Here is a 288,358-nt window from a genome sequence, read left to right as displayed (position 1 = left end):
AAAAAAAAAAAGGATATATGTATATGTATAACTGATTTACTTTGCTGTACACCTGAAGGTAATACAACATTATAAATCAACTATATTCAATACAAAATAAAAATTCATCTAAAAATTTAAAAAGTGTAGCTCTTGTGAGACGAATGGCTTACAGACTTCCTCCCTTCTTCCCTGAAGATGTTAGTCTCTGGAAAAATAATAATCCTGGAATCTGATCTATTTGTACATCCCCCTGCCCCTTAATACACCAACAAAAAGATTGTGGAAGGGAATAACAAGTTTTAAAACATAAGTATTGTGTGGAAAGAAGAAGGAAGGGCTGTTTCCATTTTATCAGGAAGATGGTACAGAGCCCTTTGACCCCTGTAAGGAGTGAGAACACTCCCCCGAGCTTGCAGTGCCTTCCTCCCCATTCCCGACCCTTGGGTGCTCTATCTTGTTAGCATCTGTTATATCCAGGGACAATTGCTGGCTGAGAAAAACAACCTGATACTTCAACTTCAGCAGGAAATAAATTTGTTGGAAAGATATGGGATAATTTACAGAATTAAATTCCTTACCTGGGAAAACCAGATGGCTAGAACCACAACTAAGGCCATAAGTAAGAGAAGTATTGCTTTAAGTGGCACTGGCCACTGACTCTTCCCACTGAGACAACCAACACCTGATGTAGCATAGCTGGTTGCAAGAGGGTGTCACCTCTGTCTTTTCATAATGGACTCAAAATTCTCATTGCTTCTTATTTAATTTTTTTTTGTCTTTTTTTTTTTTTTTTTTGCCTTTTCTAGGGCTGCTCCCGTGGCATATGGAGGTTCCCAGGCTGGGGTCCAATCAGAGCTGTAGCTGCCAGCTTACGCCAGAGCCACAGCAACGCGGGATCCGAGCCGTGTCTGCAACCTACACCACAGCTTACAGCAACACCGGATCCTTAACCCACTGAGCAAGGCCAGGGATTGAACCCGCAACCTCATGGTTCCCAGTCAGATTCGTTAACCACTGAGCCACGACGGGAACTCCTCTCATTGCTTCTTAATACCACTTGCTGCAGAAGTAATGTTCTGAGTGGGAGCATCTGAATGACTGAGATTGAGTGTCCTTCTGTACATTTTAGAGGCCTGAAGAGTGAGTATCTGGCCTTATTAGCTACCATGTGGGGAGATTTCAACTAAGACTCAAACAATGGCAGATTTTCGGACAGAGAAGGGGGATAGGAATCCCAGGACAGGCAGGACGAGGGCATGACCATTTGAGGCAGCTGGCTCTGTGCAGGTATCTATGCCAGGAGCAGGCCAGGCCCCTTGTAATTAGAGGGAGGCTTGGCCTCATTGGCTTTGAGCTGGTCTTTGCTGAAGGAGGATCCAACTTCAGTTGGGACTAGTGCCAGGCTGCTTACCCTGAGCTGTCTCTGAGCTAGCAGTTCCCCATTATTTTGTGCGAAGTGCTTGCAAATGAGAATTTTTAAGTAAGGTGATGGGGAAAGAGAGCCTATGGGGCTAGAAACTCTATGTAGTTGGTGTGGAAATTGCTTGACTGTACTGAATGAGGATGGAGCCCCAAGACTCTGCTTGGGATACTGTCCAAGACATGTTTCCTTGAAAACTCCATCTTGTCCTTCTTTACTTTATCCCATCTTCTTGTCTTACTTTATCCCATCTTCTTGTCTTACTTTATCCCATCTTCCCGCTTTGAAAAACAGTGCAGTACTGGTAAATGACTTAAGCTTAAGAACTGTTATGTGCCTAGAGGTCAGAGTAAGAGCTTAACCCTTTACCACCTAAGTGGCCTTTTAAATAGTAAAAGAACTTATATAATAGTAAACAAACCCTGTATCATCCACCCATAGCCACTCCTCACTTGATCTCATCTAAAGAGCACAATAAAAGCAGTGTGGTTTCTTGAGGCAGGGCGCTCTTGGTCCCTGAGACCTTGAGTCCCCAGCTCCCACCTTTACTTAAGATAAATGTCTCTGTGTCTTGTTTTACGTTAACTTTTTTTCCTTAAGTTTCACAGCACCCGTTCTTCAGCCCCATCCTGCTGAGCTGGCCCTGGCAGGATACCCCTGCATTATATTCCTTTTTTCCCAATTCAGGGCTGCGATTCCTATTCCCAAACTGCTATCCATTTAATGATGACAAAGGCTACCCTTCCTGCACCCCCACCCTAGACCTTTTCCAAGCAGTTTAAACTACATTAGATCCTCTGAAAAGCAGTGGAATGTATGGCTGGGTACAGAAGTAGAAAGGGCATGAGCTTTCAAAGCTGCTGTCAAAAGACCAGGGATGGTAGTACTAGTTATTTACTGTGTGATGTGAGAAGTTGAATTTACAAACACATAATGGCCAGATGATGTGTAAAAATAGAATCCCTACCCACAACCTCTGCGGCACCCAGAATAAGAAGCCAAACCACAGTCTCTACAATAATCATCCCAGAAAGGGCAGGGCTTGATTCTTGCCTGCCAGCTTCTTTCTTTCTCTATTTTTAACCCCTGCTTGCAACTTGGCATCAATCAGGAAAAGCCAAATATGGTCCCAAACCAATCACAAAGGGATGTCCTTCCTCTGGTTTCTCCAGGCCAACAATGTCCAATCAGAGCACATGTGAAGGCTTCCCCCTTCTTCACTATAAAGCTTCCCCACTCTGCCTCCTTTTTAAATTTCTCTTATTGGAATATGGTTAATTTACAAAGTTCTGTTAATTTCAGGCATATAGCAAAGTAAATCAGCTATGCATACACAGATTCTTTTCCCATATAGATTATCACACAGTACTGAGTGAATTTCCCAGTGCTATACTGTAAGTGCTTGTAATCCATCTATTTTATATATAGTAGTGTGTATATATCACTACGAACTCCCTAATTTAACCCTCCCCCACTGTCTCCTTTGGGAAACATAGTTTGGTTTTGAAATCTTTGAGACTGTTTCTGTTTTATAAGGTCGGTTATATCATTTCTACTTGCTTCTGAGTCTCTATCAAAGGTGAGTGATGGAGGCTGGGTCCCTTGCTAGGGCAAGTTCTGAATATATAGCCTTAATTTGTTATCATTAGGTGGCTTTTGTATATTCCATACTTTGGACAAGTCACTTAGCTCCATTTCTTTTACCTGTAAACAAAGTATAGATGATCTCACAAGACTGCAAGCATTGATTGATATCAAGTGCTAAGATGCCTTATTTAAAATTATTTAATTAATTAATTTTGTCTTCTTAGGAAAGCCACACCCACGACATATGGAGGTTCCCAGGCTAGGGGATGAATCGGAGTTGGAGACACTGGCCTACTCCACAGCCACAGCAAGTGCCAGATCCAAGCCAGTTCTGTGACCTACAACACAGAGCATGTTGACACCAGATCCTTAACCCATTGAGCGAGGCAAGAGATTGAACATGTGTCCTCATGGATTCTTGTCAGATTCCATTCCACTGAGCTGTGACGAGAACTCAAGATGTCTTTTAAAATTTAAAAAAAATTTTTTTTGCTCTTTAGGGACATACCTGCTACATATGGAAGTTCCCAGGCTAGGGGTCTAATTGGAGCTACTGCCGCCGGCGTATGCCAGAGGCACAGCAATGCAGGATCCGAACTGCATCTTCCACCTACACCACAGCTCATGGCAAAGCCGGATCCTTAACCCACTGAGCAAGGCCAGGGATCAGACCTGTGTCCTCAAGGATACTAGCTGGATTTGCTTCCATTGCGACACAGCAGAACTCTAAGATGCCTTTTTTTTTTTTTAAAGAACCGTTTTATTGAGGATGAGATATACAAAAAGTTGTATTTAATATATACAAATTTATGAGTTTATAGATAAGTATATATCTGTGAAGCCATCACCACAATCAATGCCATAAACACATCTATCACATTCAAAAGTCTCTTCCTGTCCTATTTATTTATTGTAAGATCACTTAACATAATATCCACCCAATTTTCAAAATTTTAAGTATACAATACAGTATTGATATCTATAGGCAAAAAAGGAGACTCTGAGGTTTCGGCTGTGTGGACTTCTCAGAGGACACATCTCAGAACCTATTTCTTTCGTTTCTAAGGATATGAAAAATGAATGAGTATGAAACACACATTCACACAGCCTTCTCCTCTTTTTAGGAAAACACTATGCCACCTGTAATAAGGGAAAACGCTACCCTGAGAAAGCTGAAATAAAATTCATCTTGAATTTAATATGAAGTCCCACAAAGATGGTCTTCAACATATACATTTGAATTCACTTTAAAAAAAGATGCTTTGGAGTTCCCGTCGTGGCGCAGTGGTTAACGAATCCGACTAGGAACCATGAGGTTGCGGGTTCGGTCCCTGCCCTTGCTCAGTGGGTTAAGGATCCGGCGTTGCCGTGAGCTGTGGTGTAGGTTGCAGACGCGGCTCGGATCCCGTGTTGCTGTGGCTCTGGCGTAGGCCGGTGGCTACAGCTCCGATTCAACCCCTAGCCTGGGAACCTCCATATGCCGCAGAAGCGGCCTAAGAAATAGCAAGAACAACAACAACAACAACAACAACAGCAACAACAACAACAACAACAACAACAAAAAAAGATGCTTTGTAGGAGTTCCCATCGTGGCGCAGTGGTTAACGAATCTGACTAGGAACTATGAGGTTGCAGGTTCGGTCCCTGGCCTCGCTCAGTGGGTTAACGATCCGGCGTTGCCGTGAGCTGTGGTGTAGGTTGCAGACGCGGCTCGGATCCCGCGTTGCTGTGGCTCTGGCGTAGGTCAGCAGCTGCAGCTCTGATTCGACCCCTAGCCTAGGAACCTCCATATGCCGCAGGAGCAGCCCAAAGAAATAACAAAAAGACAAAAAAAAAAAAAAAAGATGCTTTGTAAAACTGTAATATGAGGGACACACACATCTTATCTCAACTGTGGGACTTGCCAGTTGGGGAGGGAAGCGGCTACTGGCAAACACAGGGACAGGGTCACCTCTGTGCACAGCAGGCACAGTAACCTTCTCAGACTTGGTGGGAGGTCCCTGTCCTCGGCCCTTCTCTGGCAGTACCCAACCCCAAGGGGTGATCAGATCCAAGGGTCTGTACCTGCTTCTAATGCTCTTCCCAAGGCCCATCCCCATTCGCTAAAGGGAGACCAGACAGCTGGTTGTTCACTCTGAGAGTGAAGGATGGCTGTGTGCAGGGACATGGACCGAGTTCTTGTGGAGTGGGACAGTATGGGGGTAGTGAGAAGTGGACGGGGCAAGCTGTGGCTGTGGGCAAGGGGCATAGGGACCATGGAGAGCCTTCCTTTAGAATTGTGCTATGGCATGAAATTTTTAGAATTCTGAAATTTCTTTCTTTTTCTTTTCTTTTTTTTTTTTTTTTGTCTTTTTGCTATTTCTTTGGGCCACTCCCATGGCATATGGAGGTTCCCAGGCTAGGGGTCCAATTGGAGCTGTAGCCACTGGCCTACGCCAGAGCCACAGCAACAAAGCAGGATCCGAGCTGCGTCTGCAACCTACACCACAGCTCATGGCAACGCCGGATCGTTAACCCACTGAGCAAGGGCAGGGACCGAACCCGCAACCTCATGGTTCCTAGTCGGATTCGTTAACCACTGCGCCACGACGGGAACTCCCTCTTTCTTTTTTTTCTTTGACACATCTGCAGCATGCACAAGTTCCTGGGAAGGGACGAACCTGAGCAACAGCAGTGACAATGCCGAATCCTTAACTGCTAGGCCACCAGGGAACTCCCTGAACTTTCACATTTGGACTTGGCCCTCCAGCTTGTAATATAGGTATATCCATCAGGGTAGGAAGAAGTATTTAACATTTTATTAATGATATTTTTAACTTCTAAATATTTAGAAAGTCTTTCCTTAGGCCCCACAATGTTAAGGGCAGGCCGGCTGTCTTCTTACCCAGCAGTTCACTGGGAGCTCTGATCCAGGACCTCTTGAGGGAGTTGACTGACAGGTGTGCACTCCTGGGTGGGCCCTGGAAAAGGAAGTTTTTATTTCTGTTTCTCTTTTGCTCACTCCCTCCTTCTATGCATCTCATCTCTCTAGGTAATCCCTCTAACCTGCTTAATGTGTACTTTATTAATTACGCCTTCTTTTTCTAAATGCATTTTTTTTTTCTGGTTTGTGTCCATGTAATTCAAATATGCGCAAATGATATTGAGTTTTATATCTCATTATCTTTCTTACTTTGCTCACACGGAGCTATAGCTCTCCTAACTGCTGCAAAGTTTCCACTACAGTTGACCTATTTACTGGCACAGAGGTGGGTGTAAAGAGATATCTTGTTTTATTTTGCACTGTTCTTTTTTTTTTTTTTTTTTTTTTTTTTTTGTCTTTTTGCTATTTCTTGGGCCGCTGCCACGGCATATGGAGGTTCCCAGGCTAGGGGTCTAATCGGAGCTGTAGCCACAGGCCTACGCCAGAGCCACAGCAACGCAGTATCCGAGCCGCATCTGCAACCTACACCACAGCTCACGGCAACGCCGGATCGTTAACCCACTGAGCAAGGGCAGGGACCGAACCCGCGACCTCATGGTTCCTAGTCGGATTCGTTAACCACTGCGCCATGACGGGAACTCCTGCACTGTTCTGATTAGTAATTGCTTTGAGCAGATCCTCATATGCTCAGTGGCACTTTAGGCTTTCTCTTCTGTCAATTGTTCTGTATACACTGCATTTTTTTTTTTCTGTTGATGTTGAGTTTCTAATACATGCTAGTTAGATTTCTTCTTCCATCCTGTGATACTACAATTAACATCTATCTGTTGTATCCTTTGATGAACAAAAATCCTTTTTTTCTTTTTTTTTTTATGGCCACACCTGTGTCATATGGAGTTCTGGGGCTAAGAGTCGAATCAGAGCTGCAGCTGAGACCTACACTACAGCCACAGCAACACTGGATCCAAGCTGCATCTGTGACCTATGCCACAGCCTGCAACCACACCGGATCCTTAACCCACTGATTGAGGCTAGGGAGCGAATCCACATCCTCATGGACACTATGTTGGGTTTGTTTCTTTCTTTCTTTCCACTGTATAGCGTGGGGATCAAGTTACACATACATATATACATACTTTTCCCTCCCATTGTTGTGTTGCAATATAAGTATCTAGACATAGTTCTCAATGCTACACAGCAGGATCTCATTGTAAATCCATTCCATATGTTGGGTTCTTAATCTGCTAAGCCACAACAGGAACTCTCCCAAATCCTAATTTTTGATAGAGTCAAATTCACCAGTTTATTTAGCTTTACATTTTCTTACCTTTAGACAACAAATATTTTTTTCTGCATATTCTTCTAATTAGAGGGGATCCATAGTGGTAGAGGTCATATCTCTTGCTGAGTAAAGGTCAGGAAAAATAGTAGACACTTAGGAAGGGCTCTCTCAATATCCACTCCACCCTCCTTCTGATCAGGTTAAAAAGCTGAAAATTACATATCCCAGATCCTCTTATAGTTAGAGCCATAGATGTGAATTAGTTTCCACTAATTAAAGCATTTTTGTGAGGTGTTTCCACTCTTTAATGTATATCAGAATGATCAGGGGGGCCATTAAAACAGAGATTACTGGAGTTCCCGTCATGGCACAGTGGAAACGAATCTGCCTAGGAATCATTAGGTTGCAGGTTCCATCCTTGGCCTTGCTCAGTGGGTTAAGGATCCAGTATTGCTGTGCACTGTGGTGTAGGTCACAGACATAGCTCGGATCTGGTGTTTCTGTGGCTGTGGTGTAGGCCGGCAGCTGTACCTCTGATTAGACTCCTAGCCTGGGAACCTCCATATGCCTTGGGTGTGGCCCTAAAAAAAAAACAAAAAAATAAAACACAGATTGCTGGGCCCCGCCCAGTAACTTGGTAGCTGTGAAGCAGGAGCCCCACATGTGCACTTCTAACAAAATACCAGAAGATAGATGCTCAATTCCAGGCTTCAGTTGTTTATTTACTAAACCAAGCTTCCACAATGAAATGGGGGAAAACAATAGTACCTACCATTTGTGAGGTGTATCAAAATAATGACTATAAAAATTATAGTGTAATCGATTCAAAATATTATATTAGTTTCCTGTGCACAAAATTGATTCAATATTTTTAGAATTACTCCATTTAAAGTTGTTGTAAAATAATGGGTAAATTTCTCTGTGCTGTTCAATACATCATTGCAGTTTATTTATTTCATAGGTAGTAGTTTGTACCTTTTACTTTCCCACCCCTATCTTTTCCCTCCTTCCCCTGTTGGAGACCATGGAACAGCTGAATTCTGCAGAAGGCAAATATCTATGGACACAGAGTTCTAAAGTACAGAGTCTCCTTCAAAGACAAGATAAAGAAGGATTTATGCATTAACCATGTTATTCTATGAACAGCTGCACTATGTCCTAAGGATATCCCCTTTGATATCACTAAGAAGATAACCTCTTGATATTGCCTATGCCTGTTCCTGCCCCCTAGTCTTGTCACCTTCCTTAATCCCACTAATAATAATCTCATCACCTTCTTTAATAAAAGTCATGTGGGCTAAAGCCTAGGTGCCTTTGTTCTGAGGAACAGAGTGCCCCCTGGTCCCCCAGTTTCTAAGTGTAAGAGTCTTGTGTATTTTGTTATTCTGTGCCATCGCTCTTCCAGGGTTCCCTGTTGCCCTGAAGCACTGGATGCAGCAGAGTGACACCCAACATGGGGCCGGAAGAGAAGGTCTGCCATGAGCAGGAAAAGGTGAAACTACAGATGGCGAGATGGTAGCCTTGCACTCGACAGAGTTGCCACTGGGAGTAGGCAAGTAGAAACTTTAAACCAGGTAACAATGGGGCAGAATCAATCACAGAAAACTAAACATTATATTCAATTGCTTAAATGTATGTTAAGACAGTCAGAGGTTCAGGTAACAGAGTCTGAGATACAGGAATTGTTAGAAGATGTGATCAAATATAACCCTTGGTTTCCAGCGAGGGTACTGTGGACCCAGAATGTTGGGATCTTGTGGGGGAAAATTTAAAGCGTGCCCATCGGTCTGGGGCTTCTCTTCCTGTTTCTTTTTTTTCTATGTGGTGACTAGTAAAACATGCTTTGGAACCTTTGCAGGAGCATTAGGGAAAGCTCCACCTCGGACTGATCCCTTTCTTGATGAGAGTTTAAATAAGCCTGTAGCTGTGGAGGAAACATTAACTCCCCCTCAATCAGCCCTAAAATCTGTGAGTTTAGAAGATCAGACCTTTTTAGCATGCCCTAAAACTACTACCCCCAATCCTCAAGTCCCAGGACAAAATATCCATATGCATAACCCTTTTGATTTTAGAGCTCTTAAAGCTCTTTGGGAGAGTGTACTACAGAATGGAGTTACAGCTCCTTTTACTATGAGTATGGTAGAAAGTATGGGGACACTTCAGCTTCCCCCATGGGATTGGCATATGATAGCTAAAACCACTCTAGATGGTGGGGACTATTTAATTTGGAAGTCTAGTCTTTCAGATTTTTGTCAGGAACAGGCTTGCTTAAATCAAAGAAACAATGTTCCAATTACTTTTTTTTTTTTTTTTTGTCTTTTGTCTTTTTTTGTTGTTGTTGTTGTTGTTGCTATTTCTTGGTTCTTGGGCCGCTCCCGCAGCATATGGAGGTTCCCAGGCTAGGGGTTGAATCGGAGCTGTAGCCACCCGCCTACGCCAGAGCCACAGCAACGCGGGATCCGAGCCGCGTCTGCAACCTACACCACAGCTCACGGCAACGCCGGATCCTTAACCCACTGAGCAAGGGCAGGGACCGAACCCGCAACCTCATGGTTCCTAGTCGGATTCGTTAACCACTGCGCCACGACGGGAACTCCCCAATTACTTTTGAAATGTTGGTTGGGACTGGCCCTTTTCTCGACTTAGCAAAACAACTGACTTACGGATCCTTGGGCATATGAGCAGCTGAGCCTGGCTGCCCAAAGAGTGTGGATGACAATTCCTGAGAAAGGAAATCCACAAAGATCTTTCGTACAGTGCCTTCAAAGGCCCTACAGAGCCTTACCCACAGTTTGTGGACTAACTCGAGCGCGGGTATGTCACCAAGTAGCACATTCTCAGGCAGCTGATATTTTAATTAAACAATTGGCATACGAAAATGCAAATAAAGACTGTAAAAGGGCAATGGCCCCTGTAAGAAATCTGGGAGGCATCTCTGATTTTATTAAGGTGTATCAAGATGCTGCAGCATTAAAAGGAATGCTTAGCAGCTCAGGAAAGAAATGTTTTAATTGTGGAAAAACAGGACATTTTCAGAGAGAATGTCAAGCTCAATTAAAAGAGAAATCATCCCTAGCAATGGGATCATCTCTAGGACCTAGTCATAACTCTGGTTTATGTCCTTGTTGTCAGAAAGGAAATCACTGGGCTAATCAAAGTCTGTTTCATCAAAAACGGCATTCCATTAACAACTCCAGTGCCCGTCAACCAGTGAGGGCATTTATGGCTCAAACCGAATAGGAATCCAATCCCTTAAAAGGGCTACTCCTGGCAGTGTCAGTGCAGGGTTGGATTTACTCTGCACTACAGCAGCAGTTTTAACATGTGAACAGGGCATTCAGGCTCTTCCAACTGGAATCTATGGCCTTTTTCCTCCTAACACCATAGGCCTTATTATAAGAAGAAATGGCCTAACCTTGAAAGTTTTGCCTGGGGTGATAGATGCAAACTATCAAGGAGTGATTAAGGTAATGGTGAAATTGAAACCATACATACATTGCAACCTGGAATGAAAATTGTTCGACTGTTAAAATCTTAAAATAGGACAGAGTTGCCAGAAAGAAAGGGGAACATCAGGATTTGGAAGTTCAGGGACTTCTAAGGTCTTTTGGACTCAGGAAGTCACAACTAAACATACACAAATGACTATTAAGGTTAATGGAAAAAATATAAGGGGATTAACAGATATTGGAGTCAATGTTTCCTTATTTGTCATGATTGGCATCCAACATGGCCTTTAATTACCCCTGAAATGAAGTTGAGGGGATTAGGAGTTCCAACTACTGTCCATCAAAGTCAGCAATGCTTTCCTGGGTGGGGCCAGAAGGAAAAATGTGTTATTTTAAACCTTAGGTTTGCTGATATACCCTTCACTTTATGGGGAAGAGATCTGTCTGCTATGAGACTTAAATTAACAACCGAGGATGTCTATTGTGGCAATTCTAATGATTCTTCCCTAAGATGGAAACTAATGAAAAAATTAGGATATCAGAAACAAACAGGTTTAGGAAACAATAATCAAGGCGTAAAAGAACCAATAAACTTGCCCATTAAGCTGAATAAACATGGAATAGGATTTGATGAGGATTTTTAATAGGGACCATTGAAAATTCTTGCTAGCCCATGCAGATCCTATACAATGGATTAATGATGATCCAATTTGGGTAGATCAGTGGCCCCTAACTCAGGAGAAACTGACTAAAATACATGAGCTAATAGCTCAGCAATTGCAAGCAGGACATATTGAGGAAACTAACAGCCCATGGAATACTGCTATTTTTACTATTCCTAAAAAATCAGGTAAATGGAGGCTATTACATGATTTAAGAGAAATTAATAAAACAATGTACACTATGGGAGCCTTGCAACAAGGTTGGTCTTCTCCTACTGCAGTTCCCTTAGATTGGGCCTTAATTGTTATAGATTTAAAAGATTGTTTTTTCACCATACCATTAGCCCCTCAAGATAAACGTAGATTTGCTTTCTCTGTTCCTGCTTTAGATAACAAAGTGCCTAAGAACCATATCAATGGAAAGTATTGCTACAGGGCATGAAGAACAGATCTACCATTTGCCAAAAATTTGTGGATAGAGCCTTAACTCCTGTTAGACTTAAATATCCCAAGGCCTACATTATTCATTACATGGATGATATTCTCCTCTCTGCTCCAAAAGAAAAAACAAGTTTTTAAACATCTTGCTAGATACTGAAGTATATCTTAATAAAAAAGGGCTTATTATAACCCCAGATAAAATTCAAAAGACCCCTCCATTTCAATATTTAGGAACTTTGATAGAAGACCACACTATTCGGCCACAGAAAATGCAAATTCGCAGGGAACAACTGAATACATTAAATGATTTTCAAAAATTATTGGGAGATATTAATTGGCTATGACTTTATTTAGGAGTTACTACAAATCAATTAACTTATCTTTTCAAAACATTGAAGGGTGATCCTGACTTCCTGACCTTACCTAACTGTTGTCTCCTGAAGCCCTCAAAGAATTACAGCTGGTAGAGGAAAAAATAAATGAGGCATAGTTGCAACTTATTGATTATGATAATCCTATTATTCTGATCATGTTGCCTTCCATAAATTCACCTACAGCAGTCCTAGTTCAGGAAATGCCACAGTTTGGCATTTGGATCCATCTTTCTAATCAAAAAGTAAAAACGGCAACACTTTATGTGGACCTCATAGCTAAGATTATTATCTGAGGCAGATGCCGTCTTAAACAATTGACTGGAGTGGATCCAAATATTATACATGTCCCTCTAGATAAATTCATGAGAGAAACTTTATTCTAAACCTTGTTGCCATGGCAGACGGCTTTAGCTGGATATACAGGAGAACTTGATAATCATCCACCCAAAAATAAACTTAAAAAATTCCTACAAGAGACCTCTTTTATATTTCCAAAAGTTATCAGATCATGGCCTATTGCTAAAGCTCTTACTTATTTTACAGATGGATCTTCAAATGGTAAAGCTGGTATTCAGGTCCAAATATTACTAAAATTATACAAACTTCTTACACGTCAGCTCAAAAGGCAGAACTAGTGGCTGTTCAACAAGTTTTAAAAATAATCTCATATCCTTGTAATATTGTTTTAGATTCTCAATATGTGGTACAATTAGTATAAAAACTAGAAACAGCAAAATTGAAAGAACTAAATGAAGAGTTATTTCAGCTACTTTTTTTGCACACAACAAATTATTGGACAGAGGACATTACTATTTCTTATTACTCATATATGTTCTCATACTTCTTTACCAGGTCCTTTACATGTTGGTAATCAAAAGGTGGACCAGCTTATAACCTCTATCTTTTAAACTGCTCGTGCTTCACATGCACTTCTGCATCAGCCCACAGCAATGCTGCGTAGACAGTTTAGTCTGTCTCATGCTGTTGCCCAAGATATTATTAAATCTTGTCCATTACGTCAAAGTTTAGCCCAAGTGTCTACCAATGATGGAGTTAATCCTAGAGGACTAAAAAGTAATCAACTATGGCAAATGTATATTACTCATATTAATAGTTTTGGTCATTTGAAATTTGTTCATGTTATTGTTGACACATATACCTCTGTGCTATGGGCCTCAGCTCAGGCAGGTGAGACCTTTCGACATGTCAAAAACCATTGTTTGGAAGCTTTTGCTGTTTTGGGCCTTTAACAGCATATTAAAACTGATAATGGTCCTGCTTATGCTAGTAAGACTCTTGCTGAATTTTGTCAAATTGGGTATGTCACTGGCATCCCTTATAATCCCCAAGGACAAGCTATAGTAGAATGAGCACATCATAAATTGAAACTCCAACTTAAAAAACAAAAGGGGGAACAAGAAGGCTCCTTCCCACAAGATTAGTTAAGACAAGCTTTTCTTGCTTTAAATTTTTTCACCTGTAGTGAACAAGGAATAATGCCCATGGAAAGGCACTATGGCCAGCTTATTCCTGGTACCTCACCATTAGTATATTGGAAAACACCTGAGGAAAATATATGGAAAGGCCCTGATCCTTTAATAACTTGGGGAAGAGGTTATGCTTGTGTCTTTCCAGAAACAGTGGCTACTACACTTTTTTGGGTTCCTGGCAGGTGTGTGAAACAGTGGCATGGAGGAAGACCAACTGACATGCGACTTCCAACGAATGACACTGGGAGCATAGGGTCAACATAATGCTACATTAGGTATTCTGGCTTTATAAAAGGACAGGCCACTTTTGAAGTCCATTTTATAAGCCAGGCTTCCCCTAATAGACAAAAACTACAAAAATTAGAACAGGCCCCACAAACTCCATTCCTGGTCTTACTTGACATGGCTTTAAGGTTTCAGGGAAGAGTCTTGTTTTACACATTTGTACCTTATTCATACCTGAAGCTTCAGAATGGAAAATATGAGGTCTTTGTTTTGCTTCTTTGTGTTGTATATGTATGGCATTGCCAAAATAAATCCATAAAAGAGCTCTAATTAGTTGCCTTAAAGGAAATTAAGCACTTACATAAATTCTCAAAAAACATAAATTAATTTTTGGTTCACATGAACTGGAAAATATTCAGTATTTGATATTCATTATTAGATGTTAATATTTGTTGATCTAATTAATATAGACATGTCTTTAGAGTCATCAACATTAAGTAAAATACCTTATTGTACCTAGGTTTAATAAAGGAATGTAACTGTATTTTATTAAAAGGGAAGAGTCTGTCTTATAGCTTGTTATTTTGAATGGAAAGATGGGGGACAGAGTAATAGGGATACAGAAAGTGATGGAGGGTTTGTGGGAAGTGGACAATGAAAAAAGAATTTTGTGCATGGTTGGGGCTAAGTTGAAAATTTCAGTAAACTAATTTTAAAAGTAAGCTAGTGCAAAACTTGAATTTGGATATGGGCTCTATTAAAAAAAGGTTTTCTTAGGGCTATGGGAAATCCAAGACGGGCCGCTTGGTTCTTCCCAGTTCCCTGGCAATCCCAATAATGAAAAAGAAATGCTTAGAAAACATGTTTTTCCATTTGGGGAAGACTTTCTACAGTCCTAATCTGGCTATATTTGGTAAAAATGAGGGTAATTGTAAAGAGAGTGCTTTGATTCATATTCCAGTTTTGTATATTAAGATTACTGTTTATACTGTTTAAAACTCACCTCCCTAATAGTTGTTTGCCGCTATGTTACATTATTATAAACTTTAACTGAATTATTAAGAAAAATAATCTAAGATTGTTTCTGAAGCTGATTGGTGTAATCTGTCTCTGGACAAATATCAGACGTCCCATGATAACCAGGGGAATACATATACATTCTGGAAAAGTATCATTTAAAAGCTTGTCTCCAGCCTAGATTAAAAAGTTTCTTCTCAGGAGTTAAGTGCCATGTGAAGGGGTGAAGAAAATTAACTCTTAAATTTATATTTCTCATTTAAGAAGGGCCTCTGTATTGGACTGGTCTATGGAGAGAACTACTGAACTTCTAACTCACCCTAAAACAAGACTCTAATAAGAAAAACACCAATGCATGGACAAAAAGAAGACAACATCAGAAGGAGTTCACTATCCCAAGACTGTCACCTGACTTGTATGGTTATTTGTTTTACTTCTGATTTACCCTGGTGGGTTTCTCCCCTCCAAGGTTCTTATTATTGATGTTACTAGGTGGGACCCTCTCACCTGGCTGACCCAGACCATAAATACATTTTCATCTAATGCAATTTTAAGTTAAGCTCTTAACTTAAAATTTTGATTATGACTTTACTAATACTGCTATCTATATTTTATTAACTGTTTTCACAAAATTGCTATTTCTCACATTGCTGAATTTGTAGCTAAGTCTCTGATAAAATGATATACAGTTCCATATGAGGTCAGTGATCTCTAGATATGGGAAAATGCAACAAGAGGGAATATTTTCCTGGACCATAATAGACTAGGAAGATAGGTGGTCCAGAGACTTTTGGCTACTGTTAATAAGGCCTAGTCCAGTAGCAGTATATTGCGTTGCTTATCAGTGAAATCTTTGCTAGATCTGGGAATATTCATTCCTAGCACCGTGGGATGAAATGGTCATGATATGCCTTCCCAAACTATGGTAGAATATATGACCATGGGTGAGCACTGTGAACTGAAATTTGGCACTTGGCATCAGCCTCTACATGGAGTAAAACATGAGCTACTGCAGCTGCCAACCTGCAGCACCCCCTGAGTAGAACTTAGCATGGAAACCAGGAATGAGGCACTCTGTGCTCTGGGAAAACTGACGGAACAGGCCCTCAGATAATTAGATTTTAGGTAAGGATTTCATGGGCCCAAATTCTTGCATCTTCTCTTGTCTAGAAAAACAGAAATCATCATCTGCACTGGCCATTAGAAATAAAAGGCAGAATGGAGCAGCTGTGGGACAGACATCCAAGGTAATAGTAGGAAATATTATGGGAGTAATTTTAGACAAGTCTTTATATTGCTAAGAACTTAAGGTTTATGTGTCCTGTCAGACTTGATGCTACCAGCTGCTCTCAAAGCAACATCAGCTGGCAGCTGCAACCTTACATTTTAAAGGTGTCCTCTTATAACAACAGAAAGGTGACATGTATAAGGACCAATAGTTCCTGTTATTTAAAACTACACTCCTCCTTCAACAGTACCATATCAATCTAAATTCCAAACCTCTGTTTAATCTCATTTTTTTCTTCCCATCATCCATAGTAGGAACCTACCATGTCCAGCCACTCAGTACTCGTCGCCCCAACCAGCAGGAAGTAGCTACAGAAGAGAGGACTGTCGCCCCATCCCATATAAAAAAAGCGCTGGATTAATAGGTTCCCAGGAAGATGGAGACCGACCTCCACCCCCTGAACGTGACTGTTCACCTTGGAGACCTGCTGTGGACATGGTCTGCAGAATCATGGATTGGTCCCTAGAAACCTAATGAATGCCCTACAATCAAAATTTATAATGACTGTCCTTATGCAACAAATAAATAAAAAAGGGGGAGATGTTGGAGACCACAGAACAGCTGAATTCTGCAGAAGGCAAGTATTTATGGAGTTCCAAAGGACAGAGTTCTAAAGGACAGAGTCTCCTTCAAAGACAAGATAAAGAAGGACTTATGCATTAATCATGTTATTCTATGAACAGCTGCACTATGTCCTAAGGATATTCCCTTTGATATCACTAAGAAGATAACCTCTTGATATTGCCTATGCCTGTTCCTGCCCGCTAATCTTGTCACCTTCCTTAATTCCGCTAATAATAATCTCATCACCTTCTGTAATAAAAGTCATGTGGGCTAAAGCCTAGGTATCTTTGTTCTGCAGAGCAGATTGCCAGATTGTCACCTGGTCCCTCACTTTCCAAATGTAAGAGTCTGTGTATTTTGTTACTCTGTGCCATCCCTCTTCCAGGATTCCCTGTTGCCCTGCAGTGCTGGACGTGGCACTCCCCCAGCCCAGTTACCACTAGTTTGTTTTCTATTTCTGAGACTAAAAGCTTAAAATTTGTGTCCAACTAATGTTAAAACAGAGTTTATCAATTGGCTCAGAATAGAGAAAATGGATCCCAAATAAATGACAGCATCAACTTGAAATCAGCTAGTTTCAAACAGAAATGAGAGTAGAGAGAGGGAAGGAAGGAAGAGGGAAGGAGGAAGGAGGCAATCACCCAGCCATGCAGAGAAGGGACTGGTTTCCATCACAGGAACTTATTTTTAAGTTGATTATTAATTGAGAAGGAAAAATAACATTTGCATCAATTAAGTTTTCCTCTCAGAGTTTTCTGCATGGCAGCCTTTACTTCCTTATTCCTCAGGCTGTAGATGAGGGGGTTCAGCATGGGGATGACTGGTGTAGAACACAGAGGCCACGTTCTCCTGGGCCAGGGAACTGGCTGTGGAGGGTTTCAAGTACATGAATGCTGTTGTTCCATAGAACATCCCAACTGCCATAAGGTGGGAGCTGCAGGTGCTGAAGGCTTTGGACCTTCCCTCTGTGGTGCTGATGTGGAGGATGCTGGACAGGATGAAGGCATAGGAAATGAGGACCATTAAGCCAGTGACTACAATGTTGAATCCAGCCAAAAAGAAAGTTGTCGTCTCAACATCATAGGTGTTAGAGCAGGAGAGCTTCATGAGGGGAACAATATCACAGAAGTAATGACTGATGAGGGGCTCACAATAGGGCACTTTCAACATCATGCCAGTCTCTATGGTTGAGCCAATGAGCCCCATGGCATAGACGGTGACCACCAGCAGGGAGCAGACTTGATGAGACATGACGGTGTTGTAAAACAGAGGTCTGCAGATGGCGACATAGCGGTCATAGGCCATCACTGTCAGCATGTAACACTCAGCAACGACAAACACAATGAAGAGGTAGAGCTGGCACATGCACCCTGTGTAGGAGATGGTGTTCTTCTCTGACACAAAGTTCACTAGCATCTTTGGGGTAGTGACAGAAGAGTAGCAGAGATCCACGAGTGACAGATTGCTGAGGAAGTAGTACATGGGGGTGTGAAGCTGAGCACTCAGCCAAATCAGTGTGATCATGCCCAGGTTCCCTAGCACGGTGATGGAGTAGATCCCAAGAAAGAGGAGGAAGAGGGGGAGCTGGAGCTCTGGCCGACTGGTTAAACCTCCAAGAATGAACTCTGTGACTGTAGAGTGATTTTCTGTAGCCATTCTCCTCTGGTTGGGGACCCTGTGGGGATGGGAGAGAGGATCTCTGTGAAAGGCTGCATGTTGCACTCCTAGGTGAAGCTGGTTTTGAGCTGCTGGGGCCAGATAAGCGATCCCAGGTTTCTTCCTGATGGATGCTCCCCTAATCCTGCTATTTGCTTTGGGAGGAAGACCAGATCCGGGGTCTTTGAAAGGTCATGGAGATGAGAGGACAAAGGGGGCAAGATCTGGACCTTTTACCACTTTCATGGTTCTCAATATCCTAGGCCACGGTTCTTAGAGTGTAGTCCCTGGACCAGCATCACTGGCACCATTTGAAGATGTTAGAGATGCAAATTCTTGGGCCTCGCCCTAGACCTGTCAACTCAGAAACTCTGAAGATGGGGCCTAGAAATCTGTGTTTTACACTCTCTCCAGGTGATGCTGATGTATGCTCAAGTTTGAGAACCCTCACCCTATAGGTAAGAAGCAGTATATTTCATATCTTATGGTTGGGGATGTATTTTGCTTCAGAAATGAAATTCCCTTGTCATCCATGCAAGTCCTAAGTATTCACTGAATGTGAGCCTATGAATACTTTTCTCAAGGTGATGCAGTGTCAAGGTGATATGTTAGTTACAGGTGTGTCACTGAGTTACAAGACAATTTCTGTAGGTATCTGAAAGATGAAGAAGTTAGTAATACAACTTCCATAGGGGACTGTAAAAAATAATAATACACATTTAGTCTTTGTTTTCAAGAACTCAGTTCCTATAATAACGTGAGTTGTCATTAGGTATCTGGAATTTGTTCTTTATTTTTCACCAGATTTCAGACCCTAAGGCCATGGTTCTCGATAGTGGCTGTATATTATAATCACCCGGAGTACTTAAAATTATTGATGGTTGTGTTGTACCCACAGAGGTTCTGATTAATGCATTTGTGGTGAAGCCTGGGCCCTGGGCCATAGTACAGTCCAGAGTAAGTGCTCAACTGATACTTTTATTATTGTCATTGTTATTTTGTTATTTTTATTTTCAGATTTTAATATCAAACCATGGCCCCATGGTCTCCCTAGTGACCAAGTATTCAAATCATAGACATGGCCCCAGGAAGCATAGATATAATTTATTGAACTTTTGGACATATAGCATAGATTTTATTGCCAGTTTTTCAGATGCATTAAAAATTTTATCAAGGCAGTATATATGCCTTGTAGAAAGTCAGACATACAGATAAGTGAAAATAAAATACCATTTTCCTGCTCCTCGGAGACTAACAACAACAATCATTCTTGTTTCCTTTTTTTTTTTGTCTTTTTGCTATTTCTTGGGCCGCTCCCATGCATATGGAGGGTCCCAGGCTAGGGGTCGAATCAGAGCTGTAGCCACCAGCCTACGCCAGAGCCACAGCAACGCAGGATCCAAGCCGCGTCTGCAACGTACACCACAGCTCACGGCAATGCTGGATCGTTAACCCACTGAGCCATGGCAGGGACCGAACCTGCAACCTCATGGTTCCTAGTCGGATTCGTTAACCACTGCGCCACGACGGGAACTCCCAGTCATTCTTGTTAAAACTTATTTTCGGAGTTCCCATTGCAGTGGAAATGAATCTGACTAGGAACCATGAGGTTGCGGGTTTGATCCATGGCCTTGCTCAGTGGGGTAAGCATCTGGTGTTACCATAAGCTGTGGTGTATGTCGCAGATGCGGCTCAGATCTGACTTTGCTGTGGCTGTGGTATAGGCTGTGGTGTAGCTCCGATTTGACCCCTAGCCTGGGACCCTCCATATGCCCCGGTGCGGCCCTAAAAAAAAAAGCAAAAAAATATTATTTTCAAGGTATATATGTATTATATGTATATAATAAGCATATATGTATTTTTTCAAAAACATCTTGTATCCTGCTTTTTAATACATAACACTCTAAAATAGTGTCTCATTTAATTCCTATAGTAATAATAGCTGTGGCACTAACTATATTTCTTTTTCTTTCTTTTCTTTTTTTTTGGCTAAACACACAGTATGTGGAAGTTTCTGGGCCAGGGATTGAACCCATGCTACAGCGGTGACAATGCCGAATCCTTAACCCATTGAGTCACCAGGGAACTCTTTGTAGTTTTTATAAGTGTAAGAGTCTTTAAATCCCTAGGAAGTGGTGTGAAGAGAAGAAATTCTGCATTGCTTTTTAACCTCACATGCTAAATTATTGGTGGTTAAATTGTTAATTCACAATAACTTCTATCAGAGGTAGTTAAGATTTTTGAGTATTATTTCCATTTATTGAAAAAGAAAAATATCTTCTAGGTAGCAACAACAGGTTAAAAGTATCTTGCATATCCCCTTCTACTCAATCTTCACTTTTTTATTTTCTTTTAGGGTGGAACTGGAAGGATATGGAAGTTCCCAGACCGGGGTACAACTGGAGCTGCAGCTGCAAGCCTATGCCACAGCCACAGCAATGGCAGATCTGAGCCGCATCTGTGACCCATGCTGCAGCTTGTGGCAATGCCAGATCCTTAACCCACTGAGCAAGGCCAGAGATCAAACCCGCATCCTCTTGGACATTATGTTGGATTATTAGCCTGCTGAACCACAATGGGAACTTCTTAAAACAATAACAAACACAGACAATCCATCTTGAATATACCATTATCAGAATCAAAGGGCTCTCAGAGCACTACAGAGTGAATAGCATTCACCTAGTGCAGTGCAGATGGGAAAATCCTAGACAGCAGTGATTTAATTATTTACTCCCACAATCATCTAATACTATCAAATGGGGAAACTATGACCCACATATTTGCTATCAGTTGCTATTATTATTACCTATAGTTCTACCAGACCATCTGAGGCTCAGGATTGCTACTGAGAAGAATAGAGCACACTAAGAAAAAATACTGAGAGAGAAGGTAAACTTTTGGTTGAAAATAGCCTGCAGTAGAAACAGGAGCCATGGAAGAAAGAGTTTTGTCATACAATTGCTTCAAATATGTAATTAAATACCTGTGCTGAATAAAAATGAAACAGAACCTCTTGGAAATTTTTGGGGATGCCTTGGTTTCACCAGTCAGGATATAAATATTAAAAGTGAGAGAAACATTCAGATTTATATCAAGGTCTTCTATTTACCCAAAGGGGCCAGCACTGTCATAATAATAGGTCATTGAGATTGGAGACTTGGGGGTCTGTTTATATACATATGAGCAGAACTCCTCCTGGGATGCAGTCACTTCAGAGACTGGAGTCCTTAGGAAAGGAGCAATTAGAGTCTAGATTTATACCTGTGCTATGAATCATGTCTTTTTGTCTCCCAGGTGTGTTAATTTTCCTGTTACTGGGAAAGTCAACTTGCAGATTAGCAAACTTAGAGTATAATGCGCCATTCAAATATTTTATGACCAATAACCTCACACTGCCACCATCATCACCACTGTAACCATCACTACAACCACCTCCCTCATTATCATCAACATCATCATCAGTTACTATCATTACAGTTGTTACTCATCATTAGTTATTCACCATGGAGCACAACTCACTAGGCTTAAAAAGTTTATTTTAAAGGGGTTTAAAAACAAATTTCAATATTTTAAGAAAACCAACTGTATAATTTTAGTAACGGAATGTTAATTTAATTTTTTTTTTATTATTTTTTTTTGTCTTTTTTGCCATTTCTTCGGCTGCTCCCGTGGCATATGGAGGTTCCCAGGCTAGGGGTCGAATCGGAGCTGTAGCCACCGGCCTATGCTAGAGCCACAGCAATGCGGGATCCGAGCCGCGTCTGCAACCTACACCACAGCTCACGGCAACGCTGGATCATTAACCCACTGAGCAAGGGCAGGGATCCAACCCGCAACCTCATGGTTCCTAGTCGGATTCGTTAACCACTGTGCCACGATGGGAACTTCGGGAATGTTGATTTTAAAAGAATGCTAAATTTGTCACTCTGCTGCTGCACCTGTAGATTGATAGTGTAGAATGGCAGGAGGTTAGAGAGGCATAAGGTGAACTTACAAGAACATGTCACTCATATATTCTCTCTCACAAGGGAAATATTTTTATAAGAATATGTGCTTTTCAGAGTTCCTCTCGTGGCTCAGCGGAAATGAATCTGACTAGCACCCATGAGGATGCAGGTTTGATCCCTGGCCTCACTCAGTGGGTTAAAGACCCAGTGTTGCCGTGAGCTGTGGTGTAGGTTACAGCCGCGGCTCGGATCCTGCGTTGCTGTGGCTCTGGCATAGGCCGGTGGCTACAGCTCCCATTCGACCCCTAGCCTGGGAACCTCCATATGCTGCCAGTGCAGCACTAAAAAGACAAAAAGACAAAAAAAAAAAAAAAAAAAAAAAAAAAAAAAGGAATATGTGCTTTTCAAGAATACATTCAGTAATATATCATGTAAATGTTGCTAATGAAGATTTTTATTTTTTTGCTTTTTAGGGCTGTACCCGCGGCATGTGGAGGTTCCCAGGCTAGGGGTCAAATCGGAGCTACAGCTGCTGGCCTACACCACAGCCACAGCAATGCCAGATCCGAGCCGCATCTGAGATCTATACCACAACTCATGGAAATGCCAGATCCTTAACCCACTGAGTGAGTAACCTCATGGTTCCTAGTCGGATTTGTTTCCGGATTTTCAACTCTGGTGATGAAGATTTTTACATTAAACTTTGTTCTCTTGAGATAACTGGAGATTCACAGGAGGTGTAAGAAAACTACATAGAGAGATCCTGTGTACCCTTATGCCATTTCTTCCACTGGAAAAATTTTACAAAATTATAGTACAATATCACACCCAGAGTACTGCATATTGTCATAAATAGTCTACTGGTCTTATTCAAAATTCCCAAGTTTTATTTGTACTCGTGTGTGTGTACATTTACTTCAGTGCAATTTTAGGACATACATAGATTTGTGTATCCACCACTACAATTTGGTTAAAACACATTACTTTCACTTTCTAATTTGCAAAATAATAATTTGGTTTCTTATTATTCTCCAAAGAGGACTCATTATTTTCTTTTAGTATCTTTATATGCTCACTAATTTAATCATATTTTATGAGTTTCAGTCCATTGACATTATTATCCATTTGTTGCTCAAAATTTTCTAACTTTGGCCTGCGGAACTCCTTCAGTTTGTCTCTTGAGACTTTTGGACATAGTACTTCTAGTTTCTAATATTATTTACTATCTGATGTGACAAGATGTTCTGAGCTCCTCTCATGCATCCATCCTTCAGTCCAGTACTCAACTGTTTTCCCCAGGAACTTGGTTTCTTTTAGTGGTGAAATGGTGTTTCAACGCCAAAAATTAGGTGCCATAGAGATTAATTGCTTCTGGGTTAGTTATTGTTTTTAGTCTTTTCAAAAAGATCTTGGGGAGTTCCCGTCGTGGCGCAGTGGTTAACGAATCCGACTAGGAACCATGAGGTTGCGGGTTCGGTCCCTGCCCTTGCTCAGTGGGTTAACGATCCGGCGTTGCTGTGAGCTGTGGTGTAGGTTGCAGACGCGGCTCGGATCCTGCGTTGCTGTGGCTCTGGCGTAGGCTGGCGGCCACAGGTCCGATTAGACCCCTAGCCTGGGAACCTCCATATCCCGCAGGAGCGGCCCAAGAAACAGCAAAAAAAAAAAAAAAAAAAGATCTTGGGCATTACCATCGTGGCGCAGTGGAAATTAATCCAATTAGGAACCATGAGGTTGCAGGTTCAATCCCTGGCCTCATTCAGTGGGTTAAGGATCTGGTGTTGCCATGAGCTGCGGTGTAGGTCGCAGATGTGGCTGGGATCTGGTGTTGCTGTGGCTCTGGTGTAGGCCAGAGGTTGTAGCTCTGACTTGACCCCTAGCCTGAGAACTTCCATATGCCGGGAGCGCAGCCCTAAAAAGCAAAAAAAAAAAAAAAAAAAGAGAAGATATTGAACATGTGGACTTCGTGATTCTCATAATTTTACTAACATATGTTTTGATATTCATTCTTCAGCAATTTTCTTAGGTGTGATGTTTCTTCTCAATATGTCAAATATAAAAAATATATATACATTTAACACTGAGAAAAGTTGCCTGAATTATAGTTTTTATTATTTATTCTGTATCTTGCTTTGGTTATCTCCTTTGTGGCTCCTCCTTACCACAGATGAGATCGTCTGTTCTTTGAATCTACATTTGTTACTTCCCATACATTTTTTTTTCATTTCTTTTCCCTTTTCACCTTTTTTTTCACCTTCTGTTTCTCCTGAAGTATTATCTATTGTGTTTATTTGCTCTTCTATTACTTCTAGCTGAGTTTAATTTCCTAAATTATTTTTTCTTTTATTTCTAGTAATTTCCTGAGTTATTGCATAATTACGGAGTTTTTCAAATATGAATTTTGTTGCTCTACCCTACCTTGTATTCATTCATTTGTGGGCATGTGTTATGGATTGAATTGTGTTCTCTCCATGAGCCATCCAGCATTAAGTAATAAAAACTGGACATCATATATAATATTACTGTTTTTAGACACTGGAAAACAGTGATGGTAAATTATGGTCCCAGACAGAAGAGGAACAAATAAAGTGAGCCCTCTATTCAACCTGAATCTTTATCTGGAGACACATTCTAGATCATGGCCCAAGGAAGATTTTTTTGGTAAACAAAGCACACAGGAAAAGATCAGGAGCAGAGGAGAGTTCTGGGAGACTGAAATAGCTGGAATGGGTAGTGAAGCATATTGAAGCTAAAGAGAAACAACCCCAGAAATCTGTATATATGCCTTTGAGTCTTTGTCTCAGTTTTGTCTGGTCTGTGCAAAGATAAAACTTTATGAAGCTGGGCAAAGCCAAATATCTGGAAAATTTAATTAATTATCAGACCTCGCACAGGACTGTGATGTTTGTGTTACAACCAGTCAGTAAGGAGATCTCTTTGAATGCCTCTAGCATTTTGTACAGGGTCCAGAAGGTTTATGTCCTGATATTAGTGCCAAGCACTGCTAAAATAAAAGTTTGATTTGTACTAACAAAATTTAAATAAAGCCTCAAAAGCATCAAGATAATCTACAAGTAGTTTAATTGTATATCAAAACAAACTTTAAGACATTTTAAAGAAAAAAAAAAAAGGCAAGTAGAGGTCAACAAATGTCCAGGATCCAATGAAAAATTTCTAGATATTCAGGTAAGCAGGAAAATTTGAAGAAAAGCAGGAGAAAATATGTATCAGTAGAAATATCAGATCCAATGAAATTAAGACAAGAGTTTTTAAACAGCTCTTATAAATTCACCCAAGGATTTAAAGGAAGATATGAACATAATGAAAAGAAAAATGGAAGGTATAAAAAAGAATGAAACAGTACTTTTATTTATTTATTTATTTATTTATTTTTGTCTTTTTGTCTTTTTTGTTGTTGTTGTTGCTATTTCTTAGGCCGCTCCCGCGGCATATGGAGGTTCCCAGGCTAGGGGTTGAATCGGAGCTGTAGCCACCGGCCTACGCCAGAGACACAGCAACGCGGGATCCGAGCCGCGTCTGCAACCTACACCACAGCTCACGGCAGCGCCGGATCGTTAACCCACTGAGCAAGGGCAGGGACCGAACCCGCAACCTCATGGTTCCTAGTCGGATTCGTTAACCACTGCGCCACGACGGGAACTCCCTGAAACAGTACTTTTAAAGATGAAAAATATGAAGTAAAACCTTACTGAAAGGCTTAATAGTGGATTAGCCACTGAAGAAGAAAAGATCAGTGATCTTTTAAACTATTAAAATGAAACCCACAGGAGTTCCCGTTGTGGCTTGGTGGTAACAAATCCAACTACTATCCATGAGGATGTGGGTTCGATCCTGGCATTGCTCAGTGGGTTAAGGATCTGGGGCTGCCATGAGCTGTATCATAGGTCACAGACTTGTCTTGGATCCTGCATTGCTGTGGCTGTGGTGTAGGCCAGAAGCTACAGCTCCCATTCAACCTCCAGCCTGGGACCTTCCAAGTGCTGGGGGTGCAGCCCTAAAAAGACAAAATAAATAAATAAAATGAAACCACACAAAAAAATGAACAAACTCAATAACTTATAGAACATTATCAAGTGGTCTTACAGCTTGGTAATTAGAGTACCAGAAGGAAGAGAAGAAACAAACAATATTTTTAGACACAATGGGTATAACATTTTATACTTGATGGATGGATATAGGGATGATAAAAGAAGTACAAGATACTGGAGTTCCCGTAGTGGTGCAACGGAAACGAATCTGACTAGGAACCATAAGGTTGAGGGTTCGATCCCTGGCCTTGCTCAGTGGGTTAAGGATCCGGCGTTGCTGTGAGCTGTGGTGTGGGTCGCAGATGCGGCTCGGATCTGGCGTTGCTGTGGCTGTGGCATAGTCCAGTGGCAACAGCTCCAATTTGACCCCTAGCCTGGGAACCTCCATATGCCATGGGTGCGGCCCTAAAAAAGACAAAAGACCAAAAAAAAAAAAAAAAAAGTACAAAATATTGACAATTATTTGCAGGGTGTTAGGTATATGTGTGTTTAGCAAGCAATTCTCTTTCCTTTGTATTTGTTAAATATATTTTCACATAAAAAGTTATAAATTAAAAGAGATAATAGATCCAAGGCAAAAGCAAAGACTTCAAAACCTCTGGAAGAAAAAAATTTTCATGATGTTGGTATAGGTTAGGAGATTTTAGAAGAAGCACAAAAGCACTCATTATAAAAGACAAAATATGACAATTCGACTTGAAAGTAAAAACTTCGGAGTTTCCATTGTGGCCAGGAAACGAATCCCACAAGGAACCATGAGCTTTTGGGTTCGATTCCTGGCCTTGCTCCGTGGGTTGAGGATCTGGGGTTGCCGCGAACTGAGCAGTGGATCTGGCATTGCTCTCACTCTGGCGTAGGCCAGCAGCAACAGCTCCAACTGGACCCCTAGCCTGGGAATCTCTGTATGCCGCCGGTGCAGGCCTCAAAAGACAAAAAGACAAACAAACAAACAAAAAAACAACTTCTGTTGTTTGAAATAGACTATGAAAGATATGAAAAGACAAGACACTGGGTGATGATAGTCAATGTCAAGGGACTTGTATTCAGAATACATAAATAACTTTTAAAACTCACTAATCAAGAAGATAAATAACTAACTTAAAATTGAACCAAAAAATTAAGAATGATGTTTCAGGAGTTCCCGTCGTGGCGCAGTGGTTAACGAATCCGACTAGGAACCATGAGGTTGCGGGTTAGATCCCTGCCCTTGCTCAGCTGGTTAACAATCCGGCGTTGCTGTGAGTTGTGGTGTAGGTTGCAGACCCGGCTCGGATCCCGCATTGCTGTGGCTCTGGCGTACGCTGGCAGCTACAGCTCCAATCGACCCCTAGCCTGGGAACCTCCATATGCCATGGGAGCGGCCCAAGAAATGGCAAAAAGACAAAAAAAAAAAAAAAAAAAAAAAAGAATGATGCTTCACAAAAAAAGAATTCCAAATAATAAGAAAATACATGAAAATATGCTCACTATCATCAGGTGTCAGGTAAATATAAATTGAAAACGCAGTGACCTAATACGGTGTACCCACCAGAGTTGTTAACATTTGAAAAAAAATGACAATATCAAGTTTTTGTTGAGAATGTAGAGCAAGTGAACCTCTCATAAACTGATGTTACCACCCCTTTGTAAACCTGTTTGTTAGTTTTTTAATAAACTTGCCTACGGCCAAAAAATTCCACTCTTAGATATTTATTCAAAACATAAATGAAAACATATGTTCACAAAGAGTTCTGTACATGAATGCTTATATTTCTTTTGTTCATAACAGCCCAAGCTGGAAACAATCCACTCTCCATCACAGCAAATGGATAAAAAAATTTGTGGATATATACAGGCAATGGATTACTATTAATTGATAAAAATAAGTATATTACTGATACACAGAACAATATGAAACTTCAAAATCACCGTGCTATGCAGAAGATTCTTATCAGACATAAAAGAGTATATTTTTGAAGGATTTTATTTATATGAAATTCTAAGACATTAGGCCAAGCTAAGCAATATTTACATAGAATAAGTTAGTGGTTGATTGAGTTCAGGGATAAAGGATATATTCTACACTTGAATAATTCACTTAACCCCATTTCTCTTATTGTAAATAATAGATGACCTCACAAGAATGCGAGCATTGTCTGATGTTGAGTGTTAAGATGCTGTCACCTCTTTTCTTAAAAAAAACCCCAACATTTTATTGAGGTAAGATTGACATTCAAAAAGCTGTATTTAAGTTCTTTGTATACTTTACAGATTAAGCCCTTGTCAGTTGTATCATTTGAAATTATTTTCTCCCACTCTGTAAACTGTCTTTTTGTTTTTTATTTTTGTTTTTTAAATAGGTTCCTTTGCTGTGCAAAAGCTTGTCAGTTTGATTAGGTACCATTGGTTTATTTTTGCTTTTAGTTCTGTTGTTGTGGGAGACTGACCTGAGAAAACATTTCTAAGGTTGATGTCAGAATGTTTTGCCTATAATCTCTTCCAGGAGTATGACAGTGTCTTGTCTTCATTTAAGTCTTTAAGCCATTTTGAATTTATATTGGTGCATGGTGTGAGGATGTGTTCCAGTTTCACTGATTTGCATGCAGCTGTCCAGGTTTCCCAGCACCATTTGCTGAAAACACTGTCTTTTTCCCATTTTATATTCTTGCCTCCTTTGTTGAAGATTAATTGACTGTGGATGTCTGGGGTTTATTTCTGGATTCTCTAATCTGTTCCATTGGTCTTTTTTGGTACCAATATCACACTCTTTTTTTTTTTTTTTTGTCTTTCTGTCTTTTCTAGGGCCGCACCCACGGCATACAGAGGTTCCAACACTAGGGGTCTAATTGGAGCTATAGCTGCCAGCCTACACCACATCCATAGCAATGCAAGATCTGAGCCACATCTGCAACCTACACTGCAGCTCACAGCAATGCTAGATCCTTAACCTACTGAGCAAAGCCAGGGATCAAACCTGCAACCTCATGGTTCCTAGTTGGGTTCCTTAACCACTGAGCCAGGATGGGAACTCCCACACTGTCTTGATTACTGTGGCTTTGTTGTGAGAATTACGCTTCCTTCTTGATTTTTGTTCCTCAGGATTGCTTTGGCAATTCTGGGTCTTCTATGGGTCCATATAAGTTTTTGGATTGTTTGCTCTAGTTCTATGAAAAATGTCATGGGGAATTTGATAGGGATTGCATTGAATCTGTAGATTTCTTGGTATTCCCATTGTGGTGCAGTGGAAACGCATCCAACTGGGAACCATGAGGTTGCAGGTTCGATCCCCGGCCTTGCACAGTGGGTTAAGGATCTGGCGTTCCCGTGAGCTGTAGTGTAGGTCGCAGATGTGGCTCGAATCTTGTGTTACTGTGGCTGTGGTATAGACTAGTAGCTGCAGCTCCGATTCAACTCCTACCCTGGGAATCTCCATATGCTGCAAGTGTGGCCCTTAAAAGCAAAAAAAAAAAAAAAAAAAAAAGAAAAAAAAAAGAATTTATAGATTGCTTTGGATAGTACAGCCATTTTTACCACAGTAATTCTTCCAGACCAGGAGCATGGAATATCTTTCTATTTATTTGAATCCTCTTTAATCTCCTTGATTAATATTTTATAGTTCTCAACATATAAGTCTTTCACCTTCTCGGGAAGGTTTATTCTGATGAAGGAGGTGAAACCTTAATAGACATTTCTCCAAGGAAGATATACAGATGGTCAAAAAGCACATGAAAAAATGCTCAACGTCATTAATTATTAGAGAAATGAAAATCAAAACTACTATGAGGTACCACCTCACTCCAGTCAGAATGGCCATCATTAACAAGTCAACAAATAACAAACGCTGTAGAGGATGTGGAGAAAAGAGTACCCTCTTCCACTGTTGGTGGGAATATAAATTGGTATAACCACTATGGAAAACAGTATGGAGGTACCTCAGAAAACTAAGTAGAGAACTACCAGGTGACCCAGCAATCCCACTCTTGGGCTTATATCTGGACAAAACTTTCATTGAAAAAGTCACATGCACCTGTATGTTCACTGCAGCACTATTCACAATAGCCAAGACATGCAACCTAAATGTCCATTGACAGATGATTGGATTAAGAAGATGTGGTATATAGACACAATAGAATACTACTCAGCAATAAAAAAGAACAAAATAATGCCATTTACAGCAACATGATTGGATCTAGAGACTCTTATACTAAGTGAAGTACATCAGAAAGAGAAAGACAAGTACCATATGATATCACTTATATCCAGAATCTAATATATGACACAAATAAACAGTTCCACAGAAAAGAAAATCATGGACATGGAGAACAGACTTGTGGTTCCCAAGGGTGAGGGGGAGGGAGTGGGATGGACTGGGAGTTTGGGGTTAATAGATGCAAACTATTGCATTCGGAGTGAGTAAGCAATGAGATCCTGCTGTACAGCACAGGGAACTATATCTAGTCACTTGTGATGGAACATGATGGAGGATAGTGTGAGAAAAAGACTGGGTTACTTTGCTGTACAGTAGAACTGACAGAACACTGTATGTAAATCAAGTATAATGGAAAAAATAAAAATTAGAAAAAAACCCCAAAGGTGTATTTAATACACACAAGTTGATGAGTTTGGTGATAAGTGTACACTTGTGAAACCATCACCACAATAAATGCCATAAATAAACACATCCATCACCTTCAAAAGTTTCTTCCTGCCCTATCTATCTAATCTATTTACTTATTTTTTTCTTCTTCCATTTTTATTTTTATTTATTTTTTCCATTTTTAAAAATTACTCAAATGAATTTATCACATCTGTAGTTGTATAACGATCATAACAATCTGATTTCACAGGATTTCCATCCCACAGCCCAGGCACATGCCCCTACCCCCCAAACTGTCTCATCCGGAGACCATAAGTCTTTCAATGTCTGTGAGTCAGCATCTGTTCTGCAAAGAAGTTCCGTCTGTCCTTTTTTCAGATTCCACATGTCAGTGAAAGCATTTGATATTGGTGTCTCATTGCATGGCTGACTTCACTTAGCAGAAAACTAAACATAGATCTATCTACTTATTTAGATAAGATCATTCAATATAAGATCCACCCTATTGGTAAAATTTTAAGCATACAATACAGTATTGATATCTATAGGCAAAAAAGGAGACTCTTTGAGATTTCGGCTGTGTGGACTTCTCAGAGGACACATCTCAGAACCTATTTCTTTCGTTTCTGAGGATATGAAAAATGAATGAGTATGAAACACACATTCACACAGCCTTCTCCTCTTTTTAGGAAAACACTATGCCACCCGTAATAAGGGAAAACACTACCCTGAGAAAGCTGAAATAAAATTCATCTTGAATTTAATATGAAGTCCCACAAAGATGGTCTTCAACATATACATTTGAATTCACTTTAAAAAAAGATGCTTTGTAAAACTGTAATATGAGGGACACACACATCTTATCTCAACTGTGGGACTTGCCAGTTGGGGAGGGAAGCGGCTACTGGCAAACACAGGGACAGGGTCACCTCTGTGCACAGCAGGCACAGTAACCTTCTCAGACTTGGTGGGAGGTCCCTGTCCTCGGCCCTTCTCTGGCAGTACCCAACCCCAAGGGGTGATCAGATCCAAGGGTCTGTACCTGCTTCTAATGCTCTTCCCAAGGCCCATCCCCATTTGCTAAAGGGAGACCAGACAGCTGGTTGTTCACTCTGAGAGTGAAGGATGGCTGTGTGCAGGGACATGGACCGAGTTCTTGTGGAGTGGGACAGTATGGGGGTAGTGAGAAGTGGACGGGGCAAGCTGTGGCTGTGGGCAAGGGGCACAGGGACCATGGAGAGCCTTCCTTTAGGATTGTGCTATGGCATGAAATTTTTAGAATTCTGAAATTTCTTTCTTTCTTTTTTTTTTTTCTTTGACACATCTGCAGCATGCACAAGTTCCTGGGAAGGGACGAACCTGAGCAACAGCAGTGACAATGCCGAATCCTTAACTGCTAGGCCACCAGGGAACTCCCTGAACTTTCACATTTGGACTTGGCCCTCCAGCTTGTAATATAGGTATATCCATCAGGGTAGGAAGAAGTATTTAACATTTTGTTAATGATATTTTTAACTTCTAAATATTTAGAAAGTCTGGAGTTCCCGTCGTTGCTTGGTGAAAACGAATTCAACTAGGAACCATGTGGTTGTGGGTTTGGTCCCTGGTCTCGCTCAGTGGGTTAAGGATCCAGCGTTGCTGTGGGCTGTGGTGTAGGTCACAGATGCAGCTCAGATCTGGTGTTGCTGTGGCTCTTGCGTAGGCTGGCAGCTGTAGCTCTGATTAGACCCCTAGCTTGGGAACCTCCATATGCTGCAGGTGTGACCCTAAAAAGACAAAAGACCAAAAAAAAAAAATTTAAATGTTTAGAAAGTCTTTCCTTAGGCCCCACAATGTTAAGGGCAGGCCGGCCTGTCTTCTTACCCAGCAATTCACTGGGAGCTCTGATCCAGGACCTCTTGAGGGAGTTGACTGACAGGTGTGCACTCATGGGTGGGCCCTGGAAAAGGAAGTTTTTATTTCTGTTTCTCTTTTGCTCACTCCCTCCTTCCATGCATCTCATCTCTCTGGGTAATCCTTCTAACCTGCTTAATGTGTACTTTATTAATTACGCCTTCTTTTTCTAAATGCATTTTTTTCTGGTTTGTGTCCATGTAATTCAAATATGCGCAAATGATATTGAGTTTTATATCTCATTATCTTTCTTACTTTGCTCACACGGAGCTATAGCTCTCTGCTATACAGCCTAGAGCCAATCCTCTCCTAACTGCTGCAAAGTTTCCACTACAGTTGACCTATTTACTGGCACAGAGGTGGGTGTAAAGAGATATCTTGTTTTATTTTGCACTGTTCTGATTAGTAATTGCTTTGAGCAGATCCTCATATGCTCAGTGGCACTTTAGGCTTTCTCTTCTGTCAATTGTTCTGTATACATCACCCATTTTTTTTTTCTGTTGGTCTTGAGTTTCTAATATGTGCTAGTTAGATATCGTCTATATTTCTATTAACTCTGTCCATGGTGTCCTTTCATGTACAAAAAGCCTAATTTTTGATAGAATCAAAATCACTAGTTTATTTGGCTTTACACTTTCTCACCTTAAGATAACAAAGATACTTTTCTGAATTTTTTTTCTAATTAGAGGGATCTGTAGTGGTAGAGGTCTTATTTTTGGCTTGAAAAAGTTCTGGAAAAATAGACACATAGAAATGTCTCCCTTGATATCTATTATAACTTCCTCTGGTCAGGTTAGAAAGCTAAAAATTATGTATCGTGTAGTCCCCTGTAACTAGAGCTATAGATGTGAATTAATTTCCACCAATTAAATGCTTTTGTGTGAGATATGAAAGATGTGCGTGAGTTGTTGCTCAGTCTTTACTATATATTAGAATGTCCAGAATGTTTATAAAATAAAGATTTCTGCCCCCTCCCCCAGTAATTCTGTAGGTGTGGAGCAAGAACTCCAAATCTGCATTTCTAGCAGATGTCAGGTGATGATCAATATTAGGCTTTAGTTGTTTATTTAGCGATTTTGTGCATATGAGAGGCAATTTTCATGGTGGCACTTGTCACAGTAGCAGCTGGAGTTTCTTTGACCTGTAGTTCAAATCTATCGCGAGGTCACTTTGGAGGTACCTCACCCCTTCCGTATTAATTCAAATATTGTAATTCAATTAATACTCTGTATTAATTAATTTCTGAGTATTAATTCAAATACTGTAATTCAATTAATACTCTGTATTAATTCATTTCTGGGTTATACCTGTTTCCTATGATAAACCACTGAGTGATACAAAGAATACCAAAACTAGCTAGAAATTACAAGAAAATGCTTGTAATCCTTTGCACTAAATCACTAAATCAGGGTGCTGAGTTTAAAACATATATCCTTGATGTTTTTATAAAGCAAGAGGAGTGGGGAAAACTTTGTTTCATTGCCATTGGATTTACTGAGTCAGGTTGGTAGTAGATGTGTCAGTTAATTAAGCAGGACAAAAGACTCTGCAGCAATGTGTCATCTGGGGTGACCCATCATTCTGTTTTGCCTGGGACTGAGGATTTCCCAGGATGTGGGGCTTTCAGTGCTAAAAATGAGCCAATTAATCTAGTGTAATCTTTCCTAAGTTATATTGAAGAAATGGCCTATAAATGGGAAGAAGCTAGGGCAGATGATAAAACGCCTATCTGAGGAATTGATTTCAGAAGGCATTTGAAACTGGAGAGTACAATTAGGTCAGGATTGATAGGCTGTTCAAAGGAAGTGCCAGCCTAAAGTAAAGGGATGTTTGAAAGCCAAGAGTGTGGGCTCAGGAGTCAATTAGACTTAGGATTGAATTCCAGTGTTTTTGTTTACTTAGCTGTGTGACCACGAGAAAGCTACTAAACCAAGTTTACACAGTGAAAAGGGGAAAACAATAGTACCTGTTATGAGGTGTAATTTAAATAACGATTATAAAGTATTTAGAAGAGTTGTGTGGCTCGGAACAAGCATCCAAGAACTTAGTGGTTGGCATTATTATTAATTCATTAAGGAAATCATATAAAAAGACTTGTAGAAGTTCTTGGGTAGGAATTAGTAGAGAGAAGTGAAAGAGAAGAGAGGAAGGAGTCTAGAAATGAAAGGCCCTGGTTATTACTTCTTGGTGACTTTCAAATCCACCTCTCTGCTTTTTGTGCTCCCAAGTGCAAAAAAGTAGGAATTGGGTTAAATAATATTTTCTACATAGAGGATAATAAAACAGTGAGAGTTTTCAAACTCAATGCCAAAATTTAAATTTTTTATGGAAGCATAACTGATTTACATTATATTAGTTTCAGGGTACAACAGAGTTAGTCAATATTTTTATAATTAACACCATTTAAAATTACTATAAAGTAATAGCAACATTTCCCTGTTCTGTATAATACATCCTGTTGATTATTCATTTTATACATTGTAGTTTTTTTTTTTTTTTTTTTTGTCTTTTTTTGTCTTTTTGCCATTTCTTGGGCCGCTCCCATGGCATATGGAGGTTCCCAGGCTAGGGGTCGAATTGGAGCTGTAGCTGCCAGCCTATGCCAGAGCCACAGCAACAGGGGATCCGGGCCGCGTCTGCAACCTACACCACAGCTCACAGCAACGCCGAATCGTTAACCCACTGAGCAAGGGCAGAGATTGAACTCGCAACCTCATGGTTCCTAGTCGGATTCGTTAACCACTGTGCCATGATGGGAACTCCCATTTTATACATTGTAGTTTGTATCTGTTAATCTCCTGGCAATAACTTGTCTCCCCCCAAAACCACCAGTTTGTACTCTATATCTGTGAGTCTGTGAAAGTGTAATATTTATGTTAAATTTCAACTAAGACAGTAGATTTTTTATTACTCAATAAATTTATTACATTTATAGTTGTATAGTGATCATCACAGTCCAATTTTATAGGATTTCCATTCCACACCCCCAGTGTATCCCTAACCCTGAAACTTGTCTCCTTTGCAAACCATACATTTTTCAAAGACTATGAGTCAGTATCTGTTCTGCAAAGAAGTTCATTGTGTCCCTTTTTTCAGATTCCACATGTCAGTGAAAGCATTTGATATTGGTGTCTCATTGCATGGCTGACTTCACTTAGCATGATAACTTCTAGGTCCATCCATGTTGCTAAAAATGCCAGTATTTCCTTGCTTTTGATGCCTGAGTAATACCCAATTGTGTATGTGTACCACATCTTCTTGATCCATTCCTCTATCAATGGACATTTAGGTTGTTTCCGTGTCTTGGCTATTGCAAATAGTGCTGCAATGAACACTGGAGTGCATGTGTCTTTTCAAGTCATGGTTTTCTCTGGACAGATGCCCAGGAGTGGGATTGCTGGATCCAATGGTAGTTCTATTTTTAGTTTTCTGAGGAATCTCCATACTGTTTTCCACAGTGGTTGCACCAATTTACATTCCCACCAACAGTGTGATAGGGTTCCTTTTTCTCCACACACTCTCCAGCACTTAATTATTTGTAGACTTTTTGATGATGGCCATTCTGGCTGGTGTAAGGTGGTACTTCATCGTGGTTTTGCCTTGCATTTCTCTAATAATGAGTGATGTTGAACATCTTTTCATGTGTTTTTTGGCCATCCGTATGTCTTCCTTGGAGAACTGTCTGTTTAGATCTTCTGCCCATTTTTTGATGGGGTTGTTTATATTTTTGGTATGGAGCTGCAGAAGATGTTTATAAATTTTGGAGATTAATCCCTTGTCAGTCGATTCATTTGCAAAGATTTTTTTTCCCATTCTGTGGGTTGTGTTTTCGTTTTGTTTAGGGTTTCCTTTGCTGTGCAGAAACTTTTAAGCTTGATTAGGTCCCATTTGTTTATTTTTGTTTTTACTGTCATTACTCTAAGAGGTGGGTCTGAGAAGATGTTGCTGTCATTTATGTCGGAGAATATTTGGCCCATGTTTTCCTCTAGGAGTTTTATAGAATCTGGTCTTCTATCTAGGTCTTTAGTCCATTTTGAGTTTATTTTTGCGTATGGTATTAGGAAGTATACTAATTTCATTCATTCACATGTTGTTGTCCAGTTTTCCCAGCACCACATATTGAACAGGCTGTCTTTCCTTCATTGTATATTCTGGCTTCCTTTGGCATAGATTAGTATAGTCTGAAGTCCAGGAGCCTGATTCCTCCAGCTCCATCTTTTTTTTCAGGATGTCTTTGGCTATTCTGGGTCTTTTGTGCTTCCAGACAAACTTTAATTTGAGTTCAAGTGCTGTGAAAAATGTCCTTGATAATTTGATAGGGATAGCATTGAATCTGTAGATTGCCTTGGGTAGTACAGTCATTTTGATAATACCGACTCTTCCAGTCCAAGAGCATGGTATGTCTTTCCATCTATTTATGTCATCTTTGATTGACTTCTTTCATCAGTGGCTTATAGTTTTCAGAGTACAGGCCTTTGGTCTCTTTAGGTAGGTTTACTCCTAGGTATTTTATTCTTTGGATGCGATGGTAAACGGAATTGCTTCCCTAATTCTCTTTCTGATCTTTCATTGTTAGTATATAGAAATGCAGTCAATTTCTGTGTATTAATTTTGTATTCTGAGACTTTGCCAAATTCATGGATGAGCTCTAACAGTTTTCTGGCAGAGTCTTTAGGATTCTGTAGGTATAGTATCATGTCATCTGCAAATAGTGATAGTTTTACTTCTTCCTTTCCAATTTGGATTCCTTTTATTTCTTTTACTTCTCTGATTGCTGTGGCTAGGACTTCCAAACTATGTTGAATAGTAGTGGTGAGAGTGGACATCCTTGTCTTGTTCCTGATCTCAGTGGGAATTCTTTCAGCTTTTCACCATTGAGAATAATGTTCACTGTGGGTTTGTCATATATGGCCTTTATTATGTTGAGGTAGAGTCCCCCATGCCCATTTTCTGAAGTTTTTTTTTGTTTTTTATCAGAAATGGGTGTTGGATTTTGTCAAAGGCTTCTTCTGCATCTATTGAGAGGATCATATGGTTTTTATTCTTCAGTTTGTTAATGTGGTGTATCACATTGATTGATTTGTAGATATTGAAGAATCCTTGCATCCCTGGGGTAAACCCCACTTGATCATGATGTACAATCCTTTTAATGTATTGTTGGATGTGGTTTGCTAGTATTTTGCTGAAGATTTTTGCATCGATGTTCATCAGTGAAAATGGCCTGTGGTTTTCTTTTTTTGTGGTCTTTGTCTGGTTTTGGTATCAGGGTGATGGTGGCCTCATAGAATGAGTTTGGGAGTGTCCCTTCCTCTGTAATTTTTGGGAATAGTTTCAGAAGGAGAGGTGTTAGCTCTTCTCTAAATGTTTGATAGAACTTGCCTGTGAAGCCATTTGGTCCTGGACTTTTGTTTGTTGGAAGTTTTTACATCACAGTTTCAATTTCAGTACTTGTGATTGGTCCATTTATCTTTTCTATTTCATCTTGGTTTAGTCTTGGAAGATTGTACTTTTCTAAGAATTTGTCCATTTCTTCTAGGTTTTCCATTTTATTGGCATATAGTTGCATATAGTAGTCTCTTATGATCCTTTGTATTTCTGTGATGTCTGTTGTTACTTCTTTTTCATTTCTAATTTTATTGATTTGAGTTCTCTTTTTTTCTTGATAAGTCTGGCTAGGGGTTTATCAATTTGGTTGATCTTTTTAAAGAACCAGCTTTTCGTTTCATTGATCTTTTCTATGGCTTTCTTTGTTTCTATTTCATTGATTTCTGCTCTGATCTTTACGATTTCTTTCCTTCTACTAACTTTAGGTCTTGTCTGTTCTCCCTCGAGCTGCTTTAGATGTAAAGTTAGCTTGTTTATTAGAGCTGCTTTAGATGTAAAGTTAGCTTGTTTATTTGAGCTTTTTCTTGTTTTCTGAGGTTGGCTTGTGTTGCTATAAACTTTCCTCTATGCTTCATCCTATAGGTTTTGGAATGTTGTATCTTTGTCATTTGCATCTAGTTATTTTTTAACTTCCTCTTTGATTTCTTCAGTGATCCATTGGTTGTTTAGTAGCATGTTGTTTAGTCTCCACCTGTTTGTGTTTTTTGCAATTTTTTTCTTGTTGATTTTCAGTCATACAGCATTGTGGTCAGAAAAGATGCTTGATATGATTTCGATTTTCTTAAAGTTACCAACGCTGGATTTGTAGCCCAGGATGTGATCAATCTTAGACAATGTTCCATGTGCGCTTGAGAAGAATGTGTATCCTGATGCTTTTGGTTGAAATGTCCTATAAATATCTATTAAGTCCATCTGGTTTAATGCTTCATTCAGGGCCTATATTTCCTTATTGATTTTCTGTCTGGATGATCTGTCCATTGCTGTAAGTGGGGTGTTAACGTCCCCCACTATTATTGCGTTATTGTTGATTTGCCCTTTTAAGGTTGTTATCAGTTGCCTTATATATATTGTGATGAACCTATGTTGGGTGCATAGATATTTAAAGTTGTTATATCTTCTTCTTGGATTGATCCTTTGATCATTAGGTAGTGACCTTCCTTGTCCCTTAAAATATTCTTCATTTTAAAGTCTATTTTGTCTGATATGAGTATTGCTACTCCAGCTTTCTTTTGATTCCCGTTCGCATGGAATATTTTCTTCCATCCTCTCACTTTCAATTTGTATGTGTCCCTAGAAGTGAAGTGGGTCTCTTGAAGACAGCATATATATGGGTCTAGTTTTTGTATCCATTCAGCCAGTCTATGTCTTTTGGTTGGGGCGTTTAGTCCATTAACATTTAAGGTAATTATTGATATGTATGTTGTTATTGCCATTTTATTAACTGCTTTGGATTTGTTTTTGTTGCTCTTTTTTCTTTCCTTCTTCTCTACTCTTGTGGTTTGATGACTATCTCTAGTGTTGTATTTGAGTTGATTTTTCTTATTTGTTTGTGTATCAATTGTGGATTTTTGGTTTGCAGTTATTCTGAAGTTTTGATATAAGGGTCCATATATATATATGAGATTGTTTTAAGTTGTTGTTCTCTTAATTACAAGTGCATCTCCAGTGTCCTGCATTTGTACCCTCCTCTTCTCATGATTTCTGATTTTGGTGGCATAATTGTGCATGGATGATTTCATATCTTTACTGTATATGTATCTTTACTGGTGAGCCTTGTCATTTGTGGTATTTTTGTTTCTTGTTGTGGCCTTTTCTTTCCTGCCTAGTGAAGTTCCTTTAGCATTTGCTGTAAAGCTGAATTCTCTTAGCTTTTGCTTATCTGTGAAGCTTTTGATTTCTCCTTCAAATCTGAATGACAGCCTTGCTGGGTAAAGTAATCTTGGTTGGAGGTATTTTCTTTTCATCACGTTAAGTATATCATGCCACTCCCTTCTGGCCTGCAGAGTTTCTGCTGAAAAATCTGCCGATAACTTTATCGGGGTCCCCTTGTACATTGTTTCTTTTCCCTAGCTGCTTTCAAGATTTTCTCTTTGTCTTTAATTTTGGTTAGTTCAATTAATATGTGTCTCGGGGTGTTCCTCCTTGGGTTTATTTTATATATGGTACTCATTGTGCTTCCTGGATTTGAGTGAGTGGTTCCTTTCCCATGTTAGGGAAGTTTTTGGCTACTATCTCTTTGAATATTTTTTTCTGTCCTTTTCTCTCTCTCTTCTCCTTCTGGCACCCCTATAATATAGAGGTTGGTGCATTTAACATTGTCCCAGAGTTCTCTGAGACTCTCTTCATTTGTTTTCAATCTTTTTTCTCTTTTCTGTTCTACATCAGCGATTTCCACTAATCTGTCCTCCCCCTGGTTTATTCATTCTTCTGCTTCCTGTATTCTGCTGTTAGCTGCTTCTTCTTCTTCTTCTTCTTTTTTTCCCATCTTTTTGCCTTTTCTTGAGCCGCTTCCATGGCATGTAGAGGTTCCCAGGCTAGGGGTCTAATCGGAGCTGTAGCCACTGGCCTACACCAGAGCCACAGCAACGCAGGATCCGAGCCACTTCTGGGACCCACACCACAGCTCACGGCAATGCTGGATCCTTACCCCACTGAGCAAGGGCAGGGATTGAACCCGCAACCTCATGGTTACTTGTCGGATTCGTTAACCACTGTGCCATGACGGGAACTCCTGTTACCTGCTTATAATGAATTTTTTTGTTTCAGTTATTGTATTTTGCCTCTTTTCCTGCTTATGTTTTATATCTTGTATCTCTTTGCTCACTGTTTCCTGTAAATTATCCATCTTTGCCTCCAGTTTATTTCCAATGTCTTACATCATCTTAAGCATCAACAGTCTAAAGTCTTTCCTGGAGGCTGAGAATCTCTTGATCACTTAGCTGTTTTTCTGGGTTTTTTCCTTTCTCCCTCATCTGACTTATAGTTCTATGTCTTTTAATTTTTATAGGTTTTTGGTGTGGTGACCTTTTTACAGAAAATAGAGTTGTAGCGTCTCTTACTTCTGGTGTCTGCCCCCTTTGTGGCTGAAGTTGGTATGGGGCCTGCTGTAGGCTTCCTGATTGGAAGGACTGATGCCTGCCCAATCATGCTATCCCTCTGGTGGGTGGGGCTTTGTCTCTGGGTGAGATTAGAGGTGGCTGTGTGCCTGGGGGTTCTTCAGGCAGACTGTTTACTGAGGCTGGGGCTGTGATCCCACCTGGATTGTTGTTTGCCCTGTGGCTTCTCAGTGCTGATGGGTGGGGCTAGATTTTCCCAAAATGGCCACCTCCAGAGAAAGGCATGCTCCTGAATATTCCTGAGAGCTTTGCTTCAAGTGTCCTTCCCCCACAATAAGCCACATTCACCCCTGTTTTCCCAGGAGGTCCTCCAAGAACTACAGTCAGGTTTGACCCAGGATCCTATGGAGAATTAGCTTTGTCCTGGGACCCAGTGCATGTGAAAGTCTGTGTGCACCTTTTAAGAATGGGGTCTCCATTTCCCCAAGTCCTGTGGTGCTCCTGCATAGAAGCCCCACTGACCTTCAATGCCAGCTGCTCTGGGGGCTCTTTCTCCCACTGCCAGATCCCCACACGTGGGAGTTTGATGTGGGGCTCAGAACTCTCACTCCTGTAGGTGAGTCTCTGTGATACGGTTACTTTCCAGTCTGTAGGGCTTCCCACCCAGGAGGTATGGGGTTGCTTATATCACATAACTGCCCCTCCTAACTCTTGATGTGGCCTCCTTTTTGTCTTCTGGAGTAGGATATCTTTTTGAAAGTTTCCAGACCATTTGGTTGAAGACTGCTTAGCATTTGATTGTAAATTTTTTTTTGTTTTTAGGAGAGCAGTTGAGCTCCAGTCTTTCAATTCTGCCATCTTAATCCTATCTCCCTGAAAATAGTAGATTTTAGCAAAGGACTTGGAATGGGGAAAATGGATCCCAAATGAAAGAAAGTGTCTACTTGAAATCAGCTAGCTTCAAACAGAAATGAGAGTAGAGGGAAGGAAGGAAGGAAGAGGGAAGGAGGAAGGAGGCAATCACCCAGCCATGCAGAGAAGGGACTGGTTTCCATCACGGGAACTTATTTTTAAGTTGATTATTAATTGAGAAGGAAAAATAACATTTGCATCAATTAAGTTTTCCTCTCAGAGTTTTCTGCATGGCAGCCTTTACTTCCTTATTCCTCAGGCTGTAGATGAGGGGGTTCAGCATGGGGATGACTGTGGTGTAGAACACAGAGGCCACGTTCTCCTGGGCCAGGGAACTGGCTGTGGAGGGTTTCAAGTACATGAATGCCATTGTTCCATAGAATATCCCAACTGCCACAACGTGGGAGCTGCAGGTGTTGAAGGCTTTGGACCTTCCCTCTGTGGTGCTGATGTGGAGGATGCTGGACAGGATGAAGGCATAGGAAATGAGGACCATTAAGCCAGTGACTACAATGTTGAATCCAGCCAAAAAGAAAGTTGTCGTCTCAACATCATAGGTGTTAGAGCAGGAGAGCTTCATGAGGGGAACAATGTCACAGAAGTAATGACTGATGAGGGGCTCACAATAGGACAGTTTCAATATGAGGCCAGTCTCTACGGTTGAGTCAATGAGTGCTATGGCATAGACGGTGACCACCAGCAGGGAGCAGACTTGATGAGACATGATGGTGTTGTAAAACAGAGGTCTGCAGATGGCGACATAGCGGTCATAGGCCATCACTGTCAGCATGTAACACTCAGCAATGACAAACACAAGGAAGAAGTAGAGCTGGCACATGCACCCTGTGTAGGAGATGGTGTTCTTCTCTGACACAAAGTTCACCAGCATCTTTGGGGTAATGGCAGAAGAGTAGCAGAGATCCACGAGTGACAGATTGCTGAGGAAGTAGTACATGGGGGTGTGAAGCTGAGCACTCAGCCAAATCAGTGTGATCATGCCCAGGTTCCCTAGCATGGTGATGGAGTAGATCCCAAGAAAGAGGAGGAAGAGGGGGAGCTGGAGCTCTGGCCGACTGGTTAAACCTCCAAGAATGAACTCTGTGACTGTAGAGTGATTTTCTGCAGCCATTCTCTGGCTGGGGGCCCTGTGGGGATGGGAGAGAGGATCTCTGTGAAAGGCTGCATGTTGCACTCCTAGGTGAAGCTGGTTTTGAGCTGCTGAGGCCAGATAAGCGATCCCAGGTTTCTTCCTGATGGATGCTCCCCTAATCCTGCTATTTGCTTTGGGAGGAAGACCAGATCCGGGGTCTTTGAAAGGTCATGGAGATGAGAGGACAAAGGGGGCAAGATCTGGACCTTTTACCACTTTCATGGTTCTCAATATCCTAGGCCACGGTTCTTAGAGTGTAGTCCCTGGACCAGCATCACTGGCACCATTTGAAGATGTTAGAGATGCAAATTCTTGGGCCTCGCCCTAGACCTGTCAACTCAGAAACTCTGAAGATGGGGCCTAGAAATCTGTGTTTTACACTCTCTCCAGGTGATGCTGATGTATGCTCAAGTTTGAGAACCCTCACCCTATAGGTAAGAAGCAGTATATTTCATATCTTATGGTTGGGGATGTACTTTGCTTCAGAAATGAAATTCCCTAGCAACAACAACAACAACAGCAAAAAGACAAAAAGACAAAAGACAAAAGACAAAAAAAAAAAGAAATGAAATTCCCTTGTCATCCATGCAAGTCCTAAGTATTCACTGAATGTGAGCCTATGAATACTTTTCTCAAGGTGATGCAGTGTCAAGGTGATATGTTAGTTACAGGTGTGTCACTGAGTTACAAGACAATTTCTGTAGGTATCTGAAAGATGAAGAAGTTAGTAATACAACTTCCATAGGGGACTGTAAAAAATAATAATACACATTTAGTCTTTGTTTTCAAGAACTCAGTTCCTATAATAACGTGAGTTGTCATTAGGTATCTGGAATTTGTTCTTTATTTTTCACCAGATTTCAGACCCTAAGGCCATGGTTCTCGATAGTGGCTGTATATTATAATCACCCGGAGTACTTAAAATTATTGATGGTTGTGTTGTACCCACAGAGGTTCTGATTAATGCATTTGTGGTGAAGCCTGGGCCCTGGGCCATAGTACGGTCCAGAGTAAGTGCTCAACTGATACTTTTATTATTGTCATTGTTATTTTGTTATTTTTATTTTCAGATTTTAATATCAAACCATGGCCCCATGGTCTCCCTAGTGACCAAGTATTCAAATCATAGACATGGCCCCAGGAAGCATAGATCATCATTGCTGGATATGATTTCTATTGGCAACCCTTTCCTGATGCCAATAGAACACAATTCACTGTTGTAGTTGCTCCCTTATACCATTATTAATTTTGTATAATGCTCTTCTTTGGTCAGTGTCACTAACTCCTCTTAAATGTTGTGGGTATCAGGAAAATGTGTGTAGATTAGAATTTTTATTCCCATTTTCACATTGAGAAAACTGAAGTGCCAAACACTAAGTGACTCACCAAAGACCTAGTAATTACCTGGGACTTAGAATTCAGCTTTCCTCTGATCATAAGCTTCTTCCCTTGGCCCAAGTGTGTAGCCTTATCAATCTGCACACCTACAGCTCTAAGCAATGTTTTGGCTGAACATGCTTTATATTTGATAGCTTCTGCACAGCATGTAAAAAAGAGGAAGGCAATATTATTTTCCTCATCTTTAGGAAATTGAAGCTCTAAAACTTAAAGGATTTACTCAGGTCGTAAAACTAGCAAGACACACAACTGAGTGTAAACCCCAGGACTTCTGACCACCAGTCTGTTTTGTTTTCACCAAACTATGTTATCTTTCCTTTGGCATTTTATTATTAAATAATAATTATAATTTATTGAAATTTTGGACATATAGGATAGATTTTATTGCCAGTTTCAGATGCATTAAGAAATTTATCAAGGCAGTATATATGCTTTGTAGAAAATCAGACATACAGACAAGCAAAAATAAAATACCATTTTTATTGTTCCTTGTAGACAAGCTATAGTAATCACTATTCTTTTAGACTTTTTTCAATGCATATATGTAGTACATGTGTATAAGCTAATACGCATTTTCAAATTTTTTGTAACCTGCCTCTTTTTTAAATTTTTTTTATGGCTGCACCTGGGGTATATGGAAGTTCTCTGGCCCACAGGTTAAGTCAGAGTTATACCTGGGGCCTGTGCCACAGCCAGAGCAACACCCGATCAGAGCTGTATCTGAATCTAAACCAAAGCTTAAGTCAATGCAGTTTCCTTAATCCACTGAGTGAGGTGAACCTGCATCCTCACAGAGCCAAGGTTGGGTCCTTAACCAGCTGAGCTACAAAAGGAATTTTTGTAACCTGCTTTTAAAAATGTAGTACTTTAGAATACTTTGTCTCATATGATTCCTATACTAATAGAAACTCTAGCACTAACCATATTTACCTTTCCAGTGGTAAGAGTCTTGAAATCCTCAGGATGTGGAGTAAAGACATGAAAATCAGGACTGCTTTGTAACTTTGCATGTAAAATTATTTGTGGTTAAATTGTTAACTTCATTATAACTACTATCATAGGTTACGAAGATTTTTTGAATATTATTCCCATTTATTACAAAGGAGAAAATGTTCTAGATCTCAACAATAGGATAAAATATCTTACCTATCCCCTTTTATTCAAGTTCTACCTCTTTTTTTTTTTTTTTTTTTGTCTTTTTGCCTTTTCTTGAGCCGCTCCTGTGGCATATGGAGGTTCCCAGGCTAGGGGTCTAATCGGAGCTGTAGCCACCGGCCTACACCACAGCCACAGCAATGCAGGATCTGAGCCGCATCTGCGACTCAGACCACAGCTCATGGCAACAGCAGATCCTTAACCCACTGAGCAAGGCCAGGGATTGAACCCACAACCTCATGGCTCCTAGTCGGATTCGTTAATCACTGTGCCACTAAGGGAACTCCTCAAGTTCTACCTCTTAAAACAATAAGAAACATAGAAGAGCCACCTTGAATAAACTATTACCAGAAATCAAAGCCTTTTACAGAGCAGTACAGAATGAATACCATCCAGTGAGGTGGTGCATATAGGAAAATTCTAAACAGCATTAATTTAATTATTTACTCCCACAATCATCTAATAATATAAAATGGGAAAACATGACCAACATATTTGTCATCAGTTACTACAATTATTATCTCTAGTTATATCAGTGACTCAGGATTGCTGCCAATAAGGACACAGCACACTAAGAAAAAACACTTAGAGAGGAAGGTAAATATTTGGTTGAAAACAAAATGCATTAGAAAAAGAAGTTCATGGGAGAAATATTTTTTCTCATACAATAACTTTAAATCTGTAATCAAATACCTGTGCTGAGAAAAAATGGAAAAGAGTCTTCTGAAAATTTTAGGGGTTCCTTTGGTTTCAAGAATCAGGAAAATAAATATCAGGAAATGAAAGGACTGTATAGATTTATACCTAGTCTTCTATTTACTCAAATGGGTCAGCAGTGTCATAAAAATAGGTCACTGAGATTGGGGATCTGTTTATATATATATGAGCAGAACCCCTGGGATGCAGTCACTTCAGAGACTGGAGTCCTTAGGAAAGGAGCAATTAGAGTCTTGGTTTACACCTGTGCTGCAAATCATGTTTTTTTTTTTTTTTTTTTTTTTTTTTGTCTCCCAGGTGTGTTAATTTTCCTTTTATTGGGAGAATCAACTTGCAGATAAGGAAACTTAGAGTCTAAAGCTCCATGCAAATATTTTATGACCAATAACCTCATCACCACCACCATCATAATCACCAGTAACCATCATAACTACCTCCCCTCATTACCATAAACATAATCATCAATCACTATAGTATGGCTGCTACTCATCATTAGTTATCACAACTGCACATAATCAATGAGGCTTAAAATGCTTATTTTAAAGGGTTTTAAAGATAGATTTGAATATTTTAATAAAACCAACTGTATAATTTCAGTAAAGGAATGCTAAATTTGTCACTGTGCTCCTGCACCTGTAGACTGACAGTACAGAATGGCAGGATGTTGAGGACAGAGGAAGGTGGACTTATAAGAAGTCTTTACTCATATATTCTCAGTCAGAAGGGAAAGATGTTTATAAGAATATGTGCTTTTCAACAATACCTTCAGTAATACATATCATGTAAAGTTGCTAATGAAGATTTTTACATTAAACTTTTGAGATAATTGTAGATTCACATGGAGGAATAAGAAATAATATAGAGGGGAGTTCCCCCTGTGGTGCAATGGGATTGGCGGGGTCTCTGGAGAGCCGGGATTCAGGTTCAATCCCCAGCCCAGCATTGCCACAGCTGTGGTGTGGGTCACAACTGCAACTTGGATCTGATCCCTGGCCTGGGAACTCCACATGCCACGGGAAGACCGAAAAAAAAAGGTTGGTGTCGGGGGGAGGGAGTTCCCATCATTGCTCAGCAGTTAACACCCAATTAGCATCCATGAGAATGCGGGTTTTATCCCTAGTCCTGCTCAGTGGGTTAAGGATCCAGCATTGCTGTGAGCTGTGGTGCAGGTTGTAGACATGGCTTGGATCCCATGTTGCTGTGGCTCTGGCGTAGGCTCTGACTGGACCCCTAGCCTGGGAACCTTCATATGCCACGAGTGTGGCCCTAAAAAGACCAGAAAAAAATTAGAAAAAGAATATTGAAAAAAAAGAAATAATATAGCGGGATCCTGTGCACCCTTATGCAGTTTCTTCCAGTGGTAAATTCTGCAAAAACTATAGTACAGTATCACACCCAGGATACTGCATATTGTCATAAACAGTCCACTAGTTTTATTTGAAATTTCCAAGGTTTATTTATACTCATTTGTGTGTGTGTACATTTACTTCAGTGCAATTTTAGGACAAGCATAGATTCATGTATCCACCATTACAGTTCAGGTAAAAACACTTGTATTGGCTTCATTTTCTAATTTTCAATATAATAATTTGGTTTCTTCTTATCCTCCAAAGAGGACTCACTATTTTTCTTCAGTATCTTTACAGGCTCACTAATTTAATCATATTTTATGGGTTTCAATTCATTGCCATTTCTATCCTTCTGCTGCTCAAGATTTTTTGTCTTTGGCCTGTGGAATTTTCTTCAACTGGTCTCTTGAGACTTTTGGACACAGTGCTATTAGTTTCTAATATTATTTACTATCAGATGTGACAAGATGTTCTGAGCTCCTCTCACGTGTTTCATTCTTTAGACCAGAACTCAATCATTTCTCCAAGGATCTTGGTTTCTTTTAGTGGTGAAATAGTGTTTCAAGGCAAAAAATTAGGCACTATAGAGATTAATAACTCCTTCTGGGTTAGTTATTGTTTCTAGGACTTTTCAAAAAGAACTCAAACATGTGGATTGCATGGTTCTCATAATTTTAATAGGATATATTTTGGTATTCATTCTTTAGCAGTTGTCTTAGGTGTGATGTTTCTTATTGACATATCAAATTAAAAAATATATATTTAACACTGGGAAAAATTGCTTGAATTATTGTTTTTATTATTTGTTCTGTCCCTTGCATTGGTTTTCTTTGTGGCTCCTACTCTCCATAGATGAGATCTTTTTTGCCTTGTATTTACACTTGTTACTTTCCATAGATTTCTTCATTTCTTTTCCTTTTCACACTTTTCACCTTATGTTTCTCCTAAAGTATTACCTGTTGTGTTTATTTGCTATTCTTTTAATAAAAAAAAATTTTTAATGGCCGTGGCATATGGAAGTTCCTGGGCTAGGGTTCCAATCAGTGCCACAGTTTGTGGCAATGCTGGCTCCTTAACCCACTGAACTAGGCCAGGGATCAAACCTGCATCCTTATGGACACTATGTTGGGTTCTTGACCCATTAAACCATAACAGGAACTCTTTCTTCTATTACTTCTAACTCAGTTTATCTCCTAATTATTTTGTCTTTTATTTTTAGTAATTTCCTGAGTTATTTCATAATTATTGTTTTTCTAATTCTAAATTTTGTTGCTCTTTCCTACCTTGTATACCTTGTATTCATTTGTGGGCATGTGCTATGAATTGAACTGTGTTCTCTCCAGCAAAAGCAATTAAAACTGGACATTATATATAAAATTTTTGTTTTTAGATATTGGACAATGAGGGATGCTAAGTGATGGTCTCAGACAGGAGAGGAACAAATAAGGGGGCCCTATATTCACCCTGAATCTTTGTCTGGAGACACTTTCTAGCCCATGGCCAAAAGAAGATATATGCAAACAAAGCATTTTGATGTTGAGAAGACCAAAGTGTTGGGAGGCTGAAGTAGCTGGAATGGATAGTGAAGCATATTGAAGCCATGAAGAAAGGACTGTAGGAATCTGCATACAGGTCTCCTTGTGTCTTTGTCTGAGCTTTGTCTAGGCTATTAATTTCTTTCTTCCTTCCTTCCTTCCTTCCATCCTTCCTTCCTTCCTTCCTTCCTTCCTTCCTTCCTTCCTTCCTTCCTTCCTTCCTTCCTTTCTCTCTCTCTGTCTTTTTTTTTGTTTGTTTTTTAGGGCTGCACCTGTGGCATATGGAAATTCCCAGGCTAGGGGTAGAATCAGAGCTGCAGCTGCTGGCTTACACTACAACCGCAACAACATGGGATCAAAACCGTGTCTGTGACCTACCACAGCTCACAGCAACTCGGTATCCTTAACCCACTGAGCGAGCTCAGGGATTGAACCTGCATCCTCATGGATACTAGTTGGGTTTGTAGCCCACTGAGCCACGAAGGGAACTCTCTAGGCTATGATCTCTAAGATAAAACTCCATGAAGCTGGACAAAGAATAAATATCTGGAAATTGTAAGCTAAATAATTAATTGTCAGAGCTCAAAGGACTGTGTGATGTCTGTGGTACAAGCAACCAAGAAGGAGATTTCATTGAAGGCCTGCAGTGCTTCCTAGAGACCAAGAAGGTTTATATCTTAACATTAGGGCTGAGTTAGTTCTGGAATAAAAGCTATACTTGGTATGTACTAACAAAACTTAAATTCAACCTCAAAAGCATCAAGAAAATCTACAGGTAGTTTAACTGGATGCCAAAACAGTTTTTAAGATATTTTAGAGAAACAAGAAACAATTAAGAGGTTGATAAATGTTCAGATTATTCAGATAAGCAGGGAAATATGCAAGAAAAGCAGGACATGATAGGCAGCCCAGAAATAAAGCTACCTGCCTTGAGTCAACTAATTTACAACAAAGGAGGCAAGAACATACAGTGGAGAAAAGTCAGTCTATTTTTAATAAGTGGTTCTGGGAAACCCACAACCACAAGTTGAAGAATGACATTAGAACACTCTCTAAAACCATCCCCAAAATAAACTCAAAGTGGATTAAAGACCTTAATATAAGACTGGACACTATAAAACTCTTAGAGGAAAACACAGGCAGCATACTCTCTGACATAAACTGCAGCAATATCTTCTCAGATATACCTCCTAGAGTAATGAAAATAAAAACAAAAACCAGTGGGACCTAATTAAATGTAAAAGTTTTTGCACAGCAAAGGAAACTATAAGATGGAATCATAACCCATAGAATGTGAGAAATATTTGCAAATGAAGCAATTGACAAGGGGGTAATTTCCAAAATACACAAACAACTTTTACAGCTCAAAAAAAAAAAAAATAGGCAGAAGATCTAAATAGACATTTATCCAAAGACATATAAATTTCCACATAAAAACCACATGAAAAGATGTTCAACAAAGCTAATTATAAGACAAATGCAAATCAAAACTACTATGAGGTCCCACCTTAAGCCAGCCAGAATGATCATCATCAAAAAGTATACAAAGAGTAAATGTCAGAGAGGGTGTGAAGAAAACAGCACCCGCCTACACTGTTTGTGGTAATGTAAATTGGTATAACCACTATGGAAAACAAGTTTGCAGGATCCTCAACAAACTGAAAATACAACTACCCTATGATCCAGTGATCCCACTCCTGGGTATCCATCTGAAGGAAACCATAATTTGAAAAGATACACACAATGCGATGTTCTTTGAAGCTCTATTTAAAACAGCCAAAACATGGAAACAACCTCAAGAGGAGTGGATAAAGAAAAGGTGGTACATAAACAGAATGTAATACTGCCATTAGCAGCAACATGGGTGGATTTAGAGATTATTATACTGAGTGAAGACAGTCAGATGGTGAAAGATAAACATCATATGCTACCACTTGTAGGTAGAATCTAAAAAATGGATACAAATGAACTCATTTGCAGAACAGAAACCAATTCACAGACTTTGAAGACAAAGGTATGGTTACCAAAGAGGACAGGTCGGGGGGAGGGAGGGATGGACTGGGGGTTTGGGATTGGCATATGCACACTGAGGTTTATAGAATGATGGGCCAACGGGAACCTGCTGGATAGCACAGAGAACTCCACCCAGTATTCTGCTGGAAGAGATGTGTGTATATGTATATAACTGAGTCACTTTATTGTACAGCAGAAATTATATCAATATTGTAAATCAACTATACAACAAAACTTTAAAAAATGAAAAAAGAAAAGAAGATGAACATGAGTAAATAGAAATATCAAATCTGATGAAATTAAGACAAGAGTTTTAAAACAGGTATTATATATTTACCCAAGAATTTAAATGAAGATATGAACATAATAAAAAGAAAAATGGAAGATTTTTTTCAAAAAGAATGAAACAGTAGTTTTATTTTATTTTACTTTTTTATTTTAATCAATTGTTATTTCCCCAATACATTTTTTTCCTACTGTACAGCATGGTGACCCAGTTACACATACATGCATACACTCTTTTTTTTCACATTACCATGCTCCATCATAAGTGAATAGACATAGTTCCCAGTGCTACACAGCGGGATCTCATTGCTAATCCATTCCAAAGGAAACAGGCTGCATCTGAAATAGTAGTTCTAGAGATGAAAAATATGAAGTAAAACTTTACTGAAATTGCTTAATAGTAGATTAGACATGGAAGAAGAAAAATCACTGATAGAGCAATAGAACCTATTAAAACTAAACCACACAGAAAAAAATGGACAAACTCAATAACATGTAGAACATTACCAAGAAGTCTAACACCTGTGTAATTAGAGTCCCAGAGGAAGAAAGGAAGCAAATATTTGAAGATACAATGGCTAAAACATTTTATTCTTGATAGGTAGAGATAGAGATGATAAAAAAAATACAGAAGGTTGATAACTATTTGCTGGGTGTTGGGCACAAGAGGGTTTGGCAAACCATTCTGTTTATTTTGTATACATTTAAAGTTTTTATATTAAAATTATAACTTAAAATAGATGATAGATCTAAGAGTAAAAGCAAAGACTTTGAAAGTTCTAGAGGAAAAAACAAAATTTTCATGATGTTGGTACAGGTTAAGAGATTTTAGAAGAAGTACAAAGGCACTCACTGTAAAAGACAAAAGATGACAATGGGACTTAAGAAAAAAAATTCTATTTTTTTGGCTACCCCCATGGCATGTGGAAGATCTAGAACCAGAGATCAAACTCATGCCACAGCAGTGGCCAAGACTGCTGCAGTGACAATGCTGGATCCTTAATCTGCTGTGCCATAAGGGAACTCCCCAAACTTCTATTGTTTGCAATAGACTATTAAAGAAATGAAGAGACAAGACACAGATGTTGGGAAGGGGAAGATATTCAATGTCAAAGATATTCAATGTTCTTGAATGCAGAACATAGAAAGAGTTCCCACAACCCACTAATCAAGAAGGTAAGTAACTAGTTAAAATTGAACCAAAAATCTGGAATGACACTTCACAAAAGAAGAAATTCAAATAACCCCAAATTCCGTTAGTAGATGTGAACAATTTAGAACTGACAAACAACAAGGTTCTATTGTATAGCACAGAGAACTATAGCTAATCTCCTGAGATAGTCCCCGATGGAAGATAATAGTAAAAAGAATATCTGTATTATACATATAAGAATATATATGTGTATATATATATATATATATGACTGAGTCACTTTGCTGTACTGCAGAAACTGGTACAACATTGTAAGTCAACTATACCTTAATAAAAAAAGAAGGAATTCAAATAGTCAGGAAACATATGAAAAACTGCTTACCATTTTTAGGCATCAGGTAAATACAAACTAAAAAGACACTGACCTAACATTATGTAGCCACTAGAGATGTTAAAATTTAAAAACCTGAAAATCCAAGTTTTACTGAGAATGTAGGGTAAGTGAATGTTTTATACACTGCTGTTGGAAAGGTAAAGAACTATGTCCAATTTCTTGGGGTAGAACGCAATGGAAGATAGTATGAGAAAAAGAATGTGTATGTATGTGTGACTGGGTCACTTTGCTGTACAGCAGACATTGACAGAACATTCTAAATCAACTATACTTTGGTAAAAAGTTAAAAAAAAACTCAACACAAGGAGAATGCCCACCTCTTTGTAAAAAATTTGGTAATTTCTTATGAACCTGCCTATGGCCGAACAATTCTACTCTTAGAAATTTATCCAAGATAAGTGGAAAATACATTCACAAAGAGTTCTGAACACAAATGCCTAAATCTCCTTTATTCATAACAGCCCCAGATGGAAACAACCAACTGTCCATCTATATGTAGGTAAACAATCTGTAGATGTATTCAAGCAATGGGTGACTGCTAATCAATAAAAAAGAAGTGTATTACAGATACACACAACAGAAAAAAAAAATCAAAAGCACTGGGCTGAGAAAAAGACACCAGACACAGGAGCGTAATTTTTGTAGGATTTTATTTACATGAAATTCTAAGACATTAGGCCAAACTAAGCAACACCTAAAGAAAGAATATAAGTTAGTGGTTGCTTGAGTTCAGGGATAGAGGGGAGATTCCACATTTGGACAAGTTCCCACAGGGAAATGGACAAATTCCACAGGGAGTTCCACAACAACAGTCCCTATCTGTTGCGACCTATAATTGAAATATTTCATACAAAGACTTTAGAAGAGTTGTGTGGCTCGGAGTAAGCACCCAAAAACATGTTAGAGGCTGGCATTATTATCACTGTCACTAAGGAAGTCACATAAAAGGTCCAGGTAGAAGTTCTTGGGTGTGGATCAGTAGAGAGGAATAAAAGAGGAGACAGGAATAAGTCTGGATGAGAAAGACTCTGGGTATCATCTCTTGGTGACTTTCAAATCCACACTCTCTGCCTTGTGTACTACCAAGTGCAAAAACGTAGGAACTGGGTTGAGGATTATTTTCTACGTAGAAGGCAATAAAACAGTGAATGACTCTCAAGCTCAACTCTGATGAAAGTTTACATTTTTTAACTGCATGCAGTATTGTTGACTCACAAAGTTACATAGTTTCAGGGGTACAATATGGTGACTCCCTATTTTTATAGTTAACTGCACTTAAGGTTACTATGCAAAAGTGCCTGTATTTCCCTGTGCTGTACAATATAGATCCTTGTTGACTATTCATTTTATAGAGTGTCTCTCTCTTAATTCCCTACACCTAACTTGCCCTTCCCCTCTTCCAATTCCCTATTGCTAACCACTAGTTGGTCTCTGTATCTGTGAGTTTGTAAAAGCTTAATATTTATGTTAAATTATAATTAAGATAGTAGGGCTTACCAAGGGGCTCAGAATAGTGAAAATGAAAGAAAGCATCAACTTGAAATCAGCCAGCTTCAAACAGAAATGAGAGTAGAGAGAGGGAAGGAAGGAAGAGGGAAGGAGGAAGGAGGCAATCACCCAGCCATGCAGAGAAGGGACTGGTTTCCATCACGGGAACTTATTTTTAAGTTGATTTTTAATTGAGAAGGAAAAATAACATTTGCATCAATTAATCTTTCTTCTCAGAGTTTTCTGCATGGCAGCCTTTACTTCCTTATTCCTCAGGCTGTAGATGAGGGGGTTCAGCATGGGGATGACTGTGGTGTAGAACACAGAGGCCACGTTCTCCTGGGCCAGGGAACTGGCTGTGGAGGGTTTCAAGTACATGAATGCTGTTGTTCCATAGAACATCCCAACTGCCATAAGGTGGGAGCTGCAGGTGCTGAAGGCTTTGGACCTTCCCTCTGTGGTGCTGATGTGGAGGATACTGGACAGGATGAAGGCATAGGAAATGAGGACCATTAAGCCAGTGACTACAATGTTGAATCCAGCCAAAAAGAAGACTGTCACCTCAACATCATAGGTGTTAGAGCAGGAAAGCTTCATGAGGGGGAGGATGTCACAGAAGTAATGACTGATGAGGGGCTCACAATAGGGCACTTTCAACATCATGCCAGTCTCTATGGTTGAGCCAATGAGCCCCATGGCATAGACGGTGACCACCAGCAGGGAGCAGACTTGATGAGACATGATGGTGTTGTAAAACAGAGGTCTGCAGATGGCGACATAGCGGTCATAGGCCATCACTGTCAGCATGTAACACTCAGCAATGACAAACACAAGGAAGAAGTAGAGCTGGCACATGCACCCTGTGTAGGAGATGGTGTTCTTCTCTGACACAAAGTTCACCAGCATCTTTGGAGCAGTGACAGAAGAGTAGCAGAGATCCACGAGTGACAGATTGCTGAGGAAGTAATACATGGGGGTGTGAAGCTGAGCACTCAGCCAAATCAGTGTGATCATGCCCAGGTTCCCTAGCATGGTGATGGAGTAGATCCCAAGAAAGAGGAGGAAGAGGGGGAGCTGGAGCTCTGGCCGACTGGTTAAACCTCCAAGAATGAACTCTGTGACTGTAGAGTGATTTTCTGTAGCCATTCTCCTCTGGCTGGGGGCCCTGTGGGGATGGGAGAGAGGATCTCTGTGAAAGGCTGCATGTTGCACTCCTAGGTGAAGATAGTTTTGAGCTTTTGGAGCCAGCTGAGTGTAGGTGAATCTAGTTTTGAGCTGCTGGAGCCAGCTGAGAGATCCTGGGCTCCTTCCTCATCCTGATGCATGCTTTGGAGGAAGACCAGATTCCTGGTCTTTCAAGGGTCTTGGAAGTAGTATATTTCGTATCTTATGTTTGGAGATGTATTTTGCTTCATAAATGAAATTTCCTTGTCAGTTATGCACGTCTTAAATATTTACTGAATGAGATCCTATGAATATCTATCTGAAATTGATGCAGTGTCAAGGTGATATGATAGAGCTTTATCACTGACCTAAAAGTCAATTTCTATATCTGAAAGATGAAGAAATTAATAATACCTACCTAGAAGTGATTGTAAAAAATAGTAATGCATATTTAGTCATATTATAAAAAGAACTCAGTTCCTATAAAAATTTGAGTTGCCATTAGTTATCTCGAATTTGTTCTTAGCTTTTTATTGGACTTCAGTTCCTAAGAGAGTGGTTCTCAACATTCCTTGTATATTAGAATCACCTGGAGCATTTAAAAACTATTGATGGTTGTGTTCCACCCACACAGAGGTTAATGAGAGAATTAATCAGAGGCTCTGCTTAATCCAACTGTGGTGAAGCCTGGGCCCTGGCTCATAGTATGGTCCAGAGTAAGTGCTTGATAGTTACTTTTACTATTGTTGTTGTTTTTATTTTTAGATTATAATATCAAACCATGGCCCCATTATCTTCCTAATGACAAAGTATTAAAGTCATAGCCATGGCCCCAAGAAACACGGATCATCATTGCTGGGTGTGATACCTATTGCTGTCCCTCCCCTGACATGTATTTCTTAAGCTGAAAACATTGACTATGCACTATTTGAATTGCTTTCCTACATAATTATAACTTTTGTATACTGCTCTTAAAAGGTCAGTGTCACTAACACCTCCCCAAAATACTGGATATGAGAAGAATTGTGTCTAGAGTAGAATTATTCTTTACACATTGAGAAAACTGAAGTGGCAAACACTAGCTGACTAGCCAAATACCTAATATTTATCAACTGCTTCCTTCTGATCTTGCGTCTCTTCCCTTGGTCCACACGTGTAGCCTTATAAATTTGCACACTTATAGCTCTACGCAATGGTGTGGTTGAACATGCTTGACACTTGAGGTCTTAGTTTCTGCATAGCATATAAAAAAGAGGAAGACTATATTATTTTCCTAATCTCTAGGAAACTGAAGCTCTGAAAGATAAATGGGTTATCCAAATCATAAAACTACCAAGACACAGAACTGGGTCTACACTCTAGGACTTGGGACCACCAGTCTGTTTGGTTTTTGCCAAACTATGTTGCTTTGCTGAGGGATACTATCTTTTGTGTAGCAGTTTATTACTATGTAGCACACTTGACTGACTGAATTCTTGGACCTAGATTTTATTGCCAGTTTCAGATGCATTAAAAAAGTTTATCGGAGTTCCCGTCGTGGCGCAGTGGTTAACGAATCCGACTAGGAACCATGAGGTTGCGGGTTCGGTCCCTGCCCTTGCTCAGTGGGTTAACGATCCGGCGTTGCCATGAGCTGTGGTGTAGGTTGCAGACGCGGCTCGGATCCTGCGTTGCTGTGGTTCTGGCGTAGGCTGGCAGCTACAGCTCCGATTAGACCCTAGCCTGGGAACCTCCATATGCCGTGGGAGCAGCCCAAGAAATGGCAAAAAGACAAAAAAAAAAAAAAAGTTTATCAAGGCAGTATATGTTCATTGTAGAAAATCAGACATACAAATAAGTAAAAGTAAAATACCATTTTTCTCCTCTTTGGAGGCAAGGAACAGTATTCACTATCCTTTCACATTTTTTTCAATGCATAATATATTTACATGAGTGTAACCATATATGTATTTAAAAAAAGTTTTGTAATCTTTTTATTTATTGTATTTATTTTGTCTTTTTAGGGCCACACCAGAGGCATATGGAGTTTGCCAGGGAAGGGGGTGAATCGGAGCTGTAGCTGCCGGCAGTGCAGGATCCGAGCCTCATTTGCGACCTCCACCACAGCTCACGGCAATGCTGGATCCTTAACCCACCGAGTGAAGTCAGGGATTGAACCCCCAAACCTCATGGTTACTAGTCATGTTCGTTAACCACTGCGCCACAACAGGAACTCCTGTAATCTGCTTTTTTAAATGCAGCACTTTAAAATACACTGTCTCAGAGTTCCCGTCACGGCGCAGTGGTTAACGAATTCAACTAGGAACCATGAGGTTAAAGGTTCGATCCCTGGCCTTGTTCAGTGGGGTAAGGATCTGGCATTGCCGTGAGCCGTGGTGTAGGTTGCAGACGTGGCTTGGATCCTGTGTTGCTGCAGCTCTGGCGTAGGCTGACGGCTACAGCTCCAATTAGACCCCTGGCCTGGGAACCTCTATACGCTGCCGGAGCAGCCCTAGAAAAGGCAAAAAGAGGAGTTCCCGTCATGGTGCAGTGGTTAACAAATCCAACTAGGAACCATGAGGTTGTGGGTTCGGTCCCTGCCCTTGCTCAGTGGGTTAATGATCCGGTGTTGCCGTGAGCTGTGGTGTAGGTTGCAGACGCGACTCGGATCCCGCGTTGCTATGGCTCTGGTGTAGGCCGGCTACAGCTCCAATTTGACCACTAGCCTGGGAACCTCCATATGCCGTGAGAGTGGCCCAAAGAAATAGCAAAAAAAAGACAAAAAAAAAAAAAAAAAAAAAAAAAAAAGGCAAAAAGACAAAAAAAAAAAAAAAGAAAAGAAAGAAATACACTGTCTCATTTGATGCCTCTAGTAATAGAAACTCTAGCACTAACTCTATTTCCCTTTCTGGGGGTAATAAGTCTCAAAATCCTTATGTTGCGGTGTGAAGACAAGAAAATCTGCGCTGCACTGTAACTCTACATGTTAAATTATTGGTGGTTAAATTGTTAACTTCATAATAACTACTGTTATATGAAGCTAGGATTTTTTGAATATTATTTCCATTTATTACAACGGAAAAAAAAAACATTCTTCTAGGTCACAAGACTAGGTTAAAAATATCTTACATACCCCCTTGTACTCAGTTTCTACCTCTTAAAACAAAAAGAAACACAAAAAATCCACCTTGAATACACCATTACCAGAAATCAAAGTGTTTTAAAGAGCAGTATAGTGTGAATACCATTCACTTAGGCAGTGCACATGTGAAAATCCTAGACAGAACTGATTTAATAATTTACTCCCATCAACATCTAGTCATATAAAATGGGAAAGCATGACCCATGTATCTGATATATTTGATATCAGTTACTACAATTATTAACTCTTGTTCCATGAGACCATCAGACACTCAGGATGGCTATCAATATGAACACAGCATACAAAGGAAGAACACTTAAAGGTGAAGGCAAATATTTGGTTGAAAACAGCCTACATTAGAAACAGTCATCGTGGAAGGAACAGTTCTCATACAATACCTTAAAATCTGTAATGAAACACCTGTTCTGAGAAAAACTGGAACAAAGTATCAAAATTTTAGCGGTAACTTTGGTGTCAAGAGTCAGGAAATAAGTATCAGGCAATGAGAGGACCATAGACATTTACATCTAGGGCTCGATTCACTCAAAGGGCCCCATACTGTCATAAAAAATGCCTCACTGAGATTGGGAGACTTGGGGGCCTGTTTATGTATATGAGCAGAACTCCTCCTGGGATGCAGTCACTTTAGAGACTGGAGTTCTGAAAAAAGAAGCAATTAACCTGTGCTGTGGATTATGCTTTTGTCTCCCAGGTGTATTAATTTTCCTTTTATCGGGAGAATCAACTAGCAGGTTGGGAAACTTAGACTCTAATGCTCCATTCAATTTTTTTGACCAGTAACCTCATCACCACCATCATCATCACCATAACCATCACCACAACCACCTTCATCTTTACCATCAACTACATCATCAGTCATTAGCATTAGGGTTGTCATTCAACATTAGTTATTGACCACCGGGCATAATCAACTACCCTTAAAATGTTTATTTAAAAAGGTTTTAAAACCAGACTTGAATATTTTAATAAAATCAAGAGTATAATTTCAGTAAAGGAATGTTAATTTAAAAGGAATGCTAAATTTGTCACCTTGCTGCTGCACCTGCAGATTGACAAGGCATTGAGGGGCCGAAGACAGATATGTATGTATGTATGTATGTGTGTGTGTGTGTGTGTATGTGTGTGTGTGTGTGTGTGTGTGTGTGTGTTTGTGTGTGTGTGTGTGTGTCTCCATATCCATATTTATATCTATTTAACACTGGGAAAAGTTCTTTGAATTATACTTTTCATTATTTGTTCTGCCCCTTGCTTTGGTTTTCTTTTTTCTTTGTGCTCCTGCTTAACATAGATGAGATCTTTGACTTGTATCTACATGTTACTTCCCGTACATTTCTTCATTTCCTTTTTTTATCTTCTGTTTCTCCTAATATATTATCTTTTGTGTTTATTAGCTTTTTTTTACTTTTTAGTTTATTTTCATAAATTATTTTTCTTTTATTTATAGTAATTTCCTGAGTTGTTGAGTTTTAGTAATTATTGAGTTTTTCCAATTCTGAGTTTTGTTGCTCCTTCATTCCTTGTAGCATTTGAGTTTTTCCAATTCTGAGTGTTGTTGCTCCTTCATTCCTTGTAGCATTTTCAAAATGTATTTTAGCTGATTTTGATAGAATGTAATAATATTCATTCAGTTGTGGACATGTGCTATGGTCTGAATTGTGTTCTGTCCATAAGCAATGAAAACTGGACAAAATAGATACAATTATTGTTTTTAGACATTGGACAGCAGTGATGCTAGACTATGGTCTTAGGCAGAAGAGGAACAAATCAGGTAAGCCCTCTATTCACCCTGAATCTTTATCTGGAGTCACTTTCCAGATCACGGCCCAAGGGAGATATCTGTAAACAAAGCACAGCAATTTTTTTGGGTCTTTTTTAGGGCTGCACTGGAGGTATATGGAAGTTCCCAGGCTAGCAGTCCAATTAGAGCTGTTGCCACCAGCCTATGCCATAGCCACAGCAGCACCAGATCCGAGCTGCATCTGTGAACTATGCTTCAGCTTGTGGCAATGCTAGATCCTTAACCCACTGAGTGAGGCCAGGGTTTGAACCCGTGTCCTCGTGGATACTAGTCAGGTTCATTACTGCTGAGTCATGAACGGAACTTTTTTAACTCACCTTTGAAACTCCAATTATGCATATATTGGCACTGTCCTGAAGATTCTGGATGTTATGTTGTTTTTTTTTCCTACCTGTATTGTAGTATGATAATTTCTACTTATCTATTTTGCTTTCAACAATTCTTTTTTTGGCTCTGCCGACAATGCTATTAAGTCAACCTAATGAATTCTTTATTTCCAGTATTGTATTTTTCAGTTTTGAATTTTTTGAGAATTTCCTTTATTTTTATTGTATTTATAAATCTGTTGGATTTTTTCATCATTTATCAAACTTGCATTTCTTTTATCTACATTTGAATAAATGATTATAATAGTTAAATAAATGATTATAATGTAAATTCTTTGCTAATTGCAACATTCAGGTCATATGTTGATCTGCTTTTATTGAATATATATATATATACATATGTATATATATATATGTTTTATGCTTTTTTTTTTTTTTGTCTTTTGTCTTCTTGGGGCCACACCCTTGGCATATGGAAGTTCCCAGGCTAAGGGCCTAATTGGAGCTGTAGCTGCTGGCCTACATTACAGCCATAGAAACACAGCATCCAAGCAGCACCTGCAACCTACACCACAGCTCACAGCAACACTGAATCCTTAATCCACTGAGCGAGGCCAGGGATTGAACCTGCAATCTCATGGTTCCTAGTCGGATTCACTTCTGCTGTGCCACGACAAACTCCTGAATGTTTTTTTTTCTTGATTATGAGTTATACTTTCCTGGCTTTTTTTTTGTATTTATAGTAATTTTTAATTTTATGATGCTGGAAATTGTGCATATAATGTAGAGATAGTGGATTATGTTATTCTTCTCTACAGAGTGTTGGATTTTGTTCTGGGATGCAGTAAATGAACTGCATAAAAATGAGAAGCCTAGGGAGTTCCCGTCGTGGTGCAGTGGTTAACGAATCCGACTAGGAACCACGAGGTTGCGGGTTCAGTCCCTGCCCTTGCTCAGTGGGTTAACGATCCGGCGTTGCCGTGAGCTGTGGTGTAGGTTGCAGACGCGGCTCGGATCCCGCGTTGCTGTGGCTCTGGCGTAGGCCAGCGGCTACAGCTCTGATTAGACCCCTAGCTTGGGAACCTCCATATGCCGCAGAAGCGGCCCAAAGAAATAGCAAAAAGACAAAAAAAAAAAAAAAAAAAAAAAAAAGAGAGAGAGAGAGAGAGAGAGAAGCCTAACTGCTTACTTTTTAGTTACTTGTTCCTTGTGTGTCAGCCAAGCTGAAGGTCATATGGGAATGCGAACTAGTAAAGACTGAAAACCTGGGAGTTCCTGCCGTGGCACAGTGGTTGATGAATCCGACTAAGAACCATGAGGTTGCAGGTTCGATCCCTGGCCTTGCTCAGTGGGTTAAGGATCTGGCATTGCCGTGAGCTGTGGTGTAGGTCGCAGACGTGGCTTGGATCCCGCGTTGCTGTGGCTCTGGCGTAGGCTGGCAGCTACAGCTCCGATTCGACCCCCAGCCTGGGAACCTCCATATGCTGTGGGAGCGGCCCAAGAAATGGCAAAAAGACAAAAAAAAAAAAAAAAAAAAAAAAACACTGAAAACCTGGAGACAAACTAGGTCTATGACCTTGGAAAAATGGCTTTACTCTCTTGGATCTTTGTCTTTGTTCATAAGATGAGGATAAATAGTAGTTCTGTGGATATGCAAGTTGCTGGCAGTGGAATCATTAGGGAAGATTAAAAAATATGGCCATGAGAGGGGAAGGGTCAAGATAGCGGAGGAGTAAGATGTGGCGCTCACCTTCTCCCACAAACACATCTATATGTAGAATGATTTTCACAGAACATCTACTGAAAACTGGCAGAAGAACTTAAACCTCCAAAAAGGGCAAGAAATCCTCGACATAACTGGGTAGAAAAAAAGAAATAAGAGAGAAACAGAGAGAGAAAAAAGGAATCAGGACCAGACTAGCATTCACGAGAGGGAACTGTGAAAGAGAAAAGGAATCCATACCCTGGGAAGCCACCTAACCCATGGGGAGATCAGCTGAGATGGAAGGACCTCAAAGTTGCTGAGAAAAGCACAGTAGCTGGACTGAGGGGGGAAAAGCAGAGCGAGAGCTGAAGAGATCATCTGTTCCACCACCCTGGACACCACAGCCCGAGTCACTTGGGGGGGGACTGGGCTCTGAGACTCAGGCTCCAGAGGTCAGTTCGGGGAGAGGACTAGGATTGGCTGAAGGGCTAAGAAGCTGTGTGCCATGGGCTAGGCAGTGGAAGGCCACAGCAGAGGGAACACGGGAGGAGGTCTAGGCCCACAGGAGAAGCAAGACACCATTGTTAGGAAGGGTAGACTGCCAAAGAAATCTCCCTGTGCATGCATAGGCTCTCAGAGGGCAGGGTGCCTCTGGCACAGGCTATGGGTGGCGAGTAGCCATTTGCTCAAACTATGGGAGACCAGGCCCTTCTTTTTCTGGCTATGGGTGGCCAGGCATCTCTTGCGTGGGCTAAGGGCAGCAGGGGGCTAAGCGCAACATGGTGCCTCTTGCATGATCTACAGGTGGCAGGACAAACCACAGCAGTCATCTTGGAAACCAGAGGGAGGTGTATCTTGCCACCACTAAGGGGCCTATGAACAGGCTCCACCTGCAGCCCAGTCACCTCAGAGTTCAGCAAAAAAGAGGGCATGGCAACTGAGTACCACATGTTGATGCTTTCACCTCCCTGGGAACACAGCTGCCTTGCTGTTGCCACAGCCAAACACACAGGGCAGGGCCCACATGCTTGATCACTGTTCCTTCCAAGGACCCTATAATTAGAAGCAGTCTGTGCAGCACCTCCTGCATGGGCTAAGAAGAATGGGTGCTTCTTGTGTGGTCGACAGGTTGTGGGGGCAAACCACTGCAGTTATCTCTGACTCCAGAAGTAGGAGTGGCCACCCCCACTAGGGGTCTGTGAACAGACACCACTTGAGGCCCCAATCACCTCAGAGGGCACCACAGAAGAGGGCACTGTGACCGAACACCACCTGTTGTTCTCACTCCCCTGGGAACCACACACCTTGCCTCTCTCACTGCAAAATGCTCTGGGCAACTCCTCAATCTGACTAAGGCTCATTAACACTTCCTAGGGCCCTGCAACTAGGAGTAGCTTGAGCCACCTTCCTCCGAGTCCTTGCTACTGTCAAGTGCCCAGTTACCAGACACTGACTACTAGCCCTACCCATTGCCTCCCTCTCCCTAGAAATACACTCAGCACCCTGGGGATAAAAGCCTGCTTGCACCAAAGAAAGAGACAGCAAAATTCCAAACTCCCACACCAAAAATAAATAGTAATCCCCCACAAAATACAGAGGGCTGCTCTTGCATAGAAATAGCCCTTCAAGACTACAGTTTGGTTTCTCCAAACTCACAGAAAAAGAAAACATAAGCAATATGATGAAGCTCAGGAACTATAGCCAGTTTAAAAGAAGAGGAGAATTTACCTGAAGTAGCAAACAATGAAACAGACCTCTGCAATCTGATAGACACTGAGTTCAAAAGGCAGATAGTGAAAATACTGAAGCACTTCAGGGTGAATATGAAGGAATTAAGAGCAGATAGAAACAGTAATGCAGATTCCTTTAGAAAGGAACTAAAAAATACAAGGAGGAACATAGAAAAATTAGAAAATTCATCTGCAGAGACACAACCTGAGCTAAAGGCACTAGCAGAATGAATAATGCAGAAGAATGAATTAGTGACTTGGAAGATAGAATAATGGAAATCACCCAATCAGGACAGCAGACAGAACCAAATGAAAAAACATGAAAGGAATATAAAAGATCTATGGGATCATACAAAGTGGGCCAATCTATGCATAATAGGCATTACAGAAGGAGAAGAAAAATAAAAGGGCATTGAAAATATATTTGAAGAAATTATGTCTGAAAACTTTCTGAATCTGAAGAAAACAGATATCAAGATAGAGGAAGTACAGAGGGCCCCGAACAAGTTGAACCCAAACAGGCCCACACCAAGACATATTATAACAAAAATGGCAAAAGCTAAAGAGAGGATTCTAAAGGTAGCATGAGAAACACAAAGCATTAATTATAAGGGAACCCCCATAAGGCTATCAGCTGATTTCTCTACAGAAACACTACAGGCCAGAAAAGAGTGGCAATATATATTCAAGTTATAAAAGCGAAAATTTTCAGCCTAGAATACTCTACCCAGAAAGAATATCATTTAAAATAGAAGGAGAAATAAAGAATTTCTCCAACAAACAAAAGTTACAAGAGTACTGCAATACTAAACCCATTCTAAAAGACACGCTGAAAGGGCCTATCTAAATAAAAAAGAAGTACGAAGAAATGGGATGGAGGAAATCACAATGGGAGAGCAATCACTGAAATAAGCTAATATACAGATCAAGAGAAAAAAACCTATTGTAAAAGTGACAGTAAACACAAGGAACAGCAAAAGGACAAACATGAAGAGGTTAAAAAGGACTTCAAAATCATAGAATGTGGGAAAGGAAAGTAAGAAAATCTAGATTCTTTTTTTTTTAAATAATGTGTTTGATCCTATATGACTATCAGGCTAAATCCAGCAAATATAGGAAGGGGTTAACATACTTAAAAAACAGGGCAACCGCAAATCAAAACTAAAAACATTACATTCATAAAAACTAAAAAGAAAGGGATGCAAGCATAAAATAAAATATCATCCAACCAAAACCAGAAAGGAACAAAAGAGCAATATAGAATCAATTGGAAAACAAGGTTTAAAATGGCAATAAATACATATTTAACAATGATTAATTAAATGTCAATGGACTGAATGCTCTAATCAAAAGACACAGAGTGGCAGATTGGATGAAAAAGCAAGAACCTACAATAAGCTGTCTACAAGAGACTCACCTTAGGGCAAAGGACACGTACAGACTGAAAGTGAGGGGATGGGAAAAGATATTTCACGCCAGTGAACAAGACAGGAAAGCAGGAGTTGCAATACTCCTATCAGACAAAAACAGACTAAAATGAAGGCCATTAAGAAAGACAAATAAGGACACTATTTAATGGTAAAAGGATCAATTCAAGAAGAGGTTATTACAATAGTCAATATATATGCCCCTAATATAGCAGCACCCAAATATATACAACAGATACTAGCAGACAAAAAAGAGACATAGATGAGAAAACAATAATAGTAGGAGACTTTAACACCCCACTCACATGAATGGACAGATTCTCTAGACAGAAAATCAATAAGGCAACAGAGATCCTAAATGACGCAATAGAAAAGTTAGACCTCATTGACATTTTAAGGATATTACATCCCCAAAAATCAGAATGTACATTCTTCTTAAGTGCACATAGAATATTCTCAAGGATTGGCCACACACTGGGGCACAAAACTAACCTCAACAAATTTAAGTGTGTAGAAATTATTTCAAGTATCTCCTCTAACAGTAATGAGTTGAAACTAGAAATAAACCACAGGAAAAGAAATGAGAAAACACTAACTACATGGAGACTAAACAAAACGCTATTTGGAGTTCCCGTTGTGGCTCAGTGGTTAATGAATCCGACTAGGAACCATGAGGTTGCAGGTTCAGTCCCTGCCCTTGCTCAGTGGATTAAGGATCCGGCATTGCCATGAGCTGTGGTGTAGGTTGCAGATGCAGCTCAGATCCCGCGTTGCTGTGGCTCTGGTGTAGGCCGATGGCTACAGCTCTGATTAGACCCCTAGCCTGGGAACCTCATGTGCTGTGGGTGCAGCCCTAGAAAAGGCAAAAAGACAAAAAACAAAAAAAAACCCCAATATCCTACTTAAAAAAACCAATGGGTCAATGAGGAAATCAAAAAGGAAATTAAAAAGGAAATTAAAAATATACCTCAAGGAAAAATGATAATGAAGACACAACCATTCAAAATCTAGGGATGCTGCAAAGGCAGTGCTTAGAGGGAAATTCATAGTGAAAAAAGAAGAAAAATCTCAAACTGACAAATTAACCCACTACCTAAGTGAATTAGAAAAAGAACAAATAAAACTTAAAGAAGGAAGGAAATCATAAATATCAGAGAAGAAATCAATAAAATAGAGATTCAAAAAACAGTAGAAAAAAATCAATAAAACGAAGAGCTGGTTCTTTGAAAAGTAAACAAAATTGACAAACCTCTGGTCAGACTCACCAAGAAGAGGAGAGAAAAAACCCAAATACACAAAATAAGAAATGAAAAAGAAGTCACAACAGATACTGCAGAAATACAAAAAACCCTAAGAGAATACTATGAAAAATTATTTGCCAACAAATTTGAAAACCCAGAAGAAATGTACAACTTTCTAGAGACTTATAGCCTGCCAAAACTAAATCAAGAAGCAGTAGATCAACTGAACTGACCGATCATTATAGACAAAATTGAATATGTCATAAAAACTTTCCCTACAAACAAAAGTCCAGGACAAGATGGCTTCACAGGGGAATTCTACTAAATGTACAAAGAGGAACTTAAATCCATCCTCCTTAAACTTTTCCAAAAGGTTGAAGAAGAAGGAACACTTCCAAAGACATTCTAGGAAGCCACCATCACCCTAATACCAAAACCAAAGACACTACCAAAAAAGAAAATTATAGGCTAATATCTTTGATGAGTATAGACACAAAAATTCTCAACAAAATTTTAGCCACATGAATCCAACAACATATCAAAATGAGTGTACAGCATGACCAGGTAGGATTCATCCCAGGTTCACAAGGATGGTTCGACATGTGCAAATCAGTCAACATCATACACCACATTAACAAAAGAAAAGTAAAAAATCACATGATCATCTCAATAGATACAGGAAAAGCATTTGACAAAGTCCAACATCCATTCACAATACAAACTCATATCAAAGTGGGTATAGAGGGAACATATCTTAATATAACAGCCATTTATGACAAACCAACAGCAAATATAATACTCAATGGAGAAGAGTTGAAAGCCCTCTGCCAAAATCTTCAACAAGACAAGGATGCCCATCTCACCACTTTTATTCAACAAGGTATTGGAAGTCCTACCACAGAAATCAGACAACCAAAAGAAATTTCCAAGTAGGAAGAGAAGAGGTAAAATTGTCACTGTACGCAGATGACATGACACTATATATAGAAAACTCTAAGGACTCCACACAAAAACTACTCGAACTGATCAACGAATTCAGGAAAGTAACAGGATACAAGATTAACATTCAGAAATCGGTTGTATTTCTGAATACTAACAATGAAATATTAGAAAAGGAATACAGAAATACAATACCTTTTAAAATTGCACTCCCCAAAATCAAATACCTAGGAATAAACCTGACCAAGGAGGTGAAAGACATAGATGCTGAGAACTAGAAAACATTAACCAAGAAAATTAAAGAGGATTCAAAGAAATGAAAAGATATTCCACACTCCTGGGTTGGAAAAATTAATATTGTAAAAATGGCCATACTACCCAAAGCAATCTCCAGATTCAAGGCAATCCCTATCAAATAACCCATGACATTTTTCACAGAACTAGAACAAACAATCCAAAATTTTATACGGAACCACAAAAGACCCAGAATTGCCACAGCAATCCTGAGGAACAAAAACCAAGCAGGAGGCATAACTCTCCCAGACTTCAGGCAATATTACAAAGCCACAGTCATCAGGACAGTGTGGTACGGGTACCAAAACAGACAGACGGACCAATGGAACAGAAGAGGGAATCCAGAAATAAACCCAGACACCTATGGTCAATTAATCTTTGACAAGGGAGGCAAGAGCATAAAATGGGAAAAAGACAGTGTTTTCAGCAAGTATTGCTGGGAAACCTGGGCAGCTGCATGCAAATCAGTGAACCTGGAACACACCCTCACACCAGGCACAAAAATAAATGCAAAATGGCTTAAAGGCTTAAATGTAAGACAAGACACCGTCAAACTCCTGGAAGAGAACATAGGCAAAACATTCTCTGACGTCAACCTTACAAATGTTTTCTCAGGTCAGTCTCCCAAAGCAATAGAAATAAGAGCAAAAATAAACCAATGGACCTAATCAAACTGACAAGCTTTTGCACAGCAAAGGAAACCATAAAAACAAACAAACAAAAAAACCCAAGAAGACAACTTATGGAATGGGAGAAAATAGTCTCAAACAATGCAACTGACAAGGGCTTAATGTCTAAAATATAGAAACAACTTATACAACTCAACAGCAAACAAGCCAACAACCAAATGGAAAAATAGGCAAAAGACCTGAATAGACATTTCTCCAAAGGAGATATACAGATGGCCAACAAACACATGAAAAAATGCTCTACATCACTGGCTATTAGAGAAATGCAAATCAATACCACTATGAGATACCACCTCACACCAGTCAGAATGTCCATCATTAGTAAGTCCACAAACAACAAAAGCTGGAGGGGGTGTGGAGAAAAGGGAACCCTCCTGCACTATTGGTTGGAATGTAAATTGGTATAACCACTATGGAAAACAGTATGGAGGTACCTCAGAAAACTAAACAGAGAACTACCATATGACCCAGCAATCCCACTCTTGGGCATAGATCCAGACAAAACTTTACTTGAAAAAGACACATGCACCCGCCTGTTCATTGCAGCACAATTCACAACAGCCAAGACATGGCAACACCCTAAATGTCCATTGACAGATGACTGGATTAAGAAGACGTGGTTATATACGCACAATAGAATACTACTCAGCAATAAAAAAGAACAAAGTAATGAAATTGACAGCAACATGGTTGGATCTAGAGACACTCATACTAAGTGAAGTACATCAGAAAGAGAAAGACAAATACCATATGATATCACTTATATCTGGAATCTAATATATAGCACAAACTGTTCCACAGAAAAGAAAATCATGGACATGGAGAACAGACTTGTGGTTGCCAAGGGGGAGGGGGAGGGGGTGGGATGGACTGGGAGTTTGGGGTTAATAGATGCAAACTATTGCCTTTGGAATTGATAAGCAGTGAGATCCTGCTATATGGCACTGGGAACTATATCTAGTCACTTATGATGGAGCATGATGGACGAAAATGTGAGAAAAACAATGTACACATATATGTGTGACTGGGTCACTTTGTTGTACAGTAGAAAACTGATGGAACACTGTAAACCAGCCGTAGTGGAAAAAATAAAAATCATTAAAAATATGGCCATCATATTTATACCCACAGAGATACTCTGATTAAGAGGGTTTGGGTGGAGCCTGGAATTTGTTTTCTTTTTTTCTTTTTCCAATTTTATTGAGATATAATTGACATACAGAATTGTATAAACTTAAGGTATTCAGCATAATTGACTTATGTACATTATGAAATGACTATTACCGTAAGTTTAGTGAATGTTCATCATCTCATATAGATATGACATTAAAGAAATAGAAAAATATTTTTTGTGATAAGAACTCTCAGCATTTACCCTGTTAACAACTTTCATATACAACATACAGCAGTGCTAATTATATTTATCATGTTGTACATTACATTCGTAAGACTTACTCTTCTTATAATTGGATGTTTGACCATTTTGACTGCTTTCATCCAACTCCACCCCCAACTCCTGCCCCAGCCCCTGCTTCTGTTAACCACAAATCTGATCTCTTTTTCTGTGAGGTTTCGGTTTTTGAAGTATAATTGACCTACAATACTATGTTCATTCCTGTTATGCAACATAATGATCTGACATGTCACCATACAAAGGTATTACATATTTATTGATTATATTCCCTATACTATACATTTCATACCCATGACTCAAGTAATTTTGCAACTACAAGTTTACGCCTCTTCATCTCCCCCACCTATTTCAGAATTTCTTTTTAATAAACACTCTAGGTAATTGTTGTGCTCAGTCAGATTTGTGAAATAATGGATTTGATAATTTCCTGAGTTTTTTCAGGTCAAAATTCTAGGCATGTGTAGGCTTGATGTTAAAGAAAGTAAGTAAAGACCGAAGGATTAAGACATGGGATAGGCAATTTTTAACAAGGCAAAAGATTGTATTGGGGAGTAGAAGATAAAAAAAGACCAAAGAAAACCAAAGAGAAAGAACAAATTTGATGTACCTTTGCACCAGGAATCTGATCCAGCAGAATTCAGTTTGAGAGCACTGAGAAGCTAGAAAGTACGTCAAGAGGAGTGCTTGAGGAAAAGTGGGTGGGAGGCAGGGAAAGTCAAGGGAGTTTTAATTTAGATAAAAGCCTGCTCTTGGCAGAGGTTGAGAGCAGGTATCTGATAGCGATTCTTTGTTACCAAGTTAAAATATCTCATGAGAAGATAAGGGCAGGGAATCACAGAAATCTCCTTTCTTGGAGTTCCCATTGTGGCTCAGTGGAAACGAAACCGAGTAGCATCTATGAGGATGCAGGTTCAATCCCAGGCCTCACTTAGTGGGTTAAGGATTTGGCGTTGCCATGAGCTGTGGTGTAGGTTGCAGACACGGCTTGGATATGGCATTGCTGCGGCTGTGGCATGAGCCATTGGCTATAGCTCTGATTTGACCCCTAGCCTGGGAACCTCCATATGCCAAGTGTGTGGCCCTAAAGACAAAAGACCAAAAAAAATAAAAAAATAAAAAAATAAAAAAAAAAACAAAGAAGAAGAAAAAAACCTTTCTTGTTTTAGCTAGATATAGAGCAATTATCCCTGGAATAAACTGGAATATGAATAAATTATTGAGTGCCCTACCCTAAATTATAATAGCTCTTTGTGTCAATCTTTCCTTGATCTAATCATATCTTCTTTTTATTAAAGTTACTGCATACTTATTTGTTACTCTCTGAGAGATTACCAATTACCAGCTCTGAGGTGGCAGGGAGCTGGCTTTATAGATTTCATAGCTCTCGTCAGGAGAAGTTTGGTCTAGTGATTACAAAATAGGGGCCTGGAGTTAAACAGACCTATGTATGTGGGCTGTGAAACGCATTGCCTCTGTGAGCAACTTACCCTTAAAATGAGTATCATTATCGTTAGGAATGAATAGGAATATATCTGTGTGGTGGTTTGGATCCCGGCAGCCAGAAGTCAGTGTAAAGGATCTTGGCTATTCAAGAAACGGTAATGATAGTAATTTTTTTCCACAACAATTTTTTTCTTAATTGTACCAGATAAAAGTTTTTTGAAAGAATTGTCTCTAAAAGTCAAATCAAGTACTATCAAGGATATAAATAAACATGTCTTCCTTTGGGAAAAAAAAATCTCTGAGGAAATGGTCCTGAGGGACCAGCTACTGAGATATGTAATCCTAATAAAAATCTATTCTCCTGTTATCCTCTGGTCAGGAAAAGGCACTATCTCCTTCCTTGTAGCTAGAGGGGATTATGGGCAAATCAACAATTGGAAAAATCATGCTCTTCAATGCAGAAAGAGATATAAGATAAATGAGAGGTTCTGATTCTTTGGACCAGACTGGGAGGAGAGAGTTCTAAATTCAAAGCTGTTATCTTCTATTCATTTTCTTTCCCAGGACAATTATGGACAACAGACAGAATACAGCATTATAACTCTAAACTAAAGGATGGTGAGTGCCTGCCTGGCCCTGGTCAGTCATATAACACAGTGGTTACAAGTACAAACTGTAAGAGTCAGACTGTCTGCAAGTCAGTTGCTTTGGAACTTGTCTTGCTACTTAACTCGGATGTCTCATGTGCAGAATGCAGATAATATTAATGTCACATATCTCTTAGTACACAGCCTCACATAATAACCACTTAAATAAATGTAAGCTTAAAAAATTATCATTAAACCTAAAGCCACTAGAGCTAAGAGATCTTGGGAAAACTTGACCTCACCTTCTTGATTAGAGAGCAGTGACTCAGAGGTTGGAGTGTCATATGCCAATTAGGACTCTCTCCAAAAAAGAGGCAGGAGAGAGAGGACATATAAAATGGACTGACTAAAAGGTCTAAAACACATCTATCTAATTTTTGAAAGAACTGGAATACGAATAAATTACTGCTTTCTCTAGAGTGCCAGTTCGCACTCTGGAGGCAAACTTTAGCCTCTTATTTGTTCTCTAGAAGTTAAGGGCACTGTGGCTGTGAAGATAGATCCATAGTGAAGAGTAAAAACCTTCCTTCCATACTAAAGCTCAAATCTCTCCATGGATTCCATTCTCAAGTATCCAGGGTGGATGGATACCTGGAGGGTGGTGATGGTGTTTCTTTCTAAGTGGTTCTCTTTTCTTTTCCCCATGGAAGGCCCTTTCCCACAGCAGAATGGCAGCTGAGAACTCTTCTGTGACAGAATTCATCCTTGCTGGCTTAACATATGAGCCAGGACTCCAGATCCCCCTCTTCTTCCTGTTTCTAGGTTTCTACATGGTCACTGTAGTGAGTAACCTGGGCTTGATAATGTTGATTGGGTTGAACTCCCACCTGTACACCCCCATGTACTTTTTCCTCTTCAATCTCTCCTTAATAGATATCTGTTACTCAACTACTATCACCCCTAAAATGCTGATGAGTTTTGTTGCAGAGAAGAACATCATCTTGCATGCTGGATGTTTGACTCAACTCTTTTTCTTCTGCTTTTTTGTCATCTCTGAGTCCTTCATTCTGTCAGCGATGGCATATGACCGATATGTTGCCATCTGTAACCCACTGGTGTATGCAGTCACCATGTCTCCTAAGGTCTGTTTACTCCTTTTGTTGGGTGTCTATGTGATGGGGTTTTTAGGGGCTATGGCCCACACAGGAAGCATAGCAAATCTGACCTTCTGTGCTGACCACCTTGTCAATCACTTCATGTGTGACATTCTTCCTCTCCTTGAGCTCTCCTGCAATAGCACTTATGACCATGAGTTGGTGGTCTTTATAGTGGTGGCCATTGACATTGGAATGCCCATTGTCACCATCTTCATCTCTTATACTCTAATCCTCTCCAGCATTCTCCACATTCACTCCACTGAGGGCCGGTCCAAAGCTTTCAGTACGTGCAGCTCCCATATGATTGTGGTTTCTCTTTTCTTTGGTTCTGGGGCTTTTATGTATCTCAAACCACCTTCTATTTTATCCCTTGACCAAGGGAAAGTGGCCTCCCTGTTCTATACCATTGTGGTGCCCATGTTCAACCCATTGATCTATAGTTTGAGGAACAAGGATGTCAAAGTTGCTCTGAGGAAAACCTTGGGAAGAAAAATATTTTCTTGATAAAGGAGAAGTACGTGAAGAAGGAATTATAATGTTTTGTTTACCAGTGTGTGTATTTTCAATGAAGGATGTCAGTTCTAGTTTTTTGCTCTCCTGTACAGAAAGAGAATTTGAAGTCTTTGTGTTTAAACAAGTGTTTAGTATAGACCTATTTTCCCTATCCCTTGACCCACTTGACTATTCCAAGATTATTTTATGAAAAATTTTCTACAATCATAGATAATTCAATCTTGAAAGGGCATTGTCAATCATTTAATCTAATCTCCTCATTTAACAGACAGGGAGACTTAGAAATATATGTTTTCCAGGGTCACACAACTAACTGGTTTGACAACTGGGGATGGAATCAAGGCCCTTGAATACCAATCTAATTGATTTACCTTTATTTATTTATTTAGTCGCACCCATGGCACATGGAAATTCTCAGGCTAGGGGCTGAAATGGAGCTGCAGCTGCTGACCTATGCCCAAGCTATAGCAACAGCAGATCTAAGCTGCATCTACCATCCTTAACAGATGCATATCCCTAACCCACTGAGTGATACCAGGGGTCGAACCCACATCTTCTCAGACACTATGTTGGGTTCTAAATATGCTGAGCCACAACGGAACTCCTTGATTTACCTTTATGCCATGTTTTCTTGCTACATTTCATTGCTTGCATTCCAGATTTCACTTTGAAAGTAAGATATATTAGCATATTAAAGTCTGATCCTATTTATAGCAATTTAATGTAACTTCACTATATATATATATATATACACACACACACATATATGTGTATATATATATATATATATATTTTTTTTTTTTTTTTTTTTTTTGCTTTTTAGGGCCACACCTGCAGCATATGGAAGTTCCCAGATTAGGGGTCCAATCAGACCTACAGCTCCTGGTCCTCACCATAGCCACAGCAACACCAGATTCAAGCCGCATCTGCAAACTACACCACAGCTCACAGCAACACTGGATCCTTAACCCACCGATCAAGGCCAGGGATTGAACCCAAATCCTCATGGATCCTAACTGGGTTTGTTAATCACTGAGCCACGATGGGAGCTCTGCAATAATTTTTGAATATTACACTTTTTTCAAGGGGGTGGGAGACAAAAAATTTACTGAACTTGATCTTGGCTAAATCACCAGAGAGTTGTGTTAAAATTGTGGTGGTGTAGGGGGCAAGTATGTAGGTCTCAGATAGCAGGTAAAGCCAAAGGACCCAGCCTAGTGAATTAGAACTTCTGTAGGTTTAGGGCTATAAAGATGCTGAATTGGAAAGTTTCATACATTATTTGAAGACTAAAAGTGAGTCAGAATTTAGAATTTTTCCCCTAAGGGTTAGTTTGAGTGTTTTAGCTATGACAGAGAAATATCTGGCTCAGGATAATCATCTAAGTGTCTCTAAGTTCTAAAGGAGGAGTAAATAATTTGAGGGATCTAGTTAGTTATCAAGGTAGTACCAAGCAGCTGATTTTTAGAAGGGGCCATTTACATAGAATTTTAAGTCACTGCAATCTGCACTGATCTTCTCATGTAGGCCTATGTGGAAAAGAGAGAGTTCACCTCAACTGGTTTATAAATCCATAATACTGGGTAAAGAGGTATAGAATATATCAGTATCAGGTACAGAATATACACACATACATATATTATGTATAATATGACATATAGAATCAAATATATAGAATATATTATATACCAGGTATAGAAATATATACACATTCAATATATATTATAATATATACATTTTACATATATTATAATATAATATAATATAATATAATATAATATAATATAATATAATATAATATAATATATATATATTAGCAATAAAGGAAGGTTCTTTGGAAAAGAACTAAAAAAGTACCAAAAGTGCCAAGGAGACACTTTGTCTTATAAGCTTTTTTTTGAGAATATTCTCTTCTTTTGGGGAAAAAGGAACTTTGGATGAATGACTAGTTTTGCTTTCAATATGACACAGATCAAAGGGGGTATTATAAAACTGAGAATGTTGAAAAGCTGATGAGACTCGAGCACCTGCAGATTTTGGTATCTCAGGTGGATCCTGGGACCAATCCCCTGTGGTTACCAAGGGATGACTATGCTTCAATGTGGTAGTTTGCATTATTGGTCAAAATTTGTTACTCACTTAGTAGTATTATGCATATACACCCTTGCCATGGTTTAATTATAAGTACGGTGTATTTTCTTGCCTCACTGATGGTTAGCTAGGTCATATGACCTATTTTGGCCAATGGGATATTAGCACATGTGATGTAAGCAGGTGCATGGGATGTGTTTGCATGGTGGGACTTGCCCTCTTCTGCTTCTGCCGTGGCCTTGGGAGGAGCTTCTCCTAGGTAACTGCCACTGCTTCAAACTGATTCTCACAGTGAACATGTGGAGACCATTTTGAAGCAGAGCTTCCCACCCATGACCAGAAAAGATGCACCATCACAATGATCTTGCAGACATGTGAAGAGCAAATGTTCATTGTTGTACTCTGATGAGATTTTGTGAGACTGCTATATACAAGATATGACAGACAGACAGACTCCACCATTAAGAAATGAGGAAAGGAGAATCTCATCTGGAATATAACATTTTCTTTCAGTGCAATCACGTTCTACATTTCATGTTATAAAATGTTGTTTAACTTAGCATTATAATGTGAGCACTTACTTATAAGTAAGTACTTTTTGAATTATACTTTTTCATGGATTTCATATGTAGATATATCATTTAATGCTTTTTTTTTCAGAATGGATTAGCAATGAGATCCTGCTGCGTAGCACTGGGAACTATGTCTAGTCACTTATGATGGAGCATGACAATGAGAAAAAAGTATCTATACATGTATGTGTAACTAGGTCACCACGCTGTTCAGCAGAAAACTGAGAGAACACTGTAAACCAGCTATAATGGAAAAAACTAAAAGTCATTATATATAAAAAAGTTTTTTTCAAATTGTTGAATGTTAAAATTGTGTCGACTTCCAATGTTTTATTACTATAAGTAATGCTCTAATTATCATTTTCTGTTAAAATTTTGGTATAGATTTCTGATTATTTCCTCAGATGAGATTCATATTTTATTTTCATTACTTTCTCAATTCAAAATATTTCCAATTTTCCCCATGATATCTTCTTCCTTGACCCATTTATTATTTAGAAATATAATGTCTAATCATTCTTTTCTGTTTTTTTTTTTTTTTTTGGTAAACTGACAGTTCAGAGCTCTAGTCCTCTTATCTTCTGTTATTTGAGCATCCTAACTTGGATAATTCTAAATTCAACAACTCCATACACTTGTTACTCTTCAGCTTTTTCTGCACCTATTGAGATGATCATATACTTTTTGTCTTTAATTCTATTAATATGGTATGTTACATTTATTAATTTCTGTATGTTAAATCATATACAAGGTGATGAAACCTGGTTAATCATGATTCATAATTCTTTTAATGTGCTTTTGAATTCAGTTTGCTGGAATTTTGTTTGTAATTTCTGCATCTATATTCATGAGGGATATTGGCATGTAGTTTTTTTTTTGTAGTGTCTTTATCTGAATTTGGTATCAGGGTAATAATGGCCTAATAAAGTGAGTTTGAGAGTATTCCCTCCTCTTCAGTTTTTGGAAGAGTTTAAGAGGTTTGGAGTTAAGCTTTTTAAAAATGTGCAGTAGAATCCACCAGAGAAACCATCTGATCCTAGGCTTTGCTCTGTTAGGAGATTTTTGATTACTCATACATTCTTCATAATCATACTGATCTGTTCAGGTTTTCTATTTCTTCATGATTTATTCTTGTGAAGTTGCATATTTCTATGAATTTATTCATTTCTTTTAGGTTATCCAATTTGTGGTATATTATTATTACACTATATAATCTTTTGTACTTATGTGTTATCAGTTGTAATGTCTCCTTTTCCATTTCTTATCTTTTTAAAAACTAGATCTTGATTTTGTTGATCTTTACTATCGATTTTTTAGTTTACATTTCACTTATCTTGCTCTGCTCTTTTTTACTTCTTTCCTTCTGCTAACTCTGGACCCGATTGTTCTTCTTTTTCTAGTTCCTTGTGGTGTAAAGTTAGGCTGTTTAATTTCACATCTTTTTTTTTCTTAAGGTAAGTATTTATCACTATAAATTTCCCTCATAGGACTTTTTGCTTTAGCCCTAAGTTTTGGTATTTTGTGTTTCCATTTTGTTTGTTTCAAGATTTTTTAAAAAAATTCTTCTTTGACCCATTGGTTTTTCAGGAGTGTGTTGTTTAATTTCCATGTATTTGTGAGTTTTCCAGCTTTCCTTTTGTTATCGATTTCTAGTTTCACACCAATGTAGATGGAATAGATGCCTAATATGATTTCATTCTTTAAAAATTTCCTAATACTTGTTTATGGCTTATCATATTATATATCCTAGAAAATATTCTATGTGCACCTAAGACTGTGCATTCTGCTGCTGTGGAATGGTATATTCTGTATATGTCTGCTAGGTCAATTTGGTCTAAAGCATCATTTAACATTTTTTATTGATTTTCTGTCTGGATGATCTACTCATCATTGGAAGTAGGTTACAATATTCCTGTATTCTTTTTGTGTTGCTGTCAATGACTACTTCCAGATCTGTTAGTATTTGATTAATACATTCAAGTGCTCCAATGTTTAATGACTATACTTTATGATTATTATATCCTCTTGATAAACTGAACTGGCCCCTTCCCATTATATAATGGCCCTTTTTTGTCCCTTGTGACAATTTTTAACATAAAGTCTATTTTATTGGATAAAAGCATAGCTACTCCTGCTCTCTTTTGATTTCCATTTGCATGAAATATCCTTTTCCATTCTTTCACTTTGAGCCTATGTGTGTCCTTAAAGCTGAAATAAGTTTCTTCAGGGTTTTGTTTGTATATGCATCCAGCCACTCTATGCCTTTTGATTGTGGAATTTATCTCATTTAAATTAAGAGTAATTACTGATAGACAAGGACTCACTAATCCTATCTTATTGTTTTATGGTTATTTTGTAGTTCTTTTGTACATTTCTTCCTTTCTTGCTACCTTCCCTTTTGAATAATTTTCTGCAGTGGTATGCTTTGATTCCCTTTACTTTATTTTTTATGTATCTTTTAGGTTTTTGCTTTGTGGCTACCAAGAATCCTGCATAAAATACTTTATAGATAAACATGCTGTTTTAAACGGACAGCAACTTAAGTTCAATTGTATACAAAAACCCTACCCTTTTATACATTTCTGATGCCACAACTTATTTCTTTTCATATCATCTATTAACAAATTATTGTGGCTATAGTTATTTTAATAATTTTGTCCTAAGGGCTTAACTCTAGAATATATAAACAACTTATACAACCCAACAGCAAAAAAGCCAATCAATCAATGGAAAAATGGGCAAAAGACCTGAATAGACTATTCTCCAAGGAAGATGTACAGGCGGCCAACAAACACATGAAAAAATGCTCAACATCGCTGATTATAAGAGAAATGCAAATCAAAACTACCATGAGATATCACCTCACACCAGTCAGAATGGCCAGAATGACCCCGCAATCCCACTCTTGGGCACCTATCTGGACAAAACTCTCCTTAAAAGAGGCACATGCAGCCGCATGTTCATTGCAGCACTATTCACAATAGCCAAGACATGGAAACAACCCAAATGTCCATTGACAGATGATCGGATTCTGAAGATGTGGTATATATACACAATGGAATACTACTCAGCCATAAAAAAGAATGACATAATGCCATTTGCAGCAACATGGATGGAGCTAGAGAATCTCATCCTGAGTGAAATGAGCCAGAAAGACAAAGACAAATACCATATGATATCACTTATAACTGGAATCTAATATCCAGCACAAATGAACATCTCCTTAGAAAAGAAAATCATGGACTTGGAGAAGAGACTTGTGGCTGCCTGATGGGAGGGGGAGAGAGTGGGAGGGATCGGGAGCTTGGGCTTATCAGACACAACTTAGAATAGATTTACAAGGAGATCCTGCTGAATAGCATTGAGAACTATGTCTAGATACTCATGTTGCAACAGAACAAAGGGTGGGGGAAAAATGTAATTTTTTTTTTGTTTTTTATTTATTTTTTTGTCTTTTTGTCTTTTGTTATTGTTGTTGTTGCTATTTCTTGGGCCGCTCCCGTGGCATATGGAGGTTCCCAGGCTAGGGGTCCAATCGGAGCTGTAGCCACCGGCCTACGCCAGAGCCACAGCAACGCGGGATCCGAGCCGCGTCTGCAACCTACACCACAGCTCACGGCAATGCCGGATCGTTAACCCACTGAGCAAGGGCAGGGACCGAACCCGCAACCTTATGGTTCCTAGTCGGATTCGTTAACCACTGCGCCACGACGGGAACTCCCGAAAAAATGTAATTGTAATGTATACATGTAAGGATAACCTGACCCCCTTGCTGTACAGTGGGAAAATAAAAAAAATAATTTTGTTCTTTAACATATACTAGAGTTAAGTGATTAAGACATCACTACATATTACAGTAGGAGAGCTATCTGTCTGTCTGTATCTACCTATCTATATATCTATCTGTCTCTGTTTGTTTACATTTGTGTGGCTTACGTTTGTTGAGAGAAATAAATGAAATGGAGAGGGAATAGAAATTACAGTTATCCAGAACGTATTTATGTGACAGGTATTGTTATGCACTTCAACTAGGTGATGCATTGGATGTTGGAGTAAAGAGGCAACAAAAGCAAAAACAGAGAAATGTGGCTACATCAAACTCGAAAACTTTTGTGAACCAAAGGGCAAAATCAGAAGAGTGAAAAAGTAAAATACAGAATGGGAGAAAATATCTGCAAGTTATACATCTGATAAGGAGTTAATATCCAGATTATATAAAGAACTCTACTATTCAACAACAAAAAACCAAATAGCTTGATTTAAAAATGGGCAAAGGACTGTGCTTCAGACTGAATGTTTGTATGCCTCCAAAATTCATGCTAAAATCTAATCCTCACTGTAATGGTATTTGAAGGTGGAGGCCTTTGTGAGGGCAGAACTCTCACAAATGGGCTTGTTGCTCCCTTGCCCCTTTCACCATGAGAGGTTATAGTGAGTAGGTGGTTATCTCATGCTCATTAGGATGGCTACTATTAGAAAAAAATCCCAGAAAAGTGTAAGTATTGGTGAAGATATGGAAAAATTGGAACACTTGTGCATTATTGGTGGGTTTGTAAAACAGTACGGAAACAATATGGAAGTTCCTTAAAAAACTGAAAATAGAACTACCATATGATTCAGTATCTACTTCCACCATATATCTAAAAAAATTAAAAGTAGAATCTCAAAAAGATACAGCTGTATACCCATGTTCATGCAGCACTATTTACAATAGTCAAGAGGTGAGAGGAGCCCACTGACAATGAATGAATAAACAAAATTCAGAATATATATACAAAGAAATTGTCATTCATCCTTAAAAAGTAAGGAAATCACATGCTATGACATGGATGAAACTTGAGGACATTAAGCTAGAAATAGGTCAGACACAAAAAGACAAATATTGCATGATTCCACTTATATAAGCTATTGGAAATAGTCAAATTTATAGGAACAGAAGTAGAATGGTTATCAGTGGATGCAGGGAGGAAGAAGAGGGGAGTGTGTAATTGGAGTAGTTTCAGACTTGCAAGATGAAAAATTTCCAGAGATCTTTTTTATAACATTGTACACATAATTAACATTCCTGAACTATGCATATAAAATAATTTTTTTTTGTCTTTTGTCTTTTTTTTTGTTGTTGTTATTGTTATTGTTGCTATTTCTTGGGCCGCTCCCGTGGCATATGGAGGTTCCCAGGCTAGGGGTTGAATCGGAGCTGTAGCCACCGGCCTACGCCAGAGCCACAGCAACGCGGGATCCGAGCCGCGTCTGCAACCTACACCACAGCTCATGGCAATGCCGGATCGTTAACCCACTGAGCAAGGGCAGGGATCGAACCCGCAACCTCATGGTTCCTAGTCGGATTCGTTAACCACTGCGCCACGATGGGAACTCCGCATATAAAATAATTAAGATGGTCAATTTTAGTTATGTGCTTTTTTACCACAATAAAAAGTACATAAAAACAAAATTAATACAGTGTTAAGTAAAATATGCTCCTACCTCTTTCTTTGACAAATTGCTTTAGTAACCTTGGAGGCCTGATTAAGATTCAGAATCCTGAAAAGCTTAAGTTTCATGCCAAAAGGTAGTAACACAGAGAGAGCCACCCGGTGCCTGGCAGAGCCAGGTGCCTGCACATAGGCCACAGCTTACTCCCTCTGCCTGCACATCGGCCATAGCTTACTCCCATTCTCCCTCTCCTTACAATGTGAGGAACCAACACACACACAGCATAAACACCTCAGTCTACTTCCCCAGGTGCCATCTACATCCCTTGCTTCTGCCTGACCACCCCCTGGAGTGAACACACCAACAGTGTTGTGGGTTGTTAGATGGATGGACCAAGAGAAGTGGCTTGCATAGGCCCTGGAAGCATAGGTCAAAACCTATGTATGATCTTTCATGCCTGATCACAGGCAATTACAAAAGCTTTTCCTGGCAGGTCGCACAGGGGAGAGCTCCAGCTCCTCTAGCCTCCCATGTGGAGAAAAGGAAGTACCCAACTCCAGCACACCCTAGTTCTCCTGTCCAGGCTCATCTGGGTTCAATGGTGAATTCTACTAAGTATTTGAAAAAGAAATGATACCAATTCTCTATAATTTCTCTCAAAAGATGGAGGCAGAGTAATTACCTCCTAGCACATTCTATGAGAACAGAATCACTCTAAGACTAAAAGTAGACAAAGGTAGCACATGAAAAACAAATAAAAACTATAGACTAATATCTCTCATGAACATAGATGCAAAAATCCTCAACAAAATATTAGCAAAGCACCACAATATATAGAAAGAATTATACATCATGACTATGTGGTATATTTCCAGTTTTATGCAAGGCTGGTTCAACATTCAAAAGTCAAGTAAGGTAATTCATCATATAAGAAGGCTAAAGAAGGCCCTGACCATCTCCATCTTTCTCCGCCTCCACCCTTAAACCTCGGCGGGTTCCGCCCAGAGTCTGGTGCGGGCTTTGGGAAGGCAGACCCTTGGGATGGAGTCGGCATTGGGGGTGGGGAAGGAGGGGAAGGACTCGGCTGGAGGGAACTTGTGCGGGCCCCGGCCGACCCGGCTCTGGGCCAGAGGCAATAAATAAACCCGGTCCTGCCAGGCAAAAAAAAAAAAGAAGGCTAAAGAAGAAAAAATCATATGATCATATCAATGGATGCAGGAAAAGCATTTGACAAAGTCCAAAACTCATTTATGATAGAAACATCTCAGTACATGAAAAAATGCTCAATATCACTGATTATTAGAGAAATGCAAATCAAAACTACTATGAGATACCACCTCACACTGGTCAGAGTGGCCATGATTAATAAGTCCACAAATAACAAATGCTAGAGAGGGTGAGGAGAAAAGGGAACCCTCCTCCACTGTTGGTGGGAATGTAAATTAGTATAACCACTATGGAAAACAGTATGGAGGTACCTCAGAAGACTAAATAGAGAACTACCATATGACCCAGAAATCCCACTCTTGGGCATAGATCCAGACAAAACTTTACCTGAAAAAGACACATGCACCCGTATGTTTATTGCAGCACTATTCACAATAGCCAAGACATGGCAACACCCTAAATGTCCACAGACAGATGACTGGATTAAGAAGATGTGGTATATATATCACAGTATAGTATTTATGGCTGGAATACTACTTGGCCATAAAAAAGAACAAAATAATGCCATTTGCAGCAACATGGATGGAACTAGAGACTCTCATAGTAAGTGAAGTAAGTCAGAAAGAGAAAGACAAATACCATATGATACCACTTATATCTGGAACCTAATATATGGCAAAATGAAACTTTTCACAGAAAAGAAAGTCTGGAGAGCAGACTTGTGGTTGCCAAGGAGGAGGGGGAGGGAATGGGGTGGACGGGCACTTTGGGGTTAATAGATGCAAACTGTTGCCTTTGGAATGGATAAGCAATGAGATCCTGCTATAGCTCTGGGAACTATATCTAGCCACTTATGATGGAGCATGATGGAGGATAATGTGAGAAAAAGAATGTATGTGTATATACATACATATACATTAATATATTGTGTATATACATATATATACACATATGTATTCATTCATATAATGTATATATGTGTATACATACATACACACATATATGTGACTGGGTCACTTTGCTGTATAGTAGAAAACTGACAATACTGTAAACCAAGTATAATGGAAAAAATAAAAATCATTAAAAAAATCTCAGTAAACTAAATCTAGAGAGGAACTTTCTCTATTTGAAAAAGAACATCTACACAAAACCTAAGGCTAACATTATATTCAATGATGAGAAACCTGAAGCTTTCCCACCAAGATTAGGAACAAGGCAAGGATAGCCCTTTCATGACTACTTTTCAATATAATACTGGTCCTAGCTAATGAAGTAGGACAATAAAAGGAAATAAAAATTATAAAGATTGTGAAGGAAGAAATAAAACTGTCTTTGTTAACAGATGGTATAAGTCTATGCAGAAAATGTGAAAGAATCAACAGGAAAATTCCTGGGACTAATAAGTGACTACAGCAAGGTTGAAGGATATAAGGTTAATATACAAAAGTCAATCACTTTCCTGTATCAGCAAAGACCAAGCAGAACTTGAAATTATAAATACAATCCCATTTATATTAGCACCCCAAAAATGAAATACCCATGTATAAATCTAATGAAATATATACAAGATCTATATGAGGAAAACTAAAACTGAATGGAGCTGTTCCATGTTTGTGGACTAGAAGACTCAATACTGTCAAGATTTCAGTTCTTCTGAATTTAATATATAGATTTAATATAATTTCAATCAAAATCCCAGTGGAAATTTTCTGGATATTGACAAATTGTTCTAAAATTTATATGGAAAGGCAAAAGACTCAGAATAGTAGAAGTGGTTGAACAGTTGAAGAAGTAGAACTGAACTGGAAGTTGGTGAACTGACACTACTATGACTTACTAAAAAGCCATAGTAATTAAAACAGTATGGTAATGGTGAAAGGATAGACAAATAGATCAATAGAAACAGAACAGAGATCCAAGAAATAGACCCATATGTATATAGCCAACTGATGTTTGACAAAGTGGCAAAAAACAATTGAGCAAAGATTGTGTTAACGAAAAATGGTGCTGATGTGAACAGGCAAAAAAATGAATTAGGCTAGAACTTACACAGCTCACAAAAATTAACTTAAAATATATCAGAGACTTAGACATAAGATGCAAACAGTAAAACCCCTAGAAGGTAACAAGAAAAAATCTAGGTGACCTTGGGCATGGTAGTGACTTTTTAGGCAGAACAACAAAAGTACAATTTATGAAAGAAAGTTGATAAGCTGGACCTCATTAAAATTAAAACAAAATTCTACTCCGTGGAGCGACACTATCAGAAGAGTGAAGACAGGCCACAGTCTTGAGAAAGAGTTGCAAAAGACATATCTGATAAAGGACTGTTATCCAAAACATACAAACTCTCGATAGACCTTAAGGATATTTTGCTAAGCAAGATAAGTCAGCCAAAGAAAGACAAATACTACATGATATGATTACAGGTGGAGTCTAAATAAGTCAAACTTGTAAAACCTGAGAATAAAATGATGGTTATTGGGGGATGGAGGTTGGGATATAGGAAAGATGTTGTTTCAGGGTAAAAATTAGCAATAAGTATTAAATAAGTCCTAGAGACCTGAAGCACAATATGGTGAATATAGACAACAATGTTGTATTATAGCCATCAAGCTTGCTAAGAGATCAGAACTCAATTACTTCAACCATTAAAAAGACTTGATAATTATATAACATGATAGAGGTGCTAATTATTGCTACAATGGTGATCATATTAAAAATGTTTAAATATATCAAATTAACATGTATACCTTTAATTTACAAGATTTTATATCTCAGATATATTTCAATTTAAAAAATATGGAAAAAAAGGAAAGGAACAATCTGATTAAACAAAGGACCTAAGACCTTAACAGACACCCTTCCAAAGAAGATATACAGATGGCAAGTAAGTATATGAAAAATTATTCCACACCATTTGTCATTAGAGAAATGCAAATTAAAACAATGAGATACTACTACATATATATTAGAATGACCAAAAGCAAGAACACTGACAACACTATGTGCTGGTGAGGATTTTCAGAGCAATAGAAATGCTTATTTATTGCTGGTGGGAATGGGAAAAGGTACAGCCATTTTGGAAGACAGTTTGAAAGTTTCTCATACAACTAAACATACTCTTACCACAGAAGCCAGTAATTGTGGTCCTTGTATTTGCCCAAAGGAGTCAAAACCTATGTTCACACAAAAACTAAATGATGATGACATGATGATGATGGCAATTATTGAGTGGAGTGACTATAAATAATTTTGTCAGGATAAGGAAATAGTAAACAGTATAATAAGAGAGAGACTAGAGGGTTAAGTCTGGGTAAGAAAAAGACCATTTGCCACTTCCTGTGACTTTTGAATTCATCTCCATTTGTGCATTCTCAAGTGCAAAATACTATTTGTTTGGGTAGTATTTCTCCATAGAAGAGGAATGGACAGCTCTCTTAAACTCATTGCTGAAAGTTCTAAATTTATATTATAATCAAGATAGATACAGGTTTACCAGAAGGCAAAGGATAAACCAACCAAATGAACAACCAATCCCAAAAGGAAAAAAAACAAACAAACCATGACCTTGATTCAGCAAGATTCAAGTAGAATAAGACATTAGAGATGTGAGATGGAGAAAGAGAAGAAAAGATGAGTAAATGCAGGAGTTCCCGTCGTGGTGCAGTGGTTAACGAATCCGACTAGGAACCATGAGGTTGCGGGTTCGGTCCCTGCCCTTGCTCAGTGGGTTAACGATCCGGCGTTGCCGTGAGCTGTGGTGTAGGTTGCAGACGCGGCTCGGATCCCACGTTGCTGTGGCTCTGGCTTAGGCTGGTGGCTACAGCTCCGATTCGACCCCTAGCCTGGGCATCTCCATATGCCGCGGGAGCGGCCCAAGAAATAGCAACAACAACAAAAAGACAAAAGACAAAAAAAAAAAAAAAAAAAAAAAAAAAAAAGATGAGTAAATGCATTCTATCAGTCGTGCTGCGAAGTGGCTGTTCCCTCTTCATGTGTATGTAAATTTTTAGGGGGCTCCTCCCCTATATTTACATCCCACTTTTCAACCTGAGAAAGAATAATGATATTTATACCCAATGAGTTTTCTCCTCAGAGTTTTATGCATGGCAGCTTTTACTTCCTTATTCCTCAGGCTGTAGATGAGGGGGTTCAGCATGGGGATCATTGTGGTGTAGAACACGGAGGCCACGTTCTCCTGGGCCAGGGAACTGGCTGTGGAGGGTTTCAAGTACATGAATGTGGCAGATCCATAAAATAATCCTGTAGCTGCAAGATGGAAGCCACAGGTGTTGAAGGCTTTGGATCTTCCCTCTAGGGTGCAGATGCGAGGATGCTGGACAGGATGAATGATGTTAAGCCCAGCCAAAAAGAAAGTTGTCATCTCAACATCATAGGTGTTAGAGCAGGAGAACTTCATGAGGGGAACAATATCACAGAAGTAATGACTGATGAAGCGCTCACAATAGGAGAGTTTCAATATGAGGTCAGTCTCTACGGTTGAGTCAATGAGTGCTATGGCATAGACGGTGACCACCAGCAGGGAGCAGACTTGATGAGACATGATGGTGTTGTAAAACAGAGGTCTGCAGATGGCGACATAGCGGTCATAGGCCATCACTGTCAGCATGTAACACTCAGCAATGACAAACACAATGAAGAGGTAGAGCTGGAACATGCACCCTGCGTAGGAGATGGTGTTCTTCTCTGACACAAAGTTCACTAGCATCTTTGGTGTAATGGCAGAAGAGTAGCAGAGATCCACGAGTGACAGATTGCTGAGGAAGTAATACATGGGGGTGTGAAGCTGAGCACTCAGCCAAATCAGTGTGACCATGCCCAGGTTCCCTAGCATGGTGATGGAGTAGATCCCAAGAAAGAGGAGGAAGAGGGGGAGCTGGAGCTCTGGCCGACTGGTTAAACCTCCAAGAATGAACTCTGTGACTGTAGAGTGATTTTCTGTAGCCATTCTCCTCTGGTTGGGGACCCTGTGGAGAGAAGAAAGGAGAGCCTATGAAAGGCTAAATACAATTGGCTCTTGGTATCAATGGGTTTCACATCCCAGGATTCAACCAACTGTGGATCGAGGGCACAGAGAGCTGACTGTCTTCATTGTACTATGTCTTTTTACATAAGGCACTTGAGCATTGGCGTAGCAGCCCCTGCAGGTACTGAGAAATGACTGTGTATGGGCCTTTCTGGTGAGGCTAGGTATCAGCTTCTTTTCCTGAGTGAGTGATCTTTGACTCACTTTTTTCTGTTTGTCTCTTCATTCTTTTTAATGCTTTCTAGGATACATGCAATTTTGGCATAGTTTGAAGAATACGAAGGTAGAGAAAAAAGGGTCACCTCTGAAGATTTTACCACCCTCATGATTCTCAAGTAACCCATTACAAGTGTGTTTTATGTATAGGCTTGGAGTTAAACTTTGTCCCAAAAAGAGAAAGTCCCTTGACATCCATGCAATCCCAAAATATTACCCATACAATGAAAATACGAGGCCACTTTTCCTCAAATCCACGTAATACAGTAGGTAGATTCCCGGCCAATTTCTGAGTGACAAATCAATTTCCACATTTGAGAATTAAATGGAATTATAATTTAAATTTCCAAAGCTAAAAAATATAATAGAATAATATGCATGGGGATATTTTCCAAACATTCAGTTGCTATACAAATGTAAATTTCCATTAGGCATCTGGAATTTGTCCTAATTTTTCTTAGTTCTGGTTACACATAATAATCACCTGGGGAAGGCCTTAGGATAATTTTTCTTAGTTCTGGTTACACATAATAATCACCTGGGGAAATTTAAAAAATAATGATATTAGGCACCTACCTATAGTAATTTGGATTTACTGGCATTTTCTGGGCCTTGAGCTCTATGTTTCTGGGCAGGTGGCAAAGTTGAGTTAGGCAGTAAAGATTTTTCTTTTTGGAGTTCCCATCATGGCGCAGCAGAAGTGAATCCGACTAGGAACCATGAAGTTGCAGGTTTGATCCCTGGCCTTGCTCAGTGATTTAAGGATCTGGCGTTGCCATAGTGAGCTGTGGTATAGGTTGCAGGTGTGGCTTGGATCCCAAGTTGCTGTGGCTATGGTGCAGGCTGGCAGCTGTAGCACGGATTAGACCCCTAGCCTGGGAACCTCCATATTCTGCAGGTGTAGCCCTGAAAAAAAGCAATTTTTTTTAAGTTTTGTGTTTATAGGAACCAGAATAATTTTGTAGCTTGAAACACTGGCATGGAATGCAGTTTATTCTGAGTAAAGTAAAGCTCCTGAGAAACCACTTGATACTGACTGCTCTACACTCTCCTGAGTGTTAAAAGGACTCAGGAAACATTCAGTTTGGATCAGGAATAGGAGTGGGTGGAAACAGAAACAGAATACAGTGCACTAACATACCAAGAGCAAAATAATTTGAACGGATGTGGACATTTTTCCTTATCCCCCTCTTTATATATCTTAGCATACATATCCCCCTCTTTAAATCTTGGCGTCCTTAGGGGCCAGATGATCCTTGGCCACCTTCTCTCCTCACCTGAAGAATTCTATTCTAGAATAATCACAGTCTTTCTTATTACTTCACCATTTTTATATTTCTATGCTGTTTATTTCCAAATTACTGCTTGCTTGTCCGTTTTTAGAGTCAACCTATGATCAACTATGAAAAGACTTTTAGCTGAGGGTAATTATATATAGATGCCTAAGAGACTCCTCGGAAGGAATTTTGGGATTTTGAAATGACTATTTAAAGTTGGTCTTAAGAAGTAAGTCCTTGGAGCATGATAATGTGAGAAAATAGAATGTATACATGTATGTGTAACTGGGTCACTGTGCTGTACAGTAGAAAAATTGTATTGGGGAAATAACAATTAAAAAATTTAAAAAAAAGAAAAAAGAAAAAAAAAAAACAACAAAAGAAGGAAGTCCTGCAAATAGTGACAGTTTTACTTCTCTCTTTCCAATTTGGATTCCCTTCCCCTCTGCCTCTTCTTTTTGGGGGTGCATTTGTGGCATATGGTAGTTCCCAGGCTAGGGTTAGAACTGGAGCTGCAGCTGCCAGCCTACACCACAGCCATGGCAACACCAGATCTAAGCCACATCTTGCAGCAATGCTGGATCCTTAACCCATTGAGAGAGGCCAGGGATTGAACCCTTGTAGATACTAGTTGGATTCTTAACCTACTGAGCCACAATGGGAACTCTTTTTATTTCTTTTTCTTCAGTGATTTCTCTGGTTAGGGCTTTCAAAACTATGTGGAATAAAGGTGGCAAGAGTGTGCATTCTTGCCTTGTTCTTGATCTTAGAGGGAATGCTTTCAGCTTTTCATAATTGAGTATATTAGCTGTGGGTTTGTCATATATGGTTTTTATTAAGTTGAGATACATTCCCTCTATGGCCACTTTATTGATAGTTTTTAAAAGAAATGGATGATGAACTTTATCAAAAGCTATTTCTTCTTCTGTTGAGGTGATAATGAGATTGTTATTCCTGTTTGTTAATGTGTTGTATCACATTGATTGATTTGTGAACACTGAACCATTCTTTCATTCCTGGGATAAATCCCCCTTGGTCATAGTGTATGATCCTTTAAATGTATTGTTGGATTCAGTTTGCTAGCATTTTGTTGAGGATTTTTGCCTCTATGGTCATCAGTGATACTGGCCTCATAGAATGAGCTAAAAAGTGTTCCTTCCTCTGTGACTTTTTGGAATAGCTTCAGAAGGATAGGTGTTAACTCCTCTAAATACTTGGTAGAATTCACCTGTGAAGCCATCTGGTCCTGGACTTTTGTTTGTTGAAAGTTTTAAAACGACTGATTCAATTTCAGTAGTAGTACTTGGTCTGTTCATATTTTCTATTTCTTTCTGGTCCAGTCTTTGGAGATTGTACTTTTTCTAAGAATATGTCCATTTCTTCTACGTTGTCCATTTTATTGGCATATTGTTGCTTATTGTAGTCTCTCATGATCCTTTGTATTTCTGTGGTGTCAGCTGTAACTTTTTTCAATTCTAATTCTTTTGATTTAATGAAAAAAAATTTTATCATAGATTTACAATGTTCTTTAATTTCTGCTGTACACCAAAATGACCCAGTTTTATATACACATCCTTTTTTCCCCCACGTTATCTTCCATCATGTTCCATCACAACTGATCAGATATAGTTCCTTGGGCTATATGGCAGAATCTCATTGCTTCTCCATTCCAAATGCAATAGTTTGCCTCTACTAACCCAAAACTCCTGGTCCTTTCCACTCCTTTTCCCTCCTTTTCTTGATGGGTTTGGCTAAAGGTTTATTAATACCATTGATTTTTTTCAAAGAACCAACTTTTTTTTTCTTTCTCAAATGAATTTATCACATCTGTAATTGTATAATGATCATAACAATCTGATTTCACAGGATTTCCATCCCACAGCCCAAGCACATCCCCCCACCCCCCAAACTGTCTCCTCCAGAGACCCTAAGTTTTTCAATGTCTGTGAGTCAGCATCTGTTCTGCAAAGAAGTTCTGTCTGTCCTTTTTTCAGATTCCACATGTCAGTGAAAGCATTTGATGTTGGTGTCTCATTGTATGGCTGACTTCACTTTAGCATGATAGTTTCTAGGTCCATCCATGTTGCTAAAAATGCTGGTATTTCGTTCTTTTTAATGGCTGAGTAATATTCCATTGTGTATATGTACCATCTCTTCTTGATCCACTCCTCTGTCAATGGACATTTAGGTTGTTTCCATGTTTTGGCTATTGTAAATAGTGCTGCAATGAACATTAGATTACATGTGTCTTTGCGAGTCATGGTTTTCTCTGGATAGATGCTCAGGAGTGGGATTGCTGGGTCAAATGGTGGTTCTATGTTTAGTTTTCTGAGGAATCTCCATACTGCTTTCCACAGTGGTTGCACCAATTTACAATCACACTAACAGTGTACTAGGGTTTCTTTTTATCCACACCCTCTCCAGCACTTATTGTTTATAGACTTTTTGATGATGGCCATTCTGGCTGGTGTAAGGTGGTACCTCATCGTGGTTTTGATTTGCATTTCTCTAATAATGAGTGACGCTGAACATCTTTTCATGTGTTTCTCAGCCATCTGTATGTCTTTGGAGAACTGAAAGAACCAACTTTTGACTTCACTGATCTTCTCCAGTGTTTTCATTGTCTCTATTTCATTTATTTCTGCTCTGATTTGTATGATTTCTTTCTTTCTCCTAACTTTGGATTTTGTTTGTTCTTCTTTCTGTAGTTGCTTTAGCTGTAAGGTTAGGTTATTTATTTGATATTTTCTTGATTCCGGAGGTAGGCTTTATTGCTATAAACTTCCCTCTTAGAATTGTTTTGCTGCATCCTATAAGTTTTGGATAATTATGTTTTCATCACCATGTGTCTCTAGATATTTTTTGGTTTCCTCTCTAATTAGATACTCTTTTCTGGTTGTTGACAAGATTCTCAAGGGATTGATATCAAATATAAAAATAGATTTAGGATTTGATTTGCCATACTCTATATATATAGAGTCCCTTTTTGCTTCAAAAGAAAACTAGAAACTAGTTTGGAAAGCTTTCAGGTTTATTGATAATCAATTTATTCTCATAAGCCTTATTACATGCAATGTTGAGTGGATGACTGCTCATTTGGTTTGTAGAGGAACTGTTTTATTCCTTGAATTACCCTTTGGTGGATGGAAGGATACTTACTTTTACAATGGGATGGTACATTTAGATATCAGCTCCTTTGATTTAAGGTAAATTCTCCCTTCACTTCAGTGGGCTCTCCAATCTATATCTTTACATCAAATATTTTTCCTAAATGCTACACCTAAATAGCCATCTGTTTCTGTCCACTATCATCCCAAATGCCACATTTCCAAGCAGAAATAATCTCTCTTTCCCTGGAGCTGTTTCTTCTGAGTTTCTCATTTTAGTAAGAATGTTTCAATCAGAAGATTTTACAACATATTTATAGTACTTAATAGTTAGTGAGTGTCTTTGTTTTTCCTTTTCTAGATGTTTTAGGTCCAAGGTTAGGTTGTTTATTTGAGTTTTTTCTTGATTCCTGACTGTATTGCTATAAACTTCCCTCTCAGAACAGCTTTTGCTGGGTTCCTTAGCTTTTGGTTTGTCTTATCTTCATTGTCATTTGTCTTGAAGTATCTTTTGATTTCCCCATTTATTTCTTCAATGATCCATTGGTTATTTAGTAGCATATTGTTTAGCTTCCAGGAGTTTGTGTTTTCCCTGTCTTCCCCCACCCCCCCGCCCCAGTTCATTTCCAGTCTCATAGCATTGTGGTCAGAGAAAATGCTTTAGATAATTTTAACTTTTTAAAATTTACAGAGGCATCCATGTATGTGTAACTGGGTCCCCATGCTATACAGTGGAAAAAAAATGTGTTGGGGGAAATAAGAATAAAAAAAATAAAATAAAATTTACAGAGGCTTGATCTGTGGCCCAAGATGCGATCTGTCCTGGAGAATATTCCATGTACACTTGAGAATAATGTATATTTTGCTGCTTTGGGATGGAATGTTCCATAAATATCAGTTAAATCCATCTGGTATAGGGTGTCACTTAAGGCCTGTGTTTCCTTGCTGATTTTCTGCCTGGATGATCTGTCCACTGATGTAAGTGGGGTGTTAAAGTCCTCACTGTTATTGTGTTGCTATCAATTTCTCCTTTTATGGTTGTTAGCAGTTGCCTTATATATTGTGGTGCTCCTATGTTGGGTGTATATATATATTTACAATTGTTATATCTTCTTATTGGATTGATCCTTTGATCATTATGTAGTGTCCTTCTTTGTCTTCTGTGGCCTTATATTTTAAAGTGACTTTGTCTGATATGAGTATTGCTACTCCTGATTTTCTATGACTTCCATTTGCATGTAATACCTTCTTCCATTCCCTCACTTTTAAGGCTGCATGTGTCCTAAGATCTGAAGTGGGTCTCTGATAAACAGCATATATATGGGTCTTGTCTTTATATCCATTCAGCTAGTCTGTGTCTTTTAGTTGGAGCATTTAATCCACTTACATTCAAGGTAATTATGGATAGGTATGTACTTATTACCATTTTCTTAATTGTTGGATTGTTATTTTGGGTCTTTTTTCTTCCCTTTCTTTTCTGTTTTCGCTTGTATTTGTCGACTATCTTTCAGTGTTCCATTTAGATTGTTTTTTCTTTTTTGTGCATGTCCATTATAGCTTTTTGGTTTGTTGTTGCCAGACCTGTACTCTGAAAACTACAAGATGCTAATAAAGAAAACCAAAGCTGACACAAACAGATGGAAAGACATACCATGCTCTTGGATTGGAAGAATCAATATTGTCAAAATGAATATACTACCCAAGACAATCTACAGATTCAATGGAATCACTATCAAATTACCATGACATTCTTCATAGGACTAGAACAAAATATTTTCAAATTTGTATGGATAGAGTTCCCGTCGTGGCTCAGTGGTTAATGAATCCAGCTAGGAACTATGAAATTGCGGGTTCGATCCCTAGCCTCACTCAGTGGGTTAAGGATCTGGCATTGCTGTGAGCTGTGGTGTAGGTTGCAAACAAGGCTTGGATCTTGTGTTGCTGTGCCTGTGGCATAGGCCGGTGGCTACAGCTCCAATTAGACCCCTAGCCTGGGAACCTCCATATGCCATGGGTGCAGCCCTAGAAAATACAAAAAGACAAAAAAAAAAAAAAAAGAAAGTTATTTTCTCTGTGCAGCAGAGGGGGCATGGGAATGCTTGATGAAGGTAACTGTTAATTTTTATTATTACCTTTTTGGTAGCATATGAGTTTTAAACTATACATGTATTATCTTTTAAAAATAAAAATTGATTAAAATATTGTGCTCCCTTATATTTTTTACTGGTGGCACTAATGCAGCTCATATTTTTATAGAACAAATATAATTGTGTCTAAATATTATATTTGACATTTAGTGTGGTCGTTAAAGGTATAGACTCAAAAGTCAGACAGAACTGGGTTAAATTCCACCTCTGACTTTTAATATATGATCTTAAGCAAGTTATGTAATCTTTTTACTTCCAGGCATTCTCATCTGTAAGTTGGAAATAATAATAATAATACCTACCTCACAATGCATAGTCCCTAGCAGAGAGGACTGCATATCATAAGTGGTCAATATCTATTATTATTAATTATAGCATCAGATCATAATACCAAACCATGACTATTGTTTTCATAGGGATGAAATACACAAATAACAGACATAGTTTCCAGGAAGCATGCACTAATATGTATGTAGATAATATTTAGAGACATCCCATCTATGAGATACATATCTAAGCTGAAAAATGTACATTCTCTTGCTATTTTAATTTTTTCTTCAAATAATTACTAATATTTTTTAGAATCCTTTATTGTATACATATTTATTTCAGTCACCAGTCTCAAGTATTGCTTCTGAGATCCTTGGTGGAGAGAGGGAATGTATTTACAGCAGGAATTACTATCCCCATTTTAGTGACAGAAAACTTAAAGTGCTAAGATTTTTTTTTTTTACTCATTTGATAAAGTTTTATTAGAAAGTATAACTATTCAAGACTTGAAATATTAGATAGCAAATATATTAGATTAAGGTCAAACTGCCTTTCCCTTACTTTTTCCTTTTCTTTTCTTTTTTTAATTAAAAAAATTTTTTTTTGTCTTTTTGCTTTTGCCGCTTCCATAGCATATGGAGGTTCCCAGGCTACGAGTCCAATCAGAGCCGCAGCCACCGGCCTACACCAGAGCCACAGCAATGCGGGATCTGAGCTGCGTCTGCTACCTACACCACAGCTCAGGGCAACACCAGATCCTTAACCCACTGAGCAAGGGCAGGGATTGAACCCGCAACCTCACGGTTCCCAGCTGGATTCGTTAACCACTGAGCCACGACGGGAACCCCCTCCTTTTTTTTTTTTTTTAAATTGAAGACTAGTTGACCCACAACATTATGTTTGATTCAGGCTGAAGTGCTGAAATTTTAAGACTTCCTTAAATGTCACAGAACTTACTAATGGAGACTTGAACTCAAAACTCATTTTGCTGTCTCTGAATCTATACTCTTTCCTTTCCTCTGGTTTATAGGCTTATAAATCCACATAACTATGGCTCTATGGCAACATTGTGGCTGCACAATATTGAGATTTACTCTTCATTTCTTAGTAAGAAGAGGGCATACGGAAAAAAAAAAAAAAAAAAAAAAGAGAGAGAGATGCTACTCTCTAGGACAGGGATTGGCAATCCAGTCAAATCCAGCCCAGTGCTTGCTTTTGTGATAAAGTTTTGTTGGAGCAAAGCCATGTTCATTCCTTTATACCTTGTTAATGATGCTTTCCTGCTAGAATGGCAGAGTTGGGTAGTGGCAATAGAGATCTTATGGACTACAGAGCCCAAGATATTCACTTTCTGGTCCTTTCTGGAAACATCTGCAAACCCCTGCTCCAGGAAACTGATACTCTGGTTGCACAACTGACCCAAGGTCAAGTGGTTAGTGAAAAGCAGAACTGGGCCCAGAATGCAGGATTTGTCACCATCAGTCTGTTTTGTTCTCCACCATACCATGCTGTCTTGCTGTAACTAATCTTTTTGTGGCACTTTTTTATTTTTTATTTTTTTGCTTTTGCTTTTTAGGGCTGTACCCACAGCATATGGAAGTTCCCAGGCTAGGGGTCACTGGAGCTACAGCTGCTGGCCTACACCATAGCCACAGCAACACGGGATCTAAGCCTGACCCACGACCTATACCACAGTTCACTGCAATGCTGGATCCCTGGGTCAGGGATGGAACCCACATCCTCATGGATACCAGTCAGATTCATTTCTACTGAGCCACTACAGGAACTTCTGTTTCACTTTATTTTTATACTTTAAGTAAATTTAATTTAATACATTAAGGCCAAGGAGCTATCTTATTACTATATTTCCAAAAACATTAAAAAAATCATACAAACAGTATATCTGCATTGCAGAAAAGTAAACAGACTGGAAAAATAAAATCATCATATTCTAACAACCAAGAATTTAACTGCTATGTATATTTTACCAGATCTTTTTCTCTGAATATATATATTTACAGGTATATCTACTAATATATATGTATTTTTTAAAAACTCAAAGTGAACATATAAGTTTGGTTTGTATCTGCTTGTTGGTTTGTAATCTGCTTTTTCTGTGGTGCATTAAAAGAAACTGACTCATTTGTTTAGGAACAAAATATTACTTGCATTCCTTGTGGTAATGGAGAGAAGGAAGTCTGCATTATCATAAACTTTGTACCTTAAATTATTGACAGCGAGAATATTTTACTTCTTAGTAACCGGTAACAGAATTTTTAATTGTATTTCAATTAAAAAAAAGAGATAAACGAATTTCATCTAGATAGTGATCACTTACATGTCTCCTTTCCTCAAATCTGAGTCTCCTAAAATGATAAAGAATGGAAAATCCACAAAAAATGTATCATTACCAGGAATCAAAGTTCCTTATAAAACAGATCACTTACAAAGCAGAGATTTTTGTTCCTGCCTCTTGATTGCTCTATTGAATAGAACATTGTGGGCAACAGAAATTTATAATCTTCTAGCTAATTTATAAATAATCCCCAAATCTCTTGCTAGCTTAGCTGCTAAAAATCTTACCACTAGTTTTATCAAATCACCATCTCAGAACTGCTGCTTATGACAACAGTCAGAATTACAAGGACAACTATACTTTCTTTGCAAGTGGGGAAAAAGAACTGAGAGAAGGGGGATATATGATGGAAAATAGTATGTAAATAAGGTCTGCAGTACAAATGGGAATCCATAGAAGGTGCTTTGTTCTCATTTTACACAATTGCTTTAAAACTATAATTGAGTACCTGTGTAGAGAAAAACTAGAAAAATATTACCTGGAAATCTTAGGAGATACTTTGTTTTCGGCAATCAAGACATAAATATCAGCAAGCAGAAAGCTACAATATTTACATACATTTCCAGTCAAAGGAGCCAACACAGTCACAGAAATGGGTCATTGAGATTGAGATGCCAGGTATGTTATATATATAGGTGGAATTTCTTCTGGCATGCAGCTGATCCAGAGAACGAATCTTCTTGAATGAGCAATTAGTCTGGCACTTATTGCTCTGGCACTTGCACTAAGAAAGATGTTTTACCTCCCAAGTGTGTTAATTTTTCTTCTATTGGGAGAGGTACCCTGCAGCCTGGTAAGATATGATGTACTAATAAAAACTGTATACATCTAGGTTATGCATGTGATATTTTTAGGTATACAATGTGATGACTTGATATAATATATATTTTGAAATGATTACCACAATCAGGCAAATAAACATATCCATCACCTCACCTAGACACCCCCCTTTTTTTTCTACTGAGAACACTTAAAATCTATTGTCTTAGCAAATTTTAAGTGTATAGTACAGTATTATTAACTATAGGCACCATGGTGTACATTAGATCCCCAGAACTTATTCATCTTATAATTGAAAATTTACACACTTGACCAACATCTCCCCATTTACCCTATACCCAAGCCCTGGCAACCACCCTTAGATTTAAAGGTGAATAAATACTTAATGCTACTCGTGTCTCTTTAATAATTTGGTTAGTAGATTCCTTATGGAAAGTCATGGCAACAAGATCCCCTGAGTTTTTATCAGTTAATAGCAATGTTTCCACTGCTTTTATATTTGAAATCAGATTGGCTACATAAAATTAATCATTGTTTCACATTTAGTTTTTTGAGTCTCTAAAACCTATTACTCCATTTTGTCTATAAAATATGTTAACAATGTGTGATGATAATATGATTTTTCCCCCCTTATGGTCTTTTTACCTGGGTGCTCGAGAGCTCTTTTCATTTTCTCTAAGGTCCAATAATTTTATGGTTAGCTGTTTTTCATTCTAGTCAGTATTCTTTGACATTCTGTGTTCCCTTTCAATACATCAGTCCCTTACTTTTTTTAAGTTCAGGAGAATTTTTGTGAACTCTAATTTTTAGCATTTGTTTTGTTTCCTTGCTTTTGCTAACTTTTGGGGTTTCTGTTCTGTTTTGTTCAGAGTATACTGGATCATCTTTGTCTAGCTTTGAAGTTAAAGTTTTATTCTGAATTCTTTTTCCTTTCTTTTGATCTTAAATTTCTCTCCTTTCTTACATAAGTTTCTCTTAAGATATTAATTATTGTGCTTACTTTCTCTTCTATTATTTCTAGCTTAGTCTTCATTTCTAAAATATTTTCCTTTAATTTCTAGTTATCTCTTGAGTTCTGTTGCTTAATTTATGAGTTGTAAAATACATTTTGATGTATATTGTTCTTTAATAACTTGTAGTATTTTCTAAATTATTTCAGTGCATTTTGAAATACAAGGACAGTGTTTCTGTATTTTGTAGTCATGTCTTTTGGTCATGCTTTGATTTTTTTTTCTTTTTTGGGGTGAGTTGTTTTTCCGTTCCCTGTTTCTTCCCGGGGAAGTTTTTCTACCTCACATACATATTTTTCATATAATAGCTTTATATGGGATGTGAAAACGTAGATACTTTGGCTCATTTTAAGTCCTTGTGCTTTGTAGTTAGGATTACCTTCCCAGAAATTTCTTATCAATGTGGGACCTTGTTCTGGAGAAGAGTTCTGGATGACTAGATTTGAGATTCAAGAAGCAGAAAATGATGCAGCCCCTTCAGACATTATCTTAGAACTCTTAAACCCACCTACCGTTGGAGTGAATTAAATTTCTCCCAGTTCTGCTGCTAGTTTCAAGCTGGCATGATAAACTTTCCTGTAATTTTTAGTCATTTGGGGAAATCTCAAGTTTGTCTGATACCATCTTACTTTTTCAATTTTATATTGCACAATTATTAGTTACATGCAGATTTTATAATTTTTATTGGTTTATTCGCATCTGCTGGCATTTTGTAACTCAGGGACCTGGACATTTATTTTTGTTATGGACATCGTCCACGACTTTGTGGTTTCACACTGAATATTTTAAGGAGTATTGGGGGAGAAAAACAGAAAACAAATAGAGCTAACTTTTCCCAGAATTACATACGGCATTCTTTTTTGTATATATTTAGAAGAATATATTCATTTGACGTATTTTTATTTATTATGTTAAGTAAATTTATTTATTATTATATTCATATATTATTAGAGTATGTATATATTCTTATGTATACACATAAGAAAAATATATTCAGAAGATAAATTCTTAAAGAATATATTTAATATTTTGACTATGTTAAATATGTTCTTTAATTAATGATGGCAATACCTACTGCTTTGTTTCAGGCATATTTTCTCATGCATATTTTTCCTTGACTTCTATTGGCCTTTCTTTCTGTTTCCAATATTTAGCAGTCACTAAAATTCAGTGAAAACTAAAAAGATAAAGACTTCCACATGCAGCTATGAATAATTAACACCAGACTTATTTTCCTACCATAAACCAAAACACTGGAAAAATAGATGTAATTACTCTTTAGTCATCTGACAACAGGCATCTCTGGACTGCTATTTGTGATGGAAGAGAAACAAATCAGGTTAAGTCTCTTAATTGCCTGAGTTTACATTTTGGAGGCTCTGTCTAGACACTACCACCAGAGGGGTGACCCAAGCAGAGCACAAAATTGTCACTGAGTGTGGAAGCAGAGATGAGAACTCAGGAGGCTGAGTAATCTCAAATTTATGGGGAAGAGGACTTGAATTTGTCAGAGAAAGAGCTCCAGAAATATGAATACGGTCCCCCTTGTTTTTTTTTTTTTTTTTTTTTTGCTAAATGCTAAACTGTATCTGTGTAGGCTGAAATTCCAGGAGGCTAAGTTAATAATAGCCACTGCTGGTTTGGAAGCTGAACAATTCCCAGAACTCATACAAGGCCTGGAGATGTCTGAATTTCCACTATCCAGCTTAGTAACATCTGAAGAAACATCCAGGACATTCAGTACAGGATCCAGGTAGGTAATAATTTAGGAGTAGGACTAAATTTGCCCAACTCTAAATTAGACCTGCTTTAACAAATCTTAGAAACAAACTTCAGGGTGGGGGGATGCACTGAGGGCTTGGGATGGAAATGTTATAAAATTTGGTTGTGATGATTTTATACAGCTATAAATGTAATAAAATTCATTGAGTAATTAAAAAAAGAAACAAACTTCAAAGAGATTAAGCTCAGTCACTATACTGTACAGCAGAAATGGACTTGACACTGTAAATAATCAACTATACCTTAATAAAAATAAATTTAATTAATAAAAATCTTATGCTTATATGTTTGACCTAACTGCTATTAAAAAATCCTTAAGAATTTTAAAGGAGAACAAGAAAACCCAGACACTCAACAATGTTAGAATCACAATGTTTGGAATCCAATAAAAAATTAGTAGATATTCCAGAAAATAGGAAAATGTTAACACAACCAGGGCAAAATCATTTAATAGAAATATATAAGAAGTAATAAAAATGTTGGAATAAAGAACTTTAAAAAGCCATTATACATATGCTCCAAGGTTTTATGGAAAATATAGATATAACAGATATATACATTATATCCAAATATGGATAAAATGGATATACTTTATATTTTTTATGTAAAGTAAAAAAAGTAAAGTATTAAAGAAAACCAAATAGAACATGTAGAGCTGAAAATGCTTTATCTGAAAAGAAAAATTACCAGATGACTTTGAGAACAATAGACATTATCGAAGAAATAATCAGAGAACTTGACTATCTAACGAGAGACACTATTTGAAAGTGTGCCAGAGAGAGAGAGAAAAAGAGGGAGGAAGAGAGGAAGGATTAAATAAAAACAGAGCTTCAGAGTTCTGAGGTGCAATATTACTTGGTCTAATGTACCTTAATTGGACCAAAAGAGAGAAAAGTGGGATAGATCAGAGAAAACAGTGAAATTAATGATGGCTGAGAATTACCAATTTTAAAGAAAAAAATGGACCCACAGGAGATCAATGAACCCCAAGCAGAACAAACACAAAGAAAATTACACCAAGTATTATCATAATCAAATTGATACCTGGTTAGTTTAACATTTTAATGTTTAGAATCAATGTTTTAAAAAAGTCAACTAACCAGATAATAAAGACAAATTTCATAGAGGACTAAAAATTAGCATTATGGCTAACTTCTTGTCATAAACAATGCAAACCAAAGAACAATGGGATAATGTGTTTAAAATACTGAAACGCAAACAAAACCATAATGAGACACCATCTCACATCTGTTACCATGCTATCATCAAGAAGACAAGATGTAGCAAGTGTTGGCAAGAATGCAGCAAAAAGGGAACCCTTGTACACTGTTGGTGGGAATGAAACTTGTTCAGTCACTGTGGAAAATAATATGGAGTTTCCCCAAACAATTAAACATAGGTCTACCATATGATCTACAGAAATTATGCTGAGTAAAAAAGGAGCCAGATCAAAGCCGACAAAATGTATGATTCATTTCATGAAGTTATAGAAGATAGATAGCTAATTTAAGGCAAAAAAAAAAAATCTGACTAGTAGCTGTCTCAGGGGGAATGAGATTAACAGGATGCATCAAGGGAAATTTTCCAGAATGAGTGGAGTGTTTTATATTAAGAAAATGTAGGAGTTCCCGTTGTGGCTTAGTGGTTAATGAATCCGACTAGGAACCATGAGGTTGCGGGTTTGATCCATGGCCTTGCTTAGTGGGTTGCGGATCAGGTGTTGCTGTGAGCTGTGTGGTGTAGGTTGCAGACGCGGCTTGGATCCCATGTTGCTGTGGTTCTCGTGTAGGCCGGCAGCTACAGCTCCAATGAGACCCCTAGCCTTGGAACCTCCATACACTGAGGGAGCAGCCCCAGAAAAGGCAAAAAGACAAAAAAAAAAAAGAAAAAAAAAAGAAAAGAAAAGAAAGAAAGAAAATGTAGTGAGATATGGAAGTATATCTTTTTGTTAAAAATGATACAACCAAGATGTGCGTGTTCCCCCCCCCCCAAAATCAAATACCTGGGAGTACACATGACCAAGGAGGTGAAAGACATAGATGCTGAGAACTAGAAAACATTAACCAAGAAAATTAAAGAGGATTCAAAGAAATGAAAAGATATTCCACACTCCTGGGTTGGAAAAATTAATATTGTAAAAATGGCCATACTACCCAAAGCAATCTCCAGATTCAAGGCAATCCCTATCAAATAACCCATGACATTTTTCACAGAACTAGAACAAACAATCCAAAATTTTATACGGAACCACAAAAGACCCAGAATTGCCACAGCAATCCTGAGGAACAAAAACCAAGCAGGAGGCATAACTCTCCCAGACTTCAGGCAATATTACAAAGCCACAGTCATCAGGACAGTGTGGTACGGGTACCAAAACAGACAGACGGACCAATGGAACAGAAGAGGGAATCCAGAAATAAACCCAGACACCTATGGTCAATTAATCTTTGACAAGGGAGGCAAGAGCATAAAATGGGAAAAAGACAGTGTTTTCAGCAAGTATTGCTGGGAAACCTGGGCAGCTGCATGCAAATCAGTGAACCTGGAACACACCCTCACACCAGGCACAAAAATAAATGCAAAATGGCTTAAAGGCTTAAATGTAAGACAAGACACCGTCAAACTCCTGGAAGAGAACATAGGCAAAACATTCTCTGACGTCAACCTTACAAATGTTTTCTCAGGTCAGTCTCCCAAAGCAATAGAAATAAGAGCAAAAATAAACCAATGGGACCTAATCAAACTGACAAGCTTTTGCACAGCAAAGGAAACCATAAAAACAAACAAACAAAAAAACCCAAGAAGACAACTTATGGAATGGGAGAAAATAGTCTCAAACAATGCAACTGACAAGGGCTTAATGTCTAAAATATAGAAACAACTTATACAACTCAACAGCAAATGAGCCAACAACCCAATGGAAAAATAGGCAAAAGACCTGAATAGACATTTCTCCAAAGGAGACGTAGAGGTGGTCAACAAGCACATGAAAAAATGCTCAACATCACTGATTATCAGAGAAATGCAAATCAAAACTACCATGAGAGAGGAGGACAAGATGGCGGAGGAGTAGGAGGACACGCTCGCCCTCTCCCACAAACACAACAAAAAAAGCACATCTACAGAATAAATGACTTGCACAGAACAGCAACCAATCGCTGGCAGAGGAACCTAAACTCCAATAACGGCAAGAAGTTCGTGACATTATTGGGCAGAACGGGAGAAAAGAGGAGAGTGAGAGAAGGTGAATCCGAGCGGACGGGCACTCCCGAAAGGGAACTGCGGAGGAAGAAAGGGATCCCGCACCCTGGAAAGTCACCTACCGGGCGAAAGATCAAACGAACCGGAGGAATCTCCAGATGCAGAGAAGAGTGTAGCAGTAAGTTGGAGTACGGAAAAGCCGATCAAGAACCCAACGGACCATCTGAACCAAGGGCACAGTCACCAAAAATTGAGACGCCTGGGTGGGGGCTGGGCACCGAATCCTCGGCTCCAGAGGTTAGTCCCCGGGAAAGGGCCGGGGGACGACTGGGTGGGGGCTGGGCACCGAGACCTCGCCTCTGAAGGTTAGTCCCCGAGAGGGGGCCGGGGACGCCTGGGTGGGGGCTGGGCACTGAGACCTCGCCTCTGAAGGTTAGTCCCCGAGAGGGGGCCGGGGACGCCTGGGAGGGGGGCTGGGCACCGAGACCTCGCTGCAGAAGGTTAGTCCCCGAGAAAGGGCCGGGGGGCGCCGCCTGGGTGGGGGCTGGGCACCGAGACCTCGGCTCCAGAGATTAGTCCCCCGGCTAGGGGGGCGGGGCAGAGCGGAAACTGCTTGGGAGGTCTAGAAACCATTTGAGGGGCAGAGACTGCCTGGGAGACTAGAAAACAAAGCTGTCGCAGAGGAAGGGAGCAATACTCCAGGGGCGGGGAAGTGGAAAGCCACATCAGAGGGAACGTGGGAGAAGAGCCTGGTCTGCGCCCGTGCTGGGGAGGGGAGAAAAGAAGGGGTGGATCCCCATAGAATACCCCCCACGCCACAGCAAGCTTACAGGCCCGATAGCTAGCTGAAAACTGTGCTTCCCAGTGCATCCCCTCCCCCCACCCCCGCCTCGCCCTACGCTCTCACGGACCTGGGGCTGCCTGCCATCCAGGAGGGCTGGCCTCAACAATTGCCTGAAGCCTACCACCACAGGGGCTGTCCCTGCACAGGCCTGCTTGCCCTTTGGTGGGGCTACACTTCCGCAGAGCAGCACCAAACACCACCAGCCCCCGAGAAAAGGCCTGCAGCCCAGAAAAGCTAGAACAAGCTTAGCCAGGCTGTGAATAGATCGGCCTAATTCTCGGACGGTTTTTCTGAGTCGGGTTGCCCTGGGGAGGAGCCTCTTCAGTTTCCAACGGCCCTGCTACCCGGCCAAGCCCCCAGGGGGTGCCCCACTCCCGTGAAATAACTGCTCAGCACCACCAGCCCCCTGGAAGAGCCCCTGCAGCCCAGAAAAGCTGCAACAAGCTCGGCCAGACTGTGAAAAGATCCGCCTACATTCTCAGGCTGTCCTTCTGAGTTGGGCTGCCCTAGGGAAGAGCCTCTTAGGTTCTCAGTGACCCAGATAGCTGCTCCAGCCCCCAGGGGGTGATGCACCCCTGAAGAGCAGCTGCCCAACACTGCCAACCCCCTGCAAGAACCCCACAGCCTAAAATGGATATACTTTATATTTTTTATGTAAAGTAAAAAATGTAAAGTATTAAAGAAAACCAAATAGAACATGTAGAGCTCTACATGACCAAGTGAAATCTGCTACCATCGTGGTGTGGACCTCCCAGTCCTGTCTGCCCTCAGGAAGTCCTCCTTTGCTGCAAAGAAACACTGTTAGCCCCATCAACACTCCAGAAAAGCCACACTGCCTCAAAAAAGATTGACCAACAACGCCAGCCCTCAGGAAATATTCCACGGCAGTGACAAGGCAAACACTGCCCGATCACGGAGAGTACAACTCCCTCAGGAGAAAGAAAACAACAAGCAAGATGAAGAAGCTGAGAAACCACCCCCAGTCAAACCAACAGGAGAACTCACCTAAAACAGTCAACAATGAAACAGATCTCGGCAGTCAGACAGACCTGGAATTCAAAAGAGAAATACTGAAAATACTGAAGGAATTAAGAGAAGATATGAACAGTAATGCAGATACCCTCAGAAAGGAGCTAGAAAATATAAGGAGGAGCCAAGAAAAACTAGAACATTCATTTGCAGAGATGCAAACTGAACTAGGGGCAGTAAAAACCAGAATGAATAATGCAGAAGAACGAATCAGTGATGTGGAAGCTAGAATAATGGAAATCACTCAATCTGGTCAACAGACAGAAAACCGAATCAAAAAACTGGAAAGCAATATAAGAGACCTATGGGATAATATGAAGCGGGCCAATCTACGCATAATAGGAATTCCAGAAGGAGTAGAAAAAGATAAGGGAAGGGAAAATATATTCAAAGAAATTATTGCTGGAAACTTCCCAAATCTAAAGGATACTGGATTCAAGATACAAGAAGCACAGAGGGCCCCAAACAAACTGAACCCAAACAGACCCACACCAAGACACATCATAATAAAAATGGCAAAAGTTAGTGATAAAGAGAGGATCCTCAAGGCAGCAAGAGAAAAACAGAATGTTACCTACAAGGGAACCCCCATAAGAATATCAGCTGATTTCTCTACAGAAACACTACAGGCCAGGAGGGAATGGCAAGAGATATTTAAAGTGCTAAAAGGAAAAAATATGCAACCTAGAATACTCTATCCAGCAAGAATATCATTTAAAATAGAAGGGGAAATAAAAATTTTTCCCAACAAACAAAAACTTAAAGAATACAGCAACACAAAACCCAGCTTAAAGGAAATATTGAAAGGGCTTCTCTAAACCAAAAAGAAAGGAAGGAAAGGGAAGAAAAAAGAAAAGAAAAAAAAAAAAAGAAGAAGAAGAGGAAGAACTAGGACTGAGGAAACCGCAATCAGAGAGCAGTCACTCAAATAAGCCAGCATACAGATTTAATCATGAACATGCGTCAAACAAAATAAAATTAAAAAGAAAAAAATAAAAAAGAGTCATCAAAACCATAAAATGTGGGCAAGGGATGTCAGGAGGTAAATAACCCTTTTTGTTTATATGTATGTCTCTCTTCTTAATTTTAATATAGTAATGAAGTGTTTGAACTTACAGGACCATCAGGCTAAAACACACATTTATGGGAAGGGGTTAGCATACTTAAAAAACAGGGCAATCACAAGCCAAAACCAAATATTGCATTTGCAAAAAATGAAAAAAAAAAAAAACCCACTCAAGCAGATAACAACAGGAGACCATCCAACCAAAAAAAAAAAAAAAAAAAAAATGGAGAACCATAGAATCAACTGGAACACGAGGTTCAAATGGCAATAAATAATCATCTATCAATTATCACCTTAAATGTCAATGGACTGAATGCCCCAATCAAAAGACACAGACTGGCTGAGTGGATAAAAAGGCAAAAACCTTCAATATGCTGCCTACAAGAAACTCACCTTAGGACAAAAGATACATATAGATTGAAAGTGAAAGGGTGGGGAAAAATATTTCACGCCAATAGACATGACAGAAAAGCAGGAGTCGCAACGCTCATATCAGACAAAATAGACTTTAAAACAAAAGGCATAAAGAAAGACAAAGAAGGACACTATTTAATGATTAAGGGATCCATCCAAGGAGAGGATGTTACTATTGTCAACATATATGCCCCAAATACAGGAGCACCCAGATACACACAACAAATATTAACAGACATAAAGGGAGATATTGATGAGAATACAATCATAGTAGGAGACCTAAATACCCCCCTCACATCAATGGACAGATCCTCTAGACAGAAAACCAATAAAGCAACAGAGATCCTAAAGGAAACAATAGAAAAGTTAGACTTCATTGATATCTTCAGGACACTACATCCAAAAAAAGCAGAATACACATTCTTCTCAAATGCTCATGGAACATTCTCAAGAATCGACCACATATTGGGACACAACGCGAATCTCAATAATTAATTTAGGAGCGTAGAAATTATCTCAAGTATCTTCTCTGACCACAATGCCATGAAATTAGAAATCAACCATGGGAAAAGCAAAGAGAAAAAACCTACTCCATGGAGACTCAACAACATGCTACTAAAAAACCAATGGGTCAATGAAGAAATCAAGAAGGAAATTAAAAACTACCTTGAAACAAATGATAATGAAGACACAACCTCTCAAAATCTATGGGATGCTGCGAAAGCAGTGCTCAGAGGGAAATTTATAGCAATCCAGGCCTTTCTCAAAAAAGAAGAAAGATCCCAAATTGACAACTTAACCCTCCACCTAAACGAATTAGAAAAAGAAGAACAAAGAAGTCCTAACGTCAGCAGAAGGAAGGAAATTATAAAGATCAAAGAAGAAATCAATAAAATAGAGACTCAAAAAACAATAGAGAAAATTAATAAAACCAAGAGCTGGTTCTTTGAAAAGGTGAACAAAATTGACAAACCCCTGGCCAGACTCACTAAAAAGAGGAGAGAAAGAACCCAAATCACCAAAATTATAAATGAAAAAGGAGAAATCACAACGGATACAGCAGAAATACAAAAAACCATAAGAGAATACTATGAACAACTGTATGGCAACAAGTTTGACAATCTGGAAGAAATGGACAATTTTCTAGAATCTTACAGCCTGCCAAAACTGAATCAAGCAGAAACAGACCAACTGAACAGACTGATCACTAGAAATGAAATTGAAGAGGTCATAAAATCACTCCCTACAAATAAAAGCCCAGGACCAGATGGCTTCACAGGTGAATTTTACCAAACATATAAAGAGGAATTGGTGCCCATCCTCCTTAAACTCTTTCAAAAGGTTGAAGAAGAAGGAATACTCCCAAAGACATTTTATGAGGCCACCATCACCCTCATTCCAAAACCAGGCAGAGATACCACCAAAAAAGAAAACTATCGGCCAATATCTTTGATGAATATAGATGCAAAAATTCTCAAAAAATCTTAGCCAACCGAATCCAACAACATATCAAAAAAATTATACACCATGACCAGGTTGGGTTCATCCCAGGTTCACAAGGATGGTTCAACATACGCAAATCAATCAGCATCATACACCACATTAACAAAAAAAAAGTCAAAAATCATATGATCATCTCAATAGACGCAGAAAAAGCATTTGACAAAGTTCAACATCCATTCATGATCAAGACCCTCGCCAAAGTGGGTATAGAAGGAACATTCCTGAATATAATCAAAGCCATTTATGATAAACCCACAGCAAATATAATCCTCAATGGGGAAAAACTGAAATCCTTCTCACTCAAATCTGGAACAAGACAGGGATGCCCACTCTCACCACTGCTCTTCAACATAGTTTTGGAAGTCCTAGCCACAGCAATTAGACAAACAAAAGAAATCAAAGGCATCCATATAGGAAGAGAAGAGATCAAACTGTCACTGTATGCAGATGACATGATATTATACCTAGAAAACCCTAAGGACTCAACCCAAAAACTCCTTGAACTGATTAATAAATTCAGCAAAGTGGCAGGATATAAGATTAACATTCAGAAGTCAGTTGCATTTCTGTATACCAGCAATGAAACATTAGAAAAGGAATACAAAAATACGATACCTTTTAAAATTGTACCTCACAAAATCAAATACCTCGGAATACACCTGACCAAAGAGGTAAAGGACCTATATGCCGAGAACTATAAAACTTTAATCAAAGAAATCAAAGAAGATGTAAAGAAATGGAAAGATATTCCATGTTCCTGGATTGGAAAAATCAATATTGTAAAAATGGCCATACTACCCAAAGCAATCTAAAGATTCAATGCAATCCCTATCAAATTACCCATGACATTTTTCACAGAACTAGAACAAACAATCCAAACATTTATATGGAACCACAAAAGACCCAGAATCGCCAAAGCAATCCTGAGCAACAAAAACCAAGCAGGAGGCATAACTCTCCCAGACTTTAAGAAATACTACAAAGCCACAGTCATCAAAACAGTGTGGTACTGGTATCAAAACAAACAGACAGACCAATGGAACAGAAGAGAGAATCCGGAAATAAACCCTGACACCTATGGTCAATTAATCTTTGACAAGGGAGGCAAGAACATAAAATGGGAAAAGGAAAGTCTATTCAGTAAGCATTGCTGGGAAACCTGGACAGCTGCATGCAAAGCAATGAAACTAGAACACACCCTCACACCATGCACAAAAATAAACTCAAAATGGCTGAAAGACTTAAATATAAGACAGGACACCATCAAACTCCTAGAAGAAAACATAGGCAAAACACTCTCTGACATCAACATCATGAATATTTTCTCAGGGCAGTCTCTCAAAGCAATAGAAATTAGAGCAAAAATAAACCCATGGGACCTCATCAAACTGAAAAGCTTTTGCACAGCAAAGGAAACCCAAAAGAAAACAAAAAGACAACTTTCAGAATGGGAGAAAATAGTTTCAAATGATGCAACTGACAAGGGCTTAATCTCTAGAATATATAAGCAACTTATACAACCCAACAGCAAAAAAACCAATCAATCAATGGAAAAATGGGCAAAAGACCTCAATAGACATTTCTCCAAAGAAGATATACAGATGGCCAACAAACACATGAAAAAATGCTCAACATCGCTGATTATAAGAGAAATGCAAATCAAAACTACCATGAGATACCACCTCACACCAGTCAGAATGGCCATCATTAATAAATCCACAAATAACAAGTGCTGGAGGGGCTGTGGAGAAAAGGGAACCCTCCTGCACTGCTGGTGGGAATGTAAACTGGTACAGCCACTATGGAGAACAGTTTGGAGATACCTTAGAAATCTATACATAGAACTTCCATATGACCCTGCAATCCCACTCTTGGGCATCTATCCGGACAAAGCTCTACTCAAAAGAGACACATGCACCCGCATGTTCATTGCAGCACTATTCACAATAGCCAGGACGTGGAAACAACCCAAATGTCCATCGACAGATGACTGGATTAGGAAGAAGTGGTATATATATACACAATGGAATACTACTCAGCCATAAAAAAGAATGACATAATGCCATTTGCAGCAACATGGATGGAGCTAGAGAATCTCATCCTGAGTGAAATGAGCCAGAAAGACAAAGACAAATACCACATGATATCACTTATAACTGGAATCTAATATCCAGCACAAATGAACATCTCCTCAGAAAAGAAAATCATGGACTTGGAGAAGAGACTTGTGGTTGCCTGATGAGAGGGGGAGGGAGTGGGAGGGATTGGGAGCTTGGGCTTATCAGACACAACCTAGAATAGATTTACAAGGAGATCCTGCTGAATAGCATTGAGAACTATGTCTAGATACTCATGTCGCAACAGAAGAAAGGGTGGGGGAAAAAACTGTAACTGCAATGTATACATGTAAGGATAACCTGACCCCCTTGCTGTACAGTGGGAAAAAAAAAAAAAACTACCATGAGATACCACCTCACATCGGTCGGAATGGCCATTATTATTAAGTGCACAAATAACAAATGCTGGAGGGGGTGTGGAGAAAAGGGAACCCTCATGCACTGTTGGTACAACCACTATGGAGAACACTATGGAGGTACATTAGGAAACTATACATAGAACTACCATATGACCCAGCAATCCCACTCTTGGGCATAGATCCAGACAAAACTTTACTTGAAAAAGACACATGCGCCCGCATGTTTATTGCAGCACTATTCACAATAGCCAAGGCATGGAAACAAGCTAAATGTCCACTGACAGATGACTGAATTAGGAAGATGTGAAAATACACACACACACACACACACACACACACACACACACACACACACAAATGGAATACTACTCAGCCGTAAAAAAGAACAAAATAATGCCATTTGTAGCAACATGGATGGAACTAGAGACTCTCATACTAAGTGAAGTATGTCAGAAAGAGAAAGACAGGTACCTTATGATATAACTTATATCTGGAATCTAATATATGGCACAAACTGTTCTACCGAAAAGGAAATCATGGACATGGAGAAAAGAGTCGTGGTTGCTAAGGAGGAGTGGGAGGGAGCGGGATGGATTGGGAACCTGGGGTTAATAGATGTAGGCTATTGCTTTTGGAATGGATAAGCAATTACATCCTGGTGTATAGCACTGGGAACTATCTTGTCACTTACGATGGAGCATGATAATGTGAGAAAAAAGAATCTATACATATATGTGTAACTGGGTCACCATGGGCTGTACAGTAGAAAACTGACAGAACACCATATACCAGCTTTATTTTTTATTTAATTAATTAATTTATTTTTGTCTTTTTGCCATTTCTTGGGCTACTCTGGCAGCATATGGAGGTTCCTAGGCTAGGGGCCCAGTTGGAGCTGTAGCCATCAGCCTACGCTGGAGCCACAGCAATGCAGGATCCGAGCCGCATCTGCAACCACAGCTCACAGCAATGCCGGATCTTTAACCCACTGAGCAAGGCCAGGGATCGAACCCACAACCTCATGGTTCCTAGTCGGATTTGTTAACCCCTGAGCCACGACGGGAACTCCTGTAAACCAGCTTTAATGAAAAAAAAAATCATTACATAAAAAAAATTTGTGTGTTTCAATGTACATAAATTTTACCTCAAAAAACTGTGTAATCATCATTATTAACTGAAGTCAGAAAGTTTGTGAGGTATAGATGATATAAAATTGTCAGAAATGTTGATTCTGTCGAAACTAAGAGAGACATATAAAGATTTATTATACTCTTCTGTTTACTTTTCAGGCTTTGAAATGCTCCAAAATTAAAAGTTAAACAAAATTAACTCAAAATGGGCCACTGGCCTAATTATTATTATTAAAAATAGTAAAAGTCCAGAAGACATAGAAGAAAAGACATCTTCATAGCCTTGGTCTAGGCAAAAAGTTTTAGAACAAAAAGCACTAACCATATAAACAGAATTTCATAAAAACTTAGACTTTTTATTTATAGTTCCTAAAAATATACTGCTCAGAAAATGAAAAGTAAGCTACTAGTTGGGAGTAAATATGTTAAAAAACCTGACCAAATACTTATATCTAGCTTATGTAACTAATATTTACAAATCAATAATAAGAAATCACAATAGCCAGGGAAGAAATATATAGCCTAATAAGAAGATATTTAAATGGCCAATCAGACATGAAAACTGAATCAATGTCATAATAACCAGGGAAATGTAAACAAAATTACAAGGTGCTATTATATACCAATAGAATGATGAAATTAAAAGTACTGACAATATCATGTATTGGTGAACATCTGAAATTCTCATTTATTGCTGGTGGGAGTATACAATGGCATAACCATCTTGGAAAATACTTTGGCAGATTTTAATAGAATAAGAAATACATGTTCCATAGGACGTAGAGATTCTGCTCCTAGGTGTTTTCTCAACTGAAATGGAAGTATATGTCTGTAGAAAAACTTATGCATGAATATTCATGGAAGCTTTACTTATATTAGTTTCAAATTGTAAACAATGTATATTTCCTTCAACTGCTGAATGAGCAAAGAAATTGTGGAATATTCATATGACTGAATACTCCTCAGCAATAGAAAGGAATGAACTATCAATGTGTGCAATAACATGAATTTATCTCAAAACTATGCTGAGTGAAAAAAACAACACGAAAGAGTACATACTGTATGACTATATTTTTATAAATGCCAAAACCAGGTCAAAACAATATATAGTGACTGAAATCAGAAGTCAGGAGTGGGGGCGTCGTTCATGATATTAGAGAATTTTTGTAATGAAAATATATATATATATCTTGCCTCTTAATTGAGTGGTGGTTGCAAAGCCTTTTTTTTTTTTTTTTACTTTTTACGGCCACACCTCTGGAATATGGAAGGTTCCTGGGCTAGGGGTCTAATTTGAGCTGCAGCTGCCAGCCTACTTCACAGCCACAGCAACACCAGATCTGAGCTGCATCTGGGACCCATGCCACAGCTTGCGGCAACTCTGGATCCTTAACCCACTGAGTGAGGCCAGGGATGGAACCTGCATCATCATGGATACTAGTTGGGTTCTTAAAGCGCTGAGACACAATGCGAACTCCTGCATGGGCTTATACATTTGTTAAAAATCAATGAACTAGAGTTGTGGTGAGCTGTGGTATATAGGTTGCAGACGCAGCTCAGATCTGGCATTGCTGTGTCATAGGCCTGTAGCTACAGCTCTGAGTTCAACCCCTAGCCTGGGTGGGAACTTCCAGATGCTGCAGGTGCAGCCCTAAAAGACAAACAAACAAAAAAATCAATGAACTGTAAAGCCCATAAGTTGGGTTCATTTTATTGTATGTCAACTATACCCAATAAAGTACATTTAAGTACTCATATACAACATATGAACAGCCCAGGCCAAGAAATTTAAAACTAAATTCCTACAGGCCAACATTACTTGTAATCAAAGAAATATGAATTAAAGTAATGTGATGGCATTTTTAGCATTAAATTGGCCCCATTTTTAGGAACTTGTTAGGAAAGACATGGGGGAAAAGGAATGCTTATACATTGCTCGTATGAGTGTAATAGAACCTTTCATGAGAACACTTCAGCAATATTCTTAACAGAGTATATCTTTAGACTTGGCAATTTAACTTCAAGGAATTTATCCTCAGAAAATAATCTGTTACATTTCTCAAAACGCACATTCAACTCACAGTGTTTATCTTAGTCAATATTGGACATAAAAAATGTCAAAGAAATGACATACTAAATGATAGTACTTCCACTGAAGGAATATTATAAAGCAATCAAGAGTAATGCTGATGCAGTTTATTTACTGACATGAAAAGATGCCAATAATAAGTGGTTTTAATGAAAATGCTCCAAGGTAGCATATTACAATATAATCTAACAAAAAACACTATGCACCCAAATATTAACAGTGATTATTTATGAGTAGATGGCTTTCATTTTCTATTTTATGTTAATATATATTCTATATTTTTAAAAATATAAATGCAGTACTTGTAAAAAATAAATTATTAAAGAAACAAATTTTGCAAATAGGCCATTCAATGAATTGGTTTTTGGTAAACTGATCCATTGATAAATTCACTTTCATGGACTGATTTTCAGGGAAGTGGCCTCACTCCTTTAAAAGTTAGAATCAGTTTGACTTTACTATTGACAAAGGTGACTGAGCAGTGGGAAAATGGTATCATTTATTAAGATATGGAAAATAGGAAGGCATATTCCTTTTTGAGGAATTCCCATTTGTTTTCCCATTTTGAGGAAAGGTAGTGGATATAACTTTTTAATGTGTTGAATTTTAAATGTCTGTTGAGTATTTAGATATGGACAGAAATACAGATTTGGAAGTCACCAGCAGAGGGTAACTCACGGCATGGGAGTAGACAGGATCTTTGGAGAGCACAGAATGCCAAGAGAAGGCTGAGGATAGAACACTGTGGAATTTCAATAATTAACTCTTGAAGGAGACTGAAAAGTAGACAGAAGTTGGAGGAAAATTAGAAATATATCATGAAAGGAAAATTAATATTTCAAGAAGTTAGTGTCTGTTAAGTGAAATAGGGTTGAAATGTACTCACTGAACTTAAGAGCATCTGGTGTCATCTATTCCATTCATAAGAGGAGGAATTTCCAGGTAAAGACAATTAGTGGCTTGTCCAAGGCTATATGACCAGAGCCAGATCTTTAGAATCCTAAGCCTAGGGTTCTTCTAGGGTACCACATTGCCTCTTGATTTAAGCTAGCCACCAGAATAAAGTTTCTGAGAGATAAGTTTGTAAAATATTGTACATCATTGACTCTGTGGCTTTCCTTTTTGGAGAAGTCTTTAGAAATTACAGTCTCTTTAATGCTGCAGTTAAGATTACACAGGAGTCTCTTATCAAGCAAAATAACTTTGCTATATTATTTTATTTACACTGCTTGATTTCTTTGCACACATAATACATTTAATTTGATTATTAGTGAATTAAGATGTGTTATGTTTAGAATAACCTTTCTGCTCCTACCTATCAAATTAAATGTCTCCCTTTCATTAACTTACACTTGAAGTTTATTTTAGGTTTGTCCTGATTAACTCTGCTTATACTGTACTTTCTAGCACAGTCTTGGTTTCTTTTGTACCCTTTACACCCTTTGTAAATGATAGATTTTACAGTATTTTTGCTTCAAACACAACTGTATTAATTAGTACAATATTTCCTGAATTTAAGTCCCCTCAGGAAAATAATACAGTTTTGGAGAGTTTTAAGTTGCTTGGCAACTAACTGGTCCTTGTAGCAATTTCTGCCATTTAATAACTTTCCTTGGAGTTCCCGTGGTGGCTCAGTGGTTAACAAATCCGACTAGGAACCATAAGGTTGCGGGTTCGATCCCTGGCCTTGCTCAGTGGGTTAAAGATCCGGCATTGCCGTGAGCTGTGGTGTAGGTCACAGATGCGGCTCGGATCCTGCATTGCTGTGGCTCTAGCATAGGCCGATGGCTACAGCTCCAATTCGACCCCTAGCCTGGGAACCTCCATATGCCGGAGTGGCCCAAGAAATGGCAAAAAGACAAAAACAAAAAAACAAAAAAACTTTCCTTGCCAGTGACTGTAAGAGAAAAGGAGGTTTCTGCCATAAACACCGTGACTTTGACAAGGAGAAAGCTTCTGGCTCAATGTTAACATATTAAAAGTTTCAAACTTATTTAGTTTAAGTAAATCTAATATGTACAGTTTATATTACTTTTTTTGATGGAAATAAAATGTCTGCTTATCAGAACCTCTGATGGATTATTTCAGATAGCAAACAACTATCCCTGAAATTAGAGGTTTGCAATATGGATTATACTGTACTATATTCATATGTATTACATTAAGCAAGTTCTTGAGGAGCATGTATAATGTATTTCACTCTGATAGGTAGTGAGTGTGTTAATGTACCTCAAAGCTGTAGGTTAAGATTTTCCTTGAAGGAGTTTTTAATCTAGTTGGGATTTGTGGAATATAGTCTTGAGGTAACCAATGAATAGCATAAGGCTATATCAGACTAAGCACAGGAAAAGTAATACAGACAAGTAAGTGTGTGTTCCCGTCATGGCTCAGTGGAAACGAATCTGACTAGTATCCATGAAGATGTAGGTTCTATCCCTGGCCTTGCTCAGTGGTTTAAGCAGGTTGCAGACACGGCTTGGATCTGGCATTGCTGTGGCTGTGGTGAGGTTGGCAGCTACAGCTCCAATTGGACACCTAGCCTGGGAACCCCCATATGCCGTGGTGCGGCTCCAAAAAGACAAAGAAAAGAAAAAAGAAAAAAAAAAAAGAAAAGTGAGTGAATAAACCTGCAAAAGAGTGACTTAGTTTAAGGTTACTTTTAAATTCTTTTTCTTTCTTCTTTTGGTAACTCTTGAAATTTTCTCTATCTTTGGGCACTGTGACATTTTATAGACTCAACTAATAATTACTAAGTGAATATTCACTGAAGTATAATTTAATCCTCACAAATACCTGTAAATTTGGTATTATCCCATTTTTTAGATTGAAACAGAATCCTAATTAGGTTAAGTAATTTACTCAGCCTCAAGAGCTGATGAAGAATACAGTTGGGATTTAATTCTAGGTTTGTTTTCTCTGGTTCTTGCTCTCAATGGCTATACCTGCCTTATTTTGACATTTCCCTTGGTCAACTTTCTTTTCCCATTACCTGTTTGTTGACATTTTTGAAGGGTTGTAATCCTTGTCTTTAAACTCTGCTCCTTGAAGAAAATTTCCCATTTTTTCTCAAATTACCTCTATTCAGATGATTTCCTAATTTATATTGTACTCTCACATTCCATCCCTGATTTTCAATTTTCTACCTTCTGTTCTTTGTTGTTTGGAAGTTCTACCAGCATTTGATGATCTTGTCTAAAATCCCTTTCCCCTCCTCCTTATTTTCCCATTTCTGTCATTTCCCTGAGTTTGAAAACTTAATCACATGTGGTTTGTGCCTCTTATTTTCTGTTGTTCTCTCTCAAGCCTGTTGTTCAGCATTGTGTTCTCACTAAATCCTGTTTAGTGTCTCATCTTAATATCATAATTTGTGGCCCTGTTCTTTTTCTGTTTCCACTGCTTGTATAAGTTTTAAAATTTATTTCCCTGACTTCTATTCTAGTCCATTCTGAAACCACTTTCACCCAAGGATATAGTTATTATTATTACCATAAAATAATACATTTTATTTACTTAATAAAATAATGTGACATACATATTATTTAACATTAAATAATAACAATAATAAAATAACTTCTCTTGGTATATTCTTTATGCCATAAGGTGCATCATTTACTCATTGAAACAACTTTTGAGTTGTGTTTATTTTACTAATTTTAAGATAAAAACTTGGAAACTAAGAAACATTCAACAAATTTCTTAAGATCATATAGTTACTAAGTAACAGGACTAGAATTTGTGCTGAGGTCCACCAGATTCCAAAGTTCATGTCTGAATACTCCTTATACAGCTACGACACATTTCAGAGTGAAAGGGAACTACTAATTTTTCTGGGTTAACAGGTACAAATTGGGACTGTCCTAGAAAACCAGGACTTAGCATCTAACCATATGAATTCTACTTTCTAACCAATGATGATACTCAGATAAATAATGGAGAAGTTGAAAGGACGTCTAGTTTTGCAGAAAGAAAAATGTGTTCATCCTTGTATTCAGTGAGTTGATGACTATAAGATAGCCTCTTGGAAATTTCCAGAAAAAGGCTGGATACATATGAAAGGAACTTAGTAGAGAACTGAACACTAAAGATACAAATTTGAGAGCCATTTATCTGGAGAGACTGCTGAAGCCATGAAACAAATGAGTTCTTTGAAAATTTAGGAAAACAGAAATAGGGTAGAAGGTTAAGAACTAAACCCTGGGAAACATGAAATATGAAGAGACAGAAATAGGAAGAAGAACCTATTGGGGTGATGCCTCTATTAGACTGTAAGCTTCTTTCTGGAATGAATTATGCTTTTTTTATACCCTGAATATCACATATTACATTGTCAAATACATTTATTAAAAACTAATTAAAATTAACTATTACACAGATCCATATGATGACTGAAAGATGAATTAAATTCTATCTTCTTTTCTAGGAGCTAATCAAACCTTTCATATGAAGACCTCTCAGATGTTATCTTTTCTCTCTGGCCAGGTCTACGTTTCTTCTTATTGAAGCTTGGACTCCTATGATAGGTAGGGATTGGCTTGGGACCATACTTACATAGCCAGAAGTCTGAGAGCTAATGCACATGAATGAGCCATATTTGCAAAGACATATTATTGTATGTAAACTGTCACATGCCCCATAATGTTTCATGTATAATTTAAGTTAGAAATAAAGAGAAGAAGGAAGCCATTTTTCAGAGATTCAAGTTTTGGAAAGGTAACAATACTATACAAATAGAAAAGCAAAATAACCTCCTCCCCCTCCCCCTTTCTGCTTGTACTGGAAAAGGGCATCAGGTAACATGGTTTTGGAGAAGCCTTACTTAAGATGCTTTTGGAAATGGGTTGCCACAGCAAGAACTGTCCCTGAAGTAACAAAATCCCCCTTAGAGTTTTCTGAGAACCCCTCAATGTCTTCTTTGCACTTGGATCTCAAGAAGAGACTATTTAAGCTCATTTTAATGAATTGTTTTTCTCCACTTGTAATTTTGTGCAGTGGATTGAGAACGAGGATTGGGATTCATTTAGAGTTTCTCTGGGATGTGGAAAATTCCAAGAGCATATCAAAAAGATGTAGCATCATTGCTGAGTCATAGCTGAGGGTGAGCAGGTCCTTGCTGATGTTATGTGCACAAAATCATAAATGGATACAGGCTTGAGTCCAGTGTTTTTAGTTAGATTTGCTTAAAGGAAGATAGACGTCTGTCTTTGTGTTTTGGCTTCAAAACTTCTGTAAGAGGACTTCTGCCATTAACCCAGAAACAAAAATCTTTCCAGTCCACTTGCATACTATAGCTCAAATTTCTCCATATCAAGATTTATTTCTTGGCTGTGATATCTGTCATCCTTAATAGCTGAAAGCCCCTAGTAAGGGGTGTAGAATGCAAGTTGCCACACAAAACTTTTTAGCCTCTATTTGAATGAAATCCCTTCCCGAGAAGAACTGTTTGGCAACATATGCAACTTACAGTAGCCAGGACTGATGTCTAGAGACAACCTGGGTGCCATCAGTAACATATACTCAGTACTTTGAAGGAGTCCAGCAATATCCCTGGCACCTATGAAGTTTGGAGTTGGATAGAGCCAAGTTTGACTTAAGATGCTAGAACCTACAAGCTGTGTGTCTCTCACTTTTTAAAGCAAATATTAATAGGTCTAACCTATTAATAGGTTATTAATTGGTGAGGAATTAGTGAGGTAAATTTTTTGCACATTTTTTTGGATCCTTCGTGTGAAGGTCCTGGGTTAGACACAGTGTTTGGTTCACAGTAAGTGCTTAATGCAAGGTAGCAAGAATTACTTTTCCCACAGTACTTTGCTCTTAAATATGCTTAAAATAAAGATTATCATACTTAGTGAAGTCAAAGACAAATATCATGTGGTATCACTTAGATGTGGAATTAAATAAAAATTATATAAAAGAACTTATCTATAAAACAGAAACAAACTCAAAATTTTGAAATCAAATTTATGGTTACCATAGGGGAAACCATGGAGGGTGGGGAGAGGGATAAATTAGGAGAATGGGAATAACACATACACACTACTGTATGTAGAATAGATAATTGAAAATGACTTGTATAGCACAGGGAAATCTACTTAATAGTCTGTAATAACCCATATAGGAAAGAAGAATGGATATATGTATACTTATAACTGATTCACTTTGTTATACACCTGAAACTAATACAACACTGTAAATCAACTATACTCCAATAAAATTAAAAGTAAACAATTTGGAAGTTAGGCTTCAAAAGACTATGATAAAGATGGAAATAATAATCAGTAAATGGGTTTAAAAGTTAAAAAAAGATATAACCTGAATGAAAGAATAGGTCATTAAAAGCCATGCCAAGCATTAACAAAGATGTAAACATTTCTTCTTCCTTAGGGAAGGTAGTCTCTGGAGCAGTGATCCTGAGGGAGCCTCTGTAGGTAGGGTGTTGAGATCTCTAATCCAGAAAAAAACTCTATAGTTTCCTGACATACTCTGACATTAGGAAAGAATGCTGTTTCATCCCTGAAAGCTGGACAGAAGACTCAGTGCAAAGGCACAGGTTATGTTCTTTCCATCAGCAAGAGAACCAGGATAAACAAGAGGTTTTGATCCTTAGTAGAGAAACAGAAGTAGAGGTGTCTGAATTCTGAATTGTCACTTTCTTTTCACCAGGGCCATTTGAGTCTCCTCTGAAAGAGATGGATGAGAGAGAGCAGAGCAGAGGACTGTGACTCCAAGCAGAAGGAGGGTGAGTGCCTGCCTGACCTGGTCTGTCCTGTGGCTCAAACTCTGTGAGTCAGACCACCTGACTTACCCTTCTGCTGCAACTTAGCAGCACTGGGACTTGTGCAGATCACTTAGGCACAGTCATATGAGGATAATCATGCCACACCTCATTTACAGCAATGCTTATCTCATAGATAGCTCAGTAAATGTTCCTTTTATTTTTCTTAAAGTTAATTAATAACTTTATATTATGATTCTGTTATTATTATCACATAATTCCACAGCCATTCCAGCCAAAGACCCTGGGCACACTACTTTATCTTCCTGCTCTGTCAAGCACTGGCCCCAAGGTAAAAGGTCTAGGCAGGGTTGAATGGCTACCATGTTTCAAGAGTCACTGCAGAGAAGGGCCCCAGGCCTCATATATTTGACTAAGGGCTGTAGAGGGAAGGACATGCACAGAAGGGACCATAGGAAAGGTTGGAGGTGTTTCTTACTCTGGAGACAAATTTCACCCTCAGGCAGTTACCAGGATGGTTCAAGGCACTTTTGGACCATGAAAAGAGAGACACAGGTATAAAGAAATGCCATCTTCATGAAGTTCAAAAATCTCTCTATTCAAACGCCATTCTCAGGAAGAATTCTCTCTTTCTCTGAACAACTCTTCTTTTTCCAACACAGATTCTTCTTGAGAGGAATGGCTGCAGATAATACCTCCTCTGTGACAGAGTTTATCCTCGCAGGCTTAACAAACCAACCAGAACTCCAGATCCTCCTCTTCTTCCTGTTTCTAAGTTTTTACATGGTCACTGTGGTAGGGAATCTGAGTTTGATAACCCTGATTGGATTGAATTCTCACCTTCATATTCCCATGTACTTTTCCTCTTCAACTTGTCCTTCATAGATTTTAGTTTCTCTACTGCCATCATCCCCAAAATGCTGACGAGTTTTGTCTCAAAAAAGAACATCATTTCCTATGCAGGGTGCATGACTCAGCTCTTTTTCTTTTGTTTTTTGTCTTTTCTGAATCGTTCATTTTGTCAGCGATGGCGTATGACCGCTATGTGGCCATCTGTAAACCATTGGTGTACACAGTTACCATGTCTCCTCAGGTGTGTTTACTCCTTTTGTTGGGTGTCTATGGCATGGGGGTTTTTGGGGCTGTGGCCCATACAGGAAATATAGTATTTCTGACCTTTTGTGCTGACAACCTTATCAATCACTATATGTGTGACATTCTTCCCCTCCTTGAACTTTCCTGCAATAGCTCTTACATAAATGTATTAGCAGTCTTTATTGTTGTGACCATTGGCATTGGGGTGCCCATTGGTGCCATTTTTATCTCTTACGGTTTCATCCTTTCAAGTATTTTCCACATTAGCTCCACTGAAGGCAGGTCCAAAGCCTTTAGTACTTGCAGTTCCCACATAATTGCAGTTTCTCTTTTCTTTGGCTCAGGAGCATTTATGTACCTCAAACCACCTTCTATCTTACCCCTTGACCAGGGGAAAGTATCCTCCCTGTTCTATACCATTGTGGTGCCCATGTTTAACCCATTAATCTATAGCCTGAGGAATAAGGATGTTGTATTTGCCCTAAAGAAAACCTTGGGCAGAATAACCTTCTCTTGAATAAATATTAGAAATTGAGAAATAAGATGCAAGAATTTTTTATCCAGCACCTTCATATAATACATTACACTTTAGAGACTCAGAAATGTTTATATGTTGCCCAAGAACATAAAATTGCTTGGTGCCAGAGCTGGGACTGGAAATTCCAGCTTGAATCCCAATCCAGTTTGTTTTTCTTTATGTCATGTTTTCTTGCCTCATGTCTTTCTTGGAAGATTTTACTTCACATGTTTGTTGACCTAGCACATTTAACTTATGAATTTATTCACAGTAATTTCATGCTACTTTTCACAGGGTAATTTTTATATATCACATTTTGTAAGAGAGTAGGAGGTGGAAAATTTTGTTGAGTTGGTCTTGGCAAAATGACAAGATCAGTTCTGATGAATTCTGTAGTGTATAAGTATAAAGTACGTTAGGTTTCATATAGTTGCAAGTATGGTGACCTATGACTTGATGGGTAGAGCCCTAGAGATAGTTTAGTGAATTACAACTTCTAGGCAAGAGAAATACAATTTTATGGGGTATAAAGATATGGAGTGGAGGTATCATATATTGTTTCAACACTAACAGAGACAGAATTTGGGGTTTAATTTCAAGGGTTACCCTGGTTGTGGCCTGAGATAACCGGGAGCTGTTACTACCCAATATAGAAGTAACTAGTCATATATGGTACTGAGCACTTGAAATGTGGTCATCCAAATTGAGAATGTTGTAAGGGTGCAAATGTAAGTGTATCTTTGAAGAATTAATATGAAACTAATATAAAATATCTATTGAAAAATGTCTATTTAGGTCTTCTGCCCATTTTTCAATTGGGTTGTTTGAGTTTTGCTGTTGAGTTGTATGAGCTGTTTGTATATTTTGGAGATTAAGCCCTTACCAGTTGCATTGTTTACAATTATTTTCTCTCATTCTGTAGGTTGACTTTTTGTTTTTTTCCTTTGCTGTGCAAAAGCTTGTAAGTTTGATTAGGTGCCATTGGTTTATTTTTGTTTTTATCTAGAGTCTTGGGAGACTGACCAAGAAAACATTTGTATGGTTGATGTCAGAGAATGTTTTGCCTATGTCCTCTTCTAAGAGTTTTATGGTGCCTTGTCTTATATTTAAGTTTTTAAGCCATTTGAGCTTATTTTGAGCATGTTGTGAGGGTATGTTCTAGATGGCCAACTGGCACATGAAAAAATGCTCAACATCACTAACTATTAGAGAAATTCAAATCACAACTATAATGAGTTACCACCTCACTTTAGTCAGAAGGGCTATCATTAATAAGCCTACAAATGACAAATGCTGGAGAGGGTGTGGAGAAAATGGAGTCCTCCTACACTGTTGGTGGGAATGTAAATTGGTACAATCACTATGGAAAATAGTATGGACATACCTCAGAAAACTAAACATAGAACTACCATATGATCCAGAAATCCCACTCCTGGGCATATGTCCAGACAAAACTTTCATTCAAAAAGATACATGCACCTCTATGTTCATAGCAGCACTATTCACTATAGCCAAGACATGTAAACAACTTGCCGCCATTAAAAAGATCATGAAGATTAATTTTGAGTTAATTTTGGTATATAGTATAAGGTATGGAACAAATTTTTTTGGGGTTTGTGTGTTTTTGCACAAAGATATCCAGTGATTATTCTTTCACCTATGTTAAAAATCAATTAATTCTACTTGTGTGTGTTCGTTTCTGTTCTCTATGTTCTGTCCCTTTCACCCACCTGTTTGCCTTGATGTCAGTACACAGTTTTAATTATTACAGTTTTTCCTTTTCTTTTTCTCTTTAGGGCTGCATATATGGCACATGGAAATTCCCAGGCTAGGTTTCAAATCAGAGCTACAGCTGCCGGCCTACACCACAGCCACAGCAACACCAGATATAAGTCGCATCTGCGACCTACACCACAGCTCACGGCAATGCTGGATCTTTAACCCCCTGAGAGAGGCCAGGGATGGAACTTGCATAGTCATGGTTATTAGTCAGATTTGTTTCTGCTGAGCCACAATGGTAACTCCCTGATTATTGTAGTTTTATAACAGTTCTTTTTTTTTGTTTCTTTGTCTTTTGTCTTTTTAGGGCCACCCTCGCGGCATACGGAGGTTCCCAGGCTAGGGGTCTAATTGGAGCTGTAGCTGCCAGCCTACACCAGAGCCATAGCAACACCAGATCCGAGCTGCGTTTGTGACCTACACCATAGCTCACGGCAATGCTGGATCCTTAACCTACAGAGCAAGGTCAGGGATAGAACTCCCAACCTCATGGTTCCTAGTCATATTTGTTTCCACTGCGCCAAGACAGGAACTCCTATAACAATTCTTGAAATCAGTGAGTTTAAGTCCTCTAACTCCATTTGTCTTTTTCAAATTTGTTTCGGTTATTTTTGGTTGAGTGACTATATGGATTTTAGAATCAGCTTGTAAATTCCTACAAAAGAAACTGCAGACGTTTTGATTGGTTTTACACTGAATCTGTGGATCTTTTGGGGGAAGAATTGACATTTATTTCCCCTCAGCAATAAATGGGAATGTCTACTTTCCTACAAGTCCCTGCAACATAGCATATTTTCAAAATTTCAAATTTTCAAACCTGAATGATCAGAAGGAGTTTTAAGTCTTGTTATAATTTGCATTTATTTAATAATTAGAAACATTGGAGATGTTTTCAGGTATTTAATGGATACTGGTATTATTTCTTATATGGACATTTCTTCACACCTTTTCCCCACTTTTCTTTTGGGTGTCATTCTCAGTTTTTAGGAGGACTGAATATTAGCTTTTTGTCTGAGTAAGTTGCATACATTTTCTCCCCTAAACAATTAGTGATTTGGCCTTTGACTTTCCTTATTATATAAAATTTTTTAATTGAATATTTTAATCTTTTACTGTTTCTGGTATTTTAGCCATAGTTAGAAATGCTTTCCTCTGAGGTTATAAAGAAATTCACTCTTTTTCAAAATGCTTCTATGATTTCATTCTTTTTATATCTGAATGCCTGATCTTTTTAGAAATTGTACCAGTGTATGGTGTGAGGAATGGACCCAACTTTATCTTTTTCCATATGGCTATCCAGCTGTTCTATCACCATTTATAAAAAAAGTCCTTCTTTTCCCTGCTGACTTGAGCTGTTGCCTTCATTATATACCAAGTTTCATAGGCACTTGAGTTATTTCTGTGTTTTCCATTCTGTTCTATTGGTCTGTAAGTCTATTCATAAGCCAATACCACACTGCTTTAATTATAGAAGCTTCATAATGTTTTCATATCTTGAAGGTAACTTCCCACATATTGTTCTTCTTTTTTTAGGGTTTTCCTGGCTATTCATTTTTAACCATAACATTTATACTAATCTGTCTAGTCTCAGAAAAAAAACTTGATGGCATATTTAATATATTTATTGAATCTTAAATTTATAAATAAACTTATGGAGCACTGACATTTTTTAATCTTCAGACTTCTCATTGTGAAGTATGGTATACTTTCTCATTTTCTTCAGGCCTATTTCAGTAACTTTTAGGAGTGTTCTTGTAATTTTCTTCACTTATGCTTTGTACATTTCTTACTAGATTTAGGCTTGGGAATTTTATACTATAATTCTGTTATTGTAACAAGAGTTCTAACTTTCATTCTATATTCTGAGTATTATTTATATTTGAATTATATGTTAATATATACTTTGTAATATAATTGTTATTTTTTGTAGATGTTTTCCCATGAATTCTTTCATGTTCTCCAAATATGTTAATAAAGTCTTCATAAATAGAGAAGTTTTGCTTATTTCCTTCTGATGCTTATCCTCTTATTCCTTGCCCACTTATAGTTGCCTTTTTCTAATACCTTTAATACAATGTTAAGTAATGGTGGAGACTGTAGGCATTCTAATTTTATTTCTAGTTCTTATTAGAAATGCCTCTAGGATTTTCAAATTAAGTTGCTGGCGTTTGGTTTGAGTTTTATATAGTTTATCATCTTAAAGAAGTATTTACTATTCCCTAATTCAAATATTTTAAAAACATGAAGTGAATGGATACGGAATTTTGTCAACAGCTTTTCATCTCTGAGGATTTTATTCCCTCAATATTTCCCTATTTTTCTTATATATATTCTTTTATGGTCATACCCACAGCATATGAAGTTCCCAGGTCAGCGACTGAATCCAAGATGCAGATGTGATTTACGCCACAGATCCTTTAACCCATTGTGCAGGACCAGGGATTGAACTCGAGCCACTGCAGTTGGATTCTTAACCCATTGTGCCACAGCAGAACTCCTCATTTTTCCTAGATCTTTAATCTCTTCATCTCTGCAGACTCTTCCACTGCTAAACATAAAAGAGTCTGCTTTACCCTTAAAAATTCTCTTTGATAAAACATCTCTCTTCTCCATTTTCTGTCCAACATTAAGAAAAGTGACTGGTGCATCCTTTTCCTCCAAATTCACAGGCTGAGTGCCATTAAAAAAATTTATATGTGCAATGTCTTCCCCATGTCTCCCTTTGTACCACGGTGTCAGAATGTAACACCTCTGTTCAGATGCACTCGTATTTCAAAATCTGATTTTTCCATGCCAATGAGGACTTCACGTCTGATTTTCAGGGCATTCTTAAATCCTAGGTTCAGTTCCTGCTCCTACACCTTGATTACGGCCCTGAAATTTAGGCATGAGGCCACTAGGTGGAAGGAGTCACTGTCTGACTTGAATTTGGAGATGTCAGGCTCATTCCAATTTTTCAGTGGGTATGATGTTTCAGTTATGCAAGATGAATAAGTTCTGGAGATCAGCTGTACAACACTGTATCTACATTTAACAGTACAGTATCATATACTTAAACATTTAAGAGGGGTCTCAAGTTAAGTGATCTTATCACAATAAAACCACGCCAAAACAAAACAACTGAGATTTAGAAACAAGAAACACAGCAAAAAACCCCATTATATTTCATGTCATGTTTATGAGAAAATATACAGCATCATTATGAAAGCAAATTTCTAGAAAAAAATGCACCATCATTCAATTAACACCACGTTTTAGAGGAAACTTTTTACAGTAACTAGGTATAATTTTTCAACTCATTTTAAAATGCAGAAATGATAGATTTGTGGAATAATCATTGAATAAAAGTATGAATCATTCATATAGTGAACTTCTACCTTAGCCAAAATAATAGAGAATATGTACTCAGATTCTTGGCCTCCAAAAGTGAGGTATCTTTTAGAGAAATGTCACCATAGCTATGTGTGATTCTTCCCTGCTGTCTCTACATGGCACATTACTGCTCCCATAGAGTCAATGGTAATATAGCATTTACTGTTCTTTCTCCTTCATGCACAGATTTTAACTCCTTTTGAGGCAGATTTCATTGTTATTTGATCACAGAGAGTCTTGGGTAGCTTCAAAGGTTTCTAGACAATTTTACTGAAAAAGGTTAATGTGATGAGGGTCTTTGCCGTGTTGAGCATGTTAGGCCCCTGACCAATTACCAGGTCCACAGACTGTGTTATGAAGTTTGTCACTACTGCAGAAAGCCAGCATAGAGACTCCCACCTAGCATCAACCTGGCACTCTATCTACAGCTCTGAGAAGTGGGGCTTCTGCTTCTACTCCTCCGATAAGCAGTCCTTGGGGTACTGAAATGCTGTGCAGAAGTCAAAATGGGCTTTGTTTGTGAAAACTCCATTTCCTTATTTCTTTTACAGACACTTCTCACCTGAGGGCAGCTTCTTTGGGTTCCAGTCAGATCTGGGTATATATACTTGTAAAAGAACCCCCCTTTTCAATATCATGTTATGGCTGTGGATAGATGATGTGTCCTTTCAAGTGAAGAGATATTGGGTATGGCCTTAATCATGGTCTCTAGCCTAGAACTGATTTCAGGATAATGCAGACTTTAAGTTTCCTGCCATCACAGGAAAAGTTAGTATCTATGCTTAGGGCACCCCTCTTCCTATACCATCCAAGCCTTTTTCCTTTGAGGGAGAGCAGAGGCTGTAAGACCCTGTGCTGCCGACACTAAGCTGAACAAGGTGACATTCTATGTCTCTTATCATTATTCCTAACATGAAGGCCTGGAAACTGAGTGTTTTGGAACTACCTTTTCCCCTAATATGGTTCTGGGATGAGGGGGGTATGCTGAAGCAATGAAGGCAGAGACCATGCTGTCTCTAGGTCTCTCTCCAGTTCTCATTCCTTATTCAAGATGTGCTTCCTAGGCAACCTGGGAAATTACTGAACCTCTTGGAGATGCTGCATCTCTATCTTTGCTGTGAGAACTCAGTTTCCAGCACAAACTCTTGTTTGACCCACCCTGGATTGCTGGCTGCCCTGAGCTGCTGACTGTGTTGGGACATTTTTCAAATGGGGTGGGTGGTGTATTCATAATTGTAGAAAGAGATAAGAAGACAATGTCCCAGGTTAAGACTAGTCATTCTCTTGTTACGGCAACAGAAATTCTCATTTCTGAGTCATAGAAATTTTGGCCCATAATGAGGTTCTTCTCTCCTACTTGCAGAGACAACTTTCCTAAAGAGAGTGGCTGTGGGTAATGCCTCAACAGTGACTACTTTTTTGTTTCACAAAATGGATTAGAACTCCATCCCACACTCTACTCCTTACTCTAGAGCTTGGTCATTTTTATTGGGCTGATTTCTCTCTTCAATATCCTCAAGAGCTTGTCTTAGCTCTCTTGTACAACCCTGTCATTTTACCTTAAATGATTAACTCTGTATCAGAGAGGAACATCACCACTGATTTGAGGTGCAAGATTCTCCTCTTTTCTTCTGTTTCTTTGTCATTAGTGATCACTGTCTTAACACCTGTGGGCTGGGGTCACCATGGGTCTGCTGATGCTTGGTTTATACTGGGATAGACACTGGTGGTGTTATGCCCCAGCCAGTGGCAATGATCAGTCCCTGTTTGTGGGATCACAACACCATCAACCACTGCACATGCAGTCAACCTCTTCTCACCTAACTCCTTCATCAGCACTTGTTTCACATGCTGGTGGATTTTGTAGTCATAAGTGGTATGACCTACCATCTTCATTTCTTACACACTCATGCTTTCCACCAGCCTCCATTTCCTCTCTCCTGAGGCAGAACACAAAGCTGTTTCTTTTTCTTTTTCTATTTTTAGGGCTGAACCTGAGGCATATGGAAGTTCCCTGGACTAGAGATCGAACTGGAGTAGCAGCTGCCGGTCTATGCCACTGCCACAGCAACACTGGATCCAGGCCATGTCTGTGACCTAGTCTGTAGCAGTGGCAATGCTGGATCTTTTAACTCACTGAGCAAGGCCAGGGATGGAACCCTCATCCTCATGGATACTAGTTGGGTTCATAACCCACTGAGTCACAACAGAAACTCCAGCTGTTTCTTTCTTTCTTTTTTCTTTTTTTATTGGATCAGGGAAATGCTTGTACCTATTTACTGACTGGGAATGGGAGCTACAAAGGTAGTTCTCAAGTTTAAGCTTGACTCTGAACCACTTGGAGGGTTGCTGAGTCACAAATTTATACTCTGGCACATGTCAATTATGGGTTCAGGGGTATTCCAGGGACGTAACCTTCCTGGTCTCTGGGCTCTCCAGTGCAAGGAAAGCAGCTCTGGCATCCTGAGTGGAGCTCTCTGGCATATAAAAGTAGGTGCTAGTTGCTGGGAGTTTGTGGCAGTGTATTTGAAGGTGGTGTGCATCAAAACAAGAACAGGATCTGCAGGGATGTAAGTGGAGCACTAACACATATTTGGTACACTTCCCAACTGGCAGAGGTGTTTTTATATTATTGATGTGATATTAAGGAGAGAAAAGTTGCATCTGAATTAGCTATTTGTCATTTGTCTCCCAAGCTTTTCTCCTTTTGGAAATTTCTGCTACTCTTCATCCATGATTATGAATGAAATTCATAACAGGATGTATCTGTCTTTATCTTATGCTCCATGTGTCCAATAAAACTTTGTTTTTTTCTCATTGTACATTAATTATTTCCTTCTATAACGCAGGGGACGAGGTTTGTTTTGCTGTTAGTGGTATTCTGGCTTCTTCTGCCTGTTTGTTTCCCAGATATTTAGAGCTGGAGCCACTGATTCCTTCCTATTTAATCTGGTATTCCAGTTCTGACAAAAAATGAACAGTTATTCAATAGCCCTCAAACTCCTGGAGGATATTGGCAAATCCTTGCTGCTCCCAACTCTCCTGTATGATATCCCTCAAGATGCTTTGGAAGGATATGCTCCAACAGTCTATTTTTCCTGACCATTTAGGCTACATTTCTGCATATGATGGATATTCTCATTTGTTGCTGCAAGTCCATTCTCTATGCTTATCCACCCTGCTCCTTCCTGGGAGTCTGACTGATATGGGTTGTATTTGTAGAATCTCTTACCCTCAATTGCTAGTAAGCAATGTGGGAAAGGAAGAGAGTAAGGGCAGGGTATTTATTCTCCTGGCCTCCTCTCTGTGGGAAAGCCAGGGGCTGCATCCATCCACCAAGCATCACACTCAGGTTAAGTGGCTCCCCCCATACAGATCACTCTTCTTGTTGCTAATTCAGGCCTAGAAGTGGTAATGCGCCTCTTTTTACTAGTCCTAGAATATTGTATAGTCTCTTATAAGTTTTCTAGCCTACCCATACTTGGATAGTTCCTTTTCTCTCTGCCTAACCAAACATATGAGTTTGTTCTTCACTAGACGTCTTGTGTACCCAGAGGGGTTCAGTTTTCTAAAGCCCTCTCTGTTCTTGCCTACTCCACCAACCCACAGGACAGAGTCACAGATATAAGCCAAAGATTATGACTGACAACTGCACATCTCTCTGCCCCTCTTTACTCACACAAATAATGGCAGAGTTGAGTGCCCTGTTGCTTTTCTGAACTCAGGGACATTACTGCAAGTGGGAAGTGCTGGTGAATATTTTCAGAGCAGTGTCCACCCTTTCTCTTTTTGAAGTTACATATGTTTTGGTAAATTAGCCTCTCAAATAGCTCCTATTTTGTTTATTTATCCAAATTTTATATTGAATGACTTCGGTTCCCAGAAGCAGAGCTAATAACTGACCAATACAGGTAAAAGGCTGGGCTGAGGGGGGAAACAGTCTTTGAGAAACGGTAGTCTTCACATTTTCTAGTTGCTTTTTCAAGATGATTTGAAAAATAAATGTTTCAACAGTGAAACAGTTCTGAGCTATATTTATGGAATGTTGGAAGAAGAATTTATCATACAACTATGCGCATATGTGAGATATGTAATTATATGTTTATTCACAAGAGGCAACCCGGTTTGAGCAATTATTCCTTCTCTCTGTAAATGAACCAGTCATCTCTGGCCAAAGTGGATGATTCCTCTAAAATGGGTACCTGTCCTTCCATGCCCTAAGAAAGAATGGGAAGAAACTTTTCTCTTTATCCACATCTTTGTTTTTCTTCTTCTTAAGGGGGAGGAATGACTCATTACTGCTGAAGCTGAGAGACTGAACTGGGAATGAATGGCCCAGTTCCCTTTGGGCTCTATATTTAGAATCCACTTGTGCCCTGGACCAATATTTTTCTCCTGTTTTATGTGTCCTGTCCTCCTTGGTAGGGAAGGCCTGGTGCTGTCCATTTTTCCTATGCTTGGGTTCATCAGATGTGTCTGGGGAAGGCAGTAAAGAAATTAGAGAAACCCACTGTGGCTTTAGACCTAAGCAGTACTCTCCAGTTAACTTTATCAGTATTAAAGCTAATCTTTTGTTCTCCCTTTCATGAGGCTCCTGTGTCTCATTTCTTGATAAATTCTCTACTGAAAGTGCAGAGAGTGGGATGAGTGGCTACCATACTTAATGACTCCAACAATCCCCTTTCCCCACTTTCAGACTCTCAGTGATTCAGCCCATACTATCATTTCCATTTGCCCAAATATGCAAGGCTTTACTGGACTTCTGCTTTTTGTCTTTTTGAGTTGGTCTGCCTGCAATAGCCTCTTTCAACTCTGATGTGAACCTGCTTATTATTCATGACTCACAGCAAATTATCTCTAGTATGTCATTAACCTTATAACACATTTTCTTAGTAACAATATCATAGTAACATATAATGAGACATGGTTTCTGAGTGACAATTTAAAGTAAAATAAGTTGAAGATATTGCCATTAAATTGTCATAAAAGCAAAAGTACACCATATACTGAAACAATTATTTTACATCAAAAACCAATTCTCTAATTTTGTGAAATGGACAATGAACTACTTTCTGAATTGATTACCTAAGGAAACTCAATAGGCAATAAAATGCAATTAGAAAGCCCATGAGAAATAGACCTCTATGAATAGATATTTAAAATGGAGCTCATAATACTGACCACTTAAAAACAATAAATACTATTTATATGTTTAATAAGCATTTAACTAACAATAAAGTCATTAGCTCTAATATACATTAAAAAGAATGTGGAGGTGCAAAGATGGCCGACATTATTTCACAAATTTGACTAGAAAATTTTGAAGTAATACATATATTTAATAGATATCTATGTAGTGTGTAAGCCATGTTTATATTTATTCGATTTTCATTAGAAGAGCCTAACTTGGTATATTCTTTTAAGAAAAAGTTGTTATAAGATAAAATGAAATAAATTCTTGCATATTAATACAATGGAATAATATGCAGAAAAAAAATCCCAAAGTACTACTACACACAACAACATGGATGAATCTATTCATGGACATAATGACGATCAAAATCAAACAGGAAACAAAACACATGAATTTCAAGAACAGGCAAAAGCAGCTTAGAAAAATAGCAGCCAAAATGTGACTGAAGAGGGGCAATGGGGTAACATTATGGATTGTTGGAAATGTTCTGTATCTTTATCTGAGTGGCAATTACAGAGCACCACATGAACTGAGGGTTTCAGCACTTTAGGTATGTTATACACAGTGTAGGGTGAAGATATGTATGCATGTTATGAAAGGATTTTTTTAAAAAAGGAATTCTGTGTATGATGGACCATGATTCTTTTTAAAAAATTTTATTGGTGTATAGTTGACTTCAATGTTGTCTTAATTTTAGGTGTATAGCAAAGTAAATCAGTTATACATATTTCCATTCTTTTCACATTCTTTTCCCAAATAGGTGACTACAGAGTACTAAGTAGATTTCCCTGTGCTACAGAGTAGGTTCTTGTTAATTATCTATTTTATACAGTAGAGTGCATATGTTATTCCCATTCTCTCAATTCCTCCCCCTCTCCTCCCACCCCCAATGGTTTCCCCATGGTAACACTAAGATTGGTTTTGAAACTTGTGAGTTTATTTCTATTTTATAAATACATTTTGGGGGAGTATCATTTTTAGTAGATTCCCCATATAAGTGATATATGATATTTGTCTTTCATTGACTTATTTCACTTAGTATGATAATTTCTAGTTGCATCCATATTGCTGCAAGTGGCATTATTTCGTTCTTTTTTTACAGCCAAGTAATATCCCATTGAATATATCTTTACTCATTAGTTTGAGCTGATGGACATTTAGGCTGCTTCCATGTCTTGGCTATTGTAAATAGTGCTACACTGAACATTTGGGAGCACATATTTTTTCAAATTCTAGTTTTTTCTGGATATATGCCCAAGAGTGGGTTTGCTGGATTATTTGGTGGTTCTATACTTAATTTTTTTTTTTTTTCACTTCAGAGAAGTTGTCTTCAATGACTTCTTTTTTTTTTTTTGCTATTTCTTGGACCGCTCCCGTGGCATATGGAGGTTCCCAGGCTAGGGGTCTAATCGGAGCTGTAGCCACTGGCCTACGCCAGAGCCACAGCAACGCGGGATCCAAGCCGCGTCTGCAACCTACACCACAGCTCACAGCAACGCTGGATCAGTAACCCACTGAGCAAGGGCAGGGATCGAACCCGCAACCTCATGGTTCCTAGTCGGATTCGTTAACCACTGCGCCACGACGGGAACTCTATACTTAATTTTTAAAGGTTCCTCCATGTTGTCCTCCGTACTATTTGCATCAGCTTACTTTCCCACCAACAGTGTAGGAGAGTTCCCTTTTCTCCATACTCTCTCCAGCATTTTTCGTTTGTAGATTTTTAAAGGATGGTCATTCTGACTGGTGTGAGATGATACCGCACTGTGGTATCATCTCACACCAGTTTTGATTTGCATTTCTCTATTAGTGATGTCGAGCATCTTTACATGTGTTTTTGGAGAAATGTCTATTTAGATCTGCCCATTTTTCTATTTGGTTGTGTATATATATATATATACACACAACCCAAAGACATATATATATATATATATATATATTTTTTTTTTTTTTTTTTTGGTCTTTGGTCCTTTTAGGGCTGTACTTGTGGCATATGGATGTTCCCAGGCTAGGGGTCTATTTGGAGCTATTGCTGCGAGTCTCTGCCAGAGCCATAGCAGTGCCAGATCCAAGCCATGCCTGTGACCTACACCACAGCTCAGGGCAACGCTGGATCCTTAACCCACTAAGCGAGACAGGGATCGAACCCACAACCTCATGGTTCCTAGTCGGATTTGTTTCCACTGTGCCACAATGGGAATTCCCTGTTTTTTTTAATATTGAGCTGTATAAATTGTTTGTATATTTTGGAGATTAATTCCTTGTCAGTTGCTTCATTTGCAAAGATTTTTTTCCCATTCTGTGGGTTGTCTTTTCATTTTTTTATGGTTATCTTTTGCTGTGCAAAAACCTTTAAGTTTAATTGGGTCCTACTTGTTTATTTTTGTTTTTATTTTCACCAATCTAGGAGGTGGATCAAACAAGATATTGCTGTGATTTATATCAAAGAGTGTTCTATGTTTTCCTCAAGAAGATTTGGAGTTTTCAGTCTTATATTTGGGTCCTTAATCCATTTTGAGTTTATTTTTGTTCATGGTTTTAGAAAAATGTTCTAATTTCATTCCTTTACATGTAGCTGTCCTGTTTTCCTAGCACCACTTATTGAAAACACTGTCTTTCCTCCATTGTATGTTCTTGCCTCCTTTGTCATAGGTTTGTTGACCATAGGTGCTTGAGTTTATTTCTGTGCTTTCTATCCTGTTCTATTGATAGAACAGGAGATCTATATTTCTGTTTTTTGACAGTACCATTCTGTTTTGATTACTGTAGCTGTGTAGTACAGTAAATCAGACTAAAAGTTTAAGCCCAGGGAACCATGAGTAGGATGGCAGAAATGAATAAGTAAGGAGTAAAGACAATAAGGAGCTAGATTTTAGATCATTTGGAAATTCAACCACACTTTCTTAAATAACTCAATTTTGAGAAAGAAATCACAATGGAAATTTGAACTGAATAAATTTTTCGACTGAATAAAAAATGAAAAAAAATGCTAAGCCTTCCATAGTATAACTAAGGCAGTTTCTGGAGGTGAATTTATAATTTTAAATACCTATCTTAGAGAAGAAAAGTTTAAAGTCAACAACCAATGTTTCTTAAAAATCTAGGGACAGAAAAGCAAACTGAACCCAAGTTCAGAAGAAGGAAAGAAATGATAAAGATAAGAGTGTAAATTAATGAAATAGAATCTCAATAATTAATAGAGAAAATAAATTAAAACTAGGAACTTTTTTTTTTTTTTTGAACCAGGAACTTTTGAGAAAGTTGATAAAATTCTAGCTAGGTTTACCAAAAAAAGATACAAAAAATTTAATAATATCAGAATGAAAAGGGGGAAATCATTATATATTCTGCAAATATTAAAAGAAAAATAAAGTAATATTACGAACAACTTTATTTGATAAAGTCAATAACTTGTAGGAACTGTAAAATTCTTTTAAAAGATGCAAATTTGCAAAACTTACAAAAGAAGAAATAGAAGTTTGAGTGATCCTAAATCTATTACAGAAATTGAATTTGTTGTGAAAATCCTCTGACAATGGAAATTCCAGGAATACTGGAATACAAGAATTCCAGGAACACAAGAATACTGAATTCTTCCAAACATTTGAGGACAAAATATAGGTTAACAGTGATATGGAAGAAGTAGATTAGAGTGCAAGAGTTCAATTTACTTATATTCCTTTCTATTTCTTCTTTTTTCCTTTGAATGCATAGAAAGATTAGTTAATTCTCACACAAGAAATTCTTTTTTTTGGCTTCTGTGATTTTCATGCATTCAAGAAATATTTTCTTAACCTTTGGCCATTCTGCTTGGAATAATTTATCATTCTTCTGTGGCCAGGGTATCCTAATTTGTATTTTGATCCCCTTTTCCCAAGTTCTGTTCCTCCACTGCCAATGTTTAAACTTACTTTTTCTTTTTTGAAGATTTTTTTGCTAGCATTTTACCATCTACTCTAAAATCTAGCTCCTTATCCTCTCCATACCTTATTTATTAATTTCTTCCATCCTGCTCATGGTTCCCTGGGTTTCAAAATTTTAGTCAGATTTAATTTGTACTTCTTTCTTCTCCTTCTCTTCCAAAAAATATAGATATAAAATTCTGTATTTCCATGATCTTAGCTCTTGACACTGTTTCGGTATACTATTCGCACAGCTTGTGAAACTTTAACTGATTTTCCTGCTTTCAGTCCCTATTTTAGCTAATCCTATATATCATTGTAATATAAAATATTTTCTCATCCAAATGAATAGATCTCAATAATAATGATGATAAAAACAGCAATAATAACTACAACATAATACTTTTTGTGTCTTCTCCGTTCTACATAAAGGAAATTACTTGTTATTCCCATTTTAAAATAAGTAATTTGAAGCTTATGCGAGGTTAAATAAAATTCCAAGGCCACACAGTAAGAGCCAGGAATTGGAGAGGTTGTTTTGATTTCACATACAATTTCTCATTTAACTGGGATATATTTCATAGTAAGAGAGGCTGCTACTATGATTTTTCAGGGAACAACAGATGTGACTAGGACCAACTCAGAATGAACCAGAACTTATAATACCCCACTAATACTATGCTCTACTATCTCTCCAATAAAGACATGGGAAAGAAGGTTGGGCAATCTATTTGGGCGAGAAAGAAGACATCTCAGTTTTTGTACTTGTTGAGTTCAGAGTGACAACAAACAGCACTGGAGTATTTTGATAGAGCGGTTGTATACATCAGACAAGGAATTAACAAAAAGATGAGAACTAAAAATACAAAATTAGAAACTAAAAATAAAAACGATGTTGTTGGAGTCATAAATGAGCTCGCCAAACAGCTAAGGAAGAAGAGGTTCAGATGGTTGAGAATTGAACCTTGGAAATTTTGAAACATGAAGGGAATAAAGTGATAAAGAGACAGAACAAAAGATACCTCCATTAGATGATAAACCCGTTTGGGGGCATGGACCATTTCTTTTGAATCATTTTACCCAGCATTTAAATACACCAAATATATATAGTAAAAACCAACTGAACATTAGGTATCATACAGACTCTATGACTTCTGAGAGATGAATTTAATTTTATTCAGAGCCTATCTGAAGTCACATAAAATGAAGACTTTTTCTGTAGTCATCTTTTCTCTACATAGGAGCTTTGACTTTTTGGTTGGAATTGCAGCTTATTCTTATAATTCTCTTATGTGGAGTGAAGGGTACTGCCCTCAGCACCACTCTGGTGCTGCCTGAAGGTCTACCAGACATTTGAGGGTTAATGAATGTGTGTGAGGCATATATAGAAAGACACTGCATTGTACAGATATTTTCCACATGAGTATGTTATAATCCATGTCTCATATATATTTTATTGTCAGCAGTAAACAGACAAGGAATCCATTATATAGAGATTCAAGTTTTGGGAAAAAATTCAGTGACAAAAGTAACTTAATCAAGAATATTTATTCCAATATTTCTCTCTGCTTATATCAGAGCAAGCCAACAGTGAAAATGACTTTAGAGAAGTCCTGATTCACTTGAAATAAAACCTTTAAGCATTTAAAACAAAATTGCCATGGAAACCATCTCTGGAGAGACAAAAATCTCAGAAGAATTTTCACTGGTGTTGTATCATGCATGCAAGAACCCTCTAAAATTCCTAGAGGAAAGAGAACATTCAATGAATCCCTAAGGTCTTCTTTGCCCTTGGGTCTTGAGGAAAGCTTACTTTTGATGCTTATTTTAATTTTCCAATAATGGATTATTTTTCTCTATTTCTTAAGTATGTGTAATGGGATTATAAATAGGGATTGGGATTCATTAGAGTCACTCTGGGCCATGGACAATTCTCATTGTAAACAGATAGATGAGATTCCATTTTTGCTGAGTCTTAGCAAATCCTCACTGATGTACATTTATATACTCATAAACATACAGTGGTTTAGAGGAAGGTGGACTTCTGCTTTTCTGTTTTGCTTTCATAACTTCTTCAAAAGGACTCTAGCCCTTAACTAGGACCTAAACCTATATAACTCATCTGTTAACTGAGACTTGAATTTCCCCAAATAGAAATTTATCTTTTGGAAAGAAAATCTGCCACCCTTAATATATAACCACCCCTTCAGTAAAAAGTGTAGAATGCAAATCGCTACACAAAATTTTATTAGTTTTTATATCAGTTTCAGGTAATAACGTACATTGTGTGATTGTCATTGTCTGAAACCTCAGCAAGATCTCTTGCCCCTCTGTTACTATGATCAGAATTTTCTCCCTCTCAGCCAGTAATCTGGGTTAAAGCATTGCATTTAAAGTGCAGGACAAAAAGGACTGTGACTCCATGCAGAAGGAGGGTGAGTGCTTGCCCGACCTGGTCTGTCCTGTGGCTCAAACTCTGTGACCTAGACCATCTTACTTGACTTACTGCAACACAGCAGTACTGGGACTTGTGCCGGTCACTGAGGCCTAGAGTCCTCATCTATCATATGAGGATAATCATAATGCCACACCCCATTTATAACAATGCTTATCCCATAGTTAGTGGTCAGTAGATGTTCTTTTCTTATCTTCTCCATTTCACCTCCATAACTTTGATTAACTTCCATATCATGTAGCCTCTGTTTCTTCCAGTGACTTTTCTTTTCCCCTCACAGATTTTCCTAGAAGAAAGATAATGGCTGCAGATAATACCTCCTCTGTGACAGAGTTTGTCCTCGCAGGCTTAACGGACCAGCCAGAGCTCCAGGTCCCCCTCTTCTTCCTGTTCCTAAGTTTCTATGTGGTCACTGTGGTGGGGAACCTGGGGTTGATAACTCTGATTGGACTGAATTCTCACCTTCATATTCCCATGTACTTTTTCCTCTTCAATTTGTCCTTCATAGATTTTAGTTACTCCACTACTCTCACCCCTAAAATGCTGATGGGTTTTGTCTCAAAGAAGAATATTATTTCCTATGCAGGGTGTATGACTCAGTTTTTTTTCTTCTGTTTCTTTGTCTTTTCTGAATCCTATATCCTGACGGCGATGGCATATGACCGCTATGTGGCCATCTGTAAACCACTGGTGTACACAGTCACCATGTCTCCTCAGGTGTGTTTACTCCTTTTGTTGGGCGTCTACGGGATGGGAGTGTTTGGGGCTGTGGCCCATATGGGAAATGTAATGTTTATGACCTTTTGTGCCAATAACCTTGTCAATCACTTTATGTGTGACATCATTCCCCTTCTTGAGCTTTCCTGCAACAGCTCTTATGTAAATTTGTTGGTGGTCTTTATTGTTGTGGCCACTGGTATTGGGGTGTCCATTGTGACCATTTTAATCTCTTACGGTTTCATTCTTTCTAGCATTCTCTGCATTAGCTCCGCAGAGGGCCGATCCAAAGCCTTTAGTACCTGCAGTTCCCACATAATTTTGGTATCTCTTTTCTTTGGGTCAGGAGCATTTATGTACCTCAAACCACCCTCTATCTTACCCCTTGACCAAGGGAAAGTGTCCTCCGTATTCTATACCATCGTTGTGCCCATGTTCAACCCATTAATCTATAGCCTGCGGAATAAGGATGTCAAAGTTGCTCTGAAGAAAACCTTGAGCCGAAAGATCTTCTCTTGAAAATGACTGATAAATGGATTTAAGAGCTTTGTTCATCAATTTCTTTTATTTATTTATTTTTTCAGTGAAGGAAACAAATGCCAGTGCTTGTTCTCCTATACTAAATCTAAGAAATAATTTAATCTAGTCTCTCATAGGCACACTAAGAAATCTTTAATCTTTGTTCTCCTACACTAAATCTAAAAAAAGATTTAGTCCAGTCTCTCATAGGCACACTAGAGACTCATAAATATTTTGAGGTGGTACCATGTACCTGGTGCCAGAGCAGGGATTGGAATCTAGGCCCTTGAATTTGAATTCACTCTGCTCTGATTTCCTTTAGTCATGCCTTCTTGATCCACCTTTTTCCTGGAAGATTTCATTTCAAAGGTTTTTACTTTTATTTTGGCCTTTAAGGAAACCTAATTCTATTTACAGCAGTGTCATAAAACTTTTCAAGGGTTAATTTTAGGAACCTAATTTTTGTAAGAATGTTGGAGGTGAAAAATTTGGTGATTTTTTTTCCTTAGCAGAAATGATAAATGTTTTAATGTTTTTGGATAGGAAATTAAGTTCCATATAGAATCAAGCATGGTACCCACTGAAATGGTATACAGAGCTTTAAGGACACAGGCTAACTTGTTAGATCTTCTAATGGAAAGAAATATAGATTTAAGGGAGTTAAAAATGTTGGGCACAAGCTTCATTTATTACTTCCAGGCCAGACTAGACCCTGGAGCTCACTTTAAGGATCTGAATGCTGTGACTGAGTAATAGCCTTTGGTGGAAGTAAGCCATTGGAGCAGTGCCAACCAACCAGTTACTAGGAAGGTAGATGCCACTGTATTTTAAGGTACTGCACATAGGTATTATCTCTTAATGGCAGACCATAAGGGAAACAAATGGTGGTCTCAGGACAAGTCATATATTCATAGTGTTGGGGAACTGGAGATATAGCTTTATTATAAAGACTCAGAAAAACCTTTGTTTGTTCTGAACATGTTATTAGAAGCGATGGTATATGAACTGTTTGCATGATACTGTGATTTACAAACTCTTCTTAGGAAAGTTCTTTTCTATTAAAGAAAAGAGTAAGTTTGGATAAATGTTTAGTTTTGACCTTTGACATGGTTCTGTTCTATGAGAATGTAATAAAAAGATGAAAGTGCAATGGAGGATTGTGTTTTAGTCTGTATAGCAGAGGGGAAGATAGCTGAATCTGGGATATTTACAGGTTGAGAGTGTGGTGGGGTGATGGAGGATCAGTATAAGATTGGTAAGCAAAAAAAAAACCTTTTAAATAGGACTGTAAGTTATACATAGCAAAGTGCACAAAATCTTAAGCACTCAGTGAATTTTTTCACATACCAAAGGCTATGTAACCACCACTTAGACTAAGATACAGATTTTTTTATCATTTCAGAATATTCCTGCATTCCCCTTCCCAGTAAATATTATTGTCCATTCTTTTTCATGAAATATCTACTATTCTTATTTTTATGATTACAGATTCATTTTGCTTGTTCTTGAGCTTCATATAAATATTAAATATTGTGTTTACTTTTTTTTTCCATTTACTTCTTAAAATATCTGGCTTCTTTTTCTCAATACAAAGTATAGTGTGAGATTCATCCATAACACTGTATATGTAAGTATTTTGTTCTTGGTTATTACTGTTTTGTGTTCCATTGTATGCATATTGAGCAATTTATTTTTTAATTATCCTTTTAATGGGCATTTGGCATGTTTTCAGTTTCTGCATATTATTAATAAAACTGCTGTGAATATTCTTACGCATGTAGTTTCTTTGAAATTTACACTAATTTCTTTTGGATCTATAGCTAGATGTGGATTATTAGGTCACAGGATAGGCATACTTCTAGACTTCTTAAATACTAACAACTGTCTTCCAAAATATTTAAACTAATTTGCAATCCCAACAGTTTCGAGTAAGAATGTTCCTCATTTTACTGAATGTTTGTTATTTTCAGCCGTTTTCATCTTATCTACTCTTCTCGGTGTGTAGTGCAGTATAACCTTACTTAGTCCTTTTTTTTTTTTTTTTTTACATTTCCTTAACAAACAATGATGTTGGGCACTTCTTAATATGCTCATTAGAATTTAGGTATCACCTTTGTGAAATACCTATTCAAGTCTTTGCTCATTTAAAAACAGTGTGTTAGATTTTTTCTAATTAATTTGAGCTTTAAGAAAGCATATTCCAGATTTTTTCAGGCATGTTCATTGCACTTATTTTTGCGCAGCCTGTGATTTGCCCATTCACATACCTGTTTTTAGCGGTGTTTTTTTGGTAATTAGTTCTTTTAATTTTAATGAGGTTCAACTGGATCATACAGTTAGTGCTGTGTCCTGTTTAATCTTTCCTTATTACCAAATGTCAAATATACTCTTATGCTTTCTTTTGAAAGCTTTATTGTTTTTCTTTAATATATTTATATTTTTTAATCAAGTTCAAATATATGTATGTATGTATGGTGTGCAATCATGAGTAAGCTTGTTTTTTTTTCATGAAGATATTAAATTGCTTCAGGATCATTTATGGAAATGGTCATCTCTCCTTTTTAAGTTGCAGTAGCTGTATTTATATGAATCTATTGGATGATCATGTGACAATGTTTTTATGAGACTAGTGGGAGAGAATCTGGCTTCCAAGGTGGTATATCCTACCAGTACAATGTTTACTAGAAGTGTTAAGAAAAGACATTCCTATCTTGTTTTGAAGCTGACATTATATTTATCTCTAGGAATTTGATACATTTTACTGCTTTAAATGGATTTTTGATGGTTTATTACTATTATTTAAAATATAATTGATTTTTTACATATGGATTTAGTACCCAGTAACCTTGCTAATTTTATTAATTCTAATTATTACTTTAATAAACAAAAGAGAAAACAGGAAATCTCTTTTTCGTATTTCTATGTATACAATAATACCATCTGCAAATAAAGACAGGATTGATTCTTTCTTAATAATCTTTATTTTTCCTTATATGCTTAGAGCTAAGGATGATAGACATTCCTGTTTTGTTTCTCATCCTAGGGTAAAAGCATTCAGGCTTCTGTTCCTAAAAATGATGTTTTCTATAGCCTGTTTGTTTTTAGATAGCAATGATCATATTTCAGATCATTGACTTCAATTTACAAAGTAATATTTTTTCCCTAAGGAATACATGTACATAGCACAAAAAGAATACAGTAAAAATAAGCCTTCCTTTCCCTTTAGTTCTCCCATGCCTGTGTTCCTCTTTTAGATGTAACTATTCCTAGAAATAGTATAGGCATTTGCAAGGATATCTCTATACCTATTTATATTTATTTACATATATATCTATATATTTATGCATCTAGAGACCACTTTTTGTTTTAAAATTCTATGAAATGGAATTTAAAGATGTCTTTCAGTAGAAGAAGTTTAAAAGAGGAGTGACCAGAGGACATTTCTGGGCAAGAAGAAGAGAAATCAAGAACAGAAGAGGCATGGGACAGGGTGTGAGCAGGAAAGTAGAGAAAAGAAGAGGCAGCACAACAAACTCATGGGAGCTTCAGCTCTGGTATACTTGGGATTTCCTGATTTTCTATTCCTCACCCCACAGTTTGACTACTTGCACCTTTGCTTGTTTCTGTGTTAGGGGCAGAGACATTGAATTGCCAAAATGGCCAGCATTTTTCAATTTAACATTTATCTATTGAGAACATGAGTTGATTTCAGCTCTTAGAGGTAAAGGCTTGGAAGGCATCACATTTACTATCATAATAAGAAAAAATTTGAGTGGGAGGGAAAGGGAGTTTGGGGTTAGTAGATACAAACTACTGCATTTGGAGTGGATAAGCAATGAGATCTTGCTGTATAGCCCCAGGAACAATATCTGATCACTTGTGATAGAACATGATGGAGGATACTGTGAAAAAAAGAATGTATATATACGTATAACAGGGTCACTTTGCTGTACAGCAGAAACTGACAGAACACTGCAAATCAAGAATAATAAAAAATTAAAAAATTTGAATGAACTGAAAATCAACAACTCTTCTTGGATCCAACCGAGAATCAAGGTCGTAGGACAAACTGACCCCCAGAAAACTACACAGAGAGGTAAGACTACAGAATTGCAGGTTACTTAGAGTAGAAGATTCTGGAGCTAGTATACACATGTTAGTAGTAAAACTTAAATGGTAACTAATGAATTGCTGGAGGCTGATTACAGGCTGTCTTGATATAAAGCTCTAGGGGACTTAGTCTCAGGGGCACCCTCACCTGTGTGAATTTTACTCTAGGAACACCAGGTTCTCATTGTGAAGGCTAGGGGAAAATCTCCTCCAGCTTTGGGTGGGGATTGGGAATAGGATAACTATTCTGAAACACACTAAGTGCCTTCTGTTCTCTGCCTTCCTCAAAGGAAACTACCTTACCAGCACGTAAACTAAAATATCCAACTCCTTATCCTCCTGTTCCTTATAATTTTCCTGTTCCCAAAAGTCTTCTTTAAAACATGGTACAGAGCTGAAAGAATTGCAAAGTTCAGACTCAAATGGAGAATGTTTCTAGGGAAATCCAAAGACAAAAGGGGAGAAAAAAAATGACACTGTAGAAAACTGAAGCCTCAGACATCCACAGCTATAGCAAACAGCAAAAACATCATAAATCTTAGCCAGATAAACATAAAACTTCACACTACCATTCTTTTTACCTCAGTTTCTATTACCCAAAACATCAGACCTTCCTTTTCAACAAAAAATAACAATGTGCACTGAAGGGCAATGTGAAAGAAAGCCTGAAGAGATAAAGCAACTAATAGTGCCAGACTGAGATACAGCAGAGATGTTGAAATTCTCAGATGAGAAACTTAAAACAATTATAATTAATGTGCTAATTATTCTAGTAATAAACAAGAACACTAGATAATATAAGCAGAGAGATGGAACTCGAAGAAAGAATCAAAGGGAAATGCCAGGAATCAAAACATTGTGACATAAAGTAAAAAAATGCTTTTAATAGCCTCACTAATAGATTGGGCATGGTAGAGGAAAGAATCAGTAATCCTGAAGATATGTCAATAGAAATTTTCCAAACTGAAGTATAAAGAGAAAAAAAGAAGGAAAAGTAGAGAATACCAAAGAACCATGGGGCAATTACAAAAGGTATAATACACTATGAGAATACCAGAAAAGAAGAAAGAGGGAAATCAAAGAAAAAAATTGAAATAATAATAGCTTAGAATTTTCTAAATTTAATAACAGACATGAAACCACAGATTCAGGAACCTCAGTGAAACTAAACATGATAAATACCAAAAAATCCACACCGAGCCATCTTACATTCAAATGGTAGAAAACTAGACAAATCTTCAAAGAAATAAGAAGAAAAATACCTACCTTATGTGTATAGAAACTGGATAAGAAGTACAAAAGACTTAGCCTCAGAAACCATGTAAGAAACAAGTGGTGAGATGTATTAAAGCATTGAAAGAGAAAAATCCCACCAGCTTAGAATTTTGTATCCAGAAAATTATCCTTCTTGAAAAAATAAAAATTCAATTTGTTCCCAGCAGATCTGCCTGCAAGAATGTTAAAAGAATTATTCAGAGTGGGAAATATGTTAGAGACAGACCTACATAACAAAAAAGGAAGAGCATTAGAGGAAGAAATAAGGGTAAAATAAAATTTTTAATTTTAAATTCTTAACTGATTTAATAGATAATATCTGTTCAAATGATAATAGATAGCATCAACATAATGGGTAATGGGGTAACCATAGCTTATGGATAAGTTAAATGAATGACAGTAATGTTATAAGGGATGAGAAGGAAGAATTTGGAATACTCTGATATAAGGTAAATTCACTACTCATGAAGTGATATAATGTTATTTGAAAGTAAATGTAATCACTGTAAATGTGCAATTTAATTTTAAAGCAATCACTAAAACATAAAAAATAAGCATAAGTTACATGCTAAGGGAGAAAAAATGGAATAAAATAAATGTTCAATTAAAACTCACAAAGGGGGAATAATAATGGAAGGTAAAAAGGAAACAAAATTATAAATGAAAAAGGAGAAATCACAACGGATACTGCAGAAATACAAAAAACCGTAAGAGAATACTATGAACAACTATATGCCAACAAATTTGACAGTCTGGAAGAAATGGACAATTTTCTAGAATCTTACAGCCTTCCAAAATTGAATCAAGAAGAAGCAGATCAACTGAACAGACCAATCACTAGAAATGAAATTGAAGAAGTCATAAAATCACTCCCTACAAATAAAAGCCCAGGACCAGATGGCTTCACAGGAGAATTCTATCAAACATATAAAGAGGATCTGGTGCCCATCCTCCTTAAACTCTTTCAAAAGGTTGAAGAAGGAATACTCCCAAAGACATTCTATGATGTCACCATCACCCTCATTCCAAAAGCAAAGATAACACCAAAAAAGAAAACTATTGGCCAATATCTTTCATGAATATAGATGCAAAAATTCTCAACAAAATCTTAGTCAACCGAATCCAAGAACATACCAAAAAAATTATACACCATGACCAGGTAGGGTTCATCCCAGGTTCACAAGGATGGTTCAACATATGCAAATCAATCAACGTCATACACCACATTAACAAAAGAAAAGTCAAAAATCATATGATCATCTCAATAGACGCAGAAAAAGCATCTGACAAAGTCCAACATCCATTCATGATCAAGACCCTCACCAAAGTGGGTATAGAGGGAACATTCCTGAACATAATCAAAGCCATTTATGATAAACCCACAGCAAATATAATCCTCAATGGGGAAAAACTGAAATCCTTCTCACTCAAATCTGGAACAAGACAGGGATGCCCACTCTCACCACTGCTCTTCAACATAGTTTTGGAAGTCCTAGCCACAGCAATTAGACAAACAAAAGAAATAAAAGGCATCCATATAGGAAGAGAAGAGATCAAACTGTCACTGTATGCAGACGACATGATACTATACATAGAAAACCCTAAGGACTCAACCCAAAAACTCCTTGAACTGATTAATAAATTCAGCAAAGTGGCAGGATATAAGATTAACATTCAGAAGTCAGTCGCATTTCTGTATGCCAGCAATGAAATATTAGAAAAGGAATACAAAAATACGATACCTTTTAAAATTGTACCTCACAAAATCAAATACCTCAGAATACACCTGACCAAAGAGATAAAGGACTTATATGCTGAGAACTATAAAACTTTAATCAAAGAAATCAAAGAAGATGTAAAGAAATGGAAAGATATTCCATGTTCCTGGATTGGAAAAATCAATATTGTAAAAATGGCCATACTACCCAAAGCAATCTAAAGATTCAATGCAATCCCTATCAAATTACCCATGACATTTTTCACAGAACTAGAACAAACAATCCAAACATTTATATGGAACCACAAAAGACCCAGAATCGCCAAAGCAATCCTGAGCAACAAAAACCAAGCAGGAGGCATCACTCTCCCAGACTTTAAGAAATACTACAAAGCCACAGTCATCAAAACAGTGTGGTACTGGTATCAAAACAAACAGACAGACCAATGGAACAGAAGAGAGAATCCGGAAATAAACCCTGACACCTATGGTCAATTAATCTTTGACAAGGGAGGCAAGAACATAAAATGGGAAAAGGAAAGTCTATTCAGCAAGCATTGCTGGGAAACCTGGACAGCTGCATGCAAAGCAATGAAACTAGAACACACCCTCACACCATGCACAAAAATAAACTCAAAATGGCTGAAAGACTTAAATATAAGACAGGACACCATCAAACTCCTAGAAGAAAACATAGGCAAAACACTCTGACATCAACCTCATGAATATTTTCTCAGGTCAGTCTCCCAAAGCAATAGAAATTAGAGCAAAAATAAACCCATGGGACCTAATCAAACTGAAAACTTTTGCACAGCAAAGGAAATCAAACAGAAAACAAAAAGACAACTTACAGAATGGGAGAAAATAGTTTCAAATGATGCAATGGACAAGGGCTTAATCTCTAGAATATATAAGCAACTTATACAACCCAACAGCAAAAAAACCAATCAATCAATGGAAAAATGGGCAAAAGACCTGAATAGACTATTCTCCAAGGAAGATGTACAGGCGGCCAGCAAACACATGAGGAAATGCTCAACATCGCTGATTATAAGAGAAATGCAAATCAAAACTACCATGAGATACCACCTCACACCAGTCAGAATGGCCATCATTAATAAATCCACAAATAACAAGTGCTGGACGGGTTGTGGAGAAAAGGGAACCCTCCTGCACTGTTGGTGGGAATGTAAACTGGTACAACCACTATGGAGAATAGTTTGGGGATACCTTAGAAATCTATACTTAGAACTTCCATATGACTCCACAATCCCACTCTTGGGCATATATCCTAACAAATCTCTACTTAGAAGAGACACACGCACCCGCATGTTCTTTGCAGCACTATTCACAATAGCCAGGACATGGAAACAACCCAAATGTCCGTCAACAGATGATTGGATTCGGAAGAAGTGGTATATATGCACAATGGAATACTACTCAGCCATAAAAAAGAATGACATAATGCCATTTGCAGCAACATGGATGGAACTAGAGAATCTCATACTGAGTGAAATGAGCCAGAAAGACAAAGACAAATACAAATACCATATGATATCACTTATAACTGGAATCTAATATCCAGCACAAATGAACATCTCCACAGAAAAGAAAATCATGGACTTGGAAAATAGACTTGTGGCTGCCTGATGGGAGAGGGAGGGAGTGGGATGGATCGGGAGCTTGGGCTTATCAGATACAACTTAGAATATATTTACAAGGAGATCCTGCTGAGTAGCACTGAGAACTATGTCTAGATACTCATACTGCAACAGAACAAAGAGTGGGGGAAAAAAATGTATACATGTAAGAATACCTTGATCCCCATGCTGTGCAGCGGTGGGGGGAAAAAAAAAGGAAACAAAAACAAAGTACAACAAAGAAAACATTCAAGTATTACAGATAGGAATTTAACCATATGTATAATTACTTTCACTATGAATTGTCCAAATACATCAAACAAAACAGACTGAGTAGATAAAGTAATAAGACCCAGTGATATGCAATCTATAAAATACTGACAAATACACAGATTAAAAGTAAAGGGATGCTGGGAGTTTCCCTTGTGGCACAGTGGAAATGAATCCAACTAGTATTTCTGAGGATGCAGTTTCCATCCCTGGCCTTGTTCAGTGGGTCACAGATCCGGCGTTGCTGTGAGCTATGGTATAGGTTGCAGACTCCGCTTGGATCCCACATTGCTGTGACTGTGGCATAGGCCAGAAGCTACAACTCTGATTCAACCCCTAGCCTGGGAACCTTCATATAACATGGCTGTGGCCCAAAAAAGAAAAAAAAAAAAAAGTAAAGGGATGCTTTCACAATTCTGGCCCTTATATGGTTCCATATACATTTTTGGATTATTCATTATAGCTCTGTGAAAAATGTCATGGGTAATTTGATATGGATCATATTAATTCTGTGGATTGCTTTGGGTAGCATTGTCATTTTAACAATATTAATTCTTCCAATCCAAAAGCATGGGATATCTTTCCATATCTTTGAATTCTCTTTAATTTTCTTTATTAATATTTTATAGTTTTCAGCATATAAGGCTTTCACCTCCTTGGTCAGGTATATTTCCAGGTTTTTTTTTTTATTAAAAAGGTATTTTATTTTCTATATTCCATTTCTTTTATTTCATTGTTAGTGTAAAAAAATGCAACTAATTTCTGAATGTTAATCTTGTATCCTGCTACTGAGCTAAATTTATTTATCAGTCTTACAGTTTTTGTGTGAAGTCCTTAGGGTTTTCTATATATAGTATCAAGTCATCTGCAAATAGTGACAATTTACACCTGCCCTTCCAATTTGGATATCTATTATTTCTTTTTCTTGTCTGATTGATGTGGCTGGGACTTCCAATATTATGTTGAATAGAAGTAGCAGGAGTGGACATCTTTGTCTTATTTCAGATTTTAGTGTGAAGGCTTTCAGCTTTTCAGCTTGAGTACTGGCTGTGGGTTTGTCATAAATACTATGTTGAGATATGTTCCCCTATACCTACTTTGATGGGAGTTATTATCATGAGTGGATGTTGAATTTTGTAAAATGGTTTTTCTGCATCTATTGAGATGATTATGTGGTTTTCGACTTTTGTTAATGTATTACATTGATTGATTTGTGTATGCTGAATCATCCTGTGAACTTGGGATGAATCTTACTTGATTGCAGTGTATAATACTTTTTATGTGTTGTTGGATTTGGTTTGCTAATATTTTGTTGAGAATTTTTGTGTCTACATTCATCAAAGATATTGGCCTGTAATTTTCTTTTTTGGTGATATTTTTGTCTGTTTTTTGTATCATGGTGATGGTGCCTTCATAGAATGTCTTTGGGAGTGTTTCTCTTCTCAAATCTTGGAAAAGTTCTTTTTATGTTTGGTTGAAGTCACCTGTGAAGCCATCTAGTTCCTGGACTTTTGTTGGCAGAGTTTTTTTTATTATTATTACAGATTGTATTTCAGTTCTAGTTATCAGTCTGTTCAAATTATTTATTCTTTATTCAGTTTTGGTGGGCTGTGTGTTTCTAGAAAGTTGTCTATTTCTTCTAAGTTATCAAATTTGTTGGTAGATGATGTTCACAGTATTCTCTCTCTCTCTTTTTTTTTTGTATTTCTGTGGTATCTATGGATATTTCTTCTTTTTTGTTTCTTATTTTGCTTATTTGTTTTTCTCTCTTTTCTTTGTAGTGAGCCTGGCCAAGAGGTTTGTCAATTTTGTTTGCTGTTTCAAAAAACAAGTTTGTGGTTTCAATGATTAAAAAAAAAAAAAAAAAGCAGGAGGCATAACTCTCCCAGACTTCAGACAAGACTACAAAGCTACAGTACAAACAAAACAAAAAAAATCCCCAGGCACACAGATCAATGGAACAGAATGAAAGCCCAGAAATAAACCCACACACCTATGCTCAATTAAGCTTTGACAAAGGATGCAAGAATAAAAATGGAAAAAGAGTCTCTTTAGCAAGTGGTGCTGGGAAAATTGGACAGTTGCATTTAAATCAGGGAAGTTAGAACATGCCCTCATATTATGCACAAAAATTATCTCAAAATGGGAGTTCCCGTCGTGGCGCAGTGGTTAACGAATCCGACTAGGAACCATGAGGTTGCGGGTTCGGTCCCTGCCCTTGCTCAGTGGGTTAACGATCCGGCGTTGCTGTGAGCTGTGGTGTAGGTTGCAGACGCGGCTTGGATCCCGCGTTGCTGTGGCTCTGGCGTAGGCTGGTGGCTACAGCTCCGATTCAACCCCTAGCCTGGGAACCTCCATATGCCACGGGAGCGGCCCAAGAAATAGCAACAACAACAACAACAACAACAACAACAACAACAACAACAACAACAACAAAGACAAAAAGACAAAAAAAAATTATCTCAAAATGGCTTAAAGACTTAAATATAAGTCATTATACCATAAAACCCCTAGAAGAGAGCATGGGCAACACATTCTCTGACATAAATTTTACCAATGTTTTCTCAGGTTGGTATCCCAAGGTAATAGAAATAAAAACAAACAAACAAAAAAACAGGAGTTCCCATCGTGACTCAGTAGGATCCATGAGGATGTGGGTTTGATCCCTGGCTTTGCTCAGTGGGTTAACAATCTGATGTTGCAGTGAGCTGTGGTGTAGGTCACAGACATGGCTTGGATCTGGAGTTGTTATGGCTGTAGCATAGGCTGCAGCTGCAGCTCCAATTCAACCCCTAACCTGCCTGGGAACTTCCATAGGCCACAGGTGCAGCCCTAAAAAGAAAAAAAAATTAACCAATGAGACCTAATCAAAATTACAAGCTTTTTCAGTGCAAAGGAAACAATGAAAAAGGAAAAGACAACCTATAGAATGGGAGAAAGTATTTGCAAATGATGCTACTGACAAAGGCTTAATCTCAAAATATAAAAACAGCTCATACAACTCAACAACAAAGAACCAAACAACCCAATCAAAACATGTGCAGAAGGCATTCCTGTTGGCTCAGAGGGTTAAAAACCCAAGGGTAATCCATGAGGATGTGGGTTCAATCCCTGGACTCGCTCAGTGGGTTAAGGATTCAGTGTTGCTGTGAGCTGCAGTGTAGGTTGCAGATGAATCCTGGATTTGGTATTGCTGTGGCTTTGGTGTTAGGCTGGCAGCTGCAGCTCTGATTTGACCCCTAGCCTGGGAACTTCCACATGCTGCAGGTGCGGCCCTTTAAAAGAAAAAAAAATGGGCAGAGGACCTAAATAGACATTTTTCCAAAGAAGACATACAGATGGACAATAGGTACATGAAAAATGCTCAATACCACTAATTATTACAGAAATGCAAATCAAAACTACAATGAGGTACCACCCCCCAGCAATCAGATTGGCCATCATTAAAAAGTCTACAAATTAGAAATGCTGGAGATGTTGTGGAGAAAAAGGAACTTTCCTACACTGTTGGCAGAAATGTAAATTGATGCAACCACTATGGAAAACAGTATGGAGGTTCCTCAGAAAACTAAAGAGTATTACCATATGAGTTAGCAATCCCACTTCTGGGCATATACCTGGGCAAAACAATGATTCAAAAAGATACACGAATCCATATGTTCATAGCAACACTATTCACAACAGCCAAGACATGTAAGCAAATGTCTTGACTAAGCCTAAATGTCCATTGACAGATGAATGGATTAAGAAGATGTGGTACATATATACAATGGAAATACTACTCATCTATATAAAAGGATTAAATAATACGATTTGTAGCCACATGGATGCAACTAGATATTATCATACTAAGTGAAGTAAGAAAGACAAATAACACATGGTATCACTTATATGTGGAATCTAAAACATGGCACAAATGAACCTATCTATAAAATAGAAATAGACTCACAGCTATAGAGAACAGACTTTGGTTGCCGAGGGGGAGAGGGATAAGAAGAGGGATGGATAGGAGTTTGGCATTAGTAGACACAAACTATTAGATTTAAAATGGATAGACAATAAGCCCTCCTATATAGCACAGGTAACTATATCCAGTCTCCTGGGATAAATCATACTGGAAAGGAATATAAAAAAGAATGTATATATGTGTATAACTAAGTCCCTTTGCTGTACTGTAGAAATTAGCACATTATAAATCAACTTCAATAAGTAAGTAAAGAGATGGAGAAAGATATACCATGCTAACTGTAATAAAAAGAAAGAGTATGTATATTAATTTTAGACACACCAAGTTTAAGACACATCAGATTTCAGAACGAGGAAAATTATTAGGGACAAAAAAAAAAAGACACTACATAGTAATAAAGGGATCAAATATTCAAGAAGACCTAAGAATTCTTAAGTGTGCATACCAGGAAACAAACTATCAAAAATGTCAGGCAAAAAACTTATATAATTGGAGGGAGAAATAGATAAATTCCCTATGTTGAAGACTTTTTCTTGATCATTTTCTCTTCTGAGTCTTGAAGTAATGCAAACTTATTTAGGCATTCGGAAACTAAGAAAAGTGTAAAGAAAGAAATTTACCTCTAAGACTAAGCAAAGATCAAGAAAGGTTCTCATTTTGAAGCATTTTCTTTCAGTAAGATTACACTTTATATTTTATGTTACAAAATGTTTCCCATTTATTATTAGTTTTTCCTTGTTATTGTTCTTTAAATTATAATTTTGCTGTATATTTTTAATCTTATGACTATATCATACTTTATAACATTTTTGTCCTGTATCAAATCCTCCAATGTTTTATTAGTATAACTAATGCTGTGACTATCAACTTTGTGAAAAATCTCTGGCTAGGTTTATAGCGATTTTCTCAGGGTAAATCCTCCAGTGGCATGATGTTGTGAATTTGATAGTTCTTTCCCACTGGATTTAACCCAATTTGAACCCCCAACAGTAGATAAATACCTTTATTCAATGTCTACTCTGCCAGACACATTATACTATTAAGGCTAAATGTAGCTCATAAAGAGAATCATCCTGATTATTTCTTTTTTTTTTTTTTTGTCTTTTTTGTTGTTGTTGTTATTGTTGCTATTTCTTGGGCCGCTCCCGAGGCATATGGAGGTTCCCAGGCTAGGGGTTGAATCGGAGCTGTAGCCACCAGCCTACGCCAGAGCCACAGCAACGCGGGATCCGAGCCGCGTCTGCAACCTACACCACAGCTCACGGCAACGCCAGATCGTTAACCCACTGAGCAAGGGCAGGGATCGAACCCGCAACCTCATGGTTCCTAGTCAGATTCGTTAACCACTGCGCCACGACAGGAACTCCCCTGATTATTTCAATGTAGTTTACATTATTCTCTTTTCTCTGGTTGCCTATCTCAGGATGACGGTGAAAGGCCACCGTTGATCTATCTTTTCTTCCTGTTTTTCTCTCTGTATATATACATCTTATTCACTAAGACTTGGTCTCATTAATTTTACTACAATTTTGGCATCTTTGAAATTGGAGGAGGACAGAAATATAGGCCTTTGTGAGGCAGGTAAGACATTTTGTCACTTATAATAAATTATTTATAGATTGGTCATGTAAATATCCATTTCTTCTTTTTCCCATTAAGATTGTGTGCCTCTATATGAGCTCCCATAGCACCCTTCACTTAACCTGTTAGAACATTTACTGCACATAAAGCAGCTGCCTCTTTGTGTGTGGTTGATTCTCACAAAAGAATATAAATTCAGTTACGGCAGTGTCTGTGGTGTCTGGTTATCTCAGCACTGCTGGAGAGAGTAACTGGTGTACAGTAGATGCTTAGTAACTATTTAGTGGAGGAAAAATGAAGATCCCAGGAGATTGAGAAGATTATTATTATTATTATTATTTGTCTTTTGCCATTTTCTTGGGCCACTCTCACGGCATATGGAGGTTCCCAGGCTAGGGGTCGAATCGGAGCTGTAGCCACCGGCCTACGCCAGAGCCCACAGCAATGCTGGATCCGAGCCGCTCCTGCAACCTACACCACAGCTCACGGCAACGCTGGATCGTTAACCTACTGAGCAAGGGCAGGGATCGAACCTGCAACCTCATGGTTCCTAGTCAGGTTTGTTAACCACTGCGCCACGATGGGAACTCCGATTATTTTTTCTAAGGTCATGTCTGATTTCCAGACTGATGATTTGAGAAACACTTGAAGAGAAGATATAGCATTTCAAAACAGCTATGGATGATGTACTTTTCCCCTAGCAGTTACTCTCTGCTCCTGCTAGTTCATCTGGGTATAGTCTGTTCCTCTAAAAGCCTCCTCTAACTCTGATTTAGGGTCTTTTCCTAAATGTGACTCAGGTCTAAGTGTGATGTCAGGCAATGCACACTGTTAGAAATCTGCTTCTTTAGGGCAGCATTTCATAAGTGCAGATTCTACTTAAATGTTTTTAACACTCACTGCCATATTTCAGTTTATCTTACATCTTAGAGCTGTCTTTATTAATGCTAAGGAAGCTGGAATATTTATGCTTTCACACTAATCAATAATTTATTCTAGGTTGCCTTCAGAGGAACACACGTTCTCAGGAACTTCTGTCTCTCCTGAGCAGGCAAACCAGTTTCCAGCGTTCTGAGACAGGTTCTCTGGCATATAGAAGCAGGAACAGGTGCTGTAATTTGGGGAAAGCTTGCTTGAAGCTGGCATGCATAAAAATTCGATAAAGGGAGCTGAGAGGTATGGGTGGAACACTGACAGGATGTAATACACTTCCCAACAGAGATGTTTTTATGTTTCTGCTATCTCATTAGTGAAAAAAAAGGAAAACCAAAAAAAAAAAATGCATCACAATCGAATTGTCCATTTGTCTCTTGAGGTTTTTCTCTTTTTGGTGTACTTCTCTGTGTTCTAAGGATTTTCTGCTGGGTGAGGTCTTGGTTGAGGAATCAACTGCTCCCTTTTATAATGGAAGGAAACAGTCTGGTTTCACTGTTAGAGGTAGGCATCTTGATTTCTGCTAACTTCGCTTTTCCCAAAGTGTTTAGATCTGGAACCACTGATTCCTTCTTACTTATGCTGGCCCTAATCCAATTCTGACAAAAACTGGCAGTTTTCCACATACCTCAGCCCCCTGGAGAACGTGGATGTCTTCTTGCTGTTCCCAGCCTTCTGTCTGATACGTCCAAGACCTTTGGGTAGCTTATGTTTTATCATTTTATTCTTTCTATCCACTTGGGTATCATTTTTAGGGCTGTGTTTATGAATATTCTGATTATCCTCCTTTTATCCCTTCAGATCCATTCTCTACACTTGTCCATCTTGTTCTAGGAGTCTGAATGATAATGGACTGCACTGGCAGACTCTTTTACCCTTTGTCTTCAGGAAGCAATATGGGGAAAGGAGAGTAAGGACAGGGTATTCATTCCTCCAGCCTCACCCCTGTGGTAGTGCTGTGGGCTGCATCCTTCCACCAAGAGTCACATTCAGGTAGAGCAGCCCTCTACATACAGCTTGTTCTCCTTGCCACTTCAGGCCTGCAGGAGTACCAGTTCCTGGATTATCCCTGTGGTTTTCCTAGATCCCATCTACAACCTTATAAACCATATGGCTTTGCCCTGGCTGAAGGACCTACACACTTGGCTGGTGAACATGCTCAGAGGTTTTCTAAACCCTCATCTGGCCAGCTGGGCATACTTATATAATCACCAGGCTATAGGATGGAGGCACAAAGTGAGACAGAGATTATGATTGGCAGGTACATATCATTTCCCCCTACTTGCCCAAAGAATGGCAAAGTGCCTTGTGCAGCCTCTTAATTCAGGAATGTCATCCTAAGTAAGAAATGCTGGTGAACCACTTCAAAGCAGTGTCTACCTTTTCTCTGCTCAAAGTTATTATTTAAGTTGTGGGGGAGCAGGCTCCTTATACAGCTCCCAAACAGAGCTAATGTGTCTCTGCATTGTTCTTGCACCATTCTAGTAACAGTTCAGAAATATTATCTGAACATCCTGGGCTCCCAGATCATGGCAAAGTATTGATTAATACAAGAAAACAGAAAATATGAGGGGGAAAAATGCATAAGAAGCTGTGTTTTTAATCTTTTTAAAGATACTTCTTTAACTTTAAAAATGTTTTGTATTAAACGTACTCGATTTATATTTATGGGTGTTTGGAAAGAAATGTTTGGCATATGATTACATGCATCTGTGGTATATGTATTTATATGCTTATCTGAAAGGAAATACGGTTTTGTGCAAATAATTCCTGTGAATGGGCTGATCTCTTTTTTGGTCTAACTGGGCACATATCTTTCCATGCCCCAGGAAGATAAAGAATGGGAGGAATTTTCTTACTCCTTTTTCCTCAAGGGGGAGTTACACTTGTGACTGCTAAGACTGGGTATGTGAGTATAGCTGAGTATATGATGTGTGTCTTCCCTTCTGTAGGGAAGGCCAGTTTTCCCAGGACAAGTGTGGGCTCCACTTTCTTAATTTCTACTTTCTTGTCTCTTCTGCCCTCCCAGGAACTCCTTTACTTTCCTGACAGCTAAGTCATGCACCAAAACTACCAAAAAAAAAAAAAAAAATCCAGTATTTTAATGCATGCTGAACTATATTTTCTGAATTTCAAATTGCTATATGGCCAAAAATGGTTGCCTCTATACATATTTAAGATTTTATAAATGAATAAATAAAAGAGTGATAGAGAATAAATTAAAGAATGAAAGAAAGGAGTTTTATTTTACACCTTAACAAACCAAGATAATTGCTTTTTTCTCATGTCTTTCCTTGGTAATTGCTTTACATTTGCTGAAACTTGTAGGAGAATGAAAAAAGCATTAAGTAGAAGAGTCTGTGCTAAAGGAGGATGCTATTCTTCTGAAAGTAAAGCCTTAGGAGATTCACAGTTGAAACTGGAAGGAGATTCTCTGACTACAGAGTAGTTATTGGACCAAATAACCCAGACACTTCACTGCAGATTCCTCTTCCCCATGCCCTTAGGTCTCCAGTTTGATGCCAACAACACTGCCTCACAGGCTTGTCCCTGGAAAAAGGACTGCATATGGCTAGGACAAAAACTTTTCAAAAAAAATTTTTTTTCCAAACTCTTGGAAGTCATTCATAAACATTAGAAATGTGATATTTTTGGTGAGGGGGTACAGTGTGCAGTGGCTTGATGTGGGATCTCAATTCCCAGACTAAGTATTAAACCTGGGCCACAGAGTTGAAAATGCTGGATCCTAACCACCAGAACACCAGGGAACTCCCCTCGGCCATAGACTTTCTTTTTTTTTTTTGGTCTTTTTTAGGGCCGCACCCAGGGCATATGGAAATTCCCAGGCTAGGTTGAATCAGAGCTGTAGCTGCTGGCCTACAGCACAGCCACGGCAACCCCAGATTTGAGCCGCATTTGTGACTTACACCACAGCCCATGGCAATGCCAGATCCTTCACCCATGAGCAAGGCCAGGTATCGAACCTGTGTCCTCATGGATGCTAGTCAGATTCATTTCTGCTGACCCAGGATGGGAACTCCAAGGCCCAGAGACTTTCAAATGAGACTTCCAAAAAAAATGGTTGTCCCGAATGCTAGGAAATACCTGAGTGTATATATAAATCTCCATAATATATATATATAGATCTATACATACAGAAAAATTCAGTGACACTTAAGGTTCATGCCCTTTCTTGTTTATATATCTCAATAAATAAGGAAAAAGTAAATATTCACATAAATGTATACACACACATGCATGCGGGCACACACACATTTTTTTGTTGTTTTTGGGCAGAAAATAAAATGAAGGCTAGATAAAATAAAACACAGAACATTTGTGGAGAATGTCCCTTATGGGTGCTATTACTCATCATCAGTATGTACCCCTAGGGGTTAGTTTCATCCCAGCTCCTTCAGAAGAAACCTTTCACCCTCAGTATTTAGGGTCTCACTTGCCTATGTCTGTGTCTCAATGTCCAGACACAGCAGGAGACTGACTTCCCCTTCCTCACTGTGCACAGGGCTATCTTTCTCAGAGTTGGCTTTTGTTTGAGGATCAACTTTCCCTTTGGGAGAATGACACTGTCAATGCCTTTAACTTGCAAAAGAAATCCAATTACCTAGCAGAGTTCATTTTTGTTCTTGCAGAATGAAGAGTCTGAACCAGTTCCAACTGGCCATAAATCTCATATACTCTGCACTGAATGATACTGGTATAAGGTTTCAATTTTTCTGAGAATGAAAGAATTGATTCTTAACTGGAGCTCACCTAATTTGTAACTACATATTTCTAACCAGAATTGTAATGTAAAGATAGAGTTCTCGCTGTGTTACAAAGAGTTAAATATCAGGGTGTTGTCTCTGCTGTGGCTCAGGTTTGATCCCTGGCCTGGCACAGTGGGTTAAGGACCCAGTATTGCCACAGCTGGTATAGGTCGCAGCTGTGGCTCAGATTCAGTCCCTGGCCTGGAAACTTCCATATGCTGTGGGTGCAGCTGAGAAAGAAAAGAAGAAAAAAAGAATTAGAATGTAAAGGTTTGATTAGACTGAAGCAGAACACACTGGTGAGGGCATAATCTCAGACGTGGCTGGCATGGGTCTGCAACTCTGCTCTATCTTTTACTAACCAAGTATATTTGAGCCTATTATTTCACTTCATTAAACCTAGCTTTGTTACCTAGAAAATAGAAATAATTCTAGTCTCACAAGGCTGCTACTAATGTTAGTGTACATAATTTATGGAAAGCATTTTGCATAGTACTGGGAACTCCCCCACCCCCCACTCCCCGTTTTCCTCCTTTCTAAAGGAAATGTGTTAGTTCCTATTGTGGCTTAGCAGGTTAAAAACCTGACACAGTATCTGTGAGGATACAGGTTCGATTAGGTTGCAGATGTGGCTGGATACAGGTTCGATTAGGTTGCAGATGTGGTGTGGCATAGGCCGACAGCTGCAGCTCCGATTCAACCCCTAGCCTGGGAACCTCCATATGCCACAGGTGCAGCTGTAAAAAGAAAAAAAAAAAAAAAAAAAAGGAAATGTGAGTTTCATAGTCTGCATTTAGTAAAATTTATTCTTGTAAATGTATATATACACTGTGTGAGGATAAAAAGGAGATCCACTTCCTGAGCTATACAACAGTGAGAGGTAGGCTCTAATTACCTCATTTAAGAGACGAAGTAACTGGAGTTTAGAGCCTTTCAGTAACTTGCTCCTTAAAGCTAATATGCCAAAATAATTGTTGAAATACGACGTTTTTTCCTGTCTTATTCCCCCCCCCCCCACAACACAGGTACAGTTTTGCAACTTTTCTGTCTTTCTCTGCCCTGATAGAAATGTTAAGGTTTACTCTTTGGAGAGTATGAAGCAGAAGTACTCTGGAATTTGGACCCCAGGCACAGCTATGGTCAGGGGACAGAATCAAAAAGACAGGGATTATGAGAAATTCTTGGACTTAATCACCAAACTCTCTGAATGTTGGCAGTATCATTATTAAGGCCACTTCCATGACACTCTTAAGTTAAGACAATGAGATTCCTTTCTGGTGAAACTGACCAGCCTATGAAGAAAGACCTATAGATACTGAAGGTAAGGTTTCTCTAATAAAGCAGCCCACATAATCCGTTGGAGAGTGAAGTTCTCCAGTCTCCAAGCATGGCACAAATCCACTCACGATATTCTTCGTTTCAAGAGAACAGGAGTTCCCGTCCTGGCGCAGCGAAAACGAATCCGACTAGGAACCATGAGGTTGTGGGTTCGATCCCTGGCCTTGTTCAGGGGTTAAGGATCTGGCATTGCTGTGGTGTAGGTCTCAGACGTGGCTCGGATCTGGCGTTGCTGTGGCTATGGTGTAGGCTGGCAGCTGTAGCTCCAATTAGACCCCTAGCCTGGGAACCTCCATATGCCATGTGTGCAGCCCTAAAAGGACAAAAAGAGAGAACAGTTAAGGACCACCCAGCATTTGAAGAAGGATTATAACATGAATAAGAGATGCAGATGAAAGAGAATGTGAAGCTGCCCTGCTGCATCACACAGCAGAAGGTATCTAGAGGCAGACTGAGACTCTAACACAGGAAAATGGGGCTTGTCATCTTGTCTTGGCCAGTCTCATGTTTGTGGTGGACTGGGAAATCTCCATATGGGCTGACCGCAAAGACACCCTGTCGATCACTGGTACTGGCAAAGAAACTCTGATGAGAAGCCCTGGAATAGGAATACTCTCTAGGCAGTCCTCTGCTAAAACAGAGAATGAGAACTGGGACACAAACCACCAGGAATTCCCTGGAGGCTACTTCTCAGCCTCTTTCTAGATTTATGCATTGGTAGACACTGTCCATCTCCTGTACTCAAGTTTTCTGATTGGGCCTTGCTGTGCTATGGTAGGAAAGGGGACAGCATTCATTTCTGTTGGTCCTGGGCCAGGTGAATGCACCGACTCAAGCTTCTGGTCTGGGAGTTCTCTTTCCAAATAGCTGCTGGACCCAGACAAGCCAGCAGCTGACTGTGTCTGCTAACTTGCATTTTGGCACTGGTGTTCCTGCAATGTGATGTTTATGTCTACCTCGTGTGAGGGATCACACCTTTTAGAGGATTTATTGCCTCAATTTTGAGCTTAGATGTATAGGAGTGGTGTAGGTTGGGTATGGTCTTGAAGGAAAAAAGAGACTACTGTGAGTACCCTGGGAAAGACCTGGGCTTTGATCTTCCCATCATCATTCCCCAAGAAAGATAAATTAGACACTGGTGCTTTTCCCCCATTGTATGGTGAAGACAGGAAATGTGTGATTAAAACTCCCTTCATGGATAATTTAGTAAGTAAACAGCATCACAAGAGAAAAGTTCATTTCTCCCAGATGCCAGCTCTTCCACGTTCTTTAACAAGGATTGTGGTGGCTGAATGAATTGAGAGCCCGAACAGTACAAATAATATGATTTAGATGGGGTTTATAGGAGATGGGAAGAAAAGTAGAGAATAAAGACAAGCAATTTTCTTGAGCACATGTTCTGCACCAGGCAGTGGTACTAACAGTATCTAATCAATAGCTTTGGACTTGAGGAGTGAAAAAGCAGCTCAAAGATAATAACTGTCTTGTCTAAGAAATTTTGGTTTCTAAACCTGAAAAAATATTGCACCCCAAATAGTAAGCACTAAATAATTAAAATTTATTTTTCAAGGTAATGAAAACAAACAAACAAAATAGCTTGTTTCTAGGTTTTTGACTGAAAAATGATGGAGCTGATAATAATTTAAGAGATGATAATTATGGAAGTGATAATGTAATAATAACTTTCTTAAATTTTTTTCTTTTCATTTTGGTCTCTAAAGGATATGCATATTTCAGACAAAGGTTTTTCAAACTGTGGGCCACAATTCAAAAGTTAGACTATGGCAGCAATTCATTGGAGCAGAACTCTTGGGAGAATGGCAACATCAGCAACAGCAGGAAGCCTGCAGCTATGAACTTGACCATCAGATCCAAGGGATTCACTGGGCACAATCCCTTAAGGTGGGGCACCTGTGGAGGTGATGGGGTACCTGGAAGCATGTGTGTGCTCTGCAGTTGGGTATGTGACATGGAGTTACCAAGCATGGGTATGCAGAGCTGTCAGGATGGAATCCCATGATGAAGAGAGTGAGGATGCAATGGCTTCATGTAGGTGCTCTGAGCAGAGAGTGTCTGCAATTCCTGACTGGGAGTATCTTTGCCAGGAGTAAGAACTGATTCTTTAAGTAACATGTGAGGCTATGGGCCAGGACACCGGTAATTATAAAGAGGCTTGACCTTGACTATGTCCTTGCTGGTAGAAGATGCAGAGATTGGGACTTCGCCTGGGACTGGTGCCAGGCTGCTCTCTTGGAGTAGCTGGAGCCCTGTGGTTTTAAGCTTCCCTCTCTTTAATGAGGTGTGTGGGGGAAACAGAGTGTGGTGGGGACAGGCCACCCATTTAATTGCTGTGGGATTTGGTTTGATTTTTTTAAAAAAATGCATTGAAGGCCTTCATTTTGTTGTTTGGGATAGGACTGGAGATCCAAACTGATCTAGGATTGCGTCCCTTCATAGTACACTTTGTCCCAGGGACGTCCGCTCTGGGTCCTGATTCATCCCCCAACATTTTATCTCCCTGACCCTGACCTTTTTCCAAAATATTTCAATCTCACTGTTAGAATTTCCTAATAGACCCAAAGATCTTCTGAAAATATCAGGGGATGAATGCCAGGGTAGGATATTAGAAAGACCATGAATTTTGAAATTTGGAAGCAAAAGACCACCACTGGGGTTATACATGCCTCAGTTTACCTTTTTAGTAAAACAGGAAAATAGTACATTTTCCCAGAATTGCAAAGATTGATTAAGATATGGTATGAAGTGGGTTTTAAAATATACAGTGGGATACAACTGTCAGTTCCTGCTTTAAATGTGGGTTTTAAACTTATAGAGGCAAGGTGATAGAGGAGGCAGAACTATTAGAAGCACATACTAAAGGGCAGGAAAACATAGATTATCTGTTCAAGACTGTATCCCTTTGTTGGTCATATGAAGGAAGTTTCTTCTAATGAAACAGAGTTGGGGGCAGAGAGTTAAAGGAGGGGATCTAAAGAAGTCATTTTTGGGGAGATTTTGAAATTTTAAGTGAATGTTTATGCAAAACTATTAGGCCAATGTGCAGAGAGATAAAAAGCTCAGAGAAAATAAGATTATTCTTGGCTAAGAATTTGATTACCAAGACAACTTGAATTAGCTTCCTGAGCCTGTCACTTCTGTGAATTCTATAAAATTACCAACTTCTGTAAATTTCAGTTTCTTCATTTGTAAAATTAGTATAATAACAGAATTTATTTCATTAAGAATTAAATGAGATAAAGCATACAAACACTGAATATAATGTTTGGCTTATGTTAAGCAACCAAGAAATGTTAACTATTCATTTTATTGCTATTAATTTGAAAAAGCTTGACTCAAATATTTCCTAGTTATTAGTACATGTCAAAATTACATTTTATTTATTAATGAGGCAACCAGCAGGAAGATAAAGAAACTGGTTCTAAGAGCAGCTTACACACACACACATACACACACACACACGTGCACACACACACACACACACACACACACTTCTATATAGGAATATATGAAATCAAATACATACATGTAGATGGCTAGGAAAGAGATGCTGAAATAAGACTGCCATGTTAGACAGATGACTGATTAATGTCCTACAGGGAATAAAACCATATTCTGGAGTTCCCGTCATGGCGCAGTGGTTGACGAATCCGACTAGGAACCATGGGGTTGCAGGTTCGGTCCCTGCCCTTGCTCAGTGGGTTAAGGATCTGGCGTTGCCGTGAGCTGTGGTGTAGGTTGCAGACGCGGCTCGGATCCCGCGTTGCTGTGGCTCTGGCGTAGGCCGGTGGCTACAGCTCCGATTCGACCCCTAGCCTGGGAACCTCCATATGCCTCGGGAGCGGCCCAAGAAATAGCAACAACAACAACAACAACAACAACAAAAAAGACAAAAGACAAAAACAACAACAACAACAACAACAACAACAACAACAACAACAACCAAAAAACCATATTCCCTTTAGGGTTAACACCTTTGCTGAACTATACAAATTATAAGGATATTGATTTGTGCAAAACTTTTACATTATAAGACTATAAAAATGCCTGCTTTATCAGTTGTGAATTGTTAGTCAAATACACTATGATATTCTCCAAGTTCCAGATTATTCTGGAAAATGCTCTAGCTTGAGGCCAAATATTTAATCAAACATCTGTTTACATTTTTCCATGTTTGGAATACATTTATTCTTAGTTATTATTATTATTATTTTTGCCACACCTATGGGAAGTTCCTGGGCCAGGGACTAAATCTGAGCAGCAGTTGCAACCTATGCTACAGCTGCAGCAATGCAGAATCCTTAAACTACTCTGCTGGGCCAGAGATTGGACACATGCTACTGCAAAGACAAAACAGATCCTTGGCCTACTGTACCACAGTGGGAACTGGAATACATTTTTCTTTACTATTATTAAAAGTATTTTTGGAAGGGATAACCTAGAAGATATTGAGCAGAGATAAGTCAACTGATTATAGGAACTTCTCCTATCAACCAACCAGGGTCTTCCTGATTCTAAAATCATGAAGGTGAGAGGAAATGAGGCCCCAAACCTGGAGCCACAGTGACCCTCAATCTTGGCTGCCTTTTGGAATCACCTGAGGAGCTTTAAAAAAAAAATATGCTCCCCAACTCCATCTCAAAACTTCTTATTTAATAGGTTTGGCATTTTGGATATATCTTTAGTTTTTCCCTGGGTTTGAGGATTTTTAGTCCCTGGGACCTCTGTGAATCTGGGGGAGATTATTAACAGCTGAAATAGGGACATAAATTGGGATGAAAGTGTTGTTTGTTGATACCAGAGCCTCCTTTTAGGGAAGATCTGAAAGTAGCAGCTTTAATGGAATAAAAGCAGTCAAACACTAAGAGGCTAACAGAAAAACTTCCTTTTTTAAGACACCACATCAATAATATCTGTACTGTGGCAAGGCAGTCCTCAAAAAGAGTTTTCAAAAGGGATGCACTACTATAACCATCTCCTATTCACCCCAGTGATGAGGGATCCCCACTTACAGTTAAGGGGATGGCTGAACATACAATACCCAGCACTAGATAGATGGGTTAACAAAAGTTTACTACCCCCATACACTCACAACCTGGGGGAGAAGACACTGCAGGTCATGCAGGTTCACAAGGGGGTTGCATTGGGAACAGAGAGAACAACTATGGGCTGCAGGAGGCAGCTTTCTAGGATCAAGAGGATGAGGTGTCCTCTGGCTCCCATGGGAGAAGGCAATTGGCTTATACGAACACAGAATAAAGGAGGGCACCAAAACTCTAGGACACTCAGGGACAAGCAAGGACTATGTCAGGATCCCGTGATAAGAGGGGCTGTTTGGCTGGGAGACCTCATGAGTGGGACTGGAGTGGGGTGGGGAACTCATGGTTAGGCCATTCGAGGCTTTCCTGGTTTCCTTCAGATGTCAAGGCAACATATAATACTGGGCCCTAATTTGGGATTTAACCACATACGCACATTCACAAAAAATCACGTGTTTGCATTTATGCATTAATGCAAAGTTATACATGTATAAATGGGTACATACAGGCCTCCCTCCGTCCCTCCATATCTGTGAGGGACCGATTCCAGGACGTCCCCTGCCTTGTGGCTGCCAAATCTTGCGGATGCTCGAGTCCTTTATATAAAATGGAGTAGTAGTTGCATATAACTAATGTACATCCTCCGTATCCTTGTATATTTTAAATCTTCTCTAGATTACTTATAATACCTAATACAATGTAAATACTATGTAAATAGTTGTAAATACAATGTAAATGTTATGTAAATAGTTGCTGGCATGAGGCAAATTCAAGTTTCACTTTTTGGAACTTTCTGGAACTTTTTCCTTTTTGAATATGGTTGGTTGAATCTGCAGATGCAGAACCTGATGATATGGAGGGCTGATTGTTTATCAAGAATGAAATAAAAAGACAGGGATTCAGCATCTCTTGTTCCCTTGGAAAAAATAAAAAGATCAAAGAGATGTAGCTCTCTGATTAGCCATGCCCAACAGCTCGTTTTGCTTCACCTACAGTAACTAATTCATGACAGGATTTTTGAATAACTGATAAATTTCAGCTCAATTATTAGTATTTGTGATTCTGAGCTTGCTGAGAGGTCATCAAAAATAAAAAGACTTTGTTAATTTTGTATTTTGCCTACATGAAAGAACATAAGGAGAACATTTTAGGGAGAAGGCAAATAAATTTCACCTGAATTTTAGGTGTCTGAGATATTCAAGTGGGGATGTCTGAGGGTCTGTTGATAGTACAGGATATAAACTGGAGCTAGACCTATTCGCTTGGCAGCTATCAATTTTATAGCATGGGTTCACCTTAGCCAGTATGGACTGACTGCATGTTTATCTTCAGAGTTCCCTGGGGTATGGTACTAACCACTGGCCAAGGCTATGGGATTTATTTGCTGAAGATAATTGGTGTTCCATAACCATGTACCTGAACTGTTTTAGGACCAAGGCTATGGGATATATTTGCTAAAGATAATTGGTGTTCCATAACCATGTACCTGAACTGTTTTAGGACAGGATGTAACAGTTTGCCAACATTTGGGAATAATAATCGGATTATAATAATTTAATAATAATAATAATTGCACCTGGTTTTTGCAGAACCTGAGGGATTTCATTGGTTTAGGCTGGTCGTAAAAGTAGACATGCATACAAGACCAGTCCATTATAAGAGGAGCAAACTTGTAACTTCTTGGTGCCAAGAGGGTTCCCATATATATTATACTGCTAGTAGTTCAAGACCCAGAAGCAAAGTGCATCTTGTATAACCCAGTGGTGAGGAAGCCTGTCCTAGAAATACCTGAATGTCTTTCATTGCATACCCTTCTCCTGATATTGCTGAATCCTTTACTTTTGATAAAGCTGTTTTGTGAGTATAAAAAGTTTGAGTTTTGTGAGGCCTTTCAGCAACTGAATACTTCAAGCAATTAATGCATAATTAACGTATCAGTTGATATTTAAACCAAAGGAGTAGATGGAATTATTTGGGGAAATTGTATGGGATGAGGGGATAAGAAAGATATGAGGGATAAGAAAGATATGAGGGGATAAGAAAGATGTGAGGATATGAGGTTGGAAATCTGAGAAACTTCATTTAATGGCAAGCAGGAAAGCATACATCTGATGTACTGCAGATAACATCATAAAGTAGATAAAGCAGGTTTTGATAGTCCTGTTTACAGAAGAGGAAATCACAGATTGAAAAATGTTTTTATTTTTCCAAGGCCACACAATTAGATCTTTTAGACTCCTAAACCTGGCTCCTTCAACTATATTACATTGATTAAAATTAGTCTTTAGAGAAGTTCCTAAGAGAAAGCTTTGAAGACTACAAGAAAATTTTACAGAGGTTTTGTGGCTTTCCTGACCAGTAGAGATGTTAAAAAATAGCAGTGTCTTCACTAACCTGCAATTAGGATTTCTGAGACATCTCTGTCCCACAGGGAAAGTCTGTTGCTTTCTACAAAACTAGTGAATCTTCATTTTTAGGATTTACTTTTTAAAATCAATTGAGACATCCCCACCAATGCCTAGAATAACCTCCCCTCCATCAAACTGCCTTTAAATAAGGCCATGCTATGTCCCTGCATTTTTCTCCATCTAGTACAATCTTGGAACATGGTGTGCTCTTAACACACCTTGAAATCATATATTTTACATTGCTAGTGTTAGTGTAATTTGCTTTTTATAGCATACACATTCCTGAGATAAATGTCACTTAAAAATGGATTCCTATTTTAAGAGCCCCAAACTGTGGGCTATGATGAAACTGAGCTCTGGGCAGCTCCTGACTTGGGAAAACTTCGCAGCTCTGTCGCTGAGTAACTTTCTTTTGCCAGTCCTCAAAATATTGGGAGTGTCTCCTATGTAAATATCTTGATCCTGGAGGTCACACCTAATAGGTACACATCCTCTAATAGGACTGTCTGTTCTGTGTCAACATTAGCATATTTAAAATGTCAAAAATATAGTAAAACCAGTTAGGTGAAATCTACATTATTTATTTACCATTTGGAAATGGGTTTACCAGGCAGCTATTTATAGGAAAACTTTAATTTCCTCAGTATTAGAAAAAATAAAATGTATCCCTGAGCTTATCGATTTTCAAGTTTGGACTTTTATTGAATCTTATTTACACTTCTTTTATTAAACTCAGTAAATATTACTGAACAGATACATTTGTCATTGCGTTCAATACTGGGTATGTAAATTAAATGGTATTTCAACGTATCATCTTGCCTTGCAATCACTTATGATATAGTTGGAGCTGGGAAAATTCAGTCCTGAAATGGCAGATGAAAAGTAAGAGGCAGAATTTGATCAGGTAGATAAAAAGAGATATTTAAGAATAAGGATCCTATGACATTTCATAAATTCAAAATTACTTATTAAACATTATGATAATTACTTCCCACAATAATCCTATATGTTAGGTGTTAATCTCTCTGCTTACAGCTGGGGTCTCTGAGGGGCAAACACTATAATCTTACTAAACCAGTGAGTGATGTGGTCAGGACTCAGGTCATCTGACAAATGGTCTCCTCCTGTCACATTTACTAACAACTTCCTCCTCCCTTTGTATTGAAGAGTTCCATCCTTAACCCTTGACCTGTGGTTTCTGTGATCACCCGTTTCATGTGACTTCCCAGGGCACATCTCAATGACTTCTTCCCACGCTCCCACCTCACACAGCTTTTCCTGACCATACCATTTAGATGTACTTTCAACACATGACAGTCAAGTCTAAATTCTAGTTCTTGATTTGTCTGTCATCTTTACTTCCCTTTTTCATTGGCCTGGGATTAAAATCTTTTGATACTCCCCACTTTCCCCTATGATTATTAATCTAGTAAGCCTTGTTGATTCCCATTATCACAAATACCCAGAGGCTTAAAGACACCAGGCTGTCCTAACTAAGGGACAACCAAGTTTGATCCCTCTGAGTCAAGGAAATGTTCTTGCACTGAGTAGGATAATAATAGCACCTACTTCATAGGATTTTAAAAAATTAACTGAGTTAATATGCATAAAATATATAGAGTTATTGGCACATAATAAGAATTAAAAATATAAAATATTAGCACTAGTATTACTATCCTTGAATATGCTGAATTAAATTTTTAAGCATGACAAATCTGTACTTTTGGTAGATTATTCATTTTCTATAAATGACATAATATATATAAAACTAATAGCAGATGGAGTTCCTGTTGTGGCGCAGCAGAAATGAATCCGACTAGTATCCATGAGGACTTGGGTTTGATCCCTGGCCTCACTCAGTGGGTTAAGGATCTGGCATTGATGTGAACTGTGGTACAGGTCACAGATATGGCTCAGATTCCATGTTGCTGTGGCTATGGCGCAGGCTGGCAGCTACAGCTGCAATTCGACCCCTAGCCTGGGAACTTCCATATGCTGCGAGTGCGGCCCTAAAAAAAGAAAAAAAAAGTGCATGGTACGCAGGTGTCCAACACATGATAATTACCCCCAATATAGACCTCCAAGTTCCCTTTTAATTCTAGGAGTATATGTTAAATACTTATACCATTCATGTACATATTTGTATGTTAAAGAGTTGAAAATATTTAATAAAAGTGTATTGAGATTCAATATTATGCAGAACCATATAATTCCTGATATTTGTTTTCTCAGGAGCTGAGGCCATTTCCAATGAAGATCTGTCAGCTGCCATTTTTCTCTTCAATTAGGTTCTGTGCCTTTCCTTATGAAACTGTAACTTGTGCTCGGCCTCCTTTGGTGGGTAGTAATGGCTGATATACTTGGGGCTAAACTTGTGCCACCAGAAATCTAAGGGTAATGCATGTGTGTGAGACACACTGTACTGCATTTCCATGTATCACACATGGAATGACACAAATAGATTATAATTTTTAAAAAGGCAGAAAAAATTGAAATAAATAAAATAAAGAAGTGCTATATAGAGATTTGAGTTTTGGAAAGAGGGCAGTTCTGCAACAAAAGGAATACAGTTAAGAATAGTTCTTCCTACACTGCTTCCTGCTTGGGCTTCATCTGCTCTTCAGGGAACATGACTTTAGTGAAGCCCTAGTTGAGACAATTTTGAAATGCAGTTCCCATGGCAACAGGCTTGAAGTGACATAAATCCAGAGAAACTTTTCTTCGTTCTTCTATCATCCAAATAAGAATCCTCTGAAGGCTCCTAAGGAAAACTCAACTTTTAATGAAGCTTGTGTCTTCTTTGCTTTCTGTGCCCCAAGGAGTCCTTTCCTGTGGGGCTCATTTCAGGTTTGTAATGATTTATTTGCTTTAATTATGAGTTGACGTCAGTGGAGGTGAGAGCAGGGATTGGGATTTATTGACATCACTAAGGCAGTGGCAAGTTTCTAAGTGTAAGATTCATGCTTGAGGCCCCCTGTTATTGAGCTGTGATCAAAATATATCCCCCATGTGGAGGACTAGCAAGCATGGTGTACATGCAAATGTCACCCAGTACTCACCCAATACACACACACATAAATCCAGAGGGCTGATATAGGAGTTATAATTAGCTTGCTAATGGAGAACAGGCAGCTGCCAACAAGGTTCTCATTAAAAACCCAGTGCATGATGACTCCAGCTGCCTCAGTCTGGCCAAAACCAACTGAGTATTGTCTGAAAATTCACAAAGAGATCTGTGTTTTTTTGGTTAAAGATTTTGTCTTCATTTGGAAAAAAAAAAATACTTGGACAAGGATGTGAAATGTTTACAATCCCCAACAAGCTGTAGTAGACTGTCGATGGATTTGGGAGATCTTCCCCAAGAATTGGTTTTGAAAGAGAACTGAGAGTTGAGAAAGCTTAGGATTGTGAGAATTTGGGGAAGAGGGATTTTTACCGAGACTAAAAGTGGGTACAGAAAAAGAAGATTGGAGACTATAAAGGAGAAAGCTCATCTGACTTTGTGATTTGGCTTCTGTGGTGTGACAGCGTGATCATTTGAAAAATAAGAGCATTGGTAGGGACTAGGTGAAATATTCAAGGACCTTGAGCCAGTCTGTGAATTAAGTTGTGTTGTAGAGATAGCCTTTTTTTTTTTTTTTTTTTTTTTTTTTTTTGGTCTTTTTGCCTTTTCCAGGGCTGCTCCCACAGCATATGGAGGTTCCCAGGCTGGGGGGTCTAATTGGAGCTGTAGCCACTGGCCTACACCACAGCCACAGCAACACGGGATCTGAGCCGCATCTGTGACCTACACCACAGCTCACAGCAACACCGGATCCTTAACCCACTGAGCAAGGGCAGGGATTGAACCTGCAACCTCATGGTTCCTAGTCGGATTTGTTAACCACTGCGCCACGACAGGAACTCTGGAAAGATAGAATATTATTTCAGAGCCCCTCTCATGTCTATCAGCTCTTCTCTTCCATCCTGTACTAGCCTCTCTCTTGCCCCTTGTAGGTTCACCTACCTCTTAGCAAGTTTTTTTCTCTTCCTCATTCCTTCCCTAAATCATACATATTTTATGTTTATGTATATTTCCTATAATATTTATCAAGGCTCTTCCATGTGTCCGCCTCTCAGTGAGACTCTTCCATTCCTGCTTTGCTTGTTTATTTTGCTTTTTAGGGCTGCACCCTTGGCATGTGGAAGTTCCCAGGCCAGGGGTCCAATCGGAGCTGTAGCTGCTGGCCTACACCACAGCCATAGCGATACCAGACCCGAGCCGCATCTGCGACCTACACCACAGCTCATGGCAATGCCAGGTCCTTAACCCACTGATTGAAGCCAGGGATCGAATCCGCATCCTCATGGATATTAGTTGGATTCGTTACCGCTGAGCCATGATGGGAACTCCTTATATGGTTTAATTTAACTCTCATAACAGCCCCATTAATTACTATCATCACCCCATTTTGCAGATGAAGATACTGAGAATCTGAGATTAGTGAATATTCGGTGAGTTGTTGCAAGCCAGGTTCTACATTTGGTTTAAAGATACAAACTGAATTAACCTAGTGCCCATCCCTCATGTTCCTGGAAGGATGAGGATGTTCACACAGATGGGGATATGTTGTGAGGACAGTGGCAGCAGATCTAAGGACAAGGCAGTGTAGGATTTTTTGGCTTATCCTCATGAGGGCATGACCTTATAATGATTCGAGTTCCTACTCATTCTGAAATTTTGGCATTTTGATAGAACATACTCAAAATCTCCATGATACAGAATTTCAGGTACTTTATCAAGTACATGATTCATATTTAGTTTCTTAACCTGGAATTAAACAGCTTTGGGAGGGGCTGCTTCCTCCCCAGTGGAATAAGAAACATTTTGGTCAGAGCTGATCCAAAGACTGTTTTCAGAGTATTTTAGCTGAGGTTCCCACAAAAATCCATGCTGGAAACAAAGATTTGTGTGTAGGCAGTTTATTTTTGGAAATGATCTCAGGGAAAGGAAGAGTGAAACAGAACAGGACAGAAAGCCAACCCAAGGGTGTGGTACTGGGCTGTTTACCTTAGTCAGAGATTTAGGATTAGTCCCTCTGAGGCCCTATGAGATACTATGAGGAATGAACCACCAGAAACACAGAAGAGGGGAGCATTTATCCATCAGCTCCCACCACATGTTAACTCCTTTACACTTCCAGGTTTGCCCATATACCAGAACAGCTGAGCAGATTCCCACAGGCATTCCACATGTGGTGGCAGACATCTTAGGGCTGAAAAGCAGGGCATATGCAAACAGTGCAGCTGAGGAACTATTGTTTGGTTACAACTGCATGCAGCCAGCTGCCACAGCAACAGCAGAGGCTAAAAGCATAGGCTGAACAATATGAAATGAGGCATAAAAGGTGTCCAGCACAGAGAGTTTGGTGATGGTCCCTGAACTCAGGGCCTTGTAAAAATGTTCAGAGTAGAGGGTAGAGGACACCAAATTATAGGGCAAGGCCCACATTATATGATTCCTAATGTGCTAAAAAACTTAGAAAGTTCTTTTGCTCCATTTGCCTGTTATTTATTCTGAAAGTCTATCCCTTGTCCCTTATCTTATTGTTGTGTCCTGAGTTAAGGTATCTGGTCTGGACTGTAAGATGAAACACAGTACCCGGACGGACCGTGGCCTCAAGTCATTGACATTCAATAGCTCATTAGACTAATTGGTTTTTCTAAGCACATCTGATCATGTCATTCATTCTCTTGCTCAAAATGTTCCATGAATTCACAATGCATACATATTTCCTGTCCTGACATTCAAGCTTCTCCCCAGTATGAACCTCGGTTGTTGATCTAGACCTGCTGTCCAATAATGTTCTTTACTTGCACAAACTACATTTCATCAAACTAAAGACAAGGTGGGCTTCTTCTGGATAAGTTGGAGAATCTCTTCAGTTGCAGAGGTTAGACCCATGTTTTATTCCAACTCTACTGCCAACTAGCTCTGTGACTGGCTGGGTCTCAATTTTCCTGTCTAAATGGTCTGGGGTGTGGGGTGGGGGAAGAATAGATCAAGGGTATCCCAAACCTGGCTAAATATCCAGATCACCAGGGGAGATTTAGAAGAGAAAACAGATCATAAAGTCCTACCCCTAGGGGTTCCGATTTATATGTCTGGACTGGACCAGCAAGGTATGTACTTTAATAAGGATATACTTATCTAATTCATTTGTACAGCTAGTTTTGTGAACCACAGGAGTAGAAGATTTATCTGTGAGGCCACAAAAGTATGAATTACCTGTCACTGAGCTCAAGAAGACTCTAAGAGACTGGGTTACAGAGAAATAACTTTTGTCATGAGAGAGGGAAGTTAGGAAAAGAACAAAACAAGCAACAAGTAACAAATGTTAGTGGATTCAGTGGGGGTAAAGGTGGAATCAAGCCACAAGGCCTCAGGGTCAGATTTAGGGTACCAGAAGCCTGAAAGAGACCTGAGAGGATGGAGGACAGGGGAAATCAAGGACAATTCCAGTAATTTACCAATTTTGGAAAAAACTATTCTTAACTGATGGAGATTGTTCTTTACTATTAAGTTCAAATTCCAAGAGATGGAAGGTTTGTTTTTCTTGGACTAGATATTGTGTAATTCCTTTGATAAACTGAAATGTAAGTGGTGTGTGGAATGTCCTCCTCTAAATTTGCACAGCATTTGATTTTTAATAAATAAATTTTTATCTTATTACTTTTTTTGGATATGTAGTTTTAGTTATGTTTTATGTTGTCTTTTCCCAGAGAATGTCAGAGCCTTGAAGGTAAGGCTTTATACATTTCATTATCTACTACAGGGAGATTTTATTTATTTATTTATTTTTTGTTTGTTTGTTTTTGTCTTTTTGCCATTTCTTGGGCCGCTCCTGCGGCATATGGAGGTTCTCAGGCTAGGGGTCAAATCAGAGCTGTAGCCGCTGGCCTACACCAGAGCCACAGCAACACTGGGTCCGAGCCGCATCTACAGCCTACACCACAGCTCATGGCAACGCCAGAGCCTTAACCCGCAGAGCAAGGGCAGGGATCGAACCCGCAACCTCATGGTTCCTAGTCGGATTCGTTAACCACTGCGCCAGGACGGGAACTCCCAACAGGGAGATTTTAAATGCAATTATTAAGAACAACAACTTTGGATGTAGATGGACCTAAAGTTCATAAAACTTTTGTAACATCTAGGAAAATAATTCATCTCTAAAATGGGAGTGATAAGGGAGTCCCTGTTGTGGCTCAGTGGTTAACGAACCTGACTAGAATCCATGAGGATGTGGGTTCGATCCCTGGCCTTGCTCAGTGAATTAAGGATCTGGCATTGCTGTGAGCTATGGTGTAGGTCGCAGAGGCAGCTTAGATCCCGCATTGCTGTGGCTCTGGCGTAGGCCGGTGGCTACAGCTCTGATTTGACCCCTAGCCTGGGAACCTCCATATGCTGCTGGTACAGCCCTAAGACAAAATAAATAAACAAACAAAAAGTTTTAAAAAGGGTGTGATAAAGCTCAGTTCATAGGATTTGGAGGAGAATTAAAGTATTAAATGTAAAATGCTTTGGGTCTTGGCATGCTGAGGTCAGCATTTAAGTGCTAGGACAGGAAGAGTATTTGTTATACATATATGAAAAATGCTGAATAAATGCTAAATTATTTTTGCCTTTTACTGAGTAGATGTTAACTGAACAAATAATGTTTGTAAAATCCCATTTAAATATTATTAAGGGTATAAGCAAAAGTTCCTTCATTTTAAAGTTAATTTTTAGGGCTGTGGACCCAGGGGAACCTCTGGCTTTTTATTTCTAATCAGGTCCCTAGATCTCTAAACCCAGAATAAAACTGCTCAGTCTCCTGTCACCACCTGACACTGATTACAGGCAAGGATGCTGTCTCCTTTTCATAAGCTAGAAAAAAGCCTCAGGGTAAAGCCTCAATCAGACATCACATTCTTCAGTTAAGAAAGAATTCAAAGGCAGTTCAGGCTCTGATCCTCCCAAACAGAACAGGGACTAAATGGGTCTGTTCTTATTTACTTCATTTGTATTAGCACCATAGCCATTTTTCTGTCTGAACAACTGAGGGTAAGAAAGAGTTGGATCCAAAAGGACACAGCTGAAGCTTCAGGCTGAAGGAGGTGAGTAACTAAATCTGGGCTGAACTTTTCATAAGTCTCCAACCTCAGGTAGTAAAGGCTTAGGGAAGGACCACTTCCCTTTTCTGGTCTGTGCAAGTTGACCATTAGGTAGACACTTTGGCACAGGTAGGATGGCTTCATCCTCTCAGAGGACTGTCCCCAGAGACTGGCCTCTGTCATTGTAAACTTGAGTAGACACTGGAGTTGGAAGGACACAATAAATGGACCAAAGTAAAGATCTGGAGGACTCCTGAGCCCATCCTTGGGTCCCTTCTTCCCAGCTGCACGCTCCCTCACCTTGGAGGCAAGTCTGACCTCCAGATGATGCTCCAGAGGCAGGTCACTGTTGTGAGAATAGACTCATAGTCTTTCAGAAAGGCTCTCCTGCTCAAGTCCCAAATATTTCTAACGAACAGGGAGGTGACAGGGAGGGCAGCAGTAGTCTCTCTTTCTCCCTCTAAGTGGCTCTTTTCCCTTGTTCCCACAGAATGCCTTAAATGAGAATGGTAGCTGAGAACTCTTCCGTGGCAGAGTTTATCCTCGCAGGCTTAACCAACCAGCTGGAACTGCAGGTCCCCCTCTTCTTCCTGTTTCTAGGTTTCTATGTGGTCACGGTGGTGGGGAATCTGGGTCTGATCATGCTGATTGGACTCAATTCTCACTTGCACACCCCCATGTACTTTTTCCTCTATAACTTGTCCTTCATAGATTTCTGCTATTCTACTGTTATCACTCCCAAAATGCTGATGAGTTTTGTCTCAAAGAAGAACATCATCTCCTACGCAGGCTGTATGACTCAGCTCTTTTTCTTTCTTTTCTTTGTCGTTTCGGAGTCCTTTATCCTGTCAGCAATGGCGTATGACCGCTATGTCGCCATCTGTAAACCACTGGTGTACATGGCCATTATGTCTCCTCAGGTCTGCTTACTTCTTTTGCTGGGTGTCTATGGGATGGGATTTGCTGGCGCTATGGCCCACACAGCATGCATGGTGAGACTCACCTTCTGTGACAACAATATGATTGACCACTATATGTGTGACATCCTTCCCCTTCTCAAGCGCTCTTGCACCAGCACTTACGTAAATGAGATGGTAGTTTTCCTGGTTGTGGGCATTGATATTGGTGTGCCCACAGTTACCATCTTCATTTCTTATGCCCTCATCCTCTCTAGCATTCTCTGTATTCGTTCCACTGAGGGCAGGTTCAAAGCCTTTAGCACCTGTACTTCCCACATAATTGCAGTTTCTCTTTTCTTTGGTTCAGGGGCATTCGTGTACCTCAAACCTTCTTCTCTTTTACCCATGAACCAGGGGAAAATATCTTCCTTGTTCTACACCACTGTGGTGCCTATGCTCAACCCGTTAATCTATAGCCTAAGGAATAAGGATGTCAAAATTGCTTTGAAGAAAACCGTGAGCAAAAAATCATTCTCCTGAGAAAGGGGCAGTACTTAGGAGAGGGACTCATTTTCCTTTTATAGATGATTCAGGTCTTACTGGTTACATGGAGGAAATTTCAACACTTCCCCAAACAAGTTTGTCCTTCTCATTTTAAGAGTTTTAATTTAAGAAAAGTCTTAAAACCATAGGATACTAATATTTAGTGGACCTTAAGGATCATTTGGTTATCTCATATTTCTGAGAAGAGACATAGGCACAGATACCTTCCCCAGGTCACTCAGTTACTCAACAGCAGAACTGTGACTAGACTCCAAACTTAGTTTCTGATGCTGATTACTGCTACAGTTTACTTTCTTCCTCCCTTGGCCCTGGGAGGTTTCATTTCAAATGTGAGCTGGTCTAAGACATTAAAGTCTGGTTCTGTCTACAGAAATTTCAGGCAACTTCTCAAAGGCTAATTTTAAATATCACATTTTTGCATGAAGGTAGGAGGTATAACATTTTGTTGGGATGGTCTTGGCTAAATGACCAGACAGATTCTTGAAGAATTTTGCAGAGTGTACGGGGGAAGTGTGCTGGGACCCAGACAGCAGCAAGCACGGTATCTCCTGAGACAGGTGGAGCTTTGGGGACTTGGGACTATTACGGGGTTTGGCAATGTTCAGTGGAAGGCCCCATAGCATGTTTCAGGGTTACAAAGGATGGGATTTGGGAATTATTTGACACATAATCATTTCCTTGTTTTCAAATTGTGCTTTTAAAGTAGGAGTGGAGACAGCTGCAGCACAGAGTGGTCAGCTGAGGATCTGGAGACGATTTCAAAACCAGAGGAAACTGTGTGTTGTAAGCCAGTAATTAGGTCAGCATAGAGGGCAGCCAGTCATAAAGGAAACGGCCACTGATGTTATGGTCCCACATGTGACAAAGACTATGTGCAGTGTTCTCTGTGTGCCTCCTCAGGTCAACTTGCTGCCCCTCTGTACCTTACTCCATGCCCTGGGAGGCATTCCCTAAAGGACCCTGTCAGTGGGCTCCCTGGCTCCTGGTTTCTGGTTGAGTTAGGCCAATGGCAGCATCAGCAGAGGAAATCAGAAGGTGGGTGGTGGGTGATACTGTGATATTTATTTCCTGGAATTCCTTCTGGGAATAAAGTAACAGAATGCCCTGTTTCCTACCTGGTTATAGTAGCTGCTCCCTCCTTTGTTTCTTCATGCCAAAATGTGGTAAAGTTTCCTGGCTCTTGTTAGTCTGGGGAACCCTATCATCCCTTTGCAGTTTCTCTCAACCACCTTTTTTGCCTACACCCTTACAAATAGTTCCTTTGTTATATTTTTCAATTACTTTGCTTTAGTGATCATCTTTTTTCTTTTGGAACCCTGACACACATTCCAGTGAAGGGTAGAAGAGTGTGCAGCTTAAATTTGTAAATCCATAGCCTAATGGTACTGTGTAAATGGACAAAGAGCTGACTTTTGGTTTAAAAGATAATTGTAAGTGGTAAACATTTTTTTTTTTTTTTGTGAAGCAACACTAGGTGAAATGCTGTGAAAATGCTTTTGACTTACAAGATTCTCTTTAGGAAAATTCTATTTGGAAAAATGAAGTTGGGAGGGATATACCGTTTTGCCCTTTGGGATGGTACAGATCAAAAGGGTGAATTCAAAAGACTAAGCATGGAATGAAAGACTTGTACTTTAGGCAGTATAGAACAGGTGGATGGACTGGAATCTGGGTAAGTGGACAGGGAACAGGAGGGACCATAAAGACTGAGAAAGAGCAGAGACTAGAGAATCGAAGGGTAGAATCAAATTTAAACCTTATCTTTTACGCAGTAGTTATGTGACCTTAACCATGTTACTTGATATCTCTGTGCATCAATGCCTTCATCTTTAAAACCCTTTTGACAGGATTATTAAGAAAATTAAACTCCAGGTACTCAGAAAAATTTATCTCCATCCCTTCTAGATTTTCTTCTCTAAGTATCAGCACTTAATCTTTCTGGGCTCATGCTTGCTTATATGAAAAATGATCATGCTGTGTAAGATTATTACTACATTCTCTCTCTATATATTAATATATGCATATTAAATGAGTGGTACATGTTCATGGCATTTAAAATTATTACCAAACTTGAAGCACAAAAAAAAGACAAATAAAATAAAATAAAATAATTACCAAACAGTGAAAGGACATCCCTTCACTCCAATTTTCTGGTCCTTTTACCTCCCCCAGGTCCATCATTATTGCTAGCTAATTTATGTTGTGAGACAGTCTTTGCATGTATATAGTGCTTACACATACATAGCATGCAATATTTTCTTTGGTTTCAAAGTATATAAGCAGTTGCTTTAAAATGTGTCTACTGATAAAGTTATTTAGAAGAAGAGAGAATAAGGGGTTGTTACTGGATAAATAAATGAATAAAAAAGCAGAAAACATGTATATGAAGGATTATGGGTAGCTAAAAAGAGGGAAAGAGAAAGGAACACTGTGAAAATAAGGGAGCATCAACCTTGGTTACAAAAGTTTGTGCTCCAAGACAGAGCTCACAGCAAGAATTTGGTTTTCTTTGATCTCTTGCCTCCAATTTGACTTTCATGATTGTGTAAAACTCTACCATATGGATGCATTATATCCAATGAGCAATTTACTATTGCTGTAATTATTTAATTTTTATAAATTATAAATAATTCTTGATGAACATTCAATAAATCTTTGAGCACCCCCCACCCCCCTTAGAATATCTTCGTAGACAGGGGATTACTGAATTATACAAGATTCTTGAATTTTATTTCAAAATCCCTTCTTGAAAGTTTATCTCAACTTGCACTCTCACTAGCAGCATAAATATATCTTGACTTTGACCAGATTCTGTACTGGTAAGGGTGGCACTCATGAAAACTCACTTTTAATTTTGGTCGTGACGGTGTTTGTATTATTTATTGTCTCTTCTTTTTACATCTTTCCCCCCCTTTACTTTGTAAACTACTTGTAGTATCTGGATGGGTAAAGAAAAGAAAAGAGGGAACAAAATTGACAATGTTTTCTCTCTCCTTTTACTTCCTTATATACTCCTTTTATTTCTTTTTTCTTTTTTTTTTTTGTCTTTTGTCTTTGTTGTTGTTGTTGTTGTTGTTGTTGCTATTTCTTGGGCCACTGCCGCGGCATATGGAGGTTCCCAGGCTAGGGGTGGAATCTGAGCTGTAGCCACCGGCCTACGCCAGAGCCACAGCAACGTGGGATCCGAGCCGCGTCTGCAACCTACACCACAGCTCACGGCAACGCCGGATCCTTAACCCACTGAGCAAGAGCAGGGATCGAACCCACAACCTCATGGTTCCTAGTCGGATTCGTTAACCACTGCGCCACGACGGGAACTCCTCCTTTTATTTCTTAACAGCTCTACCTTGGCTTAATCATCTTGCTGGCAATCTTTTTAATCCTGGGAAGGGAAGGTGCTCTGGAGCCTTTACCTCTGTGGTAATCTTTCTGGAGTATCTTTCTCCTACCTTCCACTGATTTCCATGCCCCTGCTCTGTGCTCTCACAGCACGCTGCATGCAACCTATCAACTGCTAGTCACAATGTAGGGTCCTTGGTCACTTTCTTTACTGTATCCACTCCCACCACAAATTAGACTATAGGTGTTATGTGAGCAGAGTCCCTGGTGTCTGTTTTGACATGTCCCCCACACCTAGCACAGAGCCCAGCACATATGGAGGGCGTGTTTAACAGATAGGTGTTGGATGAAAGAATGGAACTCCTAGTGGTTTTAGCAGTTGATTCACTAAAGGGGTTTCCTTGTTCTCACTCTACTGGCCACACATTCTTCTCTTCCAGCACACAGATAAACACGTTTGGTTCCCAATATTCCATCACCAATGCTTGATTATATTCTTCCTATGTTTACTCCTGATCCCTAATTTTAGGCACATGCTACCTGGCATCTATATAAGTCAGACCCTATCTCAAATTTGTAAACCATAACTTTCCACTCCTTTAAGTGGTAAAATGTACGGTGTTTTGTAAAAGGGTTATCTTAAGCAAACTCTAAATCACTATCCAACTGAATATAGGGCTTTGAGGGAAAATTTGAAAAATACTAACAGTTGGGCTTTTATTTTGTACTTCTCATTTTAACTAATATCCTACAGACAAGATACTGAAGAAAAATTTGTAAAATAAACAAATGAATCATACGTGTGTGAAGCTCCTATTTTCCCCAGAGTAACGGAAACTGTAAGTTCAAATGATTGTGCTTAAAAGATAAAAACATACTTAGGAAAAAACCCACCAAGACCACAGCCTGATTCTTCTTTGCTAACTTTGCCCCTGCAGGGCACAGCATCACTTCCTCAAAGCAAAGCTTCTTTTTTCTTTACTCTCGCAAATGGATATATTCTATACCCTCTTAGAATTGGTTCTCGGGACATTTGGTAATACAGAGTTTTTGAAACGCTGCAAGTTCCTTAGTAATGTATTAGAGAAGATTACTACTTTTCCCCTTTTGTAATTAAAAGTAAATTGTAGGGAATATTTTGAGAGTATGAAATGTCATGTTCCTTTTAAATCTTTCACATGCTAGTTTTAGCATCCAATAATGATGCTTGCCTGAATTAATTATTACTCTGATAGTTGTGAAATGATGCTTGCCTGAATTTTTTATTACTCTGATAGTTGTAAAATGAAGATTTTCTAACTCCATTCAGTTTTTTTTTTTGTTGTTGTTGGGTAGTTTGCATTTTATCAGAAAGAACCTTTTTTCTTCTGTATGTATTTACTTATTCATTCATTCATTTATATCATTATGGACTTATGCATCCTAATTTTATCTGAGATATGATTCATGACTGTCATTAGTCACTTTGATGCTCAATTTGTTCCTGATTTGTTCAGTGTGACCCTCTTCACACTAGTTCTTAAGTTTTTTCTTTTAATATATCTCCATTACATTTTGAGGACTTTTGTACTTCCAGACAAAACAATCCGGCTCATCCTACACTTTACCTGTCCCAGCAATGGTTCTATGCAGAGACAAGTGGAGTTTAAAACTGAGACATGGGAGTTCCCGTTGTGGCGCAGTGGTTAACGAATCCGACTAGGAACCATGAGGTTGCGGGTTCGGTCCCTGCCCTTGCTCAGTGGGTTAATGATCTGGCATTGCCATGAGCTGTGGTGTAGGTTGCAGACGCGGCTCGGATCCTGTGTTGCTGTGGCTCTGGCATAGGACAGTGGCTGCAGCTCCGATTCGACCCCTAGCCTGGGAACGTCCATATGCTGCGGGAGCGGCCCAAGAAAGCAAAAAAAAGAAAAAAAAAATAAAACTGAGACATGAATTCTAGGTGAAATGAGCTATATTTAATGTAATTCTGCAAGCAGGTGTTTAGTGGGAGAACAGTCATGTTTGCAAAGTATTTATTTATATGTTTGCTCTTGGAGGATACCTATCCATGTACAAGTGAGACTTGTTCTGTGTGAAGAGGTCAGTGCCCTGTGTCCCAAAGCTGATGATCCCCAAGTGTCACTTATGGTCCCCTTCTCACCACTTTTTACCTGTTCACACAGCAATTTCCCAGGTTCCCATCAATGACTAGTGAGATCACATGGAAGGAAGAATTAGGCCTGGAGTGGGAGGGAAAAAAAGGAGGGAGATGCCTGTCCACACAACTTGCTTGCCGATGCCATGTAGTTTGGTCTCCTTCAAAGGAGGCAACTCTTTTGTCTCATTTGTCTCCTTCACTCATGTGTCTTGCAATAATCATGGTTTAAGAATAAAGGTGGACAAGAGTTTCACATTCAAAGGACTCATGTTTCAATTACATTATGCCAGTTCTCATGTAGTCTTCCCTAAAACTGGATGAGATAATTCTCTCTGCCTTACAGATGGGTAAACTGAGGCGTAAAGAAGTTATGGAACTTGCCTGAGATTGTACAGATAGTAAACGGTGGAGTCAATTGAATTTTGACTGCTCAACTCTGAGGTCCACACTCTTATTACTCACTGCCTTCCAGAGGCTCAATCAGAATGTGTAAGAAATAGTGATGCACATATAAGCACTTTGTACCAAGTCGAAGGTCTTGCTGTCTTTGAGCTGAGTAAGTCCATACATTTGCTCTCACTTAAAAAAATCTTGCCAGGGGAGTTCCCATCGTGGCGCAGTGGTTAACGAACCCGACTAGGAACCATGAGGTTTCGGGTTCGATCCCTGGCCTTGCTCAGTGGGTTAAGGTTCTGGCGTTGCCAATGAGCTGTGGTGTAGGTTGCAGACGCGGCTCAGATCCCGCATTGCTGTGGCTCTGGTGTAGGCCGGTGGCTACAGCTCCTATTCCACCCCTAGCCTGGGAACCTCCATATGCCGCAGGAGTGGCCCAAGAAATGGCAAAAAGGCAAAAAAAAACCAAAAAAACAAACAAACAAAAAAGACCTTGTCAAAAAGAAATGTCAAGGGAGAGACACTAAAGATTTTTCTCCTTATTCAATGCACTGAGCTAAAAGGGTCAGTAATATAAACATATGTGAGACCTGGTGGTAATGTGGATTGTGAAGTAACATATTCAGAAAATTCTTTTTTGAGATTATATACCCAACCTTGGCTGGGTGATCTAAACATGTAGAGAGCTTAATGCCTGGCAGACACAGAAAGTGCTAAATAAATGTTGAACAAATCCCTTGGGAGATCTTAAAATACTAAATTACACAGCATTTTGTCCTTAATTTTTAAAAATAATTTTTCTTAAATTTGCAAAAGCAATGCTTGAGTGTTATAAGAATATGTAAAAGTATTGGTAAACAAAAGATTAAAAAAAATCCATGATCCTGCCACCTGGCGATAACTAACGAATCTTAGGATTTTGGTGTATATTCTTTGAGAATATTTGTGTGTATGTAGTTGTGATAGCTTGGATTGGCTTACGAAACAATACACACACATGAACACATATAAACAGATGTGATTATATATTTTTTTCTTTTTTATGGCTGCACCTATGGCATATGGAAGTTCTTTGGCTAGGGGTCAGATTGGAGATGCAGCTGAGGCCTAAGCCACAGCCACGGCAATATGGGATCTGACTCACATCTGTGACCTGTGCTGCAGCTTATGACAATGGCAGATCCTTAGCCCACTAAGTAAGGCCAGGGATTGAACCCATATCCTCACTGATACTATGTCAGGTTCTTAACCCACTGAGCCAAAACAAGAACTCCCAGAAGTGATCATATTAAGTATGATTTTGTAACTTTATTTTTCATTCTGTGCCACACTGTAGACAGCTTTCCATGTGATTAAATATATATGAAAAATCATGATTTTTAAAGACCATACTCATTATGTTTGAAGCTGTAAGGTCAGTGGGATGATGTGAAATATTTCTTTGGCTTTGCAGAAATACAACCTTATTTCCTTCTTTTCAAAGAGTTTTGAAAAGAACAGTGATGTGCTCATTTGAGGATTCTAAAATCCTTTTCTGAATTCTAAGAGTAGCTTTCTCTTTGATTTATTATCACGTGTGAAATTCTTTTTTTGGGGGGGATTCTATGCATTTTTTAAATTAATTGTTTTATCAAGTATGGGTTGACTTACAGTGTCAATTTCTGTACAGTATAGTGACCTAGACATACATATATACACACATATATACATACATATATATACACACACACATTCATATATATATTTGAATGTACCTATGTACACATATACATGTTGTGTATACATATAATGTGTATATAGATACATTCAAGTATATATATGAATGTATCTATATGAATATATATATACACATTATTTTCCTCATATTATCTTCCATTAATTTAATCCCAAGACTGGATATAGTTCCCCATGCTATACAGTAGGACCTCACTGCTTATCCAAATGTAAACTATTACATTTACATTGCTCTAAATGTAACAGTTTGCATTTACCAACCCCAAACTCCCCATCCATCCTACTTCTCCTCCCCTCCCCCTTGGCAACCACAAGTCTGCATACCCCTTCTACCACTTAGTTCAGGTTTCCTGGTCTCCAGCCCTATCCTTCTCTTTCACTCTTTACCAAATATCGAAAGGCAAGTCTGGAGATGTCAAGTCTCTCCCATATTGCTCACCATTTACTGTAGTAAAGTACAAACTCTGGTGCTAACCAATTTATGCCCCAGATGTGATTCTAGCTTCATTTGTGTTTCACCTTTCACTTCCCCTAGTGGGAGAGAAACCTCTGTGACCAGGCAGGTAAATGAAGAAGCAACTCTTTCTCTTCCCCCTTCACCCAAAGCAGAGGATGGAAGGACCAATCAGAAATTGGGAGAATGGGAGTTCCCATTGTGGCTCAGTGGTTAACAAATCTGACTAGGAACCACCAGGTTGCAGGTTTGATCCCTGGCCTTGCTCAGTGGGTTTAGGATCTGGCGTTGCTGTAAGCTGTGGTGTAGGTCAAAGATGTGGCTCAGATCCTGCATTGCTGTGGCTCTGGCATAGGCCAGCAGCTACAGCTCCGATTAGACTCCTAGCCTGGGAACCTCCATATCATATGCCGTGGGAAGTGGCCCTAGAAAAGGCAAAACAGTGAAGAAAAAAAAAAAAAAGAAGAAATTGGGAGAATGAACTTGAAATGTGGCTCAGTGTGGCCCAGCCCCCTTCCTACAGCTCCTCTTCCTGTTTCTAGTTAGGACAGGCACATCCCTTATGAAGATCCCCACTCATCTTTTCTATTTGCAGCATCTCTCCTTTGTAGAGAAGACCAACAGGTGTCCAGCTCAGTTTAGACTCAGATTCATAAACCTAGCCTATGGTGTGCAATGACAGAATGATATGGTCTTGTTGCAGATGTGCATCCAAGCTGGTTTTCCAATCAACTTTATCAGCAATACAGCTGGCACTTTTTTTTTTTTTCCTGTCTGACTTTTGTGTCTAATTTCTCAGTTGATTCTGAACTCAGGAAGGATGTAATTTACTATTATCCTTAATCCACCCCAACTATCTCCAACCCTTCTCTGCCATGTATACAATGTTTCAAGTCTCCATTTCATTTTCCATTCCTCAAATCTGCAGTGCTTTCCTCCCATATGACCTTTAATTTTTTTTTTTTTATGGCTATACCTGTGACATACAGAGGTTCCCAGACTAGGGGTCGAATCAGAGCTGCAACTGCAGGCCTGTGCCACAGCCACAGCAACACCATATCCAGATTGCATCTGCAACCTACACCACAGGTTGCAGCAAAGCCAGATCTTCAACCCACTGAGAGAGGCCAGGGACTGAACCTGCATCCTCAGAGAGACAGCATCGGGTCCTTAACGCACTGAGCCACAATGGGAACACCTACCTTTAATATTTCCTTTTGTGATTCCCTTTGTCTAGAATGTCCTTCTGATTTTCTCTGCTGGTAAACAAGACTAATAGTAATGCACTTCTAAAACCACATCATAAAGCAGATTGTGTACTTCCATAGTAACAATGTAATAATTGGCGACTGTTTATGAATAAAGATCTAGCATAAAATAACCTGTTGCAAAATCAAAGGTATGCTTTCTCTAATACTCTAAATGATTTTTAAGAGTAATACAAAGTGTGCAAAAAGCTATTTCATGTTTTGATTTTATAAGGAATTGCAAAGACAACAAGGTGAATATGGAGGCCATGAAAAACAACCTTATAACACTGACCAATTTAAACACATGCAAGCCATTTAATCATTAATAAAAATAATTTTTGTGCCATTAGCTTCCTTAATGTTAAACATAATCCTTATTATTATTATTTGTTGTTGTTATGGCCCTTCTGAGTATTAAAAAAAAAAGCTGACCAGATAATTTATTAAATGGACTTTTTAGCCAGCAAAAAAGCTTATGATTCATTAGTAAAGAAAAGAAGAATCATTGGAGAATTGAAGGTATGAAAAACTTCGTATGGAGTATGAAGGATGGTCTCTGGAATCCAGAATATTTGTTCATTTTATCCTCTAAACTATATCCAAACAGCATTTCTATGGAAGGGGAAAATTATTCAAAATAGATAAAAACTCTGAGGGAGAGTTTGTTAACATCCTTTTGATATGAAGGTGATTTTGGCTCTTGTGGCTGCCTTCATCACAGGGAGATGAGAAAGTTGCCCCACAGCCTGGAATGATTTCCTTGCCTCCGCTCACTGCCCACAGACCCCTTAATCTCCAGACCCTATTCTAGCAGCCAGGGTTCTTCACTACAAACTGTAGACGCTGATCCTGCTTAACTTCTTCAAAAAAGGGAGTTGTCAAGAAATAGGGTGTCTCATAGAATGTCAGAGCAGACCATTGAACCAGTTTTTGGAGCCAGGCAGCATCTAGGAGAAGCCAGGTGGCAGAATCATGGCCAAATTACACCACATAACCATGTGGTTAGGCTGTGCTGGCTGCTCTTGCTGGGACCACCAACATTTGACATTTGTTATTGATTGATAGATTTGTTTTTGTCTTTATGTATGCTAAAAAGAAACATAAATTGTTCCTGTTTCTTATGTCACTTGCCCCAGACTCAGTCCTGCATGGGAACATCTGAGCTGAGCTTAGGTCTTACGTTCTCTGGAGAGATTTCACAGAAGGAGCCAAATCCTGGCTCCAACTAAGGCTCACACAAGGGCAGATTCCCAAATGTGGAAGGAGTGTCAATGCCAGATAGTCACAAACAAACATCTCTTTTTATCCCTACTTAGTTTTTGGTTTTAAATCTGAATTCTACTTCCCTTATAGAGGCCATCCCTGACCCTCCAGACTCAGGAAAGCCTCCCAGTAAATGGTTTCACAGCACCCCATAACTTCACTCTGGCACATTTACTGTATTCTTTCTCCTTCTTCTTCTTTTTTGGCTATAACCTGCCGCATGTGGAAATTCCTGGGCCAGGGACTGAACACATACCACAGCAGTTAAGTGGAACCACAGCAGTGACAATGCTAGACCCTTAACCCACTGAACCACTGGGGAACTCCACACTTACTGTATTTCTAGTTAGTTACTGTTAGCATCTGACTATTCTGGGTTTCTCCATCTAGATTAACATATTTGAAAGAATAGGGACTATGTCTGTTTCAATTGCTGCTTTACTCTTAGAGTAAAACTCAGGGCCTAGAATGTGGTAAATGCTCTCTCTATATCTGTTGGACCTTTTATATTTCTACATTTCTAAAATTACATTTCTAGGGAGTTCCCACTGTGGCACAGTGGGTTAAGAATCCAACTGTAGTGGCTCAGGTTGCTGCAGAGGTTTGGGTTAAATCCCAGGCCTGGTGCAGTGTGTTAAATGATCTGGTGTTGCCACAGCTGTGGTGTAGGTTGCAGCTGCAGTTTGGATTCAGTCCCTGGCCTGGGAACTTCCAAGTGCTGTGGGTGTGGCCATAAAAAAAGTTATTATTTCTAATTGGTAGTTATTATCCTACATCCCTGGCTGATGCTGAATTCTGGAAAATTTCCATTTTCCAAGTTACTTATTTTATCTTCACCTATGTCTAATGGGTTATTTAACATATTCATGGAGTTCCTAATTTCAACAATAATGTCCTTTATTTCTAGGAGTTCAGTTTGATTTTTTTTAAACAAAATTTCTTTATCAATTCTGATTTCTCCTTCATTATACTTTCACATTCCTTTTCTTTCTTTGAATATACCATATACATTTATTTTGTATTCTGTCCCTGATAAGCCTAATGATTTTGCAGGTCTGATTCTGTAAACTGCGGTTTTTCATTTATGGTGATTTTAATTGCTGGTGGCTTATTTCATGTTTGGTTAGTAATTTTCATTAAGAGCTTATACACCAAACACTCTCTGGCATAAACCATGGCAATATCTTCTCAGATCCACCTCCTAGAGTAATGACAGTAAAAACAAACAAACAAACAAAAAAACCCAAATGGGACTTAATTAAACTTAAAAGTTTTTGCACAGTAAAGGAAACCCTAAATAAAACAAAAAGACAACCCACAGAATGGGTGAAAATATTTGCAAATGAAGTGACTGACAAGGGATTTATAAACACCTACTATCGCTCAATACCAAAAAAACAAACAACCCCATCAAAAAATGGGAAGATCTAAACAGATGATTCTCCAAAGAAGACATACAGATGGCCAAAAAACACAAGAAAAGATGTTCAACATCACTCATTACTAGAAAATGCAAACCACTATGAGGTACTACCTTACACCGGCCAGAATGGCCATCATCAAAAAGTCTACAAACAGTAAATGCTGGAGAGGGTGTGGAGAAAAAGGAAGCCTATTACACTGTTGCTGGGAATGTAAATTGGTGCAGCCACTGTGGAAAACAGTATGGAGATTCCTCAGAAAACTAAAAATAGAATTACCATTTGATCCAGAAATCCTACTCCCTGGCATTGACCCAGAGAAAACTAAAAAAGATACATGTACTTCAATGTTCACTGCAGCACTCTATTCAATAGCCAAGACATGGAAGCAACCTAAATGTCCATCAACAGAGGAGTGGATCAAGATGTGGTACATATATACACAATGGAATTAAAAGGAAAGAAATACCAGCATTTGCAGCAACATGGATGGACTGAGAAATTATCATGCTAAGTGAAGTCAGTCAGACAGTGAGGCACCAACATCAAATGCTATCACTTACATGTACAATCTAAAACAGGGACACAATGAACTTCTTTGCAGAACAGATACTGACTCACAGATATTGAAAAACGTATTGTTTCTAAATGAGACAGGTTGGGGGGTGGGGGGATGAGCTGGGGGTTTGGGATGGAAATGCTATAAAATTTGGTTCTGATGATCACTGTACAACTATAAATGTAATAAAATTCACTGAGTAATTAAAAAAAAAGAGCTTACGTTCCTCAGATATTTACCTGGGGGTAATTCTTTGATATCTTGATTTAAATTATATTTTTTCCAGGAGGAATTTTTTTTGGTTGTATATGTAATAGGAATTTTCTGCCTAAAACACAGAAGTGGTTAGATGTTTTCAGGTATTTTTTTAATCTTTTTTTCTGTCCTTCCAGAGCCAAGGTTGAGACAGATACATATTTTTGCCCTCTTCCTATGTGAGCTTTTTTCTTCCTCTAATTAAGCCATGGAAGATGTTTCCCATTGGGGATCCAGTGTTATGAGTCAATAATGGCTACAAACTCCCAGCCTGCTTGATTTCCAGGCTTTATCTCTTATGTCCTGCATAGGCAATCCAACTGTTCCTCATGCTCAAACCCCAGGGCCAGGGCTTGTGCACCCTGGACTTATCACTTTCTTATCTGCCACCTCAAACATTAACAAAGAGAGTTTCATACTTTATCCAGAATTCTTCGTTTTGTTATATCAGAAGAAATTTTTCTGAATATAAAATTTGCAAGATTGCTGAAAATAGCTAGCCTCAATAAATACATATAGGATGGCAGATAAATGAATACATTGACTTCTACTCTAATGAAGAGAGATAATTCCTTCTTACTTGTTCATTGCTGGGCCATTGCCACTTATGTGCTAAACTGTTAAGAACAGAAAATGCAGCGGATAAAAAAATTATGTACTAAAAGGAAATTCCTTTTATTCATAAAATTAAATCTCAAAAACATCATTGATACATGGAAATTGAAAAAGATTTTCTGAGTAATGAAGGAGAAATTAGACCAAATAATCCAGACCTGTACTGGAAACTGTACTGGCCATTCCTCTTGAGTGTTTTTCCTGATGTAGCCTGTGGCCCTAGAGGGCTTCTGTTGCCCCTCGACACTGGATAAACAAACATAAATTTGCTGCTCTGTGGCAGATCTAGAGACAAAGCCAGAGTGTTCTAATATGACTGTCCTGGTTTGCTGGGAATGATAAAAGAGGAATAGAAATGGAGGAAGGGAGGTAGGAAGGGGAGACACAGAGAGAAGATGGGGGTTGGGGAGAGAGAGAGGGGGAGAGAGAGAGAAACGGGGAGAGAGAGAGAAGGGGGGGGGAGAGAGAGAGAGGTGAATGCTGTACCCTTTTACGACTGAATCTGGGAAGTCACATAGCATTACTCTTGGTAGAAATCTCAAGTTCCTGCCTGGATATCAGCGTAGAGAGGATAGACACCACCTCGTTATTGGAGGAGTATTGGTCTCATTGTGCCAAGAGCATGTAGGATGCAAGATGTATATATGTATGTGTGTATATGTGTTGGAATGGCCATCTTTGGAAATAATAATCTACCACACAGATACACACTGTAGAGTAGTTATAAACATGTTACGTTAGAAAAAATTCAGCATAATGCCAGGCGCTCTGTAGTTGTATGCATTAATTCTTTTCCTTTTGATTTCCTCCCTTTTATATAAGAAACAGAAGGTTTTAAGAAACATAAGATTGATGAAAAGTAAAAATGATGGGTTTTTTTGTTTTGTTTTGCATGTGATACCATACTGAGAGTTGTTAGCTTAGTAAATTTCCATTTAATAAATTAGAGAATTATGACTCAAAGATGTTTAGTAATTTTAGTGTTAAATAAATTTGGCAGGATGATTTGTTCAATAATTAATGTGTTTTTATTCTCTATGTTTTAAGTAAAATTTTAATTTATGTAATATAAAAACAAAGCTTGATGAAGTTTTACACACTGAGCACATCCATGTAACCAGCACCCCTATCAGAAACAGAACATGTCAGCAACCCTGAAGCACTTTCCTACGCTTTTCTAGTCATTAGCCCTGATTGACCAACCATGAATAACTGCTATCTGACTTCTAACACCGAAGATTAGTTTACTTGTTCTGGGACATCACAGAAATGGAATCATGAAGTATATACTCTTTTGTCCTTGGCTCCTTTTGCTTCATAATATGTTTGTACATTTATCTGTTATTCTTTAGTGGCTATATAGAATTTATCCCACAATTAATATTAATATCCCACAATTTATTATCTAGTCTACAGCTGACTGACATATAGGTCATCTTCAGTTTTTGGCTATTATGTATATTGGTGCTATGAACCTTCTTTTTTTTTTCCTTGTCTTTTCAGGGCCACACCCATGACAAATGGAAGTTCCTAGGCTAGGGGTCGAATCGGAGCTGCAGCTGCAGGCCTACACCACAGCCACAGCAGCATCAGACCTGAGCTGCATCTGTGACCTTTTTTTTGTTTTGCTATGCACTTTCTTGTCATGGTTTTAGGTAAATATGTGTACTTATTTTTTATTGGGTATACACCTTGGAGTAGAACTGCTGTGTTAAAATGTATATATATATCCAAGTTTATTAAATACTACTAATCAATTTATTGTATGATATTTAGCAATATACAACATTATACCATTGGACCAATCATTACAATGCAGAATTGTAACAGTGTTTATTTTCTGTTCCTATGTAATTCCTCTCCTCCTATTTCCCTTCTACCTATTTTAGGCAGGTAGCTATGGTTTGTATTTATTTGCTTTAGGTGTTTTGGCTAGGTATAAATCAAAAGCAGCTTGCAGTTAATGACCTTACCATTTTAAGCCAAAGTCTACTGAAGAGATAGTACTGGTTGGTCAGGAAGAGTAGGTTCAGTGAAATAGAACTCTCAGGGCAAGGAGGGTGAAGACAAAGAGACTCCCTAAGTCAGAAAGTGGATAGAAGTCAGTGGGTCTGGAAGAGAGCAGAGGCCAGAGGACCTGAATAGCTGCTTATGCTGTTTTTAGTAGGGTGACTATATAATTTGTTATCCAAATCCAGACACTTTTGAGAGTGAGAGGGTTTGCTATTAATAATTATACAGGGATAATGGATGTAAATCAAGACTGTTCCAGGCAATCTGGGATTATTTTAGGCAGCCTCAGTGGAAACTTACAAATGCAATTGCTCACATATCTTTAAATGTTTCTTAGAATATTCATGTAGCAGATCACATGGAGACCAGTTTTATCATCTGAAGGATGACAAGATTAAAACCTTTAGGTACATCTCCTGTTAATTCCTTAGCCTGCACACATCCATAGTGTAATTTTGTGCAGGGGTGTGTGTGTGAGTGTGTGCGTGTGTGTATGCTTTTTTGCATATGTGATGTGATATTTTAATCTACTCTTACATAGTAAAAGCCTGTCTACAGTCCTTGCAGAGCTAAGGGTAGGTGGTGTTTGTGGTGGTGGTGGTGGTGAGGAAAACTAACAAATGACATGAAATCCCTGGAATTAAGAAGTTTGAGTACAACACTCAAGACCTAAAATTTTAAGTAAACATCATCATCCAGGCGGTAAACAAAGAGTACAATTTCTTTCCTATAGGGACAAATCTCTGAGAAATTCGCAGGGGAATGAAATTGTATTTAAGCAGATTGAGATCAGCAAGCAGCATGAAGTTCTTCATGATATGCCAGCTGGGGTTCTGGTGAAAATGAGAGTTGCTATTTTTTTTTTTTCTCCTGAGGTTGATGTATACCATCTGGGAAAATCCACAAACAGAAATCTTGGTCTATTCCTAGAGCACCTTGGAGACTAGGATCTGTAAAGTCTCTGACTCTCAGCACCAAAGGAACCAGAAGAGTTAAAACTTGAGGCTGTCTGCTTTATGCACTAACACTATTTTCTCCTTTGAGCTAATGGAAAAGGAGACTGCATAAGGGCCAGGACTGTGGGGGGTCAGGAAGGAGGAATGTCTGACTCCCATAAACTCACAACCAAAGAGTTTGGGATGCAGTGATTCCTTCCCTACTCTTAACACTGACTATGGTGTGAAATGCAGTGAGGAGAATTAGAAAAGGAAGGTAAGGATATGTAGCCAGAAGGAACACTCATGGTTTTCTCTCCAAGGTGGGAACCCTGTGTCTGGTTGAGAGAGGGAAGCAGAATGAATAGAGACAAAGGGGGACAGGAGAGTTCCTGTCTCTCAGTCTGAGGCAGTGGGCACAGGTTGTACTTCCGGCTCTCAGAAGGTCTGAGAGTCACTGGACAGCCAATTCAGGGCTCCATCTCCTCATCTCCCAAGTGGGGACTGGATTCTTGCTGCCCACACTCAACAGAGTCTACCCTGGATCAGCCCAGGGGAGGTGAGATATAGCCACAGACACACTGTCAATAGCTTGGTGGTGGGGCATAGATAAGAGAAGAAAGGCAAAAAGGAGAGTATTCATGCACTGGCTCATATTTGAGATCTGTTTTCCATTAGCTATGCTTGTGCCATAACCTGTCTATGTATTTTGTCCCTTGTTTCCATAGACAGCTCCCCAGAAGAAAATGCCTCTAAGAAACAGCTCCTTGGTGACTAAGTTTATCCTTGTGGGATTATCACAACAAAAAGAACTCCAGCTCCCCCTGTTCCTCTTGTTCTTAGGGATATATGTCTTGACTGTGGTAGGCAACCTGGGCTTGATCACCTTAATTGGGCTGAATACTAGCCTTCACACTCCAATGTACTTTTTCCTCTTCAACTTGTCTTTTATAGATCTCTGTTATTCTTGTGTGTTTACCCCCAAAATGCTAAATGATTTTGTGTCAGAAAATATCATTTCTTATGTGGGATGCATGACACAACTATTTTTCTTTTGTTTCTTTGTCAATTCTGAGTGCTATGTATTGGTATCGATGGCCTATGATCGCTATGTGGCCATCTGCAACCCTCTGCTGTACATGGTCACCATGTCCCCTCAGATCTGTTCTCTGCTGATGGTTGGTTCATATGTCATAGGGTTTGCTGGGGCCATGGCCCATGCTGGAGGCATGCTGAGACTGACCTTCTGTGATTCCAACATCATTGACCATTATCTGTGTGAAGTCCTCCCTCTCCTGCAGCTCTCCTGCACCAGCACCCACGTCAATGAGCTGGTGTTTTTTATTGCTGTTGGAGTGGTCATCACCTTATCCAGTATCAGCATCTTCATCTCTTATACTTTGATTCTCTCTAATATCTTCCGTATTCCCTCTGCTGAGGGCAGGTCTAAAGCCTTTGGCACATGTGGCTCCCACATAGTTGCTGTGGTTCTGTTTTTTGGATCAGGGGCATTTACTTATTTAACAAATTCTTTTTCTGGATCTATGGACCAGGGTAAATTTGCTTCAGTCTTCTACACCAATGTGATTCCCATGCTTAACCCTCTGATCTACAGCTTGAGGAATAAGGATGTTAAACTTGCTGAAGAGAGTGCTCTTCTGATGATTTTGTTTGTATCAATTATTTACTGGTAAACACATACTTAAGAATTTTTTTCTCTATAGGTGGGAGAGTTTTAATTTTTTTTTTTTAGAATCTTTACTTAAAAAATTCAAATTTCTTGATTATATTCTTTTTGAGGGTTACACCATTTACATTGATTCACTGCTTATTCCATTAAGTGCCTAATGTTTACTGGACTCTATACTAGGTCCAAGAGATGAGTGAGATAAGGCTCTAAGTTTTCCATTCTTTTCCTTGTAGGCTAAGTGGGTTTGTCCAAGCAACTTTTCTGGCTGGAAGATGGGCAGGTAGTGGTATGAAGGCCCAAGAGAGTGAATTTATTTTTTCCTCAGTTATGGGAGCAGCCTTACCAAAGACAAAAGGTAGAATATACCTTGGGCCATAGGTAAGATCGTCTCCCAACTCCTAGAGAAGTTGCTTCACTAGAAAGATTGTAAATCATCTCTTTCATGTACATCCATGTATACAGAAGAGAAGGCCTCACCAAGAGTTCTTTACCAGGCCTGAAATGTAAAGATAAATCAAAACCAAAATCTTTTATTTCAATGTTTCAAAACTCTTAGGCTTTGGATTGGTAACCATGGGGTAGTGAAAGATAGTCTTATAACTGAGCCAAATTCTTGGGTTCTGGGCTCTAAGACTGAAAGCAGAAGAACAAAGTAGAAATTCCATGGATTTATATGATTATGCCAACTGCAAACTGCCCTGGAGATACTGTGCATATTATAGACACTTAGGACAATTATTTTATTCTTTACAGTAAACTTAGATTTTTACCATCTCTGAGAATATGTGTTTGTGTGTGTATGTGTGTGTGTGTGTGTTTGTGTATTACAGTTAACTATTAGAGAATCAGGAAGAGAGAGAAATCATATTCACTTTCTACTTGCAGGGAGACTGGGAAAGGATAACGATTTTGAGTGCCAAAGACTTCTCTGTGATACTCTGTTAATTTTTTGCTATTCTATAATCAATATTTCAGATTTTGAAGAGTACACCCTCATAAATGGTCCTGAGTGTAAGCAGGAAGGTGAACTTAGGGCCAGACCAACACATGTGGCAAGATGGGAGGATAGAAACTTATGCTGAGGGTCAAAGAATGGAGCGTTCTCTGTGTGGAGACTAGAACTTGGGGTGTTCATGAGGAGAACACTTGGTACTTTTCTTTTGGATATGAGGAGAGTCATAAAAAGTACTCAGTCTACGTATTTTGCTTTGCTTATATTTTTTTCAACTCTTGCATAAGATTGGATATTGTGTATCAGCATGAGAAATAAGGCAACAAAAAGAAGTAAGATCTTCTTCACATTTATCTCTCTGCTGATACTCATCTGAAGTGGCAGCTTCATACTGAGAAGAAAGGAAGTTCAAGTGTACCTGGTTATGGCCAGAAGCAAGACATCCTGAGATGGAGCTAGGAACAGCACAGAGAAGCACCTGCAGCTTGGAACTGACTAAGGGTGAGAGATGTGAGATGAAACTTAGTTTCCCCAAATATGCTCAAGGGAGGATGTCTCTGAAGGTAGAAAAATCTGATACTTGGATTACATCTAGATTATGATAATAATGATACTTAACATTTACTGAGCATGTACTCTACTGTTTGGGCACTGTTTAAGGTACCTTACATATATTAACTCACTCACTGGAACTGTGTTAATGCCGCACTGAACCACTGCTAGTCAGTCCTCTGGACTTAGCTGAATTCTACCCTCCAGAGGACTGTCTATATCTAGGCACATGGGGATCTGGGGATATTAGGAAGATCAAAAATAAGGAAGAATAAGAACAAATATAACTGATACGCATCAAGGAAAAATTACCATTAGTTAAATGAGTGGAAATAAGGAATAAATCAGAACCATAAGGATGTGAGTGGAAAGGGATAATTATGAAATAAATACATCAAGGCCAAGAATAATTTTATTTACATTCATCCTATATTGGCACTGGGGTGAGCAGAGGTGAAAGCATAAGTCTGACTTAATGAGACACCAGCTTGTATCTTTGTTAGTGAAGATATGAAATGACAAAAATTCAGAGGAACTGGTACTGGTTCTCGCAACAGCCAGCAAGAGCCATTAACTGCTCACACAAAAAGCCAACATTTTATAAATTATGGAGACTTTCACCTCTCTCACAAACCAAGGATACATCATCTTTTGTATCCCCTGAGGTTGGTGTTGAGGAATTGTTGGTTCTCAAAAGGTCAACAGATAGGAACAGTTCTAGGGGCTTTTTCTTTACAGAAGGTGAGAAATGTGATTTGGTACTCTGAGTCAGATGTCCTAAAGTGGGTCCCTCTGCCATAATACCAAAATTCTGTCACCTCACAGCAATGACATTTTGACTTTCAGCAAGCAACATTTTCTCTTCAGGAAGCATTATTAATGTCAAGATTCCTCTGGGTATAGTCTTTGGTCTACTTCTCTTTTTGGCTCTTCCTGAGATGTCTCTCCAGCTCCCATGGCTCCAACAACCACATATTTGACTCCTAAATTCATAATTCTGGTTTTAATATTTGTTTATAATATGTAATAAGTTGTATAGAAATATAAAAGTGTTATCAGCATTGAAATCTAAATAGAATTATATAATGATTAGGTGGTGATATAGTTTCATAGACTAGAGAAGAATAAACTGTTCTTGATAGCTACATATTCTTATATATTATAAACAGGTAGAAGAGCAAAGAGGTAAGTCATGGACATCAAGTAGCAGGACCAACAGTCCAGGAAGAACTTTTAGGTGGAACTTGGGAGTGACAGGAACTGCTCTACTCTGTGGGGCAATGCATGGCTCAGTGCAAGGACTTAGCCATGTGTTAGACAGACAAACATTGCCCTCTCTCCCCTCATACTTACATAAATTAATCATTTACTAAGTTAATTAAATTATTAAATCCATCATTTACTAACTGCTTCAGCTACTGATAATGTAAGTCTGACTGCAATGGTTTAACACATAAGAGTTTATTTTTCTCTAACACAAAAGGCATCTAGAGGTGGGCAGTCCAGTGCTGAGATGACAGAGTGAATCATCTAGGACTCGGTGTCTTTCTTTTTTCTCTTCCTAGTAGTGACTTCATTCTCATGGATGTATCATGATTTCCCAATGGCTGCTAGATCTCATATACTTTTGTCCACAGTTCAAGCAGAAAGAAGATAAAAGGGCAAAGGAGGGCAAAGGGTGCTTTTCCTATTCAATGAGTAACTTCCACTGACATCTCACTAGCCACCCCGGCTTACAAGGGTGACTGAAACTTAACATTCAACTTCCGGAAATTGCCATCCAAGAAAAAATTTATGATTCTGTCACTAATTAAGAAGGAGGAAATGACTCTTGAGCAGGCAATCAGCAATCTCTACCAAAGGACAGAAGTGGTTCTACCTGCCAAGAGGGAGCAGTTCATAAGTGAGCATTTCCCATTCCTATTATTGCTCCCTTACTTAGTCCTTTCTATGAGAGGAGGAGAGATTAATCTAACAGATAAAACTGAAAAAGACTGACAAGTTGGTCATTGATGGAACTTGGCCCAGTGTCTCTTCATCGCTGACCTATTTGCACTGAATTAAGGCAAACTCCTGGCAAGGATAAGTCAGATTTGTGCCATTTCATCTCTAACCTCCCCTCCTGTCCTTTATAGGATAAAGTTAGGGTCCAGGTTCTAGGAGGGGGGTTTGAGTCCCGACATTGATTTCGCTAATAAGTTTTGCTATTAATAAAGATATAATGGTGTTTTGATCTTCCTTTGACTCCTTGTACTTGTTCTCACTAGTTATATTTTATATGAAGAGAGAGTGAGTTATTAATATTGCTAACTCACTCATGATACGGTTATCTTTGCATTTTTAGTATAAAGGGACTTCTGGGAATTGAAGCTTTCATTTTCCTTTTTTTTTTTTTTCTTCTTTTTTTTAGGGCTGCACCAGCGGCATATGGAAGTTCCCGGGCTAGGGGTCAAATCAGAGCTGCAGCTGCCGGCCTATGCCACAGCCACAGCAATGCCAGATTTGAGCAGTGTCTGTACCTACACCACAGCTCATGGCAACCCCGGATCGGTAACCCACTGAAGCCAGGGATCAAACTGAACTTGCATCTTAATGAATATTAGTAGTGTTCTTAACTCACTGAGCCCCAACTGTTGGCTAAGCTGCAACTGTTGGGCTGAGAACTCCTGAAGCTCTTATTTTCTTATGCTTTGATATGCTCCCCCTTGATAGTAGGTGGTTATTAGAAACTATAGGGGAGAAAAAAAAATTTCCTCTATCTTAGGTTTATTGACTAGCACCCTAAAAATTAGAATGGTGAAAGAGAGATTAAAAAGAGAAAAACAGAAGTATATTAATATGTGTGCTGTGCACACACACAGGATTACTCAGTGATGATTAACTTCAAGGAGTGGTTAGAAATTAGGCTTAAATAGCATCTTAACAAAGAACAATAAATTTGTAGAGAAGTTAAAAGATAAAGAAAAAGGACCTTGAACTTCTGAGGTGGCAAACTGTGAGAAGGTAAGTATATGGGGAAAATTAATGGAAGATAAGGTCTAATTAGTAATATTTTTTTCTTGTTTCTTTTTTTTTTTTTTTTGCTTTTTAGGGCCACACCTAAGGCATACAGAAGTTCTGAGGCTAGAGGTTGAGTCAGAGCTGCAGTTGCCAGCCACAGCCACAGCAATGTGGGATCTGAGCCATGTCTACAACCTACACCACATCTCCCAGCAACGCTGGATCCTTAACCCATTGAGCAAGGCCAGGGATTGAACCTGAATCTTCATGGATACTAGTCGGGTTCTTTACTGCTGAGCCACAACAGGAGCTCCTAGTAGTGTTGTTTTTTTTTTTTTTTAATGTAGATTCTGTTGGTGAGGTCTCTGGCCTTAAAAGCCTCTAGAGTTGTCTCCAGTGATTAACTTATGTCCTTCCAGGTAGAGAGGAGAAAGGAACACTTTTAACATTTTTGTCCTGCTTTTAGGTAAATAGGGATATATTTTCTTATACTGACTTTTTGCCAATAGTCCTTAGCTCAAAATAATCCTTATGCCAATATAATATATTTTGGAGGAACATATACCCTTATACCATTCAGGAACAGTTACCGAGATTACACAAATCGCAACTCAAATAGGGCCATGGACAGAGGGGCTCACTGAAAGCTAATATGACAGGAAAAATTAGGTTAGGAAATCCATAATTTCACAGAGAAGCAGGAAAACTTGCTTATCATACAAGATCCACCCAACCATTTACGGTTCAACAGATAGTAACTAAATTCCAAGTTACAGATGAAGAGTTCAAGATTTTACTTAATGGGAACATTAGGATTTGTAACTGTCTTTTGTTTTCATTACTATGTACAAACAACCCCATGTATTAATTAATGAATAAGCTAAGGAGGATTTTTTAAATTTATTTTTTATTAGGGTATAGTTGATTTACAGTGTTGAGTCAATTTCTGTTTTACAGCAAAGTGACCCATATTATCTTCCATTATGGTCTATCCCAAGATCATATCCCCTGTGCTATACAGTAGGACCTCATTGCTCATCCATTCTAAATGTAATAGTTTGCATCTACCAACCACAATCTCCTCATCCATCCCACTTCCTCCCTCCTCCCCCTGGTAACCACAAGTCTGTTCTCCATGTCTGTGAGTCTGTTTCTGTTTTGTAGATAGGTTAATTTGTGCCATATTTTGGATTTCACATGTAAGTGATATATGGTATTTGTCTTTCTCTTTCTGACTTACTTCGCTAAGTATGAGAATCTCTCTAGTTGCATCCCTGTTGCTGCAAATGGCATTATTCTGTTCTTTTTTATGGCTGAGTAATACTACATTCTGAAAACTGAGAATCCTAATAAGAACGTTTACCTATTTAGGACAAGTTGATATCTCCCTGGAGGTGGGACAAGAGTACTTAAAAGCTGGCCATCAGTAAAGTAGTAAGCATATTTAATAGTGTCAAATAAACACCAAGGAAGATTAACTTTTGGGATAAAACTTGATGGTGTAAAAAAGGGAACACAGAAGAAAATAAGACAGAATGTATTAGTTGTACCATTAATTATAGTGGAGTACTAATAGACATAGTAATAGTATTTTATAAAATTATCATTATAAAAGCATTCACCATTACAAAAATACAAATTTTTCTAAGTATCATAATTTTACACACATTAGGAAGAAGAAAGGCAAGCCATGTAGTTAGTGATTTAAAATAATGTGAATATAAGATGAGAAGTCATAACATAAAATACTATGATGGAACCAAAGCAAACACATATAAATAATTGCAAATGTCCTGACTTCTCCATTAGTTGAAAAAGAAGCAGTCTGGATCATAAAACAAAATACAAATCCATGTTACATACAAAAACCTATCTAAAACCAAGTGACTCAGAAAGACTGAAAATAAAATGGTGGCCAAAGGTATTTGAAGTAAATGCAAACAAATGAACACATAAACAAAGAGTATGGATATCAGCTAGAATGGAAGTCAGGCCAAAAGTGTTAAGCAAGAAAACTTTATAATGTTACAGGGTAAATTCTGTAATGTATATGAGAGAGCTGTCACTCTCTATGCACTAAATACTAAAACAGCAGGAGCTATAAGAAGAAATAAACACACTAACAGAAGGAAACTTTTTTTTTTTTGTCTTTTTGTCTTTTTGTTGTCGTTGTTGTTGTTGCTATTTCTTGGGCCGCTCCCGCAGCATATGGAGGTTCCCAGGCTAGGGGTTGAATCGGAGCTGTAGCCACCGGCCTGCGCCAGAGCCACAGCAACACGGGATCCGAGCCGCGTCTGCAATCTACACCACAGCTCACGGCAACGCTGGATCGTTAACCCACTGAGCAAGGGCAGGGACCGAACCCGCAACCTCATGGTTCCTAGTCGGATTCGTTAACCACTGCGCCACGACGGGAACTCCAGAAGGAAAATTTAAATCATCTTTCTCAATTCATGATAAAACAAATTTACTGAAAATGAGAAAGACAAAGGATATAGAAAATCCTCCCTAAATAAAATAATCAGTTAAACATAATTTTTATATATCATTTACATTATATACATGTAACCTGAATATGTGGATGTGTACATGTCTGTGTAGTTCTATTTCCTAGAAATCAGAACCATATCTTCTTATTAATAGGTCAAGATAGTAGCATAAACTGAATAGATATTAGGTCATAAAAGAAAACCTCAATAGATGTTATATATTAGAAATACAATGTTTTCTGATCACTGTGCAATAAAACTAAAACTTAATTACATAAGTAATTAAGAAAACAAAAGTCCTCTATTACCTGAATATTTAAAAAATTTTAAAGGTACTTAAAAGTGAAAGAAAAATGCAAAATAGCAAAACATGTAGATAATGGATATGAAAATGCAACATTTTACAACTTATGAGATATGAATACTGCTAAAGGAGAAATATAACTCATAACATTAAATACTGTATCGATAGAACAATGAAAATAGATTAATTAAGCACTTAAAAGGTCAGGAAAACCATAATAAAATTAAGAAAATAAAAATGGGTGTAGGAATTAATTAAGTTACAGTTAAAAATATTAAATTAGAAAACAGAAAATAGTAGAATTAATAAATAACTCCAACAGATCTTTCTTTGCAAAACTGATAACAGATCAATTACTATCTATTCTAAATTCAGAAAAAAAAAGAAGGGGGAACAAATATTAAATTTAAGAAATATGGGAGAAATAGAAATAGAGGAAATAAAAAACTCAAACTACTTTTTTCTGCTCCATTCAAATGGAAAGCAAAGCTTGGATTAAACAGCCAATTTTCTAGGAAAATGTAATTTAATAAAACAAATGCTGGAACATATAGAAAACCTAGAGTCTAATTCCAGAGAATAAAGTTGTCAAGAGTTATATTACAAAATTTACTAGTCCCAAACAGTCTAAGAATTCTACCAAAGAAAAAATAATTCCAATAGTATTTAAACTGATCTAAGGCCTAAAAAAATGAAAAGCTCCAAAATCATTTTTATGAGATAAGTATAACACTGATCAAAATGTGTTAAGATTGCATACAAAAAAGACTGTCACTTATGAAAATCAATACAAAAATCCTAAATAAAATATTAGCAGACATTTCGGCAGCAGAAAAAAACAGCAGCTCATCATATCTAAGTTCAGTTTATTACATGGATGCATGGGTGGTTCAATGTTAGGAAATCTATTAATGTAATTATTTATTAATAGAGCTAAGTTGAAAATCACGTATTATCTCCATAGATGCTAGAAGATATCTATTAAAATTCATCACACAGTATTGATTAAATTCACCTCATAAAACAGGATTGAACAGAACCACTTTGAAGTCTGGAGCTCTCTCTCTCAGCTAGAACTAAAAAATCTTATTGGACCTACTCCATTTGCTTTTATATGCTATTGCGATACATAATGCTCATCAAACTGCCTGCCCTCTTTGGACTAAATTCACAGAGACATTTCATTTGACAAATTTCTTTCCTGGCCCTGAGTAACTCATGCTATATTAGGTATAATGTAACACTTCAACGTCTTACTTATTTGTATTTAGAGTTCCTTTTATTTTATAGCTGTCTCCAAGTTCTGAAAAAAATATACGGGCTTTCATAATTTTAAGAGTGAAAGCCACAATATATTGCCCTTAGCTAAGGACCAAAGGGCTATCTGTGGCATTACATTTCTTTCTTATTCCTTTTTGAAAAGGGAAGAAATGTGGCAGACACTTCTAGGAGTCAGCTGAATACCATTCAACTTCTACTAATCTTTAGCTTCCTAGGCACTAGAAATAACATGTATTCTCCTGGCTATCATCTTTTGTAGAGGAATAAACTGAATTTGAGAGTTAAAGTACCTGCTAAAGGTCTCTAGAATGTGTCAGATCCTATTTTTAAACTCCTATTTTAAACTTTAAAATTTGGTCCCAACTCACATTTTTCTGCATTAATACATATTGCTTTCTAGAAAGGAATGTAAAGGAATAGGTGTACAAAATAGAGATGAAAGGAGAAAAGACTGACAATCTGGAGAACGGTTCCAAATTGGCAAGAAAGAGAGGACAGACACAGTGCTGGAGTCCCTAAGCCCTGTAAGTGAGATATAGTTTACACTTGTTTAGATTCTAAAATAGACACTTCTTAAAATGTTTGTCTCCAGGACTGGATGAAAAAAGTCAGCTACAAAGGAACATTTAACCTTACTTTATTTTCCACAGTAACTCACAAGATTGGAGAATGAGGAGATGCCTCATTCTGGGAATATGTCAGAATCTTTCAGGGTATTGTGATAGTTAAAAAAAAAAAAAGATATATTGTCATATAATTTTGTATATTGAAAGTAAAATAGGTACAAATAATGTCATAATGCACTTTAGTAGCATAAAATATTCTGGTGAGATACAGAAATTATAGAATTTATCTTCTTGACACTATTTATTCTAAAGAATGGCAAATAAGGTTATTCCTTGGAGGTATATCTCAGTTTTGGGGATTTGTAAGATTCAAATTTTTATCAAATGGTATTAGGGTGGTTAAACATATTGTTTTATAGGAATAAATTTAGACCATAGGTTATTTTGGTAAGCATTTAAAATTAGAGAACATAAAAATTAGTTTGTATGTTCATAATACTTTCTACAAATATTATATAATCATTAATTTATCACATATTTTACTCACTGGACAGCTATTTACTGTACTCCTATTATATTTCTGGTGTTGGGGATTGAATAAATAAAACAAAAAATATTTGGACTAACTTCGAGTGATTCATTACATTGGAATAATTAGTTTACATTTGCGTGTTATTTAATTTGTGATTACCATATCTTATTCATTCTTTCTTCACCATACAACATAGTAAGTGTCCAATAAGTTCTGCAAATTAAATATATTCAACCTATTTAATTTAAATTTTGCTCTCAAGAACATCTTTTTAAAATAATTTTTATTTAATTTTAATTTTTTTTTTGGTCACACCCAAGGCATGCAAAAGTTCCCCGGGCCAGGGATTGAACCCAAGTCACAGCAGTGACAATGCAGCATCCTTAATCCACTAAGCCACCAAGGAATTTCTCCCACTACAATCTTAAATTTTTTTTTCTTTTTACAGCAGCAACTGAGGCACATGGATGTTCTGGGCTAGGGACTGAATCGGAGCTGCAGCTGCCAGCCTATGCCATAGCCACAGCAGTGCCAGATCCAAGCTGCATCTGTGACCTATGCCACAGCTTGTGGCAATGCCTTGTGGCAATGCCAGATCCTTAACCAACTGAGTGAGGCCATGGATAAAACCCGCATCCTTATGGACACTATATCAGGTTATTAACCTGCTGAGCCACAACAGGAACCCCCTCAAGAACATCTTTTTAAAATGTTTGTGTGATTTAATAACGAATTTAAAGTTTACATAAGGAGTTATGTAAAATCCAGGGTTATGCATGTTGGGGCCTTAGAAATATGCAAAATATACATTTTAAGTGAAATTTACTCCCCCACCCCCAAAGAACTTGACTAAATCACCAGCACAACCTAGTGGCTGCTTAAATGAACTACTTGGTGTAGTGTTTAAGTTTCTTTTGTGAGTTGTGTCTCCATTCTTGTATTGGCCTGTTTTTTTTTTTTTTTTTTTTTTTTTTAATTTAAAAATCACATTAAGGGAGTTCCTATTGTGGCTCAGGAGATTAAGAACCTGACTGGGGGCTGCATGAAGATGCATGTTCGATCCCTGGCCTTGCTAAGTAGGTTAAAGGATCTGGTGTTGCTGCAAGCTGTGGTGTAGGCTAGCAGCTGCAGTTCCAATTTGACCCCTAGCCTAGGAACTTCCATATGCTGCAGGTGAGGCCCTAAAAAAAAAAAAAGAAAAAAAATCACATTAAGGAATGTATAACTATTGTAATTAAAATTCATACAATTTTTAAAATAAAGGTGTTTCAAAATACTGTACTTACTGGTCATCTAACAACAATGTACTGGTTGAGTTGTTTCCTCTCCAAGTCAACTAATTTCTAGAGAGTAATAAGAGTATCAAGAACTTTTAAACCCTGCTCCCCATAGGAACTTAATATTGTGCAAATTAAAAGCAATTATTGGGGGTTCCCATTGTGGCTCACTGGGTTAGGGACCCAATGTTGTCTCTGTGAGGATGTGGGTTTGACCCCTGGCCTCACTTAGTGGGTTAAGGATCAAGTGTTGCCACAAAGCTGTGGCAGAGGTTGCAAATGTGGCTCGGATCTGGTGTTGCTGTGGTTGTGGCGTATGATGACTCAATTGCAGCTCTGATTTGACCCCTGGTCTGGGGACTTCCATATGCTACAGGTATAGCTGAAAAAAAAAAAAAAGAACAAAAGCAATTATTGTATTACTTTTTGGCAACATTTTAAAGGGTGTGTGTGTTTTGCAGGTGATTTATGCCCATTGAAGAGAGTTTGGGATTTTTGTCATATTTGTGGTTATCTATAATCTTAGATGGCTCTTCCTCCAAGTGATCGTAACTAGAAATATATGGGCAGAATCTGAATGATCATCTGCCAGAAATGTCTTAAAAGTGTTTCACTGTGGATGGAAGTGGTTGTACTCGATGATCTCTAATTCTAAGATTTTAAAACTACTGATGATTCATTACAATACATCATTTTCATCTGCTTTTACTTCCATTAACTAATGCAGGACTTCACCTCCTGTGAAATTTTCTCAAGAATTCCTGGGAATTTCCAGAAATATCTCCTTGCTCTCAGGAACTAGTCATCTCACTGGCAGTGCCTTGCTTTCTCCTGCAACCTTCCCTTACCCCAAGATATCCTGCTTTGCAGAGAAGGAGATCAGCTGCTCCTGCCCCTGAGTTTCTGTCACATTTGCCTGCTGCTCTCTCTTGCCAGAGCTCAAAGTCCAGTCCATGGGAGTCCAGACACATTCTCTGAGGCTGTTACCAGCCCCTGACACAGAATTCACTTCCTTGGTCCCTCATTTCCCACCTCCCACATACATCTGCTGCTCTGGATGGTGGCCACTTTCATTGCTTTTTTCCTTTCTCACATATCTATGTAAGAAACATTTAAAGGAGCATCTATGATGTACTAGGCCCTGCATCTGGCACTGGGGACATAGCACTGAACTATGCAGATATGGTCCTACTTCTTATGAAGCATCCATCCCAACAAATAAACATGAACACACACCATGAATAAATGAAGCTCACCACTTCATTAGACATTATGAATCTCCTTTGGGCTTATCTGGACTCCTTTGCTAATTTCACAAATAAACAATCTTAATTACTGAGTTTCAGATGATACTGTAGGCTTACTATAAACAACAATAAAAATCCAAGTGAATCACAGATTAAATACCCAGTCTCTATACCTTGTGTGTTTGTGTATGTATATATGTTAGATAGATAGGTAGATGGTGGAGTCCCTAAATACTTTTTTTATTAAAGTATAGTTGATTTACAATGTTGTGCCAATTTCTTCTGTACAGCAAAGGGACCCATATATATGTGTGTGTGTGTGTATATGTGTGTATATATATATTATTTTTCTTATATTATCTCCCATCATGGTCTATCCCAAGAGACTGGATATAACTCCCTGTGCTATACAGTAGGACCTCATTGTTTATCCATTCTAAATATTAATAGTTTGCAACTACCAACCTCAAACTCCCCATCCATCCCCCTCCCTCCCTCCTCCTCCTTGGTAACCACAAGTCTGTTCTCCATGTCTGTGAGTCTATTTCTGTTTTGTAGATAGTTCATTTGTGCCAAATTTTAGATTCCACATATAAGTGATATCATATGGCATATATCTTTCTCATACTTACTTCACTTAGTATGAGAATCTCTACTTGCATCCATGTTGCTATAAATGGCTTTATTTTGTTCTTTTTATGGCTGAGTAGGATTCCACTGCAAATGTGTACCATGTCTTCTTAATCCATTCATCTGTCAATGGGACATTTAAGTTGTTTACATGTCTTGGCTATTGTGAATAGTGCTGCAATAAATGTAAGAATGCATGTATCTTTCTGAATTATAGTTTTGTCCAGATAATGTCCAGGAGTGGGATTGCTGGATCATATGGTAGTTCTACATTAGTTTTTAGAGGAACTTCAATACTGCTTTTCATGTGGTTGTACCAATTTTTACTCTCACCAACAGAATAAAATATCTAAAAATAAACCTACCTAAAGAGGCAAAAGATCTGGACTCTGAAAACTATAAGACACTCATGAAAGAAATCAAAGATGACACAAACAGAAGGAAAGATATACCACTCTTGGATTGCAAGAATCAATATTCTCAAAATAACTACACTTCTCAAGGAAATCTATAGATTCAATGCAATCCCTATCAAGTTACCAAAGATATTTTTCACAGAACTAGAACAAAATATTTTAAAATTTGTATGGAAACATGAAAAATTCCCAGTAGCCAAAGCAATCCTGAGAAAGAAAAATGGAACTGGAGGAATCAGGCTTCCTGATTTCAGACTATACTACAAAGCTATAGTAATCAGTAACAGTATGGTACTGGCGCAAAAAGAGAAATATAGATAAACGAAACTGGACAGAAAGCCCAGAAATAAACCCAAGCACCTATGGTCAACAAAGCCGTGACAAAGGAGGCAAGAACATACAATGGAGGAAAGACAGTCTCTTCAATAAATGGTGCTGGAAAAAGTGGATAGCTACATGTAAAAGAATAAAATTAGAACATTCTTTAATACCATACACAAACATAAACTCAAAATGGATTAAATACCTAACTGTATGGCCATATACTATAAAACTCCTAGAGGAAAACATAGGTAGAACACTTTTTTGACATAAATCACGGCAATATCTTGTTTGATCCACCTCCTAGAATAACGAAAATAAAAAGCAAAAATAAACCAATGGGACATAATTAAATTCAAAAGCTTTTGCACAGCAAAGGAAACAATAAAAAAGAACAGACAACCCACAGAATGGGAGAAAATCTTTGCAAACATTGCAACCAGCAAGGGGTTAATCTTCAAAATAAAAAATAACTCATACAACTCAACAACGAAAAAACATACAACCCAATCGAAAAACAGGCAGACATTTCTCCAGTCCCTAAATATTTTTTTTTATTAAAAAAATATAGCTGGCCAATAGGCATATGAAAATATGCTCAACATCACTAATTATTAGAGAAATTCAAATCAAATCTGCAATGAAGTACCACTGCACACTGGTCAGAATCGCTGTCATTGATTAGTCTACAAACAACAAATGCTGGAGAGAGTGTGGAGAAATAGGAACTCTCCTACACTGTTGGCAAGTTTCTAAATATTTAAGGAGCCCAGAAAATGAGCATTTTGAAGACTTCGTCTTCCATTTTTCCCTTTATGCTCAGGAGTATATGAAGCTTTAGTTGTTATAAAGCTGACAGAAGTCTTGATCAAATGTATGCTCCCTGGAAAGGAAGAGTGTGGATGCTCTGGGGAATGGAGAGAATTGAAGAGAAGTTTTGGGAAGGATAGTACAGATGCAGAATAACTAAAAAGGTACCTGGATGCATAAGTAGTGGAAGAAGTAGGGAAGAAAGGTGGATTTTGGCAGTACTGGGCTTGGGCAACCTCATATATGCAAGGAGAATGAGTTAGACAAACATGCAGGGATTAGGGATACATGGTACACTCTTTGGTTCTCAATATTGAACCTAAGTTGTTTGAGTTTGACTTTATCTTCATCAATCTGTATTGATGTGGGACAAAACAAGCTTTGAACACACACACTTTTAGTGGGCCCATTTTGAATCTTGGGAATATCCTTGGTGTACTGGATGGCTCTATCAGTGGACAAATTTATTCAGGTCGGAGGAACATGCACACAGGATGCCCCATAATGATATGTGTTAAGGACACACCAAAGCTTAGGAAAGCTTCCTAGTATATACAAGGTTGTTTAACTGATACTGTTCATCTCAAGCTAAATTCAAGATAATAAAATTAATATAAATGAGCAATAGCTCAAGATTTTCATTTCAAAGAGAATATAATTTTAAAAATTCCCTTGAATGTCTTAATTTCTCTCTTTCTGAAATAAAAGCCTACATCCCTTATCTTTTTTTTAAAGTAAATTCACATGCAGTTATAAAAATAATGCAGAGAGATCCCATGTATCCTCTATTCAATTTTCCCCAATGGTAACATCTTCAGCTATAGTATAATATCACCACCAGGACATCAACACTGATACAACATATTGAGCTTGTTCAGATTTTCCCAGTTTTACTTTTACTCATTTATGTATATGAGTATTTAATTCCATACAATTTTGTCACATATGGAGGTAGGTTTGTATATTCAACACCACAGTCAACATACGGAACAGTTTTATCATCACAAAGATCCCTCATGTTGTTCTTAATTTGTATGGTTTATCTCCCTCCTTAAACTGCATCCCCAGCCTTAAAATACCCTAATTCTTAAACCACTAATCTGCTCTCTATCTCTATTATGCTTTCATTTAATTAATATTATGTAACATTTTGGGATTGACTCTGCTTAATTCCCTCAAAATTGGTCTAAGTCGTTGCCTGAATCAGGGTTTGTCCAAATTTTTGTGCGAAAATAAGTTTTACTTGCCTTGGGATATATGCCCAAGGATGTAAGTGCTAGGAAATCATAAGTTCAATTTTATAAGAAACTAACAAACTGTTTTTCAGAGTGATCATGATGTTTTATATTCCCACCAGCAATTTATGAGTGATTTAGTTTTTCTATATCATTGTCAACATTTGCTACTGCCATTATTCATTATTTTAGCCACTCTGATAGATATGTAGTGTTATTTCATTGTGGTTTTAATTGAGTTTCTCTAATAATGCTGAATATCTTTTCACATCCTTCTTTGCCATGTGCATGTCCTCTTCAGTGAAATGTCTGTTCATTTCTTTTCATTTTCAAATTGTTCCTTTTTTATAACTTTTGAATTTTGAGAGTACTTTATGTTTGTTTGTTTGCTTCTTTCTCTCTCTCTTTCCTTCCTTCCTTCCTTCTTTCCTCCCTCCCTCATTTTTGCTGCACCTGTGGTGTGCAGAAGTTCCTGGGCCAGAGATCAAACCTGTGCCACAGCTGTAACCAGAGCCACAGCAGTGACAGTACTGGATTCTTAACCCACTGAGCCACAAGGGAATGCCTTATATATCTTAATATTAGTCCTTTGTCAGACATACGCTACCAAATATTTTCTATCTCCCTGTCTTTTTATCCTTTTACCAGAGTATTTGACAGAGCCAAAATGTTTAATTTTGGTGAGTCTAAATTTACAAATTTTCCTTTTATAGATTGTGCTTTTGATGTCAAGTCTTAATCTATGTCTGGCTCTAGATCCTAAAGATTTCCCCCAAATCTGTTTCTTTTAGCCAATTTAATAAGATTAACATTGTTAAATTTTTGTCTTAATCTCCAATTCTGTCTATCCTACTTAGAAGAGAAAGTTTTAGAAACAAGTACTAGAAGATCAAAATCTTCCAGACAGGTTTATTTGGTGAGCTTAGCTAAATTTACTTTTCCTCTTCTGTGGTTATGAGGAGACTCTGTGAGTCAGAGTAAATCCCAGCATGAATTCCATAACAGAAAACTCCCATTATCATTAGCTTTCATAATGAAATAAATTACTTGGTGCTTTTCCTTCATTAGTTACAATTGTAATTCTGATGTTATTTGAGAAAGATTGGGTGATACAAAAACCTTTTGTCCTTTAAAAAGGAGCAATATTAATCAGAAATGAAAGAGGACCATTTTTTTCTGAGTGAATCCAAATGCAAATTATTCCCTTCGTGGATTCGTTATTCTTAACCGTATTTTTGACCTATATTCAATCACAAAATTAGAACAATAGGATATTTTTCCACCAAGTCACAACTATTCCTTACCATAACGTGAGTTAACGAATGTAGGGAACGCAGTTTTCTTCTGTATTATATCCCATGTGTAGCACCTACTATGACAGATGCTCAAAAGGTATTTGTGGAATGACTGAATGCATGAATAAATGAGTATTACCACTAATTATTTATTCAGGGAATTGAGGAGAGTCATCACTACAAGAAAGTTAAGAGCAGTGACTTCATTTAGTGTTCTACTGATAAATAAGACAACAATGGAGAACAAGGCAAGAGTGTCTCAGGCTGGTTACCTTGGAGAGGAAGGTGTCTTTCTACACTTCCCTGGTAATATACAGATTCAGGTTCTGAGGTTTATGTTCTACTGATTCACCTATATTCATTTCTGAACTGGAAGTAACCCAAATGGGCAATATGGATATCTATGTCTATCACTCAGGGATATTAGCCTTATTCAAGCACTCAGTATTTGGTGGGCTTTTGCTAAATCTCTGTGAACCTTCATCCTCTTTGAACTGCTGTAACTTCTCCTAGCTTCTTCTCTTAGTGTCCAGCCTTAGTTTTGGACACCTGGTTATATTCCTGCCAAGATTAACTAGCTCCCCACTCTAAATCTTAAGTCACACCTTATATGTCACCTAGAATTAACTGCTGTTAACATTTTGTTGTATTTCCTTACAATCTTAATTTGCAATTGTCATACATGCCTATGCTCCTTCCGGAATGCCTAATGCTCTGTCATCACTGGCCCTTACCTCATGTTTTTCCTTCTTGAATACTCCCTGCCTGCTATGCTCTTATAATTCCCATCTGACAATACACACTTCTACTTTTGTGCAGTTAACTTATTCCCTCCTTTTCCTTGTTCAAACATTACTTTCTCCATGAAGTCTCCCATCCTCTTAAACCAATCTAATGTGCTTGGGTACTAATGTACCTATTATCCTCACTCTGAGTGTAAATATGCCTGTCAGATGCTGCCACAGATTTTCAGCTTTTCTCGGACAAGGGCCATGTTTAAATGATTAGCCATGCTGTCAAGATGTCAGGGGTGTTTTTCATATGTAGACAACAGGTTTCTAACCTTGGCAATATGTAGGAAAGATGAGTGTGGAGCTGAGAAACAGTGAGCCCTATCTGGAACTTTCTATCTTGTTTAGCAGCCTAAAGTTTAGGGCAAGGCAACTGTCAGTCCTAGTGAGGAAACTCACAGGCAATCTATTTTTATCACAGCTCAGGCCAAGCATGAGGAGGGTGCACAATAGCCAAGATGTGTATATGTTTCTGCTGCCCTTTGAGAAACAAAATTTTACCTACCATGATGAATCTTTGCATTCTGAAAAATGCTACAGCCACTTTTCATGCATAGCAAATTCATTTACTTGATTTTATTATCTAAACAAAATTTTACCTACCATGATGAATCTTTGCATTCTAAAAATGCTACAGCCACTTTTCATGAATAGAAAATTCATTTACTTGATTTTATTATCTTCTACTGACATAAGCATAGGTTACATTCTGGAGACAAGTTGTACATTTCATGTATATAATAAATACAGCCCTGTTTTATTTTATTTATTTAGTTTAGTTTCATTTAGATTATAAAATTGCACACTTTTCCTAGTTTATGTTGTAAACAAACCAAACATTTCCTTTTTTCTCCCTAAAAGAGATCCAAGTTCTGCGTGGGGAACATATTACTTTGTAAATGGGAGTGCTAGTTAATTGAAACATTAGTCAGTTTGAGACACCTATGTTATAACAGACCCAGGAAAAACAAAATCTGAGAGATTTCATCACCATTAGTCCTGCCTTATCAGAAATGCAAAAGGTTGTACTTTAAACTGAAAAAAGAATGGTATTTCCTTCTATTGTATCAAGCCAGACTCTTTTTAGTCTCAAAGATTTATAGATATGAAATTTAAGAAAACTCATTTTATGAAAAAAAAGGAAGTTTTTATTACCATAAAGTTTTAGTTTGCTTTAGAGAAAAATTCAAATCAAACAAGTTCAAGCTACTAATTACATGAATATTTATTTTGCCAGATTCTAGTCTAACCATGCATAGAAGGAAGGAGAAATGAACACGAGGTGGTCAAATTCTATTTGATTAGAGATGTAATCAAAATTATGACTCTCTCTCTCTACACACACACACACACACACACACACACACACAATATGCTTGATGCTATTATAACATGTCAGGCTAAATTAATTTGAATTAACTAAGTTTCTTTCTTTCAGTTCCTAACTGGTATTAACATATTCTGTGCTTAGTCTTATAAGCTAACACCTGTGATCCCCATTAACTAAGCATAATATCTCACAGATACCACGAAAGCTCTGTTGAGTTAGGAAATCCATTACTACAGAAATCATGACTAAAAGAACTCTGAAATTCTAGAATATTTAGCACTTATATAGTAGGAATTTCTCAAATGCTTAAATCCAGGAAGGGCCATATTGTAATTGTTTTTGGGGAAAACAGAGGGGTGACCTCATCAGACAGCATTCCACGTTCTTGCTGATGTACAAAAAGTACACGGAAAGAGGCCAAGTAGGAGGTGGTCTAAAAAGCAGTAGGAATCAGCCTAAGTCTCTGAACAATGCTATTAAGAATAAAGTTCAGTTCAGTGAGTAAGCATGGAACTGAGAGCAATCATGTGACTCAATAATATCTGTACTTGTAAATGGAATACATAGAGCTAAAAAAGTATCAAAAGTAAAAACCTTGTTCAGAAGAAAATTACAGGAAATCACACTTACATATATACAAACATGTGTCCCAACAAGCCAGCAATTTTGGTTCTGCTTAGTTTGCAACTCTCTTCAGGGCTTTCTTCAGAGCAAGCTTGACATCCTTGTTCCTTAGACTATAGATGAGGGGGTTCAACATGGGTACTATATTGGTATAAAATATTGAGAAAAACTTCCCCTGGCACATAGAACCATCAGAAGAGGTCTTGAGATGTGTGAACAACCCAGAACCGTAGAAGAAGGCAACTGTTATTATGTGAGAGTCACAAGTACTGAAGGCTTTGGACCAACCTTGAGCTGATGAGATGTGGAGGATATTGGAGAGGATCAAAGCATAAGAAAAAAAAATAATTAAGCTAGATATTAGTACAACTGTACTCACAATAATGGAATCTACTAGCTCATTGGCATAGGCACTGCTGCAGGACAGCTGGAGGAGGGGGACGATGTCACACATGTAATGGTTGATGAGGTTGGAATCACAAAAGGACAATTTGACCATGTTACCTGTGTGGACCATGGCACCAGCAAATCCCATCACATATGAACCAAACATCAGCAGAGAACAGACCTGAGGGGACATGGTGATTGTGTACCAAAGGGGCTTACAGATTGCCACATAGCGATCATAGGCCATGGCTGTCAACACATAGCACTCAGAATGGACAAAGAAACAGAAAAAAAACAGCTGAGTCATACATCTTGCAAAGGAGATGATGTTCTTCTCTGACACAAAACTCATTAGCAGTTTAGGAGTAATGACAAAGGAATGGCAGAGATCTATGAAGGAAAGGTTGAAGATGAAAAAATACATGGGAGTGTGAAGGTGACAGTCCAGGCATATCAGATTAATTAAGCTCAAATTTCCTACCACAGTGACCATATAGTTTAATAAGAAGAGGAAGAAGAGGGGTAACTGGAGTTGAGCTTGGTCTGTAAATCCTATGAGGATGAACTCAGTTACTGATGAGTCATTTTCCCCAGCCATTATCTGCAGGGGTGTGATCTGTGAGGAAATGAGAGAAGAATGTCACATTAGGACAGAACTCAGATTCTTTGTTTCAAGAAGATTTGCTCCACTGGGGCTCAACTGTGACAGCTGGGATGATGTTCTGCAAAAAGAGCCAGAAAGCAATGACTTGTACCTTTTGACTTTCATCTCTCATCTGTCCTTTCCTTCTCTGTTTTCAAATCTCAGCTGCAACTCCTTACCTCCCCTGGGCTGACACAATCCAGGATAAAGTCTTTTAGCAGGGGCTCAAAATGATGCCCACATTTGAGAGGTAAGGAAACAATATCTTGAAGAGATGAGTAGCCTGGCCAAGGTGATAGGGTAACAGGGAAAGCAGTCCAGAGTGGTACTTTGGAATACTTCCTATGGAAATTCCTGAAGCTTGGGACAACGAGGTCACCAGGATCCCTATAGCGCCCATTACTCAACCCATTCTCCCCTCTCACCTTTCAGAAACTCAGTACCTGGCTGAGTGAGAGTGCTGAGTGTCCCCTAGACCCTGCATTTCTCCTGCCCTTTCCCTTTATCCAATCAATTGTTTAAGAAGGGCAGGTGGCCTCCCAGACCTCTTTACTATTATAGCAGTAGAAACGAAAACATCAGAACAGAGAAGACGCAGCAGCCCAACTTCTGTTTACATGGACACCTTACTACTAGTGTTCTAGTGTTCTTTTTCCAGGACTCTAGTGTTCTTTTTCCATCCCCTTGCCTGAAGGAGACAAAAGTTCTGACAAAGGAGGAGGCAACATTCGCTATTTGTGGATTTGCATATAATGTCTTCAGGGAAAGGCAAAGGAATCAACCTTTTGTTTCCAAACCATCAGCTGACTAATAGTGTGGATGCATCTTATTCTCTGTGGATCTCAGGAACTTCTTTGGAAACTTAGAAAATTAGCTTCATTAAGGATCAAAGTTTGATCAGGCTCCTCAGGGAAGAAATTACTGAGCCTGTGTTTACATCACTTGTCAGTAAGTTGATACTGGTGCCTTTTGGGAGTCAGCATTGTTCTCCAAGTATCAGTTCACATTAAGAATTTCAAATCTTCTGTGCAGGGAAGGAGTAGCCTCCATTGTATTCCCAGTTAACTTCAGAGCTCACCCTTGATTCTAAAAGAGGAGTGTTCAGGGGCAGAGTCATTTCCGAGACTGTTTTTTTTTACATTTTCTGTGACTCACAGTCTTTCATAATATCCATCTTTTGTAGTTCACATATATAGAGAATTATAACAGGGAAATGTTAATAGAACGAGCTCTGGAGTCACACTGAGTCTGAGTTTAAATTCCTCTTATCACTTCTGTGATCTTGGACAGGCTACTCAATCCCTCTAAGCCATTTGGCCTTGCAGACATTATGAGTTTAATAATAGTCCTGCTTCCTAAAACTGCTTTCAGGATTAAATGCCTTATTACCTCTAGAGCACTGCTTAGCATATAATAAGTGCTAAGGGAGTATTTGGTCTCCTTCATCTTCATCTTTATCTATAACATGGACTTCTTCCCTAAGTTTACAATACTGTACACCACTATTTATAGACATCCTCATTCAAACTGAATTCAGCATCTCCTTGTGGTTCCAGACCTATTTCTCCTCTTCTCATCTTTTACTAAGTCAATGGCACCATCCTCTACCTAGTTAGTCAAATCTATAAATAGGCTGTCATTCTGGGCTTCTCCTTCTTAGAAACCATTAGCATTTGGTCTTCCAAGTTTACACGACTCTTACCTCCTTAAAATCCTTGGTTTCTGATCCTTCCTCTTCATTGTACTCACTTTGATAAAGCTGTCTTACCTTAAGTCTGGAATACTTTAAACGTTTCCTTAACACAGGGTCCTACCATCACTTATGAATTAGCTTTTTATTGATGTGTAATAATTAACCATAAACTCAGTGGCTCAAAAAACACCTGCTTGTTAGTCATAGCTCTGTAACTTAGAAGTCTGGTATGGACCAGCATGGCTGGATTCTCTGCCCAGGCTGAAATCAGGGTGTGGGCAGGGCTGCATTCCTTCTGGAGGCTCTGGGGAAGAATCTGTTTCCGAATTTAGTCAAGTTGCTGGAAGAACTCAGTTCCTGTGGTTGTGGAATTGAGAGCTCCATTTCCTTGCTGGCTGTCCGCTGGAGGTCACTCAGCCCTAGAGGCTGCCTGCTCTCATCCTTTTGTGGCCCTTTTGTCTCTAAATCCGCAGTAAAGAGCACGATGAATCCTTCTTGTGCTTGCTTGAGAAAAATTCTGCTTTTAATACGCTCATGTGATTAGATTAGGCCTGCCCTGATAAGCTCCCTCACTTAAGGTTGACGATATCATATAACATGTATAAATTCTAAAGTGATATAGCATTATTTATATGGTTCTTCCCATATTCAACTAATAGGGGATTATACAAGGGAAAATATACTGGTAGGGGGGAGTCAATATATTTAGAATTCTTCCTGCCATATCTATCTTCTCTGGAAATCCATACTTCACAAATTTTATAGAGAATTACTTGTGAAGATGCAGTGTTTCCTTGTTTAAAACCCTTCAGCTTCTTTCTCAACAGAGGGGCAACCCCCCCTCAGAAAGAGCCGTCTATGGTCTGCTCCCCAAACTTGGTGTCCACAGCCATCTCTCTCATGTGTCCCACAGATTTTACTTTCTAGTAATACTAAAGAGTCCCAAGTTCCCACACTTGCTGATGATTTCTTGGCTTCATGTTCTTTCATCTGCCTGAGATACCTGTTCGCTTATTCTTTACTTGGAGCCCACTTACTCATTCTCCAAGACTACTTCTGTCTTCACTTCTGATAGAACAGCTGTTCTGACCTCTTCCAGAATCTGAAGTGCCTTCTTTGTGTGCTGCTGAAGCATCTTATACATTTCTCTTATCCTGCTTATGTACACAAAGTTTACCTGGGTATCTTCATTTAAACTGTAAACCCTTAGAGGGCAAGGAGTTGATCTTACTTATTTTTATTCATGCTCTTATTAACAGGTCTTTTTTGTTTTGTTTTGGTCCTTATATGGCTAAATAACATGAAGTTCTTTCTTGATTTTTTTCACTATTATGCCTTGTCAACTGCCTTTAAGTTTAGGAAATTAGATCCTGCCAAGTTTCACCTTCCAGCACCACAAATATATTTTCTTGATGTCTTCATCTTTCTCAAATATATTTTCTTGATGTCTTTCCAGCATGGTTAATTTTTTTTTTTTTTTTGTCTTTTTGCCTTTTCTTAGGCCGCTCCCGCAGCATATGGAGGTTCCCAGGCTAGGGGTCTAATTGGAGCTGTAGCCACTGGCCTACACCAGAGCCATAGCAATGCGGGATCTGAGCCGCATCTGTGACCCACACCACAGCTCACGGCAACGCCGGATCCTTAACCCACTGAGCAAGGGAAGGGATCGAACTCGCAACCTCATGGTTCCCAGTCAGATTCATTAACCACTGCACCATGACAGGAACTCCAGCATGGTTAATTTTTAAAGTGATATTAATATTCAGGGTTTACATAATTATAAGAATATAAGTGCTTTGCACATTGAAGTAGTAAAATATGCTGATCAGTTTCCCTTCACCGTCCTGCTTTCTCTCTAGAATAAATAATGGTCCTGGTGGAGATAAGTTGCAAAGTACTCTGAATACAAAAAGGAAAAAGATGCAGATCCTGCCCATTTGTACGAAGTAACAAAAGAAACGAGAGTTATACAATTTATAGGTGCTAGCCACAAAACTAAACTCTTTCATTAACTTATCCTTTATAATCTTTATAACTATCTGAGATGGAAGTATTTCTGATTTATGTATGAAGAAATCAAACTGATGTTAAAAAATTTTGCCAAAGTCATAACAACTAATGGCAGAGCCAGGACTTAAACACAGATCTTTCTTGACATAAAATTAATTTCTCTTACAATGCTATGCAGAAAAAAGGGAATAAGTACTACCATAGAAGTTTGTACAAGATTCAGTAGTGACATGGATTAATTAAAAACCTTTTTCAGTGTAACACATAATTACTTTTCGTTGTGGGTGCAATGAGCTTGAGACAAACAAAAGGCTCATTTAACTGGCAAATCCAGGGATGCATTTTGCTTCAGATTTGGCCGAATCCAAGGGGTCGTAGAGGCGGCATCTTTCTTTCTTTTACTTGAACATGCTTGGTTCTACACGGATTTTTTTCCTCAGACTTTCTCCATGTGTAGATCAAAAGACTCCACTCTGTTCCTCATGAATATGCATCACAACCTTTACTACTTTGATTCAAGCCATGAAAAGATCACTCCTTTGCTTGATCTTACCTTAGCTGAAATTTCAAAATGGACCTTACTAAGAGCTGAGGTATAACTCAAGAGGAAAATGGCTAACCTCGAGACTATGTAGGACCAGCTTGTTCTCTGGGACTCCATGGCCCTTGTCCATATACTCAGAGCACATGAAATTGAGCAGCTTTTCTTATCTAAGTACCTACTTTTGTAACTTCTAGTTGTCAACATGTGGCAGGCACCAAGTTATCACCCTTCACCCAAGATTACCCAACAGGTATTTTAGGCTGTTAGAGTCCAAAATGAGGAGAATAAATAAAGAGAAAGGAAAAAAAATTCAATATCTGCTGCCCAAAGCCTGCACTTTTAATTTTAGTAGTCTGTTAAAAGAGATGCATCTTTCAAACATGACTGATGCCAAGAAAATGTTCTCATCCAACTGCATAACTTTGCGTGAGATTTCAAGAGGATTAATGTCCTTAGGAAGGGATTAGAGAGAGACCAACCCAGTGAAGAATCTCACTCCTTGCCTGATTTTGTCTTTTTTTCTTCTCGCCTTTCTTCCAGTCTTTAAGATTTTTATTTTTAAAACCATGACTACACAAATCTTATTCTGTATCTGACCTGTTAATAGTGTCTATTATTTTTTTACTCCACACACACAGTACTTCATAATGTCAATTTTTTTCTTCTCTCAAGGTACCAAGAGGTGACACTTCAAATTGCAAATCCTTTCCATTCCCTTCCTGTATATCTTGCTCTGATCTCCCAAGACAGATTTTTCTTTTTCAAATCCAGTGTGAATTTTGTCTTTCTGACTGTGGTTTTGGATCAAGTTAGATCCATCGGAACCACAATTCTTCTCTCTTCCCTATGGCTTTTTATACCTGCTCTTGTTCATTGCAAAAGCCTGTACAGCAGGCGTGCTCCCTGGGAATTGGAGATTATTCTTTCTTAATGTGCCACTATTTTGAAGTTTGAGCATTTTTTGGTCTTTGGATTATGCCATGCTATTGTTTTTATGGAGTTTTATTTGCTCTTCTTACTTTTATGTGTTGCTTTTACCAGAAATATTGGGAGGCACAGATCAAGGCAGTTGTCATTTCTTTTTCTGGCCTCTTGAAAGTCTTCTTAAAAATATTACCTTTAAAATATCTATATATTTTAAAGATTTACATTATTGGCTACAGATGGTTCAATTCTCAGTGAACTCAGAAATTTTTTTTTAGTTTTAGTTAAAAATACCATTCATCATTTAAATTTGCGTTATTTCAGAAAAAGTAAATATTCAAAAGATTACTAGGACTATTACTGGAAATATGGTGGGTTAGTTTATTCAAGGCAACCATCTTGTTGGAAATAATTATATTTTCATAAAAACATAGATTTTTTTCTTCTAAGATTGAAGAGCTGAAAGAGTATAAAGAATTCCTAGGTCAAAATAGATTACATAAAGAATCTTTTATCTATTAAACAAGTTGAATTAGTAGGTAATCTTTCACACATATGTGCTAACATCCTTACCCTAATGGCTTCACTGGTTAATTCTATCAAATACATAAGAAGAAATAATACCAATTTCATGTAAATTATTTCATAGTTAAGAGAAAACATTTTCCAACACATTTTATTAGGTCAGCATAACCTGGACATCCAAGTCAGACAAAGGATTACAAGAAAAAAAAATACAACAATATCCCTTATCAACATAACTGCAAAAATTATGTGTAAAATATTATTAATACAGTGTTATGTAAAAAAGATAATGTTTTATGATTAAGTGGGGTTCATCACAGGAAATCAAGGCTGGTTCCATCTCTAAAAATCATTCATGATTCACAAGAGAATAAAGGGGAAAATAGTATGATCAGATAAGTAAATACTGAAAAAGTACATGGTAAAATTAAACATACATTTATCACAAAAAGCTCAGAAAAATAGGAACAGAAGAGAATTTTCTCAATTTAATAAAAGGTTTTATATAAAATATACACTTAACATTATAATTAAATTACAAAAACTTGTAATTAAATTATAAAAAAAGACTGAATGCTTTTCCTTTAAGACTGGGAATAAGCTCTTTCCTCTATTTGGTCAAGAGCCTAGATATTGAAATAAGACATGGAAATGAAATAAAATGACAGCAGATTGAAAAAGAAGATAAATTAGTATTAGTCATAGAAAATATGATCATTAATGTAAAAAAATCAACAAAACAAAAACACTAGAACAAATAAGCAGATATAGCAAGGTCTCAAGATATAAGATCATTAAACATTAACCAACTGCATGTCTAAGTGGTGGGAACAAAAATTTGGAAAATGAAATTAATAAAAATATCTTCTACAACAGCATCAAACTCAAACCATAAATTTAATGACATGTGCAAAGCTCTAAACCGAAAACTTTAAAACCTTGCTCTGAGAAATAAAAAATGGTATAAACAAATGAGAGACACATCATGTTTGTGGATTGGATGATTCAATATTGTTAACATATTCTTTTCCCCAAAACATATCTATAGATTCAATGCAATTCAAAAAACACTGGGGTCTGATGGCTTCAAAATTCTGAGAAAAAGTTACATTTAAACTAGAACTCCTCATCTACCCAAACTTACAATAAAATAAAAAGGCAAAATTAAAGTAATTTCAGAAAGGCAGTGTCTCTAAAATTTGCATTCATGTAGCCTCTCTAAGGAAAATTTAATGGAGTATTTGCTTTGTCAAAAATGAGGAAGGAGGAGTTCCCGTCGTGGCGCAGTGGTTAACGAATCCGACTAGGAACCATGAGATTGTGGGTTCGATCCCTGCCCTTGCTCAGTGGGTTGAGGATCTGGGATTGTTGTTAGCTGTTGTGTAAGTCGCAGACGCGACTCAGATCCCATGTTGCTGTGGCTCTGGTGTAGGCCGGTGGCTACAGCTCCGATTGGACCCCTAGCCTGGGAACCTCCATATGCTGCGAGAGCAGCCAGAGAAATGGCAAAAAGACCAAAACAACAACAACAACAAAAAAATGAGGAAGGAAATTGACACAGCCAAGAGGAGTTTAAAGAGAAAGAACAACTTAAATGTAATGTGGTAAACTCAATGAGATCCTGGAACAGAAAAAGGTCATTAGGTAAATACTAACAAAATCTGTATAAAGCATGGACTTTAATTACGGATAACATTAACAATTTTGGTTTATTAATTGTAACAAATGCAGTATAAGACCTTAATAACAGGAATCAGAGTGGGGTATATGTTTTTAAGTTTTCCATAAATCTAAAGTTGTTGTAAAAATTGAATTCATTTTAAAAAGTGAAGAAGGAAACCAAGAAATAGGAATATATAGGATCCAGAAAATAGGAGACCTAACATAGGAAGAGGTGAAGAGAATCCTCAAAAAGATAGTGGAAAGGGATTTCAAGATGTTAAATTTTCAACAAAGTAAGAGGGCATCCTATCAATACCAGGATGGATCATAAATTTATTGGAAAGAAGAAAACATTTTTAGAATATCAGCTAATATCATACAGCTACAGCTTTATACATTTAAAGGAGAGCAGTACAAATGGGCAAGGAGTCAGGGATAAGTTAGAGAAATCATCCACAGAAGATTAAGCAAATGAAAGTACCTAAAATTATTCACTTCAAGAAAAACAAAAAAGAAAATGAAAGCAATAATAAAATTTGATGTACTATCTGTAAATAGTGTTTAAAACTATCTTAATAATGTAGCTGCCAATACTTTTCTAACAATTTATAGTTATAACCATATTGCAAGAAAGAGAGGCATAAGAGTGTGAGTGTGTGTGTGGTGAGAGGGAGGTGAAACAGATTCCACAGGAATTCACACTGTAAAGTATGAGAGTAACCTAAATATGAGATGAAGAGAAGCTTCAATAGGGAGGGAAGACAAGACCAGGATTTCAAGGAGATAGGTTCTCCGGAACTTGGAGGCTGGATGAAAAAGTTAAATGAGAAGACGCTTATATTTAATTTGTGAATTTAGTTTTTCGCCTCCATGGTTGTGAAAAAAGCTTAGAGAATGATGACCAGAGGAGGAGCAGTACTGATAACCACAAGAAAATGTTGAATGCCGTTTGGGGCACTTTAACTTGAGGCACATAGATAGACATAAAATACAACTGTGCAGGAGACAGGGAACAGATTCAGGCTACACATATAGATGCATATAAATGAGGAGAAAGAGTACAAACACTTATCAGACTCTTTCTATGATCCAGGAAGTGTTCTAATACTTGCCATGTAGTAAGTCATTTAACCCAAAAGACAATTATTCTCATCTTAGAGATGTGGATAACAAGGGTGAAAAAAGTTACATAAATTGTCTAAAAATCTCACAAATAGAAAGTGGGGAATCATTTTGGGTTTAAATTTCAGGCAGTACGACTTGACAGTCCTTTAAACACTTTGCCACAACAAAGCAGAACCTCAAGCTAGTAGAATCATCAGCCCTCTCTGCTCTCCTGACACTGAGAAAGTAACATACCCACAACTATACTGCATGATGTGGGTGCTGTCACTGCTCAGGACAGAGGAGCATCCTTTGTCAGTGGCAGCACAGCTGCTCTTCCTCTTGGCCTATCCCATCCTTGCACGAACTCTTTCTACCAAGCTGGGATCCTTGTGTTGTAAATTACTTCTTTTGCCTGTTCTCCAACCTTGGTTTTATAACCTCAAACCAATTGTCTGAAATCCCAATCCTCTTTCTATTAACTCTTGTCTATTTAAAAGAGCTACAGACATTTTTTTTTCTAGTTTTATTAAGGTATAATAGACATATAGCACTGAATTAGAGTCACTTTTTCTTGTTTGTCCACATAAATTTTAATACCACATTTTCCCACCACATATATAAGCCAAAGTATGAACTAACTGAAAAAACACATAGCTGTCAAATGAGTTAAATTCTAAGTTAGAAATAGGAAAAAAACTTTGCAGTCTAAGATGTCAGGGTATTTTCATTCGCAATTAATTATTGAAATTTGTGTAATCTTTGTACCTTACTTCTCAAAAGAGAAGACTCTGGCTTCCTCTTTGGCAACCAGTCACTACTGGTTTTCCTATATGTCCTTTTTCATGTAACATAAACTCATTTGCTCCAACTTTGTATTTTCCCACCAAAAATTATTAGAAGTTGCAAACATACTTTATATTTCTTGAAAAAGATGAGTAAGTCAAATCAAAAGAAACTTCTCAGTGTGGAACTTCTAGCTATGGCTGAGTGAGAAGGTTAGAAAATCACAACTGCATCTACAAAGTTGGATAAAATTGGTAAAATACTCTGGGGAGAAACCCATGCACACAACAATCTGAGAAATGTTGGTGCTTCCAACAGTGTTGAACTTTATGTGAGAACAATGGGAGTCTGATATTTTGCAGATGGCTCCTCCAATACAAAATTCTGACTAGATATTTTAAGGTTAAAGATAAAAAGGATGGCATATAAATACTGTACTCTGGTTGCTGAATTTGTTTCTCACAGGAGTATGTGTCTGCAACTCTGAAAGTCTATTACATGTGTATGGGGATTGATGGAATAACAATAGATAGGACATAAGAGGAATTTCGTTATATTCAAGTGCTTTTTCTCGGCTGATGTGCTTATGATTAACAACGGTGATGTGGGGAGCTAGCGCCGCCGCAACCCTGAGAGCCCCCTGCTCCACCCGTGCGATTCTCCTGCAGCAGAACCGCGGCGTCAGCTTGACTTCCGCTGCTCCACGCGACAGGTAGGCCAAGGTACCCCTGCCGCAGCCTCAGCGAGCTCATTGACGGCCTGGTGGCCCTGTGCCTGAACTCAGCTGCAACCTCACTCTTACCTTATCCGGAGAGTCTCCGAAGACCCGGCGGGTGTAGGCGGCTGCTGGCGGCCACAGCGAGGTCCTGCTAGGGCTCCAGGCGTCTCATCGCTGGCAGCTGCCTGGCTCGAGTGAGCGGCCACCGGAGAACACGCAGCCCGAGAGCCCCTAGCGGCCGGAAGGACCTGGGTGACAGCATGGAGGCTGCCACAGGAGACCAGTATGGGCCTGCCGGCATGCGCAGACTGGGCCACGGCCAAGGCCTTCTAAGGCAGCAACTGCGAGATGGATGGTACCGAAGTCGCTCGGGGCATATCAGCGCCCCGCGCCAGAAGCACCATGTGGTCCACACTCCGGGCCCAGCCCACGTGCACAGTAGCTGGAGCTAGGCCACCCACCAGCCGTCTCCACAAGCAGAAAGTCTCGGCCACCTTCTATTTGGCCAGCCTGAGAACCTAGGCCTACTAAGCCGCACAGGCTGCTGGGATCAGCCGGCTGTTGCGCACTTGGGGAGCATGCGCAAGAAGTTGTGCCTGCAGCTACCGCAGGTGTTTTGGAAAAGGGAGGCGAAACGTTGGGCGTGGCGAGCATGCGCATGAAGTCGTGCCTGCCGCTACCGCAGGTGTTTTGCAAAATGGAGGCGAAAGGTCGGGCTGGTGGAGAGGTCCTGGCGGAAAGGTCCTGGCGGAGAAGGACACCGGGGACAGCAAGGTGAGTAAGCTCACACCCAAGAACCTGGGTATGTTCTAAGGTAAGAAGTAAATCTGGCCATTAGCTCAGGCCAGAGTGTCTGCGCCACAGCCACCCATCATGCAGGGCACCTGGCTCTCCAGCCTGAGTAGCTTGGACGCAGAGCTTTACTAGGCTTGGGGCCCTCTGGGTGGATGCCCTGCCTCTGGCCCTCTGCTTCCTTGGGGCTCTGGGCCCTCACTGCACCAGGCTTATTTGCCTACTCCTTCTCATCTCACACCTCAGTCTCTGGGCTCTCAGCCTCCCCTTCTTGTCTGCCTCCAGCATCTCTTTAGGCTTCATGTCCCCTTTGGGCCCTCGTTCACTTCAGGGTCCCATCTCTTTGTGCCTCAGTCCCTCTCCTTTCAGGGGAACACCTCTTCGTACTTCAGACCCCCATTGTCTCCATGCCGTGTGTCTCGAAGCTTCTGTTTTCTTAGCGTTCCTCTCTGCTCATGACTTCCTGGCTGTGCAGCTGCTTCACTCTGCTGCCTCTCTCTCTCTTCTGGTAGCCCCATCCTCTCCTGGCCTCCCACATCCTCAGGCCTGTTCTTTCCCACCTGCATCTCAGGTGGTTGCAGGCTCTCTTCCTGTCCTTATTTTCCCCTTTAATTACTGCTTCCAGGCATCTTTTTTGGTGGCCATCCCTTTTGCTGTGAGGAAGGGTCCCCGAAATTTGTGAGGGAGGGGTGGACTACACTCAAAAAATGCTTTTCTTTGGCTCTTTGGGGTCTTTTGGGTTTCTATATAAATTTAAAATTTCTTTGTGCTAGTTGCCGTTGGTAATTTGATAGGGATTATGATGAATCTATAGATTGCCTTGGGTAGTACATTAATTTGGACAATATTGAGTCTTCCTATCCAAGGGCATCTTTCCATCTGTTTGTGTCATCTTTGATTTCTTTCATCAGCTTCTTATAGTTTTCAGAGTCCAGGACTTTTGTCTCTTTAGGTAGGTTTATTCCTAGGTATTATATTATTTTTGATGCCATGGTAAATGGGATGGTTTCCCTAATTTTTCTTAATGATTTTTCATTGTTAGTATATAGAAATCCAGTAGATTTCTGTGTATTAATTTTGTATCCTGAAACTTCACCAAATTTACCAATGAGCTCTAACCAGACACTTTTCTTGTAGCGTCTTTAAGATTTTTCTATATATAGTATCATGTCATCTCCAAACAGTGTTAGTTTTACTTTATATGAAAAAAAGGACAGCCCACAGAGTGGTAGAAAATACTTGCAAATGAAGCAACCAACAAGGGATTGATCTCCAAAATATACAATAAACTTATGTAGCTCAATATCAGAAAAATAAGCAACCTAAGCAAAAGATGTGCAGAAGATCTAAATAAACATTTCTCCAAAGAAGACATACAGAGGGCCAAAAAAACACATTAAAAGATGCTCAACATTGCTAATTATTAGAGAAATGTAAATCAGAACTACTATGAGGTGCCAGAATGGCCACCATTAAAAAGTCCACAAACAATAAATGCTGAGGAACATGCAGAGAAAAAGGAACCCTCTTACACTGTTGGTGGGAATGTAAATTGGTGCAACCGCTATGGAAAACAGTATGGAGGTTACTCAAAAAACTGAAAATAGAACTACCCTATGATCTAGCAATTCCACTCTTGGGTATAGATCCGGAGAAAACCATAATTACAAAAGATACATGCACACCAGTCTTCATTGCAGCACTATTTACAATAGCCAGGACATGGAAGGAACCTAAATATCCATTGACAGAGGAATGGATAAAGGTGATGTGGGGTGTGTGTGTGTGTGTGTGTGTGTGTGTGCATGCATGCATATATAATATATAATGGAATAATACTCAGCCATGAAAAAGAATGAAGTAATGCCATTAGCAGCAACATGGGTGTGCCTAAAGATTATCATGCTAAATGAAGTTAGTCAGATGGTAAAAGACAAACATAATATGATATCACTTATATGTGGAATCTAAAAAAAAGAATACAAATGAACTTACTTGCAGAACAGAAATAGACTCATAGACTTTGGAAACAAACTTAGGGTTACCAAAGGGGACAGGTATGTGGGGGTGGCCTTGAGGTTTGGGATTGGCATATGCAGCTGTGTTATGTGGAATGACTAGCCAACAGGGACCATGTAGCAGAGGGAACTCTACCCAATATTCTCTGATAAGATATATGGAAAAAGAATCCGAAAAAGAAAGAAAAATGCCTTTCTCAGAGAAGTACAATGGGATAGGCACTTGCAAGGGGCTGTAGGTGTGGAGGCAAATGGGAATCCCTGAGGGCCTGCCCTGACCAGGCCCACTGAAGAAGACCTGGCCTGCTCCTCCATTAAGGCTCTGGCCAGCACCTGAAAAGGAGTGAAAGCACTAGGCTTTGCACAGGATAAAGCCTGTTCTGGATGAATGATGCCCCAGCTTCCTGAAGAGTCCCTGGCATGCCCCACAGACACATATTCATAGGCACCATCCCCAGCCACTGCCTAAAAGTGGCTTACTGTGAGATGGTTGTTCTTGAACAGGTGAAGACAGGGTATGGTTGCTCCTGAGCTACAGACCACTGCTTGGAGTGGTCCTGGTGCCCCATGAGGTGGGTGTGGTCCTTGCTGTACAGATACCCAGCAGACTCCAACTCTACCCAGTTCTTGAAGACTTTCCTCTTAGTTACCAACCTGCAAACTTTGTCCTCTTACCTTTCTTGTATCTTTTTGACCTCCAGAGAGTAACTTTGATTTAGAATGATACCTTTTGGTACTGTATGATTAGAAAGCAAAGGCCCCCTCCCCACTGTGTATGTGCTAGCACTGTGAAATTAGTGTTTCTGCTATTTCTTTACAAATAGTTTGGTTTTTTTTTTCTTTAAGTATAAGAAATCCTGAGAGGGAATTTAAGAAACAAGGCTGTTGAGCAAAGGCAGCAGTTCTGACTTCCAGCAGCTGGAGAAGGGAGGGTGGTGGGACTGGGAGAAAATTTTACTCCCTGACAGGTCTATGTTCACAATAGTCACTGCCCAGAGAGTGGTGACAGCAGGGACTTTTGTTTAGGTGGAAAGGTCACTGGTGAGCTGGGTGAGCTAGAGTGTTTCTTGGCCTTAATGTGCTTGCTGCCAAGTTTGTTTTCCTGTGGCCTGGTGTATCACTGTTCTTAGCAGTCCATTCCATGCCTGAGGCTAAAGGAGACCCCTAACAGGCATCCTGCCTGTTAGCAGTGGAGCCTCTTGCCCATAGAGAGGCCAACAGCTGGGAGTCTAGCCAGGGCTCTTGGAGTCTCCTGTCTGTATCCTCCCACATCTTGCTGAATGAGACATCTCCTAAAGTGTGATTCTGCACATTTTGGTGTTAACAATAACACACACACACACACAATGATGGTATTGTGCATTTTTACAAAGAGTAATAGTGGGACATACTCTGTGTTCCCCTTGTCTTTGACATGTTATCAGACCAACTCAAATTCTGGTGCACTGTGCAGGCCTGGGAGAAACCATGAACCTGAGCATGTAGCAACACTCTAGGGGATGCAAAAGGAGGTTATCAGCAACTGAATTAGATTTGCAGGATTTAAAGAAGGCTTACAGGCTTAAGAATTCTGCTCTAAATTTAAACAAGAAGTGTAGAGCAAATGTCACTGTAGAAAATGTCTGAGAATGCCTCAGAATTACTGGAAGGATTAACAGAAGATAATTCTCTCCTGAAGTCAGTTAGAAAGACTAGAGGAGGTGACTGCTTCTTCAGATTTGAAGACAGCAACAAAGTCTTCAAGGAATTTGAAAGTTTAATAGAACATTATACCACCAAAGCAGCCCAATAATGTTCCCAAAACACACCCCAAAGATTTGGCGATCTGTGATTTGCCTGATAAAGAATTCAAAATAGCTGTTTTAAGGAAGCTCAGTGAACTACAGGAAAACTCAGGAAGACAATTTGATGAAATCATGAAAACAAATTACAAACACCACAATAAACTGATTTAAAAATTAATATTATAAGAAGAACCAGTCTCAACTGTGATCTTACAGCCCTTGCCCCTGAAATATTTTCCATAAATGAAATAGATTTACTTTTGTGTTGAGCCAAGTAATTTTTAAATTGCTACAGAAATTTGAATAGATGTGGATTGTACAAAATGGAATACAACTCAGCAATAAAATGAGCAGACCACTGATACACACAAAACTGGGATGGATTTAAGGGCTTCATGCTTTGTGAAAGTAGCCAATTTCAGAAGTTATAACTTGTATAGATTTGTTTGTCTTCCAAATGACCCCATTATAGACATGAAAAACATGTTAGTGGTTGCCAGAAGACAGAGATGAAGGTGGGAGGGGATAGGTATGACAATACAGGGGTAATATTAAGGAGTTCCTTTATGGTAGTGGAAGACTTCTGTATTGTGATTGCGGTGGTAGTTATATGAATCCATATACGTAGTTAGATTGCATAAAATACACATACATACACACACACACACACACACACACACATGCTGCATGTAAAATTGTGCAAGCTGAATAATGTCTGTAGTCCTGTATCCTATTAACATCATACCAATGCCAATTTCCTGGTTTTGCTTCTATACTACAGCTGTCGAAGATGTCTCCACAGTAGGAAGCTGGGTGGTAATTCAAGGGACTCTACCCATTATTTTTGAAATTTCCTGTGAATCTGTTATAGTTTCAAAATTTTAAAAAAATGAGATTTATTCTCACAGTCATGATCATAAGCTAATACATAACATGGGTATTCTAAAGTCATGTTTCCTTGGAATGGAAGCTTATTTACAGTGATTTTTCTTAGAGATTTGATTTTAATCTGTTAACACATTGGGTCAAAACAACCAAAGTTAATTAAATTTCCATGGAATCATTCTTATACTAATGTCTCATTAAATAGCAATCTCTGAAATCCATTAAAAAGATTTTTTGTTTTATGTCTATAAAATTTATATAAACGCTTATTTAAAAGGATTCAAATATTGTAAAGGACCATAATAAATGAAATGTTTATATATCATTATGAACTTAAATTCTTAAAACTAGTGCTATCTGGAATATAATTAGTGAATTTTCAATGACATTAATTGTTTGCATCTTTATAAGGGTCAGCAGAGGATCCTTTGTCCTATGCTCTGGATAATGTATAATCCCTGATGGGAAATTAACATTTACTGTTACAATTAGAGTGTAAACACAGACTCCAGCTTCTTGCACAGCTTACCATGATGGCAGGGTCCTAGGGGACACTCATAACTAGATTTCTAATCAGGACCAAAAGGATTCTAAGCCGTAAGCAAATACCATGTACTCCTTGACATGGTGGCTCAGATGCCAAATCTGTGGTTTTCCTTCACAATCTCTTAATATATTTATAACTGCAAGTTTGATCTAACCCAGAGACTGACTCATGGAACATCCAGACTGTGATATCTAAGTTAATGACTCTTTTGCCAATTAAAGGAGAAGATTCTCTGACTACATCTGCTCAGCTTTGATATCTTCAAAACCAGTTCTTCCAGGACAGTGGAGGTAAAAGTCACATAAAGGGTTAGCATCGAGTTCCCTCAATGGAAGGAGAATGAGCTAACCAACTTTCTATTTTCTTCTCACTCTCTCTGTTGCTGACAATGAGGAAAAGTATTTATATTGAATAACAACAGATTCCAAAATCTGGAGCTCTGATTCTGCTGCTTGCATTGTTCTCAGTAGTATACCTTCTGTGTTGACTTCATCCTCTGGTAGCAGAAACCTGTAGCAGTTCCAACTGATAAATCTGAAACATAGCAACATCAGAAGAAGAGATTTTTCTTTTCTTAAAGTTTTTTTAATTGAAATATATTATACCATAGAAAACTTGACATAATAAGTGCATAGCTTGATACATTTTCACAATTTAACTTAATCAGCACTTAACTGTGTTTCTCTTTCATGTCATCCTACAAAATCAAGAAAAACACATCCACCTTCCTTTATTCATTCTCTGTCCACTAGGATGGAATAAAGGAGGAGAATGTGTAGGAACACTGGAGTGTACAGTAAAGTATAAACTTTAGGCTACCAGGATTCTCCTCAATACTTGTTATTAAATATTGAGTTCCTGAATTCTTGTAGTAAACTATATGACAACCTTATACACTGAGAGAGACTTCTTGGCAGCAGAATATCTGCATGGTCTCTGCCTTGTAGAAATCCTCTCTTTCTTGATGGCCAAAACAACAGAATTGAGGCTTCTAGTAGAGTGATAGAAACATTAGCAGGAACTAGAAAGTGAAGGACCAGATGAATTGGAGGGACAGATGAGGATATACCCCCACTACTGAAACCCATCCACAGGTAGGCTTGTTACCCAGCTACCCCATGCCTTTATCTTCTAGTAAAGACAGAACAGCTGTTTATCACATACAACTAGTGCAGAAAAAGACAGTGATTAAAATGTTGAGGGGTGTGGGTAGCAGTACCTTCAGACCCCATGAAGCAAAGAAGGACTGTGTCATCTCTGCCAGTCTGAATCTCTTTCTCATAAAGCTCATGTAAGGACAATAAGGCTATGTTCCCTCTTTTTTTTTTTTTTTTTGTCTTTTTAGCTATTTCTTGGGCCGCTCCTGCGGCATATGGAGGTTCCCAGGCTAGGGGTCGAATCAGAGCTGTAGCCACCGGCCTACGCCAGAGCCACAGCAACGCGGGATCCGAGCCACGTCTGCAACCTACACCACAGCTCACGGCAACGCCGGATCGTTAACCCACTGAGCAAGGGCAGGGACCGAACCCGCCACCTCATGGTTCCTAGTCGGATTCGTTAACCACTGCGCCACAATGGGAACTCCCTATGTTCCCTCTTAATGGGGTTTTCTTCTGTTCTCACAGATATCTGAAGCTGAACATGCTGGCTAGAAATGACTCCTTAGTGACTGAGTTTATTCTTGCTGGATTAACAGAGCGTCGAGAGCTCCAGCAACCCCTCTTTTACTTGTTTCTAATGATCTACATCGTCACCATGGTGGGCAACCTCAGCTTGATCATTCTTATTGGTCTAAATTCTCACCTCCACACCCCCATGTACTATTTCCTCTTCAACCTTTCCTTCATTGATCTCTGTTACTCTTCTGTTTTCACGCCCAAGATGCTCATGAGCTTTGTATCCAGGGGGAATATCATCTCCTACGTCGGGTGCATGACTCAGCTGTTTTTCTTTCTGTTTTTTGTCATCTCCGAATGCTATATGTTGACCTCAATGGCCTATGATCGCTATGTGGCCATCTGTAACCCGCTGCTGTATAAGGTCACCATGTCCCATCAGGTCTGTTCAGTGCTCGCTTTGGCTGCATATGTGATGGGACTTGCTGGAGCCTCTGCCCACACAGGGTGCATGCTTAGACTAACCTTCTGCAGTGTTAACGTCATCAACCATTACTTGTGTGACATCCTCCCACTGCTCCAACTCTCTTGCACCAGCACTTATGTCAATGAGGTCGTAGTTCTCATTGTCGTGGGTGTTAATATCACCGTGCCGAGTTTCACCATTCTGATTTCTTACATCTTCATCATCACTAGCATTTTTCATATCAAATCTGCTCAAGGAAGATCGAAAGCCTTCAGTACTTGTAGCTCCCACATTATTGCTCTTTCACTGTTTTTTGGTTCAGGAGCATTCATGTATCTTAAATATTCTTCTCCTGGATCTATGGAGCAGGGAAAGGTTTCTTCTGTTTTCTTTACTAACGTGGTGCCCATGCTCAATCCTTTGATTTACAGTTTGAGGAACAAGGATGTCAAAGTTGCACTGAGAAAATCCCTGTTTGAAATCCAGAGGAGAAAAATGTAATTTTAAGCAACAATAACATAAAGAGATTTAAATTTGTGCTTAATTTTTATTAATGTCTTTCAGGATGAGACTTGTTCATAACCATGTGGCCTCTACAGATTGTATTATGTGTGGTAAAATAGACTTCCTCAACATTTCTTTTCGTTGTTGTTGTCGTTGTTGTTGTTTCTTTTCTAGGGCTGCACCTGCGGCATATGGAGGTTCCCAGGCTAGGGGTCTAATCGGAGCTGTAGCTGCTGGCCTATGCCAGAGCCACAGCAATGCAGGATCTGAGCCGAGTCTGTGACCTACACCACAGCTCACGGCAGCGCTGGATCCCGAACCCACTGAGCGAGGCCAGGGATTGAACCTGCAACCGCATCGTTCCTAGTTGGATTCCTTAACCACTGAGCCACGATGGGAACTCCTCGACATTTTCTTTATAGCTGATCTAGTCTCATTTTTTCCCTCTGTATCTCTTGAACCCTTGTACCAGTTTACTAAGTAACTAATATCATCTTTATAAAAGGAAAATATAAACTGATTTTTTTTTTCATACTCTTTTTGGTTCCTGGGCTATTCCTAATCAGGACAAATATGGTGAATTTCATAAATACGTTAAGTTAAAATAGAGCTTGCTGATATAGATTAAAAAGTGCCAAATACTACAGAAGAATTCTCTTTTTAAACAATCCTGTTACTGGTATAGGTAGAAGGATTCAAAGCAATGTCATCATTGCAAATTTCATGAACAGCTTAGTGGAGGATCAAATCCTTCTGATGTTGTCATTTCGTTCTATTTTTCATACCACTTTTCATTTTATTATTCTTACTTTTCTTGTTCTCTTTGAAAATGGCAAAATCTGTTTCACATGCCACCTGCATCTGAGAGCCTCTATCAGCTAAATGCATTTAATATTCAAGAGAATACAGATAACTTCACCATATGTTGCCAAGCATAACATTTAGAGAGGGAGGATGACTAGAGGAAAAATATACGTGTATCTCATGATCCCAGTTATCATGATGGGTGGTTTATTAGAAACTTTGTGTTTGTTACTATCTAAAAGTGACAGCACATATTTTTTTTTTTTTTCTTTTGTCTTTTTTGTTGTTGTTGTTGTTGCTATTTCTTGGGCCGCTCCCGCGGCATATGGAGGTTCCCAGGCTAGGGGTCGAATTGGAGCTGTAGCCTCCGGCCTACGCCAGAGCCACAGCAACGCGGGATCCGAGCCGCGTCTGCAACCTACACCACAGCTCACGGCAACGCCGAATCTTTAACCCACTGAGCAAGGGCAGGGACCAAAGCCGCAACCTCATGGTTCCTAGTCGGATTCGTTAACCACTGCGCCACGACGGGAACTCCAGCACATATTTTTTTGAAAAAGCATATGGTTCTTACTGTAAATTTTGTTTTTTATCGCTTAAGGAAATACTACACATAATATTAGGAGAAACATTTTAGCCATGATTTACTTAACCAGTGAAGTATCATGTAAAAAGGCACATAGTAATGGTAATGAACCATATTCCTAGCAACATTTTCTGGAATAACTTAAACTTCATATCATCTGTAAGACAACAAATATATTTACCTTGATGCTTCTTGCTATGATTTCCCTATTTCTCCAGTGCTTTTCCCATTTGTGTATTTAGAGTATCAAATATAGTGGTAGGTCAAAAAAATTCTTGTTGAATTGGATTATTTTGTGTGGATAATAACTCAATTTTACTGTTATAAATAATAATAAAATATAATAATAAATAGTAAATTAGAACTTTGGGATATAATTTCTTCCAGGGAGTGGAATGTGACTGCTAGCTCCCCTTCAATAGAACCAGCTGTGGGGAGCATCACTGACTTTATAGTTGATAACCCTTTGGGTCCATCATGGTATCTAGGTGGAGTCCATGCTTACTCTAAGACATCTTCAACCAGTGGCTTAGCGTGATGGGTCATACCAAAGCTGGCCAATTTCTGTGCAGCATGGATCTCTTCTGACAGGCAGTCTTTGCTTGGGGACTTCCTATCCTATTTGAGATTTTTTTGAACTGCACTGTGGTCTGAGGTTTTTCTACCCAACCTTTCATCCAAGGTGTCACACTTTCATCCTGGTCTGAAGTTTTTTTAAACTGACTCCAACTCCTTCTCATTTTATCCTTCGCAGGCACTTAACACAATAAATTCCTTGGAAGTTTGATTATTTGTTAGCATCTCTTCTTTTTTTTTTTTTTTTTTTTGAGAACTCTAAATGATAGGATTTATACAACCTGATTTTAAAACTTAGTTTTACAGAGTTCCTGTTGTGGCACAGCAGAAACAAATCCAACTAGGAACCATGAGCTTGTGGGTTCAGTCCCTGGCCTCACTCAGTGGGTTAAGGATCTGGCATTGCTGTGAGCTGTGGTGTTGGACACAGACTTGACTCGGATCTGATGTTGCTGTGGCACAGACCAGCAGCTGTAGCTCTGATTCGACCCCCTAGCCTAGGAACCTTCATATGCTGTGCGTGCAGCCCTAGAAAGAAAAAGACCAAAAGTGATCATTAAAAAAAAAAAAAAAAACAAAAAACAGAAACTACCTGAAATGAAATACAGAGGGAAAAAATGGCTAGAAAAAAATGAGCAGAGCATCAATGAGCCCTAAGACATCAAGTAACCTGGTATGCATGTGATCAGAGTCCCAGACAGCAGGGAGAGGGAATGGTAGAAAAATATTTGAAGACAAAACAGCTGAAGACATCCACCTAAAGTATAACTATGCAGTGAATGTCCTCTGACCACTTAATCTAATTGGGGAACAAAGTTGACTAAATAAGCTAACAACTTTCATATAGGTATTGTTGAGCTAGGCTACTGGATTTACTACCCACTCAAAACAGCTAAAAATACTGAATATTCCACAATAATCTATTTTATGAATTGAGATTACATAAATTTTGCATTATTTATTTTTTGTTTGTTTCTTAGGCCACACCTGTGGCATATGCAAATTCTATTGCTATTATTTAAGTTCACTCATCATTTTAGGGTATAGTAATCAAAACATTAGTTTCATTATAAATATGGACAAGTAAATCCACACACAATAGAATATTCAGAAACAAGTCCTCACTTACACAGTTAATTGATTTTAAACCAAGCAACTATGTAAAACGTTAATCTTCTAAGCAATTGATGCTGGAAATACTATATCTGAGGAAAACAATGAGCTTTTATCTCTACCTCACACTATACACAAAAATTAATTTTAATGAATCAAAACTATACACACAAAGCTTAAACATACCTCTTCTAGAAGAAAACATAGACACATGTTGGTGTGGGCACAGATTTCTTAGACATGTTCTAGAAAGCACTAAAAGAAGAAGAGGTAAATGAGCTTTAATGAATTAGAACATCTATTTATAAAATAAATATTTAGGCTAAACTGCAGACTAGAGGAATATTTGCAATACATAGACTTAATAAATGTATTGTATCCAGAGTAACATCTTATTTAAAACGTGTCTCAGTGATAAAAAGACCATTTCGTACAGTGACATATGATTTGAAAGACACATCCCAAAGGAACATGTATAAATGGCCAGTAAGTATAAGGAAGTGTGCCTTATTTGCTGCACCCCCCTTAGATGTACATCAGAAGCTGGACAGCAGTCCTTCACCAACTGTATTTTGCTCCATTGTGTCACTGCCCAGACTTTAGCCCTTGCGTGTCTCAGACACTTGTCAGGGGTTCTTCTTGGTCTCTCTCCATGTTGGACCCTGCACTCTTCATGGAACCCCTGTTTCAGAGGTCCAAGCATTAACTGTGGGGCACCTCTACACCCTCCGTTAATCCAGGCACCAGTCCTGTAGCGGGTCTCCTCTGGGATTCTAGAATCTGGTTGATGCTTCTATTTCTCATTGTTCCATCAGTTCTGAGAATGGTACCTATTTTTTTTTAATAGGTTATTAGTCTTTATATTTTCTCTACTTAATCTTTTGCTCTATCCTCTTTGCAATAGCTATATACCCAGTTCTCTTTTTAAAATATGTTACATAGGAAATACATGAGTATACTTATTTTTTGGAGTGGAATTTAAAGCAGCGAACATGTTTTATGTGATTTTCTTGGACTGACTTGCCCTTCTCACAGGTCGTATCCTGACTAAATCAGCACATGCCAAGTCCTGATGACAGTGATTAGTCAGAAATTGTCATTTGGCTATAGTTTTTTCTGCTAAAATTGTTTTGACAAAGTTTTCTCCTTATAGTTACCGAATTGTTAAGATTAAATCCAGGGATCATGGTAGTCCTGTTTTTACTATATGGAGAGAATTCATCTGAGGTTAAAACATAGAACCAAGCAGAACAAAGCATGGGAAGGGAGACGTGCCTCCATGAATGGTTGGCCCTGTTCAGCCACCTAAAGGGATGTGTCATTTCTTTTTTCTTTTTTTTTTCTTTCCTATTGAGGTGTAGTTAATTTACAATATGGTGTCAATTTCTGCTGTATGGCAAAGTGACCCAGTAATACATACATATATGTATACATATATATATATATATATATATATATAGTTTTTTCATATTATTTTCCATCAAATTATGTCACAAGAGGTTGGATATAGTTCCCTGTGCTGTACAGTAGGACCTCATTGTTCATCTATTCTTTTTTTTTTTTTTTTTTTTTTTTTTTTTTTGTTGTTGCTATTTCTTGGGCCGCTCCCGCGGCATATGGAGGTTCCCAGGCTAGGGGTTGAATCAGAGCTGTAGCCACTGGCCTACGCCAGAGCCACAGCAACACGGGATCCGAGCCGCGTCTGCAACCTACACCACAGCTCACGGCAACGCCGGATCGTTAACCCACTGAGCAAGGGCAGGGACTGAACCCGCAACCTCATGGTTCCTAGTCGGATTCGTTAACCACTGCGCCACGACGGGAACTCCTGTTCATCTATTCTTAATGTAATAGTTCGCATCTACTAACCCCAAACTCCCAGTCCATTCCACTTCTTCCCCCCCCTGTCCCCTTGGCAGCCACAAGTCTGTTCTTCATGTCTCTGAGTTTGTTTCTGTTCTGCAGTTAGGTTTATTTGTGCCACATTTTAGATTCCACATATATATGATATCATATGGTGTTTGTCTTTTTCTTTTTGACTTACTTCACTTAGTATGAGACTCTCTAGTTGCTGCAAATGCAGGCCATGTCTATTCTTGACTTATCAGTTTCACACACTTTTTGGGAGTGTGCTGGTTTATCTAGGTGAAATATAGTGCAGCATGACACATGCCTTGTAGTCTGAATGTGATACCCAAGTCCCCAGCATATGCTGATGGCAGTATGAGTGAGTCAGTAAAATGTCCAGCTTGGTCCATGAATCAACAGGCTTGTTTTACAGGTTGACTTTGTATTCTTCTGATCAGGCTGACAAAAGTGGCCATTAAAGAAAAAAAAAAAAAAAACTAAACTAATAGTTCATATAAAACTAAAATGATTAAAAATTCAAATATAGTGTTTAAAAAGTACTGTAATTATAGAATTTGAATTAAAATTTTTTTCAATGTGTCAAACGTTTTAAAGACACCTTTAAGATATTTGGAAGTATTGTGTCTGTAAATTGATGAATTTCTTGAAGATATGTATAGTATCATATGTGGCTTTATGATCCTTTGGTACGGGCTTCATAAATACGGTTTTAAATGGAGAAAATTTGTTTTATTCATGTGGAGTTCCCATATAAACACATGTTAAAGGCATAGGGCTTAGAGTATACCCTACATAGATGTTCTCTAGAGGGAAAGAGTAGAATGTGTCTGCTGAGAGGGCACATACCACACTTTGATCAGTGGCAACATTGGTCAGCCAAGTGTATTTCAATAGCCCAGCCAAAGAGGTACTCTATCACCTGTTCACCAGCTACAGTAGCCACATGGATAGGAGCCCCATAGGGCTGCTGGAGGAGTTTGTGTTTCAGGTGCCTGAGGAGCACGGTGGTCACCTGTAGGTGCTAAAGTCTGTGGTGGAGGGAGGCCAGGCAGGCAATCCTGATGTTCACAGCTCCAGGGAGATGCCAGTCTTTGTCTCCCCATGTCAGATACTTCTGTCCATCTCCAAGCAATTTATCCATTTTGTTTCATCTAAACTGGTTGCAGTGTGATTGCTCCAAGAGTGCACAAGCCTCCTGCAAATTGGGCTTCTTTGTTAGTTTGAAATATTTGAAGTTAAAAAGCAAAATTGATTCCAAATTCATTGAACATTAAATGTGTCAGTAAAAGAAAATAACTCATTATTTAAATGTGAATTCAATGGCAAAGTTTTAAATGATGGTGAAAATAATTTAAACTCTATCACCTGTGCACACAAAATTTCTCATTGATGATGATATAAAAGAAATTGGAGAAATAGTCATTAAAAATTCTTGATCAGGAATTGCAAATAACTGTTTCAAGTACAAAGCCTGTAACAAAAAATTACATTTCAGAGGCAAGTAGAAATTTTTTATTTAGAATTATGAATATATTTTATTGGGGAATATTTAATTAAAATCCATAAATTAATATACCATTTAAGAGATATTTTTGATATTTCATTTTGATATTTGAATAATTTACATTATAGTATTAATGAGTACACCAATTTTTCTATTTTACTATCAAATATAACATAGCTCTGAAAAGTTCTTAAAACATACATTTGCAATTTAATAAATAATGCAAAATTGGGAGTTCCTGTTGTGGCTTAATAGGTTACAAGCCTCACTAGTATCCATGAGGATGCGAGTTTGATCCCTGGCCTTGCTCAATGGGTTAAGGATCCAGTGTTGCTTTGACCTGTGGTGTAGGTCACAGATGTGACTTGGATCCCACTGTTGTGGCTGTGGCATAGGCTGGCAGCTGCAGTTCCAATTCGACCCCTAACATGGGAACTTGCATATGCCACAGGTGTGGCCCTAAGAAACAAACAAAAAATAAATAATGCAAAATTTATTCAATTCATAAAATAGATTATTGTGGAATATTTTATTCAGTATTTTTAGCTGTTTTGAGTGGGTAGTAAATCCAGTAGCCTAGCTCAACAATACCTATATGAAAGTTGTTAGCTTATTTAGTCAACTTTGTTCCCCAATTAGATTAAGTGGTCAGAGGACATTCACTGCATAGTTATACTTTAGGTGGATGTCTTTAGCTGTTTTGTCTTCAAATATTTTTCTACCATTCCCTCTCCCTGCTGTCTGGGACTCTGATCACATGCATACCAGGTTACTTGATGTCTTAGGGCTCATTGATGCTCTGCTCATTTTTTTCTAGCCATTTTTTCCCTCTGTATTTCATTTCAGGTAGTTTCTGTTGCTGTTATTTAAGTTCACTCATCAATTCTTCTATGTGGTTTTAACTCCATTCAGCACATTTATTTTTACACAAATATTTTAGAATTATTTTAGGTTTACAGAAAAATTGATGTAGTGCAGAGAGTTACTATACATTTCACGTCTAGTTCCTCTTGCTCTCTTACATTAGTGCAATACATTTGTTATAGTTAATGAACCAACATCGATAAAATACTATTAAACATCATACTTAATTTAGATTTCTCTTAGTCCTTTTTCTATCCCAGGATCCCAGTTAGGGTACTACTTTGCACTGATTTGTCAGTCATGTCTCATTAGGTTCCTCCTGGCTGTCACATTTTCTCAGACTTCCCATGTTTTGGATGACTTCGTCAGTTGTTTTTTTTTTTTTTTTTTTTTTTTTAATTTTAATTTTTGGCTGCCACACGGCATATGGAGTTCATGGGTCAGGGATCACTTCCAAGCTGCAGTTGTGACCTGCACCACAGCTGTGCAATGCAGGATCCTTTAACCCATTGCTCCAGGTGCTTCCTGGTGCTGCAGAGACGCTGCTGATCTCATTGTGCCACAGCAGGAACACTGAATTTGACAGTTTTGAAGAATATTAGATATTTTGTAGAATATCCCTCAATTGGGATTTTTAAATGTTTTTCCTCATGATTATTTTGGAATTACGCATTTTTTGGATTTGTCAGATTGTTCATTTCATACATTGTATTTTTTCAGATCAAGGAAGTCAGTGTGGGTCTTTTGATTTCTTTAATGTCTTTCCTTAATATGCACTGTTTCTTGGTGTAGGTCACACCTTCCTTTTTTGCATGCCTGGCTTTAAGCTAGTTTTCAGTTGGATTTCCTGTTATTTTAAACATGAAGTTTGCCATATTTGAAAACTGAAATTACTGGCTTGTAAATTTTTTGTAAGAAAGTAAAACGAGGTTAAAGCTTGGCTGTTGCTATAGGTGATAGAAACAAACACTGTGATAATTGGCAGGGCTTGTGGAGCACAAGCTTAAATGGTTGTATCTGATTTTTTTTTCTGGGTTCTCTTTCTTTATGCTAACTAAATTGAATTTCTCTAGGTTTGACACATGGATTCTGTACAAGTCAATATAGCCTTTATAGAAACACCCAAGCCGAGTCCTGTGTAAAATACTTACCCATTTGGTCCAGTTTTAAGCTTCTAAGGGTGGTATGGAAAGGTGTGGATGGGCCTACCTCTACTGATGTTACAGATTAGAGATGTGTTAACAAAAAGTAGACACTAGATTTCCCTTGTAAGTCCTGGTAGATCCCCTGAACAGTATATTACTTAAAATATTGAGCTCCATCAATTTTTACACAAATTTTACTTATAAAGTTTCATAAAAACCTTTAAAATTATATTTTATGAGGCCTAGTTTATACATAGTAAAATATGCACATATACATATTGCATGACTTTTTACCTAAGTAGAAATTCATCTAATCATCACCCAGAAAAAGATATAGAACACTTCCATGACCCCAGAAACTTTCCTCATGTTGATTTCTAGTCCATAGCCAACTCCCATCCACCAGTTGAGGTAGTCATTGCTCTGATTTCTATCACTTTAGAGTAATTTTCCTGTCCTTAGAAATCCTATAAAGAAAATCATACTGCTTACACTCTTTTCTATCCACCTTCTTCATTCAACGTAATGATTTTTGTATTTCAGCCATATTGGTGCATGTATCAGAACATTACTTTCCTAGAAGTATTTCATTGAATGTGTTTTGCATGATTTACTTTTCTATTCTCTTATTGATGAAAATTTGACTATTAAAACATTTGGCTGTTACAATAAAAAATGAACATTCTTGTACAAGTTGTTTTTTTTTTTTTTTTTTAAGCTTATGCACTAATTTCTATGGATATACAACCAGCCATGGGATGTCTGGATCAGAGGCTATATATATGCAATGTGGTTAGAAAATACAAATTTGTTTTCAAAAATATCTATACAGTTTTACTCTCCTAGCAGCAGTGTATGAAAGTTCAAGGTGTGTTCCACATTCATATGTACACTTGGTATAGTCAGTCTTATTAAATCTAGCCATTCTGGTGTATAAGCAGTGGTTTCTCATTATAATTTCCATTTGCATTTTCCTTGTAACAAAGGGTGCCTAGATATATTTTTCAAATTTTATTAATATTTGATCCTGTATTGCTTTTTGGAGTGATAACTTTAAAAAGTTTTCTAGGAGTTTCCATTGTGGCTAAAGGGTTAAGAACCCAATGTTGTCTCTGTGAGGATGTGCCTCAGTGGTTTTGCTGAGTGGGTTAAGGACTTGGTGTTGATACAAGCTGTGGCATAGGTCACAGATGAGGCTTGGCTCTGGTGTTGCTGTGGCTGTGGTGTAGGTCTGCAGCTGCAACTCCAATTCAACCCCTAGCCTGGGAACTTCCATATACCACAGATGTAGCCTTAAAAGGAAAAAACAAATATTTAAAAAAAAATTGATAGCAACAACTATAAAAACAAACACATGAAGGACAAAACCTCTTGGAGCTAATATATCACTATGGGAAAGTCATAGGATACAGAGTTAACATACAAAGGTTAATAGCCTTCCTAAGGCTAGCCCCAGGATAACTGTAATTTGTAATGAAAATTGTAATACTGTTCATATTAGCAAGCCACCCCCACTCTCCAAAAAGGAGAAATATTTAGTTATAAATCTAACGAAATATATATGGGATCTGTTTGTGGAAAACTACCAAATTTTAATGGAAGTAATTTAAAAAGTCTAAGTAAATGGAAAGATGCTCCATGTTCATGAATTGAAAGACTCAATTATGTTAAGATGTCAATATTTACCAACTTCATCTGTAAAGTCAATGAGTCAGTCCCAGTCAAAATTCCAGCAAGTTTGTGGATATCAACAAATTGATTCTAAAGTTTATGTAGAAAGGCAAAAGACTCAGAATATCAAATACAATACTAAAGAAGAACAAAGTTATATGACAGACAACTTTAAGACTCACTATAAAACTGTAGTAATCAAGACACTATGCTATTGATGAAAGAAAAGACATATAGACCAGTGGGTCAGAAGAGAGAGCCCAGAAGTATGCCTACAAAATATAGTCAACTGATCTTTGATAAAAGGGCAAAGGCAATCAGTGGAGAAATGATAGTCTTTTTGACAATGATGCTAGAAAAATCAGATACCTGTATGCAAAAACATGAATTTAGACACAGACTTTACACCTTAAAAAATAAAAAACCTTCCAAATAGATTATAGACTTAAGTGTAAAAGGCAAAATGCAGGCTACAAAACTTCTAGAGGAACTTCTAAGAGAGAGTTTGGGTGAATTTAGGTGAATTAGGAGAATCTGGGTTTGGTGATGAGTTTTTAGTTGCAATACCATAGCATGATTTGTGAAGGAAAAACGGTGATATGGACTTTATCAAAATCAAAATTAGAAATTTCTGCTCTGTAAATGTTAAGAAAACTAAAAACAAGGCACAGAATTGGAGAAAATGTTTGCAAAATGCGTGAGAAAGGACTTGTATCTACAATATATGAAGAATTCTAAGACTCCACAATAAACAAATAGCTAAATAAAAGAATGAGCCAAATATCTGAACAGATACTACCTACACCTAGAAAGATATGCATGTGAAAAATAAGCATTTGAAAAGTTGCTTAACATTATTTGTTTTTAGGGAATTTCAGATCAAAATAACAATAAGCTACCACAACAAACCTATTTAAATGAAAAATTGAAAAATTGACATTATCGAATGCTAATGAGGATGTGGCTCAATAGAAACTCTCTCATTGTTGCTGAGAATGCAAAATGGTATTGCCATATTGGAGGGTTGGCAATTTTTTTTGTTTGTTTTTTTAACTTTTTATATTTTTATTTTTTTCAGTTATAGATGGTTTACAGTGTTCTGTGAATTTTCTACTGTACATCATGGTGACCCAGTTACATATACATGTATACATTCTTTTTTCTCACATTATCATTCTCCATCATAAGTGACTAAACATAGTTTCCAGTGCTACACAGCAGGATCTCATTGCGTATCCATTCCAAAGGCAATAGTCTGCATCTATTAATCTCATCCTCATCCTCCCCCTTGGCAACCACAAGTCTGTTCTCCAAGTCCATGTTTTTCTTTTCTGTGGAAAGGTTCATTTGTGCCCTATATTAGATTCCAGATATAAGTGATACCATATGGTATCTGTCTTTCTTTTTCTGACTTATTTCCCTCAGTATGAGAGTCTCTAATTCTGTCCGTGTTGCTGCAAATGGCATTACTTTGCTCTTTTTTATGGCTGAGTAGTATTCCATTGTGTATATATACCACATCTTCCTAATCCAGTCATCTGTCGATGGACATTCGGGATGTTTCCATGTCTTGGCTATTGTGAATAGTACTGCAGTGTACATGCGGGTGTATGTGTCTTTTTCAAGGAAAGTTTTATCTGGATCTATGCCCGAGAGTGGGATTGCTGGGTCATGTGGAAGTTCTATGTATAGTTTTCTAAGATACCTCCATACTTTTCTCCATAGTGGTTGTACCAGCTTAGATTCCCAGCAACAGTGCAGGAGGGTTCCCTTTTCTCTACACCCCCTCCAGCATTTGTTATTTGTGCACTTATTAATGATGGCCATTCTGACTGGTGTGAGGTGGTATCTCATGGTAGTTTTGATTTGCATTTCTCTGATAATCAGTGATGTTGAGCATTTTTTTCATGTGCTTGTTGGCCATCTGTGTATCTTCTTTGGAGAAATGTATATTTAGGTCTTTTGCCCATTTTTCCATTGGGTTGTTGGCTTTTTTGCTGTTGAGTTGTATAAGTTGCTTCTATATTTTAGAGATTAAGCCCTTGTCAGTTGCATCATTTGACACTATTTTCTCCCATTCTGTAAGTTGTCATTTTGTTTTCTTTTTGGTTTCCTTTGCTGTGCAAAAACTTGTCAGTTTGATTAGGTCCCATTGGTTTATTTTTGCTTTGATTTCTGTTGCTTTGGGAGACTGACCTGAGAAAACATTTGTAAGGTTGATGTCAGAGAATGTTTTGCCTATGTTCTCTTCCAGGAGTTTGATGGTGTCTTGTCTTACATTTAAGCCTTTAAGCCATTTTGCATTTATTTTTGTGCCTGGTGTGAGGGTGTGTTCCAGGTTCACTGATTTGCATGCAGCTGCCCAGGTTTCCCAGCAATACTTGCTGAAAACACTGTCTTTTTCCCATTTTATGTTCTTGCCTCCCTTGTCAAAGATTAATTGACCATAGGTGTCTGGGTTTATTTCTGGGTTCTCTCTTCTGTTCCACTGGTCTGTCTGTCTGTTTTGGTACCTGTACCACACTGTCCTGATGACTGTGGCTTTGTAATATTGGCTGAAGTCTGGGAGAGTTATGCCTCCTGCTTGGTTTTTGTTCCTCAGGATTGCTGTGGCAATTCTGGGTCTTTTGTGGTTCCGTATAAAATTTTGGATTGTTTGTTCTAGTTCTGTGAAAAATGTCATGGGTTATTTGATAGGGATTGCCTTGAATCTGGAGATTGCTTTGGGTAGTATGGCCATTTTTACAATATTAATTTTTCCAACCCAGGAGCATGGAATATCTTTCCATTTCTTTACCTCTTCTTTAATTTCCTTGATAAATATTTTATAATGCTGGTCATATAAGTCCTTTACCTCCTTGGTCATGTGTACTCCCAGGTATTTGATTTTTGGGGGTGCAAGTTTGAAAGATATTGTATTTTTGTATTCCTTTTCTAATATTTCATTGTTAGTGTACAGAAATCCAACTGATTTCTGAATGTTAATGTTATACCCTGCTACTTTGCTGAATTTGTTGATCAGTTCGAGTATTTTTCGGGTTGAATCCTTACTGGTTCTATATATAGTATCATGTCATCTGCATACAGTGACCGTTTTACATCTTCTCTTCCTGTTTGGATGCCTTTAATTTCTTTGGTTTGTCTGATTGCTGTGGCTAGGACTTCCAATACTATGTTGAATAAGAGTGGTGAGAGTGGACATCCTTGTCTTGTTCCAGATTTTAGTGGGAAGGCTTTCAGCTTTTTTCCATTGAGTATTATATTAGCTGTGGGTTTGTCATAAATGGCTTTGATTATGTTCAGGAATGTTCCCTCTATACCCACTTTGGTAAGAGTTTTGATCATGAATGATTGTTGGACTTTGTCAAATGCTTTTTCTGCATCTATTGTGATGATTATGTGGTTTTTGACTTCGTTTTGTTAATGTGGTGTATGATGTTGATTGATTTTGGTATGTTGAATCATCCTTGTGAACTTGGGATGAATCCCACCTGGTCATGATGTATGATTTTTTTGATATGTTGTTGGATTTGGTTAGCTAAAATTTTGTTGAGAATTTTTGTGTCTATATTCATCAACGATATTGGCTGATATTTTTTTTATTTTGGTGGTATCTTTGTCTGGTTTTGGAATTAGGGTTGATGGTGGTGTCATAGAATGTCTTTGGGAGTGTTCCTTCTTCAACCTTTTGGAAATGTTTAAGGAGGATGAGTATAAGTTCCTCTTTGTTTCTTTGGTAGAATTTGCCTGGGAAGCCATCTGGTCCTGGACTTTTATTTGTACGGAGTGTTTTTTATGACATATTCAATATCATTTCTAGTGATCAGTGTGTGTTCAGTTGATCTATTTTTTCTTGATTCAGTTTTGGCAGCGTCTAAGTCTCCAGAAAGTTGTCCATTTCTTCTAGGTTGTCAAATTTATTGGCATATAATTGTTTATAGAATTCTCTCATGGTTTTTTGTATTTCTGTAGTATCTGTTGTGATTTTTCCTTTTTCATTTCTCATTTTGATTATATGGTGTTTTTCTCTCCCCTTCTTGGTGAGTCTAGCCAGAGGTTTGTCAATTTTGTTTACCCCTTAAAAGAACAAGCTCTTGGTTTTATTGATTTTGTGTATTGTTTTTTGAATCTCTATGTTATTGACTTCCTCTTTGATCTTTGTGATTTCCTTCCTTCTGCTGACTTTAGGTTTTGTTTGTTCTTCTTTTTCTGATTCATTTAGGTGGTGGGTTAAGTTGTCAATGTGAGATTTTTCTTCTTTTTTGAGGAAGGCCTGTATTGCTATGAACTTCCCTCTGTCTCGATTTTTTTTTTTTTTTTAGCATCTTCATGTTTGGATCTGTATGCTGGCTTATTTAAGTGACTGCTTTCCAATTGTGGTTTCCTCCATCCTAGTTCTTCCTTTTTTTTTTTATATTTAGAGAAGCCCTTTCAGTATTTCTTTTAGAATGGGTTTAGTATTGCTGTACTCTTTTAGCTTTTGTTTGTTGGAGAAATTCTTTATTTTCCCTTCTATTTTAAATGGTATTCTTGCTGGATAGAGTATTCTAGGTTGCAGGTTTTTTCTTTTTAGTGCTTTAAATATGTCTTGCCTCTCCCTTCTGGCCTGTAGTGTTTCTGTAGAGAAATCAGCTGATAGCCTTATGGGGGTTCCCTTATAATTAATGCTTTGCCTTTCTCTTGCTGCCTTTAGAATTCTCTCTTTATCTTTAACTTTTGCCATTTTTATTATAGTATGTCTTGGTGTGGGTCTGTTTCTGTTCAACTTGTTTGGGGCCCTGTGTGCTTCTTGTATCTTGATATCAGTATCCTTTAGATTTGGAAAGTTTTCAGCCATAATTTCTTCAAATTATTTTCAATCCCCTTTCTTTTACTTTTCCTTCCGCAATTCCTATTATGCATAGATTGGCCCACTTTATATTATCCCATAGGTCTCTTATATTGCTTTCATATTTTTTCATTTGGTTTTGTGTCTGCTGTCCTGATTGAGTGATTTCCATTATTCCATCTTCCATGTCACTAATTCATTCCTCTGTGTTATTCATTCTGGTCCTTATTGCCTTTAGCTTGGTTTGTATCTCTGCAAATGAATTTTCTAGTTTTTCTTGGCTCCTTATATTTTCTAGCTCCTTTCTAAGGAACTCTTCATTACTGTTCATATCCTGTCTAAATTCCTTCAGTATTTTCACTCTCTCCCTTTTTTTTTTTATTTTATTTTCCCACTGTACAGCAAGGGGGTCACGTTATCCTTACATGTATACATTACAATTACAGTTTTTCCCCCACCATTTCTTCTGTTGCAACATGAGTATCTAGACATAGTTCTCAATGCTATTCAGCGGGATCTCCTTGTAAATCTATTCTAGGTTGTGTCTGATAAGCCCAAGCTCCCAATCCCTCCCACTCCCTCCCCCTCCCATCAGGCAACCACAAGTCTCTTCTCCAAGTCCATGATTTTCTCTTCTGAGGAGATGTTCATTTGTGCTGGATATTAGATTCCAGTTATAAGTGATATCATATGGTATTTCTCTTTGTCTTTCTGGCTCATTTCACTCAGTATGAGATTCTCTACTTCCATCCATGTTGCTGCAAATGGCATGATGTCATCCTTTTTTATGGCTGAGTAGTATTCCATTGTGTATATATACCACATCTTCCGAATCCAATCCTCTGTCAATGGACATTTGGATTGTTTCCATGTCCTGGCTATTGTGAATAGTGCTGCAATGAACATGCGGGTGCATGTGTCTCTTTTAAGTAGAGCTTTGTCCGGATAGATGCCCAAGAGTGGGATTGCAGGGTCATATGGAAGTTCTATGTATAGATTTCTAAGGTATCTCCAAACTGTTCTCCATAGTGGCTGTACCAGTTTACATTCCCACCAACAGTGCAGGAGGGTTCCCTTTTCTCCACAGCCCCTCCAGCACTTGTTATTTGTGGATTTATTAATGATGGCCCTTCTGACTGGTGTGAGGTGGTATCTCATGGTAGTTTTGATTTGCATTTCTCTTATAATCAGCGATGTTGAGCATTTTTTCATGTGTTTGTTGGCCATCTGTGTATCTTCTTTGGAGAAATGTCTATTCAGGTCTTTTGCCAATTTTTCCATTGATTGATTGGCTTTTTTGCTGTTGAGTTGTATAAGATGCTTATATATTCTAGAGATTAAGCCCTTGTCAGTTGCATCATTTGAAACTATTTTCTCCCATTCTGTAAGCTGTCTTTTTGTTTTCTTTTGGGTTTCCTTTGCTGTGCAAAAGCTTTTCAGTTTGATGAGGTCCCATGGGTTTATTTTTGCTCTAGTTTCTATTGCTTTGGGAGACTGACCTGAGAAAATATTCATGATGTTGATGTCAGAGAGTGTTTTGCCTATGTTTTCTTCTAGGAGTTTGATGGTGTCCTGTCGTATATTTAAGTCTTTCAGCCATTTGGAGTTTATTTTTGTGCATGGTGTGAGGGTGTGTTCTAGTTTCATTGCTTCATTGCTTTGCATGCAGCTGTCCAGGTTTCCCAGAAATGCTTGCTGAATAGACTTTCCTTTTCCCATTTTATGTTCTTGCCTCCCTTGTCAAAGATTAATTGACCATAGGTGTCAGGGTTTATTTCCAGATTCTCTATTCTGTTCCATTGGTCTGTCTGTCTGTTTTGATACCAGTACCACACTGTTTTGATGACTGTGGCTTTGTAGTATTTCTTGAAGTCTGGGAGAGTGATGCCTCCTGCTTGGTTTTTGTTCCTCAGGATTGCTTTGGCGATTCTGGGTCTTTTGTGGTTCCATATAAATGTTTGGATTGTTTGTTCTAGTTCTGTGAAAAATGTCATGGGTCATTTGATAGGGATTGCATTGAATCTTTAGATTGCTTTGGGTAGGATGGCCATTTTTACAATATTGATTTTTCCAATCCAGGAACATGGAATATCTTTCCATTTCTTTACATCTTCTTTGATTTCTTTGATTAAGGTTTTATAGTTCTCGGCATATAGGTCCTTTACCTCTTTGGTCAGGTGTATTCCGAGGTATTTGATTTTGTGAGGTACAATTTTAAAAGGTATCGTATTTTTGTATTCCTTTTCTAATGTTTCATTGCTGGTATACAGAAATGCAACTGACTTCTGAATGTTAATCTTATATCCTGCCACTTTGCTGAATTTATTAATCAGTTCAAGGAGTTTTGGGGTTGAGTCCTTAGGGTTTTCTAGGTATAGAATCATGTCATCTGCATACAGTGACAGTTTGATCTCTTCTCTTCCTATATGGATGCCTTTGTTTTCTTTTGTTTGTCTAATTGCTGTGGCTAAGACTTCCAAAACGATGTTGAAGAGCAGTGGTGAGAGTGGGCATCCCTGTCTTGTTCCAGATTTGAGTGAGATGGCTTTCAGTTTTTCCCCATTGAGGATTATATTTGCTGTGGGTTTATCATAAATGGCTTTGATTATATTCAGGAATGTTCCCTCTATACCCACTTTGGTGAGGGTCTTGATCATGAATGGATGTTGAACTTTGTCAGATGCTTTTTCTGCGTCTATTGAGATGATCATATGATTTTTGACCTTTTTTTTGTTAATGTGGTGTATGATGCTGATTGATTTGCGTATGTTGAACCATCCTTGTGAACCTGGGATGAACCCAACCTGGTCATGGTGTATAATTTTTTTGATATGTTGTTGGATTCGGTTGGCTAAGATTTTGTTGAGAATTTTTGCCTCTATATTCATCAAAGATATTGGGTGATAGTTTTCTTTTTTGGTGGTATCTCTGTCTGGTTTTGGAATGAGGGTGATGGTGGCCTCATAGAATGTCTTTGGGAGTATTCCTTCTTCTTCAACCTTTTGAAAGAGTTTAAGGAGGATGGGCACCAATTCCTCTTTATATGTTTGATAAAATTCAACTGTGAAGCCATCTGGTCCTGGACTTTTATTTGTAGGGAGTGATTTTATGACCTCTTCAATTTCATTTCTAGTGATCGGTCTGTTCAGTTGGTCTGTTTCTGCTTGATTCAGTTTTGGCAGGCTGTAAGATTCTAGAAAATTGTCCATTTCTTCCAGATTGTCAAACTTATTGCCATATAGTTGTTCATAGTATTCTCTCAATGGTTTTTTGTATTTCTGCTGTATCCGTTGTGATTTCTCCTTTTTCATTTATAATTTTGGTGATTTGGGTTCTTTCTCTCCTCTTTTTAGTGAGTCTGGCCAGGGGTTTATCAATTTTGTTCACCTTTTCAAAGAACCAGCTCTTGGTTTTATTAATTTTCTCTATTGTTTTTTGAGTCTCTATTTTATTGATTTCTTCTTTGATCTTTATAATTTCCTTCCTTCTGCTGACTTTAGGCCTTTTTTGTTCTTCTTTTTCTAATTCATTTAGGTGGAGGGTTAAGTTGTCAATTTGGGATCTTTCTTCTTTTTTGAGAAAGGCCTGTATTGCTATAAATTTCCCTCTGAGCACTGCTTTCGCAGCATCCCATAGATTTTGAGAGGTTGTGTCTTCATTATCATTTGTTTCAAGGTAGTTTTTAATTTCCTTCTTGATTTCCTCATTGACCCATTGGTTTTTTAGTAGCATGTTGTTGAGTCTCCATGTAGTAGGTTTTTTCTCTTTGCTTTTCCCGTGGTTGATTTCTAATTTCATGGCATTGTGGTCAGAGAAGATACTTGAGATAATTTCTATGCTCCTAAATTTATTGAGATTAGCTTTGTGTCCCAATATGTGGTCGATTCTTGAGAATGTTCCATGAGCATTTGAGAAGAATGTGTATTCTGCTTTTTTTGGATGTAGTGTCCTGAAGATATCAATGAAGTCTAACTTTTCTATTGTTTCCTTTAGGATCTCTGTTGCTTTATTGGTTTTCTGTCTAGAGGATCTGTCCATTGATGTGAGGGGGGTATTTAGGTCTCCTACTATGATTGTATTCTCATCAATATCTCCCTTTATGTCTGTTAATATTTGTTGTATGTATCTGGGTGCTCCTATTTTGGGGCATATATGTTGATGATAGTAACATCCTCTCCTTGGATGGATCCCTTAATCATTAGTGTCCTTCTTTGTCTTTCTTTATGTCTTTTGTTTTAAAGTCTATTTTGTCTGATATGAGCGTTGCGACTCCTGCTTTTCTGTCATGTCTATTGGCATGAAATACTTTTCCCCAGCCTTTCACTTTCAATCTATATGTATCTTTTGTCCTAAGGTGAGTTTCTTGTAGGCAGCATATTGAAGGTTTTTGCCTTTTTATCCACTCAGCCATTCTGTGTCTTTTGATTGGGGCATTCATTCCATTGACATTTAAGGTGATAATTGATAGATGATTATTTATTGCCATTTGATCCTCGTGTTCCAGTTGATTCTATGGTTCTCCATTCTTTTTTTTTTTTTTTTTTGGTTGGATGGTCTCCTGTTATTATCTGCTTGAGTGTATTTTTTTTTCATTTTTTGCAGATGCAATATTTGGTTTTGGCTTGTGGTTGCCCTGTTTTTTAAGTATGCTAACCCCTTCCCATAATTGTGTGTTTTAGCCTGATGGTCCTGTAAGTTCAAACACTTCATTACTATATTAAAATTAAGAAGAGAGACATACATACAAACAAAAAGGATTATTTACCTCCTAACATCCCTTGCCCACATTTTATGGTTTTGATGACTCTTTTATTTTTTTCTTTTTAATTTTATTTTGTTTGAAGCATGTTCATGATTAAATCTGTATGCTGGCTTATTTGAGTGACTGCTCTCTGATTGCGGTTTCCTCAGTCCTAGTTCTTCCTCTTCTTCTTCTTCTTCTTTTTTTTTTCTTTTCTTTTTTCTTCCCTTTCCTTCCTTTCTTTTTGGTTTAGAGAAGCCCTTTCAATATTTCCTTTAAGCTGGGTTTTGTGTTGCTGTATTCTTTAAGTTTTTGTTTGTTGGGAAAAATGTTTATTTCCCCTTCTATTTTAAATGATATTCTTGCTGGATAGAGTATTCTAGGTTGCATATTTTTTCCTTTTAGCACTTTAAATATCTCTTGCCATTCCCTCCTGGCCTGTAGTGTTTCTGTAGAGAAATCAGCTGATATTCTTATGGGGGTTCCCTTGTAGGTAACATTCTGTTTTTCTCTTGCTGCCTTGAGGATCCTCTCTTTATCACTAACTTTTGCCATTTTTATTATGATGTGTCTTGGTGTGGGTCTGTTTGGGTTCAGTTTGTTTGGGGCCCTCTGTGCTTCTTGTATCTTGAATCCAGTATCCTTTAGATTTGGGAAGTTTCCAGCGATAATTTCTTTGAATATATTTTCCCTTCCCTTATCTTTTTCTACTCCTTCTGGAATTCCTATTATGCGTAGATTGGCCCGCTTTATATTATCCCATAGGTCTCTTATATTGCTTTCCAGTTTTTTGATTCGGTTTTCTGTCTGTTGACCAGATTGAGTGATTTCCATTATTCTATCTTCCATATCACTGATTCGTTCTTCTGCATTATTCATTCTGGTTTTTACTGCCCCTAGTTCAGTTTGCATCTCTGCAAATGAATGTTCTAGTTTTTCTTGGCTCGTCCTTATATTTTCTAGCTCCTTTCTGAGGGTATCTGCATTACTGTTCATATCTTCTCTTAATTCCTTCAGTATTTTCAGTATTTCTCTTTTGAATTCCAGGTCTGTCTGACTGCAGAGATCTGTTTCATTGTTGACTGTTTTAGGTGAGTTCTCCTGTTGGTTTGACTGGGGGTGGTTTCTCAGCTTCTTCATCTTGCTTGTTGTCTTCTTTCTCCTGAGGGAGTTGTACTCTCCGTGATCGGGTAGTGTTTGCCTTGTCACTGCCGTGGAATATTTCCTGAGGGCTGGCGTTGTTGGTCAATCTTTTTTGAGGCAGTGTGGCTTTTCTGGAGTGTTGATGGGGCTAACAGTGTTTCTTTGCAGCAAAGGAGGACTTCCTGAGGGCAGACAGGACTGGGAGGTCCACACCATGATGGTAGCAGATTTCACTTGGTTCTCAGCACCCCCTGGGGTCTTGGGCGGGTAGCAGGGCCTTTGGAGACTCAAGAGGCTCCTCCCCAGGGCAGCCCGACTCAGAAAAACCGTCTGAGATCTTTTCCCAACTTGGCCAGGCTTGTTGCAGCTTTTCTGGGCTGCAGGGGGTCCTGCCTGGAGCTGGCAGTCCTATGCAGCTGGTCCACTAGGTCTCAGCATTCCCTGGGGGCTTGGGCGGGTAGCAGGGCCCTTGGAGACTCAAGAGGCTCCTCCCCAGGGCAGCCCGACTCAGAAAAACCGTCTGAGATCTTTTCCCAACTCGGCCAGGCTTGTTGCAGCTTTTCTGGGCTGCAGGGGGTCCTGCCTGGAGCTGGCAGTCCTATGCAGCTGGTCCACTAGGTCTCAGCATTCCCTGGGGGCTTGGGCGGGTAGCAGGGCCCTTGGAGATTGATTCAAGAGGCTCCTCCCCAGGGCAGCCCGATTCAGAAAGACCGTCTGAGATCTTTTCCCAACTCGGCCAGGCTAGTTGCAGCTTTTCTGGGCTGCAGGGGGTCCTGCCTGGAGCTGGCAGTCCTATGCAGCTGGTCCTCTAGGTCTCAGCACCCCTTGGGGTCTTGGGCGGGTAGCAGGGCCCTTGGAGACTCAAGAGGCTCCTCCCCAGGGCAGCCCGATTCAGAAAGACCGTCTGAGATCTTTTCCCGATTCGGCCAGGCTTGTTGCAGCTTTTCTGGGCTGCAGGGGGTCCTGCCTGGAGCTGGCAGTCCTATGCAGCTGGTCCACTAGGTCTCAGCACCCCTTGGGGTCTTGGGCGGGTAGCAGGGCCCTTGGAGACTCAAGAGGCTCCTCCCCAGGGCAGCCCGACTCAGAAAAACCGTCTGAGATCTTTTCCCAACTCGGCCAGGCTTGTTGCAGCTTTTCTGGGCTGCAGGGGGTCCTGCCTGGAGCTGGCAGTCCTGTGCAGCTGGTCCACTAGGTCTTAGAACCCCCTGGGGTCTTGGGCGGGTAGCAAGGCCCTTGGAGACCCAAGAGGCTCCTCCCCGGAGGAGCCCGTCTCAGAAAAACCGTCGGAGAATTAGGCCGATCTATTCACGGCCTGGCTAGGCTTGTTCTAGCTTTTCTGGGCTGCAGGCCTTTTCTAGGGGGCTGGTGGTGTTTGGTGCTGCTCTGTGGAAGTGTAGCCCCTCCAAAGGGCAAGCAGGCCTGTGCAGGGAGCGCCCCTGCGGTGGTAGGCTTCAGGCAATTGTTGAGGCCAGCCCTCCTGGATGGCAGGCAGCCCCAGGTTCCCCGAGAGCGTAGGGGGTGGCGGGGGTGGGGAGAGGGAATGCACTGGGAAGCACAGCTTTCTGCTAGCTAGCGGGCCTGTAAGCTTGCTGTGGCGTGGGGGGTATTCTATGGGAACCCACCCCTTCTTCTCTCCCCTCCCCAGCACGGGCTCTTCTCCCAGGTTCCCTCTGAGGCGGCTTTCCACTTCCCCGCCCCTAGAGTATTGCTCCCTTCTTCTGCGACAGCTTTGTTTTCTAGTCTCCCAGGCAGTCTCTGCCCCGTCAAATGGTTTAGAGACCTCCCAAGCAGTTTCCGCTCTTCCCCGCCCCCCTAGCCCGGACACTAATCTCTGGAGCCGAGGTCTCGGTGCCCAGCCCCCACCCAGGCGTCCCCCGGCCCCCTCTCGGGGACCAACCTTCAGAGGCGAGGTCTCGGTGCCCAGCCCCCACCCAGGCGTCCCCCGGCCCTTTCCCGGGGACTAACCTCTGGAGCCGAGGATTTGGTGCCCAGCCCCCACCCAGGCGTCTCAATTTTTGGTGACTGTGCCCATAGTTCAGATGGTCCGTTGGGTTCTTGATCCGTTTTTCCGTACTCCGACTTACTGCTACACTCTTCTCTGCATCTGGGGATTCCTCCGGTTCGTTTGATCTTTCGCCCGGTAGGTGACTTTCCAGGGTGCGGGATCCCTTTCTTCTCCGCAGTTCCCTTTTGGGAGCGCCCGTCCCGCTGGGATTCGCCTTCTCTCACTCTCCTCTTTTCTCCCGTTCTGCCCAATAATGTCACGAACTTCTTGCCGTTATTGGAGTTTAGGTTCCTCTGCCAGCGATTGGTTGCTGTTCTGTGCGAGTCATTTATTCTGTAGATGTGCTTTTTTTGTTGTGTTTGTGGGAGAGGGCGAGCGTGTCCCCCTACTCCTCCGCCATCTTGTCCTCTCTCCCCTCACTCTCTCCCTTTTGAAGTCAAAGTCTGTCAGACTGCATAGGTTCCTTTCATTGTTGATTGCTTCAGGTGAATTCTCCTGTTGCTTTAAGTGGGAATGGTTTTTGAGCTTCTTCATTGTGCCCGTGTTTTTCTTTTTCTGTGAATTTTGGGAAGCAAAACTGTAGTTTGTCGCAGTCCAGGGCAGGGTGCGGGTGCTGGGAGTGCGTGTTATGGTCTGCATGGCCTCCTGGCCACAGGAGTTGGGGGAGTTGCACCTGGAACGCTCTGCTCACTGTGTTCCAGTGGGCAAACATGCACACTGGGTTCCAAGGAGTTTTCTATGGTGGCCTGCCCCTCGTCCTCTTCCCTTCTCAACAGTGGCACCTTGCCTCTCCTGCGGGTCTGGACCTTCTCCCAGGTTCATTTTTCTTTCTTAGGATTGCTGTGGCTTTTGGATCTTTTGTATTTCTATCCATATTTAAAAATTTTTTTCTAGTTCTGTGAACAATAACATTGGTAATTTAATAGGGATTGAGTCGAGTCTGTAGATTGCCTTGGTTATTACGCCCATTTTGATAATATTGGTTCTTCCAATCCAAGATCATAGTATATTTTTTTATCTGTGTCATCTTTAATTTCTTTCATCAGAATCTTACGCTATCTATCTGTTCATCTACCTATTTATATTATCTCTGTGTCTATGTGACTTAAGATATATTTAATAAAAACATGTCATCTTTGACTCTACCACCACAGGGTTCATTGTAGAGCTTCCGTTTTGTGTATTTTTAATTTCTTTCTCTGATGGTATCATTTAGTCATTTGGCTATAAATTTTAAGAATAAAGAAAAAAAATCCTGTATATAAACACTGTACTCTAGACAGTAAATATGTTTTTCACAGGGGTATTGATTTTTAGTTCTGAAACTCAATCATATGTGTACTGGGGTTGAATGAATCATAATGTAGTGTAGATAATAGAAATTCTGTTTTAACCAAATTTCTTTTCCTAATTTGCTTATGACTAATAATGAAGATGTTGTATCCTTTCATAAAGAGTAATGCTGGGACATACTGTGCTTTCCCGTTGTCTTCAACTGATTTTAAAACCTACTGAAAATCTGGATGTTTTCATTTTGCTCAAGGAGAAGGAAGAATGACAGCCCTGACTCAGATGGGTTTGAAGAGAATTCCAAATAAAAACCAGTTTCAACTGCTTTTTCACCCTCTGCCCCTGATCATCTTCCATAAATAAAATATTTAATTTTGTATCAATACAAGAATCTAGCAATATATGAATTTCTACAGAAGGCGGCATAAACTTAAATTGTAAAAATTGGATTGCTACTCAGTAATGAAATGGAACAGACCACTGATGCGTGTAACTGGGTTGATCCTTAAGGGCATCATGCTTAGTGAAAAAACAAATCTCAGATTATATATTATATGATTTCATTTCATTTATTGTCCTCCCAATGACTTGATGATAATGGAGATGAACAGATTAGTCATTGTCAGAAGATAGGTGGTGGTTACATGAATATACATGTGATCAAATTTCATAGATACACACACACACACACAACACAAACATTCCATGCATGGAAAACTGCGAAAATCTCAATAATATCTGTAGTCCTGAAATATTGTTATCATTATTGTACCAGTGCCAATTTCCTGGTTTTTCTGTTATACTACAGTTGTTGAAGATGGCATCATGATAGGAAGCTGGATAGAATTCAAGGCACTCTGCATTATTTTTGAAACTCCCTGTGAATCTATACTCATTTCAAAATAAGCTGTATTCTCACAAGCACCGTAGAAGTTAATACATATCTAGAAATTCTAAAGTCGTATTTTCTTGAAATGGAAGCCTATGAACAGTGATTTTTCTTATAGATTTTATTTTAATCTATTAAAAGCAAATACATGTTGAGTCTGAACAACCCAAAGTAAGTTTTCCTGACATATTGGGTCGTGATTATATCAAATGACATTTGATTGAAATGAAAATCTCTAAGAACAATTAAAAATATCCTTTTGTTATATGCCTGTAAAATATTCATAAACAATGATACTCAAAAATTACTCAAACTATTTTAAAAAACAAAATAAATAACGTTTACTGAAATATTTATAAATCTTTGCTAAAACTAATATGTTACCTAGTGTGATAGCGAAATTTCCCAGAACATTAATTATTTAGTCTTTATGAGGTACAGAGCGGATCCTTTCTCTGTGCTCTGGGGGTAATATATTCCCTGTTGGCAAACTGATATTTACTCTCATGATTAGGGTAGAACAAAGACACCCATTTCTTCCCTATAGAGTTTATCTGGATGCAAAGTCCTAGAGAAAGCCTACACATGAATTTCTAATCAGGTATAAAAGAATTATAAGCCTTAAGCAAATGCCATGCTACTCTATGATATGGTGGCTCAGATGCCAAGTCTCTGGTTTGCCTTCACAATCTCTCAATAAAATTTGTAACTACAAGTTTAATCTGAACCTTAGACTGATTCCTGGAACCTTCAGACTGTGCTATCTATGCTATCATTCTTTTGCCAGTAAAGGGAGAAGATTGTGTGACCATGTCTGCTCAACTTTGACATCTCCAAAGACAGTTCTGCCTCCAGGACAGTGGAGGTGAAACGCACATGAAGTTCTCTCAGCACTGAGTTCCCTCAACGGAATGAGAGTGAGTTAACCAAATTTCTTTTGTATTTTTTTAAAAATCTCTCTCTGTTGTTTAGAAATGAGGAAACATGTTTACATTGAATAACAAGAAACTCCAAAATCTGGAGCTCTGATTCTACCGTGTGCACTGGTCTCAGCATACCCTCTGTGTTGACTTCACCCTCATTCTGGGAATAGGAGAAATGTAGCAGTTCCAGGTGACAAATCCCGAACATAGCAACATGAGAGGAAAAGATGTTTTTTCCCTAAACATTTTTGTTGAAATATATTAAATGTACTAGGTGTGTTTGCAGGTCATAATAAGCATAGAGCTTTATGTATTTTCAGTAACTTAACAGCTAATTTAATCAGTGCCCAGGTTAATTATGTTTTTACTGCGTACCATTCTACAAAACCCAGGAAAGCACATCCATCTTCCTTGATTCATCCTCTCTCCAGCTAGGATAGAACGGAGGAGGAGAATATGGACTGTTAAGTGTAAAGTTTAATCTACCAAGGCTCTCCTCCATACCTGTTAGCAATTATTGACTTCATGAGATACCTTGTATTCAGGTATCTGAAAATTCCATAGACTGTTAGCAACTCTCTTCTGTAAAACAGAATATTGGTAGGGTCTCTGCCCATAGGAATCCTCTCTTTCTTGAAGGTCATCGTGAGGATACTGAAATATCTGTTAGGGTGAGGAAAGCATGAGTAGGAAATAAAAAGAGACTGATCAGATGAATAGGATGGGGTGATGCGGCTATACCCCACTGCTGAAGCCCTTCAGCAGGTAGGCTTGTTACCCAGCTACCCCATGCCTTTATCTTCTAGTAAAGACAGAGCAGCTGTTTATCACATACAACTAATGCCAAAAAAAAGACAGTGATTAAAATGTTGAGGGGTGTGGGTAGCAGTACCTTCAGACCCCATGAAGCAAAGAAGGACTGTGTCATCTCTGCCAGTCTGAATCTCTTTCTTATAAAGCTCATGTAAGGACAGTAAGGCTATGTTCCCTCTTAATGGGGTTTTCTTCTGTTCTCACAGATATCTGAAGCTGAACATGCTGGCTAGAAATGACTCCTTAGTGACTGAGTTTATTCTTGCTGGATTAACAGAGCGTCGAGAGCTCCAGCAACCCCTCTTTTACTTGTTTCTAATGATCTACATCGTCACCATGGTGGGCAACCTCAGCTTGATCATTCTTATTGGTCTAAATTCTCACCTCCACACCCCCATGTACTATTTCCTCTTCAACCTTTCCTTCATTGATCTCTGTTACTCTTCTGTTTTCACGCCCAAGATGCTCATGAGCTTTGTATCCAGGGGGAATATCATCTCCTACGTCGGGTGCATGACTCAGCTGTTTTTCTTTCTGTTTTTTGTCATCTCCGAATGCTATATGTTGACCTCAATGGCCTATGATCGCTATGTGGCCATCTGTAACCCGCTGCTGTATAAGGTCACCATGTCCCATCAGGTCTGTTCAGTGCTCGCTTTGGCTGCATATGTGATGGGACTTGCTGGAGCCTCTGCCCACACAGGGTGCATGCTTAGACTAACCTTCTGCAGTGTTAACGTCATCAACCATTACTTGTGTGACATCCTCCCACTGCTCCAACTCTCTTGCACCAGCACTTATGTCAATGAGGTCGTAGTTCTCATTGTCGTGGGTGTTAATATCACTGTGCCGAGTTTCACCATTCTGATTTCTTACATCTTCATCATCACTAGCATTTTTCATATCAAATCTGCTCAAGGAAGATCGAAAGCCTTCAGTACTTGTAGCTCCCACATTATTGCTCTTTCACTGTTTTTTGGTTCAGGAGCATTCATGTATCTTAAATATTCTTCTCCTGGATCTATGGAGCAGGGAAAGGTTTCTTCTGTTTTCTTTACTAACGTGGTGCCCATGCTCAATCCTTTGATTTACAGTTTGAGGAACAAGGATGTCAAAGTTACACTGAAAAATTTCCTGTTCAAAATTCGGTGGAGAACCATGTTCTAATCTGACGCTTCAGTATTTTAAAGAAATTTAGTTTTCTTATTTAATTTTTATCAGTGTTTTTCAAGAAGAATCTTTGTTTATCACCATATTGCTCCTACATATTGTGTTATGTTTGGCAATTCAACTTGTCTTATCATTTCCTTTTTAGCTTGTCTTGTCTCATTTTTTTCCTTGTCTCCTGTGCCTCATATCACTTTACTAAATATTTAACATGTGTATAAAAGTAACAAATATGCTGACCTTTTAAAAATTATTTTCTCATATTTCAGCCTTCTGGGTTATTCCTAATCTTGGCAAATATGGTCAGTCGTAAATCACAGAAAGTTAAAATTATGGTCATCTGAACACATAAATTCCAAATAGTATAGAAACATTCTCATTCTTGTGTATAATATTGCTTGTATAGGATTCAATAAAACATCTTCAGTACATACTAGTTTCTGGATTATAATCAGTCCTTGAACTTTTCCTTTTGTTCTGTTTTCTTATCAACTTTCTTTTTATAGTTTGTCATTTCTTGTTCTGTTTGAGAATTACAAAGTCTGTACCACATACCACCTGTTTTTGAGACCCTCTTATCTGCTGATTTCATTTAATATTGAGGAGAATACATGTAGCACCACCTTTTATTGCCAGAGATTGTATTAAGAGTATGACTGAAGGAATAATGCCCATGAACCTTAGTATCCCAGTCAGGGAGCTGACTGGTCTATTATAAAACTTGCATTCATTACTATCTAAAGTGATATCAGATATCTTGAACAAGAGCATATTGTTTTATTGCAGAGCTATTTATCACTTCAAGGGAAGTACTGAACATGAAGTTAAGAGAAATATGTTAGACATTGTTTTACTTATCTAATGAGATTTAATGGTAATAAACTATATTCCTTGCATTGTTTTTTTGAGCTTATTTAAACCTGTGTCAGAGTCCATTTGGGCTGTTATAACAAAATACCACAGACTCAGTGTCCTATAAAAAATTTATTTCTGATTGTTCTAGAGGTTGAAAGTCCAAGATCAGGCTACGAGCATGAGTGGGTGAGGGTACTTTTTTGGGTTGTACCCTTTTCATTCTATGCTCAGATGGTGGAAGAGGCTAGTGGTTTCTGTAGAATGTCTTGTAAGACACTACTCTCAATTATGAGAGTTCCATTTTCAACACTAAGTATATCCTAAAGGTCCCACCACCTAATACCACCTTGGGGAGCTAGGATTTCATAGCTCCTTATCTCACCATAGCACCTTATCTCACCAATAAGATGAAATAATAAACAGAAAAGTGGATACTATTTTCTATAATTTCCGTATTTCTCCAGTGCTTTCCACATTTGTATATTTAGATTTTTATTGGAGGACAAGAAATAGTTGTTGAATTGTGTTACCTTGCTTGAATAATGACAATAATAAATTTTGTTGTTATAAATAATAATGAATGAAAATGGTAAATAACAAAAACAGTAAATAAATTAGAAAGAACTTTAGGGTACAGTTCATTTTGGGGAAGAAGGACTGTGGCACACATAGACATGCTGCTCAGCTCCCCTTCAAGAGAACCAGCTGTGCAGGGCATCACTGACTGAAAGTCGAGAGCTTATTCTGCTTTGGATCCACAATACTGTTCAAGCAAAGTCCATGCTTACTCTTACTCCGAGATGTTTTCATCCAGTGGTTTAACATGGTGGGTCATATAAGAGCTGGGCAATTTATGGGCAATACATTAGGTATCTCCTAATAGGCAGTGTTTGTTTAGGGACTTCCTGTCATTCTTCTGAGACCTTTTAGAACTGCATTGTGGTTTGAGACTTCCATACCCAATCCTTCCTTCTCTCTCTCCTTTCTTATGTGTCAGACTTTCATCTTGGTTTGAGGGACTTTATCACTGACTTTTGTTCCCTCCTATTTTATCCTTCACACACTTTTATTACTGTAAATATTTTGGAGGTCTAATTTATTTTTTGGCATCTGCTTCTTGGAGAACTTAATGTAACTGATTTTAAAGCTTAGAGTAATGTTCAGATAACCAAGACTAATTGGTTTGTTATAAAATAGACAAGTAATGGATAATACAGAAGATTCAGAAAAAGATCCCCACTTATACAGTTAATTGCCTTTCAACCAACTAATAAAACAATTCCATAGGGAAAGAAAAATCTAAGAGACTGATGCTGGAAATATTAACTATTCATAAGAAAACTGTTAAACTTGATCATTACTTAACATACACAAAAATCAAGATGGATCAAAACAATAGACAAAACTTAAACATAAATCTTCTAAAAGAACACATAGGAAAGTATATTGGTATGGGCACAGATTTCTTTTTTTCTTTTTTCTTTTTTTGTCTTTTGTCTTTTGTTGTTGTTGTTGTTATTGCTATTTCTTGGGCCGCTCCCGCGGCATATGGAGGTTCCCAGGCTAGGGGTTGAATCGGAGCTGTAGCCACTGGCCTACGTCAGAGCCACAGCAATGCGGGATCCGAGCCGCGTCTGCAACCCACAGCACAGCTCATGGCAACGCCAGATCGTTAACCCACTGAGCAAGGGCAGGGACCGAACCCGCAACCTCATGGTTCCTAGTCGGATTCGTTAACCACTGCGCCACGACGGGAACTCCCGGCACAGATTTCTTAAACATAATCTGGAAACACTAAATCCCCCCAAAAAACATCTATTTATCAAAAAAAAAAAATCACAGAAAAGCCATATACTCAAGGAATATTTGCAATATATAGATTTGATACAGGTATTATATCCAAAATACATAAAACTTAAAATTTATCTCAATGATAAAAAGATAGTTTAATATATTGACAAATGACTTGAAAGACACATCCAAAAGGAAAATGGGTAGATGTGCAATAAAGCACATTAAAATGTGCTTTACTTGCTGCACCCACTTAGATGTATAGTCAGGAAACCCATCTCTTACTAGTTGTATTATTCTCCCTCACTTCGTTGTCCGAACTCCCCCCCATTTATTGGTGTATAGTTGATTTACAATATTATACTAATTTTAGATGTATAGAATAATTAGTATTTTTACAGAATATTCTCTAAGTTACTAAAAGGTAATGGCTGTAATTTTCTGTATTGTACAATATATCCTTGTTGTTATCTATTTTATACATAGTAGTTTGTGTGTCTTAGTCCTATACACTTAATTTGCCCCTCCCCCTTCCTTTTGTTAAATACTAGTTTCTTTTCTCTGTCTGTGAGCCTGTTTCTGTTTGCATATGCATTCGTTTGTATTATTTTTTCAGATTCCATATATAAATGATATCATACTTTATTTGTCTTTATCTGAATTATTTCACTAAGCATAATGTTCTCTAGGTCCATATATGTTGTCGCAAATGGCAGAATTTCAGTCTTTTTTATGGCCAAGTAATAGTCCACTGTCTATCTATCAATTTGTATATTTTTCTCTCTATCTGTCTGTCTATTTACCGTATTTTTATCCTTTCATCTGTTGATGGGCATTTGGGTTACTTCATATCTTGGCAATTGTAAATAGTGCTTTTGTGAACATTGGGGTGTGTATAACTTTTTAAAGGAGTATTTTCATTTTTTTCCCCCAGATATTCTCACAACAGTGGAAATGCTGGGTTATAGGTTATATATTTTATAGGTTTTTGAATAACTCGTACTGTTTTCCATAGTGGCTGCACCAATTTACATTTCCACAAGCAATGTATGAGGGTTCTCTTTTCTCCACATCCTCACCAACTTTTTTTATTTGTAGACTTTTGATGATAGCCATTCTGATAGATGTGAGGTGAAATCATGTATTCATTTATAGTTCTCTGATGATTAGTGATATTGGGCATCTTTGCATGTGCCTGTTGGCCATCTGTATGTCTTCTTTGGAAAAATGTCTGTTCAGGTCTTCTGCTCATTTTCAAATCAGGTTGTTTGTTTGCTTGATATTGAGTCATATGAGCTGTTTATATATTTTAGATATTAACCCCATAGTGATAAAATAATTTGTAAATATTTTTCCCAATTCAGTATATTAGTTTTACTTTTGTTAATGCTTTTCTTTGCTGTGGAAAAGCTTTTATGTTTAATTAGGTCCCATTTGTTTATGTTTGCTTTTATTTTGTTTTGGGAGATAGATGCAAAAAAATTGCTGCCATTTATGTCAAAGTGTTTTGCCTATATTTTCTTCTAGGAGTTTTATGATTTCAAATCTTACATTTAGGTCTTTAATCCATTTTGAGTTTATTTTGTGTATGGCCAGAAAATGTTAACATCCTGTTTTACAGGTGGCTGTCTTGTTTTCCCAGCATCACTTGTTGAAGAGATTTTCTTTTTTCCATTGTATATTCTTGCCTCTTCTGTAGTAGATTATTTGAGCATAAGTGTGGGGTTTTTTTTATGGGCTCTCTATTCTGTTTCATTGATCTATGTGTCTGTTTTTTTTTGTGCCAGTACCATGCTATTTTAATTACTGTATCTTTATAATGTAGTCTTTAGTCTGGAAGTATATGTCCAGCTTTGTTTTGTTTTGTTTTGTTTTTCCCTCAAGATTGCTTTTCCAGTTTTGGTTCCATATGAATTTAGGAATTATGAGTTCTAGTTCTGTGATAAATGTCATGGGTATTTGATAGGGATTATATTAAATCTATAGATTGCTTTGGGTAGTATGGTCATTTTAACAATATGAATTCTTTGTATCCAAGAACACAGAATGTCATTACATTTCTTTGTATCATGTTCAATTTCCCTTTTCAGTGTTTTTTTAGTTTCTACATTATATATGTTTCACCTCCTTGGTTAAGTTTATTCCTAAGTATTTTATTCCTTTTGAAGCCATTTTAAATGGATTTGTTTTTTACTTTCTTTTTCTGATACTTCATTATTAGTGTATGGGAACACAACTGATTTCTGTATATTACTCTTATATTCTTCAGCATTGCTGAATTCATTTATTGGTTCTAATAGCTTTGGCATGGAGACTTTAGGTTTTTTTTTTTTCTTTTTTCCCTTTTTAGGGCTGCACCTGCAACCTATGGAAGTTCCTAGGCTGGGGTCGAATTGGAGCTGAAGCTGCCAGACTATGCAACACAGAGTCTGAGTAGTGACTGAGACTTACACCACAGCTCATGCTAACCCCAGATCCTTAACTAACTGAGCAAGGCCAGGGATTGAGCCCACATCTGCTTGGATGTTATTTGGGTTTGTAACCTGCTGAGCTACAATAGGAGCTCCTACAATTTTCTATATAAATTATATGTCATCTGCAAATAATGACAATTTTACTTCTCTTCTTCCAATTTGGACATTTTTTATTTCTTTTTCCTGTCTGATTGCTGTGGCTAGGACTTCCAATCTTATGTTATATAGAAGTTGCAAGAGTGGGCATCCTTGTCTTGTTCCTGATTTTAGAGGAAAGGCTTTCAGCTTTTCACCACTAAGTATGATTTTAGATATGGATTTGTTCTAAGTGGCTTTTATTAGATTGAGTTATGTTCCTTATATACCCACTTTACTGAGTATTTTTTTATCAAGACAGGATGTTGAATTTTGTCAAATACTTTTTGTGTCTATTGAGATGACTATATAGATTTTATTCTTTCTTTTTTTTTTGTTAATGTGTTTTATCACATTGATTGAGTTGTGAATGTTGAGCCATCCTTGTGACTATTGAATAAATCCAAATTGATTATGGTACATAATCATTTTCTATATTGTTGGATTCAATTTTCTAATATTTTGTTGAAGATTTTTCCATCTATATTCATCAGAGATATTGGCCTGTAACTTTCCTTTTTTGTAACATCTTTCCCTGATTTTGGTGTCAGGGTAATGGTGGCCTTGTATAGTGAGTTTAGGAATGTTCCCTCCTCTTCAATTTTTGTGATAGTTTGAGAAGGATAGGTATTAGTTCTTCATATTTTTGGTAGAATTCCTCTGAAAGCTCTTAAGTACTGGATTTTTTTTTTTTGCTGGAAGATTTTTTTTTATTACAAATCAATTTCATCACTAGTGATTAGTCATTTCAGAGTATCTGTTTGTTCTTGACTCTGTCTTGGCAGGATTTGTTTCCAGAAATTAGTGCATTTCTTTTAGGTTGTCTGGTTTGTTGCCATATAACTGTTCATAATATCCTCTTAGGATTTTTTTTTAATATCTCCATGGTATCAGTTGTTATTTCTCTTCTTTCTTTTCATATTTATGTATTTGAATTTTTGATATATTCTTTTTGGTGAGACTGGCTAATGGTTTATCATTTGTGTTTATATTTTCAAAAAACAGCTCTTTTTTCCCCTTGATCTTTTCTATTATATTTTCTATCTCTATTTTACTTACTTTCTCTCTGAATTTAATTTCCTTCTTGATGCCAACTTTGGACTCTTTTTTTTCTCCTTTTCTAAGTCTTTTAGGTGGTAGGCTAAGTTGTTTATTTGAGATTTTTTTTTTAATTTCTTGAGGAAGGCTTACATCACTATAAACATCCCTTTTAGCACTGCTTTTGCTACAACCCTTGTTTTGTGGACTGTTGTGTTTCCATATTCATTTGTTTGGTGGTACTTTGTGATTTACTTTGATTTATTCATTGACCAATTACTTTTCTAGTAGTGTTTTGTTTAGTGTCCAATTGTTTATGCTTTTTTCATTTTTCTTTTTGTAAATGACTTCTAGTTGGATATTATCATGATTAGAAAAATGCTTACTGTAAGTTCCATGCTCTAACATGTGTTGAGATTTTGTTTTGTGGACTAGCACGTGATCTATGTTATAAAACACAGGACCACCTCACAAAAAAGACTTATCCAAAATGTCATTATTGCCAAGTTGAGAAACCCTGATATAAGGGATATGGATTAGGAGCAGGGGGAACAATACTCAAACTTCTCAGGCTCTTATTATATGTCATGCATGTTCCAGATGATTTGTGTGACTTAACCTAGTTGATCCCCAAATTATCTCTATAAGATAGCTCTTTTGCTAGCCTCATTTTATAGATAAACTTAGTTTTAGGTATATAAAATATTCAAGGATTATAGAGATTATATGATTGTCTACAATCTCACTATTAAGGAATTTAATGTCTAAATGTAAATTCAGTATCACTGGAGGGGCCCACCCACACTCTCTTGCCCATTTTTTTTTTGCAGCACATCTTTGCAGATGTGAAATCCACAAGTATGTGTAGTGCCAAAGCTTTGATTTACTATTTCACTAATACAATCCCAGAGGCTCTACAACTATAAGAGGCAAGTTATAATGCTCCAGAACTTCCTTTATTAGATTTGTGCATTGATTCTAGGAGATGATGAAGAAAATGAATAGTGGGGCATTCATTCTTCCGTATTGGGTATTACGAATTCTCATTGTAAAATCATAAACTGAGTAGAACATTGTGTCTCAAAGGGTCCAGTGTTGGGACTATGACAGAGGATGGAAACACAAACTCAGTAATTTCTATTCTCAGTGGGCTTATTTAACTTGAAAGGAAATCATGAGAGAGAATAATTTCCTGTGCTTCCCATCAATTTTCCCTCAACTACAGGGGATGGAATAGATTCTCATTTGAGTCAGCTGATTGTTTTGGAGCTCATATAAGATTATTTTCTTCCTTGAAAGTGAAAAGGACCTTCTGTGTAAATTCTCAAATAGAAATTATGGCCTGTTCTCTAGCATACTTCTTTTAGCATGTCAAAGACCGAGGACCATGCTGATGGCTATTGCTTCCTTCATTGTCAGAAACTTTGACTTACTCAACGCTGCAGGGCAGAAAGAGCTTTAAGGTTCAGTGGCAGTGGAGCATCCAGGAAAAAGAAGGTGAATGTTGAATCATTTTGCCTTAATTTCCTTTCAAACCCAAACTGCTTAAATCAAGGTTTCTGGGGAACCCCATCTATTCATTTCTCTTTTTAGCAATCATCCATAATGGAGAGTGGGGAGAAGGGAGGATATGCTGTGCAGAGATACTGGGAATCTGCCAGCATTCTTTCTGGAGTAAGAAAAACAACATGAGTAAGAATAAAGGAGAAAGTGAGGAATCATTAAGAATAATCATGTCTTGTTTTTTGGATGCCTCACCATGTGCCATTAGACTATTATGAGCTTATAATTGAGCAGATCCATCTATCCCTCTGGAGGCAAAGAGGGAAGGTCCTTGTTAATGTCACTTTTGACTCTCATTCCTGTACAGATCACAGCTATGCAGTGAATGACCATGGGAAATGACTCCTCTGTGACTGAATTTATCCTTGTGGGATTGACAGACCAACCTGAACTCCAACTGCCCCTGTTTTTCCTGTTTTTGGTGAACTACGTGGTTACCGTGATGGGCAGTTTGTGCTTAATGAATTTAATTTGTCTGAATTCACACCTTCACACCCCTATGTACTTTTTCCTCTTCAATCTGTCCTTTATTGATCTCTGTTATTCATCTGTTTTTACCCCCAGAATGCTATTGAGCTTTATTTTAGAGAGGAACATCATCTCTTTTACAGGATGCATGACTCAGTTATTTTTCTTCTGCTTTTTTGTCAGCTCTGAGTGCTATGTATTGACAGCCATGGCCTACGATCGCTATGTGGCCATCTGTAAGCCGTTGCTGTACCCAATTGCTATGTCCCCTCAGGTGTGTTCTTTGCTGATGTCTGGTTCATATGTGCTGGGTCTTGCTGGTGCCGTGGTCCACACAGGGTGTATGATGGGGCTTATGTTTTGTGGTTCCAACATCATCAACCATTATATGTGTGACATCTTCCCCCTCCTTCAGCTGTCCTGCAGTAGCACCTATGTCAATGAACTTGTGGTTTCTGTTATTGTGGGCACAGTTATCATAGTGTCTAGCCTTATTATCTTTATTTCTTATGCCTTGATTCTTTTCAATATCCTTCACATCCAGTCAGCTCAAGGTTGGTCCAAAGCCTTTAGCACGTGTAGCTCTCACATAATAACAGTTGGTCTGTTTTATGGATTTGGGCTGCTCGCTTATGTCAAGCCATCTTCTGCTGGTTCTGTGGGGAAGGGAAAATTTTTCTCAGTGTTTTACACCAATGTGGTGCCCATGCTGAACCCTCTTATTTATAGCCTAAGGAACAAGGATGTCAGAATTGCTCTGCAGAAAACCCTGAAGAGAATTACAACCTGAGCTGCACCACTCATTCTTTCTTCTTTTTTTGTGTGTTGTTTTCTTCTCATCCTACTTTATCCTGTTCTTCCTATCCTTTTTTTTAAATTCTCTTTTTAAAGTCTTCTTGGCAGGATTTCTGCTCTGAAGTCTTTTTTTCTCTTTCCACATGATGTAACTCCGTGGGCCAATTTTTAGACTGAAGGGTCATTTTCAGCCCTAAATAACCCATACTGATTGGAGACAGCTGGCCATGTAAGGTTAACACTACCTACTACATTTCTTGTGTGTCTTTCCTATCCAAGGTAAGCCATGGAGTGGTATGCTGTCTGCCCAGTTATTACCTTTCTTGGTTTCATTACACAGAGCCCTCTCCTGTTTCCATTTTATAAAACACAGAAAGAATGTCAAAAATTATGGACATGTAAAAATTTGTAGAATTTTTCAGGGTTCTTTTTTTAATGGTTCTTATTCTAGATTTTCAGTATGCATGTGTATAGTAATTGAATACTTTATTGAACCAAGTTTCTTTTATTATTGAGGATGGTTGAGAATTTAACAGCTACAATTTGTGTCCACCTTTCTCAATCCCCACCAGTGACTAATGTCTCTGTTTATTGTATTGATAACTTATATTTTGTCCTAAATAGCATTGAAATTGTTACCAACCTGTCTATGTATCTGTGAATTGTGATTGTGATTAAAAATTGCACAAAGATATTTTTGGCTGCAGAATATATCATCATATATAATGTGAAGACTCTTTGTCTACTGCATGACAGGGGTTTCCCTTTGCAAAGGAAGATGTTCCCTGTTTTCAAAAACAAACAAAAATATATGGTAGAAACCTTATCCTGTTAGGATTTACTTTTTCATCATGTTAATTTGACTACTCCCTTTTGCCTCTCAGAAGAGAAATTAAATCTGTAGTCCATAGTGTATGTCGCATTTTTACAAGTCTTATTAAATATAAGTCTCCTTATCTGCTTTTTTAGATGGGGAAATAGTTATGTGACTTGCTCAAGATTGCACAGCTGATGATATAGAGCCCAATTTTTGAATGCACTGTTCATTCCACATAGAAATGTAATGAAATAAAGAATTGTGAAGGTTTAGAGAGTGCTTCTGGAGAGTTGTTTCGGAATGAGCTTGAAAGAGGGGATTTTCATGGGAATAATACCCTCAATCAGGTTGGGGGTGGCAGAGAGTCATTCTACAAGGCGCTGGTGCTAAACTAGAAAAATGTACCTGCTCCTGGAGAAGTTTAACTAAGTGGGGGTAAATAGGGTGAGCTACAAAGGAATGTGTATTGCTGTTTATAATAATCAATGTTTCTGAAGGTAGAGAAGATGAAAAGTTTTGAGGACAAGCCTCCCCGGTGAGGCATGCCACAGTTTTCATAGTAGCTTGTATACGTGAACAAGCATATGAGACATTATACTATCATTTAGTAGTAAGGAAAAAAGTTCTCTATGATTAAAAACAATAGAATGTAAGACTAGAAATTTTTGTTGTTTTGTGTGTTACGTAGAAAATGGGTCTGCTGGGAGAGCAAGAGAAAAGGAGGTTTGATGGAGGAGCCATCTCCAAGGCTTTGGGGAGAAGTAAGACCAATTAGAAAAATGGCACTCACTCTTCCATTTTAAAAGTCCAACCAGAGGTACTCCATGGTCCGATTGTTGGCTATAGCATCCACATGCAGAGGGAGACAGTGCCCACTGTGGACAGGAGGGCTGTGGGGCTCTGGAGGGGCTTGTGTTTCAGGCGCTTGGGGAGCACAGTGGTCACTGACAGGTGCTGAGGTCTGTGGTGGAGGGGGAGGCCAGGCAGGCAGTCCTGATGTTCACAGCTCCAGGAAGATGCCCAACCTCTCTCTACACATTTCTGATACTCTGTCCATGTTAAGCAGATATATCCTCTTAATACTGCCTAAGCGCCTATGATTGCTTTAGGAATGCACAGACCTTCGGCCAATTGGGGCCTTTTTGTTATTTTGAAGAATTTGAAATGACAGACTGAAATTTGTTCTAAATTAGTTTAACATTAAATTTATCAATGAAAGAGAAATGCTTTTACATTACTTGAATGATTTAAATGATAAAATTTTTTGGATAATTTAAAAATGATTTAAAACTATATTATTTACTTTTACATTCAGTATTTCTTTTTGATGATTGTGAAAAAATTATGGTTATAATTATTAGGAGTTCTTTGCTGGTAACTGTTTTAATTAAAAGTTTTTCTAGAAACAAGCACACATTTTCATTTAGGTTTATAAAGATATTTCATTTGGAAATATTATCTAGTAAATGAAGTAATCACATTCTCTTTTCATTGTAGGCACATTTTGAATTTTAAATAATTTACATTAATTTGATATACATATAAAATACTTAACTTTTCTTATTTACCGTCAAACACAACATACGTACTAAAATGCTCACCATGCTGTACAGTAGAAAATTGGCAGAAAACTGTAAACCAGCTATAATGAAGAAAATAAAAAATCATTATATTAAAAAATAAAATGTTCACAGAACACTAATTTATAGCTTAATAAATGAAAAAAAGTCAATATAATCCCTACTAGGGTGTATTTTTATCCCTAAGTGGATGTTTAAGTGTAAAAATCTAGCCCAATGATATGAAATAGGTAAGTTTTAAAATAGCTTATTTAGTCAAATTGGGGCAAGTGGACTGGGTGCATTTACTACATTACTACATAGTTCAACTTTTACTGAATGTCATCAGAGTTGGAGAAATATTTTTATAAACATATTTAGTGTTAAAAATTAGATTTTATGTATATAGCTTTATGAGTTTTTCCTAGTTTCCTTTAATTGAATACTTGGTAGATTAACATTACATAGAGTCATGTAAATAATGTATCCAAAATATTTTTGAGAGAAAATAATCTAGATAAGACCGGAGAGTTGTATAGGTCTTTCATTCTAAATTATCCCATGACCCTTGCATTTACTTCCCTTTGATGCCTATACCTGAACCATTACATCTGGCATTCAGAATACACTATTAACTTTTTTGGGTCTGTCCAGGACCCTACTGTAATTATTATTTTCACTATAAGACAGCTTTTTCAAGCAAGAATTGTCAGAAGGAAATCATTGAATAAATAATGAAAAATAAAGATAAATATGCATAAATTGAAACAATCAGGTTTCCAGACCGAAGAGTTTTTATTAGCTTTTGATGGACTCATACAACTTTGTATGTACTTAGAAGTGATCTTTTATTCCCAGTTTTTATCACTGTATCTTGTTTCTTCTTTTTATGTCATTGCATAAACTGAATCCATCTTAATTGCTTAAAATTATTTCACTGGACTTCTCAGATTTTTCTATTCATATTTCTATTTATTTTCAGTTTTTCAAGCTCCAATTACCCATCTGTTTTTTCTTTTTCTAGACATTTCTTCTTTCTAAATTGTCTCCACCCATTGATTTCTTATTTCTAATGTTCTTTGGAATTCTCTAGTTAACCACTGATTTTGAAAGAGTCATATTGGCTGTTCTTTTCTTTTTATTTATTTCTTTTTTTTGGCATGCCCTAGGTATATGGAAATTCCTGGGGCAGGGATTGAGCCCTTACCACAGCAGCAACCTGAGGTACTGTATGACAGTCCAGATCCTTAACCTGCTGTGCCACAAGAGAACTCTGTTGAGGTTTTTCTTTTCTTTTTTCTTTTCTTTCCTTTCCTTTTCCTTCTTTTCTTTTCTATTCTTTCTCTTCTTGCCTATATTCACTATTCTTGAGTCTAAGTCAGTAGGTAGCATTTTATGGATTTGATAATCAGGTTCTCTAAATATGAGACATACTGTTGTGATATTTTTCAGTCCCTTACCGGAAACATTTGGATTGAAACTTCATTGACCATCTTATGACCATTAGCAGAAAACCTGTTTAGAATGGAACCTATATTGTGAGATCAGGACCAAGAAAAAAAAACAAAACTGAGAAATACTGGGCCTTGGTCACATCATCTGAAATCTTGGATCAAGTTTCATTTAAATCTAAGGAAATATTTGAACTTTTTATTTAAATGAAGCAACAATTTTATTTTTGAAGGTACTTTTTCCCACAATGCTAATTTTATTCACAATAATTTGGTTTTATAACATTAGATATGAAGTGTACAACAATGTGAAAATATGCACTTATATGATGCAACATTACTCAGCTGAAACTTAAAACATCTCTTTTGACTGGAAAAGATGAAAAAGCAAAAATTCTTTTCCATAAAATTAGGATATTCAAACAAGCAATTTTAAATTGTTAACCGTAACAAGTTAATTATAATTTTAAAGCTACAGCTTCTTCTGATACTCTTTATGCAAAGCTACTCAAGGACAGTCTAATACATTCTCTATACTTTCAGATTTACAGTATTAACATATTTAACAAACTGAAAACTTCACCAATTCAGTCTTCATTATTTTTGAGTTTTTGAAAGTATTGTCCTGGGATACAAAGAAAAGCAGTCTTTTTTCTGCCTACTGTTACACTTTGCTTATGGTATAAAGAATAAAGATAACACTTGAACAGTACTGGTTTGAACTGTGCAGGTCCACTTACATGCAAATTTTTTCAGTAAATATACACTGCAGTACTACATGATCCATGACTGGTTGAATCCACAGCTGTGGAACAGCAAATACAGAGGGCTGCTATAAAGTAATATGAGGACTTTTAACTGTGCAGAAGGTCAGCACCCCTAATGCTCACATTTTTCCGTGGGTCAACTCTAGTTAAGAAAAAAAGAATGGTTGTATTTTTCAGCTTTTGTAAGTTTAAAAATATTTATTTATTCTTAATTGATGAAAAATTTTTTTGTTGGGTATAGAAATCTAGATTGACAATGTTTTTCCTTGTGTAAGTGAAAGGTATTGCTCCAGTGTCAATTGGCTTACTCCGTTTTTTTCTGGGCTTTTTGTTTGTTTGTTTCACTATTTTATGGATTACTTTGTTTTGATGAAAAGTCTGTTGTCATGACTATTTTCATTCTTTTATGTGTAATGTATCATTCCCCCCCACCATTAATATTTTTATCTTTATCATTAACTTATATGATTATCATGTACTTTGGAAAGTATTCTTTATGTTTCTTCTGCTTTGAGTTCTTTAAGTTTCTTGGAACTGTTAAGTTTATAATTTTCATCAAATTTTAATATTATTGATTTAAATATTTTTATGACCCCACTTTTGGAATTTCAGTTACGTAAATATTAGGCTACTTGTAATTGTCTCACAGTTCACTAGTACTCTATTTATTTTTAGTCTTTTTTTCTCTTTGTGTTTCTACTGTTATGCTTTCAAACTTATTAATGATTTTCTTCTGCAGTATGTAACTTTCTGGTAGGATTATTGTTTAAGTTTTCTGGAATTTATATGGAATTATGTCCACTTTTTTTTTTTTTTTGCTTTTTATGGCCGCACCCTTGGCATATGGAGGTTCCCAGGCTAGGGGTTGAATCAAAGCTACAGCTGCTGGCCTACACCACAGCAATGCGGGATCTGAGCCACATCTGTGACCTATACACAGTTCATGGCAACACCACATCCTTAACCCATTGACTGAGGCTAGGGATCGAACCTGCAACCCTATGGTTCTTAGTCGGATTCATTTCCACTGTGCCATAGTGGGAACTCCTTCTGTTGTATTCTTGTGGTCTCTTAAATGTAAATATTCTTTAACATTCTCTTTTTTGTGTTTGCTGATTAGGATAAGAGTTTGTATAATACTCAATGTTCTCAAAACACTTAAATCAACCAGAATAGCACTTTAACAATTTTTATCAAGTTTAACTCTCATTTGATTTTTTACGTTTATCTAAAACTTGATTGTTTTACTACTTATACTTTTATTACAATATTTCAGTTATGGGTAATTGAAAATCACTGAAAGTTCTAAAACTAAGAAATTAGGACAGATCTGTGCTTTCAGAGCTTATTCTAGCAGTAGTGTATATGGCTAACCAGCAAGGATTATGTGGGAAAAAGCTAAAATAATAGTGGGAGTCATTCCAATTCAATTAAAACCTAAAATGTAACTGAACTTGTTTTATGCCTAAGGGAAATGGATGAAAGTTAGTGTGGCTCTAGACCCTAATGCTTAGTATGTGAGAAATGTGAAAAATATTCTGTTTCCAAAGAACAGTGTAGTTTGCACAATTATTTATGGAGTGCCCGTTAGGTATTCTGCACTACACATAGCACCACAAGAAAAGTAGTAAACAAGACAGAAGAGAAATTTATCACAATAGAACTTATAGTTTATAAGTTTATAGGGAATCATAGGAACTAAAGGGAAAAATGTCCAGTGAGCAAAATAATTGTGGATCCAATGGAAATTTTGAGAACATATATTATGACAGCTGATATTGTTTACCACATGCCAGGTACTGTTCTAACCATTTTAAACATATATTTTTTCAGTGACTCATCAAAACAACCCAATGAAGTAGAATATTATTATCATCACTATTTTATAAATTATGAACCAGAGGCTCAGAGAGTTTAAGTACTGTGTCCATATTAGTAAGCATGGGTCAGCATTCAAACCAGTACCTTGTATAGTTCCCACTCTCTTTACAATGAAAAGGAATTGATGACCTCGATTAATGAAATATTACATTTAAGAACCTAGCAGGATCCTCAGGTAGAAATTTCCAGTAGGTGTTTAAACATAAAAATTTTAGAAGGCAGAAAAGCATTAACATTTTTTTTGGAGATAACCTAGGAGAGGCAACAAGTGAATTGAGTTACCGCAGTCTTTGAAAATTTTCAGGTGAAGATATGAAGAAACTGATAGACAGACTCTAAAAAATGTCCATTTAGGATATGGGAGGGCACAGAAAAGGAATCCAAGGAATCTTCCCTAGGAGGGGAAGATAATAGGAAGATGGGAGTTTATTTTTGCCTCTGCTTTAAGGGATGTACAGTCCCTAGAGGGATGTGTAAACTGGATGGAAATACTGGGTCCCTAAGGAACTCAAGAGAGAACATGATCCAGAGTGTCAATACAATCCCCTTATTTCTCACTTACACGTAGACTCTATTCCCTGAAGAAGAGATTGAGCCAGCTTCTATCCTATTTATAATCATGTGTGCCATATCATTAAACTCACATTCAATCTTCTGGGTCTTATCAAGTGGCAAACTTGAAAACAATGCTGTCTGTTTTGGAAGTCATAATATGAAATTAATATTTGTAGTTTTGAATGATTTCCAGGGCATATCTGAAATTAATTCTATGTTGCATCCTTTTAGAATCAAAGGAACCAAAGCCTCAGAACCCAGAACTGCCCTTCTAGGACAGTAGGGTAAATACCAAGGATAAGAGGGCTGTAAGGTTTCTGGCCTAGTAAGGAGGGTGAGTTTCTGAATGCTCTTCATATTAATGTCCTTCTGGTTTTGAGATGCAAGTCCAGAGGTATGAGATCTGTCACTTTCTTTCCTGTTTTTTGTAGTCCTGAGATTCAAGTGAAACTGCTGGGAGAATGTGCTCTGGGGAGATCAGAGAGTATTCAGAGATTAGGAGGCTCAGAAAGTGCAATATCTCAGTCATTAGCTTCCCTTTCCATAGACAGACTGTCAGTCTCCTATATGGGGCAGAAACTTAACCTCTCCAAGCCTTTGGTCCCTTAGTTTTTGGTTGGAGACAACCTTCTTGGTTCTCAACCCACCAGGTCTAGTCTGCATTAGAGGCCACACCGGGTAGCTTGGGTCAAATTTTCCTGGTGGGTGAAAGGCTTAAGTGAGTGAAGAAATGGTGAGATGAGAGAAAGACTTTTTGCCCTGGTCCATTCTTTTCTCTTCCTTCCTTTTTTTCCAGCAGTCATGTTCACATATGGTCTTCTTTGCTATATTTAGCCCATTAATATTCTAGTAGGGGAAAGTCCATATCATTCAATGTCTTGCTAATGTAAAGGCAGATTCTCTGGGCCCAGGTTGGACTCATTGCAGACATTCCTGGAGTATATACTCTCTTGCAGAACAAGGTATTTTGGGAAGATATGAGTTGATCTCTAACATAACACTGTTTTTCATGTGTCCACAGCTTCCCTTAGAGAAGAATGTCTCCTGGAAATGGTTCTTTTGTGACTGAATTCATTCTGTTGAGTTTAACAGACCAACCAGATCTTCAACTTCCTTTGTTCTTCCTGTTTCTAGTAATGTATATAGTCACTGTGCTGGGAAATTTGGGATTGATAATCCTAATTGTGCTAAATTCACACCTACACACCCCTATGTACTTTTTCCTCTTTAATTTCTCCTTTGTAGACTTCTGTTCTTCTTCAGTATTTACACCAAAAATGCTAGTGGATTTCTTATCAAAGAATAATATTATTTTGTACATGGAGTGCATGACACAGCTTTATTTTTTCTGTTTTTTTGCTATTTCTGAATGCTATGTGCTGACATCCATGGCCTATGATCGCTATGTGGCCATATGTAACCCACTGTTATATAACATTGCTATGTCCCCTAAAGTGTGTTCCAGCCTTATACTTGGTTCCTACTTGATGGCATTTTCTGGTGCTATGGCTCACACTGGATGCATGCTGAGACTGACCTTCTGTGATGCAAACATAATCAACCATTATTTCTGTGACATCCTTCCTCTGCTCCAGCTCTCCTGCACAAGTACTTATGTCAACAAGATGGTAGTTTTCATTGTGTCAGGCATCAGTGTCGTTGTGCCCAGTCTCACTATCTCTGTCACTTATGGTTTCATCCTTTCCAACATACTCCGCATCAGTTCCACGGGAGGCAGGTCCAAGGCCTTCAGCACCTGCAGTTCTCACATAATTGCTGTTTCTATGTTCTTTGGATCAGGGGCATTTATGTATCTCAATCCATCGTCTTCTGGGTCTATGGACCAGGGAAAGATCTCTTCTGTCTTTTATACCAATGTGGTTCCCATGATGAACCCCTTCATCTACAGTTTGAGGAACAAAGATGTTAAACTTGCCTTGAGAAAAATCCTGAGGAGGAGAAAGTTTTGATTAGAATCAGTGTCTGTGCAGGTAGTCATAGGAGAGGAGATTTCTGTGCATTTGTTTACATTATTTCTAATGGCAGCCTTCTTATCCTACTTCTTTCTCATCATGGCAAAGGAAATTTGAGTCTTCTCTCAATTTATTTCCAATTTTTTGGACTAGATCTTCTTTTCATCACCATTTCCACAATTTCTTTTCCTTTACTTTGTTTTTCCTATTAAGAATAACATTGTCTTTTTGCTATTGTCATTATGATCCTTCTTTTTTTCTCCTGAAAAAGATGAATTGTTTCACCAGTGATCAGTAAAGTCACAGTGGTGCGTGATCTTATGCATTGGGGGTGGGAGGTTCTAAATTGTCACTTGTGCCATTAGAAGCATGAACCAGATAATTTGTTCTTCTTTTTTCTTTCCCCCTACAGTGGTAGAGTTGTCAGGAATATGACTCCTAAGATTGCCAGTGTTTCACAGTTACAGCCAATTCCATAAGCACTCTCAAAATATATCCCACTTTGGAGCTGTAATTACCATGCATTAAGCTTCTTTCATATTTACTTCAAGACTTCATATTTACCTCTATTCAAAGTAGCACATTAGATTGTCAATATATATGTATGTGCATGTACATTTATTACATTCACAAGATACTGAAAAGCAGAGAGGTTAATGGTCAACTTAATTATTCAGCCTCTTCATGAAAAAGTCTAGAATAGATATTAGCCTCTTGATTTCAGTTCTCCACCCTTTCTATTATACTTTCTATTTTATTTTTATTTTAGTAAACATGAAATATGACAAGACATTTCTATTTTGAAGGCTGACTTTTTTTTTGAAAAACAGTGAAATATTTTCTCTATATCCAGAGAAAAATTCCTAGCAACATGTCTCTTTAGAGATACAACACTTTTAAATAAGAGGTTTCTCACTAAGGAATGGCAGCGAGATTCAGAAACCACATTTCATCTGTATAACATGTAGAGTACTGTAATTATCTTCCACTGTCCATAAAGCTTTGACAAATACTTTTAATACCTAATAATCACACATTCATGGTGGTTTTGGGGATGAAGACAAAAGGCTATGGCCATATTCTGGAGGAGCCAGGTAGAGGGATGACATCATCTTAAGGAGATAACATAGTGATTGGTAATAAACACTCAGGTTAGAAAGAAGGAGTACAATATAAAGTGATGAGTAAACAGGCCCTTTCAATGACATCTCTTCTTTCTGGAGGGTTCTAAAAATATTATGGGGATCCCAGGATTTCTTTGGATGAGATTAAAAATTTAAGTTTTTTGAATTTAAAAAGTTAAGCCTACAGGGTTTGTGAAGCTGGGACAACAAAGTCGCTCCTGTTTTGTTGGCTTTCATGTGCTACCATCATATGGATTTTAAAGTACCAAATACTCAAATTGGAGCTGGGAGAGCAATGACCATTTGAAAGAAACATTTGGTGAATCAGTTAACCTTACAATATCTTTTAAAGAATAATGTTAGATTGTTTTGCTTCTGAAAAAATAATAGAGATTACTACTCAGAAATCCTTATATGAGGTATCAAGAGAGTTAAGTATGTTCTAAGATAACTGTAATAACATTTACTACTTTACTGTTTTCTAATCTTCACTCAATATTTAGGTATTTTGTAATTTAGCATAGCCACATTGTTGGCTTTCTTGCTTATTTTTCATTTGTTATCATCACTAGATCCTTGATTTATTATTTTGAATGACCACTTATAGCCTATCCTTTGATCCAATATTAATATGATTTTCATTTAACTAGTTCTCTTTATATGAGACAGTTGGTCTTGGTTGGATTTTTCATTTTGCTATTCTTTTAATAACTGTCTGTTTTGATAAAATTATTATTTTTTATTTTTTTGTCTGTCTTTTTAGCGCCACACCTGTGGCATATGGAGCTTCCCAGGCTAAGGGTCCAGTTGGAGCTGTAGCTGCCGGCCTATGTCACAGCCACAGCCATACCAGATCTGAATCACATCTATGACCTATACCACAGCTCATGGCAATGCCAGATTCTTAACCCACTGAGGGAGGCCAGGAATCAGACCCACAACCTCATGGTTCCTCATTGGATTTGTTTCTGCTGCGCCATGATGGGAACTCCTAAAACTATTTTTTATATTGAAAAAAAGTGTACCTTTATAGGTAAACAATGTCTGTGTCACTTGGGAATCCTTTTAGACCCTGCAAATGGTGTTCACTCTGTTATATATTTTACTGCTATTTGAGTTCGTCCGAAGAGTGGGTTGAGACTGGTTGTTAATTTTTTATTTTGTGAGATGCAAAATAAAATGAAATTGTTTGAATTTCTAAAAAAAATTCTTTCTTAGGCTTTATTCTTTAAGATTATTTTGGAAAAGATTAATAAAGAGGTATACTTACAGATTGCAAAAGTTATGAGTGGCAAAATTTTAATAGAAGAAATATAATTTTTTAGTTCATGCATTTAAGTCCTATTTGGACTGCTTTCTAAAGGGAAAGGGATATGTTGGAGGAAACCAGTCAGTTGTTTTACATATACAGCATGGAGTTATCATTTCTAGTTTTTTGTTCTACTTATCATGTGCAGTGTCATAAGAAGTTATGAGGAAGGTATACCTCTATTGAAGTTGTCACAGTTGAGTGTCCAACAGGTAAGCTATGAGATCCTCATAGTTGTGTACTAGAAAAGAGAGTTTCCCCATTCATTGTAAAATCTTGGACTTTCTGGGATACAGAATAACATAGTGTTTTTAGTTCAACTATAAACAAAGTTCCCTGACTTCTCCCTGATTTCGTTTAATGTAAACTTTTTCTAAGTGAGCTACTATTGTCGCTCAGGATCAAATTTGCAATGGACATTATCAGGGTACATGTGGTTAAGTGCTGAGAAAAACCACAATAAAAGTGTTTTTGAGTTCTTTATGCCTTTAATTCCTGAGCCCCTAACTTGAACTCCCATCTTCCATTCCTCTTTATACTGCCTCCCTACACACACACACACACACACACACACACACACACACACACACACACAGACAGTGACTTCAAGCCTTGTATTTTATGAGATCTTTGCCCATCAATAATTACATGGCACACAACCAACTTTTATTCTTTGCTGACACATTCAGGTAAATGGTTCCTGGTCCTGGCTCCAGAGAAGCAGGGGTGAGCAGGGAACTTTGTATACAGCATGTGATGATTATTGATGCAGTCATCCATTTAATTATGTAAAACAAACAATATTAAGGAACAAAACTCATTTTATACCTGATAAGTGTCTGGAATATATGCATTGTACTATATGTCACAATATAAATAAGACACCTGAGATAAAGGCAGAAAGGTCAATTATCATATTACAACATAGCGGTATTGCATGTTACCCATGGATAAAATCTAAAATCAGTTTTACATACTCAAAATTATTACCAAAAGATTGATTATGGTTAATTGGTGTTTATGTTGAGCGCACACACAGTATTTTTGCAAAGTCTGAAACAGTTGATTTTTCTCTTGAACCTTGGGATATTTCATTATGAATTCAGCCAGGACTGAAAAAGTATTTGGTTTATAAGCAAGACTTTGTGGTACAAAATAAACACCTTGAAACATTAAAATCTCACTTATTGTTGGGAAGTTTTACATTCTGTGGCAGATACTACCCTCTTTGTCAGTTAGTGGGAGGTGGGTGGAATCACCTACCTGTTTAAAATATCTCTTTGACATAAAGTTGGATAGACTGATGCTCTAGACTGAGTGAACAGTTTATGAATTTTCAAATCTCAGAGACAACACATTTTTCTTTAAATGGGTCATTGTTAGGATGGCTGAAACTCAAAAGAGGGTAAACTTCTGATTGTTGTAGTTCTTCTTAAATAATATAGGTACTGTCACATTGTGGAATTTGCCAAAAAAAAAGATATGGGGTCTTTGTTTTTGAGGCCTATGAACTTTAAAAAAAAATTTTAAGCAGATAGGGAGTTTCCCAGAAGGATTTATAACCTCACTTAATGTAATTAATAATTTTCTGTTTACTTTGGATTCTTTTCCAAAAGGCTGCATCATGAATTTCTCATTTCTTACTGAATTTTGTGGGAATAGCAATTTCAAAATCATATTTGATGTACGGCAAAGATCCTAAACATAGATCTTAGATTATAGATCTTACAGATGTATAGAAATAAGAAAAACCTTCAAAGTGAAACCTAAAATTAAAATTTCAGAATGCTTTATCTTTGAGTGCCTACTATAGACTGAATCTTTTTGTCTGCCTGAAATTCATAGTTTGAGACCTAACTGTCAATGTGATGGTATTAGGAAGTGGGACCTGTTGTATTAAATTAGGTCATGAGATTGAAACCCTTATAAATGGAATCAGTGCCCTTATAAAAGAGACCCACCAGAGAGTCCCCCTTTCTCTTAGGTGGTTTAAGGGAATAGCAAGAAATGACAGTCTGTGAACCAGGAAGAGGGACCTCAGCAGACACTGAATCTGCTGGTGCCATGAACTCTGGCTTCCCTCTATCTCGAGCTGTGAGAAATGTTTTGTTTTGTTTTTGTTTTTGTTTTTGTTTTTTTTTAATTTGTAAAACTACATAGTCTTTGGATTTGTGATGGCAGCCCAAATGGACTAATACAATGACCAAATGGTCTTTTCCATCTTTACTTCGTTAGAATTTCGTGAAAAAAAAAATCCATAATTGTGGTAGCACAAGTCATTTTGTTGTGTTTCAAGGAAATTCCTATTCTGAGATATTTGAAGAAAGTCAATCAGTTTTTTTTTTAACTACTAAGAAAATCCCTCTGTATAAATAAAGGGTGATGTGCTTCTCCCTTACTGAATATACGTATGTGTGTAAATATATGCTATATATTCTTCACATGAACAAGAATTCAGAATTTGTCAGGGATATTAGCCTGTAATTTTCTTTTCTAGTAGTATTGTTGTCTGGCTTTGGTACTGAATAATGCTGACCTCATACAATGAATTTGGAATTCTACCCTGTTCTTTAATTTTATGGAAGAGTTGAGAAAGACTAATATTAATTCTTTAAAAGTTTGGAAGAATTTATACTAGAAGCCATCCAACCCTGGGATTTTCTTTCTTGGGAGTTTTTTGATTATTAATTCAATTATAGTTCCATTCAGAATTTATATTTGTTCATGATTCATTTTTTGTTAGGCTGTGTGTTTCTAGGAATTTATTCATTTCTCCTAGATTATCTACTCTTGGTGTGTTAATATTCATATAATGTTATGATCCTTTTAAATCTGTGGCATTGTTGTTGTAGAGTCTCCTTTTAAATTTTATATCAGAAATGAAAAAAATTACCCACAATTTTAACAATTATAAAATCATATTGTATTCTGTGTTTTTCTGTGTGTTCACGTGTGCCAATTCATTTGAGACTTTTGCAGCTAACATATTGTTGTTTACTCTCCTTTCTTTTCAACTTGAAGTACTCAGTTTAGCATTTCTTGAAAGGCAAGTTTAGTGGTGATAAACTCCTTTACCTGTGGATTGTATGAGAAAGTTTTTGTCTTTCTTTTTGAAGGACAGTTTTGGTGGTTATATATTATTATTGAGAATTTTTTTCTTTCATTACTTTGAATATATCATCCTTCTTCCTTCTGGACTGGAGGATTTTTTTCTG

At 38.3% G+C, this 288,358-nt stretch overlaps 13 protein-coding genes and 1 pseudogene across 13 annotated transcripts; 9 read left to right on the top strand and 5 right to left on the bottom strand.

Moving 5' to 3' along the window:
- Nucleotides 17,348-18,375, bottom strand: LOC100524452 (annotated as a pseudogene).
- On the bottom strand, nt 42,353-43,331 carry LOC100524268 (olfactory receptor 151-like). Its single transcript, XM_005667475.3, has one exon. The coding sequence runs from the start codon at nt 43,302-43,304 to the stop codon at nt 42,375-42,377; it is 930 nt and encodes a 309-aa protein (XP_005667532.1). The 5' UTR covers nt 43,305-43,331; the 3' UTR covers nt 42,353-42,374.
- On the bottom strand, nt 53,977-56,085 carry LOC106504915 (olfactory receptor 151-like). Its single transcript, XM_013979524.2, has one exon. The coding sequence runs from the start codon at nt 55,956-55,958 to the stop codon at nt 55,029-55,031; it is 930 nt and encodes a 309-aa protein (XP_013834978.1). The 5' UTR covers nt 55,959-56,085; the 3' UTR covers nt 53,977-55,028.
- On the top strand, nt 73,433-74,381 carry LOC100521287 (olfactory receptor 8B12). Its single transcript, XM_013979523.2, has one exon. It carries the CDS (start codon nt 73,440-73,442, stop codon nt 74,370-74,372), a length of 933 nt encoding a protein of 310 aa, XP_013834977.2. The 5' UTR covers nt 73,433-73,439; the 3' UTR covers nt 74,373-74,381.
- On the bottom strand, nt 87,622-228,272 carry LOC100524098 (olfactory receptor 151-like). Its single transcript, XM_021063057.1, has 2 exons — nt 228,130-228,272; nt 87,622-88,635 (listed from the first exon to the last, which is right to left on the bottom strand). The coding sequence occupies exon 2, from the start codon at nt 88,614-88,616 to the stop codon at nt 87,693-87,695; it is 924 nt and encodes a 307-aa protein (XP_020918716.1). The 5' UTR covers nt 88,617-88,635; nt 228,130-228,272; the 3' UTR covers nt 87,622-87,692.
- On the top strand, nt 122,596-123,739 carry LOC100521109 (olfactory receptor 8B12-like). Its single transcript, XM_021063055.1, is given in 3 exon segments — nt 122,596-122,983; nt 122,986-123,114; nt 123,117-123,739. Coding segments are annotated over 3 exon segments (1,032 nt in total). The 5' UTR covers nt 122,596-122,703.
- On the top strand, nt 140,739-141,746 carry LOC100523913 (olfactory receptor 8B12-like). The gene has a single exon (XM_003130033.4). It carries the CDS (start codon nt 140,742-140,744, stop codon nt 141,675-141,677), a length of 936 nt encoding a protein of 311 aa, XP_003130081.2. The 5' UTR covers nt 140,739-140,741; the 3' UTR covers nt 141,678-141,746.
- LOC100520926 (olfactory receptor 145) lies at nt 178,380-179,312 on the top strand. The gene has a single exon (XM_003130018.3). The coding sequence runs from the start codon at nt 178,380-178,382 to the stop codon at nt 179,310-179,312; it is 933 nt and encodes a 310-aa protein (XP_003130066.3).
- On the top strand, nt 195,712-197,401 carry LOC100523744 (olfactory receptor 8B4-like). Its single transcript, XM_003130032.5, has one exon. It carries the CDS (start codon nt 196,454-196,456, stop codon nt 197,399-197,401), a length of 948 nt encoding a protein of 315 aa, XP_003130080.2. The 5' UTR covers nt 195,712-196,453.
- On the bottom strand, nt 217,102-218,034 carry LOC100739156 (olfactory receptor 143-like). The gene has a single exon (XM_005667474.2). The coding sequence runs from the start codon at nt 218,032-218,034 to the stop codon at nt 217,102-217,104; it is 933 nt and encodes a 310-aa protein (XP_005667531.1).
- Nucleotides 228,738-265,016, top strand: LOC100519859 (olfactory receptor 8B3-like). The gene is made up of 3 exons (XM_003130013.4): nt 228,738-228,819; nt 262,473-262,602; nt 263,628-265,016. Exon 3 carries the CDS (start codon nt 263,644-263,646, stop codon nt 264,586-264,588), a length of 945 nt encoding a protein of 314 aa, XP_003130061.1. The 5' UTR covers nt 228,738-228,819; nt 262,473-262,602; nt 263,628-263,643; the 3' UTR covers nt 264,589-265,016.
- LOC100519677 (olfactory receptor 8B3) lies at nt 235,686-236,654 on the top strand. The gene has a single exon (XM_003130012.3). The coding sequence runs from the start codon at nt 235,713-235,715 to the stop codon at nt 236,652-236,654; it is 942 nt and encodes a 313-aa protein (XP_003130060.1). The 5' UTR covers nt 235,686-235,712.
- On the top strand, nt 272,503-274,361 carry LOC110262289 (olfactory receptor 143-like). Its single transcript, XM_021102696.1, has one exon. The coding sequence runs from the start codon at nt 272,770-272,772 to the stop codon at nt 273,700-273,702; it is 933 nt and encodes a 310-aa protein (XP_020958355.1). The 5' UTR covers nt 272,503-272,769; the 3' UTR covers nt 273,703-274,361.
- On the top strand, nt 281,775-282,707 carry LOC110262288 (olfactory receptor 8B3-like). Its single transcript, XM_021102695.1, has one exon. The coding sequence runs from the start codon at nt 281,775-281,777 to the stop codon at nt 282,705-282,707; it is 933 nt and encodes a 310-aa protein (XP_020958354.1).

This window comes from Sus scrofa, chromosome 9 (assembly GCF_000003025.6).
Source record: "Sus scrofa isolate TJ Tabasco breed Duroc chromosome 9, Sscrofa11.1, whole genome shotgun sequence".
In the NCBI taxonomy this organism is placed as follows: Eukaryota; Metazoa; Chordata; class Mammalia; order Artiodactyla; family Suidae; genus Sus; species Sus scrofa.
This window is presented reverse-complemented; position numbering and strand designations above follow the sequence as displayed.

Bases quoted from the DNA above. Each gene is read 5' to 3' on its own strand.
- LOC100524268 (XM_005667475.3), bottom strand. From the start codon at position 43,304: ATGGCTGCAGAAAATCACTCTACAGTCACAGAGTTCATTCTTGGAGGT.
- LOC106504915 (XM_013979524.2), bottom strand. From the start codon at position 55,958: ATGGCTACAGAAAATCACTCTACAGTCACAGAGTTCATTCTTGGAGGT.
- LOC100521287 (XM_013979523.2), top strand. From the start codon at position 73,440: ATGGCAGCTGAGAACTCTTCTGTGACAGAATTCATCCTTGCTGGCTTA.
- LOC100524098 (XM_021063057.1), bottom strand. From the start codon at position 88,616: ATGGCTACAGAAAATCACTCTACAGTCACAGAGTTCATTCTTGGAGGT.
- LOC100523913 (XM_003130033.4), top strand. From the start codon at position 140,742: ATGGCTGCAGATAATACCTCCTCTGTGACAGAGTTTGTCCTCGCAGGC.
- LOC100520926 (XM_003130018.3), top strand. From the start codon at position 178,380: ATGGTAGCTGAGAACTCTTCCGTGGCAGAGTTTATCCTCGCAGGCTTA.
- LOC100523744 (XM_003130032.5), top strand. From the start codon at position 196,454: ATGCCTCTAAGAAACAGCTCCTTGGTGACTAAGTTTATCCTTGTGGGA.
- LOC100739156 (XM_005667474.2), bottom strand. From the start codon at position 218,034: ATGGCTGGGGAAAATGACTCATCAGTAACTGAGTTCATCCTCATAGGA.
- LOC100519677 (XM_003130012.3), top strand. From the start codon at position 235,713: ATGCTGGCTAGAAATGACTCCTTAGTGACTGAGTTTATTCTTGCTGGA.
- LOC100519859 (XM_003130013.4), top strand. From the start codon at position 263,644: ATGCTGGCTAGAAATGACTCCTTAGTGACTGAGTTTATTCTTGCTGGA.
- LOC110262289 (XM_021102696.1), top strand. From the start codon at position 272,770: ATGACCATGGGAAATGACTCCTCTGTGACTGAATTTATCCTTGTGGGA.
- LOC110262288 (XM_021102695.1), top strand. From the start codon at position 281,775: ATGTCTCCTGGAAATGGTTCTTTTGTGACTGAATTCATTCTGTTGAGT.